This window comes from Neodiprion lecontei, chromosome 2, assembly GCF_021901455.1.
Source record: "Neodiprion lecontei isolate iyNeoLeco1 chromosome 2, iyNeoLeco1.1, whole genome shotgun sequence".
In the NCBI taxonomy this organism is placed as follows: Eukaryota; Metazoa; Arthropoda; class Insecta; order Hymenoptera; family Diprionidae; genus Neodiprion; species Neodiprion lecontei.
The window spans coordinates 41,606,758-41,826,884 of NC_060261.1; the positions used below are offsets into that span (position 1 = coordinate 41,606,758).

Here is a 220,127-nt window from a genome sequence, read left to right on the forward strand (position 1 = left end):
ACCAAAAATTCATCGTATGACTTTTGTTTATCGCATTATTGCACTCCACGTTAACAAACTGTACTGTTCGAAAGAGGAGCCTGAAAATTCGTACACATAGGAAAGAAGCGTTATGAATAGTTTGAAAGTTACAACAACACAAAGAACGAAGTAACAAGTTTCGTTTATCGGATGCTCGAGTGATCCATCGAATATTTTGCTGAGTGTATAATTGAATAATAACGGATCGAATTCAGTTATTTACGGTATACAAGTTATACGTTATATTGCTGCGTCACCCGACGAACACTCCTCGTCACGGTCCGGTTGCATCGCTCCGATGCCGAAGAATGTGGATGCAGCACCCTATCGATAGTGTCGAAATTTACTCACGAGAATCCATTCGGCATTCCCAAGTTCTCGTTTTATTCTATAGGAGGATTTGGAATTTACATGGAATCTGGCAATTCCTGACGAAATAGCAAAATATTACCAGTGCTGCTCATGTCGTCGATACATTGGAGAACAGTGTCCGTGGTACAGAGCTTCAGGGCACTGCCTAAACCGATGCCGGTTGATCCGAGAAAGACAGCATCGACCCACATCCAGAGTAGACAAGCGGAGAGTTGTTTTGGACAGAAGAGCAGAGCTCATGGCTCGGTCAGTTGGTTGTGAGACGCGAGTTTGGCAGGTCGGGTAAGCGTTACTCTCGAGGACGATAAAAGCAGGATCGTAAAGGAGGAAGAAACGCACGCGGTCACCTCCAAGTCCTTTAAGTCTCTTTACATTCCGTTCACCGTGTCGCCCACGAGTGCAGTGCAGAGGTGCCCTGTTGCCATTATATCTACTTCTATTCCGTCCACCGTTACGACGGCTGCGTTTGTCCGCAAGTTCTACTCGGATTATTTATAACGTAAGTAAATGTAGGCATTCGTGTCTCCGGCAGGAGGCTGAGAGGCTGGTAGGTACGTAAAAAATTCAGAACGGTCTAATGCGGATCGGCCACTCGAACGAGCCAAAGTGAACGGATCGCCGTACGCTTGCTGCAGGTGAGTGCTAATTATTTGTTCACTTTAATTCCCCGAGGCGGCACCTGCCGAGATGTAATCGAGACGAGATATCTCATCGTTCCTCGATCCGAGTTCAGTTGTAATTGTTACGTGAATCGTGAATTCGATAAACCCAAAAAGTCTATTACGGTTCACGGTACATCGTTACGATGGTTACACTGCGCTCTACGTTTTAGATTCACGGCATACAGCCAAGCCTCCTTGTTACGCAATTTTTTTCACATTCAAAACTGTGTTCGACTTGTAACGAAAAATCAGCGAAGACTCTATAACCATCGGGATAAAAGGTAACCTGCCTCATTGATCAGTGGTTCTTATAAGCGATTCGAGAGCTTCTAGAACTCTTGGAAACATTTCCGATAACCTTTTATCTTAAACTAATTTCAAAGTTCGGCTGACAATTATCCGTTGGTCTTGAGTTCATACTGACCGAAATCCTATCTTACCGATCTCGACTTCTAGGTACTGAAAACAACAAACACGAAGTACTAACGATTAAACAACCCGAGTAGGGTTACTATCTCAGGAACCTCTTGTTGTTTACTCGTTCCATAATACACTTGACTCTCTAAGGTATTGCTGAGAGGAGGACGGTGTCCTCGATTCGTATAAAATACCAAGAAATTCCATCCTACCGCGCGGAATAGCATTATCAAAAATGTGCAGACACATTCACGCAAAGCGATCACGACGCATTGTGAAATATCAATCGATCGAATTTGGCAACTATAACAGGAATTATTGTCCTGTTTATACCGGCATACATCTTAACGTTTGATCTAAAGCTGTAACGAGTATCAGGATTGTCAACAGCTCGTACATATCCGTACCCACTTTCACCGCGACTTGAAAGCGATTGGCGATCAATCGTCGATCTATCGTAACAATCTTTGAGGCAGGGTTAAGATACAAAGATTTTTAATTACCCGCCTCAATTGCACGCGGAGACATAAGCTGTTCGCCGTACTGTCCGGTAGTACGTCGCTCCTTATGTTCACCGTAGTCAACGCTCTCTTCGACAGGAGCCGAGCACGCGCCTGCGGAACGCTAAACAAGGAACCGGTAAGACGTGAAAGTGCATCACGTCCACAGCAGCACACGTCGTGAAGCCGAGCAGAGGTACGGACGTGTTCCAAGACACCTGGACACGTGAGAAATTCACTGTCGCCTCCCGGTCGAGATCCTTGGAAGTCAGGACTTCCTCAGCTTTAGTCCGACGAAGCGTGTGGCCGACTGGCCGACTCCGGCTGGACACGACTACTTGAACTCAGTTAACCTGCCGCTCGACTGGACACCTGCCACCCTCTTCGATTAAAGGTACGATTATGGAACTGATCCTGAAAATATACCCCGTGAATCACCTTGTGAATTCTATCGCATTATTAGTGTGGCAGTTATAGGGATGAATCGATATTACAGAGTTCGTGGTTAAAGTCAAGAGCCAAGTTCCAAGTCGTCGTTGTCCGGAAATCGTATTCGAAAATACTGTTCATCTCCGGAAGCTTTTTGCGTGATATTAAATCTGCGCATTTCTGTTCCAGGTCAATCGAGCAACGCTTTGCTACGGTGGAAATCAAGAGGTAAGAAAGGAAGACGTGCTCTGTAACGGATTAGCGTCGGGCGCGAGGCTTCTGGTGCTACCGTGGTTTCTTGTGCGTCTACGTCGACAGACTTGGAGAGTAACCGTTGATCGAAAGATGACACTCGGCGGAGGTGAGCCTGCCGCTAGTCAGTGACCGAGTGAAGACTTCACTAACGATATAAGTGACCGAGTGCAGACTGGCGAGTGCATAGTCGTGCACACTTAGCGATGTGTTTCTTGATGCGATTTCCCACCGCGTTAAGTTATTTGTAGTGTCCTGCCGCAAGTGCAAACTGTTTTCTGTGCGTCGTTGTTTCGCACGGAGTGCTCCTGTTCACCGAGTGGGACTGAGGTGAATTAAGATGACTGTAGCTGTGGAGCACAAGCGGAAAAGCTCGTGGGATTCGAAGGTAAGTCAAATTGCATTTGAATCTGTTTGGAAGAACTCCATTTTTCATGTGAAGGAGTGCAGCTTGCATCGATAAGCTGCAAGAACGGTGGAGTAGAAAGGGTTGAAATATTTTCTTAGCCAGCCGCACCTTAGCTCGAGAAGTCCTGTTGCTTTTGGAATTTGCATACAATTGAACCATCGTTCGGATGCACCAGACGTTCATAATTATATTACTTGCCGTGCGGTGATGCGCGTTACATGGCAGTTCGCGAAAAAAACGAACCACTTACTTATTCTGTACCATTTGTCTTTTGTGAAGAAGAATCTTCATCCTTTAAGAAAAAATCGTACTTGAGATCTAAAACTTTAAACAAACAGTGGTTTTACTCTACGTATTACAAATTGTCTACCACGTTTCTTTTGATATTCTCACTCTTGTGGTCAGTGAAAGCTATTTCGCGAATCCAGAGTTTACGTGACCCAAACTACCACGACACGTTTGTTAATTTTCTCAGAAGACAGGTGGGTACAGAGAACTACGGGACTCAGATTTTCCGCCGAGTGAATTTCGCTCGTTTAAAAACTCGCCTCACGCCTAATGGTTTTTTTTTCATAATCGACGTTATTATTGTCGGCAATTTGTTTTTTCAGTCCTGCATGACGCTCGCGGAAGGCTTCGTAAACTTTCTATACAGATAATTGAATCCCGAGATTTTACCTAGCTGATATTATAATTTCCCCTCATTTTCTCTCATTTGTATTACGGTCATTGAGTAGCTGTGAAATGCCCGTATGTCTTGGGAAAGAGATAAAAATCTTGATCGCTGTTTAAATGCTATCATTTTAAAGTCAAATTCGGGTACCTATCGCGAATCGGGGTAAGCCGATGAAAAAGTCACTGACTTCTTGTGCCCAGCTGTGAGGTTCGTGTTTCACAGCAGTTTTATCACACGTTGAATATGCGCTAAAAGAATATTCAAATTTAAAATCCGAATATACTGATTGCTCGGAGAGTATAAAAACTGTTAGAGCTGTATAACATCACCTGCGACTCTTCCAAAAGTAATTATCTACATTTATTTTTCAATTTTATGTACGCTGTATCCCAGCATGAAACAGCTGCATGACAGCTGTTCATAAGTTGAATACTGTTATCGAGTAGGTAGGTAGGTGACTAATTTTGGCTCTTGTAGCAATATAACATTTGTTTTACCAACTCTCGTTTCAAAGCGTCGAGTGTGAGTTAACTTTGACAAACGAGTCAAATTACGCATCATTTTTTAAGCCCACGATAAAAAATAACCTACATGAGCCACGGCTTACAGGCTTTCGTTTCCGTTTCGACGGACATTTACGTTGAAGATGAATTTCTCAGAAAAGTCGACAAGATTCCGGACTTTTGAATTGGACTCTTGACCTTATTAACAGAGAAGATGTTAAGACTACCATAGACTTAAAAAATAACCGTATCGTGACTATATGATTTATATTTTCCGAAGTTGAGTCACGCCGGTAACACAGATGAAAATACTCAGTCACTTGACAATGCCCGTGTGTAACTGAATGCAATAAAACTGATTAAAAATTCACCGTGACGCGGAAACGGTGATTGACATCACTGAGATCTGCACAATCGAACGGTCGCCATTCGGTTCCGGCCTCGCCTTGGCGATTATACCTCTGAAAGCTGCCTCCATGGTGCTTCGCTCAGGGACAATGCGACCTTGTTCTTCGACGACCTCGCAAGCTCGAATACGTACGCACGTACTCTGCAGTGGGTCACCCACAACGCGGTTTTGCGCTGCGGAGCCGCGATTATCGCCTCGGGGTTGAACAGCCTCGCTGACATCTGCTCAGAGGCTTGTTTTGTGATACCGTTAACTTCCTCGACGCCGCCCAGTCATTCGTATGGCAGTTTCGAGCCGGGACACGCCGTGAACCCGATATCCTCTGGGCGCTGCCCCAATATCTAGATCCTAGACTCTAGCTGACGACGACGGAGTCTAGAAACTATCGCTCGACTCGATCCAGATCAACGACTCACAATCGAGTCGCTACCCTGAACTACGCGCGTTTTTCCATCGCCCTATGAAGTGGCGTGGCATCTCAAGACAAGCTATCTGCGAACACGAAGTTACACACCTACGACTGAATAAAAATCGTCGTTTTTTTTTTTTGCGTGACCCGCACGACGCGGGCACTATAACTGGATCCAGGGTTGAAATACGGTGTTAAAAGACCTTACGCAACTTTTGGGCAACGCAGAGCGATAGCCTTACGACATTACGTATAATGCGATTCTTGACACGGAATAGCGCGCATCGATTTGCAAGTACGGCGATTGAATTCATCCTCGAGGTGTAATTTGCTTGATTATTATGCTCGTCTGGAAGGCAGTGATGCGACCGCTAGTGCGTGAGCTGTGACCAGTCGTGATCACTGATGGCCAGTCGTGATCTGGAATCGCAGCAGAAAGAAATCCGTGAGGAAATTATCACGTCCGGCGTATCGCCACACGTCTCCCTCATCTCGTCGCACTCCCACGATCCTTGCAAGTAATCTTATCGCCTCATTCCTGTCCTCCTATTTCCATCCTGGTTAACGCTACTCGCTTTTTGTCGACTCTGCTAATTCTATTCCCCACCATTCCGAATTTACGCACATTTCGTCTACCCCTGCTCTTTACCAGCTCTTGATCAGTCCTATTCCAATGTTCGTATGATCAACTTCAACTCTAACTTCCAAGTTCAACCTTAGTTCCAGTCTGAATAATCATATCACTTATTCCCAATCCAAATCTCCTAGCTATGCAATAACACATTTCTCAGTTCTAATAAAGCCTTTAGAGAACCAGAAGGTACACCTTCTTCGTCTCATTATCACTCCTTCCATCGTTTCCGGATTGCGAACAGCGACGAGACCGAACCCGAATCACCCAAATAACATCTTGGGTGGGTATAGAGGTGATTCGATAACCGCTCGTCGAATCAAACCTCCTCAGGCCCGTAACAAAATAATGATTATTACCATTTCGACACAGATTACCGACCTAATAAGTAAGAACTTCGGTACTTCTAACTTGGAATATTGCTTATCTCAGAGACACTGTTATTACCCGGTATTGCACATCTACCCGATCATTTGACTTGATGGGTAATCAAGAATGCTTGAAATTGCCTAGAAAAGCCTTTAAGAAATCCGGTCAATTTAGATTTCCACTTTCACATCCGTCTTGCTTAGTCTTTATTGTACTTTTAATCTTCTAGTTTCATACACTGTGCTGTATAAGAAGATTGGTTAATATTCTTCGCTGCTTTATAGTATACGTACGATTTCGAGTGGCGCTGAAAATTTTCATTTCAGGCGGAAGTTTGTACCGGTGTTTCTTGTTTTTGGGGGGGGGGAGGTACCTGGTACAACATAGACTCGAGAATATCGTACCCAGCTGGTTGATTCTTTCGTAGCTTTTTACCCTCTTATCTGGCGTCGCTGTGTAGGTTGACATTGAATTCTACTTTCGAATCCTCATCCAGCCTTGAACGTTCACATTCACCTCCAGACAAGTGAATTGTTCCTTAGTTAGTGGTGTACACTTACGTCAAATCAAACGTATAACGTACCTACCGCATTTCGGACACTTGGGCTTTTGTTGGTTTATCTACGAAGATGAAAAAAAAAATGAAAAACAATCGTTATTCCATATTTCCTCGGTCCGCATGGTTGTGTAATTACTGATGATGTATTCTTGACGTGTGAAAACACGAAGAGGAGAAGAATGAACGATAAATCTTCGGAAAATATGTACTCATCAAGTTAGTAAGACATATCTAACATTGTATAACATTAAACAAATTAAACAAGCAATGGTGTACGTAGGCGTGCAAAGACCTGATGAAAAGAAGAGACGCGTCCTTCTTGCACGGAGTTGTCGCATCGCTTGACCTTTTTGCGTGGTTGCGTAACCGGAGAGAACTTTTATCTCCGCGGTTGGCTGGATAGATATCGAATGACAAGCGGCACCTAGAAGCGTATAAAATGTGTACGTGTTACCCTAGATTCTCCGCATGCAAGTGCACAAAGAGACCCATGATGCAGCAGCGGCTGTTGGACGCCGCGCGAAGTCGCTCCAGAATCTTCAACCTAGGCTTGGGAGTGTGCCGGAGGCTTAGAAATTTCCTAACAATGCCGAGCCGCCGACACCATTGTCTGGAATTCAAGCAAAACCCATCTCGCGGTATCAGCACCGATACTTTCAGCAATAATTCCCCGACTGATTCTACAACAGCACGCGCATATAATTCTCCGCTCCCAAATTATGGCTTTACGCGGTCACCGTATAAGTCACGTACTTCTGCGGGAAACTTTCAGCGCAGATACGGTTTAGAAATCGCGCAAACAGACGTGGTAAACCGGAGAGCTGGGCGTATGCCGTTAAAAAAAGTTTCAGGTAAAATGTTTATTGTAATAGTCGTCGGGCAATCGCGCCCGCAGCAAGAGGCATTGTTCAAAACCGGTCGTATATTTATTTGAGAAATCTCACTGCTCGGTATTACAATAATATATCGCTGGCACGCGATGATCCCACTCCAACGCAAAAACATGTGCTCGCACTCCTGCACGGGGAGCCTCTTACTTTGAATTACATTTATATTCGGGCTGATTTTCTCATGGATTAAAGATGTAACCGACCTTACGCAACGTTAGTTAATACCAATTATTCCCGAGTCTACTTTGCCCGAAGTAGGTATAACTACGTAATCTCGATTCTTCGCCGCTCGACATCTCCCGCAGGATCCATTGTTCCTGCACATCTCCGTGATTCCCGACAGAGCGTCTAGACGCGGCGCAAAAAATTATCCCAAATAAGAAATCACGAGGCAAGCTTCTGTTCTTCGGTTTTCTCACTTTTACCGATCAATCTCGATCCTCCGAGTCAGTCACGTCACGATCACTTACCGACTCGATATGTATCCTCGTGGAATTTCGCCTCTGAAATCATGTCGAGCGATTCTCACAGTCAGCTACGACCCTTTAACTCTCGCATACTTCATTCGCGTGCATATAAAAAGCACGCGTGGTTTCGTGCAATCGCTTTAAGATGTTCGCTGACTAATTAAATTTCGTCTGTTTTTCACGGGCATACGTAACCCGCAGTTTTTGAAGTATCTCGTAACAATCAAGAGCTTCCGCTTTTTTGCATGATTGTGTGCATAGTTACGGGATTTACTCGGTTTTTATCCCAGAAACGAAAGTTCCAGTTTGGTTCTGGTAGAATCGTAACGCCGCGTAAAACCGTCTGCGATTAGCTTTGCAAGTTGAAGAGTCATGCTTTTCATGGCGGATCCGGAGCTACTCGATCTTTGAATGACTGTACACACGATAGTATAATTAAAAAATAAAAATCATGCTTGGCCCAGTTTTAAACCGTCTGTGTAATTGAGTGAAATTAAAGAATGACGAGATGAAATCAGAGCGTGTCATTTCTCCCGGAGACGTATTCCACTTACAATTAGAAGCCGACTGGAGAAAACAATCGCAGTTCGTGGATCGGGAAGCGAACGTATACCGATATTTTTTTAAATCAATTCCGGTTAGTGGGTGGAGGGAATGACGCAGAACCGGGTAGCCTGACGGCTAATTGACTGTATCTGCAATAATGTAATGCAGCTTTGGCTCGTTTTTCTCGTCGTTAAAGCCTGCGCTTGAGGCTTCGAAGCGCGCTATAGACCAGTTCTATTGTCGAGCAAAGCTGTTTGTGGGCATCCAAGCATTCAGCCGTTCCTAAGCACGCAGCTTGCAGGATACGCGTGTAATAATGCATGGAAAAACACCCCGAGCCCAGCCGAGATGACGTTTGATAGCGAACCCACTAAAATGTGAAACGACTCCCTGCGACCGTTACAAAGTTTAAATGGACGATGACACGAAATGATACGACCTCCTTAATTATACATAGTCTTGAACCTGCCGCACGTGGCCTTTGGCTGCACGATGCTTGTGTATACGGCAATTAAAGCACGCACTAAAGAGGAGAGAAGGAAATAAAAAATGGTACGCCATTCGGACGACGGCGTAAAATTTGTTAGGAATAAGTGCAATTTGTAAAAATTTCATAGAACTCATCGTCTTTCACTGCTGCCACAGATATTGGTACGCGTGTATCGCGTGCAACGAATATTAATTGTCGTACTACTGTTATTCCGCGGTGATCTAGATCCGCGAGTTCTCTTTCGACCCAGTGATATTCGAGTTCCAAGAAGCGTTCGCAGCCTCCCGGAATTACTACGACGAGCAAAAGGTAGAACGGTTGGAAAAAGTCGATTGCCGATGGTCGAAATTGAGAAGGAGTAGAATACACCCGCATGGAGCTAGAGATATTCATCCACCCACTCTCCGAGGCCATTGCTGCAGAGTTTCGCTTGAGCAACTCGATGCTGCTAAAAGACTCGAGCGTAGTTCTTGCAATAAGAAAGCACTCTGCATCTACGGACCAAGCGTGTGCCAGTCGTAACATTTCATCGCTTTAGGGCGTGGGGCTTTTTCCTCCGAGGAATCGATGTGCTTTTGCTGACCCGGCGAAGAATGCTTCTAAAGTTACAGGCGTGTCGATGATACCGCGTAGTCTCTCGGATCGTGGAATGTTGGAAAAAGGCGAAAATACTCGGCCTTTTTCCACCATAAACTTCCACTACCAACTGAATCGTGGGATTCCTTGCTCAAGGATTCGTTCGAACTCGAATGCCTTTTTCAACCAGGTTTCGCAACATTCGATCGCCACATTTGGTTCATTGTCAGTCGTACGTAAATATCAGCCGGCTCAACGAATCCTTTCACTCGCTGTGCACCTGTAGTAAAAAATATAATAATCGTCGATTTCACGCCGTCGGACCGTCGGTAATAAATGAATTGTGGTTATAGAAAATACCTCGAGTCGCTTGCGTTGAGACACGGGAAAATTTAATGGCAAAGATGTACAAGTTGAGTTGCATCAGTGAGAGAGTAGAGTTTTTTAAACAGTAACGCCTACGTGGTTAGATGTAATATACCTACCTACCTACCTAGAGAAACTTCTATACCGCAGAGGAAAGTTTAACGCCGTTGCGAGAAAACCTATATATACGTACAAAAAAGGTATTGAATCCGTAACACCGCTACTTTACTTGGTGTTTAGAATTTATTTGCGGATATCTCGCGACCTGTGTATACATAGCCTTTCATTTTTGCATCAGTTACAATAGCATAAAATATTGTAGAAAGTTTTTCTTTCTTGGTTCTCTATAATTTTTTTTTTTTCGAGTTTTTTTTATTTTTTATTTTTGTGCAAAATACTAGGGCACGAAATTCTGAATCAGAGGTAACGGAGTGCTCAAAAACTTTGCCGAACACTACTATAAGAAATTAAGATACGACGATCAATATCATTTATTGCAATTACAAATCTAAAAGGCATTTTGAGAAAAAAACAAAAAAAAAAAAAAAAAACAACGGGGTACCCAGACGTTTGTCAAATTATTAATTATTTTTTTTTCAGATCTCAGTGAGCACGGTGAGCACGCGTCGATTCAGTCGAGCTGGAACACCAAGCTCGATCTTATCGTCCGACAGCGACATCAGATTTACGAGGAAACTCGGCGGTCAGTATCGTTGCGGATGCTGCGTCCTTGCTGCCTTTTTGCTATTCCTGCTATTCGCCGGTGTTGCGATTTACCTTGGATGTGAGTACGAGGTACCTTAGGCATACCAAAACGAAGTAGGATGAAAGTAGTTCGATTAGAAGTGCAACCTCTCACCGACTTAATGTAGCCGCGATTTTAATTGCGGCTGAGGGAAAACTGACTTGGAGCGAAACCGCGATTCTCCGATGTCCCGGTTGGAAATAATGTTTTTTTATTTATTTATTTTTTGTTCTGTAATATTATTGTTTCTTTATGTTCCTCCACTTTTCACGCCGTTATCACGCGGGCGAACGAATCGGTGTTGAATCAAAGAGAAAGAGGGGGAGGAAGGGAGGGAGAGCTATAACGGACCGCACACCGAGAGAAATAGCTTCTAATTTATAGGGTATCAATTAGTTTCTATTCACAGAGGAATTCACGGTGCTAAAACACTCCGTTAAAGTGCAACACGATACCGCGCATCTTACATTTACATATATACAATCACACGTAATATGTAAGGCAAAGTCAGACATACACATAAAGACTATCGCACTCGCTTTAGAATCGTGTCTAACGGTACCCGTTTACCTTTCTAACTGCATGTCAATACGAACTCTATTATCCTTAATTGATTCACTCACGTGATTATTCAGCGATACGCGGGGATTATGCTGTTTTGCGATATATTCCCAAATTGCCTCGTGAATTAACAGCGGTTTTACGTCACGCGTTAGCGGATTTATGCAGGAAATACGTTTCTGATCAAGATGCGTTATCGTACCGGTATCTGGCAATCGCGCTAGCGAATGAATTCTACGGTTCCTCTGGAAATTAACGGAAGTTTGCGAATAATAATAAACGAAAAAAAGTTAATAGCATTCGTATGAAAGTAATATCAGAAGACTCCGCGATATTACCTGTGACTAGAGTTCAATCTCAATTAAACGTTACTGGTACGTCAGGGTATACAGTTAGATTTGAAACGATTTTCACGGCTGAAACCGCATTAGTATGAATATATCTAATATTATTTCGCAAGTGCAGGCGAGATGTTTTAGCCGATTTTTGTCCGCGGTCTCCCTTACACATATATACTCGCTATATGTACATAGGTACCAGCAAAATTGAATTATTACATCAGACAACAAAACGGTATTCGAGTTTCTCAAATGAGTTGTTACCGCACATTTACCGAGGCGGGTTACCGTTTTCGTGCGGAGACCGCGAGGTTCGTTCAACCATCGGACGTAAGCCATGAGCGACTCGGCAAGTCTCGAATATAATTATTTCCGCGCATGGTCGCAGGAAATGAGCGTATGGCATGCTTTTTCGATTCAACGACTACTCTTAGAGATAATACGAAAAGCCCAGAGCACCGGAAGCGCCCATTCAGCCGCTGTGCCACGCTCCAAACGGCTTAACGGGTTGACCGATTTACCGATTTACCGATTCCCGCCTCGACGCCGATCATGTAGCGGCTCTCGTCCCCGCCAATGACGTGCTTCGTACCCGGAGGCGGCTGACCGAGGGAGAAGCGTCCTTGTCCAAGCCTCGGCGGTGACCTCACTGACCCATAACGTGCTGTAAATTTATGCCTGTGGCATCGTGATGTTTTTTTGGATCTGTTTTTACTTGATTTTTTTATTTTTCTTTTACTGTCTGACGATGCCGTGTCTCAGTGGTTTGTAGGCATGAAGGACGTTGGTATCAAATTTACAAAAATCAGCTTCGAAGCAGAGAAAACTGTACTTCAGTAGGTACAAGCGAAAGCACGGTGTAAATTCGGGTTATCCATTGAAAGTACGGTAGCTGCATCGCGTGGAGTTCATAAAGTGAGGGACGTTTGACCACGGGTGGTTGGATCAACCGGTTTTCACACTGCAAAGCCTTGAAAAATTTCATAAAATTATCACTGTCAGAAGTTGTGCCATCTTTGAATTCAGTCGTAGACTAGGTGACCACTTTTTACAATTCTGTTGAGGTCGTCCGAAGTTTTCTGACGTCGCTTGCGAAGTTGCGATTGAACAGTAAGGTGAACACTTTGATCACGGAATGGGCAACCCGTCAGAACTTTGTGTCAATAACTGCATAGAATGATGAATCGTTGAGCGATTGAATGATTTGAAACTGCATGAGGAACTTCGAGCGAATTCGAAAGACCTTTCACCAAGTTGCATTATACGCGCTTTCAAGAGTGTTTAACGCTTCGATTGGCACAATCGTGTTTATAGAGTGTGAAGCGATCAAGGATGGTGATTATTCGCTATACTGGTTGCTGTTTTTTCTCCCGTTTTATTTTTAATCATTCTTTACGGAATGATGTCGAGCATAAAATTGAGGTTTACTTTACTTTCAGACACATTTCTCAGCGCGGAACCGCCCGGAGACCAGGTATTTTTGGCGACGTTCCGTGTCGTCGACGGTGATGTTTTTGTCAGCGATTTAGCGGACCCGTCCACAGAGGCCTTCCGTATTCGATCGAGAGAGTACAGAGACCGGTTGAATCTCGTGTTTAGAAGAAGCACTCTGAGGCTCTACTTCTTGGCCACTGAGATTCTCGCCCTAGACGGGTGAGTCCATGAAATTATGAGAATCCTCGTGCCGTTTTTTTCTTTTCTTTTTTTATTTCTCAACGTTTATTCGCGGCTTCAATATCCATGAATCCTCATTTCGCAAGTCTAGATTGCCCGTTTAGACTGCAGGATACCTACAATAAAAAACGGTCAACAGAGTCACCTTTCACCTCAGCCGACGTTTACCTAATTGATTGTTGATGTTGAACGATTCTTTCTTTCTTTATTTCTTTCTTCTTTGTTCTGCATTTTGATGGATGCATCCTGTCGAATACTCGATTCATCCTGTATTTCATGTACAACTACTTTCTTTGTGTCTTGTTCGGTATTTAACAAACTCTTTCTCTCGCATGACGAAGCGTAAGGCACCGTTACGCGCTATCATCATGAGTCACTTACTTGTCGCGAGGAAAAAATTTGAGCCGGAATATGTTGAACGAAGAAAAAAGATCTCCTTTTTCTTTCTCCCTCGTTGAACGCACGATTTAAAAACAGACTTTCCTCCAAAACTTTCTCGTTATTTAACACATCGTTCAATCCACTCAACCACCGATAAAACATCCATAGTGGATTGCTCGATTACGACACTTATATAGCTTACTTCGATATTGATACTCCATTTGCATAAATTCGGTAATAACAATTTGGCTAATTCAATCTCATGGGACAAATCCCGAGCAATACGGAGACGCTTGAGTTCAACCATTCAATTCGCGAATAATTCCGTCAGGTTCTCTCTCATCGAGTGCCGCTTTCCTATAATGCATGCGTGGTGAAATTACACCGCTATAGTTGAGGCACGATGCAGATAAGAGAAACTGCCGGGGTGTGTCATAGACTCTTTTATGGAGCATCTTTGCCGCTCAGCTGGCCGATCCCATCTTCGCCGCTTACCGCACAAGCTGCCGTGCGAAGAATTATCCGGATTAAAAGCGGAGAACGGCAACGTAGAACGATTTTCTTTTGGTTCCAGTGTCGACGGCCGTGACCTAGTGGTACACTTCGACGTAAGATTCGATCCTCGGTACCGTACAATAACTGCCGCTGATGTGGCCGAGGTTCTTGCGCAAGAGATATCCCCCGGGTCGCCCAAGTACCTAGGAAACTTAACGGTCGATCCGAAGAGTGTCGAGGTGCAGGAAAGTCGAGAGGCTCTCACTGCTCAGGTCGTTCTACAAACTACCGCCTCCACACTTCCGCCGACAACCACACCTCCGCCCCCGAGAAGATGCTCCAAGCTTGGTCTCGGATACTGCAAACATCTGCCCTACAACGTCACTTCCTATCCCAACGTCCTGGGGCATCGGTCTCTTCAGGATGTTCAAAACGACGTTATCGCTTTCAGGTAAGAATTGGAAAATCGGTTGAGGAAAGGAGAGCAGATGGTATTACGATGTTGACAATTCACTTCGATGCTTGGAACAAAAATTGTGGATCACAGTAGAGGTTGGCGGTAGTGACGTGATTCTTCATATCTGTAAGAGTTCTGAATTTTTGTTGAAAGAAACTGTGGTGAGCCTTGCATGAGAATCAAGATATCTTGTGCAACCAGTGAATTTTGATTTAAATACGACCCAGCCTTAAATTCCATCCCGAGTCGATATAACTGTAATACTTGCTCGATAGTCACCTTGTGTCACCTTGTCACCTGTAGAGCGAGGACGCGTTGTGAATTTAGATGCTCATTCATCATGTAAATGCGTTTGTTTTACTAATGTACATACAAGTTGTAACGCTCTTCCATACAGAGAGCTCGTCGACGCTGAATGTTACCGTCTAGCCTACGACTTCGTCTGCCAAGTATTACAGCCGGCATGTTTGCCGGGTCCGCATGAAGACAGACTCCATCTACCTTGCCGGAGTTTTTGTCGAGAGTTTTGGAATGGTTGCGGAAATCGTCTGCCGGACAGAATTCGCGACGCTTTGGACTGCTCCAATTTCCCCGAGTACGCTGGTCCCGGAAGCTGCAGACCAAAACCGGGTAAGAATTCGGTTTGGAATTTGTATAAGAATCCGTGGAGACGTTAAATTTCTTTTCTCTTCCAAGGTAAATATTTCCCCGTAGGTATGGGCAAATTCCTTTTCTCGAATGAAAATAAAAATTCCACCGACGCTTGTATGACCGTGAGTCGTAAAAACCTGCCGGGAGTTATCATTCTGATGAGGTGAAAGAAAGGTCAATGAACAGGACAGCGACCCCGGCAGGGAAAGTCGATCTCCATCCAGATATACAAGTCTTACACATAAACTGGACCAGTTATGAAAAAGTTTTTCTTTTTGCATCTCCAAAAGTGCTTTCGTTGATGTCTGAAACGGCAATTTATTATTTCGCTTTCGTCAAACTTGAATGATATAGCTTATACAACACGTTTCTCGGAACACGAAACACGTCTTAATGCTTCTTATTCTTTTATAGGCTGTGTTCAGGATCTTCAGGCCAAAGCACTGTCACCTCGAGTATGCGACGGCATTATCGATTGCCCTGATCTTTCCGACGAAAAAGGTTGCTCATACTGTCAAGAGAACAGCCTCCATTGTGGAATTGGAAGAGTTTGCATACCTCGGAGTAAAAGATGCGACGGAAAAATCGACTGTCCTAACGGAAGCGACGAAAAAGACTGTCGTAAGTAAAAAAAAAGGAATCTTTTACGAATGATCGTAACTGTGCAGGATACTTTGTCAGTCCGTTTTAAGTGATAACGCTTCTCTCCTTTTCTTCAACGCAGTTACTCTGGCCCCGAATTTGAGTTCGTTGAGATTAATGCCCGCGGATACCCCGCATTATGCCCAGTACAATCGAGAGGGTTACGTGATATTCAACGAGAAGGGTAGCATTGGAAAGCTCTGTACCGAAAACCTGAATTCAACTCTCCCGGCGCCGGAGATGGAGACGGTGCTCCAAACAGCGGCGAGCTCTCTCTGTACCTTGTTGAGCTACACGTGAGTTTTCTACTCCTTATACCTATCTGACATCTTATTTGTATTCATCTCCTGTCACGATCTGCAATTCAGCGAACGAATGCCGAGGACACTGCAGCATTTCTCTTGCCTTGCTATGTTCTTAGGATAAACGTATCATCAACCTTTCGAATACCATCCGTGATACATTGCTCGGGTCCTTCTCGCAGAAAGTCACACTGCTTGGACTCTTTATAGACCTACAATGTACTGTAGCCAACAGTGTCGCATTTGCGGATGTACAAAGGTCGCGGATTTTGAGAGTCGGCCAAATTACGACGAGAAGAAAGTAGCCTGATGCAGTGGGGTGGATTTCTTTTCCAATGATGCTCGAAAAAGGATAACTGAACTACAGATCAATTTTAAAGTAGAGAAGCGTGAAGTTTTTGTCTCAGACCACATGCGACTGCGATTTCTTGAAATACTTCAACTCTGATACCGGTCCCGTATCCTCTGTCGAATGTTGACATCACCTTCAAAAATGATCTAAACATCCTGTTTAATCGGCAGGGGGGTCGAGTCTGTAGAAGTGAAGATAGACGAAGAGGACGACGTGGCCTACGTGCACATGGAGGACCCCTCAGCGTCGGAAATCACGTTCGTCCGTGCTCCGTGCCCCAGCAAAGAGGTCATGTACGTGCGATGTTCGGAGCTGGGTAAGCTGCTGGAGAAGACGAGACTCTCGAGTTTCTGGAATTACCGGTCCCATTTCATTACCGTCAATTTTCATCGTCAGCTTACACTCGGACGTTTAACATCCGTTCTTTCAGAATGCGGGATTCAGGCCCTCCGTGGCAAGGGCAGAGTTCAGAGTCTGGGCAAAATGGCAGCCCCCGGTGACTGGCCCTGGCACGTGGCGCTTTTCAAGCAGAAGGTTCACGTCTGCGACGCGACCCTCGTCTCGTCCAGTTGGCTCCTCACAACCGGTACATGTTTCCAAGGGTACGTGACTGTGTTTGTCAGCGATATACCTGATTTACAACAGCAGGACGAGCACGTTACAGGCTTACATATAATTATCCCGAGCTGTTGATCACAGCCGTCACGGCCATTCGTCGCTCTTTAACGACTTTTGTCTGTTTTATTACTTTCACGAAATTTTTTCCACCGCTAATTATGGCGACCTTGAAGTTCTTTTGTGCAATTTCGGATAATCATCTCTCAGGCAACCGAAGGCTGAATGGGTCGCCCGACTTGGTACCGTCAGACTCTCGAGCTCATCGCCGTGGCAACAGGAGCGCCGAATCGTGGGGATGGTCAAGTCGCCGGTCGAAGGAAGCGGCATTGTCCTCTTGAAGCTGGACCAGCATGTGGCTGCCTTTTCAGACTTTGTCAGACCGGTTTGTCTGCCCTCGAACGAGGACCCTCTCCCGCCTGCCGGTAACTCCTCGTGCAACACCCTCGGCTGGGCGAGAAACCGTAAGAATTTAAAAATCTGCAGCATATTTCTCGACGAGCGGTACACTTTAAGAGATACGGACAAAAAAGATCCTGATAATCGGTTGGAAAATTGAATAAAAAAAATTGAACTTCACATGAAAAATAAGAGAGGAAAAAGAAATCGATGACTGACGAAACACCTCGAATCGTCCGCGAGCCGCGTTCGGCTTACCGAGACTTATTGGTACATACATTTCGTAATATTTTGCTCTACCTGTTATACCAAACCTGGTTAAATATTTATCTCCATACGTGTCGCGCTTTCAAAAGCCTCCTAATTATATTCTGGTTACAACACCGTAGCTGAGAAGCGAAGAAAAAAAAACATAGACATGCACATGTAACATGTAACCGTACACAATAACGGGTACAAAAACAACAGCACTGAAAATAATTCAATCGATCCATCGTATCGGGTTCGTAGATAATTAATAAACTGTGAGGTGAACAAACTTGCAAAGGAATTTCAATGGGAGAAATTCTAGAGAGGAGAAATGTATTTTTATTTATTTTTTTTTTCCAATATCTTGTTTGCCTATCGGCACCCGGTAATCTTCCGTTACGAATTAGCTTGACCCTACGGTGATAATGAACCGCTAATGGTATAAAAAGACGTTATTCGTCCTAGATAACGTTCGTGTAAATACCTATGTATATAGTTAAATCGATTCCTCAATTTCTTGTCCGTATAACGCACGCACACATGTCCATACACGCGTGAGATTTCTTTGAATAATCTCGACCAGCCAACTCCGCCACAGTACTTATACCTACCCAGTATCCTCGGCTTGTTTAGCGAAGTATAATTAAGCCGCGTGTGAAATTCAATCTTTGCGTAAACAACGCAACGCCTCGCATCGCCTCTTATGTCAACCAGTTTCAGCCACTCAGCGTGCTGCATTCGCAAATACCATACCATAATGCAGGTATAATTTTCACCAGAGTCATATGCGTCATTCTCATGTCGTGTTGAAGAGGAGATCTGAGAAACGGCATGAGGAACTTATATCGCTGCGGTAACATTCGACTCGATCCAATTTCAACAAATCCTCTTATTATCAACAGGTGACCTTTTGCAGAGGGTGCAGCTCCAACACAGCGCCATGCCACGATGTGAAAATATCAGCATAGTTTCGATGAACACCGTATGCACCGAGGCAGCCTATTCCAACGACGATTGCAACGTGAGTGTGAATTACAGCAATAGTACGAAATGCACGCCGGAATTGAACAAAAGTTTCAACGTTCGAGTTGGAATTGCAGATGCGACGAGTGAATTACTGCCGAGAATTCATTGAACGTTTTACTTCGACTTGCAGGAAGAAGAGGTGGCCGGAAGTCCGATGCTCTGTCTCCTTGGAGACGCTCGAAGATGGGCTCTGGCAGGTGTTGGAAGCTGGAGAATAGCGTGCTCTAAGGCTGGAGTCGAACGGCCGAGACTCTACGATCAGATCTCGTCCAACGTGGCGTGGATCAGATCGACGATAAGCTGAATTTACCGATTCGCCCTGACGATCGGTGATTATGCTTGTGTATTTATAAATAATTGTATTTTTCGTAGGATCCTACGTCTCGACGCTACCGGTTGATCGCAGCAGCTTACCGAAGCAACGCTTCAAACATTATTAGGATCTTCGTCCGTTATTATTAATATTATTACTGTTATTATTATCATTAGACTTTTTTCTCAATTTCTACACGAAGTTGCGTAACTTTGATTAGGAATTATATCCTCTGACCCTTTGAAATAACGACCGGTCTAAGCTGCTGCTGAACTCAACATTGTTGTAGAGTAACAAAATGTGATAAAATCATAGATCTGCATTGTCACGTCTGAAAAAGAAATTTGTTTACTTTCTTATATATTTGAAAATATTCGCCTACATATTTGAGACGTGGCGCTGTTCAAAATGTAACTTGACCTTCTTTAATCGTGTACAGTTTTGATAAAATTGTAAATACTATTATTATATTAATCCTTATTCTATTCACATTTTATATTTAATGTTACCTCTTATCGTACAACTAGCCATATCTATATCCGGTACGTCTGAGTACAGTTTAGTATCAGATGGATCTACGTCTGGCGGACTTTGGATCACGGCTATGTAGGTATCGGAACATGTATAACGTGTACAATGCACTGTCGCCTATCGACGTGTCGTCTAATCTATATAGCAATTAGGAGTGACAATATTATCGTGAATTAAATTAGAAAGTAGATTTTATGCTCTAGTATGTCGGCCTGAATTCTTCGCACGGATCGCCTTTCGGCCTAGATTGCAAATCCCCGTTTATTATTTCACACTACTACGCTCGCCCCGTGTTTTCTAATGCCCTGCATTATCTTTGCTCTTTCGGGAAAGCCAAATAATTTAAACGATAACGATTCACGAGAATAAAACTTGAGGCATTTCATGTGAGGAAAAATGATTCCATATTCCTCGACCCACAGTGCTTTGACCTTCAGATTTTTATTGACAAAAAAGTTCACAGCCGTTAATATTTTCATTACGTATACTCATTGTAATCGTAAGGCTTTCGCCTCATGTTTAACTGTAAAATGTGTTGTATAAGGTACAATTACCACTTATAATGACCGTATTTATTTTGTTACCCATTCTAAAGAATAAAATTCTTATTTTAGTTACCTTTTCTTTTCAACATTTCATCAAAATGAAACTTACTACATCGGTAAAAACATTGCAAATACCAAATGGCGGCAACATACACAAAAAAAAATAAAACTAATCAAAGACTTTTTTGTTCATAGTACAAAATTTGAGCCCAAATCCTTCGCAAGGACAAAGCTCCTGTGTGAACTCTCGAATGTTTATTATCCATTCTACGATCTGACTTGCTTAAACACAAAATTATCTACTTAAGTTCACGCTTATCAGGTTTCAGTGTTTTGTAAATATCTACAGTGTAGCCCGTTACAAGATAAGAGATTCAACGAAATCGAGTCGCTTCTGTTTGATAACCAAATTCTTTCACATTTGAGGCAACGAACTCGGACGATTGCGGCTCGGTGCTTCTGCATGCGTTATCTTACACCGTAGCAATAATAGCTTTGCTCTAAGCATTCTCCGTTTCCCAGCACTCACGTACAGCTAACGAATCTTGGCGGGCAAGTGGAAAATTAGAAGTGGGAATGAGAAAAGTAAGCAACGCGCATGCACCGTCATCCATATCACATGTAGCATGACTGTACTGTTCAGTAGTATTCTGACGAGTCGATCTCTGGGCAACTTCAGCTTTAATGTGATCAACAAAGCTTGCGCGTGCTTAAAGTCATCAACGGTTTTTCGAGACAGTATGGTAAGTTAGCTTGCAATGACAATTTTGCGTTCATTTTGTTTGGTTTTAGCGCACCTCAATTATATCGATGCTCAGAGATTACGTAATCCATTATTTTGACAGTTTGTTGATTTTGGATTTTACTGCTGCGATGGTTCAGAAGTTTTGGCATTAATTGAATGGCAAAATTAGACTCATTGCTAAATTTGTGATTAAATTGAAATTGTGTTGATACAATCTAATTATTGACCTCAATTGATAAAAATTGCTATCGATGTGTTAACGTGAAAAAAAAATTCACCGTCGATTGATGTTATTTGCAGCTTTCCCCAAGTTGATAAAGACCTTATGTAAGATAATCAGTTCAATTTCCATCCACAATAGGAGACAGCTTCGGACTTGACTTATATTGAGGTAAAGGATGACAATCCCCTCGACCTTTTTAGAGAATGGCAACAAGAGGCAAAGAATTGCGCCACCATAATGCCGGCGACTTTCTGCTTGGCCACTGTGTCCAAGTCGGTGAATTTTTATGTTCGATGAAGTTGTAATATCGTTCTAGGTGTATTACTATCAGTGAAAGATACAATTTCCCTTGTTTTAGAGAAGGAAAAGTAAGCGCTCGTAATCTGATACTCAGACGTTTAGACGAAGACGGTTTCGTCATGATGACAGATAGACGGAGTCGGAAATCACAAAACTTGGTAATAAACGTGGTTGAATTCATTATATCGAATTATCATAGGCAGATTTAATTGAGACTTATTGTGTCGTGACATACCGTGAACTTTAATTAACTTACGGGTCACGAAGCAGATTCAATCCAGGCAATGGAATCTTTTTATCAGTCTAATCTTAAACTACAAACTTCTTTGTATATAATCTTATTCTCCGCAGAGCGAAGTGCCATCAGCAGCTATGTGTTTTTTATGGGCGTACAAAAACGACACTGGAGAACACGTTGCACGACAGGTGAATACCGATTCGAGTATTTTTTATTCCAAAATTGTCTGTCACAATTCCACAGCAACACGATCGTGATAAAATCACGCTTCTTTTGCGGGATCCCAATACCATAGTTTGTTATTATATTTTCGATTGGAGGTGCGGATAGAGGGTCCGGTTGCAGAAATGAAAAAGGAGGATTACCAGGAGCTGTACGACTCCGAACCACTACCTTGCAAAATACGATCCCACATCTGTCATCAAGGCAAGAAGGTCGAATGGGACGAACTCAAGGCTTCTCATGACCGAGTGATGCAGAGCGTTGTAGATGGCAAGACTGATCTACCGATGCCCGATCATTTGTAGGTTGAAATCCGCTCGCGAGTAGCTTGGCAGCATCGCTAGTTTAGTGGTGATTTTATAGGGAATACTTTTTTTAGTGTCGCCTATAAACTGGAGCCTTTAACGATGGAATTCTACGGCCAGCGAGATCACCTGATCGCTGATCGCGTTTCATTCGCCAAGGATTCGAAAACGGGTGCATGGAATCATCACCATCTCGCAGCCTGAGAATCGAAATTTACTCTTTGTTATGCTCTTTATTATCATCGTTATCTTCCAGCGTGAAATTATACAAAAAACTAAGCAGAACGTTCGTTTAGTTTTAGGATACAAACCATTTTGATATACATGTTGCAAGAATTTATTTTTATGATCTAGATTAAAGTAGTCGTATACCTGATTGTGAGGCTTGGAACTTGATATTATAGATATAAACGAATCACAGTGTATATTATATCAATGGGCTCGTTTACTGTATTTGTATGCGGTATAGTTTTCTACTGTAAGGCACACCCATCGCCGACAAACTTGCTTTCTTATTTTTCCAAAACGACGCTTGTCGCCCGTTATCTTCAACGTTGAGATAAGCCCCATCTTTAAGAATTATTCAGCTGCCTGTAAAGCCAGGGCACGTCTGATCCTGAGCTAAATAATTGTAAAACTCTCGATCGTTGAAACTGCCAAAACAGATGCAACTACTGCCGAAATATTCATCCGTCGTATAATCAACCTATGCTTCGTTAAAATTGATTTAACCTTATAAACAACGGTTGAATTTTGACTGTCTGATTGCTCGTCGATAATCCACAGGTCAAAATATCTGAAGCAGCCATGCAATTCGAAGGAACTTCCTGACCCATCGGTCGTATACGTACCGATGGAAATTCCGTTAGACTTAGGTGCCAGGACTTAAAAATAGAACCTTTCTGACTCTTTACACGGGACAGGTCACAACCGGCTATAGTAAAAATCGGGCTTATTACCTGTGTTGAATTGTTCCTTGCTTGGCAGGATTTTTACCGTCGTGAGCCTTCGAAGAACAAGTCTTGCGCAAATTTTCGATGAAAATCACAACAATACAAATCTTATGTACTTAAGGCGGTGCCCTGGTCGATTTCGACGTTGGCGTATATACACTTCAATCATCGAAGTGTGCGTATCTCAACGAGAAAAATGGCTTAACAGTCTCATTCCATACACAATCCTAAACAAAAACACTAGAATACATTTTCGATTGATGCTGAAATAAAAAAATGGCATGAATTCTGGGAATTTACTATTTCAATTTCGTAGAATCCGTGTGCATTTTTTTATTTCGGAAAACGAATCCTCTGTAACACAAGGTCTACTACGCCGCTGGAGGCTTCTTTCCCAGGCTTCGATGAATCAATGGATACGGGACTTGTCGCCGAGTTATCGATGCCAGCAGCATTTTTGTGACGCGGTAATTCGGAGGCGAACCGCTTACACGCGACACGCTGCTTCCCGCATCCAGCGTCTCGTCGTCGTTCGGTAATCTTAAAGTATAATTGACACAAACGGTACAAGACCGTAGACCAGATTCTCGATAGCTCCTCGAGTCCAATATCATTTTTGCGAGTGTCTGCAGAGTCACTCGACTTCCAGGCAAGTGGGTCACCAAAGGTCACTGACTTCCAACTGCGATCCGACTATCCGATTGCTACCTGGGTCGGAGCCGATGAAGATTATTCATAAACATTTGACACACGTGCCGAAGCCGCGAGGAAGCACCCGGCATCAACCATCGTCAACGACGCTAGAGTCGGCGCCTATGCTTGCTCCGACCTTCTCCCCCCTCCCGCCGTCTCTCTTTTCCACCAACTCTGGCTGGCCCGCCGGAGGCGGCGCACAAGTATATTCACAACTCACAATCAGTCGAAGGGGAATTGAGTGCGCAGAGGAGCGCTGAGAGTCCAGCGCGCCTGTTCCGTTTCAGCACCATGTGTGAGTCGATCAAGCCCACGTTGGGAGGAAGCTACCTCATCCTCGAAGATGGGACCGTTTTACGAGGCCGAGGATTCGGGGCTCCAATTCCCGTCGGTGGAGAAGTCGGTCAGTGGATTTCGCTCCTTAATTCCTTTATTATCCTGCCTTTGTAATTCACGGCTGCGCAGCGGCAACGCCATGCCGATTATTCGGCGTTAACACGTGGTCGCGTTCCGGTAAATGGTTGTGGAATAGCCGGTCTGCAATGACAATGATATGAAATTTCGATCACAGAGGAATAGCTCGTTTTTACATTTTCGAAGCCATGCACGGTTTTTGGAACGCACTATCGTTGTCACAGTCTTCGTCTTTTGGTGGTTAGGCATTCAACAGGTCGTCTTCTCTACGAAATATATTATTCGTGTTCGATGTTCAGTTGTGTTCCATGATTGAAAGAAAAAAAAGGCGCTATGATCCTTGCTCCTTTTTGCATTCCTCGAGAGGCTTTTTTCATCGCTTTTCTGTTCATGCTTCAAATTTTAATGTGGGTAGAGTCTTGTGTCTCAACCACTATATTGTACTGATTTAAATTTTATCGACTTATTGCAGCTTTAAAAGTTCGACTAAGCAATCACGTACGTATCCCATGCCTGAAGTAGAGCTACTTTATAATCTGTTACACAAGTACAGTCATTAAAATGAATGTAATCAGCAATTCGAGGTTTCGAATCCGGTGGATAGATAATTTGGAATCAATGGTTTTATTTTATGATTGTAACGAAAACTCCGATACGAAACGTAACTTCTTACCCTTAGTGTTTAGTAGTAAACACTCTGTATGCGAACGTCATTCTCAAACAAAATATTAAATGAAATATTAGTTCCTCGTTTCGCCATTCATCTATCACACTTGATTAAGAATTATTTCGCTATTCGTGAATAATGTGTCTCATCGTAATGCATCGAAACTTCGTGACTTATAAATCAGTTTGAGTCAATTGTTATGACTTAGTGAAGGTGATGATATTTAAGTTCGTAGGAAAGTTTAAATTGACTAAAATTGTATTAAAATAGCACATGTGTATGACAGGATGTGAAACACATTCGATCGTAAACATTACATCGCAGACATTACGGATACATGTAAAGTAATACCAGTAATATTTTTCTGTGCGAAATAACTATACGCTGGTCTCGTTCTTTCGGGCCACATAAGACATTATGTGAGTTTCGAACAATACACCGAATCCAAAATAAGATTAAACCGGTTGTCACGAAATTTTCAGCGTCATTTCAAGGCTGTTTATGATCCGAGCTTCTCTTCGTGTTCACAGTTTTTCAGACGGGTATGGTTGGATACCCCGAGTCCTTGACGGATCCGTCGTATCATGGACAAATACTTGTGTTGACGTACCCATTGATTGGAAACTACGGGCTACCGAACGATGAAAAAGATCAGTACAATCTTCCATAGTGAGTACTTTTTTCCTTTTTTCCCATGTTTCCTGTGCCTGCAAGGTTTATCATCCAAACAATTTTCTGACTCCCCAGCTGGTTCGAGTCCAATCGAATATGGACCGCCGGTTTGATAGTCGGGGAACTTTGCGAAACTCCGAGCCATTGGCGACAAACAAGAACGCTCTCGGCATGGATGAAGGACCAAAACATACCCGGAATATGCGGAATAGACACGCGAGCTCTGACAAAAATAATCCGGGAGAAGGGCAGCATCCTGGGGAGAATCGTGATCAGCACTTCAGCACCGACTCCCAGTCAACTACTTCCGAACTTCGATGATCCGAACAAGAGGAACTTGGTGGCCGAAGTGTCGATCAAAGTGAGGACCTCGTTTTTTCTTCGAGCATAAACGGATAAAAGAGACTTAAGCTCAACTTGACCTTCATCACTTCATGTTCTTCCCTCAGAAACCAGTGACTTACAATCCGAATGGACATCCGCGTGTCTGCGCCGTTGACTGTGGCTTGAAGTACAACCAGATACGGTGCTTCATAAATCGTGGTGCTCGAGTTGACTTGGTGCCGTGGAATCACCCGCTGGACAAATTCGATTACGATGGTTTGTTCCTCGGCAACGGACCTGGAGATCCAGCCATGTGTAAGACAACTGTGGAAAACATTCGTAGGGTTCTCGAGACGGGCAAGAAGCCCATTTTCGGAATTTGCCTCGGTCATCAATTGTTGTCGGTCGCCGCAGGATGCACCAGCTACAAGATGAAGTAAGTAAAACATACGGTCTTGGCGTAATCTGGTACTTTAGTACTCATTCTGGTTATCTCATTGAACAGGTACGGAAATCGCGGGCACAATCAGCCAGCCATACATCACGGAACCAGCCGGTGTTACATGACCTCTCAAAATCACGGTTACGCAATTGACGCAATGAATTTACCGGAAGCCTGGGAGGCCCTATTTACAAACGCGAACGATAGGACGAACGAGGGAATTGTTCACAAATCTCTGCCGTACTTTTCAGTCCAGTTTCATCCAGAGCACACCGCTGGACCCCAAGACCTTGAGTGCCTGTTTGATGTCTTTTTAGATACCATGAGGAACGAGCCTGTCGCCAGTTCTGTTAAGGAAAGACTTACGGAAATGTTGACATCCAAGTCTGTCCCGGCGGCTGTCGTTCAGAGACCCAGAAAAGTGCTCATCCTCGGTTCTGGTGGCCTGAGTATCGGCCAAGCTGGAGAATTCGACTATTCCGGATCCCAAGCGATCAAGGCTCTCAGAGAAGAGAAGATTCAAACACTACTGATAAACCCAAACATCGCAACGGTCCAGACGTCAAAAGGCTTGGCTGACAAGGTCTACTTCCTCCCGATTATACCGGAGTACGTTGAACAAGTCATCAGATCGGAAAGACCCGACGGAGTGCTATTGACTTTCGGTGGTCAAACGGCACTCAATTGCGGTGTGAAACTTCAGAGGGACGGTGTGTTCGATCGGTACAGCGTGAAAATTCTCGGCACGCCAATACAATCTATAATTGAGACGGAAGACCGAAAACTTTTTGCGGAAAGGGTAAACGAGATTGGCGAGAAGGTCGCTCCAAGTGCGGCTGTCTACAATATCCAAGAGGTAAAATCAAATCGAATTATTTTTGCGAATATTCACGAGTAATCCGCGTTATCTCACAGGCCTTAGAAGCTGCCGAAAAACTGGGCTATCCGGTTATGGCACGGGCTGCTTTCTCCCTTGGGGGATTGGGCTCTGGATTCGCCAACACCAAGGAGGAATTGAAGACTCTTGCCCAGCAGGCACTGGCTCATTCCAATCAACTGATTATAGACAAATCGCTGAAGGGTTGGAAGGAGGTGGAGTACGAAGTGGTCCGAGACTCTTGCGACAACTGCATCACGGTTTGCAACATGGAGAACGTTGACCCCCTGGGTATTCACACCGGGGAGTCAATCGTCGTGGCGCCTAGTCAGACTCTGAGCAATAAGGAGTATAACATGCTTAGAACAACAGCAATTAACGTTATCAGACACTTCGGCGTTGTTGGTGAATGCAACATTCAGTACGCTCTCAATCCCATATCTGAGGAATATTACATAATCGAAGTGAATGCCAGACTCTCACGGAGCTCAGCGCTCGCTAGCAAAGCCACTGGGTACCCATTGGCCTACGTTGCGGCGAAACTCGCTCTTGGCATTCCGCTTCCAGATATCAAGAACTCCGTTACCGGCCAAACTACCGCCTGCTTTGAACCCAGCTTGGATTATTGCGTTGTGAAAATACCCCGTTGGGATCTGAGCAAGTTCCAAAGAGTCAGCACTAAGGTATGAAAATTGATTCTGATTAAGTGGTAAAATATAAATCCCAAAAATCCAAAAATCCATGGTTCATGAACACTTACAGATCGGAAGTTCGATGAAGAGCGTCGGTGAGGCGATGGCGATCGGCAGAAAATTTGAGGAGGCTTTCCAGAAGGCGCTTCGCATGGTGGATGAAAACGTGAACGGTTTCGACCCGTATGTGAAAAAGATTGATGACGAGGACCTGGAGAGACCGACAGATAAGAGGATGTTCGTTTTGGCAGCAGCATTGAAGGCTGGCTATACGATCGATCGACTGTACCAGTTGACGAAAATTGATCGTTGGTTTTTGGAAAAAATGAAAAACATCACATCTTACTACACACTTCTCGAAGATCTCGACCAGACGAAGCTCTCCTACGAAGTTCTACTACGTGCCAAACAAATCGGTTTTTCTGACAAGCAGATTGCGACAGCGGTGAAAAGCACGGAACTTGCTGTTCGTAAGCAACGACAGGAAGGCAACATTAGACCGTTTGTCAAACAGATCGATACTGTCGCTGCCGAGTGGCCGGCGACCACAAACTACCTGTACCTGACCTACAATGGAAATAGCCACGACCTTCAGTTCCCCGGGGGCTACACCATGGTTATTGGTACGTAAGATTCATTCGCCCAGTAACAATTTTGCGACCTCATTATTACATCGAATCATTGAAAAACTCTTCTAGGTTCCGGCGTGTACCGGATTGGAAGTTCGGTTGAATTTGACTGGTGTGCTGTTGGCTGCCTTAGGGAATTGCGTTGTCTCAACCGAAAGACTATAATGGTGAATTACAACCCGGAGACAGTGAGCACAGATTACGATATGTGCGATCGTTTGTACTTTGAGGAAATATCCTTCGAAGTTGTCATGGATATTTACGACCTTGAGAACCCGGAGGGTGTTATTCTCTCCATGGGAGGTCAGCTACCGAACAACATAGCGATGGACTTGCACAGGCAGCAAGCCCGTATACTGGGAACATCACCCGAGTCCGTTGATGGTGCTGAGAACCGATTCAAATTCTCGCGGATGCTGGACCGTATTGGCATTTCACAGCCCAGGTAAGCAGCATCGACGAAACGACAAAATCCAGCATAGCTATATGATTATTAACAACTTGAAACTCAGGTGGAAGGAGTTGACCAACCTCCAGTCGGCCGTTGAGTTTTGTGAAGAAGTTGGCTATCCCTGTCTCGTCCGACCCTCTTACGTACTCAGTGGAGCTGCAATGAACGTTGCACACTCCAATCATGATCTGGAATCCTATTTGAAGAACGCTAGTGACGTCAGTAAGGAGCATCCAGTCGTGATATCGAAATTTATACTTGAGGCGAAGGAGATTGACGTCGACGCGGTGGCCTATGATGGCGTCATTCTATGCATGGCCGTTTCTGAGCACGTGGAGAACGCCGGTGTTCATTCGGGTGACGCGACGCTGGTAACACCACCTCAGGACATAAATCCCCAGACTTTGGCCAAGATCCGTGCAATTTCCAAAGCTATCGCAGCATCCCTAGAAGTTACGGGACCCTTCAATATGCAATTGATAGCCAAGGTGATGATTGATCTTTGAATAATCTAAACCAGATTCCAACTTCGTTTGATTTTTCACCATAGGATAACGAGCTCAAAGTCATTGAGTGCAACGTCAGGGTCTCCAGATCTTTTCCTTTCGTTTCCAAGACGTTGGACCACGATTTTGTCGCGATGGCAACTCGCCTAATTGTCGGCGAGACTGTTGAGCCTGTGGATGTTCTAGCCGGCTGTGGAAAGGTCGGGGTCAAAGTGCCCCAGTTTTCATTCTCGCGTCTTGCAGGTAAGGAATTTATTTTTAAATCATTGGTCTAATTAGACAGAAATCGTTTTGTACACAGAAGTACGTTTGTTAATGCCCCATTCATTCAGGAGCTGACGTCACTTTGGGAGTAGAAATGGCTTCGACTGGAGAAGTTGCCTGTTTTGGGGACAACAGGTACGAGGCTTATCTGAAGGGGATGATGAGCACTGGCTTCCACATACCTAAAAAAGGGATTCTACTGTCCATTGGAAGTTTCAAGGTATCAATCACTGATCAATTCTATCGAGTATATGATTGCGCATTATTACCAGATCTTTTCAGAATTTATCAAATATTCCACAATTTTTATACTTTCTATATCCTGGGCTGTTTACTTGTTGTTACAGCACAAAATGGAACTGCTTCCTTCAATCACGAGCTTGTATAAAATGGGATACAAATTGTACGCCAGTATGGGAACGGCAGATTTTTACACGGAACATGGTGTCGAGGTACGTTGGTAATTTTATTTCTTGTTCCTAATTTTCAGATAAAAATATTTAATATTCACAAGATTAACGTTACATTATTCATTTCTAAATATTAAATATGATTTAAAATCTTTGCAAATCTGCGTCTTTCGTGGTGAAATGTACTGATGTGATAATAATAAATAAAAACTATACCGATAAGCTGAGCCGCGGCAGGCGAGTGCTAAGAACACTAAGCATAGCGATTGATAAGCGTAAGCAAAAAACAATATCTGCGATTGCGGACACTAGGCGCCGTCGGTACATTTGGCGAAGAATTTCAGCTTTCCTGTCGTTAAATATAATAGAGATATATAATTTACTACGTAGCTTGAAATCTACATAGGACTTATTTCTGAATAGATTATTATGAGTACTTAAACTAAATCACCGTTTCTTATATTTTTGTTGAATAATTTTTAATTCATCTTAAAACTAATGCGAGTCAGTTGGAAACGTTCAAACGTTTACGAGGTTTCCTCCCAATAACTGTCAAGTTTCTTGATCACAGATAACTTCAATACGCCTCCAACCATGATCGCAAATTAATTCGCGATCAGCATGAACAATGCCATTTTCAAGTAGGGCAGGCTGATTTTCAATTCAGACGATTTTATTTCTTGTGTTAAATAAAAATTCATGGCCGACAGACTTGCACACACAAAGCACTGTTTCGCGAATCTATCAACACATGCCCGAACCTCTGGAGGAATGTATTGATTCCTGTTATTTCGATCCATCTCTGTGGATGTAGACTAATCCATCGTGAAACGATGACCGTGCAAACGCTTCTCAAATGTACGTGGAATCCGAAAGATAAGATTCCTTCTGAGGTTCTTCGGTCAGACTTACGACGCGGGGTAAATTCGGATGGCCGTTTCGAAATGCGACGTCATTAACGTCCCCCATGGTGATAGTGCCGTCGATTTCAACTTGCGTCGTCTGGGCTTGGAAGTTGACCGTCGGTCGCCTCTGCGGAGCGTCCGAATAAATGTCGTACTCCTTAGATTCCCCGATAGGATGTACGAAAAGTGAACCTCCTCCACGTTCCTCAGGTTTGACGGTGAAGTGTTGGTTCAGAGGGATGCTGATCAAGGGCTGTTCATTCCGTCTCGGTGTCTCGGGCGCATCTACCTGCTCCCTAGGTCGCGATAGTTCTTGAGTGAGGTGGTTGATTGTGTCCAAATAACGCTTTGCGTCTTCTTTTCCAATGCCCTGTTCTGAGAGTATCATCGACAGTCGTTCCGCTTGGTTCAGGTAAACGTCCTTTTGTTTCATCGCTCCGTAGTAATAACATCGCTGTGCCATTCTAATGAAGTGTTGGATGAACATGTCCAGGAAGGCCGTCAATCGAAGGCCACGTAACTCGGCGCATTGACGCTGAAAGAAAGTTTTGAGATTAGTATTTCTGCGTGCATTGACTTTCGTTCGATATTCCTACGGTAGCAAAGAACCCGATTAAACGTAGTCCCACGATTTTACTTACCGAAATTTCAACAACCAATTCCTGGGACGTTATTCTGCTTGACTTCTTGTTGATGACATTTTTGTGTTGCACAATTTTCTGAGCCCTCTCTGTCGTCGTGTCTTCTTTTGCCTTGACTTTGACCCAAAATCCCCCAATCCGGTCAAACCGTTCTTCGAATATCTCCATTTCTTCATCCTCCGCCTTGGTTATGGGCCTGTCTACTGGACTGAGAGCGGGGTTAATGAGGGCGACTAGCTCGCTGTTCTCGAGAGTGAGTATTTTGAACAACCTCTTATAGTCGAGTACGGGAAAGAACTCGGGCTTGTACCGGATGTTTTCCATGGACGCAATCACATACATGACGGGATTGTCGATTATGCGGTTAAGCTGTTTCTGTGTAAGCAACAGGTACTGCCTCGGAATATTTGCAAAGAGGTTCTTCCCGTTGATAAAGTAATCCGGAAGGTAGGGCTGACTCTGAGAAACGGCACTGTAGAGTTTTCTGAGCAGCCTCCTAAGGCTTTCGCCGCTTCGATGCTCGGGCCACATTGCTGGCGAGTAGTTTTGTTCGAGGAGCAAAAAGAGCTGGGATCGTATGTGGGATGTGGTTAGTCCGAAGGTGGTGTCAACGGGACGAATAAAAGTCTTGTGGAGCATAAGAGCGAGCAAGTAGATACGGACTTGGGCGTGGCTGAGACACGTTTCAAGGTACCGTTCTGCCGCAGGAAATGTGAGCTGCCACTCTATATTGTGATTCGGATTCGGTTGTCTTTTCGGCATGTAGCCTTCCGGGACTATATGGCAGCCGAACTTCTTTATCTTATCGATCATCTTCTTCGTGGGCCACGTATAAATCACGTTGCTCTCAGGATCGAGCACTTCCGATCGTAATCTGCTCAGCCACTCGCTGCCGCAATCCGGCCACTCGGCTTGTATGCTTGGTACGATTTCGTGGGGTATAACCACCCCGCGGTTCCTCTCAAGTAACTCTATCGAGTCGCAGTATATGATGGCACCCTGCCTGGTCGCGTCGTCAACATCCTCGGTAGTGAATCCGAGTGGCTCGGCCAACCGGCTCGCGAACAAGTCCTGAAAGTAATGCATGAAAACGTCGCTCCTCAGGTACAGCCGGTCCTCGTTCTGCCGCTTCAGCGCCTGTCTTATTCTCCTCTGTTGCCGATTTTGCAGCTGTATCCTCTCCGTTTTCTCGCTGTACACTTTCCCGTCACGTGTGTAAACTATCTTCTTGAAACACGAAACGGGTATTTCGGACGATGAGGCTGGAATGTTCGCTGGCCTGACCAGCGGCTTCGGCGTGTTGAAGTTCGTTATGGTGGCATAGCCATAGTCCGAGTCACTGTCGATCACATAGTTGCTCCCGGAGGACCCGGATCGGTAGCCAGAGCTCCTGCTGCTCGCTGGACTAGCATCAGCGCTTCTCTGATTCTGGTGCGCGTTGTTCTGTCGCTTCTTGAGCTGCTTCAGCTTTCCGTGGGACGCTATCTGACCGCGAAGCACTGCGTTTGAGGTCGGCTTGACGCGTCCACTCAATCTCCTTTCCGAAGTTCCATCGTTCAAGAAATCTTGCTCCCCGTCGTCCGGATCATCCGGTGGTATCAAACTCGCCTGGGAAAACGTTCTGCTTGTCTCCAAGCTGGCTGTATCGTAGTCAGATTTTTCAGCGTTACGTAGATCGCTCATCGACTGCGTAAAAACCGGCTTCGCCGCCAGTGAATTAGCCCGTTTTTCGACTTGAGATAGAAAACGCATTCCTGGATTTACTCTGGGGTTAAACATGTCCTCCTTTTCATTGTAGATCTCGTCATCATCCTCGGCGATTGATGACAAATCCGAATCGGAACCATCGTTCGATTTTTCTTTCGACGCTGGCGTCACTTCCAGTGATCTGAGCTTTACGAATCCTGAAAAACCGATAAATCAGACAAAGTTGACGAGTGTGCTACAATCGCGATGAGCAAATAAAATGTATCGAAATTTAGTTGGTCTCGCTTTGTCACCGATGTTGTCCTCGTACACTCATGATCGATCGATCGCCAACCAGATTAACCAATAAGTGTTACGTAACGTATGCAGGGACAATGGTAGAGTGGAATGGCAACGTAATTATTCAAGTTCCACTTGGATTCCCAATAATCCTTATAGACCTAGCTGACACTAAACGACTTACCTTTGTTCAGACTGGGCTCCAGACACATGTTGTAGAATATCGCGTCAGTCAGGATGCTGTACTCGGGACCTTCCGGGATCTCGTTCACGTCTATGTTATCGAGAACGACGTACATGCGTACCGGCTGCAGAGGCTCCACCATTAGACTCTCAGTTTTCCTCGTCGACGTGAATTTGACGTGGCGTGCAACTTGTTCCTGAAGAACATCAGGAAGCAAGACGTGTTTCTGGCTCTGTGACAGGATCGTATTGAGATCGTATTCCTGTCGAGAGATTGGACTCGCCCTGATATCTAAAATCTCTCTGAAAAATTTTGACGTCGTTGAGTTAAGGATAATAATTAATTATCGTTGAGCAGGTAAATCTTAGTAATCAAATCGAAACTACAGTTTGTAGGACTTAATTTCTCATCGACCCATCGCCGCGCATTATTCTCAGAATTATTTTGAAAATTTCACGAACAAGAGCGATGGCATCATGGTTATTAATATTCTTGCGTGTCAGAAGTATTGATTAGATTGTAGTAATCACGTCTTGATCGCTGAGATGTACGAAGAATCAGTAATTTCTGTGTACGTGCTACGTCACCTGTTATCGTTCTTAATGTCGTCATAGAAAACTTTTAACTTTCAATGACTTTGATAGTTGTATCAAGCATAAATCCATGCACATGATTAATCTGAGGATCTATCTCTTGGAATATCATTTATATATAGACATACGCGTAAAAATCATTGTACGACTTTCAAATGCAAACTTTTAGGCCGAAACATGTACCGTTTTTCGAAGTCTACTTTTCTACCGAGATCGGTGGACGTTCGGCTCGATCTTCAAGATAACATCAAGGAAACGAATACGTTGCGAATAGATCGAGCCTCACGTTGTTATCGATACACGATTTACAGAAGTATGTTATTCCCAGTTCAACTTATTAGTTATCTTTCTCTCAGTTATCATCAAAATACGCGTCAAGTGTTTTTACAGTGAATGAACTTTCACGCCAGGTATATGACATCATCTGTCATTGAATCCCATAGAAATCATGGAAGCGTATGTAAGGTTTTTTATTTCAAGGTCCCGTATACATTTCTAATTAGAAATATTTCTCCGTCGACCCAAGATTCAGAAGGTTAATGCGCGTTTTCAGTATAATAACTTTGAGATCACGGTCACGGTAATATGTTTCCTTATTGCATAACGCTCGAATCACTGGCTTCTTCGGAAAGGAGTTTCACATAACGTATATGCCACGTGAAAATCGATTAATGATCTAATTAATGTTTCACTCACTGGTCATAGTTTTCAAAAAACTCAACGCTGAGCATGAGATTATTCAGAATGAACGCCTGCTGGTCCCTTTCCAGACTGCGACGCATCCGAATAAGTTCCGGATCGTAAGCAGCACCAAATTCCGTAAAATTATTTAAACTTTTCTCCTGCATCTCGTGCGATTGCTCTATCGATCTCTTTCTCTCGCCTCTGTTATCCTTAGTTTTGGTCTTGGATTTTCCATTCCCCATTTTTCCGATAATATCTTTTAACAGTTTCATTTGTGGTGTAAATATCGACTGTCAACTACACGAATAACACTACTGGTCAACATCTGACCGACACTGAACGGTACGTTGGCCTTATCCACGTTTGGACAACTGATCACAGTGTCCTGCCAGCGTCTTGTGGTCACTGTCAGCGATCACAGTCACAGTATTAACCGCGTATCGCTTCCTCCCGATAAATCATATCTAACCGTTATCAAGGTGTGCCTTTGCATATTTTTTAATTGGCTACCTTTATCGGATCGATAAAGCTCCGAAAAATTCGTAGAATTATCGTGAAACCTATTATTTCGAATTATCAATTAATCTTTCGCCATGCCAAATATGGAAAAATCATATGTACGAATCTGAACGTATAATGCGTTTTCCTCGTATTCAGATTTTGGTACGTCAACTTCTCTGCAATTCAGATCATATATTCTACTGAAATGTCTCTTTAAAATACCCAAAACTTATTCATCAATAGCGTCTACCTGACTAATGCAATACATTCACTTAATCTAGAAGGAACGTTGACATGCTACCTTAAATTCAAATTATCGTAAACTTCGCGATGTTATCACGTTGCAATTGTGGCTTGGATTTACCGCCCTTCAACTGTGCCTTGACAGTGACTTTAAATACTCTTACCTGTATAAAAACAATCGAAAATACCTAAAACGTTAATTATCTGTATGAAATCTGTCACTTTGATCACGCTTAAATACTTGAGATTGTATTTATTTGGATCAGTGAAATATCCCCTCTGCATGTTACGCTGGGCAGACGGATGATATAAACCTTGACGTGACATGCGTGCACACGAACAGATCGCAATGCGCTTATCTAATCTCTGGGTGCCGAATCGATGTGTACAGCATGTATGAGGCGTAGGTTCGTTGTATTCGCACACACTAATATCATGCTCTGAATCGTTGCCAAATAAGGCAGTGCACTTCAGTGTTTGTTGTCTTGGCACACATCCCCTGATCGAGGGCGTCAAAAGCAACATGCAAGTTGTGATGTTTACAGGTAGAACCGGTGCAATGGACCTTTGAAGACATCGACGTTAACGAGGATTCGAGTCCCAGCGAACTTCGTCACCTCGCCGATTTTCTCTCGAAGAAGCATTTCGACCTGGTGATTAATCTGCCGATGAGGAACGGCGGTGCTCGTCGAGTATCAAACTTCATGACCCACGGTTATCGTACAAGAAGACTTGCCGTCGACTACTCCGTGCCTCTGGTCACAGACGTCAAGTGCGCCAAGCTTTTGGTCGAGGTGAGACAGACAGAGTGAAACACGAGTCAAAGAATCAATTACTGTGAATGACACTAGTAAGTCAAACGGTGAATCGCCACTGTAAATGAGACAAAATATATTTTTGTTTTGACACAGGCGATAAAAATGCTCGGCGGTCGAGCACCGCTAATGAAAACGCACACCGACTGCATGACCTCGAGGTCCATGGTCAAACTCCCCGGGTTCATAGACGTTCACGTCCACGTCCGGGATCCGGGGGCGACTCACAAAGAGGATTTCGCCTCCTGCACCGCTGCTGCTTTGGCCGGTGGTATCACAATGATTCTAGCTATGCCCAACACCAACCCAGCCGTCGTTGACCATCAGACTTTCGCGATTGCCAAAGAGGTGAGCTTCTGCACTTGACGCAGCTCGTGTGTTCTCATGATCTGCAATGTCCGTCGTGACAATTAGTTGGCTTCTTTCAGCGAGCCGCTTTAGGAGCTCGATGTGACTACGCTTTGTACATGGGAGCGTCTTCGGACAACTACAACATTATTCAGGACATGGCGCCGTTGGCTGCTGCTCTCAAGATGTACCTTAACGAAACCTTCACAAGTCTGAGGCTGACAGATCTCACCGTATGGTCAAAGGTTCGTTAAGCTCGGCGTGGCCTTTCACAGAATAGAAGAACCGCTAGTCAACCGTAGATTCAATATCACCAGATATTTTAGTTATTTCGCAATCGATAATTTTAGCGAATAATCGCGATCGCACGATCTTATCGTCTGTTTCTTTAGTTACTTCTAAAAGCGTAAATATTCACCTTGAAACGTTTTCGTCTATTTTTCAGCACCTCAGCGCCTGGCCAAAGAAATACCCGCTTTGCGTACACGCCGAGAGTCAGACAACAGCCGCTGTTCTACTCTTGGCCAGTTTTTACAATCGCCCTGTTCACGTCTGTCACGTAGCTCGTAAAGAGGAGATCCAAATAATTAGTGCAGCCAAAGCTAAGGTGGGCTCAAAACATGATGAGAAGCTTACAATTAATACCCGAACAATTTTATGCACCACCAAATATTTCACAGCATTACATTGAGTCCTGCATGACTGTTGAATGTCTTTGAACCGAAATCTCCTTCACAGGGTTTACCGGTTACCTGTGAGGTTTGTCCTCATCATCTGTTCCTTAGCCAAGATGATCTTGACCATATTGGTCACGGAAAAGGACAAGTGAGACCGATGTTATGCACGAAAGAAGACCAGCAAGCCCTCTGGGACAACCTGAACGTCATTGATTGCTTCGCTACCGATCACGGTTCGTACTTTTGGCATTGGGCTGCAGTAGCTGTATCAGGATTGACAATTCGCATGGGGAATTTTATGTTTCAGCGCCTCATACAGTGGAGGAGAAGTCACAGGAAAAACCACCTCCGGGATATCCTGGACTAGAGACCATCCTGCCATTGCTGCTGAACGCGGTTCACGAAGAAAGAATGACGATGGAAGTGAGTCTTTAATCTCTGATTAGCCGAACACTTCAATACAAAATTAGCTGTAAGGGAATAGCTGGAGGTTAACGTCTTAATTTACTTTGGTCTTGACGCACACGCGCGTAGATTAGCAGACCGATTGATTTATCTCATTTCTCCATTATCGTCATCCAGTTAAAAATAAATATGGTATTATGAGAAACATCAATCAATCAAAATAACGAGACACTGTCTTGTGATATGTATGCCATGCGTCGTTACATATTGGTGTGTTCCTTTTTGAGGACTCAGAGGATAAAACGAAATTTGAACCATGTCAATACTCTATCTTGTGCGATTCAACTTGATTGGGCGTGATGCTCCTTATCCGGGAAATCATTTATCGCCGTAAACAGACCCTGACCTTTTTCAACAGCAAAAATAACGTCGTAATTGTAGTATCATTATCAGTTTATAGCATCCGTATATAATGTATATTTGTACTCGGAGAACAAAAAACGTGACAAGCTATCTCCTCTTTTCTGGAACTCCGCCGTTATCTACCATTCAACCCCTTTCGCTATCAGGTAAACGTACCGACAGTGCGTATTCAAAATCTCCCGTTTGTCCCCCGTTTGAACAAGTATCTTTGCTACCAACAACCACGGTCTGACTCACCGCGCGTGTTTGTTTTCGGGACGAAAAAAAACACAGTCCTGCTGATTCGTATTCCTTATCTCAGACAGTCGTCTCTGTCGATTAATGATTAATCTTGGGATTAAAATATCGCTGGTAATTTCACTCCCTTTTTCTTCAACAGGATCTGATCGACAAGTTCCATCGGAACCCGAAACGCATTTTCAACATCCCAGACCAGCCGAATACCTACGTGGAGGTAGACCTTGACGAGGAATGGATCATCCCCGACGCCCTCCCCTTCACCAAGTCAAAGTGGACGCCATTCGCTGGCATGAAGGTCCGCGGATCTGTACACCGCGTCGTCCTCAGAGGCGAAGTCGCCTACGTCGAGGGCCAGGTTCTGGTCAACCCAGGGTTTGGTCAAGACGTGCGCGAACTCCAGGCCAAATCGAAGCACGCCCTTTCCACCATCCACGGCACCTCCGTCGACGCCGGTTCCAGTCGGCCAGGATCCGCCCTGGACGACCACGTATCCATAGGTCATGAGCGTCGCGAACGTCTACGAGACAGCCAGTCCTCGGATATCTGGGACTTCGATCAATCAGGTGAGGCTCGCACTCTCGACGATCGTTGATGGACGAAGATGGAGCTTGTTTTTCGAATTACGTTTCAAACTTCCCGCCAGAACCTTACGGCCACCTACTTCAGCCTACACTACCAAGAGCGAACGTGCACTTCGCCGTCGATGCCGAAGCGAAGGAGTTGCTGAAGATCCCGGGTGGACAGCGAAGTATATCGCCGATTCCTCTGACGAACCTTGTTCATCACAAGAGCGAAAGCAACCCAAATCTCTACGTTCAGACCGTGAATCCACCCCCTCATCTCAACCCCAGTCACGGACTGGCTGGACACAACATTTTGACCGTCGACATGTTCTCCAAGGAGCAGCTTAACGATATTTTTAATCTGTCCCAAACCCTTCGGGTTTACGTTCAGAAGGACAGACCCTTGGATCACATTCTCAGGGTAATATACTATAGGTTAATTATTTTCTGAACCACGGAGGATTTGGTTTCGAATATAAGGTTAACTGTTATTTTTGTGCTTTGTTTTATTCAGGGTAAAGTCATGGCATCCATTTTCTACGAGGTCAGCACTCGTACAAGTTGCAGCTTTTCAGCGGCAATGCAGCGTCTCGGGGGGCGAGTTATTTACATGGATGGTTCAACATCCTCAGTAAAGAAAGGAGAAACTCTTGAAGGTATTGTGTACGGGTGACGTTTAGTTAATGATACCCCAAGCGGTGTTTCAAGTGTAGTATAATATAATTTTCGCTGCGGTATATTGGCAACTGTTGAAAATTTTTCACGTGAACGGCAAGCTGATAACACGAGTACAAGTTCGTGCCTGTTGATAAGGCTCTTTCACATTCACAACGTACGAATATTTCTGCTAAGTACGTTGCAATGTTGTACATATGCTATCGAGATCGTGTTGTCAGGCTAACACACGAAGGCCGATAGTATGAGGTGTAAGGTACTTGCTGTATAATCACGATGAGTCATAAGATATTTGTCAATTTTCTACGTATAATTTTTGAAAATCACTCACAACTGCACGTCCAAAGAGTATACTCCATTATACTAAAATGGTAAGTGAAACAAGAGCGTTGAAAATAAGGAACTGTAAAGACAAGCAATAGCGCGTTATTATTGAACACGCTTGCGGTTTTATCAGTGCAGGAATAAAAACACTCTACGCGGGTATTCCCTCGGTTCTTATCGGCGCTTGAAAAGATTCGCTACGCTGGTGAAACGTTTGCCAATTTCTATGCACTTTTTGCCGTAGATTCTATCGCCGTAATGGCTGGTTATGCAGACGTCGTGGTTCTCAGACATCCGGAACCAGGTGCTGTTGCGGTGAGTATCACATATCGATTGAGAACATTTTTTGTCACACCGTTATCGATATTGGTGACACGTTCACTAATTGACGGTTCGGCGTACTGATTCCAGATCTTACATTTCAATTTGTAATCTCACTTCTCTTAAAATATAACTGTCTACACCTGTCGCGCAATTTGGTTCTCGATGGTATTATTCTACTGTCTACAGTATCGGAAAACCATAATTTGATGAGAAAAATTGGTATGAAATTGTAGGATACACAGTTTTTCTCTATGATTTCAACAGCGTGCGGCTAACCACTGCCGGAAACCATTGCTGAACGCCGGTGACGGTGTGGGTGAGCATCCGACTCAGGCGTTGCTTGACGTTTTCACAATCAGGGAGGAAATCGGAACCGTAAACGGGCTGACAATCACGATGGTCGGCGACCTGAGGCACGGAAGGACCGTCCACTCCTTGGCAAGGTTTGTCACCTTGTGTTACGATTTTTGAAATTGAACAGGTCGAAGTCGCGATGATACTTCATCGATTAACTTGACGCCTAACCGATTTTTCATCGCGACAGATTGCTGACTCTCTACAACGTGCAGCTGAGATACGTCAGTCCCTCCGGTCTCGGGATGCCGGATCACATTACGGATTATCTAAGATCCCGCGGAATTCCTCAGGAACAGTTTGCCAGTTTGGAGGCGGCTCTTCCCGAAACGGATGTTCTCTACATGACGCGCATACAGCGGGAACGATTCACATCGCAGGAGGAATACTTACAGGTGGGTTAGGCGTGATATTTCAATTAAGCAAGCAATCGGATGGATTCTGGGAAAGCTTTACGTCACTAAGAGTCGGGTGATTACCATCTTGGATAACTCGTTGGTTGTACACTCAAAGCACGTTTAGATTGCTTCCGGTAATTGACGCGTAACTGAATATAATCAAAGTTTGGAATTTATCCGACAAATACGTGGAACGCAGTATCGAAGTTAATGAAAATTTTCCTTGTACGTGATCATTTTTAATTTGGCCTGAAAATTTGCCGGTGTTTGTACATCGATTTTAGAGTCAATTTTACCGGTGAAAAATCGGCGTTTCTTGCGAATATGTTTAAAGGGATGTTTGAACGAGGAAGATTAATGACGAAAACTTAACGAATTCACTCTAGGCGTGCGGGCACTTCGTAGTTACGCCGCAGATGATGACGAGAGCAAAGAGAAAGATGGTGGTGATGCATCCGTTGCCTCGCGTGTTCGAGATCAGTCCGGAACTTGATACCGATCCCAGAGCAGCTTACTTCAGGCAAGCCGAATGCGGGGTCTACGTACGAATGGCGATCCTGGCGATGGTGCTCGGTCGATGCTGATTCATCATCTTAGTCGGATCAGAAAGAATGCGTAGATTTATAGTCGATGGCGTCGTTTCCGGTATGAAATTCATACAACTGTTTTTCTTTTTCCTGTTTTTTTTTTTTTTTGGTTTCCCTTTACTTTTCTTCAGTCTTTCCTTTAATGAAAATCGAACGATATTCGTTGAAAAAGTGGGTTACAGATTAAAAATATCCGTTAATGGTATTCCCCGTCTTCGGAGAAAATAGTCAATTGTTTAAACGAGAATGGTAATTGTAGTGATCGGTCAACTGCTTTCAAACGTCGAAGGCTGTTTACTATATGCTACTAAGATGCTAAAAATAATTAGTTGGGCATCTGAATAACGGTTTTTATACTCTCGTCGTGTATCCACCGTTAATCCCTCGCATCTTTATACGCTGGTTGAGTTCTTGCCACTTCGTTGCACTCTTTCCCTGTTCTACGGACTTGGAGATCGACTTCGCGGTGCACGATTGCAGTTTAAGGAGGGAGTAAAAGTTAATGTAAACACGAAAATCAATTTTGTATGGTTCGAAGTAACAATGTTTCTTGCTGACATTTTTATCGTTCACGGAATGTGGCGTATAACGAGACGAATAACGAAACGATTTGAATCCACACAAGAATGAATAATGTAAACATACGAGTAAACCGAAGGTATAATATATGATGATAATTAGCCGTCGTCGGCTGATTTTATATTATCAATAAATCTTTCATTCCTTGAAAATACATTACATTAATACTAACGACCCTTTTTAATTAAATAAGCAGTGTAAGTTTTTATACTTTATACATAAATGTATTTATAATAAAACATTTATGATGCGAACATTTAAAACATGACGTCCGCTTCTTTGATTACATCACTTATCTGGTAGTATATAATATTGGTTTCCTGTTGCGGTTTTCCGCATGTTGCACACGTGCAAGAGGTATAACAATACAATACAAGAGTGAAGAAGAACAGTGGTTGACGAGTTGTTAATAGAATAAATATCAAGATATGTCGAGATAATTCTCAGATTCTCGAAATTGTCTTACAATCAAACGTATAATTTACGAGTCTATCTGTCGCAATATTTAGCACTATGTGATTCGCTTGATAAAGCGATCTTATATAAAACCACGTCACCAGCAATATTAACTATTATCAACACTATCGGTCTCAAATAGCCTACATTTAGATGCTTCTAAGATAAATGATCTCGGACTAACAACAACCAGTCTAATCCGTGAGATTACCAATACAATCTTCAAGTGTTCATCCAGATTTTAGTTTAGCCGATAGAACTTAGCTTGGCATAATATTTCCATAAATAATTGGACACGGCGCACCGTCCGTAAACATCTGCAATTATCGTCAAAGTGTTAAAATTTCATGAAAGTGTAATTGAACCGTGGATATTTAAATATGCAGATCCCGTGATGATCCAGCAGGAGAACATAAAGCGATTGTTCAGTAGTAGGTATGAGATGTCTTAAAGTATCAAAAAACTAAGTTTATTTTAAAAAATGTTTGATTATCTTCGGGCAGTAAATATGCGTAGGTCGAATAGATTACCGCTTATCTGTCAATTCGTATCATGGTTTTACTACGCGTTGAGTGTACGGCTGCCTTGACAGTGAGATGAGAACTCCATTTCTAGTAGAATAAATATAGCCCGGAAACAGTAGATTACGAAAGTGTGGACCACTGCGTCTGCTTGTCGAAACACGCAACAGCTATTCTACACACTGTACGAAGAGTTTTGCTGTCCAAATTTTATTCGAATCAAGTAAAATATTTTCGATTTTCACAGAGCATTGTTCATTATTTGAACAGTCCTTCACATACGATATATTTCCTTGTAATCGGTAAAGAAAAAAATAAAATAAATATTGAATCTAACAATTGCAATACCTTGATACCAGTAGTTTCATTAGATTCCAGTACGTTGTATCTGAACCAAAGGAATTATTTATCGAACTACGCATGTCAGGGGAACAGATTTTTCTCTAAGTTCAATTTTGAACACGATATTTGATTCCTCGTAATCCCCGATAACAGGATGTACATTTTTTTAAAGCATGAACCATGACTCGCATATTATGCCTCAAAAACTGCTAACACCCTGATTTTCGATAAGGTACTTCGTTCTCTGGATCAAAGCGTCGCAGACACGTGTGTCAGTGCACAGATCAAAACGCGTTTATCTAATCGCCAGCTCTGGAGTCGAAATCTGTCTGCACGCCGCTGCGCTGGTAGAAGCGTCCAATGTATCGAGCTGCGTGGCGATGCGTGTACATGCATTCGAAGTCGTTATTAAACAGAGGTGTGTATACTTTTCCTGTCGAACCTGACGTCAAATAACTTCTGGAAATACTTTTATTTACCGCATGCAGCGCTGTCAACGAGAAAAGTTTCTCGGAGAGTGTTTATTTCGCACATCATATGCGAAAGTAAAATAACGACAATATCGCACGCGGCCTTCGAAGCGAGCTCAAATTGCTCATGCTGTATCGTTACTTGATGATGACTTACCGAATTTTTTGCTCGTCGGAAACACATGATATTTTTTTTTTTTTACGAAAAACCAGAAGTAGCTTGGCAACGATCGTTCGAGCTTCGTGCTCGTTTCACAATTATCAAATAATCAAGAATCGAGTAAAAACTAATTTCAGTTTGATTAAAAAATTGTATTTTCAATTGATTTTTATTTTCTTTCTTCTGTTTTTTAATCCTCACACGATCGATCGAAGTTCGCAAATTTTTGGTGATTTCTCAGTTTCGCAAATTTCTGGGAGTCAGTAATTCAATATTCCAGATTCAACTTCGATTGAAACTTACTAATATTAGTGAAAAATGAACAATGTTTTACACACATCAAAGGATGACGGTTGTACAAACGATTTTCCATTGACGTTGAAAAAATTGCATTCATGTGTATACCATTCGTACGCACGGTACTGCGATGTGAAATAAATCCAATTGAACTAAAGAGGGATTGCGACACATCTTGTATTTGTATACGCGTATACATGTACAGGTACACGTATAGTAGAAGAGATCGTCGTGCCAGGTACCCGAGCTGTACGGTAAAAAGACGAGAGTCTAAGGTTAAGAACTTTCAATTCAAAACAGGTTGTAAATCGCTCTGGAATGATACCTACTTGTACCTTAGCAACGACTCGCATGGATCGCAATTTGAGAAGGAAAAGGATTTTTCAAAATCGAACACACGTAAGCGGTTCGTTAGAAATATTTAAAACAGCGGACGATTGTTGGGAATATATTTTAATAATATCCTCACTCGTTTTTTCACGTATGTACAAACTTTTCGTTGGTTAAGAAGACTTATAGACACTGGTAAATTATTACATAATTATACCTGTAATACACGCTTTGGTAAAAGAGTCAATTTGTATTTTACAGACATTTATAATCACCCCTTGCAAAGTATATCGGTAGATTTGATACACGTGCCTAATCGAACGGTACAATAAAGTTTTCTCCTTGCACTGACTCCTTACAGACTGATACGATAAACACGTCTATAATATTGTTTTTTCAATCAGCAGCCGGTGAAAAGGCTCGCTGCTTATCTCTTACAGTTTCGTATATGAGGATTAATTGCAAATAAAAAACTATACTTAGACTCGTAACGCTTGTCCAAAGATTAAAATAGCAAATACAAGAATCGGATGATGAAAAAAATGAATTCGCGGTTTACGAAAGAGAAAAAAGAAACACTTTCCACGCTGCCAATTAAATCGCTGCATATTTCGAGGGCGATTAGAGAATATTCTATACACCTATAATATGTATACAATTGATATAAATTATTTCTAACGCGTTGATACAACGCACGAGTCCTAGAGATTATAATATACGCATATACGATACAAAAGTATCGAGGTTCGTTTGTGTATATATATAATAGGCACAAGATTAACACCGCTTTAATAAATTTCGTCAACTTCAGATTACCCTTTTCAGCTTATATCGGTCTTGTGATATCGGTATTATGATTTGATTATACTTATACGTACTGTTAATTGTACTTTTCAATCGTAAAATCAGATGATAGTGATCGTCTCAAGTTTACAAACACGAAGTAAGCGTGCACATGTGTATACATGTATGTACGTACGTCCATCGTGATTGATGAAATTCATTTATGCTCTTTATTTTTCCATACTAGCAATGATGGATGAACAATCAAAAATAATGAAAAAAAGAAAGGAGCAAGAAGAAAAAAAATCGTAAAAATACTATAGGGTTTCTGCATGTTATTCGAATAGTTTGCGAAAATTGACGGTAAAATTTAATAAGCCGTTTGGCAGTGGTTAGTAGCAATATGTCTATCTATCCTATAATGAAATTCTTTTTACTGGATTATTTTTCAAAAAAATTGTTGCCACGAGACAAATCAACTTTTTCTTTTGCATTAATTGGTTTTTTTACAACGATAACCATCGCGACTCATCTTAATGCCGAATCTAGGCTTCAAAATGAGTCGGAAAAAATATATTTTCTATTATTAGTCACATTAGAGATAGTTTCCAGGTCTTCGATGACGACCTTAGTTTTCAATTCCGATCAAACTATATTGACGAAATCACGTGGCTCCGGATCACTCGTACCATTCGTGCACATATCCGTTGCAATAGATCTGTCATCCTCGTTTTTGAGCCTCCTGTCGCCCCTCCTTCTCCCCGTAGGCGGCATCTTGAGCCTCAAGGGTCTCCGTCGTTTTGACGAATCGGATTTCCTACAAACAAAAAAAAAAAAATAGAAGAAGAAAAAGAAAAATAAAAATAGAACGATGTCGGGCGATCAAATTTATACAGATTTTAATCTCTAATTCAATTGTACAGCTCACGATGAGTTGGCTGAACGAAGAGTCAGTCATACGGTACGATTACGTATTCGTATTGTGGATGAAAAGGCGTAAGTGAGAACTCACTGGTGTCTGCAATCGATGAAGATACCCATTGAGAAGAGTCCGATCACAGCAACGATTACACCGATTACTATTACAATTATGCTGACCATAGCATCTTCCTCCTCGGGTGTGAACGGCGCAATTGTCGTGGACCAGGTAATGTCTGAGAGAGAAAAAAAAAAACATTTTTTTAATTATTTAATTAACACAATTTGCTCTTCGGGTCGTCGGCGAATTTACGCCGCTACCATAGTTTATTATATTCAACGCATGTTGATACTAGCGGGAGTGAGTGATCTACACGTGTTTTGTCGGTAATTAGAATGCTATCGCATCTCCCGATCGGATAGCCAACTTTGGCAACTTATTAATCAGGTGTCAAAAAATTTAAGGCACCTTCGTGGCTGGTTGAAAAGCTGAGCAGCGTGAAAGTTGAACGAAAAACCGGGTAAACGAATCCTTGCTAAAATACAACGATTATTGCGGTTTCCTTTCCTTTTTTTTTTTTTACTTTTATTAATGTGGAAATAAGCAAAACAGTGTTTATCGGCACGTAATTCGTAGCTGAGACCGTTCAGTACACGTTTCAGAAGAATTTCTTTATCTTCTTACAGCATAATTGAATTGGAACCTAATTCGCCACGCGATAGATGTTTAGTACAATAAAATAGAAACTTTCGCACAGAGTTAGTTACGCAAAGAAAATCGTAACAATATTTTCGCACGTGAAAGATAATTATTTTTTACTCGCATGCCGAGTACGACGTTATATTTTCTCCACCGTTGACGGTATTCATTACTTGTAATAATTGAATGAAATTCATTTCACAATGCTGCCTCGTCTGCATAATCTGATGCGAATATTGTGCTCGTACATGATGTGGACTAATTTTAAAAATCATACACATGCGTAGCTTTGATGTTTAGTTTTATCGATAAAACCCGATTAGAATCTATTGGTACAATCTGAAAAGTTCAGGAACATTCCTCAGTGGCGATTTCGCCTGTTTAAACGATAATGGTATAAATCAAAACATTTTTTTTTTTTTTATCTTTGTTACTTGTACTTCAAACAGTTAATTTTATGAATGATCAATAATTCCTGCCGGAACAAAGACGATAAGCTCACTTTCGTTATCAGTTACGAAAAGATGAGATTTATTATCAATCGTTTATAAATTAACGTTTGCCATTTTAAATTTTCATAAATTTCTGCGGTTGCGCAAACTTTCGACTGCCAAATTATTACCTCCAGCCCGTACCTCGAGAAATTTCTCATTGAAAATTTCCGCGTCGAGAGTGATCCCTGAATTGGACAATTTTTGATTGCATATGATTGGCTGAATGCGAGGATAAACTTCCCAAAAGCCCTTACCCCGATCAATTTGAAATTTCGTATACTCATGTAATTTGACTCGCTGATCACGAATACGATAGTGAAAATATCCGCAAATTTGATTTTCAAGATCAAAATTCACAAAAAATTTTCGACAAGTGTTGATTTTAGAAGAAAATTATTTCTATAAAAGTTGTAACCTATAAAAGGACTGATCTTTGATGTCCCGTACAGTTTTTGTCCGAAATCGTTTTTTTTTTTTTTTTTCGCAAAAACGGGATAGTGCTCCAATAAGTACGTTATGATGCTTCTATCGAACAGAGGCCGAACTTGTTCTAACTCTTGACCTGCGATAGTCACCTTCAGCGTTTTTCGCACAAGATCATGTGTTGTGGTTTCGTTTGAGACCATGTTACATGAAAGTCGAAAGTATTCTAGCCTTTGGGCCGTGACGGTCACCTTCTGCGTTCTTCGTACAATTCAAAATACGATCATATCAGAGAGAGAGATAAAAAACCAAAAAAGACAACAATGTGCACTTCAAACACGAAACTTCAACCTCCCCGAGGTAAAGTGCGTAAGCATACAATATCGAAACTAATGAAGTTTTATCCATGAAGTGAAGTTTATTTACATGTCTTACAACTGTTGAAAGTCTAACTTTGTATCGCGAACACAAGGATCAACGCTCGACCACAAATTATCTCGCGGAAAAAACAAAATCGTGCAGGCTCATTAAAAATTCTAGACACGTGATAAACGTGTAATTAATTTTCTGATCCTGAGTATCACTGTTCAAGATCGTGCAGGCAGTTAATTAATAACCATGCTGATTTATTTCTACAGCTGTACATATAAGTCAGTTGCCTAATTCGGATCTGGACGCATTATATGTATAACGTAACGCGATCGCTCCTTCATGGAAATGAAGGAACTTTGAAATTTGCTAAGCTAACGCAACATCCATTGACGTCATAGGGTGCACCATGCTTTTCGTCACGTACGCCTTCCGACGTGACGTGGGGCTGACACGGCGACTTGAATCACTGATTCGTACCTCATTGGTTCAACAATCCGCGGTTATGGTGATTGGCGGGACTTGAAATTAACTACGGTTCGATTTGGCCAAATTGTGACCAATTCAGTGGGGTCACGATTAAAGAAGTTTAGTCGAAAAAGGGTTCAATTCGCAAACTATAACCCAAAGGATACAAATTTTAGAGAGAAGAAACTTTGAAATATTTATGTTGCTTCCATGAAATGATAAGAAATATCAAGTTGAATACTCCAAACTATGCGTCATTGGAAAAACCTGCTCCCAACGACACGGACAACGTTAATGAATCCTAAGATTCTTCTTACTCTACACGGAGAGAACAACAAGAGCAGATCTTACTCAGAACTGCAGGAAAAAAGGGATACATCGAAATTCTTGGTACCAAAATACCATGTAGTATACTTTACTCTGCATTTCACGAAGTATATTTTATCAAAAAACCTGACGCGTCCCTCTTTTCCTGCAGTTTCACGTAAAATCTACTCATTTATTCTCTCCGTGTAGAGTTTGCACTGCACCGACTAGATTAGCTTTAAATTTCACCGCAACTGGCTTGTTTAACCAGAATTACAGCAGCTTCCGATGTCCAAAAGCAGCTTTATTTTCCATCAGAAAGCAGACTGGTCGGTTGATCTATTCGCACGACCAGAAAGAAAATAGGCGCCAAGTTTCCGACCGATTATAATCGGTGAAATTTCGCTGTCCGTATATAACCGTGCCTCCGCGTCACTATAGGATTAGGGATAGTACGCCATTCGAATCAAAGTGAAAGTCAGACCTCGCTCTGTCGCTGATTAAAATCGTGGTAATATCCGGTCGTAGAGGTATACGCGTCGGGTAAAAGCGTGGAATGCCCGTGTGAACGAGTAAGAAAACTTGCGGGAAAAGGTTTTACAATCCTTCTACCACGTGCAGTGCAGCCGCTGAGAGGCGTCGCCACGTTGGATCGGCAATCCGAGAAGGTGGGCGTTGGGTAATAAGGGTGTTGAATTTCACACGTGTACTTATTTCGGGATAATTCTTACTCGACAATTTCATTACGGCAGCTTTGCCGCGAAACGCGTGTAATGCCCCTCTAAATGCGTGAGGTATAATAGCCCCCATCCTGCTCACGAGATGAAAGAATGGACTGTGGCCATTAGTCGCTAAAACCACACGTCATACGTTCAATTAAGTAGATTGCCGATCCGAACTTCGGCTGTTCCGCTCGACGCATCTTCGGACAGTTATCAACTCCGGGGTTTACTCCAGAGTGGAAAAAGCCAGGAATTACCTCAGCTCGCGATCATAAACAGTCAATTCGTGCCGAGCACTGGAATTTGACAATTATCTTGTGTCTTTTCATGAGAAATGTCGATCAGTGAAACACGTGGATCATTCTTATTACTGCGAATACGAATTAACATCGGCTTTAATGACTTTCGCAGAGCCAGTCAAGTAATTAACTCCGCGAACGAAATGACGACGCTTGCATCGGAAGTATCGCTAACGATTAAACATTCTCATTGGTTGATATGATACGCAACGTTTCAAATCTAAACAGGAAAAATATACACCGAATGTCGCGTGTTTTCATGAAACATGGTATTGCCATCAATCGTTGTTGTTCTGGAAACCAAGGGAAAGCTGTACAGTTTTAATTCTAGTATCCGAATCAAGGAAGTTTTGATTAATAAAATTACTGTGCTATGTGCTCCCAGCCATGACAAGGTAAATTTCTTACTTAACGTTGCTACCTCTACCATTGTTCACATGCTTTATACGGCGTTCAATAGCACCATTCAGTAGAATCTTATCTCGAGAAGAACAGTGGAAAAAAATCCTTTGAAACATTCCACAAAGAGGTTCAATCAAAGAGTAACGTTAACATTGACGTCAGATTGTTTGACTTCAAAACTCACCGTCATCATTCCACGGAATCGCGCCACTGGTCGTATTAGCTAATTCAGCCTCCATTATCAGCGCAAATCGTGTCCGATAAGAATACTGGTAAAAACTAGGCCGCGTTAGCCACTCAATTCTATCACGGCGAACTATCCGCAGTAGCAACAAATCAGCGTGAAATTTTTTGGATCTCGATCCTTACCGATCACTCGAGCAAATCTCTTTCGTTCTCGCTTTCACGCTTCGCAGCAACTGAGACACGAAGCGTCCGGTTTCTTGGCGTGAACTGACGGCCGCATGCACGATCGGTTTCGTTGTAGCTTTGGTATGCCATGGCAAAGCGAAACTGGGGAGGACAAAACTCCACGTTCTATACTACGATGCGCACACTCTGTCCCAACAACAAGCACGGGTTTTTCCTCCGCCCTACTGACCGCCTCCCTATCAAACCTACGACCCGGTTTAAATTCGAGATTGGGCCTTACCCGACTGTACATTGAGGTAGGGCCTCTCTGACCCTTGCCACAGTCTTAAGGCCGATAGAACTCCATACATGACCCGTGTACGAACGGTCTGCTCTGCGTACGAAAAAAGGGCACTCGACTCTAAGGGCCCATTCGCCGTTCAGGTAGTCCCAGTAAACGGAGCCTGGTACAGTCGTTACGAAAAATTATCACACTCATACCGGTGTTCGGAGCTCGTTATTGTTAAGTTCGGTTCCCTCTGACGTTGATCATTCAAAGCGTTGTAATGGATTTTTTGAATAGTTTGCAGACGACTCGCGATTGCATTCTTATCGCTAAATGTTTCAATGACAGGATGCGGAGAATCGTAATTGTTCCTCTTTCTTTTTCCGTTTCTAATCTTGAGAGAGGGAAGGAGCGATCAGCTGCGAAGGTCATTCAAAGTTTTCTTTCGATCACGATACTCATATAGTCACTAGTCATTGGGAAAAAAGTATCGGATGATCGACACTTGTCGTATATTTACATAGTGCATCAATTATCTGTAACACGTACCTGAGCGTAGAAGATTTCGTGACAAATTTCAGGTACATTATTTAACATATCTATATTCGATATATGTATAACGGATTAACCAATGCAGAGAGTTAAAGTATAATAAACAATTTCAATTTCATGGTCTGCATAATCGGTTTGCCACATTGTGGTTATATGATACATTCCTGGGATAATCTCGATTTAATAAAAAAGCGATAAGAAAATCGCGGCATAAATTCGTCTGCGATTGAGCAATAGCGATATTCTCTGTGTCTGTGTGATCTTCTTTGGCAGACAGTTTTACAGTTTTACAGTGCTGCATCTAGATGGCGTAATTTACGGTAATTTACATAATACATTTTCGAGCAACACCAGCTGATGTTCAATGCCACTTTTTCTTACGGTCAACGTATAATATTTGCACTACTATACGTGCGATACGCGTGTAAGATATGCGTACGTTTACGTATGCGCTGGCCTGTATCGCGAAAAAATAAGCCCCTTCCTTAGTTTTTCGCATACCAGTTAATTTTTTCACAGTACAACATGATTGAATATTGGCCTGCATGCGTGGACGACGTACAAAGTTGTAATAATCAGATTCGACAAACCTGTCCAATTACGTCGGATATTCATTTGCGGTAATAAATCTTAAGCCAAGGGGGAAGATTATTTATATGCCATTCTTAGCTTATCGCATCATTGCCAGCTGTAAAGCGGTACTTCAAATACTTGTCGACAAGGTTATAATCTACCGCAAATGAGCATTACCGCAGGCTTTTGGGTGAACGAATTATTAACCGGTCATCGGCGTTTCTCGAATATCTTCCACATAAAATAACACAGAGTTGGAAAAACGAGTGGAATGGTAGAACGTTCACCGAGATGACTAATAACCGCAACAACAGTTGGGACAATATTTCCATTGATAACGATCGAGACAAATACACCTTAAAAAGCATACTCTGTTTTCGGCTTATTCGATGCTGCCAGTGACGATATCATCGACGTTGCGCGATTCTTCGTAAGATTCTTTATTAATTCAAAAAACTCACAAAACCGGGGAAACGAGAAATCGTTCGCCAATAAAACTGTAATACGAGGCTTCTCGCAGCCGACCTCGGCTCCGAGGTTTTTCAGCTAAACGTCTTATCCGGTAGTTGATCCTACACATTGGATTCAAATTTCGGCCAAAACGAGTAGTCAATTATGCAATCAACGGCCGTATAATAAACACGTTTGGCGATTTGAGCATTTCGCAAACGTGTTCAGGCCACAAAGCACATTCCGACTTGCGGCAGACTGCTCGTGCAATCCTCATAAAGTCCAATCAGCCTTTAAATATCCACTATCACCACACGTAACGATAGCTTCAGGGACTCTATCAGGATGCAGACAATGCGGTACAGGGAGAAACAGAGTCGCTTGATAGCCGCCTGTAATGATTGTTGGCCCATCAGCATCCCAGACGCGAGGCGATTCTCAGGTCTGCACTGTGTCACGTCTGTTAGTTGAACAATTGCGTACTTGACACACGTGCTCTTGTGTAGCAGATCGCTTTGTGTTTCTTGAACATCTCGATATGACACGTTGGATTGCGCTTCGTGGCGATTAATCTGCCACTGGACACCGGGCTGAGCACGTACGTTTCGGCGCTTGGATTGAATATTATGTTGAATGCGTGGCGCCAATTTGCATAATTTTTCTTATCGCGTTAACAATTGACTTTCCGTATGGATCATATTGTTAATTCGCTAACTGACCCAATTCAATTGTCCTTCTTCGACTCGAGCCTTGAGCCGTTCGACCTTATGAGCTGTTACATGTGAATCAGACTGTCAATTGCACTGTACCGCTCATGTAGAGGATAGCACAAATTGTTTCGATTCAAAGTAGCGGTTTTTATCGTATTTACTTGGCACTCTACACGTCGTGTTTGATCGGTCTACTTTGCGGAATGCAAATTTATTGTGCCTGCAAAAAAAGAAAACGCAAGTCATACGCACAACTCATGGAGCAGACTTGTCCGGAATTTAACTCATTTTATGCGAACGTTCAACTCGTTGTTTTTTCAAATATGAATGAACCGCACTTAGTTCTAGAGTATCAGGTGATCTTGACCTAGGATTAGATGACGCGCGCTTTGAATTTAAGCTAGACAGTGCGTAGTCAAAGTCCTTCTTCCGACATTTCCCAAATCCGATCACAACGACTTGAAGTTGATTATATTTACGTCTGCTTTGGTAAGGTTGATAATGGTTCAAAGAATATATTCATCAAGAAGTTGCAAAATATTTACCCTCGGCCGGAATAAAATAATTTATATGCAATAGATGTATGGCAACTACAAAATACAGCAAAGTTATGAATAAATATATACAACCATTGATCAATTCTTACAAAGTATCACAGCTGTGTAAACATTGTTATGATAACAGCGGAATCGTATACAGTAACGTTATTTGTTCAGCTGCTACCATTGGCACACGACTGTCAGTTAAGTTGCCTTTACATCAGGCGTTTTCATGTACTTGTAGTTGCCGTAACGCAGGCGAATTTGCCATTCACCGCACGATTAACGGCTTACGTAACTGTACCGAACAAAAACTGTATAAAAAATTCCATTCGGTATCCTTTCACTTCTTTTGTTCCTCGTTTCAAAATAATAATCGTTCAGTACTTGTTGAAGGTTTTTAGTACAGCAAAATTTGTAAATTGTAATGTTTCACGGTAGTTTTTAGACGAACCGGACACACGATATATAATTGTTGAGCGTCACAGATGAGTTGCCATGAGCTGGCAGAATCTAAATCAAAGTGAAGGTTGCGTATAAGTTATAGATGATCGTAATTTCTTGCCATTGAACTGAAATGCGACGAAGTAGTTTCGCCTCCGATTGTTTTGTAAAATTTTAAGTTTATTCAACATCCAATCGAAAGTTATGGTGTTTTAACAAGAATACATTATACAGATTGAGAATGCAAAATAAGATGGAGCAATGGTTAAAAAGTACAATTATGTTCATAAAGCCTAACACACTTGTACACGCAAGGAAACGTGCAAGTATAATTACAGCGAAATCGTGTGCAGTGATATTATTTATTGAACAACTTTTAATTAATGATTTATTGCACTTATCGTATGGAAAAAAATACTTATCAACTGATAATTTGCCTCTACAATAAAAGTCCTATATATTCGAACCACTTAAATTCGACTTCCCCTACTTTGGAGGGGATCTGAGCATGGTGGGACCACGTCGTGGTTTGATTTTTGGAGACACAAGAGAAGGGCTGCGTTACTGAAAATGCAAGTAACCGACTGCAGACTCCATCGGAAGCTTCATCTGGCCGATTGCCTACGATTGAATTCAATGTTCGTCTGATGATTCGAAAAGGGATCTGGAGTAATATCCAAACCAACTTTAAAATGATTTTATCTTATAATAGTGATAGCAATCAGTAGAAAACACAAACCGATGATGTTGTGCGGAGAAATGTTGTACAAAGAACATCACTATAATGTTATACATATTTACGGATAATGTCATGAGAGAAACGCCGAAAATCGTGTTGGACGCTGGTTTTCCAAAATAATAACCAGGCAAATAACTGTCAATAATACCGATGTCATTTGCAGGATCCGTATCAGGTTTGAAACGAAGAGTATAATCGTTTCAAAAAAACGACAAAAAATACGTGAATCTTAAATACATTAATACTGTGTAGAATGGTAATAGAGTGAATAAATTATAAAGGTTGACTAGAAAATAGTAAACAAATTTGTAATGATTTGCCTTTAAGGTGAACCTGGAATACTTCGTGCGTTGTATAACGATACCAATTTCGAGAAAAAAAACATGAGAGCTGTCATGGGACAGCCGGTACGAACGAAGTTCCTTACGCTATATTACTGCTCATTGAATAAATTAAGAACGTTTAATTGAAGAATAATTAAATGAAAAATCAAATATATGAAGGAATGGTAATAAAATCGTACGAATGTGTTTTTGAAAGATATAAACGAGCGCTGTGTGAGAGAGAGAGAGAGAAAGTGGGAAAGCTATGAGAAAGAAAGAGAGGCAAAGTATAGACGTACGCTGTGAGAGAGCGCGCTGCGGCCCAAAGTATAGTTGTACGCTGTAGGAGAGAGAAAGAGGGGCGAAGTATAGTCGTGCGCTGTGAGTGAGAGAGACCGCTGCTGCCGTCTCCCACCCCAAGCGCTGAGACAGAGAGAGAGAGCGCGCGCACACGCTGGAATAGAGAGAGAGAGAGAGAGGGAGATCGCGCGCACTATAGCAAACGAGCACTATAGCCAAAAAGTGTCGGTTTTTTGGTGTCGTTTTTTTCCGCCTAGCCCCTACGGTGAACGAGCGATAAGGAACTTCGTTCCAAAAATCACTCGAGGAGAAAATTCCTTGTCAGGGCAAACTTGCCGAGTTAATTGACGCGCAACTGATTATAAAACGACAAAATGTGTTGTCTCAAATAATCGGAGACTACTTTCAGTATACAGAACAGGCATAAGCCTCAAAATGATTACAGTATTTTATCAATCGCTGTCTCGAGGTTTATCATCTGGTTCGTACGCGGTTATTTCTGGAATTTCCTGGACGACCCAACTGCTTTATTTGTCACCGCAAACGTGCCGTGAATCAAAAAGTGTGATCTTGAATTCGCATAATAACAAGTAGGAATATCTTAGCGTTCCTTCTTTTTATAATATCGGTTGATGATAACATTTGTGATTCTTGACCGGCCGGAACGATAAATTCTCTCGATCCAAGCTGCTACCGACTGATGTTAGCGGGAATATCACCACTGCGTATCCAGGTACGTATACCGTCAAACTTTGTATGCACTTCGCGACGAAAAAATGCATGTCACGCTATTGCTGCATGTAGTGCAAAGTGCAGCAATGCGTATTTAACTTATTGCTATAAATTCAGACAAAAGTACCCACGGGGTTTGAAAACGTACAGTACGTACAGCATCTGTATTTAAATTCCAATCAACATATCTATGACAATGTGATCGTAAGTCGATTACTGCAGTTATCTTAGATTTCAAGTTGCTCGAAAAACTACAATTTTTTATTTTGAAATCGACGATCTCAGTCATCATTCATTCATCAAGAGTAATGCTGGTTTGTATTCCAGTAGCATTACACTATAAATGCCTTAATACTTTTATTTACGATGAGTCATTATAATCTCTCGTTTCTTTGCCGAGGCACAACAATAAGATGAGACCAGTTGAGCTTTGAGGATGAAGAATGTGAGGAATCTGGTTACGGTATAAAACTGTAGCATGAACCACGACCGAAAGAAAGTAACGTTGTTGGTAATTTCGTTATGTTTCATTATTTATTTTGTGTACTTGATGTGTGTTCCAACGAGTGTAGACCTTCATATGATTAACTAATCAACTTCTCTTTAATAATTTTACTATTTGAGTAAATATACCGTAAAATATTGGTGCTAAATAATCATCAACATTGTCAATTAGCATTTACATTTGACACGTAATTATGGATTGGAAGGTATCGTAATCAACGAAACGAGTACTGTTATTATAATAGTAATAAATTTGAGGATGAGCAGAGATTAAACTAAATTCCACTCCGTGATTCTCAGTGCTTTTTTCCCCACAAAAATAAGACTGCACTGTACGGCGTGTATCGTAACGTCGAGTGAAACGACCGAATAGAATGTAAGGGTCATTTGGCCCCATTTAACCTCGGGACATATCGTCCAATATCAATTCAATGGGGAATCATTATAAGTAATTAAACATATTCTTCGTCATTTATATTCCAACTAAATTCGTCTGAACATTAACATACTCGTGCTGCATACTTACTCGTACGAAAATAGAACGACAATGAAAGAACATGGGCGAGCTGGACGATGCTGTAAAGGCTTAATATAAAAGTAGAAAAATAACAATGTCCTTCAATATTATCGACTCAAGACTGTGCTATTGAAGCAGCTCGATGATACATCGAATAAAGCCCGTTATAAGATTCAGCATTAATTGCTGAATTAATACTGGCGTCGATTAAATTAAGATTCAGCGAAATTATCGATTACAGTTGCCGTTGCGTTTTTTCGTTTTTCTTTTCTTCTTTCGCATTTATACTACGAAATTGACTTTGGTCTTCGCTCGTGACTAGTATTCGTAGTTCTTGATTATGACGACTGGGCATAGAAAATAGGAAATCCCGTTCAGGCGGTGGTTTCTCTATCGGTAATCATGAATTCCCTGCAAGACAACAGAGATACGATGGCACTGACGAAATTCAGCGTTGAGTTCGCTATGACGATCCACTGAAAAAATAAAGACAAATAATACAGTCACCGCTTCCGGCTCTTTGTACAATCATTGCATTTTAAAACTTACCACTACTTTACGCATCATTTCAGAATTAACAAAAGTTTCTCCCTGGATGCCGATTTGCATGTTAAGGGCCAAGGCTGCCAAAAGGTGCGCTCCAAAACTTATCAAATGGCATATCATCTCCTAAAACAACAAATTATCCCGTCGGGAAGAGACGAGATTTTGATGTTATCTTGCCGTTCCGATTTCTGGCCAATGAAATTGATTTTATTTCTCTTTTTGCTTCGGATACTCACGTAAACAGGTGCGCTTCGTTTGAACGATCTCGTGATCAAGGACGCGAGAGACAAAGCGAACAGAACGAAAGATATAAGGATGAAGATTCCAGACACCGAAACCACGAACACGCGCCCAGTGATCTGATCCACTGGGGAATGATCGCGATTTTTCTCCAGGAGTTTCACCATCTCTTCGTCATAGCCAGCCGATTTTGCCATAATATTCCTCATGACCAGTGCCATGATCTGCTTACTGCTCATGACTATCACCTCCGGAAAGTTGGTGTTCAGGTCATACCCGGCTTTCCATAAGGAGACGACCCCCAGCACCTGCAGAAAATCACCGTAAATCGATTGTCAGTGAACCTGTTCTAACTTTCTAAGCAGCTCAAAACCACAGCTTCACGATTACCGAAAACTTCTCCCGATTTAGCATCATACACCTTGCGGAGTTGTATTTTAGCGTTCATTAGCCGATTTCTTAAGGCGACTTGCAAGAAACCGTTAAATTTGCTTGGTTCAACGTTTCGTTTATACCGTTAGAACTCTACCACCTTTAGCAACAAATCACGGGGCTAATCAGTCTCCACCCGTCTCAAGGGTGGCCGGTGATGACTTTCTATAATTCGAAATTGCTACTGACATTGAATTCCTCCAAGGTGAAAATCGTCACGAAACTATTTATATCGATACTTTGTAGTGTGTTCGCTGTGAAATAGTGCTGGACAATTGTAGTGAGTGTTGAAAGTGATTCTAATATGCACGTCGATTTCTTATTCACGTGAAAAATACCTCGCTGAGGTTGAAACGCGACCCGCAATAAATGCAATGTTGTTTTCTTTTTTTTTTCGCGTCAATACGAGTTTAATTTACACTTGCATTTGTTAATATGGTAGGCTGCTCATCATACTTGGTCAACTTTTTTGTTAAAGCGAACGGTAGATAGGCACGAAAGTGACTGGGCAATACGGAAATTAGATGCGCAATATCGGAGGTTCACATAAGCCGCTAAGTGATTTACGTATTTGACCAGAGAAAAACGAAGAAAAAATCTAGTATTTAGTCGCACTTAGCAGGATCCACACACTTTTTCCTATCTGCACGTGGGCAATGACGTAGCTTGTATGATTGACACTGGACCGGCAGTTTGTACATCGAGGCAAAGGTGTGGTTTGCCAGATAGTGGTTACTCATACAGATAACAATGTTGTAGGCGCATAAAGAGAGATAACTGCGCTCTGTACAAGTTTTGACGATAAATTATGTTGGACCTAGTCATGGCGGAGAACAATTTTACTGAGATAAAATCAGGAAAAAATACTCACCATTTCAACGAATAAGAGGATCGCTCCGAATATCTTAAAGTTCCACGCCATGCTCGAAATGTGGACTGGAGAGGAACCGGCGGTCTTTGTTGGTATCATTTTGCTTGAGCGAGACATGGTGTAGACTGATGAAATGAGTATAAGAAACAGTGTAACAGGATCTGTAACGATACCGAAATGTGTAACTTGCATGGAAATGAGTCAATTCGAAAGATAGCAAAATGAGCGTTGCGTTGTGCAACCGAGTAACGAAGTTCTTGCCAGATATTACCGTAGATGTTCATCTACATCGCGGCTTTATGACGTTTACAATGTCACAACAACCGATATAACCTATCAAATATTACACAAGTGTGTTGCTTTAGGATTCTGAAAACCAAACTTCACCGTTTACACGTGATCGAGGAGTAGGCTGCACAAAGGCTGGACTTTACAAGCCTGGGGACACGGCCCGTAAAACGTAATGAGAAATTTAACTTGTGAACTTAATAAATCCAGAGTTCAAGAACGTACCGCTGGCATAGAATATCATTATCACATTTTAATCACTTTTTTTCTTACTCCCCGAAGTCGTAGAAAATTTCGTTCGTGTTTATAAACGATCGTCAATATTTGCCACTGGCATTCCTTCTGCGTTCGTTCGTACCGCGGCCAGACAATGCAATCCAATGGTATAGTTTAAAAAAGGCGGGAGAAATATTACAAATTTGAACTTGCCTGGAAAACGCGATTGTTTGTAGCAGCGGGCCGTAAACTGTTTAATAATAAGTAGTCGATTTTAACACAATAACTATTAAAATTGAGAGTGGTAGTTACCGCACATACTCGTATACAATACGTGACGTTTACTAGCTAGCTTAGAACTTATACTCGAACGTATCACTTCCAACTGATTGTGTCGCTGTAGCGTCAACTTTATATCACTTCCCTCTTATCACAAAGGCGCGCATATTTCAAATTTCAAACGATGAATCAGTCCAGCCACTGGGCTCGCATTCCATTAATAATTATTGATTAGTTGCGTATAAACTAGTCTCTCTCACTGACAAATAACTGTACAAAGGTTTGCTGTAAGTACAACGCAAGTTGAACCCGAGTAACAAGTTCTCGAAGAGAAAAACTTTGAAACTGCAAACAAAGAAAAATATTATCGGTACTAAAACATCGACGCCTCGATAGGTGGAGCTTCCAAACAACACGAGATGCAGTATCCAAGGCCTCGCCATTTCCCTCGCATCTTGCAAATATTTTCGCACTTTTCCTAAACCAAGCTCTACCAGTGTACTATACTACAGATCATACAAGTATGTACGTAGAATTCGGGGATTTTAAACAACGTCTGATTCCGAATAAGCTTTGTGCACTTATTCTGTTACACACGATGCACTTACTAGCTTTTGTGCGATGCAGCTCTCCGGCAGGCACGACAGGACTTCCAAGTAACGCGGTGGACGTCTTTCGAATAACTGAAGGAACGCGGAGGGCACTCAAGGAAATACTGGTTTTAAGACGGTCGTCGGCTGCAGGCGTCTGGCTGATTCTCCGACTACTGACCGCCAGGCTGGCCACACTGACTGGGTGGAACTTCAATTGTGATGATCGAGATCGCCTGGGTACCATGGGAAATACCAATCAGCTCAACCAAAGATCTCATGTCACGCATTTAAAAGCCGAGTTGTATGAAGTATGCGTCATGCCGTAGTTCGCGACCGTTATTAGACTCCAGAGACTCAGAAGATCCAGCATCGACTCCTCGGCGACCGATCGGTAACGATCTATCGCGCTGTGTTATCTACGGATTATTTGACGCCTACACTTCCTCCGACATTGCAGAAATCGCTCTTTCCCCTTTTCTTTCCCTTTCGCCTTTCCCTCCTGAAAGATATTGCACCGCACAATGTGTTTCAAGGATCCCTGTAGGCAGGTAGAACTCCTTGACACTAAGACCCACCTGCAAGTCTTCGTTTTCTGTATGCATTCGTTCTCCGACCGACGAGCTTTTTTTCACCTCACTTAATTACACGTGTTTGCTTAATTGTTTTTCAAACATAGTGCATGAGATTGTCTCGAGTCAGAACGTTTAACGAATACTTATTTTTTGTAACTCCAGTTTGAGGCGTTTTTTTTTTTTTTTTATCAGAAAACTGTCGAACGGAAGCGAAGTGCGTGATTTTACTTACAATAACTTCATCAAAGTCGTTATTCGAATACTTGCATTAATTCCGGAGTGTTTTCCTTGTATTTCTGTTTAAACTTATGCAATGCATGTGATTCTCACAATTCTCGTTTTCGAGGTATACCAGTTTTTCAAAGAACACGATCACGTGCTGCTACGTTAATCGTCAACTCGCGGTTTAAACCAGCCGTACTTACTACAAGATCGCGCTGATGTGTGTAGATATACCGATACTAAAGTGGATATTGAAACATGCAATCCCGTTTCATAAATTATGCACACACTGCAAACTGCGGTGTGCAAAGTCAACAGTTCAATAACTATTATTATGTTTCATAATTCAATGCAATGATCACGTTGAATCTAATTATATTATCTATAGTGCATTCAAGTTACGAACAATTTCTGTTATCAAATACAACCTCGATAATAATTAACGAACAATCAATTCTGATATTATTTAACAGCTCAAACTCACAAACAGCTTTGACGATGCTGCAATGTTTTAATACGATTAACAAATACCATCGATTGTGTCAGGCATTAGATCGCATACTAGCTGATAATATTGCCTACGTTACGGAGCAGCCATTTTTATCGAAATGATTTTGTTGCGCACCTTGGGTTGCCTGCATTCTTGAAAGCACTTCTGCAATCAAGGATTACAAGAAGCTTTGGAAAATATAAATAATGACAAAGTTTTCACGCGATATTTCAAATTAACAAATAGTTTACAGAACCCCAAGTCAAGTGATGAAATTCCATCACGGTAGTTTCACAGTTTATGTACATGGTATGATAATATCAAAATCAGGTCGGGTTAATTTCAATGAGCTTGGGGGGGGGGGGGGCTTACACTCTAAAATTGACCCTATTCAATATTGGACGTAGAGGGCTGTCGATCCATTTTCTGACTGCTTTCCTGAATAGAAATAACTACTTGGAACTTTTTTTTCTTCGACAAAAATACTTTCATACATTCAATACTAATCCTCATTATGAAGTTTTTTCAATTTACGAGTTGTTTTACAGTAAATCTCGCGACATTTCAGGCCGAAGACTAGTAATGTTTCGTCAAAATTAATAATGATGTTTCTTTATGGACTCGGAGTTAAAATAATTCAAACTGACGAATGTAGATGATATTGTAGGTAACCCTAACACTGAGGATGAGAATAATCCTCGATCTTCCAATGGAATTTACCTTTATATCCTTTGTTTGAGTGTCTCGGGGCTTGGCACATGGAAAAGTACAGTATGGAAATCTAATGTTTGCTATTCAAATATATATATATGTCGCATCACCATATTGTGTCATTGTTACATTTTGATCACCGGTTGTATGATGTTGATGGAACTTGTTTCGGTTGGATTTGTTTTGTTCTTGTTTAACTTAGTTACTTCTTTTAGATTGATTTTGAAACGATTTGAATAAAGTTGTGTTTTTTCGTGTCTCTGCGGTTTACAATTAAATAAACTGTGTAATACTCTTTATTTGTCTTTGTATATCTGACATATATATATAATTTACTTGTGCTCATAATATTCCGTATAAAAAATAATTAATTGTACAGACAACGAATGCGGTGATGTCATGAATTACACTTTGATTTCAACCTATCCCACCTAAGTTTACGCATTTTAAATCTATTTTCTAGTTGACGTATGTTCTATGTAATGAACCTCGACAAATTACAATGAAAACGGGATACCACTGGGTCTCGAATTTGTACCTAAAGATCACATTATGAATATATAGATATCTTATTTTGAAGTGAGTGACCGTTGGAGGATTAATGATAGCTGATTTTCATCGAGTGATGGTCAATTAAAGAGACGTTTTTTTTTCTTTTCCCTTAAGCAATAATTTATTGCGACGTTTCGATCGGGCTGCAGTCGATCATCTTCCGACTACTACAAACAAAATGAAAACAAGAATTTTTCTAGACAATTGTTTGAATTATTTGGCGTTTGTATACATTTATAAAACTAGTTTAAATTTGTAATGATATGAGAACACATACGTTTTTGAACATGTGTCTGACCGACAGTTTAACTGTTCTGTGAAAAATTATATGCAACGATTGCTGATGTGATATAAAAATACAAAAATTCAAGGCGAGATTTACGGGAAAATTATTTATAAGAAAAGGATCAGGTATTATCAAATTAGATGTTCGGAGATTTCAACTTACAATTTAGTGACATTCCTTAAGCATCGTGTTGACGCTTGGCCGGTTGGCGCGAAAGTGAGGATACATTGATTTGTATTGATTTACGATAATCCCTATCGATCATCGATATGTGTAATGTCGATTTGAGATCGATACATCGTGAGAGTTAAGCGGGACTTATGAATATCGAATGATATCAGGTCAGAACAAGCATTCGGCAAAGAAAATGTTTTACGCAACAGTCCGATTATGAATTATTATATTAACGGTTATCGGGATTTCTTATCGAAAATTGCTAACCGCTATAATGTAATGCAAGAAAACCACTTCCTTGGTAGCTGTTTAGCCACATTAATTATCTTTATTATTCTTATTTTAATACAGGCATTTTTCCATTAAAATTCGATATTTTTTAGAGGCTTGATTTATGTGTATAAATAATTAACAAGTCCATTGAAGTTGCCGAGTTATCTGCTGACTCCTAAAAAAGCCAGGGAGGCGTTCCAACGGTTGAAAGATCGACTACCATTACACATCACCCATGAAGATGCTTCAAGACTCGTGATGTTGCGAGGTTATTCTGCGTTGTGACTTCTTTAAAATTTGCCGGACTACTTGGAAAAATTTCATAGATAACCTACCAAAAACACCGTGAAATAAAATTCAACGCAGGCAAGGTCTGTGCCAACAAAGTGAGGATCGTCTATAAACTTTCTCATTCCCGAAACCAAATAAGTTGGAAAACGAACAATAGCTACTTCTGAAGTTTCGAACATTCTTACATATCGTGAAAAAAAATCTCACCGACCCATTTCACTAAATACATCACGCAATTCGGAACAAAACAATTACTAATTAGCTAATTTCTCGGCTGTAACTTTAGATATGCTTATCGCAGGAAGTAAAAACTCTGCGCAATCTGTTTCCTTTGCAAAATTACGGCGCAATAGGGTCAAGATAAATTAGTTTTAATATAAAAATGTTTCTTATTTCAGAATCCCTTTGTGTGACCCTTTCTGGACTAGGTAATTGGACCCTTGGGAATGCAAAAATGATACATATAACAGCTTGGGAACAACAACTGAGAAAATACAAATATGGGTTACATGAAATAGTAATGATAGAATATCATACATATCGTATCCTAAGGAGGTACATTGCACTTATGTGCAGGATAGAACATGAATTATACTTACTGACTACAAACATAATTTATATAACATTTTTCGCATTCCGGTTGAATTATTGTATGTTGCAATTGATTTTTCTCATATTCTCTTTATTTTTCATTTTAATACTATTTGACAACTTTTTAAACTAACATACACTGACACTTGAACACTTGTACTAGATTTAAGGCACATTGAATAAATTGTAACTGAACTGAAACAGAAACTTTGCAGCTACGACTTTCTCATTTTCCTTCCCCATCTCGCTAAGTTTTTTGGCAGCAAGTTTTGATCCGTTGTTCTCAGTGAGTCGAGAGTGAGTGGAAAAAATTCCTCTCGCAAAATTACATCGAGATAGTACATGACAGAATTGATTCCAGTATTTTTCAAAATTGTCCAAATTTTTAAGAAAAATTCAAAGAATTTATTCCAGCATTTTTCAAAATCGCGAAAATTTTCGCCAAAAAAGGGTTAGCCTTACTTTTTTTTTACCAAATAATCTTTCGTCCCAGAATCGATTCGTGTGACCCTGTCCTCACTAATTCGATCTCCTGGAACGTAGAAAACGCAGCAAAAAGAGCGTAGGACCAACGGCAGAAAAAATACGCAGGAAAGATCACCAGCAAAAAAAATGACGAAACAGATTCTTTGGTTTTTTGGCTGCAACTTTTGATCCGTTGCTCGCAACGTAATCGGACTGCGCCCAATCGATTTCTCTCGCAAAATTGCGTCGGAATAGTGCATGAAAGAATTTATTCCGGCACTTTTCAAAATCGCGAAAATTTTCGCCAAAAAAGCAAAGGGGTTAGCCTTACTTTTTTTTTGGGCGAAAAATCTTTTGTCCCAGAATCGAGTTGTATGACCCTCTCTCTACTAATTGAACCCCCAGGAACGTATAAAACGCAGCAAAAAGATCGTAGGACGTAAACATCTTTCATTATTTCTCATAAATATGAATACTTTCGCAGTTGTCGACGTACACACAGTGGTCCGAGGACGAGTAATTTTCCGGCAGGGTCAATTACGTTGGCAATGCACTGAACATCACATAACTCAACCATACAAAATTTCAACGAGTTTGTAGCCAATCAGCAATGACGCAGTGAGTTGATTCTGCATTGTCAATGCAAGCGACTTCGCCGAAAAATCAACCCTGTCTAAATCAGTGTTCCCATGTGTATATCAGGTGTAATTTCAACACTTTTGATGTTTATTTATTTTCCACTTTTCTCGATCTGCATATGAAATATCTTGAATCAGCGATATAGTTATTCAAACATTATTATTAAAAAAATTTCCTCGAAGAAAAATATTAAAAAGTAATTGCCCCAAAAATTCGTCTCCCACAATTTTGAAGACTAAGATTGCCGATTTTTTTTACAAAGTCGGAGGTCGGTTACGAACAATTAACAATTGGCGAAGGTATTTTACGCAGCCCGAAGACTGAGAATGAGAATATTTTTTTTTCTTCGCATAGCATTTTCTCTTATATAACTCTTCATTCAAGCGACTCGTCACTTGGCACATACAAGAGTACAGTTCTTTAATCCAATGTTTGCTATCCAAATACATGTAATTTGTCTGTGTCCCTAATATTCCGTACAAAAATTATCAATTGTATAAACAACGAACGCAGTGATGTCATAAGTTTCCTTCTTTATTTCAACTTATTCCAACTAAGTACACGCATCTTAAATCTATTTCCTAGTTAACTTATGTTCTGGGTAATAAATCTCGACAAATTACAATTAAAAAGAAATAATTTTGGGTCTCGAATTTGAATGAATATCAATATTACGAATATATAGGTATCGGTAGAAATCAATGAAAAGTTCTCTGAATTGCAAATCCACCGCAAGTCCATGAATTAGATTTTGGCCGCATTACTTAACTTGTCTGCAAAGCAACAGAGTTAAACCAAAGCTCAAGAGATACAGCATGGCGATGGCCATAATCATCATCTAAAAACAGAAATTAGAGAACATTACCATCAAGAAGAAGCTGGTGTATATTTGACACGTTTATGAGAGACTCGTTGCAACCGTTAGTAGATTGTCAAGTTGGAGAATTCCAACGTAGAACTTACCGATAAATACAACATCATCATGCGATTCATGTAGTATTCAATTCCCACATCCTCAATTTGCGCAAAAAGGACCGATGAGGCTATAAAATGTGACGCGAAACCGGTTGACTGATAGACCACCTCCTGAAACAATGAATTCTGATTAAATCAATCATGCATTCATTATACTTCACTCAATTTCTTCTTCGTTTTATTTTAGTTTTAGTTCATTCCTTGAGAATCCCAAGGTTCATAAGAAATGACTAATTGCAGGACTCTTCGTGTTGTGATGATATTCAATACAATAATAATTAAGGATCCTTCTTAAACTTACGCTAACGAGTGTATTTCGTGTTATTATCCCATTCAGTAGAGATGCTGCGTACCAAACGAGAAAGATGTATGTAGCAATGACGAAGAAAGTTGTAATTGCAATTACTAAAATCCGACCACTCAGTTGATCTACCGTTACACGATCGTATTCTGCGGAGGAGAATCGACTCGTGAACTTCAATATCGAGCTCAAAATCCCGGTGCGCCTATCCGAAATTTTTTTGAAAAGCCCCACACCACTGGCGAATAACAACTCTGCAAAGTTGAGCTTCATGTCCCACAAAGCCATCCCAACGCAAATGATACCTAGTATCTAAAAACAAACAACCATTTGAACACATAACGTCACCTAATATTATTCGACGCAACAATAATTGACTGTGTTCAATCTCAATCGTAGTTTAGCAAATCCAACAGTGACTCAGTTTAATTTAGACCGTTAAAACCAAAGAATACTGACCAATTGAGCAAAAGTGAATGATGCTGATAACATTCTTAACCTTCGCGCAGAGCCCAAAATGATGATCGGAGTGTCCATCGACTCCTTTGAAACCATTGACAGTTCACGGGCAGTCATCGCGTCTTCCAAACCACACCTGAAAGTTAAATTTTAATCTTCTTACACTATTGACAAAAAATGAGAATGCAGAACGTACTCAACGAGAATGGTTTTGAGTAATAATTATGTGCTCATTATTCCATTATATAAAAGATTACAACTTAAGCATTCCTTTCCACAGCTGTTAAATTCATTTTCCTCACAAATTTCTACTGGCACAAATTCACTATCATGAACGATGAAAAACGTGTAGTACGTATTTCGGACATCCATTGCTTCAATAGTACATAAAAATATACAATGTAAGTGTACATAACAAGATTAAAGTTCTGTTCCGAGTCTGCAGTAGAGTATGGCGACAATTTTTCAAGCATTGGAAGTTTAGAAAGCGGTACAATCGTGATTAATAAGCCGCGGTTGAATATATAAAAACTTGTACTTTGGGGTTTCCATATTAAATGCCATGCGACCAATTTAAATTGGTGCATTTATTATTCTTTTGATGGTTAATTGTTTGAAAATATAAATAAACAAAGCTTTGAACCACAATGACATTTCTGTGGTATCTATCACGAGCTTATTAGGGTCAATAATGAAGGGGTCTTCTGATGAATTAGAAATATGACTTTAACTCGGAAACATTTTAAGCAGGGTATGAAACCGCATCTTTTGCTGTCCAACTTGCTTTTTGTACGCATCTGATTATATAGTGTGAATCACGGTTAATCCCGCTTTTAACCAACTCATATCAATCCGAAGCAATATTATCGGTATAATTGAAATATATTCAGCATCTAACGAAAGTTTTAGGCATAAAAAACTGACTATTTATTAAAATTGAAAACACAAAATATTTTCAACCGTTAGTTGAGAAGCTGTCATATCCAGCATAATGTTTATCAAAAATTGACTTCCGCTAGGTGAATCACGCAGTTTCATAATAGAAATTTTTCCTCAGACTGTCAGCATCGCGAGTATTATATAGCATATAATAAAATTGATAATCACGTAGGCATATTAGAGACGTGATGAAAATTTTCAAAATCATATTCTCCCAAGGTACAAACTATGAAATAATTACAAATCACGTGTGAATGGCACACTGATCTTGATCAAATTAACGACCGTTCAACGAGTTTAATAAAACCCTTCGTAAAAAATGGCACCAGAAGTGGAAAAAAACATTTAAATCAAGCGAATGTTACAAAACCATGCTTCGCTTATAGTTTTATGAGACTCAGGAAGGCCAATGTTTGGACTCTTCTATAGTAAAGATTGAACAGTTTTCAATATACTGGTTTAAAGTAGCAAATATAATTTCAACGGTTTGTCCTTTACTCCTGATTCGAAAAGGTACCGTTTCCGCTTTTGGAGAAACAGAAATACGTATCATAAACTGGGATTCTTACTTACTTTTGTATGGCCAATCTGAATCAACTGAAGTTACAACGAGAAATTAAACGTCCTGTATCTACGAAAATGGCTCTGAATACTGATCCAAAGATCTGTCACCGTCCTTTAAAAAGCGTCATTGCCTCAGATAAATGTATTCATGCCAGCCAATGAGAATTAAACGGATATATATATATATCGCTATCCTTTTACGAAAGATAAGGAAAAAGCGCTTCAGATTACATATCCCTTATTCGGTGAAAAGGATAATGGAATTTTCAAACCACTGGTGCATGGGTTTCTAAGACATTGGTTATTCATGCGTCCGGAAAATATTGTTATACTTTCTCTCATTCAATTTACCTAAAATCCCAGGCTACATGTATAGCCACTATTTTCTGCTAATTCTCTAATCTAATTTTCTGCTAATCATAAACTGGGATTCTTACTTACTTTTGTATGGCCAATCTGAATCAACTGAAGTTACAACGAGAAATTAAACGTCCTGTATTCTACGAAAATGGCTCTGAATACTGATCCAAAGATCTGTCACCGTCCTTTAAAAAGCGTCATTGCCTCAGATAAATGTATTCATGCCAGCCAATGAGAATTAAACGGATATATATATATATATATCGCTATCCTTTTACGAAAGATAAGGAAAAAGCGCTTCAGATTACATATCCCTCATTCGGTGAAAAGGATAATGGAATTTTCAAACCACTGGTGCATGGGTTTCTAAGACATTGGTTATTCATGCGTCCGGAAAATATTGTTATACTTTCTCTCATTCAATTTACCTAAAATCCCAGGCTATATGTATAGCCACTATTTTCTGCTAATTCTCTAATATATAGCTTTGAGCGCAATCCCAGTTCGTATCAGCAAAATAAGCCCAAGCTCTGTAAAATTTGGCAGTAATCTCGCTGTTGATAATAATCGCTGATTTACACTAGATTATATGTGACGTCAAAAACAAACACACTCATCATTATTTCTTCCACTTTCTTCCAATTTCTTAAAATGCACACGTGCCGTTTTCTCAGACTATTCTCCGAACACGCAGAACAATTTTGGACAGTTTCAAGACAGTATTTGTAAGTTGACACGATATATTCCCACGTGATACTTTATAAAGACTCTTTGTCTGAAAACGATCTGTAAAGATTGTAATCGAATCGATACTTTTCAAACTTACAGCCTCGTTACAACAGGTATACTAAACTTGCGATTCTCTCGATCACTTTCACCCTCTGCTCTTGTGGTTGAACCAATGGCTACTTCTACTGTTTTTTCAGTTTGAAACGGTGGCAGAGTGAAGATCCTGGAGTCATCTCGTCGTCGCAGCCCTTCTCTAACAACGTCACCAGATAAATATCCAAGCTACACGTTGAAGAGCTCAACAATATTTCTGAATCGTTGTGTACAGTCCCGTTATACAAGTTAAGAAGAAGCTGGACGCAGAGATCTAGACCCTGTGGAATGTCAGGCACTGAGATTCTAGACCCTTATAATTTTTCTTTGACGACGGTATGCTTTTCTATACCTGAATAAACCCTCGCACGGCAGGGATCGAGGTTCCAGACCCTCTCAACGGTATCTAAAAAATGTTGTTCTTCCAGTTTTTGAATGCAGGGTCCACCGCCCCTGACTTATGTCTTGGGTACCGCAAGGTAAAAAAGCGTCTACTCATATCTCTACGTACCTGTTTCGAAGAGGGTAAGTATCCGTAATGGTCTGTTTGAAAGTATAAGCAAAATGACGCGATACATTGATCTCAGAACCTGATTGATACATCCTGTTTGAACGGAAAACCCAAGTCGAAGAGTTCGTACACGTCAACACCGAGTACGTACTTATTAAAACTCTTTATTGTTTGGTAAAATTATCAATACAAGGAGAAACGATGTTGGAATCATGCGATTTGATCGTGGTTTTCAATCGTTGAAATTACCAGACTGACGACACAAATTAACGTTCCACTGGTAGAGGAGGAAAAGGAATAAATATTATACATACTTCCTCCATGGATCAAACGTCGCAATGATTCTCATAAACTTGATAAATTGCATCCTTTAGGAATGATTAAGACGTAGTTATTTCTATAATACATTATATGTTAATTTCCTGATTTTCGAGTGCGGACTACTCGCCAAAGCTCAAAAGAATCTCATTCTTGTGACTAGATATAATACGAGAGGTCGATTACCGTTTACGTATTAATAATTTATGTCCAGGCATGATTTCACGTAAGTGTAATTGGAAAAATTTGTTACCGCTGAAATCAGGCTCCTCGCTACCAACTACCAGTGTAGTGTTTGTACGAATAGTAGGCATCCACACCGTGCAGGACGCCGACTACCCCGCAAAGCATCTGTAAGAGTAGTTAAATTTCAAATAAACGAGCGAAATAACCGCAGAAGTAAATTTTTATTTATTTTTTTCAATCGACTTCCGAATAAATTTGCCGATAAACTTACGTAGGCGGCGCTCATTGCTGGATAGACGTCAAATCCAGGTGTGAGGAGATATTGTCCCCAGAGGAACATCTTGGTAGCAAATGCCAAGTACGAGGCTGAGCTCAAGTAGAGAAAGGATGCGAGGGCGTTAAACATCAGCTCCTGAAATATCGGACAAACTGACAAGTTATTAATCAGCCCTTATTCCGACGGGGACGTTTTGCGGAAAATTCATTTTTCACTTACGAAGAGGGACGAGCGTATCAGTCTGTACGATTTTTCGGACACGATGTAACAGGCCAGAAGTACCGCCGAGTTCAGAAAGCAGGCGGAACAAGTCGTCAAGGCACTTTCGTACGCCGAACCAATTGTCGCACTGTACCTCAGGCCGTAATTAATCAACAAATATTGTATCAAGCTGCTGATCACCTGAAACAAGAATATCGTTATACGGTTTCAGTAACGCCAAAGAATGCAACAAATTTCCGGACAGATCCTGGAATCGATATCCTATACAAATTCCCTGGCAGAAATTTCTTTAACTTTTTGAGAATACACTGTATAGTTTTCCTTGTCTTTTCTTGCAGCAATTTACAAAAATACGAGATCGGGAATCTCGGGAGAAATGATGATTTTTAACAAAAAATTCAATATTCATCGAGACGCGGGCCGCGTAATTACAAAAATCTGCAGGGCTTCACATTCATCGAAATCAGCGTATCGCGAAAAAATTCTACAATTCAAAGTGTGCAATTTTATGGTGTGTCAGATAAAACTTACCGCCTCGGCCACTTTCACCATGCCCGGTAAAGTCTTCAAGAATTCGATGTGTATGCATGTGCAGCATCGGCAAAAGCAACAAGCGACACCCCCGGCTCCGTGAGTTCCCGTCGACGCCATCCTGATCGTCGGTCCAGCTGCACCCCCGCCCATGGTTCACAGTTCCGTCCCGCAGTCTGTTAATTAAACAGCACGATGCTTAAACGTCGCATCCTGTGAATGTACATAAGCATGCACTTGCGGATGCATGCGTGTGTATATAAGTTTGCGTTCGTCGTATCGTCATTATGCTCCACCTTTTTATATTCTTATATTCTTATATTCTTATCAACTTACGTTCTTTCTTTGAGTGCGCAATGTGCGTGTGTGCGAAAGTGCCGGCGGTAAGTCAAGGATTTCACAAAAACGCAAGCGCAAACTGCGCAATATTTTCGGTGAATATTGTCGAACAGCGCTCTTGGGCTGCAGACTCTCGACTCAAAAGTCGGGATCGTTAACCCCTGGAGCAACAGTTTATTTCTGTCCGTAAATTGTTATCGCGACACTTGAAGTCACCAATGCTCTGCGATTCTTTGGAAAAAATTGCGTGTAGCTGCCAACAATAAGATTACTTGACTTATCAAACCGGGGTTTCTCTACATTCTATCCTATACGAAATCGATGACAAACGGATCAGCGGTTCTTACAACGGATATCGATCCACGTGCAACCGATCAATTTCAGAACCATCGGCGTGAATCGGATCGTTTCTTATGGATTATAATCAAGCAGAGAACATTACCTATAGATTGTTTTACGCCACGGCAATGCAGCTGTACCTAAATTCCCTGCACGTGAGTCAGCAAGAAATATGAAGAGTCCGATTGGTACTTCCGGAAAGCACGAGTTCCCAGGAATCTGTTTATCGAGTGATACGATGAATTTGGAAATGGAAATTTGAATGGAACGACAGAAAGAGATCCCTCGGGACGAATGTTCACTGTTAAGAGTTCGCTACAGACTGTAGAAGATTCTGTACCCGCAATGCATGAACGGCCCCCCCCCCCCCGCGTGGTACGAGACCTCAGAGGGTCGTTGTCTATTTTCGGCACGCGCCACAGGAAATTATGGCGGATCGACGATGCAGATGCCTATGGAGAAAAAGTGTCAACGGAATGTCGTCGGCACGTAGGTACGCGAAGGCTATTAATTGCCCACCGTTTTCATTTCGAATCGCACCATGAAGAGAGGGTGAAGCCTTCGCACGTGTCATATTGAATCGCATGTGGATGGATGAAATTCATTGTTTTTTCTCTTCCATCCGATCTGTAATTCAGACGGTATATTATAAGAGTTATGCAAAATGAATACATTAAATTAAGCTGACATTGTAATATGTGTATATTTATTATAACATCGTTGTAGCGAAATTCGCTTGACATAGTTTACGAGCTCTCATTTGGTAACGCGATGTACAATTTTTTAATATATTAAATGTTTGCACAGATTTAAAAATTTGATTCACAAATCTTCAGACTTATCGTTCAGCTCGTCACTGTCTGTGAATTTGGTTATTTCGGCTCGTGACAACTATCACTGTGAGTAATTGAAATAACTTTCTTAACAAAAGACTTTACTGTCTGATGTCCAATGGTATTCTGATTTCTGTCGATCGACATTTCTGGATGGATGAAAATAAAAGGCGTTTTAGCAGAAATCAGCAGAATTCAGCCCAAGACAATTCGCCTATTCGCCATTTTGAATTTTCAAATTTTGTTTTCAGATTCGTAATCAGCGACCCAAGAAAGCCCTCTATACAAAATTTTATCTCAATCCGTTTGGTGGATTTGATGGACCCCTGAAAGGGTTGAATACGGAAGTATATTATGTGTAAAAGTATTCCATCAAAAATCCATAATGATCTGACCCTTTCTTCTGACTGTAAAAAAAAATTGTAACTAGTAAAATTCAAAAAATGACAAAGCGAACGCTGGCCCATTTTGGGTCTAGGCTTAAAAATTTTTATGTCTAATAATATCTGGAATTTTGAGATATTTTCCAATCGATCTGGAATGCCTCACATGCTTGCATGTTCTACATCTATTTATATCTCTAGTATGCACTCACAGGCTGAACCCATGTAAATACTAATAAGGCAAATTAAATTGAATTAAATTGAATTACTTACTTGCGTTAATCACTTAAAATGAACAACAAAAAAAAAAGAACTTTCGTATTATCGAAGGCAACAGGTAGCCACGATTGTGGCGATGAATATAACAATTAACTGCGGAAGCCGTGACAAGAAAAAAAAGTCCATTGAGGATGAAGACTAATATTACTGGACAGCGCTAAAATAAATCCCACATTTTTTAACGGTTTTCGCGTTATGAGTTCTTTTCCTGGACCCCGTTACGAAAGAGCGACGCATTTCCGAAATTCAAACCCTTTCCGTTAATTAGTTTATTTCTTTAGTCTGCTCGGTCGGTAAAGGTAGGACTACTACATGGCCTTAATCGTGACCGATTCTAATTCGGATTTAACTGAAACGCAATTTTTATCCCAAGGGATGATAATATATACAATATAAATTTAAATCGACAAACAGTCTATTCTGAACATCTAACACCGAACGCTTATTTTGTTACTTTTGTTTCATACAATCGTGCGTCGTTAATTCACGAACAGCTACTACTCGTTTTTTAGAATGTAAAAATATCAAAAAATTGCAATAATTCTTATTTCTCTGTGCGCGCAACAGGAAGCAAATAAAAACTGTCGGTAGAATCAACGTACAAGCGGATCTGAATCTATATTTCGCGCGAACACTGTATGATGCGAACCAACGTTAGGATAATTGAACGTTAGGACAAGTCAAGTCGTGGTTCAGAGAATCGTGGTTCTACTGTAATTGGACCAAATGCCGCAACAATGTGCGACGAAGTGGTTAATAGGTGAATTTCAATTGGCCAGACTCAAACTATTGAGGCCTTAAACGATTAAATAATTAATTGATTGATTGAGTTTTATATCTACGCCATAATATAACCATCGCGAAAACTAATGTATAAAGTTACACATATGGAAGTACACACAGTGACAATGATTCGTCGACGGCTGCTTTTTCGGCCGATTCTATTACGTTCTCGGTTACGTTACCCGTTTGAATTTTGTGATGTTGGATTCTGTTATGCTTACGAAGATCGAGTCTCTTTCACGGCCTTCAACCTCTCTGGAAGGTAGCAGGTAGTTGTGGGGCCGGTCGTTCAATACCGGAATTCCTCAGGGCTCTGTTCTCGGTCCCTTTCCGACCGTTCTCTACGTTGGAGATAGATATATCACATTGCCTTGAGCCTGAAGTCTCCCATCTGGCATTTGCGGATGATCTTGAAATTTGTGATCTTCAAAAACTGCCGATCACATTGTGACTTTGACCGCAAAGAATTACCTCAAAATCAATGTCACTAATCATTGACTTACCACTTATCACTGTTCTGTTAACCAATATCTGCTATATAATGCTGCATCATCAGTTTTGTTACTATTCTTTAACATACAACAAAGTGTACATAAATAAATTCTATCTATCTATCCATCTCTTTCTCTCTATAGTACCAAGTAGCCAAGTGTTAATTGAATACGTATTAATTGCTCGATCAATAACAGAAGATTGAACAGGTGACTGAGTACAAAGGTAGATTTCATTTGCATGTTACCACTTTTTATTTGTACGATGATGGGAGAAAATTTTAGATCGTAGGAACGTTTAGAAAAATAAAAATATAACATATTCGTATGAACAATGGTAACGATGATACTTGTATACAAATGCGGTAACACGTGAGTATGGTACCTTTTTTTTTTTCTTGGCAGGATTTCTTGACACTGGTTTCTCCCGATTATAGCTGTTAGTTGTAAACTATATAAGAGACAATATTGCAGCGACAAAGAGAAGTGAGAATAGTATTGTTAGACATCGACCATTACTACAGGGTTATTATAAAAGTAGAAAGCTTATCGTTATACTTTAAATATTGACAGTAAATTTACCTTAAAAATATCTCAAAAATACACCGACAAAAATCTACTACATATATATTGATCTAAAAATTTTTAGCATTCTTTCCCGAACCGACACTTCAAGATCTATCTATATATTACGCTTCTTAAGTTATACAATGCATACCTCAGCAATGATTAATTTTTCTTCTCTTTTTACGCATTTGTCATACGATGACAACGATGATAAAACAGTCTTCGCTTGCGCCTGATAGTCGCTATTCTGCATCCCTCACAGCTTTGGTAACGACTGTGTCTTAAGTGCGAACTGACGCTTCTTTAAGCGTCGAATCCCGTACGATCTTCGGCTTTTAAATACCTCTGTAGGATCTCAGAGCTAGTATAGTACTCATAAGGTATAGCGCCGCATTGACTAGTCCTATGATCTAAAAAAAACAACTACTCGTTATTTTCAATACTTTCGATGTACTTTTCCGATAGAAATCTGTAAGTAGTACTTTGATTGGATATTGGAGTATTAATTGCTTAATTTAGGTAAACTCACCGAAGCTGCCAAAATGGCATCATAATTATGAGGGCGATAACGGGTTTTGGTAATGTCTACGAGAAGGTTGAGAGATGCTGCAAGGAGCAATCCAAATCCGATCGAATGATAGATCACCTCCTGAATTTGTAAATTACAAAATTAATGCAAGCGTGTAAAGTTTGATTGTACAGTAGAATGATCGATTTCCTTGATTATAATTTCAAGGAATAAGGACAGTAAACAAATTCCATTAATTTCAGCTGGAGATTTGATTCTATATGATCCTATCTTGGACAAACTTACGTAGATAGTTTTTGATATTATCGAGCCGGTTGACAAGGATGCGAGGCAAGATATCAGAAGAATGAAAGATGCGATCATGAAAGTCGTCGTCATGAGAAGGAAAAATATCCTGGGCGTTGATGCCAGCGCCTCGGCATAGTGAGTGTCGTGATCGTGTCCCATGATCCCAACGCAGACGATACCCAGCGCCTGAAAGTGAGAGCGTGAACTTGAGGTGAGCTCATTTGCCGCCATGGCCTAAGAGTTTCTCAAAAACTTATGCCATCGCCATGTATGGCGGACCCAACCTCGATCCACCATTTTTGGGTGCTGAATCCATAGGATTAGCTTGTGTGTAACCATTGAAAGTGAATCAGCAAAAGGATGTCAGCTCTTTCAAAATCGTGTATGGTATTGTAATATTTCACACATGATCTATTTAGATCAGAAGAAGCTTTTGGTAAAGAAAACTTTTCACGTAACAGTCTGATTATGAGCTAACGACGCTTATTGCGGTTCCTTATCGAGAACCGCTTACTGAATGCAACAACCCACTTCCTTAGTAGTTGTTCCACGTTAGTAGGAAACCGACGATCATTATACATCACTCGCGAGGATGTTTTAAAGCTTGTTACTTTGCGAAGTTATTCCGCGCTGTGAATAATTTCTTCGTTAATATGCCGGAGTACTTACAACTTCAAGAAATTTCAGTATTCCAGGAAAAGTTCTTAAGTAGCTAGTGTTTAGGATGATCGTCGAGCCACTGGTGGTGGTTGTGGTTGTTCGTATGGTGACGGAGTGAGACATGATATCGAGTTATCACAGGGAACCCTGAAATAAAATAAAAATGTTCAAACGATCGTCGGGTAGAAATCTCATGTTGAGACGAAAAGCATAATATGCGGCGATTTTGTTTTTCATAAAAGCCGACGAATCTGATCAGCATGTATGCCGATCCTTCCAGGTTCAAATACTCATAAATCTTCCATAAGTACATATCTACGTTGCATAAGTAACGTAGTTATGAATCGCAGTACCTCTTGATGGGCAAGAGCACAGCGTTCAAATTTCGTAAACATTACGTATTTTGATTCTATACTCAGTTCTACTCTCGTCTCACGCATGCTAAAGATATTTTCACGAGTTCACCGATCCTCTGCAAAAAAAAAGACCGATCAACGAGTAAGACGAATTCTTATGTCACAGAGGTTGGACTCCTCAAAGCAATGTGAAGCTGAAACTAGCAGCTAGAATCAGCAGCCAAACGTACTAAACTTTTTGAAAATAGAAAAATGCAGTTCAGTTTGATCCTCATAATTCTGTAAAATTATCAGGGGTTCAAGGTGTTTCACAAAATTTTGATTTTCGGAATTCATTACCTCGTTCGAATGAACATTGGAACGTTTGGCTGTTAATTCTGGCTGCTAGCTTCAGACTCATTAAAGCATTTAGAATTATGACCGTTTATGCTTTATCTGCTCCATTTCTCTGCTCGTTGCTTTCCAGCTAACTAAGCTTTCGCTCTTCTTCGGAGTCATTACTCGATTCCCTTAATCCGTTACACACACGCAGCAACCGCACGTATCCTCTCGTATTCTTTCACCCACTGTGTGAGACAATGACTCATGCGCCAGAAGTGGCACTGACGTAGACGCAAATTATTTTCGCCTCTTGATACAACGCGAATCTATTGATACGGTTGTGCATACTGCACCCGAAATAAAGTCTTGAAAAAAATATTGTGCAGCCAATTTTCGAACATTAAAATAGACGCGTTTTTATCATGATTGAATTTGAATAAAAAATTATCACCGAGAATCGTTTAGTGGCGTTGAGGCGAGAAAGGCATCGTTATGTCATCGTCAAGTGTAACAATGAACACGGGCTGCTTTGGCTGACTAATCGCTGTTCTTCTCCGAATCTCTCTGATAGAAAAAAGGATGAACCTCCGTTGGAATTTGATAACGAATTTATTAATTCACCGATGACATCAGTGTATCGTGTGTCTTTGATATTAGCTCAGTCAAGCTTGCTAAATGGCAGTATATTACTTGTCGCGATACGGCCAACTGTGTCATTTGATTGTCGAATTTTACTAGAATCAAATTCACGATATGACTCCGAATATGTCCAAAGCTACTATGCGTCTTCGGCGGAATTGCACACTGAAACTTGAATCGGCCACGTCAGTTCATTTGGACGAAAACGAACATCCGGACGGGTATCGATACCTCCCATAGCAGGAGTGTACAATTCGAATATTAAATCTCTTCTTATTCTGGCCTCTGCTATCGTTGCGTCCATGGGCCTTATGGAAATCGGGACGAGGTCGGACTTCCGAGGTGCGACCTACTTCGGCTGTTGCTTCTGAGCGTCCTCCTTCAAACCGAAATAGAGTTGACTCCATTTCGGTATAGATAGAACTTGTTATTCTAATACTTTGCAATAGTTTGAAACAGTTAATATTGCAAAATTTTATCGAACGTCTTGCGCCGAACGGCAACGCGCCTATGTTTGTACTATAAATTTGCAATCTACCTACACGATTGACGCCGTTATTATAGTACTATGCAGCGGCAATGAAGTGAGAATATGGGATGCATCTGTGATCAGTCTGTCATCATCGATCCAGTTTAGGGCTTGGACAGTTTACCAGTTTTAATTGTCATTAAATGTAAACAACTCAGTAAAGATATAAAGTTCTAAATACAGATCCTAATTAACGGAACGGTAGTGACAAGTGAGTAATGCAGACGATAATATAAACAACGAGGTTCGGTGGTTTGATTAATCATGCATGGATGAAGAACCGGAAGGTAACTTCAACCACTTGGATGATGTCCTGGGAGAAATTTTCACCCGGAAAACTTTACGATACTTGATATTAATGACGAAATGAGTGATCGGGATGAGTTTGGTTATCTTCAGAATTAGCGTTTCCTTGTATTTGTGATAAGATAAACGACTCGACCGACCGTGGCAAGAGAAAAATTCGTATATATCTGATCTAGAATTCCCATGACGAATGAATTTGATTGATACCCGACAGTCAAAGTGAAACTTTGGCAGCCTGTAACTGTCCAAGAAGATCAGCTGTAACGATAACTTGAATGAAATTTCTTCACTGGACTTGTACAAATATGAAAACATTCAGCCAACTGAGCGAAATAAGGAAAATCAGACTGAGGATGGCATTTGGATTTATCGATACTGAAGGTGCAGTATTATTTAATCCTAACAAAAAGCAAGGAACGCAGTGACAGTTATACCGTTTATTTGTAGCAGCAGTAAATGCAATATCGATTCGCGGGAAAATTCAAACGCGCACACAAATTATTAATTTCACCTACGGAGAATTCACTTTTACAACGCATTATGTCGGATGCTTTATCATTCCCCTTTGCGCGATGCCTTTAACATATAACGGTCTTAACGCGTCCGGTCTACCGGCTTCTGATTATACTGCGTCAATGTTGTAATTATACATACGGTTAAACGAGGAGATAAGAGACTCGTACCGCAGTAAAAACAATCGTCGATAAGTCAGAATTGCGAAAAGAAAAGTAGATGCACCGCAGTAGGATTGATAAACGTTTTCGAAGTAACTAACCTGAGACAGGTGACTGGAAATCGGAGTTATGTTACGTTCTCAGTGTCTCGCGAATGACTGAAATCGACGCCTAACGTCCCCGCCAAGCCCGGTACACGTCACACATGACGTCACGCATTCGAAAGAGTCGAGTAAATGCAGCTAGCAGCAGGTATGTATTCGATCGGTCTTTCTTTACGCAGCCAACGGGCACGCCTGTCATGCGTAGTAAGCTGAATCCGACGATTCGATAATCCGTCATCGAGTATGGAACGGGTGTTTACAGAGGCTCCAACATGCTTACGACGTTTCGTCATGTATTAAAAATGCTTCTCCATTTTTGTTTTCAGATTTATTTATTTATCCGTGCAGTGAGAACTATTTTATTGGCAAACCAGAGCGTAGAAGACCCGTTGCGCCTGACATCCGATAATTTCGTGCACGTAGATATGCTGAGTTGCATTCTATTAGGCGCTCAGCGTGGTATCGGCGATTGGGTTGCCTCTCATCAGGCGCTTTTGATTCTCTCATCTCGAAATTATATCGGCTCTGCCGACTTGGTCGTAAATTTATCTACAAGTCGAAAAAATTGCAATAAATACCAATACTTTAGAATTGATAGTGTCTGCAAGATATTTGCGGAAACACGTTATTCGTATGTGTAACTGGAACGATTAAATTTTATTCGACATCCGTATAATAGCTCAAGGGTAAATAAAATTAAAACATTAAGGATTGAAGAGAAAAAATCAACAAAAAACTTCAAACAGATATACGTAATTATACATACATACATAATAATCAGTAGCGATACGGTACTATATAAGTATCGTATTCTAACAATTAACAATGCCGTAAAACATTTCTATCTTATAATAGATTATATGATTTGTTGAAGGTAAATGCATTTTTCAACGTATCCGTGTCAGGTACCTCCTATACAATAGTAGAACGGGCGTGAATCGTCGTGTCAAAATGACTTATTGTTTCAGTTGCAAATATGTTGTGATGGTTCATTGTCATTGGATTGTAAACAACGAGTTACAGGTTTCAATGCTGTCCTACAATTCGCTGCATTCGTGTAAGAAGGTGTTACAAATTAACATCAGTATCCATACGTTCAACCAATCTTCGGATGATGCTTAATTGGTCGTTAATTAAATCCATTAGCTAATTTTACGCGGACGCAGTAATTATAAGTACACTGATCCGTCATTACACGTTGTATGTTATCAACTACCGTTCAAAAGACAAAACAAATTTTCATTAATCAGCCAATGTGGATTTGCAAAAGGATGTAAACCAATACATATGTAGTATATAGTGTATGGTTGAGCACATACGCGTCATTACGATATAATATATAAATAATATGCATGTATATATGTATATATAATGTATATAAATCTATATGTATAAATATATAAGTATAAAATTTACATTTTTCATTTCATCGATTGTATAGATTCTATGCATTTTTCTGTTGATTGATATATATATATATATGTGTGTGTGTGTGGGTGTGCGTGTGTGTGTGTTTGTGTGTGCGCGCGCGCGCGCGCGTGTGTGTGTGTGTGTGTGTATTTAGTATTTTTCTTACGCATATATTTCTATCATTAGTATTAAAATTAATATTATATGCCTGTGTAAAGTGAGGATAATATTTTTTGTTAAGTTGTGTTTTTCTTGCAGCAATAATGCTTACGCATTTAATGTCACTGTCGCAGAAAACATGAAGGCTTGCTCAAAAATTATTTCATATTTTTACCTAATTACCGGACACAAGCGAACGATAAATCGATTAGTTGTGGATATCATACTTTGCCTGAGTAAACGTGGTCTAAGGCTGTAGAAAGAAATCAGTATAAGAACTGAGAAAATGCACTGTTTTTATGTTTACTGAACACACGATTCTACATCAAGGTAAGCAATAAATTAGGCGCACTTGGTACCGTGAGTATTACGCTAATTGCGAGGGATCTGCTATATCGATTACATGCAAAATTTCAGAGTGACGAAAGGTCAAGCAAAGCGTGCCGGTACTTGAATGAATATGAATATATCATCTCGTGTATTATAAAATCAAGTGATATGGAAAAAAAATGAGCCTCTAATTTCACACTTTTCTAAGGCGATCTTACGTTGTATTGCGAAATAGGTATAGTTAGTTGTGAATTTGTGATAATAGGTATATATTATGTATATTGTGATGGTGTATAACATCGTTTGTTTCACTTGAAATTTCAAAGTGCTCGATGAATTTATAGAGAATAAATATAAATATTTCATGCGGCAAACAAAAATTCAAATGGTAGGTAACGTCGATTTATGGAAAACAATAAAGTTCAAAAAGAAACCGGAATTCTGCGTTGCGGATCTTGATCTCTTTCGGGATAAGCAAAAATTCGCTATCCAACCCAGATTACAACCTTCGTACATTATATATATATATATATATATCCTATATGTATGCACAATGAAAAATGACCGCGTTGAAAATAGGCAGTCGAAAGTTTTTGAGAGCCGTGAATAATCGGAAAAGAACTGCACTTACATTATACATCGAGGGGTCATTCACTCGGAAAAAATTTAAGCCACAATTATAATATTTCATGATTACGTACGTTTTAGACTGATTACGAAAGACTATTGGACAAATAAATTTGACTTTCATTAATGGATTTCATTTTAATTGTACGATTTCAGTGTGGTTTCAAAGATTACGAAATCATTCCGAATGATATTGACACCATGATTACTCGAGCGACGATGACCCCTCGTTATACGTATTTAACAACGAGTACACGTAAGTTATGCGATAACTGGTCGAAGTCAGCGCTGAGTGATTAGCACTGTATTCGAGCCCTTCGCTAGCAAGTGTAATATAATATATACCTATATGTAGGATACGTTTCTTAGAGATACAATCGTTATATTATATATGAATTGCGCGTGATGGTTTACACACATCGAAGGGCTTGATGGAATAGCGACTTTCGCTCGTTAGAACTCTCGAATCATAACCGTCGAGAACGATTAACTTCTGATGACCGTGGACGACAAGACAATGTCATCCGACCGCGGATGTATAGTAAGATGCAATAAAATAAATGAACCTCTGTACCAACGTCTAGGACAGTATCGTTGACCCTGCGCTATTACTGCGTGTTGGAACTCTGCCATTCTATGTAGAGGAAGTACGTCCCCACCCCGTACGCAATACAATTGATTATCCCGAATACCTGCGAAAACACGAAATACACCATATTATTAGAAGAAAAACAAAAAATTTCCAACATACCTAAGCGACAGCTTCGTCAACCGCGTTTCCTCGTCCATTATCATATGCTACGGAATTACTATAGAAAGTGCTAGAAACTCCGGTATGTTTGAATAAAAGATCATCAGCTGCTTTTCAACGTATACATACATGTTTTATCCAAAAACACGTATACAAGGTGCAGCCGCATGCGAATAAGTGGCAACGACCTGTTTTATGAATTTATATACGTGACACTTTCTCGTGGCTACTTAATTCCGTAGTTCTACGTATATAGACGAGGAACTATTATAAACGTCGTAGAAGGAATATACTGAAGTGTTGGAATGTTATTTTTAGATAATCCAAGACTGAATGGCGGTTTGCATATATTCCTTGTCTGTAACGTGCAAAAATAATGCAAAGATAATCTTAGAACGTTATCGTCCACTGTGTTTAATCGTCCAAGATCGAAGTGATATCGGTGAAATGAATAACACAGTGATAACGATAAGGATCGATAAATCATTCGAAAAATCTTACGATTAAAGTCTGTACCTCGTGAACTTGATTAACAATGGAAATTGAAGGAACGGCAGACGATGAAGTCTTCTTAAAACCGTTCACGCTCATCATGACCGCGCTAAAGATTCTCAAATGTGCTACGGTAGCTGATTGTTTATTTAACAACTTACCCCTGCAGCGATATTAGCTCCTTTCCCATTTGTTCCTATTACTCCTCCCCACAGGGAAAGCTGAGCGATGAAAGCAATCGCGTACGCTATGGTGAAGATACCGGTATTGATGAGTTCCTGAAATTACACAGCATGAAAATTGTATTCCGGAACTTGGTTTTAAACAAATTCTTATCGAACGAAATGACTGCGCTTGGTATTAAAAATTTCATATGAAAAAATCTGATTCTTCTTCAGTACAATCATTTTGTCAAGTCACTTGTAATTACAAATAGATTTTCATGATTTTCTAACCTGACGTATAGTGTTATGATCATAACTTGCTTCGTTTACAGTTCGCGGAATATCTTACCGAAAGAATCCAATTGATGGGAAGCTTGAGAGCCTCGCGTATTGAGAAAAGGTAGATGAAGGTCCACAGAATAGTAGCTATGAAGGCCGTCGATACGACAAAAAGGAAAAAACTGGTGACACCAACTAGCGCTGGCGATGCAAGGATCATGCAGATGATTGCGAGAGCCTGAAACAGAGTAGAAATAAAAATTAAAAGGCAATCAATAAAATCATTCGATTTTTAACTCTCTTCCCTAGGTATTTGTATACACAATGCATGTATATTTTACATATACTATTGCATAAGCAAATGCAAAAACCAGTTGAACGCACTGTTTCAAATGTAAACACGCAAAACGAAACAAAGGCTCCCAGCGATAGTGCTGCATCTAAACAATAAGGTGATGATACTAATCTTGACCGATGAATCACTGGGAAAACAATGTCTAAATCGATCTTGAAATTGCGATAGCAGGCTTATCGTCGACTAGATTGAATCTTAATACTCGGACGTGCTGTCTGCAATTCCACGTCCATCATCCAATGGCGTCAGTTTTAATTTTCCTCAGTCGTTCCTCCTTTTTGCTTCTTTTCAAATATTCGAGATCAAGTTCTCTGCGCCTACGTCGAGCATCGCTGGTCATAATCCTCGGATCAAACTCCCGAGGTTCCAGATTTTCCCTTATTTTCTTCTCGGCTTGAGCGCGAATCATTTCATACCGAAGCCTACCCTGGGTTTTTTTTTCCTCGATGGATATTTCCTCGGGCAAAGAGACAAGAGGTTCGAAATCATCCGGTGACTTTTTCCCTGGTAATTTTGGAAGGTTCAGAGAAACTGCGTCTCTGTAGTAGGTTTCACCCTGTTTAACCTCTTCCTCGGCCATTTTCAGCTTCCTCGACCTTTCCTCTTCCTGCTGAACAAGCGGCTTTCTCGTGGCTTCCAGCTCCCGAGGATCAAATCCCTTCTTGGCCAGCAGGATAGACCGCATTCTCTCGAGATCCGACTCTCTCCACTTTTCCGCTTTGCTTTTCGGAACCAGTCTAGCCCTTCTCTCTTCCTCGAGTCTAGCCAGCTCCTCTTGTTCCTTCTGAAATTTAGCCCTGGCCTCTTCGTGTCGTCGTTTCGCCTCGTCTGCCGCCCTTGACGCCTTTCTCTGCAACCGGTGCGGATCGGTCTTTAAAAAGTTCGATTCCCAAGCGGTGAACTCCCGCTTCCTCGTCACTTCCCTCGCGACGAATTCCGCGAGCCATTCGATTCTCGTCGATTTATCCTCGCTGAAAAATGACGGTTCCTTGAAGATTCGAAGGGCTCCATTGTGGTCGCAGACCCCGACGAAATTCGGCTCCAGCGGTATCACGTGGGGATACAAGCCGGTGATCCGTTTCCCAGAAATACACTGGACGGCCAGACACTCGCGGGTGTTTGAGCAGAGGTCCCAGGTCTCGACGTCGCCGCTGTTTCTGGCGACGAGAAAAACACCCGGTCTACTGGTCCAGCAGCAGGCTGTGTATCCTTCCCGGGATTTTCTCAGGAGCAGAGGAGACTGAAGAAAGTCCCGATTCCACACGGCGAATACGCGACCCCCCACGGTGAGCAGGGCTTCCGATAAATGTGGTGACTGGCTGATCCAGGTGATCGGACCGTCGTGAACCCGGGACCACTCGAGGTACCGGCAATTTTCGGAGGAGGCGACCTCCGTGAACTCGTGACCTTCCCAAGCGCAGCTTAGAAAATCACCCTCAGGAGAACCGGCCCAAAATTGTTTCCGACACTCGTTTTCGGCCCTGGAAAACGTTGGCTCGAATGTTCGTGTAGAGAAGTAACTCTCTTCATCGTCTTCCGACTCGAAAATCCCACTGCAGGGTCGGTGCACGGAATGAACTTCTTCGTAGGTGGTCAGTGGAGGTTGAATGAAAAGGCTGATAACCGGCAGGTTTCGAACCTCTTTCGGTACTTGCATGTAGACGGAATAAATCGGCTTGAGGAGTCCGTCGATCTTCTTGAACTCCGATGTTCCAGTGGAAAACTCCTCGCAGAGAATTTTCGGTGGCTTAAAACCCCCGCGTTCAGTGAGGGACGAGGATGTCGTAGCTCGAGGTTCCCACAAGAGGTCCCAAACCGCAACGCAGCCGTCTTCGCTGGCGGTGAGGAATTGGACAGTTTTGTTATCAGATAGACTGGTCAGTCGGCCGTCAGTCTCGACGCGATGATAAGGCGGAATCCACTGTATGTTTCTAACGGCGCCATGGTGGGATTGCAGGTCGTTAGAAACTGCGGACAAGCTTATCGCGGGGACGGTTTGACGGCTGCTGGTTCCAACGACCGTACAGTCCTTCGGCAACCCGACTTCCGGTTCTTTCGCACAGCAGTTGTCAACACTGCATTTGGTCAGTTTACCATTAAAGTCCCATACGGCGATGTGGCCGGTTTCGCACCCTGCTACTAGGACGTCCGATCTGAATGGGCAGAACGACACAGTGCTGACGGGTCGATCGTGCTCCAACCGCAACCGTGGTGCCATCGAATCGTTGAAGGACCAGACCAGGACGACGGACTCGTTACGGTCCAAGGACGATTTCGCGTTCCTGATGACCGATGGACCCTGGACAAGGTCGCACTTTGGTACCTCGGTGTAGCAGACAACTGCAACCCCGGACAAAGTTGGATGCCAGGAAAGATCGGACACCACTTTCCCGGCGATGAGACCGAGGTCAATGAAGGACTTGAACTCCTCGAAGACTACCTGCTCCCTGGGTCTGGACTCCTTGCCCTTCAGCACGAGCTCGTCGATGTCGTGAACGTGGAGGTTCATCGCCGCATTGTAGTCTATCACGTCGATCACCTTGTCCGCATACTGGTCCAGAAACAGGTCAACGGGATCCGGTGCCTCGTCCTCCACGGGCTGCTCGACATCGCCTTCCGGTTTTTCGGCGTGCTCCTCGTCGTCGGCAAGACGTTCCTGATCAGACTGAGCACCCGAGCCGCCTTCCTTTTCAGCGTCCTGCTCCATTTCCTCTTCAATCTCACCAGGAACTTCCGAGGCCGATGCCTCCGAGGCGGGGTACTCAAAGCCGTACTGAGTCCAGGCGTTCTTAGGGAATCCGTAATGCGTCTGGACCCCAGTCTCCCGACCCGGCAGGTTGGTCTGTACCGCGGTAGTCAGCCGCGACATTGGAACCAGCTCGAACCTCTCGTGTTTCGGAACGATCTCCATGCCCGTGTCTTCCGCGTCGATCGACTTCCGGTCCGTCAGCTCTCGGTTGTTCCCGAGGAGCACGGAAGGCACCGATATCTCAACTTCGAATAGCGGCCTCTGTCTTCGCACGACGTGTTCAGCTACCTCGATCTCGCTGCCTCCAGACACCCAGGGCTTCGGGGTCTTGTGGAACATGCCGCGCACGTGATTGTCCAGCCGCCGTTTTACCTCCTTGTTACGTTTCTCGATGGCCCGTTTCGCCGCCTCCGTCAAGCAGATGACAAACTCCGAAGAGACCAGCTCCGCCGATGCGTAACCAACCAGAAAGCAGTCCCCCTCGTACTTGTCGATGTCCTCCTTGAAGGCAAGGAGCTGGGAATCGTCGTCCCGCAACAACGCGACGACTCCTTGCCGAGGAACATAGGCCCAAGGGTACTCCAAGAAAACCTCTTCCATGATCCGACAACCCAGAACATCCTGCTGATTCTGGGACAAAGTAATCCGCGCCAAACCATCGACCACTTCGCTGCTATCGTACGTCCAGCTTAGCGGTAACTTGGCTTCTTTTCCCTGCATGTTACTCGAAGAACTGCGGAATCGCACGTTTGGCATGACCCTAGGCTGACAGATCAGGTGGTTGGAAATCGACCAAACATTCGTTCCTCGACAGGTAGAGACGCAGGTGTCTGGCAAGCATATATAGGTATAAGTAACCCACACGCACCAAGGAAGGTTAATTAGTAGCAGTTGTTGAGCGCCGATTGAATCATCGTCTCAGGAACATCGCAATGCGGGTTCAATATCCTCTTTAACGACCGTGCACCCGATGGTTGTTTTGTGGTTGTGGGACATTTTGCAGTCCTCGCGTGCCAAGTATAGTCGACGGTTCAGAGGTCAAGACTAGCCCGAGCTAAACAAAGACAGCCAGAAAATGAGAAGGTCGGCGAGAGCGTGCTTATGAATTAGGAATCGGGTGAAGTATACGACAACTCTTGAATAGCGGAGCGCGATTTACGGTCGTCAATGTAAATCATCCAGCCGATTTTGCTTTTCCTAATCCCTGAAACTAAATCCCCGCCGGGAAGCCGATTGAATTTGACCCAGATTACTGCGCCCTAGTCAGCCCCACCAACGCGAGTAATTTTAGGTTCGTACGTCGTCTGACGTATTATAACCGCAACACTGGGCTGCTAGCTCAATTCCCCTGAAAATGACGCAAGTCTCCTGGCCGGGAATCTGGCAAACAAGATGCAGCTTGATGCGTCTTCTCATCTAGATATTAAGTGGGGAGTTCACATCGTACACACTTGTTCCTAAAGGACTCATCGGGGTCAGACTTAAGTCCCCACACAATTACCCTCTCGCATGGAAGGTATCTCAAGTCGATCTCTCCAGCTTGATTTCTTTTTTAATATGTCATAGTAGACTATAAACTAAACGGCACGTAGTTTTTTTATCTGCCATTAGACACTTTGAGTGGGCGAAACCACCCTCCAAAGTAAGGCGTGTCAAGGCGCGATTTTGCAGTTTAAACGACAAGAACATAATATTTTTTCACCAATCCAACTGGAAAAGTTTTCTCATAACGAGAAATGAAAAATGTAATTTTCTGAATTTGAAAAACTATCAAATCGTCCCCTAAACATACATTTTTTTGGAGGGTGATTTCACCACCTTAAAGTGTTTAATGGCAGATGAAAAAAAATACGTGCCACTTAGTTTTTAGTCTGCTATAACATATCGCAAAAAAAAAATCAAATCGGCGCGATCGACTTGGAAAGTTGGACTTTCTTTGTCAGAAAACAAAGCTCAAGGTCAACGAACGAAACCCCGAACGGAAATCCGAAGTTGATACAGTGAGTATCGACGTTATCTCGATTCGACTTCAAATATATCCTCACCTGCAAAATAGCATCAGCAATTTTCGTCGAGATTAAGTCGTGTTGCCAACGCTTAAAGTGACAATTGTGTTGTTCGGTAGATGTGTACCTAACTCCATAAATTTATCATTCACGATATTCTTTCTTTCAGTTCATTTGTTCACTCCAATTGTCACAAGCTGACTGGGTAAACGGGCGATTGATATCGTGCTGATATCTGCGAGTGTAACAAGTGGGTAAGTTGGTATATAAATCGGAGCTATTCGTACCGCTAGAATATTCAACCGGTAAATCGATGCTGACCTTTTCGGACTGCATACCTGGCTTATAATGTACCTGTCGGTCGCTGCTGCGGTACAAGTCACCGCGAATGGCTCACGGCTGAATGTATTTATATATTCGTAAGAGCACGCGTGTCGCGAGTCAATCTTCGTGCGTGCTGCAACGAGTAGCCTGCATGCGCGCGTGCGCGTGCGCATTCGCCTTGGCGCTCGCTCCGGCATTCTCTGTTGCGCAGCGAAACCCGAATTGGATTTCAGAAAAACGAAAAGCCAAGTTTTGCCCAAATACATGTGTAAATGTGACATAAAATATGCAGCTCAGACATGCGCGTTAAAATATGCAATAAATTACTGGGAGGCAAAATTTCGTTTTCGGTTAAGATTCTTTTCTTTTATTGCAACAAAAAAAAGATATACAATGATTCACTTTGATCAAAAATCAGAGAGAGTCTAACTAGAGACGGATGGTTAAATCGAAAGAACCAACCGCCCGCGGTCAATTTCTTCTTGTGTACGTATTTACTAAGTTTTATATTTTTCCTTGTATATTCAGTTTCAACGGGTCAACGATGAAAGGAGAGAAGTGACCCGACCGAGATTCGATGGTCGATAAAATTGGTTCGTTACGGGGACGCGCGGCAAACGGCGCGGGTTAATCACCATATGTATCCGAAAATTACAAGATATACGAAAGTTCTTAAGCTGCATTTAACGTTTATTTGTGTTGACCCGAGCAAACACGTATAAGACGCAATGATGTAATGACCCCGTTCATCCATGTCGTCGGGAAATAGCGATTTGAATCGGTATGTACACAGCAGAACAATGTTGGCGTTCATACGTACGTACATATGTATTATATATACCGTATGTAATATTGCGCTGGATGCGCTACGCCGCGCAATTCGTATAATGTAATCATATCTAAAAATACATGCTTGTTTTACGAATATACCCATGTAATAATGCGTTGCTAGTTGAAACAGAAGCATTCATGTCGTCTCGCCGGCAAAGTGTGTAATCGTGCGTCGTTCGTCATCGCACCACACACACCACGACTCATATCACACGTATAACATACATATAACTTATCGCCTTCCGCGCATAATTATGTATGAAAAGCAATGATTATTAGCTGAGTAAAAATGTCCTGAGGAACGAAACTTGTCACCCACGGTTAAATTATCAAACATTATTTCCAAAGACAAGGTGCATTGGGCGCGTTTGACGAGCGGAAAAATCGGCAGACGATCGCGTTTACTCATCTTGTGTCCTTGTGAATTTTAATACATTTGTTGTTCAGTGTAGATTGCAGGAAAAAATTACTCAAAAGCTAAAAGATTCTGAAATTAGTAACGTTAAGGCAACGAAACATCAGCGAAAAAATCTTAAATACGCAATTTTAAAACGGTTTTGAAGGAGTTGGCTTTTCAAAATAATAGTAGTGTTTTGTTTATCATTGTTTACTAAATTTCGGGCATTGCCTAAGGTGCGAGGTGACGTTACTAACTTCATTCTCGTAAAGCTAACCGCGCATTTTCCCCGTCGAATGAATGTTTATGGAATATTCAAATCGAGTATATACATATAATGCATGCAAGGTTGGATTGTTTGATATACGCGGCCTAATTTTTTCTTAATTTGATAAATCAAGTTTCCGGCGTGCAGCGTTTCAGCATGTGAGCGAAAAACGGCAACGCCCGTCGATGACATAATAAAGCAGGCGAATATACGCGATGGAGTTATAAAATGTATAATATCCTATTACTGTACACATATAATGAAAACAAAGCGAGTTTGTTATTTCTGTTACGAGCACAAGCATCACCGCTTTCAATATAACGAGCGCGCTATTTTAATTCTTTATTTCATTTCCATTTCATTTCATTTTTTTTTCTTTTTTTCTACGTCTTTTATTTATAAAAGATTAAGATACGAAAGATGGCAGCATAGTAGCTTGTACAATGAAACGCGGTCGCCAAGCTTTTCCCGCGAGATCATCTTGCGACGAAACTGTTCGTATAACTTGCCGGAAATAAATCCTATAACTCTACTGCCTGAGACTGAAAGAGCCCCCCGGTTATACGAAGCCGACCTTTAAAAATAACGATTTTCATCGAAATTATATTATAATTCTTCGGTAGCCGGTTGTCAAATCGATTTTCAAATATCCAAAAATAAAAACATGTATGCCACAAGATTCCTTAAATTTCTCACACTTTATATATAGGTATAATACATTATAATTTAACTCAGAGAGCGTCTGTTATAGTATACAGCTTTGTAGCGTTGATGAGCCGAGAAAATATTTTATAGATCGTTAGCTCTTTGTGCATAGTCCGTTTTATGTATGCACACATATAATTATATACATACATATCAGAGATAACTATCAGGCAATTAGCTAGGAGTTAAAATGTAACAGCTTTAGTAAATTGTCGCGCTTGTTATTATTACTCCTATTATTACTGTGTCTCTCTACGCAGTGTGTAAAACCGTGGACAGCTGTTCAGTGATAACAGAATATTTTCCGCACCCGTTGAGCTTGCAGTCCCACCTCAATTGGACCATTGGAGTAAAAAAAAAAAAATAAAAAATAAATTTTACGGAATGGAGAAAAATACGTATTCAGGTCACGTAACATAAACCGTAATACGTGCGCGACATTCAAGCATAATCTTGTAATTGTTGCATGATATAGCAGAGTCAAACGATGACGCTAGAATCTAAAAATAAACGGGAAGTTGGGTCATCGGGTCAAATTCTGTTATCGTCGAAACCAATGATGGGCGAGATGATGCTCGGGTTATTCGACTGCGTTCGAAAAACGTCTTAAGTGAATCCCCTTGTCGATTTCGACCTTGGAGTATACGTCTCCACACAGAAGTCCGCGTATACTAATCGCGAAAACGGGCTCTACACGCAATTCTGAACAAAAACACTCCAATCCATTTTCGTTTGACGCAGAAATAAAAGAAAATGGCATGAATTCGTCGAATTTATTATCACGATTTCTTAGAATACTTGCCATTTATTCATTTCTACGTCAAAAGAAAATGCATTGGAGTGTTTTTGTTCAGAATTGCCTTTTCTCAGGGCTTGAGACACGCGGACTTCTATATATATTTTGAGATATTATACATAGGTCAACGTCAAAATCGACCGGGGTATCCCCTTAAATCGAGACGTGTGGAGCGATGAAAAATAGCTCAATAGATCGTTATAACGGAGAAAGTAAACGAAATAATTTTTATCCCTGTCTTGACGGATTATCAATAAAATGTTTGAGATGTTGAATGTTGAGGCAACTTTTTTCCAAAGAGGTTAGCCAGAAAAACTGATATGAAAAATTTATTTCCTAAGCAAACGAAGGCTCTGCAGATTTATGCCGGCGTATAAATCAATCCGAAATCTTAACGCGAGCATGTACGAGTGGGTGTAAATCAAAAGATCAAAGGTGATGAAAATATATTCCTATAACCAAATTCCTATCAATTGTTACTTAAGGATATCAATATAGGTATATAGACGTGCAATGGTACGCGATGTCTATGCAAGTCAGCTACTGACGTTCGCAGGCACGTTTTATCCAATTATGTTTTAATTGCTCAATCATGGTACGCTCGATGTAACACATAATCATAATTATACACCTACGTAAATCGACCTTTATAAATATGACGAATTACGCTCGATTTCGGACCGAAAAAATTTTGAACGCTTTTTTTTCTTTTCAAGAACAGCCGTCTCAGCGCAGCTAAATTTGGCCTCTTAACGACTCTCAGTGTCTTGCCACATAATCTCTGTGCTTCTTACCGAAGGTTGTACTTGTTCAATGTGACTAAGGAATCACAAAGTAATTTTAGAAAATGTCAGAACAATGCAGACACCGTGAAACGCGCGGCGTTGTTTTCTTTTTTGAGGCGCGTGAAACGGTAAACACACCGATGACTGCACAAATAAGCTATAATTAAAAAATGTACGTTGATAGTAAATAATAAACTTTGAGCCAGAATATTACCCTATAGCAAAAATGACGTGCTCATCTGAGTTTTGATTCTCGTTTCATAGATCACGATCATCATAAATTATAATAGTTGAATCTTCAAGCTTGAAATCAGCCGTAACATTGTTGAGTTTAAACCCCACGCCCACTTTTACAGATAGATCTTATCACACCTATGAAAATAATTAATGGGTGGGTAATGTTTTGAGCGAAGAACCGCACGCCGAGTGAAGCAATCAGATATTAAATACGCGCACATAACATCTACTCAAATAACAAAAATTCGAAACTTTATATCATAGTTTCTACCCACAACAATGGTATATTCAAGGGTACCGTATTCGTTACGGTGATAAGACGAATCGGATTAGGTGGGGAAATTAGACACACTTATACATAACAACCTGCGATAGTTTCGATGATCGATCGCAAAAAATCGTTTGATAAATCGGCCAAGATCTGCACGCGCATCATCCTCAAGTTCAACGGACTCGCCTCAAGTACCTAACTGCTAGCTGTGCGATTTACAGACACTAGCATCGACCGCGTATCGCTGATCGATCATCATGCTATGCAGGCAATCGGCGATCGCCACGTGCTGCAATGACGACCGATTTCCGCGGTGCAACCGCGCAAATAAGATTACCGATGACACGACGAGCCAAAACGGAAATTCACTGCGTCGAGTAGCTGGAACCGGATGTAAAATGCAAATGCGTGTCACATTGGGTGGGGGTGAAAATGTGGAAAGATCAGAAGACATAATGATGGCAATACCGCACACGCGCGATAATTTATTTCATATCCATCAAATTTTGAAAACGATGTAGAAAGTAGTTGAAATGCAGAGAATTCAAAGTGTAAAAAAAGAAAAATCTTTTTCTATGCATACTTCATTGCATCTTTCTACTTAATTTTCACTTTTTACTTGTCGAAATTCAACCAAAAGAATAGACGAGCTTTTGAAAAGTCGATCGCGCTTAGAGACCATTATATTTTATAATTCTTCTACATTTTTTCCCCCACCCTGCGTGAAGGTGGAGAAAAATAGAAGAAACCAGAGACGCTTGTAGCACAGGGCACGCCCTGTCCTTGTAAACTCCGAGCCATGAATCCGTGTTTGTAGCGCTACGTTGTACGTTATACGTTATACGTTATACGTTGTACGCAAGTACGAAGCATGAGGCGCTAATAAAGCTCCCGTGCACAACCAGCTACGACCAACTATGCACGTGACACAATCTTCGCGTTCTAGGCGGTCTGCCTACGTCACCGACTTACGATTACGCAATTCTCTGTTCTCCTGATGCTGCGATACGTGGGTGATAACGACGAGTTTGTACGATATTTGGTCGTGTGTAAGTCGCGCGCTTGATGATCATCAAGGAGAATATTTAAACGTGGGACGAATGTTCCGGAAGATGATGTGGCAAACGCGATTTTTAATTCAACGCGAATTCGGAGGGAAAGTGAATCGGTTTCGAATGTTGCGTGAGGGATTGGTGGATTCGGATTAAAATGAAAATCAAATATCTCATGCTCGATGCGTAATTTGTAGTAAAGTTGCAGTGAGAAATCGAGTCGACTTACATCGCTAGGTATTCGGTGTACGTTATAAAATATTCAAATTTCTCGTGGACTTTAGCAAAACAAAATTCGCGCTAAAATTGACACGAGATACCTATCTTGGGAATTTCGAAAACTTCAACGCGATGATTAACCGACAATGTAACCACACGATATCTATACGACTCTTGTTTCCGGTAATAAATTTTTATCTGGAAACCGACGAAACAGGCTTTTCTCAAGTTCTTTATTCATTTTCGAAAATATTTAATGCATAGCCAAGCGAGTCGAGTGAAGTTTGCATAAAGTTACTCGTACGGTGGGAAATTTTTCGAGAAATGCAGGTATAATAATGCGAGATTACGCAACACCTGCACGCTTCCAGATTGGCTATACTACACGGTATAATAATGAGTGAGAACAACTCTGACAATAATCAGCGAGAATAGGGACCGCGATTGTTGTGCAAGTAGTAGGAATTTCAAGGCGAATGGGATCGTCATTCTGCCGCGGTCGATGAAGAATCGGTATTAATAAATGCCTGGGAGTCCCGACATTATGATCCTTGCACACTATGCCGTTGCATTAGAATGTCGAACCTTGTTGCAGAAAATATTATACTCGTGCAAAATCATATTTTTACTAATTAACGGCTAATCATTGTGTAATCATCTTGCGATTTATGTTCGCCGTGCCAGATCAAATAGTCAAATTAGAATTACTGGGGTGGGAATTGTAGTGAAAATTAAAGTGACCAATAATTATGTATTAAAACTGTGCAACCAGTTTCGATCAGACCGAGTAATTTATTCAATAACGTCATTTTAATCAACCCGAATATTATCGGCAGGTTTCCTTGGCCAATCAGTATATAATCAATATTCGCAAGTACCCGTTTAATCCTGCAAAACCCATCAGCGGATAATTTTGTTTGCATATTTGAAACCGAGCCAAGGCAACGCGTTAATATCCCAGCAGAGCGAGTTCACTTCATCGTTATATCGATCGACGTGGGGATCGGTTTGAAACTTAATTAATTACAAGCAATTCGAGGAAATGAATCGACGATGCCAATCAGTAGAATAAATTGGATTGGACAAATGTATTGAATTCCCGGAATTCCGTGCGGCTGTAATTCCTTCCTTGCGCCGGAGTCATTTAGGCGTATAGTTTGATGTGCAACGGCGTATGTAATTCTTGATTGAAAGATTGGACGGGAAGGGTATATTTATCGGATGCAATTGCCGTGAAAAATAATCGCTTCGAGGTCCACACCCATCCTATTCTCGCGAGTTCACGATGAACTCCGCGCATCGTATCGTCGGTTCCAAGGGTCGATTGTCTCACAACGCGGAATGATAGATGTAGAAACGTTTGATAATATTCAAATGCCGCGTATCGCGTCTCATATACGTATGTACGTTGAATGTGAAAACATTTACAGTTCCCATTGTTGCGAAATCTCATAAATTTCTTCCATCTTGGCGATACGATGCAGTGTGTGTCTGTGTAACTACGAGGGCTGATATGTATCATATAAATACATGCACGCGGGGTGTAATAAAACCGAATTTATAACCACCGTTCGTTCTATACATAGATGCAACATACCGAGAGTTTTCTGTGAAACTTGCCCCTTAACGCCGGCGGATAGACAACCGATCTCACAATTCGTATTCCTATGCGTTCGGGATGCGTCTAAGGTTGCCTGTTTCCAGGCGTTGAGAGACTAGTTTCACGGAAAACTTGTAGATCTTTCATTCCGGAGAACGGGGAGGGCGATGATCCAACGATCCAAGAATTCTCCTGCGTAAAAATTAAACCGGACTAGCTACCGAGGCCTCCGATTACCGCACGTATCGAATGAATTACCACACGCCGATATTTGAGGACGATCATTCCGTCCTTGCCGGACGAAAGCGTAATGACGCATCTCGCGCAGCTTCGGATCCACGGAAAGACCGGGAACGATAAACGTTATACGGATAGAGCGATGATGCGGAGGTGTAATTTACAATTGGATATCATCCAAACGTGGTCAGCCGTGGTCGGTCCCACACGCCGTTTCAATGTCACCTTGCGAGAAAACAATTGTCACCGCAAATGGTGTAACGGCAATTGGGTCGATTACTCGCACCACATGTTGCACATATAAACAGCGTACTACAATGTGCGAGCGGGAATTGAGATGAAAGTTTGTCATTACGTTGAAGAATCTGTAGTTGCTTTTATCGAAGGATCGATTATATATATATATATACCGCATTTGGTGCTGTTTGATATTTATCCACGATACTTGGAGGACTTTATCCCGCAGAGGCTTCTCGGTCACCGTATATTGTTATATATTTTATATGCCGTACCTCGTACTGGTCAGCGAACGTGACGCACAATTTTTTTTTATACCCACCAAACAGCGAAAACATGCAAATGTCGTGGCGTGTATCGCAACCGCGACCACCACGATCAGATATATATTATATTATACAGGCACAAGGTAGGACGACAAGCAGCAAGGCAGCCAATGTGGCGAACCACGCGATCGGCCATCGGGAGCTTCGACTTGACCTCCAAAGGAAAATCAATATGATCCAATGGTTATTTTTGTCGAGTCCGACTTCCAGCCTGTCTGCATGGCATTGCAAGGGGGTTTTAGAAATTTCGTTTATAAAAATTTCATGCGACCGCAGAACGCGCGGACCGATTGTTTCGTACGCTTAATCACGCCGCGGTTTCATAAATAAACCTGCACATGATATAATTTACCACAGTTTCGCTCGAATGCAATTTCTTGCGCGGATAATATCTTCAAGTATTGTACGTTTAACCAGCGGAGCTGATTAGCCTCGCGGCCATTTCAGGAGTTAGTTCATGCCTACGCAAATTACGAACGTGTGACGATTCAATGTGTGCCGTAATTTTTTTCACAGCGGAAAGTGACCGCCCGGCACATCGCTGTACGCCAAATGACGTGGGCCGAACACACGTGGGTCTGAAACACCGATGCCGGGATCGAGGTGCAGAGGCCACCTTGAATCTTAATAATCAACGCCGCACGCGTGTGATAAATACCGTTGCTCATGGAGTCCGAGCTGTGCTAACCGATTATTTCAACGAAAGCTGCGCCCTGTATGGTCCCTCGAATAACCGGCCTCCGAGATGGACTTGTATGGACGCGTCGATCGCCTCGCAATTCACTGTTTGACGCTGCCTTATGCGAAGTAAACTAACAATAAACGTGCCGTACACTAAATAAAAAACTTATTTTTCCCGTCTGTTCATTCATCATTTCGGAGCGATCACGTTTTGAATTATGAAGATGTAACGGTATCGACGGATGTGCCTCTAGACTAGATCTAGTTTTCTTCTCCTCTCAACGTTTCGATGTTAGCTAAACGGATGTATCTATCAGCTGTACTCTCAACTGATAATTTTTCGAACCGAAGATCACCGATTCGTTTCATCGTCGGTATTATAGGTAGACAGACATTATACACCTAACTGCATTTTGGCTTACCGGTTTTCGTATGAATAAATTACGTACATAACGTGTATAGGCATATGAGAACTCGCTACGTGGCCAGAGTTAAAAGTCAATTAAGCGCGCGGCGCGCGAGGGAATTAGCGACGTGTTTTATTATTCGCATCCATCTATACATACAACGCTCTCTCGGCTCACAACTTTTCTATACAAATTTTGCGACGCGTGAATCTACCAAGTTTAAAACTGAGCCGCTGGCGATCTCGCAGATGAGATTTCACTTTGATCGTACAACGGCATGCCGGACAAGGTGTACCGGGTCTCGAGGATATAGGTATACCTTCTACCTGTTGGTTAACCAGAGTAATACCGTTATGGCGTTACGGCCGCGTTACCGCTATGTTATGGCGCGCGGCATTGCGGCAATTTTACTGTGTCAGTCGCGCGCGGCTTCAGGATTCACGCAGCAATTACCGAAGCACGCTAATTTTTTCGAGCCTGGCCCCTTGTCTCTAGAAGAAACCTCGTCGCGTGTCGTTCGTCGAACGATCGTAGATTTCAACAGGGCATAAAACGGGGGGCTGCCTTAATTCTTTCTTTCTTTCCTTCTTTCTTTCTTTTTGCACAATTTTCTGGGATCGATAGACCGAGGCTGAACACGCAGTATGAGCTACGGTATATAATACATAATACACCGATAACGCCGAGTTCACGGTCAAAGAGAGTTCTAAGGCAGAGTGCGAGGCCTACATGAACGATACACGCTCATTTATCATGTAACGTACGCTTTCGCTTTTACTTGAATTTTTCCTCGTTCGGCGAAGATGTGGGTGAATGTTGGTGATCGTATGATGCAAGGGAAAAAATCCACCGCTGTTCGATTAATAAGTATGATAAGTAATTTCAATGAAATAACTGACAATGCTGGTTTGTGGTAAAATAAACGGACTTGATTAGAACGGATGTGTTAACCGATTGCGGCTATCTTTAAGTTAAAAGTATACCACGCGTTCCGGAAGCGAGGAAATCTTTCTCTGAAAAACACCAGGAATAAACTTGCATACAACAACAACCTCTTCGTTTACTCAGCGGAACGAAGCGAGCAAGACGATCTTGGCGTAAATGTACATCCCTGCAGCACCGCACCGTTATGCAACGGCACACGTACGATCTAACGATCGAGATCGGCGTCGATCCGAGTCCGGCTTGCGTGCATCGGACGGGAAAACCCGACCGAATTGAAAATGTCTAGAGCGACATATACACCGCAGTATTTGTGCCGGGAAAAGAACCCTACCGGGACACGGTACCAAAATAAACGCGAGATGAGAGGAAAGTAAAGCCGTGCGTCCACGAGTGCCGCCAATCAAGATTCAAACGTATCGCGTAGCACGGCGCAATTGGAATTTACGAATCGATTAGTGCACCGTCGAAAGAAATTCCTCGGCAATTACCGCGCATATAAAGCTAACGGGGCGCGTATATTATCTATCAAAGGGAGACTCTCACCAGTTGAGCGAGCTTCACGAAGCCGGGGATCGTTCGGAAGTAGAGCACGTTCAACCTGATTCCCCCGAAGGAACTTCCCGGCTGTCCCGGGTCCGTTTTCACGGTGGGCACCTGCCGCGCACCAGCGCCAGCATTATGGTCAGGAATCACAGTCACCGACGTTTCCGTCATCATATTATTCCGTGGTGAAAGTTTGTTTGTTTATACCTCGCGGAATAAGAATCAAAGGTGTTTCTTCCACGATTTTTACGATTCTATTCTTCTCTCTCTTTCTCTCTCTACGATATACAGGGTGTAAGAAATAACCGACGCGGTTTCGGTGAAACTGCAGGATAGAGACCACTCACGCGGCGTTGCGATACCGCACTGTTCGCGAATCACCCGGCAAGCGAAACGGAGGGGAAAAACGACGCGGGTTTACAAAAAAAAAAAAAAAAGAAACAAATAACACCTGTTGACCGTTGGAGAACCGACGCAAAGCTAGAACGGACCAAACGGCGGCCAGGCACTGAAAAGGTGCGCGTAGTGCCGGCGGAACTCCCCCCTCCTTTCGTTATCTTTCCGCCCCCCACTCTCGCCATTCCGACCCCCGGCACCGCTCTCTCTTTGACCGCTCTATTCCTCTTTCGCTCTGCGCCCTCCTTATACGTATCCTTTTCAGTCATTTTCAGTATCGCCTCGAGACAATCGGCCATGCGCAGGCGACGTTAAGATCGGCACCCTGGAGGGAATCGTCTGTCGACGAACCTCGTCGAGACTTGAAACACTCCAAAGTGAGATAAGCGCACTACGAGTCATGACGATTCTTCTTCGTAGGTAAAGCGACGACCGGAATAACGCTCGGTCGGCTGACACTTGACTGACGAGAAAAACCGGTTTTTCCTGTCACGTCCACGGTGTTCTAGGTTCTGGGTCTACGATTGCTGAACGGGTCTTTCAGAAGTGACCTGCCTCTAGGATAGAGAATCACTCGTTGCAAGGAGGCACTGAAAGAACGGAATTTCTTGATTTTTCAATTGCTTTTTTGGAAATCAGATTCTCGTTTTTCTAGCATGATTCAATGTAGTATCGTGAATGCTTAGATTCATGTTGCGATATGATTTCTATTTATAGTCATGCACGCAACGGGATATTTCCTCATAATCGCTTTCACCGTGCGTTTGTGTATTTAAAACACTCTTGCAGACCAGCATTGACCCTTCGTCCTGTGATAAAGCGATAAATCGAAAATTGATTGACACTAATGATTTAAATTGATACCGCCGAAACGCACTAGCGGCAAGGAGGAGCCTGGGAAGGTGGTTGTCGTCTCACCGATTTATTGCTAGCAGCGCTCTCTGGCATTTAATACGTATTTAATAGTTTATGAAAGTAATTTTCGACGTAACTGGATGGTAAGCGCATATCGGTTACCGACCTGTACTCTGCCAAATTTATCATCCCGCAAACAGTGGATGATACAGAGCATAGCTTACCATAGCGAAAAGCCATTGTAGAACATTTGTAGTGGTCGAAGCAAAACGCTTGGCAATAACAATGGATGTTGTTGCAACACGAATGAATGATTCGGAAAATTTGGATGTTCAAAATTTACTGCATTGTTGGTCGTCGACTAGTGCAACAATATTGGTTAAACCCATCGGTATTGTACAATAATGCCCCAATGAGAGGAGCTTTACGGATACGACTACGGTCACCTGGTGACGTAGTTATCTTTATTGAAGTTATAGAAGATCCAGGTTGTAGAAATAGAAAAACGAATTAACGGAAATGAGTCGGTGCCTCGTGCAAAAGTGGGTCAGATTACCAGTTTTTGGCCGTAACTTGTTTAATGCTTTCTCAGAGTATCTTACTTCATGTGATCAATTCACAAGAGCTCTCCAAAAATCAGATTGTCTTCACTCGATTTGATGTCGGAATAGAATTCCCTTCTCGCCCAGCTCATCAATACTCAATATTTATCGATTTGAGAGGTTTTTCCCGTATTCGTGACATTTCTGTTCATTATATATCTGTAGGGGGCAAAACGTTCAAGTTTCATCGTCAGCCAGATACAAATCATGATATTGAAAGGAGTGATGTTAAAAAAAATTAGTATAACCTATTTCAAAAGCAAATTTTAATTATATTATTGTCAATTCTACATTGATCCTCGAGCTTCTATTGAATTAAACCCTCGAGACGCCCTCAATATCTACGTAATAATGCGAACGTAGGCTATCTCAGGCTCCTCCGTATGATCAGCGGGTTGCGTGTAATCAGGTGCAAATGTATAAGGGTAAAACAGTTTACTGCACTTACCGAATCTGTGATCTTCAGTCCACGCCGTCGATAATATCAGTAACGTATTATATTTAGTAACGTTGCCGTTCCAATAATCGGAATATGAATATGAATATTTTGTAACGTAAAACGTTCGCTTTCAACCAGAATTTCACAAGTCGTACAAAGTATGCTGATTCAAAAAATTCGCATTCAAATCGTGCGCGCGACGTGAGATCAACGGTTGAACCAAAAGAGCATACAACTGATACAAATAAAAAACGAAATGACAGACGTATTTACCGAATATCATCATGATATTGTGAATTGCTCGAAAAATCTGCAAGTACGGTTACGAACAGATAGACGCAGTTTAAAATTTTTCACGTGTTCTTTGTCTTGCACCCTTTTTTCATCGGCCATTTCAACCGCCGTGACTGCAACCCAATATTTGCGCTCCGGCAGTCTGGCATATGGTGAGCAGCTTCTGCTAAAGCCCCGACACTTGGGCCCGTGTTGTCTGTTGTTTTGTTGTGATTTTAGCTAAATAGTAGAACAGAGATGTGCGCGGAATAACCAAGGGCCGAAAATTTTCCTATCGGCTTACAGAAAATCTGTATCGTTATTCGACAAGCCTCTCGCGTTCGCTTACCTACTAAAAGACAGATACAGGGACGACCGCTTAAAGGGTCGTGTGCAGTATGCGTAATATTTGTGAATCGGGGATATTATGGCTGCGGGAGAAGCCAGTACGAAACCTCGTCAAGAAAAACAATACGATTACCTTCTGAAGTTTCTATTAGTGGGTGACAGTGACGTTGGAAAACAGGAAATACTCAGCGGTCTCGAAGACGGTGCCGCTGAATCTCCTTTTTGCAGTGGCAGCGGTAAGCAATGTACGACATATGTATATATATATATATATACACACATCCATACATACGATATATATATATATATACACACACACACACACACAATATACGTATACACGTATGCACATGTACACATTCCACATAATAAGAAATGTTTTCATTTTTCTCGATACTTTAATCCTCTGTCACTTGTGTCTGCTGCGCAACGAGTTCCAATTATATCATCGGCGTATTTCTAGCCTATAAGACTACGACGATACTCCTCGATGGTAAACGAGTCAAACTTCAGCTGTGGGATACGTCTGGTCAAGGTAGATTCTGCACTATCATAAGATCGTACTCTCGTGGGGCTCAAGGAATTCTCCTTGTCTACGATATCACTAATAAATGGTCATTTGATGGCATCGATCGATGGCTCAAAGAGGTGGAAGAGGTGAGTAGAGAATTATCAATAATACTGAAACCTTGGCGATGTATTTAGCGTGCGGTCTAGTGAACAGCAGGTCGAATCAATTATAACATTGTAATTCAAGAAATGCCACTGAGTAGATTTTCTTATATTAAATATCCAAAAGCATATTATTCTTTTAATTGAACTTGGTCGCGGCTAATTCTGTTCTTATCAAATTCAGTAGGTATTAGCTCGATATAATCAATAACATAAAAACATGTAATGGGTAAAATGAGTTCATAAATAAAATTTGCAAGAATATCGTGATTTTGGCATAAGAACCTACACATCCTATACATCCCTGATCTAATTAGTGGCTACAACATATCTTGAAATATATATTAGCGATATTTTAATTACTTAGATACCTTATTACCTGCTAGATAACAATTTTCATTATAGCATGCACCAGGCGTGCCGAAGGTCTTGGTTGGCAACCGTCTCCATCTTGCTTTCAGAAGGCAGATAGGAGAACGTGAGGCTGAAGCCTACGCAGCAAAGAATCGTATGGCATTCTTTGAGGTTTCTCCCCTATGCGACTTTAACATTCGTGAAAGTTTCTCGGAGCTTTCTAGGATGGCTCTTCATAGGAATGGCATGGAAAGACTGTGGCGATCAAACAAAGGTAACTTTCTCCTGCTTGGAATGAAATCAGAACACCGATCAATATATTTGGAATAATTGTTCCCTACAATTTAAAATATTTTGTCAATCATTTCAGTTCTGAGTCTTCAAGAACTTGCTTGCCGTGCCATAGTAGCTCGTACGACTGTTTACGGGATAGACCAGCTGCCGTTGCCTACCTCAATAAAATCACATTTGAAATCATACGCAATGACGACAACGTCGCAACTTCGTTACAATGGAAATCGGTCGATGAGTTCTAGCAAGAGTCTTGGATCTCATCACCGGAAGTTACGATTCGTTGGAGCAAGTCACAATGGACTCTCAACACCAGGCAGTTCACCAGGCAGCATAGCTGATTCTCGCACAAATTGTGTGGGTCGTAACTCATGTGAAATATCCTGAGGGTAGAATTAAGATAGTCTCGGATAGACACGTTGTATAATATAAGTAATGAGCATAATTGTGCAGGTAGTGATGATCGGAGGAGTGTGAAAGAAGTGTACCATACGTTGTTTATACGTTAATGCGTCGAAATTTAATATTATTTTATATATTATGTTCTGTGGTATAACGGGGAGGGGGGAATAACCCCAGAGACATAGCACAGAGTTTGTACCAAAAAAGTTCACAGGATCGTTAGTAGCTAGAGAAAAGAGATGAAAAAAATGAGAAAACAATTGACAATTATCTAATATTCATTTTGGATTTTGTACTTACGATATATTGTTCTTGGTCACTGAAAGTGAAAGCTTTGAATTGCACTAGATATTTTCAAAGTTCAATAGAGTCAGAATTTGGCTATTGCCATTGAGTGTCATTCACTGCTGTAAAATAAAAAAAAAACGAATTTTTTTTTTAAGTTATGGAAGTCGAAGAATGGATTGGGTAATGTATTTAAGTATGTGTTTTTTGTCGTTGCAGTGTAAAATATAGTATCGATTAGATTTTTTTGTAGCAAAAATCATATACAATAGAATAAGCAAAGCAATATATTAAGTATAATGGTGTAACTAAATGTGAATGATTCGAATTATGTACGAATTTTATTAAGTTGACGCTGCCAATGTATTAGATGTCGACAATAGGCACGAAAATGGACGTCCATTTGAGATAAGAAATGTAATATAAATTTTCTTGCAATTTTGCAACAATACTTGCTGAGATTTAATTGAAAATAACTACATATTGGTATCAGTATTTTTCTTATAAACACTTGTTTGATGCATCTCTATAATAACCATGAATCCATTTTACATTTTTCATCCTTTCAATACGACACACCTACTTAATCTCATCATTCAAATCGACTATTTCCTCCATCGTCGAGCGTTTACATCAAGTTCAAATTAATGTATACGTCTTAGATACCGTTAAATCAAATTATCTGAATTTGTAGTTGTGTATTAATGCATGTAAATGAATATGTTTCCAACAAATTTCACTAAAGTCAATCATCGTTTGACACCCACTGTTAGAAATTCGTTGATAATGTTAGATTGCATCAGTGTGTTTTTAGTCTTGAAAATGTATTACGGGGCGAGACCCTATTACATATTTGACTCACAAAAAGTATTAGCGGTACAACAAGAAAGAAAAAACCATGTTAACTCGTATTGCTTGTATATTGAAAAGTGAAGAAAAAACCGAAAAATCAAATAGCACATACAAAATATCATTTATCCCTCAAAAGCAAACAATACGGCTCTTTGTCCACAAATTATATTAGCTATAAAACGATATTGTATAATTATCTATAACGATTAAAAGAAAAAAAAACTTTTCAACTACAAAAAAATTTTTTATATTTTTCCCTTGTCGCAAATTGCTTTGGTCAAGAGCTCATGAAAAATTTGCTTTCTGTATAAACAATCGATTATCGCAATTTCGTGAGGGTCTTGTTTTGCCAGAGTCTAATTATTTCAGGAATTTCGTATTTAACTATTTTAACTTATTTCTGTAACAGTAAAGCGAAACAGTCTTACGATCGGGAAAAAAAATTTATGTCACACTTCAAAGGCGGGTTGATTTTAGAGAAAATATAAACTTTCAAAATGTCTACCAGAGAACTGGGAGTTGCAGGTGATGGACCTTGCATAGTAAACCAAGAAGGAGATCACGGCCCGATACACCGGCAATTGAAAGAAGTGATTGAGCTAGTGAGTTCGACGAACCAGAAATTAGAAGATTGTGCTGTAGAGTGGCAAGCAAAAATATCTCAAGCACAGTGGAGGATATTAGACACAAAGCCAGGCGATAATAAGCCTTGGGAAAAGTCGGTCTTAGCACGAACTTATTTCACTGATAAAACTTTAGACGATGCATTTCAAGGGGTTCTGAAGTATAACAACACGTTTACTGATCACTTACAAAATTTTGTAGGTAAGTGAAGAAGGACCGAGAGTTTCCAAATGGCTCGCTAATGGGCATTTTATATATTTTTGCAGCTTTGGTTCGCGGGGAACAGCCAACTCTAATCATTAAGCAAACCTGTAACGCTCAAAATCAGTGTTCGGACTCTAGTTTGGAGAATGAGGTGAAAAATTTACCTTCGGACTACTCGGTCTTAGACGAAAACCCTGCTGTTGTCCGGAGGGGTAGAAGAAGTCTCAGCAGCATTCTGAACAAAGCTCAGGAGTCGTTTACAGATTTAATCAAGACCAAGATAGAGTTCGATACTAAGTTTCTGGGTTTCGAAGCTACACTGAATGGGAATGTCTGCGCTACATCTGATCCTTCACTCTCGTTATGCCAGATTTGTTCTAGAATTTTAAAATGTGGAATAGTAAGTTGATTCATAATTCACTTGTAAAATTTCTCATCGGTCTTGAGTTTTAGTTGTCATCAAAGACTGAACTATTCATATAACACACAGCCGGGTACCACAGCATGCAAGACTACAAAAAACCACAAGAATATAGAGCTGCATAAAAAGAGAACTAGATGTAGCAACAGAATCAAGCACAAGAGATTGAAACCAACAAAATGCGTACTCAGAACAAAGTGCACAAAAGTGACCGAGAAAACAATCAGAGAATCTTCACCGGTCAATACTTGTTTTAAGTGATTAGTCTGGTGTAACAAACGTCAGGATGTAAGACACGTACTCCATTATGTAAATTCAAGTGTACTGTCAAACTTAGCCTGTCAGATTTGATCCTTTCGTAAATTTGTTGGTATACAGGTATATGTATATATATATTACATGTATCAATTATAATCTGCAACATTGTTATTGTCGCATTTATTTAGCAGGTAATTTGATAAGATGGCAATGTCATTGCCTGGAAATGCAATAAATACAGTCATTCTCATTTTACCTCAATGTACTTGTGAGATATTTTGGGTAAATATTGTCACCTAGATTGTTATCCTTATATTTTTATATCCATAGATACATTGCTCTGACAAATGTTCCTTTGGTATAATAAACCCGAATCTTCAACACAAGAACAACAAATCGTATATTTATTACAAGGGTCTATTGCGGAACTTTTTCTTCTTCACTTTTTTTTTTCCAAAGTACCGTGCAAGATTCTCAAATTCTATACATCCCAAACTATGTCTGAGTCATATTAAATGCTTATAACGTCTCTAAAACCAGTTTACCCTTGTGCTATGGTACCCTGTATTTGTGTACGTTAGTATTATGTATACACATCTACAGGCTATGCTAATTCTCACAAATATATCACCAACTTTTAAGCCTGGTGACATCTGGTAATGCTCAAACTTTAAAAATTCCAGGTGAATGTATCAAATTTGTAGATAAGGTTGAAGTTAATTCTCAGTGAACATAATTATAAAATTGCACAATATGCACTATTCTTCCCTGATGCAAGGAAAAAATGGATTGATACATTGACTTTATAATAAACTGTTTTAGCACTGACTTAGTATTGTTAAGGGTTTACGATTCCAAAACATTTATTGATCTGACATTTACAGTAATTTGTTTACATATTATATTATAGTTGACCAATAAGATCATAGAAAAGTTTTGACTACACCTTACACGCACCACCAATATTTAGGTAACTGCTTATACATTTAACTGGGACATGAATAATAATCACATAATGCAATTAACAACTAGTAATAATATGTGTTACAGAGAGACCTAAGACCTCTGGTATCACAATTCATTCAACTTTAAACCTAATAGTACACAGGAAAAATACAAATATACCGTTATTTGTGAAACTGAGCCGTCGTTATATTCGTAAAACTTTTTGCGTGTATTACAGCACGTAAATATTGCTTTCATTAAGCATAGGAATCATAACATTGCATGTGTCCCAAAATCATTTCAAATTCAAAAGAAATTTGTATTTTGCATTTGAAACAGTTTTTTTTTTTTAACTTCATTAAAGTAGTCTATCCTACCTAATTTCTGTAAATTAATTTTACATGTCTAATCAGATCTATAAGCAGCTAGATAAATTTACATTGAAGTGAACTTCATGAATTTTTTGTTTTTTGCTTAGATGCCATAAATTGCTATAAAATTTATAATATTATTTTTTTCAATATTATAATGACAGTGGATTGTGAAACAAATAAAACTTGTAAAACAAATTAGGTCATATTTATAGCACTACGTTGCGAATTGTTATAATTTACATACATACCTAGCCATAAAGTTATGAATTTGGTGAAAATTGTGGGATAGTTTTCAGTATTGTAGCGCGTCATAATTCCGTTAGCTCATAAGTAAAAAATTTCGAAAATTAAATTGAAAAAAAAAAACACCGATAAAAAGTGCAACCACGGATCATTTGTATTGCGTAGAAGTTGAACACGGCATATAAATAACACCGAATTTGAAATTTTTTCCCTTAGCCCTTAGTCTTGACTCTTGATAGATAATAAACCGTTTTACATGTAAACTGTAAATGTACAAATGTAGAATAAAGCATGGTATCAAAACAAATAATAACAACAATTTTGTGACAAAATCACTAACTCTATAAGTTTTCTTCTATTCTTTTTTTGCTCTTCACAAAGGAAAAAACACAACCTTCGAATTCCAATATTAATTTAGTATTTTGAGAGAAAAAATACGCATGCTCCTGACACATTGACTGCAAGCACATATGTAACAGTACAAAAAGAATTTTCAGATGCAATTCGTTTAATTGATAAAAGCCATCAATTGATTTATTTCGATTTTAAAACACCTTACAATGAATACTTGTATAATTAATCATTAATAAGCAAGCGTATCACTCGTCGAGGCACTCTGTTCCTCTACCGTTCCATAATAAATAACAACCAGCTCGACTCTTACCGTTTGTATTCATACAAACTTAAAAGAAGCGCATTGTTTTATTAATCGGTATCAATACAGACTTATACGTTGCGAATAAAATGATAACCCAATTTGCCAATTTTCTCAGCCTCGAGTTTGTAAAATTAATATACAAATTTGTCAAGACAAGGGGTATATGTCAATTTCTGGATTTGGGATTATTATGAGATCGGTATGCCATAAGGGAAGGGATTCAGAAGGGCAACTGGGGCTGAGAAGCTGGCATTACTTTCACCTGAATTCATAAATTTGTATACTGTGTTCGGGAACATGTCGCAGATTCAACGACTGGAACCTACAACAATAATACACCAATAGACATTAAACAACATCATAGATTATGTCTCTTAGCATATATGTTATCATATACTGGACTAAAACATGTGCAAACAAGTTAATGTACAAACCATTCAGAGCTGCGATGGTAATAGTAGCCCTCGATTGATGCCGCAGACTTCTGGAAGCAGATGTAATAAAATCCAGCAAAGGAAGCACCATTAATGTCTGTGATCGTGTGATCAGGCACCAAAAAGTGCTCCTTCCATCTCATAAATACAAAGTCCGTCCCTTTAAGAGCTTCATAGTCAAAGGTATCAGAGTTGAAAGTCTTGGCATACTGACAGAAAGACTCGAATTTGCTCTGTAATAATAGCAATCACCATTTTCACTACTGCATACATACATAGAAATTAGGTGAATCCATTAAAGGGTATAAAAATGGAGTTGAAATGAACGAGAAAAATATGTAAAACAGTGGTATTCAGAGTCTTCGAATCAAAAAACTCGTAGAGTATTAATTCATTTTTGAAAATAATATTCAAGCAGAACTTTTTGTGTAAATAGTTCCAAACAATATTTTTATAAATACAAGTCGAGTTGTGTTCCACAGACTTTTATTCGGTAAAAATTTTATAAATCTACATGTGAGGGCATCTCACACGAATGAAGGGTGTAAGTCTTTTCATGTTTTATCTAATACCAAAACCATTTACTCATATTCAAAACAATATGGTAACCAGTTCAACAAAGATAAAAGAGAAAAAATACAGTTATTTCAAAATATCAGAGCCTTATTTCTGATAAGTTCAATTGTATTTTCAGCCAGTTTCAATGGTATATCTGCCTCAACTGTTACAGAATTCACATATGAATTGAGTAAATGAAATACACATGCATACTTATCACCACAAAAGATAAGCAAAACTAATTTCGTCTCATGAAATTGCGGGATTATCACAGATATATTATGTCACCGGATATACTAATTACGAGAAAACAACTTTGATTATCTAACACTTGCATGACAAAGACAACAACTTTGGGAGGGAAAAATAGATAGACAATGTAGTTCATAACAAGCCTTGTTTCTGTAACTTTTGAACTCTTGATAGTACGATTTTGCCCTGTCAGGTAAATGATGAAAAGTATTATACAAAGAGAAATTTGGATTCAAAACTTATTCAAAAAGTTCAGAACAAACCCAATGTTTCTTGTCAACATCCTCATTGGCGTCCCATTTTCGAGTGAGAAAAGGATACTTCTTAGATATGATTTCACCGTCGAAGAACGTTGTCAATGTAGGGTACTCTTCAGTTAACCCTTTGATTTTGAGGTACCCGCATAAGTAGCTGTTTTCTTCGTCGACATGCTGAAATGAGATCAACGACGAGAAGATTACTAGACGAGGCGAAGCGTGCTGTAATTAACTTAAAATTCGTCAGCTGAGAGCTAACATTATATTTGGTACAATATTGTAGCTGATTAACCTATAAATGAAAACGTGATAAACACGGATCAGCGTGGATGATTGGAAATGACATTAACGTTCGTTAAAATAAAAATCCGCAGACTAGACACCGCGTTCAAACAGGCCTGAGTAAAGTGTCAAAACCCAGCGCGACTCGGTTATCTGGAGAATTGGTACCCAGTTAGACACCGAGAGGTGTTCAGCAGAATCCCAACGTTGAGGCGTAATTAATCCGCAACACGAGTAGCACAACTAACCTGCAAAATAACCTCGACGTCGTAACTATTTCCTTTCGATTTTTGCGAGCCTTGAAATCTCGAGCCGTTGTAGAGGAGGGACTTTGTAACTCCAGGTTGCTTCGAGTTAGCAGGCGGCGGTGGCACCACGTCTACTTTCACCGGCATTCTAAGCCTGAGTGCTCAAACCGAGCCAACAACCATCAAACATCTCCTCGTCACAAGATCATCGCAATGACTGCCGGTAGCGCACGAAAGATGGTTGGATTTATATAAGGTCTCGACCCCGAACAACGCTGATCAAATTTGCAGCTGACTCGCGATCTGTTGTGTAAAGACGATCGAAAAATATGAATGCAAATATGCCAACTGAGATCTATTAGCCGCGGTTCCAACGCTTGCATTTTTTTATCGCGGACCATAATCGCCTAGTTTTTCGATTGCTCAAAGCAGTTGTGCGTACGTTTTCCGGATCCATGTTAACGGTGATCGGAAATGGAAGGAGAATGTTGTGTCAAAACTAAGATGGCGGAGTTTGGCGATACAAACTCCCACGACGGAGTGACGGAAAATAACCTTCCGAAACGGTGTAACAATCAGTGGGTGAAATTGAATGTTGGTGGGACGTATTTCTTGACGGCCAAAACGACGTTGGCCAGAGATCCGAACTCGTTTCTCTATCGGCTGTGTCAGGAAGACTCGGATCTCATCTCTGATAGGGTTAGTTTACACTCGAAAAGAACCGGGACTTTTAAAACCGTGCGCTAACACACGACATCATAAAACTCCACGTCTCGTCTCGAGCGTCGAGTTCCCACCACGTGAGTATATATGGCCTCAAAATTCTAATTTGCTTCTTTTTTTTTTTTATTACATCCATAGGATGAAACTGGAGCGTATTTGATCGATCGAGATCCAACTTACTTTAGTCCAGTTCTGAATTACCTGCGTCACGGTAAGCTAGTTATCAACAAGGACCTGGCTGAAGAAGGAGTCCTAGAGGAGGCTGAATTCTACAACATTACCGAGCTCATTAGATTGGTTAAGGAACGAATTCTTCTCAGGGATACACGGCCGATGCGCGACTCTAAGAAGTATGTATACAGGGTATTGCAATGTCACGAAGATGAGCTGACACAGATGGTTTCCACAATGTCGGACGGGTGGAAATTTGAACAGGTATGAATTGCTCGTTTGGCTTAAAGAGGAATTGGGTGCGCAGTTCCGCTGATAAAGTGTCTGGATGAAAAGTTAGTAGAGTAAAAATGCACTTAGCCAAGTTAAATTTGATTGAAGGAATATTCCCTCAAACAACTGGAATTTATTAGCTCAATCCAGAGGATAAACGGTTTTTTCTACGTATTACGAAAATATCTTAAACTCCGACGACTTCAGTTATAACTCTGAAATCGGTATTTCGTCATATACTTACTTTTCCAAGTACTCAAGTAGATTGTGCACCCAATGTATTCTTAGCGCAAATCAATGTAGTAATTACAATGATTTGCTACTTTCATCTTTTGTCTCTATAGCTCATCAACATTGGATCCCAGTACAATTATGGAAATGAGGATCAGGCGGAGTTCCTATGCGTCGTTAGTCGCGAGTACGGAGCTAGTCAGATCAGCAGCAAGGAACAAGAGGCGACTGATCGTGTGAAGGTATTGACACCTTATACAAACATCCTACATTCCCACCCCACTCAGAGCAGTCACGATTCATGATTCGGGAATAAGTGTTACAGTTTTTTTTGTACTTGCACACTACCCTTACACCTCCATCACCAGCATTGATATTAAGCCTGGTTTTATATTCCGTAATTTTTGTACAATTTTCTCTTGAATACCGTTTTTGTTAACGGACATTCAAAAGAGCTTCATGAGCTGGTACAGTATTTTAATCTAGTGGACCAATTTATTAAATAAAAATACAAAACAGAATACGATAGAAATATGTCATTCTCTAGTAAGAGCTAAGTATGGCTGTGTATTTCATTACTGGAAAACTTGCTGTACAAGTATCTCTTACATCTTAAAATTCGTTAATTTTAATTTTATTACGAATGGTTTTTGTACTAAATATAATGAAGTTTCATTGCATATGCAGAGAAGTGAGGAAAGATTCGGTATTTAGTTTTTATAGAAATGCCAGTATTTGTTTTACTAGTAGCACATTGTAGAAGTATTGTATTAATCATTTTTTATTGTATTTACCATTATGTAGATTGTCCAAAGATTTTCAATAACAAATCGAACAATTTGCTTTAGCTAGATGAAGTTTTTAATACGGACCTTGTAAACTAGTGGATGTGAATCAAGAACATCAGAAAACAGACTCTCTGAAAACTTAATAATAATGACAGTGAAATTGTAAGCGCGTAGTTTAACGCTTTCTTTATTCATTATTATTTTTTTTTCACACTAATAATAGTGATTTTATAATGTTTCATGTTCATAAAAGCTCTGCACTTCCACTGGTATACATATTGTATGATATTTTTTATATAATATACTACTTAGAGCAGCCACTACGAATGTTGACAGGTGTTACTGTATCCAATTTTATCGGGGTGTTATTCATTCGTTTTGCCTTCATAGATCTTATAAGATTAATCTTATCGTCAGGAAATTATCAATGTTTCCTCGCAGAATAATGCCTCGACAAACATCATATTGTAATGTTTCAACATTGAAACCTGGTGGTTCTGAACATGTTATATGTAGAACATACATATAAGTAATTTTTTTACCAACTTTTTCCACCTTATAGAACAAAAATCAATTGGGAAATTTGAGAACATCGATTTCTGCCTAATAATTTTCACGCTTATAATCGTGTATTTATCAATTTTTTCTAGTAATGTGTTTTCAGGCACGTTTCCTTGTCACATTAAAGGCAAGGAAACTTAGTTTTTATATTATTTAATATAAATTATAGAGTTTCCGCACCAGTTTCAATCAATTAAAAAAATGGAAAATTATAATAAAAGAATTTTGGAATCTTGGCTCTGATTTGTCAAATTCCAGCATCTCAAATCAAAAGGTAATCCAAATATGAGAAGGGTGATGTTATACGTTTTTAAGCAATTCGTGAACGCGCATATTAGCGAGGCAGTAGATATCTTGTGACTGAAATTAATGTTGTTTAATGTGAATTTAACGAGTCTCAAATTAAGTAATTTATATTCGATGTATTATCGAATATTCATCACAAGGCTGATCTATACATGCATGTTGTTCTTTGGAGTGTTTATATGTGATTTACTTTTATTTTGTTCAATTTTCGCTCCTCGTTACCATTGTATTGCATGCTATTCGTCAAATAAATAGTTATTTCATCCCAGTACAATTGGTTTGGTTACTATCATCACCCCGTCTTGCATGGTTACTCTGGCATGTTGATACATGGGTACAGAAATTAACTTTGGTTACAGTAATTTCTAATGTGATTGTCCAGTAGTGCGTTGTTGTATCCCTGCTTTCTCGTACTGAGAACAGTTATTATATTACTTTATCATATTTATGATCACATCGATAATACATGTAATTATATACAATATCCATCGCGTAGATATAGAAAAGATTATCTAGAATTCTACGTAACATTAAGGTAATTGATCAAAAATAAGTAGGAATGACAATATAATAAAGAAAAATGGTTTTATCCGTTATGTATTTTAAAATGAATCCAAAAGCACCAATAATTATTTTAAAAGCACGTGAAATAAAATAAAATTAAAAATAATAAGTTGGAGTTGTTCGATTCTATTCTAGGTCCTACAGCAGAAGGGCTCACGCATGTAAATCTAGTCCTGCTAGACCAACGTTGCAGCAAGAAGACGAAGACTGTGTTTTTCTTTCTTTCTTTTAATTTTTGTTTTTTTTTTCTGTTTAACTTAGCAGCTCGATTAATAAAATTTATATAGTTATGTACACACCTCTGCAACTATGTTGTTAGCATAACTTAACGAAAATAGTTTGGTAATCGGTAATATGTAACGAGTGATGAAAGTTTGTGACAATATCACGATTTCATTATTTGTTGCAGAGGCTAAAGAAGAAATAAATTCACGTACTACACATCGCAGGCATACACCGAAAACTCTTTAAGTCCAAAAGTAAACTATTTTTGTTGCATGTTGTATCGCATAATGGAGATATTTTTAACATACTGACAAAAATTCTCATCAACTTGATGTTATTTCCATCACGAATATGAATCGCATGCTCTTCCCATTTTCGTGAATTTTGGATTTCAAGGGTATTTGTCTCGTGTTGTATTCCAACGATTTGTATGATAAGTATATATTATAAATTTGTTGTTATTTAAATATTATTATTATATTAAATAGAATGTGTTGCCTGACGGTTAACAAGATGGTTCTGTATAGTAGATTTATAATCGAAATATACATGACCTGTTCACTTGACAGTGGACTAACTATAAAAACATTAAATAAACTAAACGAATAAATGAAAAATAAAAAAAAAGTAATATAAATAATAGGAGAGTACACTCTCAAAGCCGTTAACAATTTTCACGACATTATGGTAATAAGATAAGAAGCATTATCCTGCTGTTGAAGGTGCCAGGGAGGACGAATCGACCACAGTGTAGCAGCACACCATTTTTTTGATTTTGAAATCACCTGCACCTCCAACAATGAAACAGTTTATGATTCAACCATTGCTACTAACTTTCAGACAACATTTACAGACAAATGAGCTTTCAGACATTGAAAGTGTCTAGTATTAAAGCGTTCGAATTTTATGTTTACCGTTGTATAAGATGTAGTCGATAAACGTTGTTGATTTTATTTCTCTAAGTACACACTACACTGAATACAGAATTTGATAAAGTGTATTTCTGTGATGAACTGTCCATGGTTCATCATTACGGCTTCTCCAAGTCAGTACATGCAGCTACGAATTACATGCATCAAACGGTACTGGAACGATAAATTAATATTACGTGGTAATTTCATAAGAGCAATGGAGTAGCGAGTTGTTCGGTACACCTGCAGTCACGTGTTCATATTATAAACTATGACTATTTGTATGTTCATGCGAAATGATGTGAAAAAGATCCATTAATTATTTATATATACCAGGAAGGATATTTTCTGATTTTGACATTAAAACAAAAAATCTCCTTATGAAGATTCTCATGAAACCTCCTTCAAGTTTTAAATATCTACTACGAAAAATACTCGGAATCAAAATTATGAGCAGTAAGAAACAGCATGTATTGTTATTCGTAAATAATTTATCTGTAGATAAGGAAAATATTATTTTGAAGTTCACAGCTAATAATAACTATCATCTGGCGATCGAGTCTCATGTCAATTTCCATAAAAACTTCTATAATAAAACGACTATTTTCCAGTAGCTCAATTAATTCTTATTGTATAAAGCATGTTTTTATTTTCTTCACCTTCATTTTCAATTACTCTTATAGGTTTGTTCTAATTTTTTGCTAATTTATATCTATCATCTTAGATAATCTGAATCATTCATCACTGCACTGCCGCTATACAAACATATTTTACATTTATACAATGAGTTTTAACGCAGAATAAATTTGGAATAAATTATTATGACCAACTTGATGAAAAATTCTTACTGAAGTGGTAAATATATGTAACTTTTAGTATTAAGTACAATAACGTACAGAATCTGGTACTCAATTATCTTTGTGGATGAGAAAAGAATATAAAAATAACAGTAACAATAATGTTTATAGAAGAATAAATCTGCATAAATATGGATTAATCGTCCGCGACATGTCTATCGTTCATTGTTAAAACGATTAAATAACATTCAACGATTTAACGTTAATATTTCCGTCACTATGACCCGTACTTTTTACATTGAATTCACACCACTTTATTTGAACATATCTCAATAATCAAACAGCGATTGATTGATTTAGAAGTAAGCAATAGTTGCTTGGAACGACTTTATATCGACCGGTATCTGTAGTTATATTCTTTACTATTACTATTATTATTACTATTCGTATATTTGTACAAAGCAATGTAACGAGTGTAAAAAATTGTTCGACAAGTAAAGGGGTAAAAAAATGAATAATAATAACACGACACAAATTATAATTCGAAGAATATGTAGGGACAAAGAGAGAGTATGTTGTTACGTTTTTATCACATGTTTTAGAACTTTGCACTATTATAATTATAATATTTTACTCTTTAGTTTATATCTCGTGAAATGAATATATTGTTAGATATATATTTTTCAATCATATTCCACCGTTGAATGAGTTGCGTTGATTTTATACACACGAAAAAATTTAGATATATTGTGATATTTGTATAAACTAGAATTGAAAATCGTTAGTATAATATTTTGGGTGACATCTGCAAGGGCTGTAGAGTTTATTATATAAGCCACGTGGGAAATTTATGATTAATAAATTATTAATAAACCCCATCATAGGTGTTTTGTTTCATTTTCTTTCCTTCTTTGTTTATTTACACATCATTTCAAGTATTGAGTTGATCATTTATTGGCAAATTTAATACACCAAGTAACTTTCCAATCTTGATTCACCAGTCTACTGTTAAAATTCCTCATTGAAAAATTTGTTTTGTCGGTCCTTTATTTTCTTACACTTCTCAACAAACATACAACTTTGATTATACATCACTAACTCTTGAGAATGTTCGTTACAGTGTGGTGTATTGAGAAAAAAACTTCATAACGACAAGTCAATATTCATGTTCGTAATCAGTCGACGATATACAAATAGATTAATTGTGAATGTGTATGGTTATCTTCCGTAGATGAAAATCTGAAGAAAATTTATGTAGCGTCTTGTAGATAGTAAGGCAAAAAACAGAAATCTGGATCATTCGGTCTTTCATTAACACGTATGAATAACTTTTCAAAGACGGTATCGATAAATCGATAAATACGATATATACATGATAAATATTAATAAGTACACACGTATGACTATTTGGACATGTGAAAAAAATTTGTACTTTCATAGGCGAATTTCTAAATCAATTTTATACGTGTATTAAATTGTCGTTTAGAGATAAGAATTAGGATAATTAGCCTGCGACTAAATTACATGTAAATGAGTACATCGCAATGAAATCCATTTTCTGTTTTGTATTAAATTTAGCATTAATAAAAACTTGCACAATATTTCGTATAACGTAAATTATGTATAGGGCCCTACAAATATAATTTTCTGACGTGCTAAAAATATTTAGACAAATGCACGCACAGATCAAAGTTTCGACAGTGTTTATTCAATATTCTTTTTTTTTTTTTTTTTTCCAAAGGTATGAAGTTATAACGAATAGCAATCACAGAGCATTATTGATATCGTACTATTCTATACATACGGATACGTGGTGTAACAAAATGTAAGCATAAATATTCGTATCACTTACAAAATTTGTAATAAACAAATGGTTCATTTGACAATCGTATGTGTTCCCTCATTTATAATTAGTATAAAATATAATTATCTTACAATCACATTAGACCTGTGCAATGATGTTTTATATTGATATTAAAAAGAAAATGTGATGTACCAAAGATGGATATAAGATGACTGACTGAGACTTGCTGAAATTCAGATATGGATAAACAATAGTAATAATAATTATACAACAGAGGTTGAGTAGTTAAGAAATTGTAAACTGATGATGTATTGGCAAACCTTTAAAAGTCATTGATTTTTTTATAAATATAATATATTGTTTGGTATGTACAGGCGGAATTACAAATTACGAAATCTGATGAAAAAATCGTAATAACAATATCAATAATAATAATAATAATAATAATAATAATAATAATAATAGTAGAGTAACAGGATGAAAGTGAAAGAATACTCTTGTTATTCGATTACTTCAATTTCCCTTCATCATGGCATACTGGCTATCGTTTTCAACGGTTGATCCAGGTACTTAGCAAGAGCTTGTGCCTTTTCTCGAAGAAGGCCGAATCCCACATTTTCTTTGGCGTAAAGACAGAGCAGCAGATTTGCCACTTCTGTGACAACGACCTTACCCTCCTGAAAGATAATTCTTTTATTCAATACACTGCTATGCAACAAACAATACAAATTCAAAATTAATAACAGCTGGTAAAGAATACATTTAACAACTTGTTCCAATTAGGTAACAATTCGAAGTACTGAAAAAGCTGAAGAAAGAGAATTAGAAAGAATAAGGTCAGCAAGTTTACCCGTATTTCTGTACAATTATCTATGAAATACAAGTTTCGATACATTGATGTGAAAAGAAAGAGCATTGTGGTACAACAAAATTTTTAGTTTGGGCTGGAATAATATTTGAAGAAAACAAAGGGAAGAACACGTAGCGAAAGATTAATCAAATGATCACCATGCAGTCCATCAGGATAAATTGCAGTTCGTCTTCCTTGAAGGCATTACGACCATTCTTTTCATAAGCTGACCAAATGTTGCTCGTTATCGCAGCAGTGACTCTGGCATCTTTATCTCCATATCCGCTGTAGGCAAGAAGCCCTCCGTCCCTACTGAGTAGCCTAAATTTACGTAACAAAAGTGGAGATGTAATACGGCGAACAAGTTATCGATCGAAAGCTCGCACAAACTAAAAGTTTCATCTAATAAGCACATTTGCCACGTGAATCTCATCTAATCATACGACCATTGGCGTAGTCTGTCTATTTGCAGGGGGTAAGTCTCTGTGAGATTTATTGTTGGACGAAGATTGATGCGTATCTAGAAATTGATAGGTTAACTTTACTGTTTATCGGTTTTTTTCATACTCACAGTGTGTTTTCAACGCCCCCTGTATTCGCCTGACTGAGAACATGCGTAAGTGCTTTAGGTTTTAACATTGTTTATACCCTTTCAAGGCGTTCTTTCGATATTATTTGCACAACAAATATCACGTTTGACAGTTCACAGGCTGAGTCAACGGACTCTTGGTTGCGTGGAAGAGTTTCGTTTGTTCTTTTTTCTGACAGCTTATCGAATTTGTGTCAGCGCTCAGATTTCGATAGCTCGAATTTCGATAGAATTATCAAAGCTAATCGATTATCGGTGTGTGCAAAAGTTTGAAAGACATCTCACGTTCGACAAATCAACGTTTTTAAAAAAGATCGCACACCGTAATTATTACAGCAACACGACACTTACAATTATAAAACATTCAGTCTGACGTGCCGACTACTTATTGAATTACTTTTAAAATTCATAGTCACTCACAATACGATTTGTAGAAATAGATAAAAAATTTCCGACGGATCGAGTTGAATTGAATCACCAAATTTAAATTATTTTTTCGCGCTGAGCTTTTTTTGTTTTCTCTGTTAATGTACGTACGTATTACACTGAATTTAATTCGTAAACGAACTTTTCTAACATATCCATGAATTCTCGATCGTGCATCTTTAATTTGATAGGGATTTAACGGAATCAAAATTACGAAGAATTCGACGTTTAGATATGTATTACTTGTTTTGAGAGACGTGTATATTTGTACTGCATATAAAATACGGTGTATTCGATGAAAACTCGAGTTTCCATTACACCTGTACTAATTCCTCTCCTAGTCTTCATCTTCGTCCTCCTCATCTTCGTCGGGCGACGCTTCCCCAAGTAACTCCTCTTCCTCTCCTGATAAAAAGATTACGAAAAAACAGAGAAAATTTGTGAAACTCGCATAACTTGGGCTGACAAAATTTGGAAAAATATTAAAAACGAGACGATCACGATTTACCCATTAAGGGTAATTCCGGGGCTGGTAAATGAGCAATACGCCATTCTTCTTCCATTTCAAAAGTTGGATCCTGAACCTCCATCACTTCCGGTCCAATTTTGTACTGATCTTGGACAAGCGGCATACTCGGCGGCGTGTAATTGTACACAGTAAACTTGTGCCCCCAGCCAATGTACAAATTGGCAAATCTTCTATCGGATGATACAAGTTGCCGGTAATTATATTCATTCGGTGATCGAATACACCGATAAATATTATTGTCACAGATTCAACGCTCACTTTCCAGTTGCGAAAGCGAAAGCTCCCGGCCAGAGATTTGATCGAACAATGGCGACGGCGAAGTCGGGTTGAACCAATGAAGACTGTCTTACTGTCCAGGCTGGAATAGCATCCACGGATGCATCTTCCGACAGAGGAGTCAAAAGGGGAGGACCAACTTCCTTCTGCTGTGCTTCGGGGGCCCCTTCATCGTCCTCGTTGTCCTCTTCTTCCGCAAATTCTTCCTGCAGCAGCGCAAGGTTAGATGAAATAGATGTGCATTTTTTCCTAGGCATAATTCACCTCATCTTCTTCAGGAGCATTTGGGTTCCACCACGTGGTTCGACCCTGCTTCAGAATATGCTGTCTGTGGTGACACCAGTTCGACATGGAAGGATCAATAAGGTCCTTCAATGGCAGGGGATCGTAGTGAGGATTTTCCGAAATGTTACCGCCTGGAAATCAGACGAAAGAGATTATTGCTGTTAGTTAACAGAAGACCTGTACTTAATTCATGGTAAAATCCTGAACGCAATATTCTACGAGTCTCTCAACAGTAAGTCTGTTCATAAATCCTGACATCCAATTACCCAGTCCTTCTTCCTCTTCGCCGATCTCTTCCTCTTCATCACCGCCAAAATTGTACCAACCAATTGGTGATATCGAAGTTGCAGCGGTGATGCGAGCGATTTGAGCTCGTAAATAATTTTTCTCAGTTCCCGGAAACGCGGGAAAAGTGTAAATCTGTTACAATCGAATTATTCGAACATCAAATGCGCCTTGACAAGCAATAATAAATCATCCTGCAGGATCAAGTACCGGTGTTTCAAGATTTCCCGTGAAACAGCGAACCATCAATCGCGCAGCGATTATTTGCTGAGCAGTTACGGTAGGCAGTTCAACCCAGTCATCGAGTCCAGGTGACGTTGATACAAAGTACGTCTATTCGTGAGAAGAAAACGGAATTATAAAAAATAATCGACTCATCTCGCGGTCAAGGATTACCTTTTTATTGACACCAGTGCCGATCCTTTCCGAAGGGATTTCCGGTGGTGGTTTCCAGTGGCCTTCAGGCAAAGGCGGGAAATTCAAAACGAGGTGCTTTTCTTCGACGGCTGGATCATTCGATTCCATATCCGTGGCTAAGACCGCATTCGCAGCTTCTTTTTCAGCGTCGTCTTGATTTTCATTCACCGTTTCGGATACGTCGATTTCGCGCATCGTTTGCTCCGCAGCTTCTGTTGCCTGGTAAAAAAAAAAAAAAAAACACGGTTATTAATCAGCAAATTAAGCCAGTGGCTTTTGATTCCTAGCTTATATTTACGCAAAACTCGACAACGGAGAGAGTTTTTCACCTCTATTCGACGGTTGATCTCCTCCTCCTGGAGGTCCGCTTCCACAACCCAATAATTCTTCGGTCTACCGAGTATCTTTCCCCAAAATCTGAAAATCGGAAGTGAAAATACAGGTTAGTTTTATTCGCTGAAATCAGACAGTAGCGATGATTTTATCCGCACTCCGCAACTTGCCGGACATTTTCTATCGGGTTGTCCGCCATGAGCTTTCTGATCGACAGGTTTAAGATCACCATTTCAGCTCGTGGCAATCCTACTCCGGTCTGTTCGAAGTAATAAAGCAGGTCCAGCATGTTCGGCTTCCTCCGCTTTGTCTCGTCCTCTTCATCGTCTCCTGCGGGATCATCCTCGCCATTTTCCGATGTCTGAACCGGCTGCTGGGGAGAGAATTTTTTATGTAAATTGTGGAAAATCGAGTCAAAGTTTGCCTCCCAAAGAGTGGCGTTTTGTCGAGAAATCACGAAACATGCCCGAAACAACTCGATCAGCTTTTTCGCGTCCTCATATTGAGCCGGAGGGACGTAAAGGTCGCGAAGATGGTCCTTTCTGCTACGGAATCGTTCCTCCTTGAGCTGTCGACTGTACTGTTCAAAAATATCAACGGCATTCTTGGGCCTTTCGGCTAGGATTTTATTGAGAACGTCGGTGAGGTGATCGTACCTGTAAAATCAGTGATTGCTTCACTCGACATATGCTCGCGAAAATAATGACTATAAATTGAAAACGCGGACGTGAAAACTCACAGACTGTCTCCTGACTCGGGGCTGTGCTTTTGAAGGAACTTTTTTGCTCGTTTAATGTCGTGCTCCACACAGGGCAAATCGGCCGGCGGAACTTCCTCGATGTTGTAATTAAACGCCATGCTTTCAGGTGTTCAGCTGCTCTTCAAGTCATCGATTGCGATCCTGATTGCGCAGAAATTGTGGGAAATATGACGTATTTGCAATAATTTAACATGGGATAACCTTCGTGTAATTAAATGACAAATATTATTGCGAGGGGATCGATGCTCTGCTCGTTAGCGACCGGAAGCCACTGAGAAGTGACAGAATGGATACATAAATGACAATTGAAGTGGTAAAAACTGCGTAGGATGAACAGAAGAAGAATCAACAAATTTAGACACCATTTTTTTCCAATTCTGATTAAAGAGTTAATCTTCATGATTCAGGAACGACTTCATACTTTGATGATCGATTGAGTTGAACGAGTTTTCTATTGTTGGGTCGAGGAATTTTTTTTTTTAACAGACGCAAATACAGTTTATTCTAGAACTAGATAGAAGAACTATGTTGCACGTGCAGTAGCGGACTTTAATCTAGCATTCGTCACACTAGATATTAGGTTCAAGGTCCTCCGTACGAAAATTGAAATTCGGCCCACGCCATTTCCCCTAATTAGTTATTGCGGCGGAAAATTATCTTCCGCCCTAAATAATATAACGAAGATGAAATTATAAATATGACGAGAACCTCCCACTAGCGGTTTCCTGCCGAGCCTGCGATCCATTAAATTATCGTTTCCAGATGAATAACAAGAAGAAAGAAAATGTCATGTGATTGTGAAAAAGTCCACGGTTATTCACCGGACTATCTCAGTAACGAAAATTGGGCGAAAAAAACGTCTCGCAAAAACTTGAGTCATACCTGCTCAACGATTTCATTATCGTACTGTATTCACAAAAATTGGATCCTCGAAAATGAGAGATTATCTTATTTCGCGAACTGAGGCAGCTGAATTTTTCTGGTACTGGATACCAATGATTACACGATTATACGTATACAGTATGTATATATTATATAGTTATTTCATGTTCTTGCGCAATACCGACCATGAATGAGTAACCGGGCGAATGTCGTGTATTTATGAATCAAAATGGAATTGAATAATAAAATCGAATGAATAGACGCCACGCGCGTTTGTCGCTTCCTATCGTATCTCCTCACATCCTGAAGCACATCGGTATCGGATGGCCCAAATACAAACGTTGCCTCGAGGCCATTTGCCGTTTCCTCCGACGCCCACTGTGTTAACACAATTCTTTTTTCCCTATCTATCGCCTCAGTCCTGCTCATTTTGCGATCGATTCATCGTTCGGAACTAGTTTCTTTTTTTTTTATTTATTTATTTTATTTTTTTATCATTTTTATTCTACTTGTCGCTTCGTTCTATGTTGAGTTTCACTTTTTATTCATCACCGCGGTATTGCAATCAGCGATAACGTGGCGCAGAAGGGATGCGAATAGGCGACTTCCTTTTCGTTCATTCAGCGTGGGAGAAAAATCCAGTAAGTTGGGACGAATTTTAAACGTACCAAAGATATATTTTTAAAAATCGTACGGACACATCGCGACAATGATGAAAGACTAATCTGCAAGAATTTACTTCAACCTTCGAAATGATCACCATCAATTATGATTTGTATTTACCGCGGGATGTAATTATTTTTTATAAAAATCGACGTAAAGTTATTCGATTATTATACACATTTCACTTAATTAATTCAATATCGGATCAAGATAGGGTTTTAATATCGATGAAAGCCTTCGATCGATTATAAAATTAATTAACGCGAGAGCAAGAATGTAACTTCAATTCATCTCGATTTAAACATGCACATTGTATAAATACCAAAATTAACGCCCCCGAAGATAAGCTTTATAATCCCCTGTCGTAATTTCTTCGCGATAGATCGTCCCGCGAGGATTGAGTGCTTGTCGTTGCACGTACATACATGTAATTCAAATTATATCAATTAAACGGTATACCATGAATAAAAAGGAGGTAGCGAATACCGGTGCGTGAAAAAGTCTGAACGCGGAGTAAAAAGAAACCGCGGATTCTTAAAAGATTGCTCTCGTCCTTCCCGACAATTCATCATTCATTCTCCTTCCATCCTGCAAGACCTTCAACCTACATCAAGGCACCTGTAGCAGAACCGAACGCTTGCATTCGGCCGCCTGTTGCTAAAGACATTATGGCAAGATTTTCGCGCGTATTCCTCCCTCCTTTCAGCGATTTTCACGGATTTCCACAGCCAGAAGGAATTCCCCGTTGTTTCTTCGCCGGGTTTTCCAGGCTGGGCGTCGGAAGTTCCTGGCTATGAATGAGCAACAACGTCGACTCCCCACCCCGACGCCTCTCCATCGGGGGTCGCTTCTCTCTCCGCATCTCTGGCCCTGCTCTGCATCTTCAGTTTAGTTTCTCGTGAGTTGCCACACGGGCATCAACCGCGCTGTGGTTTCTTGCCTTGCAGAGTTTGTTCGAGTTCCGTGCGCACCACGAGGCACGCGCTTCATTCTTCCAGGAGACTCTCTTCAGATACCGGCACTGAATTAAAACGATCATTCAAAATCAATCGAAACTGGTACCGGAAGGATACGACAGAGGAACCGGTGTCCAGGGGCTTTCGCCATGGATCGCCGACGCGATTGGTGAGTCGATTTTTAACGCTTTCAAACTACCTCCGGAATACAGACACCTTTTAACGTTGTTCAAATTTCCCGCGCTTACCGATCGGCGTCTATGTGTATCGCTTGATTCATTTTTAATTAATTCATCGTGGATTCATTCATGATTCCGATTCGCAACCGATTTCGTGCGTGTAATAGAACCGGTGAAAATCGATTCCACGGAGATTCGAAGACAGCAACGACGCTTCTCGAATCAACAGAGTGATTAATTTCTCCTATATTAAACCCGTGTTTTCTGTGCGCCCGAACCGCGGTGAGAGACGTGTTACGTAAATACGCGCACAAACCAGTACTCGATTTTTATTATTTACCGTAAACAAGCTTTTTGTCTCACATTACGACTTCCAAGTCGTTTTATCACCGGGTTCAAAGTGGCGGCTAGGATCGCCAGACCTGCTTCTCTTACGTGTCTTATTAATTTCGCGGTAAAAAGACGGATTCCTGCGACAGTTCCGAGGTCATTGGTCAAGTTCTCGATCCCGGACGCATGCATATTGACACAGCGATCACTCCCGATTCTCGGACACTCGGTCCTGTCACCGGTTAATTAGAAATTCAAACGACGGTGGAGCGGAGCCCCGAGTTTGTAAAACCGAGACCCGAACTCCGGATCTGTTATTCAGTCCGCCCGAGATCATCCTCCCAGATCGCGAGTCAATTCTTCGCTATCGCTCTCGATCCGATCGACGTTTCGATCCCGATATCACCCGCAAGTTTTTGCACGTTCTTCGCGAGGGAATCCTAGAGTCGTCGGTCGGATGCGGGACTCGTGCAGCATCCGGCTGATCGTGAGGCGAAAAATTCGAGAGGAGTAGCGCACGCTGGCTCTGAAGCTTCAGTCAGTGCTCGACTCCCGTCCGAGACGGAGTGCGTTGTTACAGCCGAAAACGATCGAGTGTGTCGCCTTGGCGGAGGGAAAAGATTACGAGGAGAGAATCTCGGCTGAAGTTGAAGTGCGGCGGGGACTTCTTATCCAGGTCCTGGGCCCTTTGATTTCCCGGCACCGAGCGACATGCCTGCCTCGAACATGCGGTCAGTCAATCGCATCTTCTTATCATCATCTTGCATCCTTAAGCCTTAAGCGGCTCTTAGGGCCAGAATTTGACTAAGATCTGACGGATGTTCCCGTCTCTTTCTTTCGCCTCGTTCTTATCACCGTCGAGCTATTCAATTTGACGACAAGGCCTCGCCTACCACGGAAAGTCCGACCAGAATTAATTACTGACCTTTTTATTACGTGGACACAGTTGTCCGTTAATTACACGATTTACCTGCTTGATTTTCACCGGTTCTCAGTGTCGATGAAATTCTTTAAAAGTAAAAATTTTTAAAATAGGGATGAATCGTTCGTTTCGTTCACAATGCGCGAAGCTTACAAACCGTGAGACGGATTTTGTCTGTCAAAACATTCCCGCGTAGGAAAAATACTCTACATGCTTTTTACGATGCTTGGAAGTCTTCTGCATGCATTTGGCGATTGAACGGCAGTTTAATACGAGCTGTATTAAAAATGAAAAAATTGAAGGTGGTGTGAGATTTAAAATTTACGATAATTTGTGGAATTATGATTTTTTATATACACTAGACGCAATATTTCGTCAACGGAAGATCTATAATTCTCAATCTATGTTCAAATGTTTTCACTTTTTTTACAATTAAACTTATTAAACCCACACCGGAACATTTACATCACTCGATATAATTCATCTTAAAAATCATGGGAACTGAAGCTGTAGAAAATAGTTTTTCTCAAAAACCGCCACTCGGTCTGATTTCCGGATAACCGAAGCGTTCGGTTAGCTTGATTTTATACCTTCGAGGAATACTCGCAACTCGTCTTTGTCAAAACCCTTAGTTAGGAAACGTGTAATTTGTCGTCCAGAAAATCTGGGTCGTTGGTTTCACTGGAAAGACGAGAAAGGAATTATATTTTTGCCGAAAAACCGCAAGAAACTTTAGGGAGAGGAAGGAAATAAGAAGCAGGAAAAATAAATATCGCTATGCTGATAATAACGCGTTGATTTCATTTCCGCACCTTTGATACGATAACGTGTTTTGCAATCAATATAGCTGCCGCCTTGGATATTCTCAGATGTCGTATTAATACTTGCGTATAACGCTACGCGTATATTTGACCGGTGATTTAGCGTTACAACTCTGTGCTACACCTGTTTTACACAAAGGGTTATTGTTGCGAGCTTTCATCTCTGTGAATCCATGTTTAAAAAACAAAAAAGAAAGAAATGAGGGAAGCACATGGTAGATAAAAGATTAAAAAAATCCCTGCAACTTATCCCGAGCTTGGCAGGACAATGCATGGCTTATGGTAATAGCCGCGGCCCTCGCGTAGCTATTCCTCCTCCTTACTTCTGGTCATAGTACGTGTGTATATACCTAGTAAAATTGAGTTAAGCTGACCCTTGGGAGTGCCCATAACGCTTGTGCTCAACGGACGAAGGCCGGCCAAGGCTGCGCGACTAATCGGTACCATTTGGTAAACAATCGTCGTTGTCGACCGGAAACTGTGGTCATCGATCGTCGATCAGACTCGTAAAACATTTTCGGCAATGTCACACAACTCCCTGGCACGAAATTCAACCGCACGCATTTCTCACTCGGGATATTTTATTATACTCAGCCCATTTGCTGTTCATTTTTACCACATCTTTTATTGTCTAGAAACAGACAGAGAAGAAGTGAAGATAAAAATCAGCAATTTCCTATAAATCGGTCGAGACACGTCTCGTCGTTCTTAGTAGAAATATTTATTCATTTTGAGTAACTGATACCAACAGCTTTTAATAGGGAAATTGGTAAGAAGTCGGATTTGCGATATTTTCAGCGCGTGATCTTTGTCTCTTCGATATCCAAACGCGTTTCAAGATTGTTGACGAGTACAAATCCGATTACTATAAATATTATAATCGTTGCCGAAAAAATCTGTATACCAAATAAGCGATCGCTCATTACACTCGGAGATTTTATTCTCAAACTGAAAGAACACAGCTGCATTATAAAGCCTCGTCGAGTCTTCCAAGCGTCTGACGGATTTACAAATTGCTCCGCTTTTGTCTTTCGGTATTAAATTTTACCGCTTTGATCCCGGGACACAGGTTCGTTCTTTCGTCACACCGTGCGAAGCTTTACACATAACTACAATATATAAAGGAAAGTTTTAAGCCCCGACGAATATCAATCCCAGACGTAGAAATGAATGAAAAAAAAATGCGTTCCTGCCGGTTTGACGATTTTTATAACCGCAATTCTTAGCTCCTCGGATTTTGCTGCAATGACTGCAATCGTCTTCGCCATCCGTGACATTCGGTGTGAACACGAAGCCTGGGGAGTTTCTCCCCTTCAGGGTGTGATTTTCCTGGCGTCTAAGTCGGCCGTCTGTCCCGTTTTTGTCACACATTCGAAACGCCGTGAAAGCTGGGTACCAATCCCGTTTCCGCCCCCTTCCTTCGCCCGAGATAATATGCGGCCTAACGAACGCGTGAGCGGCTCCTCGCATTCAAGCGGAATTAAAGAACTGGAATTATTTATCAGCTCCCAGGCATAATCAGCCACGATTGTCATTTTGGCAGCGTTCCTTCCTTTTAACGACGACTGAACACCATGCATGCCGAGTAACCCAGCTCCAGTCCCTGTAGCGATATGATATTTCATGGGCTATTTCGAAGCGCAAGGGATCAGGATTCTATTTTCGTAACGCATAGCCGACGCTCCTCCGAGACCGTACAGCGAGTTTCTGCTCCTTCAAATCTTCCTCAATTCTCAATGCGACCCAGTGACTCTGATCGTTGCGCCGACAATATCGATAGCGATTAAACCGGAGGTGCGGATTGCCCTGATACAATGGATCCTTGTATACCACGATACCAAATTAGCACTCTCGAGCCGGGATTAAGGGGGGAGAACCACTGCTCACGGAGGGTTGACGATTAGCGTGAGTTAATGAGGGAGCCTGTGTTTGTTGGGTCGAAGCTTTGAAGAAGCCGACCGGGTTTATAAACCGTTCAACGAGTGTATGTAACCGTTTTCCGGGCCGTCCTGACTTTCTACCGCATTTAGTACGCCGCTGGTTAACCGTAATCGGGATGCGTAGACGCAACACAGATCGCAGTGCCCAACTTATGCGTCTCATTAAAACGTCGAAGGGCCAAAAGACATGCGCCACTAACGTATTCGGCTGGAATGAAATAGCCGAGTTACGATGCTTTATCCCGAGGGAATTAATCTAGGAATCGAAACTCGCTTCCCCGGGAGTTCACTTTTCCAAAAAAGAGTCGCTGACTTATCTTCGCTTCAGGCCTGTGTTCGAATCATTCGACCAATTGACCGGCAGTCCGGTATCCTGCGGCATTCCAGGCCGCAGTGTCGTGTTTAGAGGATATCCGGTTTCCTTCTACGAATCAGCTACCGTCCGACGTAAGAATACATCGTACACAAAAACTCCGCAGGATGCTTAGAGACGAAATGTTGGACCATTTTCGCCGACGTGTATCTGGGTTCTCTTCCGAACTCGACAACCGCAGTGACATTCGATTCCCGTTTAGTTTTAGGTCCGCCTGATCATTAGCGAGTATTAGTTTCTGAGGTTGAAAAAATCTTAGCCCAACTACATCATCGGCATAATCGATTCATTCGTTATTCAAGTTGCAAAATATCGCGTGGAGGTCTTGAAATAACGAAGCAATCGGTGATCGGAGTCGGTAAATCGTTACCCACGCACGATTCGGCGATGACGGTTCTCCGAATCGGCATTTTTGATTCCATTCACGTCGAGCTCGGCTTTCGTGCATCGTCGCGCGATCGCTTCAGCGACGTTTCGAGTATCCCGTGATTTTGGCGACTTCACCCTCCGTCAAGGGTGAGGGAGATGGACTCGAGGCAACCTGTTGCTCCGACTTTTCTCGTCTCCCTCGGCAGCCAGACGCCCGTCTCGCCTCCGTCTCGCTCCGACTTCTGGAGTCCAAATGACGCCTCCTTCCTCGAGACTCGAACCGCGGTGCTGAGCTCCTGCTCCCCGAAGGCCTCGAACTACGTCCTCTCTTTCGATCTCGTACCGAGCGCGTTGGTTAAATTTCTCTTTCCTCTTTCTCGCCCGCCTTTTTCACCTAGTGACACGTGGGTTCGGCATCCTCTTCGACTCTCGACGTTCAGTCTGCCGCCTCCACCGAATACTGAAACCTTGATAATCATTTTCGTCTAATAGAAGAGCGCGCTGAATCCTCTCTTTCCTCAAACGTTCTCGACTCTATCCCACAACTGCAGCCTCATCCTTGGATCGATGACGCGGTATTCAACGCTCTTATCGCGCATATACCAGCGCCTGGACTCCAGCTGCCGATGTCAAGGGGGCCACATTTTGGACCAATACACAGGCTGTTTCATTTTCATCAATTAAAATCCACAGTTATCTCGGAACCGTCCGATGCACCAGAGTCGTAAATAAAGACCGTGGTATCGGCGGGTAATTCGTTAGCCCGAAACTCTACGCAACGTATCTATCCGGCGTAATTAATTTTAATACCCTTGATCTTGGTACGCACGAACACTCTCGGTCTCTGTTCCGTCATGAACGGCCAAACCGTAGCGATTCTCTCTCGATTTCGCCCCCGGCATCATATCCGCTATGCGATTCACTCCTCGGGCCCGCGTCCCATAAATCATATTTAACTGTCGCACGCGGCGAAGATCTTTCGCGATCGTAAACGGCAAGGGATGCGAATTCTCTCTTGGCCTCGTGCTTCTCGGAGGCTTAAACTCATCTTCGCGCCGCCGCCACTGCCGGAGTCTCGTCGAGATTGTAGTGTGTTCTTTTCTCAAAATTACATCTTCTCTCACCCGGCCCGAATGCGGTCTGCGAATGCTTCGCTCGTATTAACGTCCAAGAGAGCGCTTCGCAGGCCAAGCATTCCTCTTTACGCTCTGAAATTATTCCGGCACTTTCAACAATCAGCTGTGCCCACATTCTCTACCATAGAGAGACCCCCTAATGATCAACCATTATTTCGAACAATGCTGTACGCGGGAATTAGAACGGACGAATCAGGGTTGGCCCGGAATTCCGTTTCAAGCGCACAGTCGAATTGGGGCTGAACTTTCAGGGTCAAGATTGATTGCAGCGGTAAACTATGCAAACGGAAAAATAGACTGGGGAAAAGATGTACGAGATGCTGAGAATCGGGTGCGCTCACGTGGCGATTGCCACAGGTATACACCCCTAACCTGTAGGTTCGACCTGGACCGACCAAACGCTCGTTATGTCCGTTCCATTAATTTTCTATTCAAAGATTTGGAGCCGCCCATCACGATTACGTCGCTCATGATGATTCTATCTAGTGTACAAACAGGAGAAATACAGCTGTTGTAAATCGAATTCCTCAACTGTGAGAGCTTTTCTTTCTCTTTTTTATTCTCGTGGATGATCGTTCTTATTTGTTGTTTCTTACTCGCAGCCGTTCAGGCACGTCCGCGTTTACAGCACGGGAGGAAATTGCACGTTGAAGAGGCGTAATGATAAAACCTAGTGAAATTCTTGTACACTGAGATGAGAATCAATGACCCATAGCCTCTAACATTTTGCGGTAAAACCTCCCGCTGCGGGCTGCAATTGCGGTTTGGTAACCGCAGCATCATGCCTCGGCCAATGAGACTGTCTGGGACCACAACTTGGGGGATCACCTCCCAGCTCTCAGTTCTCGGTAATCTCAGTAAAAAGTAAAGAGCTTTCGAGACGCTGATGGGTCCGAGTAAAGGTGTGTAAGAGCATTTCGAGTTTTGTTCGATTGCCAGAGGACTTGACCTGGGTCTTGGAGAACAAAAACAAAAATTCGAAATCGCTTCAGCTCTGTTCTAAGAAAAAAACTGGTGACTCCGAATCAAATAAGGGTGGCATGATGATTGCAAGAATAATGATATAAAAAATATCAATCCTGTTTTTAATATGGGTATAAAAGCGAAATCATTTTTCAACTTTTACCCACTAAGTTTTTCTTTTTTTTTTTTTCTCATTAAATTTCATGATACAGCGTTCGTTTTTTCTTCTTCTTTGAACTTGTTATATTTAGCGTTATTATACATTACACACGATCTACTGTCAGTGACGAAACATTCCACGCTTTGTGTACAAGCGTAAAAATATAGTCCACATATCGTCGAACCGCAGTAGGTGTTATAAGACACGTATACACACATGTTTCATAAAGAATATAGTACGATTGTACAAACAATGTGAACAACGTGCGCGCATGACGTAATTATACATATATACACGCATGTGCTGAAATTCTTATCGCGGACGAAATTAAGTTTATTATACAAATTTTATAACCACGTGCAAACATCGAATTCAAAGTGAGCAATCAGAGGTTCGAGTCTAGATTCCACGAATGAAGCGCCAAGTGCTTGCATTATTTTTTTTCACTTTCTGTGCCATGATGTTTCTGTTTTAATACCGCAGGTTGCGACGTTTCGCGACACGACAGAACGATCATTTTGGAGCCAAGCACGTTCCTTAACGATGACCCTTCATTCCCACAGAATACAAGCATAACGGTACTCGATACGCTTTCTCGGCTTCTTTTATCTATCTGGCTCGAAAATGCCTCCATAATTCAAGTCCGCTTGCATATCGTTTATCCCCAAGAGTTTCCACCTACGAATAGGTGTCGTATAATATCTCAGATCCGAAAAGCTTCGGGCTACCAAGTCCGAGGTGCCCGAGAGGCGCAGACGGAGGATACTGGTCGCTAGATAAATCCCGTCATCGCGTAAGGAATGCTCAGCTCTACCGAATAAACGGCCAAGAAACATATCCTTCGACCGAAAAGATCTTCGTCGAGGCGAAGCCAAGACGGACCGAGGACTGCCTGGTATGGCTAGGAACCCGACCGATAGAAACCGGCGGTCGTACCTTGTCCCGGTGGTTCTCAATTTCATTGAAACGGGAATGGAATTATTACTTACGACTATCTCTTTTTACAAAATAAAACAAAAAAGTAATAAATTATTTCAAATATTGCAGAAAAGTACACCAGAACTTTGTTTTACCTGAAAAAACGTTGCTTCAATGTATTAAACGTATCCAAACTGTATGGAGGAAGTTTATAAATCGCAGGATAATTGGTTGCAAACCCTTGAAGAAATCGGAACGTGAAATCAATTGATCATCGGTAGATACTTCCGATTTGAATATTGTCTTTCTTGCAAAAAATTGATGATTCGTAGCGGCAAATACTCTGTTCGGTGTTTTTTTTTTTTTTTTTATCTTATGCCTAATGTCTTTTTTCTTTACCTTGATGAAATTCGACCGAGTTTACAGATGCGGAAGAGAAGATAACGCCGTTTATCTCTGCCCCATAAATTAGATATCACGCGAGGAACTTGTATGTACGGTAGATAATTAGTTTCGCTCGAGGTGACATGATTTTGGTGCTGGTGTTTTTGTACTACAATTCCGGGAGAGAGGAGTGCCTGATTTCGGTAATTGTTTCTTGTCTGCAATCCGCCGGTAATTACTATACACGTACAAATATAAACACAGTTGCATACGGTCATCTAGATGTTATCTACGATGTGTGAAGAAGCTGACTGCGCGTTTCTTTGATGCAACGAACACTAATGTTCGTACGAATCGATCAGAAGCTCAATGATCAGCTGGAAATGTCGAGGAGCTGTTAAACAGGAAGACGAAGAGATAGAAAAAGGTTTTAATTTCTGCAATGTGTTCGCTGTTATTCCCCATTAAGTGGCTCATTGTCAGTGCAGTACCGACGTGACAAGGCTTCGTGAACCTGATTTTCCATTTTCATTTCGTTACAGGCACACTTCGAAGGTGTAGGTAGATATTGTAACGCGTAAAAAGATACCGCCCACCTCCTCGAGATGTTGGATAGTAAGACCTGCTCCCTTCGGAATCCTAAGGATCCCATTATGCACGAACTTCTCACGTGTCACCCTTTCATCCCCAGGCCTAACCCTTCCACCTGTCGTCATTATCGTCCTTGTTATTATTATCGCTGTTGTTATTGTTCCCCTCCCTTCCGATCCGTGGATTATTGGAGCTTACAGAGTTACACGCACAATCATTCCGCCATGAGATGCCTGACCAAAGATACGACTATCGCACCTAGAATGAATTGTGATTATCAAATTTGAACCTCACATTGGCTGACGACTTTTCGAGGCCTGGAATAATAGTAAAACGGTTTTTTCCCACCTCTGCTACACGTAGGCATTGGTCATGCGATCGGTCTGGCTTCGGGGTTGTGAAGACGCACAATCCACTTATGTAAATCTCTTTTAATGCTCGACGGCGGGTTTCGAGAGGCCTTCCTCAGGACCGCACACCTCATTTCTTTCACCTTCTCCTGCTTCCATCGCCTTAGGCGGTGGGAGTTGAATTATTTCCAAACGGGTTTATACCGGGATAATTGATCAAAGGGAATTACGGGTCCTAATATTGTTAGGACTAAACGATCGTCGGCGTAATTCACGCTGTTCTTTTTCACGATCACATTCTGTGGATGACATATTTATACCCGTACCTACGATATTTTTAGTCGCGAGAGTGAGAATCGGTCGAAATGCGTGTAAGGAAATTACTTGAATATTCGAGAATCACAGGCGGGTAAAACGGGCGAACAAGTTGAATAAGAAGAATGTGTATATTCGAATATCTACCCTGCGTTTCTAAATCCAGTCCGTAGAATTCGGCTCTTTGAGGAAGTCTAGCGCGCAGTTATTGCATACCTTCCGCATACGTTGCCTCATTCGCCAGAGGCTGCATCAAGCCCGGTAAATATCACGTGCAAGAGAGTTAGTTTACATTCTTCCACGTGCCGGCGATTTTTAGGTCATCCCCGTTATTTTCGACCGTACGCATATCACGGTTTCAGGGGGAATTATGGCTTTATGGCGAAAACGCCCTCCGCGACGCGTTAGACAAACTAACAACTAACGATTCAACAAAGAAAAATCCGTCGCGTTTCCGCAGTCCAGGCAAAGCAACGGAGTAATCAACCTCGATGCAGTATCAACATCTAGATTATACTGTCTTTTCGAAAAGCGATGATTGGGTAACTCTGTTCAAGTCCCAAGATTAGGTCGACAAGGTGAGAAGGTACACCGATTTCCCGAAGCTTAGCGTTGGCTTCTTGAAAAAATTTATAACACTGGGTACGTACCGTGGGTTCAGGGTTGAGGTATCGACCCTGCAGGTGGCCTCTTCCATGTCATATCCGCTTATCTAGCCTTAGGTGCACAGAATTTACGAGGTAATTAGAGCCACGTGTAACCAACGAACCCGGTCCAGAGACGTTCTTCCATCGACTTCTTTGCCCTTACCGATCGTTTGTGGGTTACGCACGTGGGCGTGATTGAATATTAGGTCCGAAATGAAGGATGGGGTGGTCGGTTGGCTCGTCTATCCGGGATTAAAAATAGAGGATCTCTTCTCAGGTGAAATACAATCCGGTCTTCGGTGTTCCCTAAACCCTTTGAATAATCAGAGCTTGGAGTGAGCTGCTCAGCTACCGCTGGTGTCCTTTTCCTTGATCCTAATTATAGGTATAGGCGATACCTCACTGTTTCCGCGCCTGATTGACGAGGGTAAGGACGTCTTCGATGAGGACTTATCTATCGCGCTCTTCCCTGCGTTCACGTTCCTCCTCCACGAGACGACCCGACTTCGGAATAACCTGCGATGCATGAGTCTTGAAGCGATCGAAATCGATGAGCTTGATTTTGAGGCCCGGAACTGATACTCCAGAACCGATTTAAGAACGCCCAATGACAAGGCGAATGTTACCAATCGTTTTTATCTGACTCGTTGGTCTTCCTGGTCGATTTCGATGCAGTTCCGTTTCCTCTTGAGTTGACCGATTGACTCGACTACCGGATTAGATTGAGATTAATCTATCAGATCGACAATCGGACAATAGCTCAGGTCGAGTAGAAGCTGGAGTTGCACAACGTTTAACAAGTTTCTAACTCAGTCCAACGCGCGGTCTCGTAGGCATGAATTCAGCCCGGTCTTTGCTTTGAAAGAGACTGTTGCTCAATAGAATGGGAACACATAGGTATGTACCTGTAAGGTTAGAAACAAATACTCGTCACTTTTCAGCCACTCTCAAAAGCCGGGGACTTATGAGACGTTCGGGATAAAAGCCCGTTCAATGCTCAACCCTGGTAATGCTAATTGCTTAACAGCAGGTATGGTCCAACAGTAAACACGTCTAAACGGACAACGGCTGACTCGATACTTCGGAATTAACTCTCAGGACGAAATTGAATCTTTATAACGAGGGCGGTAACGAAGTTGGACGACTGGAAGTCTGTTCAAATTTGTTGGGCCAGTTTGTACAGCGATAACGAGAGAAATGACAAACTTGACCCACATAACTTTAGACAGGTGGCACATCTCGAGGCGTGATGCAAGTTTTCTGTGAACTTCGAAGTCAATGGCTTGACCTCATGAATTACAACTCACTGCAACTTAGCACTTCCGACGTACCGTTAAGCGAGCGTTAACAGCCTGCACGGCACCGATGGATGGAATGGTGCATTTCGAACAAGAAGAAGAATGATAGGAGACGAATGTCTTTGCCTCGAGCATATCCACCTGGCATTTCGATGCTGGTTTGAAATTTGAATAACACCGGTCACGCCGCTGCAGGTAATCAAAAGACACGGGTACGGATGTCCCAATGGTACACACGCCTGGATGAAATCGGCCGAGCCGCGCTGTCTGTGATAAATTTTCAACACCGCACGTCGTTTTTCACGGCTATATTAACGTCGGATATCTTACGAGGGTTGCAGCGGTTTTAGAAATATGCAAGCGGATGAGACGCAGCGCCGGACGCCTTCTGCTTACGCTCATGCTAAACCGAGCAAATAAACAGACCTGTTCCTAGCTCGGGCTAGCGAGAATTCAACGGAGAGTAAGAGACTCGCCATTTTCAGCTTCCAAGAAACTCGGGTCGGCCACAGCTTTTTACCAGTTAAAATAACACGCTGCTTGCGGAGAGTGAGAACGGGCCTTGAATCGTTGGAAATCGAATCATCCGCGACCTCAAATTTTCCCTCATCACTTCCCGCCAATCAATTTCCAACCAACGACGATAATTCACCGATAAGCGCGTCCTTAAAATGAGCGCAAGTTTCAACTGGGATGATGCAGACTGGGTGGTCCTGATTTCTTACGGGTAGAAAATAAAAAGCAGCAAGAAAGAAGGAGGCAAGAAATACTGTGACAAATTCACCCGTCTGGCACACTTCCACTCCAACGGATAGCACGAGCCACCGTAATTCGGATGGGCCGGTGCAGGAGTTATGAATGAATTGTGCTCAGGGAGGCGGCAATAACAGGCCGGGGATGAACGAGTCTTATTGTCAGACCGCAGAAAGGAAAGAGGGCGATATAAGAGGATTTCGCACCTGTAGCGGCAATTTGTCCCTTTTCCCAAGCTTCGCTGAAGGGCGAATAATAAGAAGCAGGATCCATTCAGCGGAACTATTCTTGACGGTGTATTTGAACGGAGCTTTGTTTGCCAAAAACAATTTGCTCGTCGTTCGGACAGACAACGTCGGTTCGCAAGTCCGTAGCAGCTGTTTGCAGTCGACGCGGTGAAACACAAAGCACAGCTTTTTTACGTTGCGTAGTCTAATCAACGACCGATAATTCCTCGAACACAGCTCGGGGCAACATTTCACAAGTGGTTATACAGTGCGTGTACGATCACCGACAGATATGACGAGTTGAGAAACGATTCGCGAAATTTTACAACGGACAGAGAAAACGACAGTCTGTTTTGCGGATTCTGCAAAGTTGGATTTCGGGAAACGCCGCTGGTGGTATAATATAACGGATATGATCCGTGGGACCAGGGCCCATTTTTCCCCAAGATCTTCGGACTTATATGCCGTTCAACCACCAGCCGGTTTTACAACACATTCATCTACCCAGAAGGCGGGCTTGTGTGAATCTTGGGCCTCTTTAGGGCAGCGAAGAAGAATGAGAAGAAGCAGGTATGAGATGCGGCATGCGAACGTATAATTTTCGACAGTCCCTCGATGCGTGCCGCTTCCCTAGTGACTTGTTTACTGAGTTTTCCGGCCCACAAATTGGTTCCTGTTCTCGGTGGTCCCGTCATCCTAAGCCAACAAATGTCGACGCAAGAATGAAGATTAGAAGAGATTATTTTTTCGACATTCAAAACTTGACTCCTTGCTCAACTCGGTCGTCCGATTGGACGCGTGACAGCGAAAGAGAGAAAAAGAGAGAGAGAGTGAGAGAGAGAAGCGTTTATTCTATACATAGAGAGTAAGGGAGGGAGGGAGATAGAAAGAAGACGGTATCTTAACTCTCCAAGAACATCGCTCGATGCGTCAGGATGAAAAGATTTTTAAGATTTTATAAGAGTAGTTGATTTCCATTTTTTGCAACGAAGCTGTTAAACAGTGCGGAGAGGTTCACCGCGTGATTTGTCTGTCTTCGAAATACGCGTGGTGTGTTTTACTAATTATAACGATATTCACGAGCTGCTTAGCGTCGAAACGAATTATTCCAGAGGCGTGACTAATACCGCGAACCTCGTGTGTATATCCAATGTGTATTTAAAAAGAGAAGAAAAAAAAAGAATAAACCATTAGATGGCATCGGGAATTCGTGATATATTTTTTACGGACCATGCATCATCGTCCGACTAATTTTTTTTTCTCAAAGAAAAAAGTTTAAACAATATTTTCAGGATATGTTTACCGTAGAATCTAGGGAAATACTTCGATTAACCCATAAGCGACTACTGTGTGTAATGACTTCGGGAAGGAAAGTGATTTATCTCAATTAGCAAGCGAACGTCAAACTTGGTAATTAGCGTAATTGATATTTTATCCGGACACACATGGCAGGATCAGTCAGTTGAGGTCGAAGGCCACGTGTGGCTGACACGATCAAATGCGCATGAATCATTCCAACTGTCTCCGCCAATTAATACGTACTCTGTTTGAAGCAAAATAAATTATAGGAACACTTCTCAGGATATCCGCTGCAATTTGTATTTGGCAAATTGAAATTCAGCCCTTTTTGCGAATAAATATACGTACATCTTCGAACCGCGTATTTTTTCCGTTCCATTTCCTCATTCAGGAAAGTCTTTCTCGCCGTTAGATCATGTATCAAAATAGTATCTTAAAATTAGAAGTATACACGTATGACGCTCTTAACACGTCTTATTCTGGCTATTGAGACTCGAAAGCTGTATCGCTTTTCGGCTCGTCCCTCTGCACAACCGGTCCATTAGCTGGCAGATTACTTGCTTTCAGACTCTTCTGTGCGATGATTTTCTAATTCCAAGTACAAACAGCGGAAGTTTTATAGACTTCTTTATCGTACCACGGAGGTATAATACACCTGACAATGAGATTCCAACTTTGTGAATGAACGAAAATATCGCTCCTTATAAAACGGAAAAAAAGAACGTGACAAGGTTGTCGAAACCGATTACAAGAGGTATACTATTTTCGATGAACCGACTGCACCGGAGTATCAATCATCGTTTGAAACGCTTTTCTCGCCGAGATTTGGAACGGGGCCAAGTTCAACCACCTGCCTTTGAATTTCTCACCGTTCTCTCGGAGAGGCTGAACTAGCGATGCGCGCACCTTGATCGGTTTCAAAGTTAGGGCCGTGCCAAGGGCACCGACACCTTTCCCAAACATTGCACAGTGTACGCGGTGCCCGGAGCAGAATCAGTCGAACACTCACGCTAGAAGGCATCGGGTGTGAACTCGTGAAACCCGTGGAAAATAAAGAGACCTACCAAACGCCACAGGCCACAAAAATACCCGCATTAGCCAATGGCCAACTGCAGCCAGCCAGCAGCGTTGGAAAGGCTGAAAAGGGCGCAGGTGACGAATAACCGTGTAAAATATGCTGGCTGTTTGCAGTACGTGACGGCATCTCCCTCAGCGATGTTTACCTCTGCAATTTCACCTTGAATCTGGGATGCGAGTATTAATTGCCGAGGCGTGCGACTTCTTGCAACTACTTCGGACATGGATAATGTACGATGCTTTTAGAGGATGAATTCTCGTTCGCGATAAACCAACGTTCGTATCTTTCTTGTAAAACCTCGTGAGCTGAAAGTGCGAACTGGGAAAGGAAAATATGGACTAAAGATGCTGATTTTTCGAGTGTGAAAACTTTGGCAAACGCTTATATCCGAATTTTTTGCATGTGACTTTTACGCTGGATGAAAGCACAGGAGTCAAAGGAGGGTAAGAATTTTCAAGGGATGAGAATTCGCGAGCCATAATTACGGAGCGTGTAGTTTAGAGCGTATCAAAATAGTCCTTTACCCCTTGTTAATTGTGTATTCTGTTTGTTTGTGTTACAGGTGAGTTTCAAAGCAGCAAGTTTCTCCCATCAATTTCTCGGTATACCATAGACTACGATACTTTGGTCGTCTCAAGTAAGTTCTAGGCGTTTATCTACGCGAATATCATTCCTTCTGCGTGTGATACAAGCTGAGATTGTTATCTGGAAAATCATACATGTTTGCGGAATCACACGCATGAGGGAAAATTTTGCGTTTGTAGTTTAAGGAAATCGTTTGTCAGCCAAGAGACAATGTCATCGTGAAGGTGAACGCGGTGCCGTAAATCTAGCAAAAGGCGTCTCGTAAATTTTTCCAAGCGAGTTATCTTACTTCGTCTTTATGCCCGTTTATTCATTTTCTGCTACGACGAGATTACATCAGATTCAATATGTCGTATGTTGGCTTAGAGCCACGGTGATAAAGCCCGAACTCATAGCTTCTGTAACAAACAAACGTGAGACGTCGACCGGCTCCTGAATGCTTACATATGCATGTATGGGGTTACATTTTTTTACTTACACACTTCAGCAAATACCGTTGATCAATCGCGTACTCTCAATCATTGGTAAAATTAACAAATTACGACCTTCCGATTGGGTATAACAAAATCGAGGTTCAAGCCCCAACCTCGTGTAAAAATTACATTTAGAAATCGGTACAAGAATGTAAAGAATTCGTTAAACGAGTAAGAATAACAAGTTCCAAAGGCAAGAATTTTCAGTCGTCATTCAGGATAAAAAGCACTCGAAAAAGTGCTCGTCATTTTCTCGTGATTTCACTGACGTCCGAAAAAAAAAAAAAAAAAACGTGACTTTGGAACTTGGTTCTCGCGACATTTGAAGAGTCGCTTTGCCCGATCACGTCTTGCTTGTCAGTTAAGGTGAGAGTAAAAGATATTGCGCAATGTAAAAGAGGACCCAAGGATGAATTGAGAAAAGGGAACAGAAATATGCGCCGTCCGTTTACGTACCTACCTTTATCTCCGCATGCATCATCGACTGTTCACCTCATGCTCGGAGCACGTTATACGCGTGTATTATACTCGCGTATTCAGGCTTGAAGAGTGTATCTAATACAGTGATAACAGCTCGACTCGATTGAATATTCAGGCTCTTCCTTCATCCGCCTCACGAGAGTCCCATGCACGGACTTACAATCCTTGAAATAACACGAATGCACGCGGGTGTGTCTCTTTATGTTTATGTTGTTACACAAGGCTGCCATGGTATTAACACGCCGGCTAGCCGCCCGGCAGCGACTCGTAACATTGTCAGAGCCGCGTTAATCTCATCCATTAATCTGGACCTCGCTACCTGAGACGCGATCTGATTGTGCATTACGGTACATACCCATGGTGTGCGTGTATGCAGAGACATGCTCGCTGTATGTGGTTAAATTTGCGAGCACTGCGTGAGTTATACTCATCGAGATTGTCGTCGGTCGTCATCATCGCAAAGTCAGAGGTCTAGGTCTCGGTTTCGACTTGCCTAGTCCAGCCACCCTAAACCGAGGAGGGCTATAAATCACATGACTTAAATATGACTCGTCATATCGTGGATTGAGATTTATCAAGGTATTAAATTAGTAACTCGCGTTCCGCTGGCGTCGATGTGGTATCCAGCCAAAGAAGAGAACCAAAAAATACTAACGAAAAAACGAAAACCATCGTTTGTAATTTAATCACACCCTATTGCTGTAGGATTAATTTTTAGCCTGAAACATCAGTGACTTTTCTCATCTGTCATGTGGATATCCTATAATACAGTGTTTTGCTTGCCACTGATCGTTCTATCCTGCTCGTTTTACGTATCTTCTGCAAAGATACAAGGCAATTTTCTTGTAAATCAAAATTGTAGTTGTCCCTGAAACAGGTTAAAAAATGTCTTACTATTAGTATTACTGTTAAATTTCTATTCTTTCATCTTCTCAATTCCAAATGGTGGACATTGATGCAATTTAGTTTGAAAAAATGGCTTCTTCGATTTCTTGAACATTCTAAATCGAAGTTGTTTCTGGTATTATCAACAACGTTTTCGAAAGTTCGTGAGAAAGTCAGGGGGAAAGAAACCTTTCCGTCAGGGTGGGACCACTCCTCGTTTTATCAGGGAGTGAGATTCGTCGGGCTCTTACCTCATGGACCAAACGACGTTTTCCCGGCGGGCTGCATGCCTGGCAAGCACAGCCTCTACCCTGATTACACGATAAATGACTCGGCGTGAGTTCGCCCCTTTTTCTCGATGAAGGCAAGAAATGAGTAGGTAATCCCGAGGTCTTCTCTCAGCTGTTTATCCTGATGCGACGGAACAATGCGTTGCAGTCTATAATTTTGAAGCAAGAAATACATTAGTTTCTTATTTTTTCCCCATTTTCGGGACTCCTTTTTAACGTTCCATGAAAAATATTTGCAGATGCTTCAGGTTTCGTTCATTGACGATTATTAGAGAACGGCAATTATACATCTACGTTTCGGATTCTCTGTTTTAGTTTTCCGTCACAGCTGATCTCCTGCCAGGTAATTCATCATCACCGTCAGTCGGTTTTTACCCTCTCCTTTTTGGTCGTGGCGGAACGGAGAAGCGAGTCGATCAAAGTTAACCAGTAACCGGGAATATTAACTCTCACAAATCACGAGACGCGCAGCCTCTCACCTGATCGCCTTAAGGGTGGATCGCTGGATTTCTATGTCGCCCAGGTTTATCCAGTGATCTCGGGCTTTTCGCTCCGGCGGAGTTCATCTGAATAATGGACCGTAATTGCGTCGTGTGGCCCATCGTAATGCTTACTGCCGGAAAACACGATCAGAGACACGCGAGCAATTCTCCCGGGAAACATTCTTCGATCCAAAAATTGCCAGGGGGTGAAAGTCAGCGTCGTTCAATTTATTTGCACTCTCTAATTTCCGGTATTATTTTCTTACTTTTTTTCTGTTTTTTAAATTATTATTTTATTTCTTGAAAGCAGAAAAAAGTCTTTATCGATGTGAAAGATAATATTTTTTCAATCGCATCAGTCTCAATTCGATTTTTCTTATATTTCCAAACGATAGTTTGAGGAAAAGAACGTATCGCAATCTCATACGTTTTTCGTCTATATGAGCTTTACGCAATCGATTATACGTATATCAGTCTCTAGTGTATCATGCAGTGAAGTTTTTGTATACGATTAATGAAGCGAGGATGAAATTTTACGACGATGTGATATAATGTGTGAATTATACCAGCTGTTGTTGTGACGTGAAGATTTCACAGGTCCGTTTCGCGATCAGGGTCTAATAACAAGTCGGTACTTCGGCAAAGTACAGGTTTATAAGAATATTGCACTCGGGAATAAAAAAGAAAGATAAAACCGAAAAAAATTCGTGCAAGATTAGCGAACGTGTAATTTCCGTTAAAGTGCGTCAATTTCACACTGCTGTTTCTAACCGATCGCGATACGGGTTATGCATTTTCATTTCGCATCATGATGAAATACCCGTATAAAATGCGGTGGAGTTGAAATTTCGAATTTGAAAAACACCGAAATTTGGTGGAAGATCTTGAAGTGAAGTAAAGAACTCAAACTGTGACGAAACATCAAAGTTTCGAATGGTTCAAAACTCGATGCTTAAAATTTTGATTTCCGACAATTCGAAACTTTGTTGTTTGGTAAAAGTTTAATTTCCTTACTTCAAGTTTCGCCGCTAAATAATTCCAAATAATTCGGAATTACGCGATTTCGGAGCTTTTCAAATTCGGAACATCAACGCCGCCCCAATAAAACAACTCGATGTGACCATCGATTTACAAGCCTTTCGTCTGTTATAAATGTAAAGTGCTTCGATGTTTCGACACGCTGTCGAGCTTCTGCTTTCTTTGTACCAACGCCAATTAAGCCGTGACCCTTGAAATCTCTCAAGATTAAAAAATCTCATCGCAGATCATACACGATGCAAATGTAAAAAATTGACTTTCCGAGCACGCGCGTTCGCGTCGACGGCGCTTCACGGTCTCTGAAGACCGTAAAAATCTTCGAACACAAAACTACATTCTCTTCACCTGAGAATAACGCTGCCACTCGGCATGGGGCGTCCGTCCATCGTTCCGTTTTGTCTGTCAGCGAGATTCAGGCGCAGCCTCTTCCTCCTCCTCGTCAATAGCGCACAGAGATCGAGTCTCGGCTTATCGTTAGACACGGTTGTAGGTATAAAGGTGTACGAAGGTTGAATATGCGCATCTTTCTTCACGCGCCGCGGTAATAAACTTGCGTGATTCCTTGCGTCTCTGAGTTGTTGTCACCCTGTGTGGTCCTGCTGCAGGAACCGAGCTTTGTCGCGCTTTCAACGAACCCTGCAGAGGGCAATTAATTCATTCCTCACATCCAGACGACCGAGGGAGGTGCGGGGGAAAGAGGCGAGGAGGATAGAGAGAGAGAGATGGGATTATTGTGTATATTATAAGGAATGAATGCGTGACTGAATGCAACCTCGGTGCGAAAAGTACCGTAATTGATGAATAAATTAAAGAATAGAAATCACGATTCAAGCAGTCCAACAGTTTATACATGCACCGGTATAATCATCGATGCAAAAGAGGACCGTGAATTTTTCATATCGTATCTTAAACGGTCGTTTCATTTCCCTTCGTCTAGTTGAAAAATCAAAATTTCTCAAATCTGTACACAAATTTCCCAGACTATTATCTCGTGCGATCTAACGTAATTTTTCTTTGTCGAACGCCGAGCTAAATTCACCTCGCACTGAATCGTAAATCTTCTTACTGGTATAATACTGCAATAACACACTTGAAAATAAAAATAATCTTACATGGCTCGGCGGGATAATCATTATTACATAATACGAATGAACGGTTGAATATTATTCCTGTGCTAAAACTTAACGTCGGTAGATATATTTGTAACGGAAATCACTGTATCACTGTAGAATATCTGCACGAGTTCAGTGCAAATGTATTACCGAACTGTATTTATACACACTTTGAATCCACCTACTTTTTCTTCAATATTTTTACCAAGAGATTTCTCGGGGTATTTTAACCGTGTGTCTCGTATCCTGTTCTCGCGTGTAAAACCCTTTCTGTATACCGTATAAAAAAGTTTACTTTAAATCCATTTCCTATGTTATCCGGTCCCTGATATCCGAATAAAATCCGAGAGTAAAAATGCATGGAAACCGGCAAACGGTGTGTGGTTCTTGTATTATACTTTTTTTTTTTCTAAATCGATGCAGTCCGTGTACAGTTTAGATTTTAACTAGGTCATGATGTCATTTCTTACCGATGCACGGCGTTTCAGAAATCGAGAGTTCAAACATTTACTAACACTAGATTATATATACATGTACGTTTATGCCTAAGAAAGTTATAAATATACCAACGGCGACGCGTGCTGCATTTTTATGCAATCTCCTGAAATATACGCCGGACTTGAAACGACTGTGTTGCTGCAATAATCCGCATGTAGGTAGGTGGCATAAAGAATTCGGTTCTACTCGTTGAAATCTTTGAAAAAACAAACAACACCAATTATACAGGGCAGCAATAATTACCATGGAATATGAAAGTCGTTTGAACGACGTTTCTTTCAAGCCTTCGTCTCATTTCACCGGCGAAAGGTCCTCTAACATTGTTAAATTAATTCACGGATAGATGAGAAAGAAAAAAAAAATATATACATATATATAATACCAGAAATAATAACTATTACAAAATCGCAATGCAGTGAGCGAAGTCATTGCGGATGTCACACCCGTATTGGAAGCTTCGAATCGCATCACGATCCTGACGCGAACGTATTTCTTTACACCTTCCGGCCGTGCAGCGAATAATTTGCATACATTGTAGGTGCCTAGATCAGCGTCGATCGTCTATTTATATCACCTTTAGTATATTATATAACCGGCGAACAATTGGCGCGTATAAAATCGACGGTGCGACGGTTCGTTTGAAGTTCGTTATCACACGCATCTGTCCGTTTTTACTTTTCTCATTTTTGCCACCGCTTGTCTCTTTGTCATCAACGATGAGGAGAATTTTCGCCCACGCTACACGGTGTACGCGGGTTTAATCCCACGGTTATAACGAGCTCTGAAAAATTCAAAGCATTAAAGTCACGAGGGTGCCATTAATGGACCGGGGGTGAACATTAGAAGAATTCTATTGGATCCTTCATCACAGCTGGCGCGAGTAATGCCTTGAATAATTATTTCTCACCGAAGAATTTAATCCCAGAAAATTTCAGGCTCCCCGGTCACCGCGGAACTGTGAAATTTTAACCGCTACGATTATCACGAGAAAATGAGCGCGTTATGTCACAATCAGAATTTAAAAGAGTAAATGAATCGTCGATATTCACCTAGATCTTGTCACAATTAATCAGCCGTATAGACCGAATGAATTTTTCGCGTAATTGTCACGTGTGCGAAGCGAAACGGCAAATAAAAAAATATAATAACACTAAATCCACACGTAATCATTTGTCTCGGTTACATTAATTATTATCATGCGATCGCGTTATGAAATAGGAAAGAAAGTAGGTACGAGGAACGGAAATAGCTGCTAACGTATCGCCGAGTTCGTGTTTATTGATACGAGCAATTTGATATCGCCCAATCCAAACGCTGACCCAATACGTATAGAACTTGAAACAGTCAGCACGTGTCTGTGCAGAAAATCGTTCCGAGGTTGCTAACATTTCGATTGCCATCGTGATACCAGCTGGACTACTCTTGTTACCGAAACTCGATTATTGTCGCAACATCGTGTTGATCAATGTCAAATAACCGCAGTATTTTGCGTCGTCTTATTGTTATCGCCGTACCAGGAAGACTGGAAATTAATTGAACAAATTTATACCGAATGGAAGTGCAGCTCTGGAATTAATTCACGAACAGTTTCACGTAATGTCATTTCATTTTTCAAATACCGATAAGTGCGATCAAAATCAAAAAGCACAGAGTTCGAATGACCCATGTATAATGTATGGAATCTTACACGCGTCATTGGAAATTGCGGATCAAAGGCTTTCAGGAATCGAATCTCAGTATTTCAGAATCGAAGATCAATCATTCGTGTAAAATACACAGTTATGTGTTTTCCAGTTTTAGCTTGTCTCAATTATATCCAAGCGGATTTACCGTTTTGCCAGTGATCGGAGAATTCCTTCATTTTGCTCAGCAACTCGCAAATGATCATTCACAAATATCGGTTAAATAAACTGATTTTCGGTGATCTGTAAATGATCCGATCCTCGGATTAAATCGGTCTTCGACTATCTCGTGAGCTCTGAAATTGCTCCGAGTCGACCTCAGAGCTTTCAGAAGATTATTATCCACCTCCCAAAGCCCGTCAATGCATTTGCGCGTGGCGCCGTCAAAATACCTCAATCATTTCATCGTCCAAAGCGTTGGAACCCCGTCGTGCTATGGCGTTCTCCGTACAGACAGATGCGATCTATTTTTGAGGACCGAGCGGGATTCAGTCGGCTGTGAGTGAGGCTAAAGACGCCTTCTGTAGATGCAGTAAATTCTTCGTTAGTAATAAAATGGAATAGGCCGTATCGAGCGACCAAACTCTCTGGTTTCTCAAAAAATACTTACACCTTCTCAGATCGGAGATTGCGGGATTCACGCTATCGGTGTAAAGTTTGATTATTTTATACTTTGCGCACGCTTTACGTGAGGACAATTTCGAAATTTGAATACGGTTCGCACTTCGCGTTTTTACCTCAAATTCAAATCTGATGAAAATATTGACTGTTCTGCGTAGTTGTGCGAGGTAAAAGTTGTAATCCTTCAATCTCATAACGCTGCTCGTGACTGAAAACAAAGTATCTCCTACTCTGATGCAATCGCGAAACTTACGTAAAATGTAGTGGATGGATGGACATCGAGATGGCGATAAACGATAACGAATGTTCTATTCGCTAGACTGGAAATCATGAAAGTTGACGGGAAGCAATCGATACAGGACATCGAGTGTGTAATTCGATCATGAACAAACGAGTATAGCTGGTCCGTGGTTTTTTTTTTTCATCTCGAATTTTATTCGAAATTTTAACGATCAGACAACCGCGGCATTTTTTTTTCGATCGGTATAGAATTTCTACTGATAATCAAAATTCGTTTTGCTTTATTAAATCAACGATTCGGTTTTGCAAGATGAATTATGAACAGAGAAACAGGAGTATAAAAAAAAAAAAAAGAAGAAAAGAACAAAATGTTGCGAGAAAATTAGAAATATCTTCCAAACGTCTAGTCAAAACTGAATCTCCCGACGGCGTCGCTAAGCGTGACAAGAAGCGTCGTGACGGCATTCGTTGGGTTTCGAGCTGGTAGTTCGGTACCAGGAATGCATCACAGCAACGAGTCGCGCGTATATCGGCGGCAAACGGAGTCAGACTTTCGTCTCCTGCGTCTTCTGGTATCCTGCTATGACTCGGCTCGTCCGTTTCCTTAACTTTGGGCGCCGGTGAGCGAGCTTAAACGCGGCGCTGCTTCTCGGGCGGAAGCTGATCCGCGGCTTTTGGAGAAATCAAGGATCCAGCGAGGCTCCTGGAACTGGCAGCCTCGCGGTTTCCGAATTCGCGATTCGCCTCCCGGGTTTCATGCTACCCGAGGACTTGGCGCCTGTCACGTTTCCCTGGCCTCGACTTAGCCGCCTCCGGCAGCACGCGATTTTCGAGAACCTCGCAGCGACCGGCTCGCCAATCGATCGAGAACGCGCTCGTGCGCTCCGTAGATCCCAGGATCCCAGATCCACTGCGCACGTTGCGCACGCACGCGTGCATGCGTGCCTGCATCACGGTCTCGTTGCTCGCATCCACGCTTCCTACCGTATGCGCGTTGGCGAAACTGCCGCTCGCTGCTGATCGTGAGCTGCAAGTCGACGCGCCATGCAGTCTGTGAAGACAGACGCTCGTGCATCTCTCGCTTGGCACTCGGCGCATTAAATTTCTCGACGCGTCTCGGCTCTTGCGCATCGCGCTTACCGTACTCCTCTGCATCAGTCGGGAGGCGGCCTCGAATTCCATCCGTACAATGCTCTTCGTGATTCAACTGAAGAGGGCCAAGGGTCGCAGTAATTTCTTTCCAATGTCTCTGTCAAGTGAAGAGAGAAGAAAAAAATAACATCCAATCTTCCAGACGTTCGTAATACTGGACCCTTAATAGGTACTGACTCTCTTCTTACAAATTCAGAAACGTTTGAGAGTAAATTTTTCGACTAGTTTTTAATTTTGACATTTCTCAAAGTTTCGGTGAAAATTCGTACGGGAAAATTATATTCCAGTAAGAAAATTTTTAGTACATGTATATGTACGTTTTGAAAAAATATGTACACAAATTAGTTATACTGGTCTACAGTTTTTTTAAATGTTTATAACCGATCGAGCCACCGACGTGTAAAAATTCTGACCCTAAGAATATCTGCGCAGCAAATCTGTTCACGTACTTACTTTCTTGTATTTTTTATTTTTTTTTCCTTGCACGAGACTGCAGGATGCAGCTGCACGTATTTCATTTCGGAACGTTGGCATCTCATACCTATGCAGGGCGTCCTGGTGCGGAGCAATTATAATTGTCAGATAATATTAAATTATATTACGGCTGGAGAAAAGTACACGTGATCGTATAACAATCGCGATAAGCCGTCAAGAGTAGAATTTTTATTCCGGCGTTCAAGGAGGAAAAAAATTTAAGATGGAAACAGCCGTTGAAGGAGGACAAAAAGGAGCAGAAAAACAAAGAAAGGACGAGAAAATGTATAGAAAAAAGCGGAAAACACGTGAAGGAAAAAAGTCTTATCGCTCAAAGGTCTGACCGAAGACTTCGGGTCAATGACCGAAAATGGATTTAGTCAGGTGTTTCTTGGAAATCTTTTGCGACCGATCTCTTTGCCTTCGTTCAGCGCAGGCTAATAGTAAAGTATGATTTGGCACGTTTCGATGCAAAGCCGAGCCCGGAGTCTACAACGCAACGATGTCTTTTCCCCGATATGACCGTTTTGGTTTAATCGAATTCGCAACGTCCGCCAGCGGAACAGAAATAGTTCTACATGTGGGTTTTGTATAATAATACGGATCGTGCGGCACGTGCAGATCTGCGTCCGAAGACAAGAACTTCTCGCACCTAATTCCGCATGGCGAAACTCTAGCTGCCATTGTGCCGTTCACCTTTTTTAGTTCAACTCCGGTGCTATTAAACCGTGAATTATAAACTACAACGCACGCGTTTCGTAGACGAGTAATGGATCAATCAAGAAGCTGAGGCCCGCTTAAGACGCCGAAACAAAGCCTCTCTCAAGCTTGGAAAAAATCAATTGCCTCCGCCGAATACTCAACTTGTTACCCAGGATCTGAAATCTTGGATCACTCTCATTTTTACACTGTTTATCGAGCAGTGGGATTTTATACGTTTAGTTACATCCTGAATGTTTGAATAGAGGAAAGCTGCTACTTCGTGATTTCGAAATTTTAGGCGCCGGATGTGGAATTGAACAGATGGAATAACCGATCGCAGTACCACTTACGAATTTTCAACAATTATACATATAACGGTTTATAATTATCATCGCCAACATTGTGTAGGTAGTGTAACAGAAACAGACACATTTTTGGAAAGACGTCCTAAGGCACACTTTGTGTATCTCAAACATACGCAACCAGAAAAAAGCTTCACGGTTCTTCGACGTTATTAAATTGCTCGTATATTTGCTGTCTTTAGATGATCACCCATTGCGCAGAGAAAGTCAAAGCTGCAGGCATTGTAACACGTACGTACACTGTGGGATACGTGCTGCCCTGATACCGCAGGGTCTATAAAAAGGTTCGAACCCCAGGGGATACATTAATCAAGCCGCGAGAAGCGCCGCGGAAGGAATTTTTAAAAATTCTCTTCTGGGGCGGCCGGAAACGAGTCCAGCTTTAAATATACACGTTACGTTAGTGTCGTTGCCTTTATTACGCCGCAGTCTTTGAATTGCGCCCCCAGAAGTCCAGGGGACGAGGCGTTCATGACGATAACCGAGAAAGGCGAGACACTCGACCAAAGACGGAATTTCTATCAACGTCTTTCAGTCACAGGGTTTTCAATACGCCGCAAATACACGAACATAAAATACGTGAATTACACTTTTTGTTTTTCCGCGGATAGTTTTACCTTGGTGTAATTTGGCGATGGTGTAAACAATGTTTTTTAGTTCTATAAGGGACAGAATTTTGTGAGTTACGCAAATCTAATTGTCGAAGAGAAATTATTTCAAGGCTCAATTACTGGGCGGATGGTGAAGGATACACTTGAGCCGGAATCTTAGGCGCTGTCTTAGGGCTCGTTTTGATAGGTGAAAATTATATTATACGTATGGGGATGCGGAGAAAAAGAAAGAAAGCCTGACTGACTGTTGAAACGGCCGGTTCTCATGCCGCGCACAAAACGCCGAATGTAAAATCGGTTCATCAGGTTTCGTCCTTACTTTTATTGAAACAACCTTTGTACGTGGTCCACCGCTTCCACTTTAAGGTTCTCTTCTATCAACACGAGTCGGATCTTCCTCAGGCGATTCGCGATTCGCCATTTAACGGTCTCGGGTTCCCCGTAGCTGATCTTCATGGTACGTTCACCGAAAGGAAAAAAGAGAAGAGAGATAAAAAAAAAATGAAACGAGGATAAAAGGAGGAGAACCCGTTGCAATCAGTATACAGTACACGCAGGGCGAGGTGTGGCAGCTCGGTGAAAATTTCGTAATTGTCAAGAATTTCGCCGCTTCGTGCCCTCGAGCCATCGGTTCGCACGTGCACTGTAAATTCACTGCGAAGATGAACGGTCAACTTTTGCAGCGGGTATTTTGACGCAAGTACCTTTTTCATTTTTCATCTTTCGTTTTTAGCAAATGATCGCTCTTCTTGATCCTGTTCAGTAGCGTGATTCATTGGATCGAAAAAAAAGAGAATCAGACATTAATTTTGTCTCGTTCACGGTTTGAAGAATTAACGCTTTTGCCGAACGATCACAGAAGTTTTTGACCGTGCGGTGGGAATTCTGAGGCACCGGAAATAACGATACTTTCTTTCCCGCTTTTTCGAGAATAACAACCCGTGGAATCTCTTCTCAATCTCTTACTCTCCTGCTTTATTTGTGTCTCTTTTTCAACAAGCCTCTCAGCCTTTATCTACAGCCTGGTTCTTACAGATCCTTGTTATCCCGTTCAAGTGGGCACAGAGAATGGCCACCGATTAGCAACCCTTCGCCTCTTGCTTCTTCTCCTTCTTCCTCTCCTTCTTCTTCACCCCGACTAATTCCACTTCATTTTTCTGTTCTTCCACGGTCTATGCCTGCCCAGGGTAGGGTTACCCTGCACTTAAGATCCCAAAACGCGAGTGCAGATGACCCAACATCTTTACCGAGATAGCATTCAATTAACAGGTTATTGTCAACCTCGTTTTACACGCGACAGAACGAGCCGCGGGGTTATTCGTACGTAATTTCTCGCGGTCAATGACTGAAACCGAAAGTTTTGAAAGACCTTTTGCTCCGCGGGTGGTCGGCCTCCTCCTCCAACCGAATACATCCTCGCTAATACCCTGCTCGGGTACAAGGTATTAAGATGATCTTCTCGAATGTCCCTCACACCGCACGGTAGGCAGAGAAGCCACGAAGCTCAGCCCGCTTTCGAAACAATCCGACCAATTTTAGGCTGCTTTACAACTGCCTTCAAACCTCCCGAGATCCCGGAATGACCCAGATAATCCTCGTCTCTGCATACATGTTACTATATTTGTGCACATCTATTGGTTTTCACCGAAAGAAGATCAAACCATCGAATTGTGCAGAATGATCGATGGAATTAAATGTCGATACGAGCTCCGAACGTTCCTACAACGTTAATTCAAAATTAGAAATATTCACCGTGCTCATTTTCTCGGCAGTGAAAAGGGATTAAGAACGAGGAATGCAACGGATAAGGATAAAAGTATGTACCTCGACTAATCGACGGGATATTTTTCGAGTCTGGAAAAAAACTGGCTAATTCCAGCAGGTAGCTGACGGCGGTAGATTCTATCTGTACAAGATGCGAAGTGATGATTACTGTCAAACATTTCTTAGCCCTTAATCCCGGTACCCGCGCTTCTCGTGTCTATCTAGCCTTAAAAACCGAGAACATCCGACAGCGAGCTCAAGTCAAGAAGATTCCTCGAGGTTGTAAAATAGCCCGATTTCCATCTGAAATTCCATAGGGAACGGAGACGCGTTTGCGGCTCGTCTTTGGCCTCTTCGGCGCTCCTTATTCGTATTTCAGTTCTGGTTCATCGTCATCATCATCGTCATCGTCATCGGCGTAATTCTGAACACCGGGTGATGTCACCTTCCAAAAATAAATCCTCGTCCCGGTTAAGCACTCCACTGTTTATTAGCAGCTACTTCACGTTTTATGGATCTTCAGGGAGCACAATTAGCCCATTGAAAGTTGGCCCAATGAACGTGAGCTCGTTTGCTAAAATCCTATGCTGGATTTAAATGGCTCATTCGAGGACAACGAACACGTGTGCGTACCCACCTATCACTGTGATGTAACCGTGCGACGATTCGACAACCTGTGGATCACACAATGCGGACGGACTACACCGCGATCGACAAAGCTCTGAAGAAATTTTCCGTCTTCGTTATTTATTGGCGAGTCTATTGTCCATTGGACTCATGGGTTGTACGAACGGAATGCGCAAACGGAATTTCACGGTGGTTTCAAAAGCGGCTTTTGGCGGTTCTGAATTGCAGTTACTGCAGGAGGCTTGAAGCGCGTCTGTATTCCGTGAAGAAGCACGTCCCGCAATTAACGTGTGTGCATCGTAAAAACTCGTTTGAATTATTCATCGGCAAGTTTCGCTCGCGTAACAACCGGCAAAAACACAGTCGTTAATTCGAGTTCACTCTCGGAGCTTGCGGTGGAGCTTCGAGTATTAATCGAGTTACCTTTCAAGCGACAAAACATATCGCTAATGAGTTTACACCGGGGTAAGTGGATGTCTGTAATAAATTAGGCGAGCTAAAGCGTATTAGAACCTGGAGTGCTCGAGTTTCACCAGGGATGATAATACTGCGGTTTTTCTCTTTCACCGCGAACTTTCGTGCTTTCGTATGTCACGGGAATTGAGGCTGTATCTCGCACAATGCGATCCCTAATAATTACATTCTCGATTGTTTATTCATTTATTTATCGCTGCACCGCTCGATCTCCTCGTCGGGCGATGTTGAGTCACCCCGCAATTAATTTTGCCGACGATGATCGGTCCAATCATCCCGCAGCCTCGGCTTGTCCAAACAATAATCCTTGGGGGACGAGATTGTAAAAGAGTTGAGCGATCGAGATCGAGTAAATCGATCAATTCTCGAGCGGTGAGGGTGAGCTTGTGAAAAGTGGTTTTGTAAAGAAGATCGTTACGATCGTGATCACGGTGATAACATCCATACCGATCGAGGCGTGGTTTTTTCCTCTAGAAATGAGGAACGCAGGCGATTCGACATCGGAAACTCTCTTCCTTTCATTTTCAGCGAAACATGGCGAAATATTTTCGGCGGGCGTATCCTTCGCGTTATAGATATATAGCCAATTTATTCTTCGATCTATCATTCTTATCCCTCGAGCGAAACTGTTTTTTTTTTCTTTCTTGCTTTCCTTTTTTCTTCTTATATACGTCAGGTAAAAAGTACAACTCCGTTGTGATTCATCGTACGATTTGACGATTCGCTCTTTTCGCGTATTTCGGGTCCGTTGGCCCGCCGCGGTCTCTCTCACGACTCGCCGGACCTCCTGACATCTGACCCCTGGACTCCTCTCGGCAACACCCACAAGCTACGAATCAGCCTTTTTCCAGATTATCGTGCAAAAAAATTAGGCGACTCTCGGCGGTGAATTTTGTTGCATCGAGCCACTTCGCGTGTTCTCCCGTTGGCAAAAATTTTTTTTTCACCCCGCTTCACGAAGAGCAAAAATTAGTGGAAAATCACGGTGTAGATTGGCGCTAAAATCGTCTTCCCGATCCTCGCCTCAAGGGGAACGGCGATGACGTTGCAGGTACGCGTTTTGGCTGAGGGTGGTAAAAATACCGGTAAAATAATAACAGGTCTTCTAGATTGCGGTTAAACGACGAACGCGCGGCGGCGATGAGACCCCCTAATTCACTGATTAACAATTAACTCGAGACGGCGTCGATTTTAAGCACCACTTAGCGCCGAGCGGCGCCTAGACGCCTGGCGTTTACCTAGTTTCAAATTCTATTTCACGTTCACATTATTTCAGTGGCTACTCGACGCGCGGCGTAACTCTCCTCCGATATTTTCATTCATAAATACCGAGTCTCACTCTCCGCGTGGGCGTTTCGTTGCCACAGCTCGTCGAATCGACGATGAGTCAAGTGCAAGGCACACATTTACGTTTTCACCTCTGCCGAGTTATTCCCCGACGGAAATCTCGCTGTGACGAGGGTTCTTGACTTTTTTTTTTTTTTCTTATCCTTCCTCTTCGCGCAGTCCTTTTTCACTCCTCCGTCATTCGTACGTGCGTGCAGAAATTCGGGCCTAATGCCCTGCAACGGGGTGAATCGGGATTATTATACGTGAAATACCGGCCCAACCTGGAATCTTTCAACCATACGAAGAAGAACGTGATTTGATGGATTTCTCGCTGTCGGTGCTACCAAGATTACCGCTGTACACCGCTCCAAGAATGGTGGAAGCGATTCGTGTGGATTGCCCGATGTACGTTCCGCGAATTATGATTCGGCAGAAAATCTCAAGGATCCCTGAATCGTCGTCCGCAGGTTATTGCCGTCCGTCGAATTCGCAACGCGAGTCGATCGGTTCGTAGACTATTTTGACTCACCTGAACGGTTCTCTTTTTCTTCGGTCTATCAAGCGAGAGCCTAAAAAACCGGGTTCAAAAGTAAACGAGAGTGTTTTTAGAGGACGGTGTATATTCGTCGTCGCGATGATCAAGCATCACGGATAGTTTTTATTATTTCTCAGGCAGAGCCGCCTGCGGGCATAAGGATCGTAATCATCCGATGACATAACGATGTTTAATGTATGACTTATACCGTCCGCATACAATGCCTCTGATCTCCTAACGGAAGCCGTCGTCATGGCCCAAAATACATGTCTATCAAACTCGCGTACGCGTGCCCGTGGTTTTTATTATTATTATTATTATTATTATTATTATTATTTTTTAAGTCGTTTTTCGTCATCAAACGGTTCAACGTCTTCGAGTGAAGGATGTCGTAAAGCGTTGAACGCGATGCAGCGTGCTTCAGAGTTGTAAGTTCCTGGATTATTACACGCGTGATGTGCTCGAATATCCGACATTCGATCCTACGCAGGAATTATCCATGAAATATACATTCCATTCTCGATGAACGACGATCATCGGCTATGCCAACCGTAAGATATGTAGGATGGGAATAGATCTCGAGTGAGGCGGCGGGTTTCTTTTACCTTCGCGTACACGACGTCTAAGAATAGTTGATCAGTTGTGGATACAAGTAGCTCGGCAGGAGCCGGATGGCTCGTGCTGTGAGACTCGAAAATATATTTCTGATCCGTGTATCCATCGCGCCGCGGCAACGACCTCCGATAACATATTTCCCGCGACATGTGGACTTGAAAGGCTTTTGATAGCCGGCCGGAAGTGCCTTTGAGGAATCAACTTTCAGACCTATCTCATATAACTAATTATTTTACCGCCCGTTATTAAATCCGGCCTCCTGTAATTTTCCTCATTTTTCAATGTATGAGAGGGGCTGCCGTTCCCCTCTTAGTTTCCCGGTTTTCACCCGAGTTTATGTCCCGAGGGAAATACAATCTTTCCCTCCTCTTTGGCACCCGTTATTCGGTCTTCGGATTTAATCGAACCAGAAAGTATGGGTACAGTCCGTTGGAAGAATTAGGCAAATGAGAATATGACAAGTTCGAGGTTCAAAAAGTAAAATTCAGGTTACAACTCGACTTCGATTATACTAACAGAATCTCTATTTATTGCAAAAAATTTATTTATATATTGGAATCACATGTTCAAATAGAGAAAGTTTAGTATAGCGAGAGTTTTTTATTCAGTATTATTACGTATTAGCGCAGTTATCGCTCGCGTGATGCGTAAAATGTAACATCGACCAGCCTCAGGAACGGCGGGCTCATTTCTCGGCTTGTTGCTCCGGCTAATGTGCGATCTTCATTGATATTCGCGAGACCCTCCCGACATGATTGCAGCGTCGCCTTCTTTGATACATTTTTCACTTATCGACTTGTAATAATCTATGCATTGAACGAGGTTGTGTTATAAATAGCTTGCGTATGTAACGCGTGTAACATACACCGTATATTATAACCAAAAGTTAATTACAATGGCTGCTATAGCGAACAACGAGACGAAAAAAAAAGGCGGATGATTTTGCCATTTTTTTAATTATGTTATACCGTGGCTATACAAACATCAATGAAGCACAGACATTGACGTTGGGTGACTAACGGGAACTTCTCTTTGTCATTTGCCTCGCGCGTAGATAATAAATATAAACTATACGTATTACATTATAAGCAGAAGATAAATTCTATTTCAGCATTTCTCTCCGACGCTGTCAGATGCAGGTTCAATAATTGTCGATGGGTGTATACGGCTTACATAATTATACGTCACCTGCACGTAAAGCATCTGCAATATTATTAGCCAACACACGTATAATACTGTAGTGTAATAATAGTGGCGAAATGTAAGTACACCGAAAAAAAAAAAAAAGAAAAACGGAAGTGACAGCTTAGACGATTGGCAGATGAAGAAGCTCCCGTTGCGAATGAGCGAACGGCCATTTCAGCCTGATGAAACGTGTTATTTTAGCACGTTTCAGAGATTCGATATATGTTTAATACAGAACTCTCCTGAAGCGGTTTGCAAAGAAGAAACCCCGCAGTGTCAAACGAGGTATAATTTTTCTCCGAGGCGAGTTTACGCAACATTCGGATACTAGTTATACATTGTTTTTCTACCATTTTTTTTTCTTCTTTTTCTCCATCTTCTTCTTTTACAGAACAGTGATTCATGGGGCAAATTTACACTTCCTATGAAATCGCCTGATTGATTTTGTCATATACATGTGTAGAATGAATGAAAAAAACATGTCCAAGTCAGACCTTGCGCTCGAATATTAAAAGTCATTTCACTCATCCGCACATGTCACGCAAGATTAGCGTTTTCGAGCATTGATCACGAGTGACATAATTGATATTTGTAACACGTATTAAGTATGGGTATAATGAGTAGCAATCGATCGCACCTCACGATCATATTCGGAAACACGATATCGAACGATTCATTCAACCTCGCGGGTATTTTCGTCCAACTTGGCCGTGGTCGTCTCGCGGCTTTAACATCATCGTTCACACTTCATGAGAAGTGGTCCGAAACAAAAAAGAAAAACCAAAAAAACAAAAACCAGAGAGAAAAAAAATTACACATGGTACGAGAATGAGAAGCAGGAAAATAAAACAGATAGGTCCGAGCTATCGAGTCGAAAAGTTAGCCGTAGCCTCTTCGACGCGAATTTCAGCCCGTAATAGTAAAAGTAAAAACACTACCATTCGCGACTTCACTTTTACTTTTATGAAAACAAGCTGCAGGTTAGCGTCAATGATAACCCAATAATGAAGCTATTAGTTTCTGATACTCGCATTGACAGACGTGTGTGTCATTTGTAATGGAGTATTATATGCATGTCCAGTAGCTGACACACGTCAAACATTATTATGAACACCTCAAAGTTATTCATCGAGGCGCTCGTTCGGGTAAGGAGAAAAGTTCCTCGATACAGAGCTGCCGAGATGAAGAGATGAAATTATACATCCATCTGAATAAATCAATCTCATCACGGGTGGTCCGAAAACTTTTTACTTGTCAGATCAATCGAAAGTTACGGACAATCAACCAGAGTTCAATTTTTATTTCACCCTTTTTCTTGATGACGAGTGACTTGTTGTTGTTTTTTTTTTTTGTGTATTATTTTTGCTTACCTCGTCAGTCGTACAGTTACGATGCTATTTCTGTGCCTAATTTTACTACTACACTCGACATGACTAGGCGCACGAGGCATCGCGTTATTCACATACGGGTATAATTAAAATCTGCAAAATGTTTTGATTAAGTTGATTTATCGATGGACCCGAACTCGCGAACCTCTTGAACGACTAATAGACCGAATGCAGCCTTATTAATTGGCTAAACTGACGCGAGACCTCGTTCACAGTAAAAGTAAACGGAATGTCTAAGCGATCCGTGACGGTCATTGCTCCATCAAAGTGCTCAACTTCGATACTAGAAGACCCTGACTTTGTTGCCAATCAAGGCTAAGGAAAAGCCGAGTCATTTCTTCGGCTTGAAAGTCACGTGCTTAGGCAACGTGCCAGTAACAGACACGTGAGCCGATTTTAGCCGTGTGAATGAAGTTGCACGAATAGCGTTAAAAGCGTCCGAGTATTCGAACGATTGACCACCACAGCTGAGTTATTACTGTGTGGGCAGTGATACGGTTTCTGTCCGGTTTACAGATAGGGATAGGCACACTTCCAGGATGCCAATAAGATATCTCTCCCCCGCACTTCCTTGGCCTCATTTGGCGGAAGAGATCTGCAAAAATTCGTTGAATATAAGAGAGACAAAGATTATTTCAAGGACTTTGATGTTCTTCCGGTTCCTGTAGGGAGGAAGTTGGCCAGATGTTGGTTTCCGTTGCTTGTAACTCGAATCAGCGATTTGGTTTCAACGCGTTCATTCGTGGATTCACGGAAGTACCAAACACAGTCGCACCGGGTAGGTACCAGGAGTTGTTCACAGTTGGTTTAGGGCAGGTTAAGATGTACCTCTGAAGACTAGAGCCGAGTTCCCCGTCAAGTCAACAATCTTACGCCTAGTTGGGCGCGTTGTTTACGGTATCGCCTCTCTCGATGTCAGTGCATCAGAAGTGCTCACAGTTGGCGCACCAAGTGAGCAAGGCACTCGGCAACTGTAGATGGAAAGCTACTCCGAACGGAGTGACATTTGCAGCAAACTATGATCAATTGGAGATGATGAGATGGACTAGAGACGGTTTCGATGGCGCCAATAGCAGCGAATCGTTCGTAAGAATCAGTTTCTCATCTGTAGGGCAAGACTCGTTATGCGAACCTGTTCTTCACGCAGACGGCGACGAGTGTCGGCCAGTGAAGAAGGCGAAAGGAGAGACTGGACGAGTTTCAGACTTGATTTGATAGTTTCGTGGTTAAGCTAACAAAGGAATCGGGCATGGCGTGGAAGGCTGGAACCTTGGAGGCGATATCGTTAGAAACAGAAGGAGTTCGTTGATCTTTATCCTCCGTGTGCCGCAGAGTGGTCCATGGGATGTCAGACCGCACCAAGCCGAGCAAAGCCTGCCCGAGCCGCGCTCGTCTTATTATTCCTTTTTAAAGTCTCTCTTTCTCTCGGCTTCTCACCCCTCGCTCCTTCCCCGACACGCTATCATCTCGCCGGCAATTCATTACTCCAAGTTGAGTCGCGCCTTCTCCTTCTCCGCCTCTTCTTCGTCTTCTGGGTCTCTCGGCTTGTGGAATATTATCGTGTAAGAGAAGATTGCAAAAATTCAGAGAGCTTCTCTCTTTGGTAGTTACTCAAGGGGATCTTTACGACCGACTGCAGTGCAGTCCTGCCCTCGAGTTTCAAAAATCATGAAGAAACTGGCGAAATTGAAGCGCAAACTTCTGCTCCCTGGACGAAGTCAAATCATCGTAACAGCATCGGTCCGATGTTGATTATGCGCGGTCGATCGATCTTCGGTTCTCTGCTTTCGTATACCGGCAGCTTAATTCTGTCGCGGCCGCATCTTGAATATCCAAAAAGCGAACAGTGCATACAAGGGATGCGCTGAAACGAGATACGAGAGACGACAAGCGGCGTAGGAATTCGGCTGGATTCGGGAAAATAGAAAGAGACTAAGAGATGACTAGTCCCAGAACCGTTCGGGGTACTCGCAAAAACGTCGGCGGGCTCTTTGAATCGTCCGAGACTAATTCATTGGGCTGGCCGCGTCTCGTCGCGAACTGGATCGAAAATTTTTATGCGGTTTTCGAGGCTCAAGCGATCGTCTCATCGAGTGGCCGAATCCTCGAAGTGAGGAAACAGCGGGTTAGGAAGAAATTCTCCCGTCGTAGATAATTATCGGAGAGGAGGATCTCGGATTGTTCACCGGTGTGCATATCCTTGATCCGCAGACAACTTACAATTAGACGAGTGCATTGGAGTGACAATGAGTCGTCGGTGTCATCCACGGAGGGTGAGAATCCATCTCACCCCTGCCATCTGTCATTACCACTCCAACCCCGTATAGTCTGGAGTAGCGTAACAGATCCTGAAGTGCCTTGGGCACTTACTTGGCTTACTTGGTGCCGAGCTTGGCGCTTTTGTGTCTCCTGAAGGACTTCGGGCGAAAGGCTCGATGATGATTGAATCAGCGTGTGTCAACGCCGGTTCGCACGTTGTTTTACAAGTTGACGAAGCGTCTTTTTCGCTCGGCGGCGTGCAGCTTTTGACGCCGGGCTCCACGATCATTGACCACAAAGTGATCATCCTCGGCCCTGCGGCATGGTCAATCACCGGAACACGTTCGGCTATGTCACGCTCGGCGAGTCGTGTCGCAATTACCCGTTGAGAGTGTCTTCCTCGTGCGCACTGTACAATTGTGAATGTCTTTTTTCACCGTATGGTGCTGCAATTGTCGCCGTGACATGATTGCTTTATGTTCACGTGTCGTTTTAAATCGTTGCCGACGTCGGACATCGTTTCGTCCACTGTATAATCAGATTTCAATTGCGCAATTATATAACCCACTCTACTTGGAATTATAGGTCTCGGAAGTACAGGGAAATATACATGCGCACATGTACAGTCACGCGATGAATCAAACCGTCAACGTTTAATCAGCGCTCTCTAAGTATGTACATACGATTTTTTAAGAGAGAACAAGAGGCGGTAGCTGCCCTGTATAAAGTCGACGTTGAAAAAATCATCTCGTGATTGTTTACGTCTGAAATAGCGTTCAATTAGCAACCTTAGCATCGCATGGCAATGATGAAATTCACCACAAGATGCCGCGTGTGAACGAAAGCTTTGCGTTACAAAATTATCGTCAACCTGACCCAGAGATTTACATACTCAATCTTAACGGTCCGACACGAAAAGGAAGCTCAGGCAAATTTTCGCGACTCGGAAAGGACCGTTATCCGAAGGACCACAAAACTCGCTTAAAGGTAATGCCAATTTCTTCGCCCTGTATTTAAAAGCAATTTCTTTCGATTAGCAACGGACTCTCACCTCGAACATAAACCTTATACGTCCGACGTCGTACCGCGTCAATGTACGAACGTATACCGGATGCCCCTTCATAAAGCGAGTCCTTGTAAAGATACGTCCATCGGACAACCGCATAGCGCCGCAGCACGTGTCGTTAATATGTTTTCTCGTTGAAACGAAACAATTATGCTATTCGAGTAGGCCCACCTCGTCGTTGATTATTACCCCCTGCCGAGGCCCCGAGTGACGTCCTTGTCGACGTATTCTGTGTCCGACTATCTCCTTCCGCCGGCTTTCGTCGACGATTCAAACGGCTTAAGGAATAATGCCGTTAATTAAGGTGCGTGTCGCAACCACGGCTGTGTGACGAACCTAATTAATACGCTTTGAAATCGATGAATAGACCCTGAGATGCGGGTTCATACTCGGCTGCACGACCCCGGACAACTCAACTCACTTCCCCGTTTAAGACGTCAGCTGAGACGAGAGGATATCCGGAATGTTGAAGGTCCTAACAGCGCAAGCTCGCGGAGATTCGCAGATTCGTAATGCAGCGAATCGGGCCTGAGTTCAGACACTTTTACGAGAGGGCTCGGGGCCTTGGGGCTGCTGCTTAACGGGGATAATGAACGAGAAATTCGTAATGAAGTGATTAAAGTTACTGCATGGCGATAGCCCGGAATCACGATGCCTGATACGCGAACTGGAGAACAGGCTGCTTTATTTTTGTACCGATCTTCGGCCATGGAGTCCGTATTTTCTAAGCAAATAGCCTCGTGCCTTCCTCACTCTTCCAGCCAATTTAAAACCCGCAACGAAGACGAGCCTGCAATCTTTCGATCCATGAAGGTCTTCGGTAAATAGACGACTAATATCGTGCCTCAATTGATCAGCACGCATCGCCAATCTGGAAATTGGATCTGGCTAAGACAAAAAGAAACTTGCGCCAATTAATAATGACCAAAACTAGTCGATATTCGATTAAATCCATTATTTTTTCCCGATTAATCGAGTACAATCGATTATTTTTCCTCAGAATCGGTTTTTGTTTTTTACTTTACCAATTTATGTGATTAAAGTATGAATTATTATCATTGTCTCACTGACTAATTACCTATTTGATGTAATAAGTGAAAGATAAATGAATATTCGCACCTGAAATTGAAAAGTATTTTGAATAAATTTAGATATAATGAAAAAACTTGACCGTTATTAAGACTACATACCAAAGTTTACGAAATTTTGGTTTCAAGTGCACAGTTTGAAAAAAATACGAAATAACCAATTAATTTTTACCGATTCAATCGAGTCGTGTAATCGACGCATTGATTATTTTTAGTTTAATAGCCATCGCTAGCACTAATTGCGTTCGAGGATCACCTTCCTCTCCTGTTTTTTATCCTTGCGATCTTGCCGATACTCTCTCTGTTTACAGTTCTAGATAATGGTTTCGCATAACTTAATGGAAGATCTGCTTGGGTCTGTCCTCAGCCCATGAGAAGCACCTCACATTCCAGATGAGAAGCGCCAGATGTATTGCAGGGCTTCTAATTGTACAGGAACTCTGAATTTTTGGATTCAAGCTTCACAGAGTTTCCGAAAAATGATGAGCATCGTGACTTTGGCAAAGTTTCTGTAAAAGAAAAAAAAGAAACAAAAAATTTCTACATTTCCAGACAGTTCGACATGGCTTGAAATGAAGAGATACTGTCGAAAAATGAGCAAAGTGATGGGAGGCAGAACGGAAGAAGTAACATTATCTGGTCATCGATCTGCAGGGATGTTCACATGTTATCACGTGATAAGGTCAATTGCGGTGATCTCCAGAAATGAACGGGGCCCGTTTATGTACCTACAGCTTGAGTTATTACCGGTTGGTAGTTGAAGGCCGCTTAAAGTGGTTTCTCAGACCTTTCTTCATCCTCCGATACCCGGATTAAAAACGGCCAAAGTAACAGCTGTGCGTGAGGTGTATAATATAAGTAACGTGAGTGAGGCGAAGAAAGTGTGAAACTTTGAAGGAACTATTTTTACCCATGCCTTACATGCTCACGCAACGAGCTTCCTACGGGAATTCACTTCACTTTCGATTATTTCTGTATTCCCACGGGACGTTCCTTCGAAGTTCGTGTCACGACTCGCGTTCATTGAACACGTGGAATTGTAAGTACCTACATTTGTTCCAGACCGTATGACGCGTGTAATGCTCTACAGCTTCGTGTTGCGATAATGGCTTCTTACCTCTGCATGTTCAATTATCGTAACAAGTGTCGTACCGCAATCGTATGATTTTACTCGCGTGCAAGGAAATTGAAGATTTTTTGATCAAATTTTTGAGTTACGCCGAGTCTTAGATTATACCATGAATACATGTATCCTTGACAGGGTTAATCAACGACTGGAGGGCACAGATTTGTCTGAGGAAGTTCTGATGGCTGGTTACGACGTTGTTGGGCATCGTGAAAAATTCTTGCCCCTCCCACGGGGCCCAAAGTGTAGTGCAGGATGCCAAAGGGAAAAAAGAAGAGACGAGGAAAAGCAGAAGGGGGAGGAAGAAAGAGAGAGAGAGAGAGAGAGAGAGAGAGAGAGAGAGATGAAATTACAAGGGAAGAGCAACGAAAAAGGCTGAAGAAAACTGTGATTTACTGCCACCAAGTGATTTTCGTAGATTCAGATTTATATCCTACATATTACCGCTTTTGGCCTGCCCAGATGATTTCACCATCCCATATATTATGAACCTTCTACGCTCGCGTAATCATTTCTCTTTTAATTTCAATTTTAATTACTTTTTCACAGCGTACTTGCCTGATTGAGAAATCGCTGCAAGCTAACAAATATTCTGCAGTTCGATCATTCCTAACTTTTTCGTAACTATACACGTGATTAAGGGTTAATTACTCAAGTACCGCAGTATACTTGATGCGAGAATTGGTAATCGATTGATTAATTAATCAGCTAATCGAAAACGGTGTGATACTCAAACCGAACGACAATCGTCCGTTGAATATTTATGATTCCAGCATATATCTGATTCCAGATACATTTCTCTCTCGATAGGCATACGGTCTACACTTTTTCCCATCTCAGCTCAACATCGAAATATAAAAAAGAGATTGCGAGAGAAGTCGATCAAATTACATAAAACTTCGACTCTGTCACTTCAGTCGCATTTAATCGACTGCATTATTGTTTCACTCCCTTTGTTTATCCTTCAACAGCGGTAAACCATTTGGAAGAATCTCATTCCAGGGATGAGAGTGCATCACGGATTAATGGGGAGATGTAGAATTTGCGGAAGCACAATAGCTGTTATTAATATTCAAACGTTAATATTAATAAAAATCCAATGCGAGGGAATCGACTGTTATCGAGCCTGCATTACCCTTGGTTAGGGGTCTCGGTAGAAGCTTATAGTTTGTCGGGCGCAATCAGATACAATTGACTACTGCAAAGCTGCCCGAGGCGTTGTAAGCTTGGCTGTATAGCTCAGCCAGCAAGTGCATTGCGATACGTATCTAGGTAATGCTTGAACGTGATGCACGCTTATGTACATACGTGATACGAACCGTCATCGGATTGTGTCCAAGCTCGCGCAGGCCGGCCTCGATTGGTGCCAGAATCAATCAAGATTCCAGTGATTAGAGTTACGGCGTAATGTAACCCGTTAACGACGTTCGCTCTATCGCCCTACACTCCCGATTGTTACATGCCTGGAGTAGCTTATCCCGCGTAATCTTAAACTGCGGCCTGCGAATGAAAAACGCTCGATTCCTGAACTGCCATAAATAATTGTCATGTAATTAGTTACCGAAGCAAAGGTTAACGTGCTCCGTTCGGTTATTCTCGATTTACAACCTTGGATGACTTATCATTTTTGAGGGAAGCAACGGACCATTGTTAATTAATTCCATGCACTTGACATCGTTCCTCGATAATTAATCGATACATTAAACTGAGTTCATGGTATAATCGCGTCGGTCGATATTTGATCTCGTCATTACGAAAGAAATAACGAAAATTAGTTCCTCTGGAACATCATTATCAGAACATGACCGTGCCTTCATCATTCCTAAGGTTGAGTCACGCTTGTTCCCTTGGTGAACAGGACTTGTATGCGCATAGTTGAAAGGGAATGAAAAAAGGATATGAACAAATTCGGTCGTTTAAACGAGCGCCCTGTAATCGGGTCTAATGTGCACCCGTCCGAAGTAGTTCTTGATTAAACCGTCCGGACGGTGCTACAGAGATAATTAGTCATTGGACAACTTGTTCAGCGAACGATTGCGGCGTCGCTGTCATTTCTTTCCAATTGTAATAATATAATTAATCGTTGATTATGCCGCATTACTCTTATATCCTGCACTCGATGTGCGCTGGGCGCTTCGTGCGAGGTAATTGTATGGTTAGGAATACTCGAAGCGAGTCAGTGTACCGTTTGCAGCACTTGAAACTCGTTTCGACGCACAGGCACTTGAAGAGGCTCGTTACCACGACGCGTCATTTGTGACGATTCCGGCAGGCAGAATTGTGGATAAATCGCGTGTCGTCACTTCGATGATGAATGAAAACATTGGAAGAGAGGAAAAAATGTTTAAAAAATCTCCAGCATTGTTATTTGCGCTAATGACGGAGAAAATGAATGAAACAACGTCTCTACTGTGAGATAAAAATAAATCCGAGCAAAATTTGAATTGCAATTTGTAATAAAAACGATCTTACAATTTCAACCTACCGAGTGAGTAATCTTTGGTGGTTTTGAACTGGTTCTAATTTTTTTTGCTCATTTGCCTCATTTCGTAATCTTACACAATAGCATAGTTATAACGCGGCGTAGTCAAAATCCGCATTTCAATCGCCCTCGATTCTTCTTTACGTGTCTAACTTGCAACTGCACCGAACATCTGGCCAGTCGCAGGTCGCATCTGGTCTTTTTGCACTTCATTAAGCGCAAGAAATTAGTCGTAAAAACGTAATTCATTGCGGGAGAGCTCGCGACAACGGAAAGAAATACCACCACAAGTTATCTAACTTCCAGAATGATATAATATAATATAATCCGAGCCAGGAATTCCTAGCGAGATGTCGTTGATCAGGAGCGCAGGATAACGGACGCATAGGAAACCGATGGAAAAGTTTCGCCCCTTTAGAGTATTTAATAGTAATTGACTGAGTATTTTTCACGGATATCTAAACTCCCTGAAATATTACTGGAAATATTTCGTTAATCCCGAGTCTACGGCGAAGAAAAAAATGGAAGTCTTATCCTGTCCATTTTGCTCGAGGCGCAGTTTCAGAACGGGCCAGATGTGCCGAAGCTTTTCCTACCTCGCTTATGTTTCCCGGGCTTTCAAGTCAAGGAACTGAAAGGAATGGGCGTCGAAATTACCAGATAAGTTGACGGTGAACACGCAGGACTGTTGCGACATCGGAAAACATCGGCCACAGAGTATTCACGCACCTCACGTGAGTTTCTGGTAACCATTAATAAACCCTATGAAAAATTGTAGACGATCAATGACGCCGTTTAACGAACTACTGCGCTGATATGCCGGCTCAATTTTGACCCAACGCATTCCAATAACCACTTTGCGTCTTCGTCTCTCTTCGCTTTTCCCCCACACCGAAAGGGCGATGATATGAATCAAGGATGCTGCTGCGTCTATCTCTCCATCACCAGTTTACGCGTGTATAAACCTGCTGACTAAAGGCAAACAGATGTTTTCTTTCTGCAAAGAACAACCATCGTCACGCTCGAGGAGCCGGGTAATCGAAGACTTTATTCGGAGTTCTGAGGGCTCGGCTCAAGCACTGTTCAGAACCCGAAAATCACGGCCCACGATTAGATTACACGATTAGAGGTCGACGGCTCGGGTTTCCCGAAGGCTTGATCGGCTCTCGATCCCTTCGGTCTTCGGGATTAGGCTCTGATCATATGGATAAGAAAGGTGTTCCTGGCGGTCCAGGCGCCCACGCCTTTCTTCCACGCATTCCGTTCCGGGTAAGAATTAACAAGTGGCAATGGACGGCAACTCCATTCAGGTGCTTCAATCCGTGCGATGTTGTTACGAGCTGTCGTAACACAGGGTCACTAGAAATCACTCCTCAATTAGCGGCGTCCATTACTAGCCGATCTGCACTTCCGGCCAGAAACTGTAATCAAGTAGGTGTGCCAGTAACGTGTTTGGAACCACTTTTCGATCGGCTTTAAGTCTTCTGGCGTGGGAAGCCGGCTGCGGGTCGCTCTTCGGTGACCCAATGACGTTTCGTATCGCGTTCTACTCTCCCCGATTCGCTTTCTTCGGGCAAGAACATTCGCTCTTCCTCTGTCTCTCCCTCTCTCTTTTCTTACTTCGCGATGTAAGCGACCGTGCGTAACTGTCTGCCCACGCTGACGTAACAACCCGTAGAACGACTTGAAAGTGGAACTCGAACACGTCTTGCCTTAACGAGTCAGATTGATACCTGAACGCGGGTCAATGCTATCCTTACCAGACGAGGAGGTACGACGGTCCGAGAGAGGTTTAAAAACACATGGCGAACAGTGTGGAGAACGATTTGGACTCGGCGGCTTTACATCTTCTTTTTCTCCTTATTCATCAGCAAACATTGCACGTGTAATAAATTTCCTGATCAAGGTAAACCGGCTGCGCGTATAAGTGAGAGCACGGAAGTTGCGCAATCTGTATTGACTCGGTTCAAAGACACGAAATTTATTCACACTGCACACACTCTCCTGTACTTGACGGATCAAAGTGTTTTGAATAATCTACCGTTTGGTAAATACACACGCGCGATGTAGTCTACAGCCTTGCTCAAAGTCTGAGTATCGCCACAGCTTTCCAAGACGATAATCGACTCTGGTCTTCTTTTTCTGTTTCAGGTCGTTGGTGCTTCTAATATTTATACTAGCTTCACACATCCCGCATGCGCCAGCCAGCCACGTAAGTATCTTGAACATCTTACGGATTCGATTATCGCCAGTAATGGTAGGAGCGAACAGCCGTTATCACGGAATTCGCGGAATCTCTCTCCGAAGTCCTGGGACAGGATCAGAGACGGTGTTCAGGCCAGACGCGGAGACTCGGACACCCGACCTCGCGTCCTTGACGAAGGCAGCTTCGTCCTTGCAGGAGCATTAACTTCACCCCCGCGGTTCTTGCGTCATCGCATCCCTGGTCATACACTCCGGTTTTGACTGCAAAATTCTGATTGTCATCCTCCGTCGCTATTCGTGTTCTTTCCATAGTTTCTCATTTCTGCTGGAGCTGGAATGCCGAGCAGCAATTAAGGCGACGCGCTTCGATGTCTCACCGTCCAAGTGTCACCTTGGCTGGCACAAACCTCCGTGAAAACGACGGCCAAACTAGTCCTGCGAAGCTTCAACCGCAGCAAGAAACGGCTCGAGAATAAAGATCGAGTTACCGGTGTTGATCGAGTTCTTAGGATACGTACATAGGTACCTGCAGCTTCGGAGTCCTTGAACCTTGCCCACCTCGACAGCCACCACGATTATCCACGCAATATAGTGTACATCTCCTGATTCGAGCTGTGATCAACTCGGGATTACTCACTGTTCCAGGTAGCAACAGATCATTTTCTAAGCATTTTCGATGTCACGAGCTATCGCGCAGAATTTTCACTCAACACAGACACACGCTAAGTACCCACTCTGTCTCGATAAGTAACGTGTTTGCAAGCTTGCGTTGATCAATTGACTGATTATCTGTCCAATTCACTTTCCTCGCGACTGATATGATAATCGTGTTTCAGAGCCGGTTCGTGCACCTTGTCGCTGTATGTAAAGATTAACCCTTACTTGCCACCTAAGGGTGTAGATCTCCCAGGCCTTTTTTTCCTTAAGTGAACGACAGTAAATTTTTTTTTGGATTTAAAAAATGATCAAGTTTTTTGTAAAAATAGCCATTTATTTTTATTTAATTTTAGTTGCATTTATTATATTTTCGAAAACTAATTTCGAGTACGTGATTCTACAGAAGTGTGGCAAGTAATAGCTAAGTATCGCATGTTGGAATCGGAATATCTTGTAGGAGTTGAGGATCGATTGTGCGAATCGTCGTGCGGTTCAGTCCGAGATCATTGCCCCGCAGCCTTCGGGTTGCAACCTTACATTGCAACGCCGTGATTTCTAATTTGCATCTTTGCAATCCACGAGTGAATTCTATAAACCGAGGAAGTTGAACCACACGAAAAAAGTTATAGCTGGATTGGTTTTCTTTTTCGTTAAAACCAAATGCCGGTTTCTTGATTTAAAAAATATTTAATTCCTCATGTCTGCTTTGATGTACTGCAATGTGTTATGCACAGATGAAAGATGGAAAAAAAATGAGGAAAAATGAATTCACTTGCAGTCTGACCGTCTGGTTTAAAAATAGCTGCACGCACTGGCGCTTATGAATAAGGTCGCGAGCGGATGGTGTTACAGTTCTTTGACCAGCTGCCATGACTTCAGATCGGGGTAAGTCGGCCCGCGGTGATTATATTGTTAGTCACCGTTTAAGGTAATTAGTTGATTTGCTGTTGCAAACTCGTGTGATTGCTGAGTGATGTGAGAACTGTGTAGCTCTAATTTCGGAGATATGCTTTATGGAAGTGACTGTGGCGACTTTGAGCCGCCACCGCGGGCTGCAAACGTTGAAATACTTTTTTTATAATTATTATTATCATTAATGGTGTTTTTTTTTTTTTTATTTATCTCGCGAAAGGAATTTAGGGTCTTAATTGATTTATGACTTACTTAACCAACAAGGCAAGACTGCTGGCGATCCTTAAATATTACTGCTAGATAGATTGGCCTACTTTTCATTGATGATTTTGCTGCCCGTATATAAACAATAAGCATTCGTGTGCGTGATACATATCATTTATTCGGGTACTCGAAGCGTCGACGGGTTCAGGATGTTAACTTAACGATATTTTTATACTATGCAAATTTCCCTCACCTAATACCAATTTGTTTCAATAAAGTCAACTCGTTGTTAGCGATCTTCGTATTTGAAAAGAAAGAGATACAAACTTCGGTAAAAAAGTGATTTTTTTTATACTTTCAACGTAATTATTTTCGCGTAAAAATCACCACGTGAATTTAGACAGATTTGACATTCTCCAGGTGAAATCGTAATAAAAATACAGACAAAACGTGCGGCAATATATCTGCAACCTAAAATTTGAATGCATCAAAAATATGCACCAAATACGGTAAGAATTTTTAAAATAATTTAGTGGTGAATTGAGATTCGAACCAGCATTAAATATTGACAAATCCCTTATCGTTGTTTCGACTAAAAGGAAAATAACAACATACATTTTTTCACCGTAATAGAAACCTGTCAAACTCAAATCCATTAAATTTTACGAGCCGACTATAAGTCACGCTTAAGTAAAACCAGTAAATAAAAAGCCTAACCCTAGACAATTTTGACTATTTATTACAAAAGCGGACAACCGTTTCGACGCGTAAGGATCTGACTAAGGATTTTAAAAGCACTTTAAACCGTATCAAAGGTGGGCAAATACGCTTAAGGTATACGACCTCGTCTGGCGTGACTCTGTAACCCGGATATTGAATTTGTGTAAGAAAAACGGTCAAAGAACCAAGGAACGGTGCACGAGCAGCAAGTAAAAGTACCCACAAGTCGGCGTCACGCGACGTTAGAATTAAACGCGTGCGGCGTCGGTTCGAACGTACAAACGCGTGGCCTCGAATAATGAGACGTCAGTGGGGACCAAAGAACTTCGGGGACTGCGTTGTTGGCAGAAATCACGAATTGTCACGCTAATTAATTACCCGAGGATTGAAACGTATGTCGGTAATATCATGCGGTTGATCTTTATCTCGGCACGCTTACGAGTCTCTTTTTGCACCGATGTCAGCGGGCTTCAATTTAATTCAATTATCGGACGTGGTCCTGATACTGAATGCCAATGTGAAATAGAATTCGTGCTATTGAGACGCAGGTGATAACACGTATATATGTGTCATTCAGCTCGTATGCAAATTTGTCGTTGCAGTAATGCCTGAATGAGCTTTACAGAAACGTTCGCTTCTGTAAACTTAGCACGATTTTATTCCACTGAAATGCGTTTGTTTGACCGTGTAACACGCGTCGTTCAACTAGCGGGTATCCCACGCTTGATGTATAAAGTCCCTTCATCCCAGATGAGGAGCCTTAGCTAATTGACTATTGCTTTGATGAAATTTATTTATCGGAAATGGAGAAACGCGCCACAGCTCGTTATTTTACCCTCGAGTCTGTTAAGCCCCGCCTCTGGGGTAATTTACTGTTCCTCTTCCCTGCAAGCGTCGGTTCCGCTGTTACGGTGAAAATAATGTCGCTAGAACTCGCGGCTGATGCTGCACGGTTTTACAAACCGTGAATTAAAACTGTCCTGGACAACCGCCAGCTAAACTTGGGTTTTCCGTTGCACGTTATACGAGTTACCTTCCCACTTTGGGGGGCGGCTTCACAACTACTTATACAGAACCGGTGCGGAAGTGGCTGTGCTCGGTGTGAAATTAGTTCTAAGACGTTTACCACCTTATACATCCAGCTCCTGCAGTAGACGACTCGAATTTGCGTCCAGCAATTGCTTTGCGATGCAATTTTCATCCAGGTCTGCAGGTAATTAAGGCCACGGTAATAATGCTCTTCCGAAAATTTCAAGAGTCGGAACCATTTTCGTAAACATTTTCACCGGCGAAGTGATTCCGGCTTCAAACGAGAGCTTAGTTTTGTCGGAGCTTGACCCCTGAAACGAGTGCTTTGAACTTCGCATCACAATTCAGATAAAACATCACAAGTACGTGTTTTTTTCAATTCCATGAAATCACATACCTACTGCTATACCTGTTCTAGTGGAATCGGAAATCCTCGTAATCGTGATGCAGGGATGATTATTGTTTAAAGATGTGACAAACTGCGACATTGCGTTCACAACAAAAGGAATTTTCAGTCAACCGAATGTGAGAAACGAAGCAGATGATTCGGATTCCGTGATTTGTCGTGGCTATCGCTTCTATCGCTACTAAACTCCTGCAATGACTATTTTGAATTCATTTCTCCAGCACCATATAAAATTGAGACACGACAGGCACAGAAGACAGCATGGCGAAAGCTACCTGCCGCCGCACTTCGTCTTGGACACCGACGAGCAGGAGACGGGCACCTGGGGTTCGTGGTCTACACCAAGCTCCTGTTCACGTTCCTGCGGTGGAGGAGTTGCCTACCAAACGAGACGCTGTAACGACGTAGAGTGAGTTGTACCTTGTTACTTGGTAGTAACATCTTCCTTCGACGGAACACGCTTGTCGAACCTTGAGCAATTTTCCGTCCACTGAACCGAATATAATCATCGCCACCTATCAATTCATCATACGCCTTCTCGAGGCGTAGTTATACCACTGACGTGATATATTGGACAGTCCATAACCGTAAAAGGTTGGCTTTGATACGAGAGACCATCATCAGCGTCCAGTGGATATAAGCAACAACTACCCATTGAGCCCTAGCTTTTTTCAATCTATTTTTATATTTATTCCAAATCGATATCTCGACTCAAACTGATTGCATTTCTTTGAATTTCAGTCCAGACGGGACGAAAAGGTGTACAGGGGCAAAGAAAAGGTTCTTCTCCTGCAACATTCGGGTAAGTACATGAAAATAAAGTCCCACCGCGAGCCAGCCGGATAGAAATTGAACCTATCGGTTCTAACTGAATTTAGATCAACGACGAATAATCGACACGTGGCAAAGCGTCTGTAAACAGTCGGTGTCAAGCTTTGGTAGCGCGGACCGAGACGCGCGACGGCGACGACAAACGTCCAAATCAAAGAACGACCATCGAACTCGGTGATTACAGTCGATCATAATCAAGCGCAATGAACAAATTGATCAGCACGTGGTGTATATCTCACACTTTACCAACTCGATGGGGTACGGATAGTCATGGTATTCGGGCTCGGAGAGGTCACAGAGCATAGATTTATCAGTAGTGAGTTATGCATCGGTTTCCAACACTCCGTCCATGCTCGGTGACCGCAGGTACAAACACGCACCCATTGCTCGATGGTGTCCGTGCAGTTGAAGTACACGACCTCGGCGAGAACCAAGAGGCAGGCATGCCCGCGCGAATCCCGATCGTGATCTCTGCCTGGATCGCGTACACCTCCTAAGCTATGAGTCGAAAAAAGTACACGGTGTAGATTGCAAGTTCAATAGCACTTGATCAGCACCTATCTCGCGTGCGCATTCTTCCGAGGTTCAATTGCCGATTGTATACGTTGTGCCCAAGTTACGGACCGTGCTAATGTTCCTGCCAGAGTATCACACTGTACTGGTAAATTAATTGAATCATGAATAACCGCGCTCACCCATCGCCGTTCGTATTATGGTATCATTGTGACAAATCTGAGGCGCTAATTCGCAACGCCATATGCTGGTTATTATAATTCTCACAGTAGAATATACGGTAGACTCTATCATGGGTACTGGAACGAATGACTTGACTCGTGACTTCTACCGTTCCATGCCACTCGTTCCACTTACCCCAGAGCTATGCGCAATAACGACTCTGGACTCAGAGCCGCTTCAAGGTCCTACCTGCGCAGTCGAGATCGATTTTAATAGCTCTGGTTATACTTGAAAAGACCACCTGTTGACTTCGGATTCCTTGTACAGAGTTGAAAGTGCAGGAGGCAAGAGCAGAAGGAACCACTTTTTTTTACGTACGAGGTGCAGCAAGCGGTTTTCTTCGTTGTACTCTAAAATCGAGTTGAAGTTTATACTCTTCGGTACACGGCATTAAGTGTGTGTTTGTTAAAGAGCAGCTGGCACTGACGGAAAAGAAACAAAGCTTGGGGTGGAAATAATCAACGTCAGAATTGAAAGCCATGAAAATGTATCTAATTTCTCATTCTAGTGTTAAAAAATGTTGTACCTTCGGCAAAACTAACAGTGATTAGATGAGATACATGCACCGTTTCCCGGAAATCAGTTGTTCATCTATCTTTGAATTTCCTCAAGCCTCGATTATACACAAATATAAATCATCAAAACGCGCGATCGAGGCGCCTTTCAAGCTTCTCAAAATAACGGCGTCGATCATTTTCTCCGAAAGAATGTTACTCGATCATTCCTGACTCGAGGGGGACAACAAGGGTCCTAAAGGATGGAATGGTTAGGGATGGGCGGAGACGGTATAATAAATGTAGCATCACGGCGTGAAATGAGAATAGGTAAGTTACTCGGTCGTAGTTCGGTACCTATATCTCGAATCTAGAAACGGGGGTTGCTGGGCGTGTTAAAACTGGTCCCTGTGGTCCTTCAGACCAGATTCTAGGCGTCGAGGGTGTGCGGGACGTGGTGGGCGTGGGTGTGATGCTTCTTGAGATTAACTTGTCTCTAGGCGATATAGCAACGGCTTGTAAAACTGATTTCTATTCGGTGGTACAACACCGAGCGCGCTTTCCTCGGTTCTCCACGAAATTGTCAAACATCGGAGGCGAAACTGACGACTGGTGAATCTCCATATGCGGTTTGGTACAGTACAAGATTATTAACTTGCACTGCAGCGCTTTCCATATCCTTGGGTACTCGGCGTTATGGAGTCAAGTGCCCCGGAGTATCGAGCACATACGGAATATTTTGCTAGGCGTCCCATCGCTTTCGTCGTAATTTATCCTGTTACAAGGCGATTACGTCTAAAATTCCCACGAGTAGTTTTACACGTAACGACATAACGGTCGGGAGCTCGAAGCACAAGATGGTTCGGCTACGTTCGATTCACAGGAGATAAGGTTAAGCGTATATTTATTATGCCGATGTATGTATAGATTGTAGATATTAAACCTTCGAACGTTACGTCATTCAACATGATCAATGGTCATGAAATCATTCATAAGATCGTATTAACGGTGGATAAATTCTATTCTCATTTATATGATATTCACGATACACCTTCGAGGAATGAAGACTTCTACTTATCGCGTACGTTGTAAATATGAGCAGCCCTGAATTCTATTCGTAATGTATCTTGAGCACTAAATTGACGAGAAACCTTTCGGCTGGTTTGTATTTGTGGGAAAAACTTGGTAACGATGACGGCAAGTTGAAACTTGCGAAAATTTTTATCCCAAAATACATTGCTATTCCAGGATTGTCCAGAGCCAGCTAACGACTTCAGGGCGGAACAATGTGCAGCGTACGACAAAACGCCAGTTAACGGTGTCTTGTACGAGTAAGTTTCATCTCATTTCGATTTCAATCCCTTTCAACAGTTATCTTTATTTGCTTTCAACTGAAATATGCAGTAAAAATTCACTTCCATGGGAACCTGGAACATACTAAACAGGTTTACTCGTTCGTACTGCCCTTGGCTCTAAAAGATACTCTTTTGTCATCACCAGCCATAAATTTCCTAACTCAGAATCACCTGAGACTGACTGGTACATTAGAATAACCTTGTTAGTAAAGCGAACCACCCCTAAACTCTGTGCCTCAAAGCAAACTAAATAGTTCCGTGTATAAGCTATCATCTCGAGGAACGATCGCGATGGTCGTGAAACGCCGAGTCATTTCCTGAATACGTTTCTAAAGAGTTAATAAATATTGTTACACGAAAGAACGCGCTGTTGAATATCAATTTTATAATTGAAAAAGAATCCTACTCTGGAAGAATAACTGATCACTGCTGTTAAATTATTTTAGGTGGGTTCCTTACACTGGAGCGTCTAACAAATGCGAGTTGAACTGTAAACCGCGTCGCGAGAGATTTTACTACCGTCTCAAATTCAAGGTCACAGATGGTACACCCTGCGTCTCTGGTCAGAACGACGTTTGTGTCGAGGGTAAATGCATGGTGAGCTTAATGGTGACGATGAAAACTCGTTTTTGTGTTACCTTGGCGATAATATTCAACTTTCGTGTACTCGTTAACAGCCTGTGGGATGCGACATGATGCTCGGCAGTGGTGCTAAGGAAGACAAATGCCGGGAATGCGGTGGAGACAATTCGGCCTGTGATACGTTTCACGGAGTAGTCGCTAATGACAATCTGAAAATTGGTACGTATCTATTGCTTTCCTATTTACCTCGTCAATAGAGGTGGATCTGCATCAACATTGCCTTTGATTACCTTCAGGGTACAACGATATCTTACTGATACCCGCCGGTGCAACGAATATTGCTATCAGCGAGCTACGTCCGTCAAACAACTACTTGGGTATGTTGCTTTCTTTTATTACGTCATCTAAAAGGGAAATTTCTTACCGTTTAAAAGATTCTATGTGATCAATCGTTCCGCAATTTTGTAGCCATTAGGAACTCGACGGGTCATTATTATCTGAATGGAAATAGGACAATAGATTTTCCCCGAAGCTTTAAGTTTGCTGGCACCGTTTTTCGATATGAGAGAAGACCTACGGAAATTATGACTGCGGATATGGTCACTGCGCTGGGACCAACGAACCAGACAATTTACATTGTGGTAAATATTTTCACTCTCAGGGTGATTGGATGTATTTTTCTTGTTTATCATTTTTCCAGCTCTCTTAAACAAAACGATTCAGTATTACTGTTAATAAAGATTAATCGAAACATTTTTACAGTTGCTTAAACAAGGCAAAAACGTTGGCGTTGATTACGAGTACAGCATATCGAAAAGATTCTCGAACTCTTCGGATGCTGAGAGTTACACTTGGGTCGAAGAAGAGTTTTCCGATTGCAGTAGTACTTGTGGCGGAGGTATGTCTTTTTTTTATACTCTATTAATTTTCCTTCGTACACGTGCTTATGTAACCAAGTTTTTTATAACGAAAGGCATCGAGTAGTGTGTTCTCGTGTCTAACGCTGAAATAGTGGAATCTCACGCTATTGTAACAATCGAATTCAATGAAACTAGCGAAATTGTGTTATTCAGGATTCCAGTCGAGGCTGGTCAAATGTGTCAGACGTGGTGATAACGAGGAAGTGGACGCCAATCTATGCGATCAGCAACTTGAACCAGTCAGCAACGTATCATGCGGCGAAGAGGCGTGTCCACCTGAATGGGTGATCGGGGATTGGGGTCCATGTAGTAAAGCCTGTGGACTTGGAGGAGAACAGACGCGAGAGATAAAGTGCGAGCAAATCATTTCCGGAGGTATTCCATCGCTTGTGGATGACACTCGTTGTTTGAAAACAATCGGACCTAAGGGCATTGAGATACAGGAATGTAACAAGGATGTTCCATGTCCGCAGTGGCACAAAGGCCCATGGAAACCTGTGAGTGAGAAATATTCATCTTAACGAGTGTTGACGTATTCAATGCGTATATACAATACTTTTTTTTTCATTACAGTGCGATCGCCTCTGTGGCCAAGGAAAGGAGAGGCGTAAAATAACTTGCTACAAAAAAGTAGACGGAAAAATAATCGTCCTACCTGATTCCGCCTGTCCGGAAGAGCGTCCGGAGAGTGAGAAGGATTGCGAATTGAGACCTTGTGCTGGGATTGATTGGGTCGTATCCAAATGGAGCGGTGTAAGTTGATGTATATAATAGAGGTATTCCTCTAGAGAGACGAAACATAAACTGAGAATACACTTGTGCGTGATTGTGTGAAAAATTCGTGAACTGACTGATTGCATTTCCTGTTTTCAGTGTGACAATAAATGCGGTCTTACTCAAGAGACTAGAACTGTAAGCTGTGTCTCATTGGACGATAAAATATATCCTAATGAAAAGTGTAACCCCGAAACGAAGCCTGAATTAGTCAGGAGTTGTTCGGCTCAAGAAAAGTGCAATTACCAATGGTATGCAACGCAGTGGAGCGAGGTACGTGCAATAGTTTGTGTTGTTTGTGAGATTATGCTTAGAATTTCGAAAATACGGTGAACTTCAGAGAGTTCTTGTTTAAAATATATGATTAGTGGTTCCTTATACTAATGATACACTGATTTTAGTGCTCTGTAGAATGTGGCACTGGAATCGCAACTCGCAAAGTATTTTGTGCTACATCAGACCCTGAACTGAGTTGCGTAACAAAGGTTGAAGATGAAAAATGTGATCCAAGTACAAGGTATAATGACACTCAAGAGTGCACTGCTGAGGTGAAAGAGTGCAAGGGTGAATGGTTCTCGGGTCCCTGGAGTGAGGTGAGCAGCGTTATGATTATAAGAGCAAGCTTGGAAACATGTTCTCGAAATGTTATTGAAGACTTGTCTGCAATTATATACACTTAAGATTTGCAAGGAAAACATTTCATTTCAGTGTTCCAAGCCATGCGGCGGTGGTGACAAGACTAGAAAGGTAATATGCATGAAGGATAATAAAGTGGTTCCGTCTAAGGATAATTGTCGTGAAGATGAGTTTATGCTCGCCAGCGACAATTGCAATGAGAAGGCGTGCGAGCAAGGTAATGACCGATAGAATCTCGGGGTTTATATAAACAGTTCAACGTGCCTTTTTATTCATTTTCAGATCAAGTTATACCAGAAGAACGAGGGAAACCCAATGCACCAACGGATATCGAAGAAGACGAAGAATGTGAGGATTATGAAGACGATGAATTCATTTCTGTTAACCAGGATCTTGGCATTCAGGTATAAAGATCGACCTAGAAAAATAGAGTATTACAGAATAAATTGATTTATATTAGTGATAAATATTTTCTCGCTAATATTGATTATTATTTTTTATAATTTCCAACTCAAATCTGATACATGTACGTACCTCAAAATAATTAATTTGATACTTTTGCAATCAGCAGTCTAGGAACAATGACGAAATAGAGTCGTCAGGAAGTGGCTTAGAGGATATGATGATGAGCGATGATTCTAATGCACTACCCCCAATACCGGGCCCGCTCGGCGATACAACGGAGCATAATGACTACTTTGACGAAGAAGGAAGTGGTTCCGGATTCTCATCCAGTTTCACTGATGACTGGAACAGTTCTACGACCTCCAATCTTGACTATGGAACTCAAACTACCAATATGTATAGTTCACTTGGTAAATATCCGACCAAAGCTTCTAAATATACAGTTACAGAATCTGGTAAAATCACATCAATTATTACCTCAGAAACGTCGACTTCAGACACCAGTTTAGAATCGTACGGAACATCTGAAACAATCAATCTAGATACAAAGGCCTCCGCAGAATTGGACAAAGTTGTATCAACGAAGTCAACAGAACAAACAATATCAACTAAAGCATCTGTTACGTCGAAATCGCCAGGTAATATTTAATATGACATAAATTTCGAGTCCGAAGTTTTTGTTTGGCACTACTGTGACCATGAGGCTAAACTATAATAATTTTATGATTTTTTGTTGTTATTATTAATCCAAACTCCTCTGTTTCAGTAACCACTAAACCCGAAAATCCTCAACCAGCGGTTTTGCCCTTCGAGGTAGCGCCACCTGACGTTACCGAGCCACCAGAAACCACCGAAAAATCGACTTTGCCTGAGTCTACCACACTATCAGCCGGTATTTCAAGTTCTACAAGGGCTTCCGATTCTTCATCAACTGTAGAAACGACAGAAGCTTCTGATTCTACAGTTGTTTCTAGTTCCGATGAAACCAAACCGTCTACAACCTTAGAACCATCTGGTTCGGAAATGAGTTCGTTGTCGAGCCAAGAAGCATCAACGTCATCTGAAGCAGGCATAACAAATCGAACCGTTTCAGAAACGACTGTATCGTCTGATTTAGATACATCAGAAGAGTCTAGCACAAATGCAACAGAATCAACCAGTGCAGGAACAATGGAATCATTTGGATCAAATATAACACTGACGTCGAGTTCTGACAAAACCAGCACTGATGCAACGGTAGTGTCTAGTACAACAGATTCACTGACTCCCGGTAAAACCAGCATTGATACAACAACCGTCTCTAGCTCAGAAGCAACAGCTTCATCTGATTTAACCACAATCGGCTCGGCCGGTACGGAAACAAAAGAATCTTCTGAGTCAGGCACGATCGAATCATCTGGCACACATTCAACAATGTCAGCTGGTACAGTTTCAACAGTGTCAACCAGCTCTGAAACGTCAGTGGCATCTACTTCAGATACTACTGGAACATCTGAAACAATCAATCTAGATACAAAGGCCTCCACAGAATTGGACAAAGGTGTATCAACGAAGTCAACAGAACAAACAATATCAACTAAAGCATCTGTTACGTCGAAATCGCCAGGTAATATTTAATATGACATAAATTTCGAGTCCGAAGTTCTTGTTTGGCACTACTGTGACCATGAGGCTAAACTATAATAATTTTATGATTTTTTGTTGTTATTATTAATCCAAACTCCTCTGTTTCAGTAACCACTAAACCCGAAAATCCTCAACCAGCGGTTTTGCCCTTCGAGGTAGCGCCACCTGACGTTACCGAGCCACCAGAAACCACCGAAAAATCGACTTTGCCTGAGTCTACCACACTATCAGCCGGTATTTCAAGTTCTACAAGGGCTTCCGATTCTTCATCAACTGTAGAAACGACAGAAGCTTCTGATTCTACAGTTGTTTCTAGTTCCGATGAAACCAAACCGTCTACAACCTTAGAACCATCTGGTTCGGAAATGAGTTCGTTGTCGAGCCAAGAAGCGTCAACGTCATCTGAAGCAGGCATAACAATTCGAACCGTTTCAGAAACGACTGTATCGTCTGATTTAGATACATCAGAAGAGTCTAGCACAAATGCAACAGAATCAACCAGTGCAGGAACAATGGAATCATTTGGATCAAATATAACACTGACGTCGAGTTCTGACAAAACCAGCACTGATGCAACGGTACTGTCTAGTGCAGGTACAACCGTGACATCTGATACAACCATAAAGGCTTCTACTAGTTCACAAATAGTAGTCTCCACCGATTCAGATACGATAAAAACATCTAGCACAGACATAACATCAGCTAGAACAATAGTATCAACCAGCTCAGAAACGTCAGTATCTGATTCAGATATAAAAGAGACGTTTGGTACAAATACAACAATGTCAGCCAGTATAATCTCAACAGCGCTAACTAGCTCAGAAACGACAGTATTATCCAGTTCAGACACTACAGAATCGTCTAGTTCAGAGTCAATGGAACCCTTGAGTTCAAGTACACCCGTATCATCTAGTTTTCAGACAACAGAGTTGTCTGGTTCGGAAACAACCGAATCGTCTATCCCAGACACGTCGCTATCATCTGGTTCAGAAACTTTAGAATCATCTACACCTGACACAAGTGTTTCACCCAGTTCCGAGGCAACACTTTCGTCAGGCTCAGGTGGAACTGTATCTGCATCATCTACTACAATGAGTCAATCCACTGAATTTGGTATAACATCGATCACCGACGGTACAGTTACCGGAAGTACTGAAACTTCCAAACAATCTACGGGAACTGTTACAACGACAGAGTCTGATGTCACAATCACGTATTCAGAAACAACAGTCTCAGGTGAAATTGACATCACAACGGAGAGTGATATTACAAGTGATACTACTGAGTCAGGTGTCACTGAAACAGATTATGATCTGGATACCACTGAGCAGTCGCACATTACTGAGATTTTCACAGTTATCGGACACAGCGATCAAACGTTACGAAGGCGACTTAAATGCAAGCCGAAAAAACCGAAGACTTGCAAAACGTCACCATTTGGCTGTTGCTATGACGGTGTTAAACCTGCTACAGGACCATTCGGACGAGGTTGTTTTATTCCCAAAACGTGCAACGAAACAAAATACGGATGTTGTCCTGACGGCGTATCACCTGCCACCGGAAAGAATAACGAAGGCTGCCCCGATTCACACTGTAGTGATACACTCTTTGGCTGTTGCCCAGATAAAGTTACCCCGGCGGAAGGAAATGACTATGAGGGCTGCGAAATACCATGCAACGGAACAGAATTCGGCTGCTGTCTCGATGGTAAGACGGCAGCTGCCGGTGAGGATAATTTCGGCTGCTGCAATATTACCACATACGGTTGCTGTCCAAATGGAATTGAACCAGCATCTGGTCCAGACGGTGAAGGTTGTGAAGAAGGAGAAACAACCTCTACTATTACCACACCAGCGAAAGAAACTACTACCGAAATTACGAGTGAAGTCACCGATGAGCAGACCACTTATACACCTACTACCACTACCGAAATTGCTAAGAGTTGCGAAGGGTCAAAGTTTGGTTGCTGTCCCAACAACGAAACAAGTGCAACTGGCGAAAACTGTGAAGGGTGTAATATCATTAACGCCGAAAATTGTACTGCATCTGATTACAAATGTTGCCCCACGGCTTGTCAGAATAGCAAATTTGGTTGTTGTGTCGATGGATTGACGCCGGCCCATGGCCCGAATATGGAAGGCTGTTGCTTGACCACGCTCTATGGATGCTGCCCTGATAATATTCAAAATGCTAAAGGACCTAATCTCAATGGCTGTGGTTGTCAAAATTCAAAGTACGGATGCTGCCCTGACAATACGACAACTGCGCTTGGATCAAACAACGAAGGGTGTGGATGCGAGTACGCACCTCATGGTTGTTGCCCTGACCGTCTGAATGTCGCACATGGACCAGACTTTGAAGGATGTCCTTGCCATACTTATCAATTTGGATGCTGTCCCGATGGAATTTCTTTTGCTAAGGGACCTCTCAAACAAGGTATTATTACGCTAGATTTCAAATTACTTTTATTTTTAATTGTTTATTACTTAAATATTTTTATCAATGGTAGGTTGTGGGTGTGAAAACACCAAATTCAACTGCTGTTCTGACGGTCTCACACCAGCCAAGGGTCCGAATTATGCCGGCTGCACTTGCGACGTATCCAAGTATGGGTGCTGCCCAGACGGTATCGAAGAAGCACAAGGAGAAAACTTCGAAGGATGTCACAGAGTCCTATTATCTCCCGCTGCTATTTGTACTTTGAACGAGGATAAGGGTCCTTGTATGAAATGGTCTGTGAAATGGTACTATAACGTTTCCAACGGAATGTGTCAAAAATTCTGGTACGGTGGCTGTGAAGGGAATGAGAATCGTTTCCACACTCAGCAGGAATGTAAAAACACCTGTGTTGAGCCCAAAGGGCGTGGTGAGTCTTGAGTATTTGAACGTAAATCATGTTCCTATTCAATTCTTACAAATTGTATGATCTAATAAATTTCCCCTGTCTTTGCAAGATGTCTGCTTCCTGCCCAAGGTCGTTGGGCCGTGTGACGGATATTATCCAACATGGTATTATGATACTGATAGAAAACAGTGCGCCCAATTTATCTACGGAGGATGTCTTGGAAATGCCAACAAGTTCAATTCTAAAGAAGACTGTGAAGAACTTTGCGTTGTTCCTGATGATGATGGTGAGTGCCACGCGACTGGAGTGTTTCTAATGTAAAATAATATCCGTTTTCTCACACGGAGTATAATTTTTTATTCGATGAAAATTACATGGCATTGAATAAAATAAAATCGTGGTTTTCAGATCGTTGTGAGCAACCCAACGAACCAGGGCCATGCGAAGGTAATTTCACCAGATGGTATTTCAACGCAGAAAGCAGTAGCTGCGAAGAATTCAATTATGGTGGCTGCAGGGGTAATGAAAATAACTTCCAAACGGAAATCTCCTGCAAGCAGCAGTGTGTAATACCTAGACTTGATCGCGGTAAGTAATTCAAATCTGAACTATAAATGAGAAAGAAATACTGAAAGAAATAGTGTGCGTGAAAGGATAGACCGTCAGAAAAAAGTGCATGAGGTTGATAAGTTGCTAATTGTAAGACTGGCCTTACGGCTATACGTGTAGGTTAGTTAACGGATAAACGGGAGTCTTCAGTCGACTCATAGTTGTGTCTGCGCTTACAATCAAATCCTGCCATAAATAGGCACCACGGTACGTCGCGTCGGGCAGTTCATGGTACAGGCAATAGGGGACCCGTTACTCTTGTCCATAATGCACTAAATTACAGGAGTTATTTTTTTTCATAAATAGGTTCAGTATGACGTACTGAATGTAAGTTCACAAAATCCTTACAAAATTTAAGGGCGGAAGTGCCGCCATTTTGAGAAAAACCGTTTCGGCCTATATCTCCGTAACCGTGCACTCTAGGCCCAAAATGATAATGACCTTTATTGTAGATAATGATATTTCCTATCTTTTTTGTTTAATAACTTTTTTTGCATCACTAACTATTAACAACTTAAACGACTGCCAAAATATAATATAAATTTGAAAAAAATTCCATCAGGTAGTTGCTGTTTGTTTTGCAGTTGAGAAAGCAAATTATTTATTGCTATTTGTCACCTCATCAATATTTTTTGCACATATTTGAAGCATTTTCATCATTATTCTATGCATCCCGCGTTTTTATTAACCTTCCACCCGATAGTGCATCATAGAAAGCGTTATAACTTCATAAATATTTATTTGAAGACAAAAAGTTTGAGGTAAAAGTTGTAGGAAATTTGTGGATTTAAAAGTTAGATTATTAGTATTTCGTTTTTTAAACAATTATTCGGGGAGATATTGATCAAAAAGTAAATAAATGAATTTTGGCAGTCGTATAAGTAACAACTTACAAATAGTTAGTAATACAAAAAAAATTATGAAACAAAAAAGATAGAAAATATTATTATCTACAATAAAGGTCATTATCATTGCTGGCCTAGAGTGCACGGTTACGGAGATATAGGCCGAAACGGTTTTTCCCAAAATGGCGGCACTCCGCCCTTAAAATTTGTAAGGATTTTGTGAATTTACATTCAGTACGTCATACTGAACCTATTTATTAAAAAAAAATAACTCCTGTAATTTAGTGCAGGAAAAAATTCCCTATTGCCTGTACTATCAGTTTCAGTCCAGCATTAACAGAAGTCAATTTTTACATGGAAACAATCGGCTTCACGATGTGATTTGATGATAAGCTTCATGGCTATGTTTCACTTTTTTAAAAACCTTTCAACAAATAATGGCATGTTTCTGGTCTTTTTTCCATTCAATGGTGTAATCCAAATTGTTGCCAACTTGTTAGAGTTGAATTTCTCCTGGGTCTCGATTGAAAAACATACCTTGGTTGAGGAATATTTTGGTCGAGCTAACAAGTGAAGTAAAATTATTACAATCAAGTTCGATCGAACACGACCCGTAGGTATATATCTTGTGCCCCTTCACATCAATAAGTCAGTGGTATGTGGGTGTTGTCAGATCGGGTGACAATTCTACCAATAATGAGAAACTCAAACAAAATAAAACTTGAACTTTTCAGTACGAGATGTGTGCAACCTGGAGAAAGAGCCTGGGCCATGTCCCGGCTCTTTGCTACGCTGGTACTACGATGCTAAGCATAAATCTTGTAGGCAATTTGTTTACGGCGGTTGTAAAGGCAATGGCAATAAATTCCGAACATACGCTGCATGCGAGCAGCGCTGCCCCCATAGAGGTATAGCCATGAAAAAAAAGATACATGTGTCAAAATTGGTGTCGGCCGCTAATCAAGCATATCGAAACATTGCCAAAGCTATAAGTAACTGTATATGGGCTCAATGGTGCTGGTCTGTCGAAAACACGTGGGCGTAACAAAAATGGAATGTTTCTATTTTCCAGTGTTTTTTCTCCCGTTATTGCATTAGTGAAATATTGTACCTGATTTTAAATTGACTACAAATATCCTTAGTACCATTGTGACGAATTCACAGAGTCCTATCGAATTAAAAGTACAAGAATGAGAATTTGATAACTGACAAAGCACTGCAGAATACTTTCATGGCTTACATCATACATTGCCTTGCACTTGGCCAGAAATTTAATATTGAACATCTAGTAATCAGTAAAAAATAAATTGCTTATGCCAGTGTATGCCATTTTGTCATGTTTGCTTTAGATGTCGTCAGCTTATTAGGCCATTTTTTATGTTTTTCGCGTGTACCCGTAATGCCTCCACTAATTCTTCATACGTAAGACAGCACAGAGCCTTACTATACGAAATTCAGTCATGTACGTAATTTTGTGTGTACCATGGCATTGAATCTGCTCTTTCGCTAGTTAAACAGATTAACGCATTCGACATTGCTCGAACGAGTACATCTCCCTTGGATGTGTTTGATGTAAAAGTATATATAATTGGTGACTGGTGGAATTGAGTAGCTTGAAATCTAATTGTGTGAGATAATACGTCACTAACATTGCATGGTTATTAATATGGTGATAGGTACTTGTTCGCTACCACGGAAAGAGGGTGCCTGTACGGAAAAACTCTCTCGATGGTTCTTTGACCAAGCAGAGAAACGTTGCATGCCTTTCTATTACACTGGCTGTGGTGGAAATAAAAATAACTACGAAACTAAAGATGCATGTGATACTGACTGTCCGGCAAAGATTGGTAAGATTTCGATGACACAATCATTCGTATTCGTCATTATTGTTCAATGTTGTGAGACGGTGGAGTGACGTAATTGATCGTACGTAAGCTTGACATCGTATATGATCTCACGGCATCGATTTCGCATTTGTTAAGATTTCACAAGCTTATGGGATTAGAGAATTTTGTCAAAGCATTAGCTCTTCCATGGGTTGAATAAGTAGCGCATATAATTAGCACATTCGTATTATCAACTATTCTGGAGAACTTATAAATTTTTTTATTTGTTCTTATTTCACGCACCAAGTCCATGTATGTACCTGAAATGTTTAATTGCCATTGTGCTCTTCATTTTCGTGCTACTTTTTGAATAACATCAAATAGATATTAGGCAGCCCCATGAGGGAGAACTTAGTACCATTTCCCAATTCTTTGAAGCTACTATGTGACGTTCATTACACATTATGTATTATTTGTTTGGTTCTTCCTCGTTCGGTTGCCGACGCGTATTGCACCTCTGAATATTAAGAATACTCTAAGTTGAACTTATTTCACGTAACAGAGCAAGACTCTTGTCTACTGCCTGCAATAATCGGCGAGTGCTTTAATTACACTCAACGGTGGTATTACGACTCGACCGAAAAACACTGCAGACGATTTTACTACGGAGGTTGCGGTGGAAATGGAAATAATTTCGAAACTGAACATGATTGCATACATAGATGCGAATCTTCATCTTTAATGCCCGCACCTACAGTTGATGAATTCCGAAGAGGTGGGTGATAGTAAACGTCGACTTTTACGTCTGAAGGCATCAGTTGTCACCGCACAGTTTGATGAATCCTCAAAGAGTTGAATTGTTACAAACAACATTAATTTTTTAGAATATTGTTTCTTACCTGAAAACCATGGACCGTGCAGAATGGAGTCGGTTAGATGGTACTATGACAGTAGGTCTGGTATTTGCCAACAATTCTACTACGGTGGATGTCAAAGTAATGGCAACAACTTTGGAACAGTTGAAGAATGTGAAAATCAATGTGGAAATGTGCAAGGTAAATCAATTTTTACTTTCTATTATCGGTAGGCAAGTTAGTCAGTCTGCTACAGTCATCGAAGTAGTTTGATATGCTTTGTAGTCTAATGGTTGTGAAATATTTTCAGATCCCTGCGATCTACCAGCAATTGTTGGTCCCTGCAGAGGAAGTATTAGGCAGTATTATTACGATCGTCGTACCGACATGTGTCACGAATTTGCATTCGGCGGGTGCCAGGGTAATAAAAATAGGTTCGAGGACAAGAAGTCATGCGAGCAGAGATGCCGGAAGACAACCGATGCCACGACTCTAGTCACGCTACCTGCAACACCTCGTACCAGAGTTGATCCTGAGAGTTCATCTTGCTTTGCACCACTCGATTTTGGTCCATGCAGAGATAATATTACTGCATTCTATTACGACGCAGAAAGCCAAACTTGCCAAGCATTCCTGTACGGAGGATGCGAAGGGAATGCCAATAGGTTCCAATCATTGGAGCAGTGTGAACGCGTATGTGGAAGCTTCCGAGGACAAGGTTTGAATTAAATTAGGGATACTGGTAAATTCCATATTTTTCACAGTTGATATGATCTATTTCTGTCTAATTTCCCGCTCAAGATGCACAGAAGTTATTGTTTATTACCAATATGACTCAATTTCAGATGTCTGCAATCTTCCGTTGGACCCAGGCCCCTGCAACGGATTGTTCCCCAGATTCTTCTATGACTCAAAGACTCGTGAATGCCATTCATTTATGTATGGGGGATGTCTTGGCAATGGTAACAGGTTCACGTTCCAATATGAGTGCGAGTCTGTTTGTGTACATCGTGAAGAACCTCCAGCGCCTGGAAACAGAACCACGTATGATAATACAGGTAATACTTACTACTTCATAAAAAGAACAATGCAAGCTGCTGAAGAAAGAAACGTGGTGTAACTTACTTATGGAGTTATGTAACAGTAAAAGCTCTCCTACTTACTCCTAGATTAACTAATTACAATCCTCGTATAATAATAAAGTGTATATGGTGATGGTATAGCTATCTGCCTTGAGCCTGTAAATAGTGGATATTATGGCGGGTCAGGTCACTACAAGCGTTTCTACTACGACGATGAGCGCCTAGATTGTATAGCATTCATTTATCAAGGTTCAGGAGGAAATCTTAACAGATTCAAGAGCCGTGAATCTTGCCTTAAGACTTGCTCGAGTAAGTGAAAGTTGAAATTCTTCTGAAATCTTGCTTGCTTGGACTTTCCGATATTTATCCGGACACTCGGTACAAATGTCTTGTTCGCAGGCTTCAAAGTTACTTTGAAACAGCTTACACATAGAGGATAATTGAATAATATTTACTGGTCTCAACCATCGTTTGGACATTGTTTATTGCAGCTTTGGTTAAATGCTGCTGGCTTCATTTTATGACATACAACTATCAGAATTCATATGCGCATAGCTGTGAGGCGAACAGCATCTGTTTTATTCTCGCTTCATATGACGTATAATATTCATTTCAGATCTGACAATGTCTAAGCACCATACCTTAAACTGCATCATTACAGAAACATATAGGTACTGCTACGAAATTCGAGGAGAGACTTAATGTTTTTTAGCGTCAAAAATCATGTCACTATGCTTCCAGATATTGATTCACGCTTTGACTGCTCCTCATTCATCGTTCATCACATACCTTTATATACATAACGCTTAGTTCTTTCATTTCAGAGCCCAACAAAACTTTGACTTATGTCAATGTCTATGCTTTTCTTTTAATGCGGGTTAAAAACTATTATGAGTTTAGTTGTTCTTTTAATTTATGATATCACAATGGAATTAAGATTAAACATTTCGTCAACAGAAACAAACGAAGTAGGCCCAGAATTTAAATATCCTGAAGACTCGTGCATAAACGCACAAAAAGAGTGCAATGAGATTCGTTGCCAGTACGGAATGGTGGCACGCGTTGATGAACAAAATTGCGAACGATGTAGCTGCGTGGATCCGTGTCTCCCAGTAAAATGTCAAGAAGGATCGAAATGTGTAATAACTTCAGTTCTTCGAGGGGAATCAGCCGTGTATCAAGGCACTTGCGAGAGCCGTGAGTTTTACTATAGAAACTGTCAGCTGAATTTTTTCTACGTGCTAGATTTACCTGGAACGGTCTTGCAATTCTAGTCCCAACTGTGACGAAACCAGGAATGTGTCCAGCAGTAGTGAACGGTGCAAGTTGCCAGGAAGAATGTGACTCGGACGCTGAGTGTCCTGAAGATTTAAAGTGTTGTCCGAGCAGTTGTGGTTCGTCTTGTTTGAAGCCAGCTGCTGCGGTGCAGCCAGTACCAGTTCAACCGGTACCGACGGAGCCTCTACCGACGCCTCCTCCAGTGCCAGCAGTCACTACTATACCAAATTCGCAGTTAGTACCCGCTGTCATCGAACAACCAAAAGAACCCAAACTTCGCGCCGAACAGGGTAGCTACGTTATCATGAAATGTGTTGCCATTGGAAATCCACGCCCGGTTATCTCATGGCGAAGGGGTGTGACATTGGTAAGTAATGGAAATAAAATTTTGGGCCTGGCTGAAACGCTGTTCATTCCACAAAGTTGACATCAGTCTAAGACTCTGATGTATTAAATGTGTCATACTACATGTGATTGTAGATTGACAACTCAATGGGTAGACACAGTATAAATGATGACGGTTCCCTCCAAATTGTTGGACTCTATTCAGCAGATGCAGGAATTTACACTTGCACAGCCCACAATCGTCTGGCCGCGCCAGTCAGAATACAGTACGAACTAGACATCACTGGTGAGTATAAAAATTCATAACGATCTGAAACCGATTCATTGACAGATTGTCAGTAGTAAGTTTCACTAGTTCTATCAGTACAGTGTCCATGCATCAATGAATTAACCAACGTACTTACTAATTTTGTTATAAAGTCCTGCATGTTTGTCACTTTTGAAAGAGGTAACAGGTGTATATGTTCACTCACAAAGGTTTTAGTTGCAGAAATGTCTAATGTCTCTGTTCACTATTGTAACTGTGTGGTTTTCCTATTAACACTCTTGTCTCTAAACACACCGCACGCTCTTTCTTATCCTATGTAGACCCTCGCGCAAACAGGAGTTCCACTATCTTTGGCAAACCAAACTACCGCGTGACAGTGAGCTTGAATTCGCCTGCATACCTGAAATGCTTCGTCATGGGCTGGCCACGACCTATCGTAAACTGGTGGCACGAAGGGGAAATGATTTCGCTGGCTGATGATGTGTACGAATTACAGCGTGATTACGCGCTAAAAATACATACAGTATCTCTGGCTAACCTTGGAATTTACACTTGCCAAGCTTATAACGGTGTCGGAAAAGCTGCATCGTGGTCTGTAACTCTACAAGCACCTGGTCCAGTTATCAATGTCAAACCAGAGTACGAAAGATATATCAAATACCTCATTGATCCTTCAAGACTCAGTTCGCCAGTCCGCACTAGAATACCTGATTATCCTCAAAACAGACCGATGCGGACGAAAGCTCCCGTATCTCAGACATACGCTCCTATCTACCCGCCAAGTCAAGCTCCTTACATCCTAACTGTTAATATAACCGAACCGCCCCCTGCAATTGTGCTTGACAAATACACAGGTGAGGATAACATCATACTAATCTTATATATCATACGGTCCTACTGTCAGTTTTATTGTCAAATTGAGCCAATGACAAGTTTCGCTTTCTCGACTTGAAATTTCATTTATTCGAAGAACTCATTTTTTCTCAATCGCAATAAATTGATGTCTAACCAAACTGACGGTTGGCCCGAATCAACCATATCGGACTAATCACAAAAAACTATGCACTCCACTAAATCTACTACCTATTCTACAACTGTACTGTGTTTGCTTGATTGGTTCCATTGAAATAATATCGTAGCCAATAACTCTTTTAAGCTCTACTGCATAAGTGTTGTGAAGAAAGTAACAAAAATCTATTTCGACGATATCCCTAATCTTGAAAACATCTTCAAAAATAGAGCTAGAAAGGTCAACGTTTTTTCATTTAGAGTTGTTTCAAAGTTTGTATTGGACCACAAGTTAATATGGAGATTCGTAAGTATTTTGAAAGCGAATAATTCAAAAGCTAAGCTGAAGAAGTTCAAGCACTAGATCCAGATTCGGTTTTTGGAGGATCGGATTCAATAAATTAATAACATTTGTGAACAGTTCCAGTGAAAGTGAACGTTACGGCAGAGGATGGCCAATTCCCAGTGGGTAGTGACTTCAGCATACTCTGCAACGTTTATGGGTACCCAATTCCAACTGTACAGTGGTACAAAGATGATAGACTCATCCAAACAACCGAAAAAATCAAGATTGTTGGTGGGTATCTTGAGCAAACCAATTGAACTCACAGTGTCTGGAAATGTAATAACGCTGATCTTTCACATTTACAGAAGCGAACAGACTGAGCATTTCGTACGCCCAAAAGAATGATTCTGGAAAATACCGATGCGAAGCCGCTAATCAGTACTCTAGTGATTCGGATTCTGTAGACATTGTGGTATCTGGTAAGCTGGACTGTAAACAATTCTCAGTCATATTGCTAGCAGAGTCTTTACTGGATTGAACAAGATCGTAATTCAACATTGTGGTTTTCAGGGATCTACATTCACCCAACTTGTCAGGATAATTTGTTCTTAGCAAATTGTGGTCTGATAGTCAAAGGAAAATTCTGTCATCATCCATGGTACGCCCGATTTTGCTGTCGATCGTGCACAGAAGCTGGCCAACTACCTCCAAGAGGACCACATCTTAATGAAACTAGTAGAAAGAGAAGATCCATTCTTTCTACCCCCTAAACGAGAAGACGATTATTCAACATTCCAAGGAGTGGGATACAGAGTATTTGTATCACATAATTCACACAGTCAGGCTCATGTAGTATTTTCCAGTAAAAATTCACGAATCGAATCGTTCCAAAGTCAATAGTCGTTCCAAGGACAAAACCAATATTTTTGCATCCTAACTATGATGCAAAACTTCTTGATCACAATGTACATATTTTTAAAGGTGATAAATTTCACCATGATTCAGAAGTTCCCATGACATGAAACAGTATGACTGTGAACATAATTTTTTCGCCAAGTTTATATATTGTGAAATAACAAACCATTCCGGTCATTCGTCATTAACGTCATTAAAATGTTTCATCCCGCACCTCAGTTAACAGTGCCGTATCCCCAGAAAAGCATATTCCGCATCCCTAGATAACGGTAATAACTGACTTAGAAGTCACACTTAGTGGAGTATTTCACCGATTGGATGTTGACGGAAAATCGAATGTCGTTCACTGCCAAAGCCTTAGAACGTTTATACATAGATAAATAAAATATAAACTAATTCGAGTTAAAATAACGTATTTTATTAGAAATCTTGAAACCGAAAATTATGCCACGTATGTTTCCAAGCATGTTTAGTTAAACCAGTCAATTTATTCAATGAAACTATCCGTGTATACACGATCTGACGCTGAATCCTAGTCCGTTGGAGCCACATTGTGTATGTAATATGATCCAACATGGCAAATAGTGTGTTATTGAGTTCGAATGATAACTTTACAAACGTCAGAAGGTATTTGTCACCTCTATAAATGATAGCCACTAGCGTGAGTAGGGAAACATCACATAATCTTTAATTGTTACGAAAAATGTCAGGGTATCGATTCAAGTCACGGTTTCGAACGAGGCTGACAACAGGAAAGCATGGAACAATTGATTCAACGCTTCAGATCGTTTTTTAAATTTATAAACTAATGCTGGTTCGACATTACGAGGTGCCAACAATTATTCAATATAACTGCTGATATTGAAAATATGTTCCGATACTTGTTGAATGAGTGAAAACCGATAGATACGTTGGATTGTAAAATATAGTTATATATGACATCACTAGTTTTCAAGTGAATATTATGAACTACTCACAAATACTCATTATTACGATATTAGAATAACAAACATACAAACGTAAACTTTCTAACATATTTAAACCTAGGGGTACATATTAAACTCTCTACTTCAGAGGTCCCACGTTTCTTTGGGATTATACATCCGGCTTCTTCTCACTGCCTTAATTGTCAACTTTGGGCATTTTGTTCGGACGAAAGAAATATCCTGCTTGCAGGTATTTCAAGCAGGCAATACAGCTGTCCGATTTTTTCGCCCTTCCACAAGTTACAGCGTGCTTTGCCTCTCAAGTAAAGAAATGTTTAATATATAAATGTACAGTTATTTTTTTATACCTTGTGTACCAGGATTACTATTATTAATGCTTCAAGGTTACTCTGGCTTTCAATTGAATCATGTTACATCTATACGAGATACTTGTTCCTGAACTATTAATAGTGAATAGCTTATTACATTTTTTTAATGTTTTTTTTTTGTATCGCCTGTATACTTATCTTGACTTACTAAAATTTCTATGACGAAGTTATAAAGTGAGTACACAGTAAGATATTATAAAAGGTACCAAATGCATTTATATACTCCATTAATTGTTGTATATTTATATATGTATACACAAATTAAAGACAATTTATTAAATTTCTCTCCACGACACTGGAAGCTCATGATATATGAAGGAATGAACTAATTACGTCTTGCACCGTTGTAAAGATATTCTCATGTATTACCCATATAAGATGATAACCTTAGGATCGCTTAAGATTTTTCACTTCTTATAATCTAAAATACGTATATAGCATTAGTATATCCATTAAAATAAGCATAATGAATTATCAAGTAAGTATACACAATTTAAGATATATATCTAGCATGGCTATTACTGCATTTTCCGCTAAGGTAGGCAGATTGTCTCTCACTCCTTTATATGGAGCCTTATTGGCCCAATTGGAGCGAAATACAGTGCCTTATAAGGGATAAGCTCAGAGTGTTTGCGTAGAACGAATCGATACCGAACGGCCGATGGATTATTTAGAACATGTAATAAACTTATAATTTAATTCGAAATTAACTGGTGCGGTTACCATATTGCAACGCCATCTATATAATACTGAAATACGACACTATGTGACGAGAAATAATAATTAAATTCTATAAATTTATATGAACGTTTTGCAATTTTAATCATGTTGCTCTTTTGGAAACCGTAGTTTGTTAAAATTTGCTAATTATGTACGCTTCTCCCTATCAAATTGTTTTGCAACATCCAGTTCATGTTTCGTAATTTTAACATCGTAATTTTGTGTTTTTAATCAGCATCCAGTTAGAAAAAAAAAGTTGACACAAACTGCGAAATTACACTGGCACGGAAAAAATGGATTTTTGCGAGTCATTTTCACCAATGCGGACTGCTGTATTGAATTTAGGTTTAGACCATTTGAAAGAGCTTGAAGAACTGTAAAAACCAATTTTTTATTTTTGTTTTATAATTGTCACGGGGTGAAAGATTGTGATCATGACGAGAGTCTATTGATGACCGCATAACATCTAGCCGCGATGACGTTTCGACCTGTTTTGGGTTTGTAATCCGTTAAGGATAAGAGGAAATGAGAGAAACTTACATCAAGGGGTCGAATGGTTAAGAGTAAGTATTTTATTTTTTGAAGAAAACATGGCAAGTACAATGAGAAGATGTGGAGGAGGAAAAAGGACAGAGAGATGAATTTAGATGTTGGCTGAATGAAAGACAACTTGAGAGTGTGAATATATAGGAGAACGAATGCCTTGGGACTGACTAGTTGCAGTTTAGGAGTAAAGGGAGCATTCTACTGATGCGGGATGGGAACCGAGGCAGCGAGGTGATGATAAGAAGAGGATGCAGAGAATAAGGTAGCTGTATGAGTGTGAGAAAAGAATATAAGGTCTGAAGGACATGTCAAATTGATTAATAGAATTTTGGGACCGTTTCTTTGCTCTCCTGAAAAAACGTAATGATGAACAGCAAGTGGAAAGAAACGTCAGTATTATGTTGCATAGCATTCGCTAAATAATTCTCATTTCACGATGATTTGGTAAGTACATATATATAATCAATCATATCTGTAATACACATCGTACATACAGTTGGATCCTGCTTCTCCCTTTTTGTATGAATTTTCGTCAAACTTGAAATGAACGACTTATGCCTGATGTTTATGTAAATATAATCTTCATGTAGCAATCACATATTAAACCCTCACCCCAGTTAACAGTGATGTATCCCCAGAAAAGCATGTTCCGCATTCCTAGATAACAGTATCGACTGACTTAGAAGTCACACCAAATCCCAGTCCGTTGGAGCCATTCTGTATGGGAAGTATCATCCAGCACGACGATTAGTATCTTGTATATGTTACGCTATTTCAAAGTACAAATTACAAATCAATAGTTCTTGTATTTTCAAGAACACAATTCTTACGGTAGATTCGATCACTCCTTTGTATCAGGATACAGACTCTTCGTGTGAAGGTTTCGCATCGTAGCGGATGTTCTGCGATTTGATCGCTGAAGCAAGAACCGCTTGTTCTGCTCCTCCAGGAGTACCGTTTTCTCCATGCGTCCTGTCGCAAGTCGTTCAATCTTTGCGAATAGATCAGAGTGCACTGCGATGCATCGTCGGAAATCTTTCCGTTCGAGGCGAAAGACATTGCAAACTTCGATGGCCACGACGCTCGCTACTCTCCTTTGGTCACGAACCAGCAGTGCAACTTCACCAAAGTGAGCACCGTCCTCGAGATGACAGATCTGAAACGGACGCAATATCATGCTCTTTATGATGGGCCACGCTGAGCTTTGAAAGAATTGGATATACCGTGTTTTCGTTGATCTAATACTGGCCTCTTTTCCTGTTGGCGTTAAAACCGCGACCGTTCCGCTGGCAAGAAAGAACATGCAATCTCCCTGCGTCCCTGCTTTGATGATTACGTCATTCGGTAAGTACAATTCCATTTTCAAGTTCACAACAATTGACTCCAAGACATCACTGGGCAGGTCTCTGAATATCACAACGTTTTGTACGTAGCGACGACTCGAGTGAAGCGCGATTTCCCGACGAAGGTTTTCTGCGAACAGTTAAAATAAACAGCCGTCGTGTTGTCAGAGGCTAACATTCATGGCAAAGGGTAATTCGAATGTTTAAAGTACCCGTTGGTGACTTCATGTTTTGCCTGAAAGTGGTTGATAGCTAGGAACACCGAACCTGATAAAGTTGAAGAAATTTCTTTCTCGCGGTAGAAGCTCTTCACGAATCGATAGTAGTAGTAGGCAAGTAGACGACGTTTCATATACTCCGGTAATTGTTTTTGACGCATGTAAGCGTGAAGTTGATTCATGATCTCTTCATATTTAGTTTCTGAGATGTATCTCTTCGACTTTATACCGAGAACCAAGACTATAGAAGTATAAAAATTACAAAAAAATAAGAAATGCAAAAGTCAAAGGACAACATTTTTTGCGAGAAATTCAAATCATTCAACAATATACCTATTGCGTAGTCTATGAATATCATGCCGCTCAGCATAAGAAGAGTGCAGATAAAGATGTGGCCTTCCCGTTCGGGGGGGAAAATCCCGTAGCTGCCGGCCGTAAAGTTAGTGACTGTCATGAAGATGCTGTTCCTGTACAACAGGCTTATTGGCGGATTTGTTAAACCTAGTTCAGCCATCCAGCATCCACAGTTCTGGGAGCAGCACAAAATCACGATGTCAATAAATTTCCATTTCGTTTGTTTGGAATGTTAAAAAATCGGATGACCTTCTGTTGCACTTACGTGCAAGTTCTGCTTATTGAAGTTCATCACGAGGGCAGGTAAAACATAGCATAAACAAGCGAACCAGTGCATCAAGTACAGTACGAAGATTACAGTGTTCCAGCCCACTGCCCTCCTAATATTCAAGTACTGAAAGAGAAAGGAGAATAGACAGTTTAATGTGAACTTTACTGTTGATCAATTTCTTTAACAAAACTGTCAACTTCACCTGGAATAACCGCTGAGTGTATGTGGTCATACTCAAGAAACGTAAGAGCTTCAGATTTGGGAAAAGGTTAAGCAATGGGATGTAGATGTTTGATTCAGGTCCTGGAATAACTCGCCAAGGCATTGTGAGCCGGTCGTAGGGAAGCGATGAGAAAACGTCAATGAAAAAAAAACCCTTCAGGTAGATGCTGGAACAGTGATCAACGTGCGTCCACGTTATTCCAGTTAACCTGATCTCTGGAATTTATCAGCAACGATCTGACTGGAACAAGATAAGAACGTACCTCACTATTCTTTTCGGCTCCAAGATTATCTCCGAGGTCTTCTTATCATGTACGCCTGTTACGCAGTTCATCAATATACCCAGCCAAGAAAAAGCGTATATGTACAAATTAAAGTCGTCGGTAGAAATTTTAGAAGAATGAAGCATCTTGAAGCTCGTATTGAATGGAATTGTGAAGAATCCTATCGCAAATACGAGCACCGTCACGTTATCCCATACGAACCTAGATGGCGGAAGCAATCAGGAGCGTATTTATCGAGTTCCGTAATTATACGAGGGGTACAATGACCTACCGTACCCGGCTAAAAGGATGAATGATCCAAGAGGGGCTCATCTTCAGATGGCGTCTTTTTTCTTCAGTGAAAACTGCTGAACTTGAAATGTATTCTTTCGTCTGCGGATTCGATACGTCGATGGTACTCCACTGCTTCCATTTGTTTAACCAATGCTTCCAGTGCCAGAAACTGCCCAACGGTATATGGTCGAAATCCTTTGCGCTCAGTGTGCAATAATGCGCGGAATTCATTGTTTAACGAACACTGGAAGTGAGATGAATGTTAGATTGCTTGTTCGTTCAACTCTTGTGAACTAGCACGTTAATCATACGGTTTGTGAACAACAAAAAGTATTTTCACGAAGACGTTACGCAATGATGTTGCCTTCATCTGTAAAATTGACAATTTTCAATGACGGACAGAAGCGACTGTTTCAAATGATGAAACGATAATCGTGACTTGCGGCACACTTCTTGTTCGTCACGTGATCAGGTACAGGTAGATACAGAAAGAGTATTTTCACATGTGTTGATAAGTTTTATTCCAAGTATCCTTGTTTCACGTACAGCAAATTAACTTGAAACACCCTAAACATACTCACTTTGTCATTTGTCACTTCGTCTTTGATAGACAGTGAGAGATAAAGGGCACGGTATGTCTGAGGTAAAATCACTGTTTAGTCACCGCGATACATCCACACAATTCTGATGTCATGTAAAACGCACATTGTAATGTACTGATCATTGTTCTACAGTTGAACGATAATATAGTTTAAAGAATGTTCCATTCTGCTTGTCCCGAAGAGTAATTTATATCAAATTATCATTAACTGCTACTGCCGGTATAAAAAATGTTATTAATTTTTGCTATGAGTACTTCAATGAGTCCACCTTTCAACTCTAGTATCGTCCCTCCTGTCGAACTCGGTTACAGGGGCAGATGAGAATGTTAAAAAAATAAAACCATTTGCTCCTAACGCGATAATTTGCTTTGAACACCTTGCAATCGTCAGTTTTTCTAAATTTGCAGTTTGTATAAATGACGCTGCAAAACTCTTTCCTGAAATAATGCGTCGAAGATGAACGACCCGAGTAATTCTATCCCGGCCAATTGTGCTAATTTCTCACCGTACAAACGTATCTCTTGTCACCTTTAAGTTCCCCCCATTTATTTCCCGGATTTATTTCAACCAAACAACCATCCCGCAAACCAGGAAGCTAGACGTCGATACCAAGAAACTCGCGGCTGTCGACTCGTGAGAAACGCCGTCGAAGACTGCGGCGATGAAACTGTTTCCATCAGACAGACGCCCGCTTGACGCGGAGGCTGGCTGTGATAGACGGCGGTCTGTATCCCTGATAGCCCGACGAGTCGAGCATCTCGGAATTGGTTGTGCCCAGGCAAGTGCAAGAGCAGACACTCACGCAGTCGTCGGTGTCATGGATCATCGGTACGCGGCCTGCCAAGAGCTTGCCGTTCACCGCCACCACCTCACCGTCCAAGGTTAAAACGTGATGCGAGGCTGACTGAAGCTCGTTGTCATCCCTCCTGATGTCCTCGGTGTTCCTGTGCCAATGGTAATGTCTCACGGTCAGAATTAGGTAAGTCGCGCCTCAAAGCGGATGGAAATACTCACATTGTCATGAAGCGAAGTACCAGCAAGTTTATGCTCGCAGCAACGACGGCCAGGCCGAACAGAATGAAGACCAAGCTCAAGGCCACGTACCCCGGTTTGTTAGACAACGCTTGGTCATTCTGCAAGTAACGTTTTCATCGTGAGATGACGATAATGTGCCCAGCTCGATGGAGGCTTACCTGAAGCGCGACGTAGTCCCCAAAGCCGATAGTGGTCAGGGTGACGAAGCAGTAGTAAAAACTGTCGAAGTAACTCCAACCCTCGTAGCGCGAGAAGACTGCAGCCCCAGTGGTGATTATGATGCTGGACAACATGCCTGTAGCCAGCATCAGGTTCATCTCTGTAGCGTCAGTCCTCTGGCACTTCAAGTACCGCTTCGCTCTTCTGATCACAACACTTGCGAACTTGTTGAGACGTTCACCGATACTTTGGAACATGACGAGACCCAGGGGGATTCCCACCATTGCATAAGCCATGCAAAAGGCCTTGCCTCCGATCGTCACCGGGGTCGAGTGACCGTAGCCTGGAAAGTATATGACATATATGAAATTTGCTTTTTTCCTTGGCTTGTCCTCCCTCCCCAGTTATTTTGTCTTTACCAATCACAGCAAGAACAACGGTCGCGAAGTAAAAAGCGCCTGCAAACTTCCATTGCGGACCAGCCTTGTGAGGCTTGTTCTCGATTATCACAATCTCCACCATTCGGTAGTCTTCAGGCGTGATATTGTACTTCTTCATCATGTTCCTCCTCACCTCTAAAATAGGATCAAAGTTCAAATAGCTAATTGTGATTCTGAGGCAAAAGTCGTAACGGTAGTGCTCACCGGATAAAAATTCCCAACGTCTTCTTTCAGTGTCGGATTCGAGTGCATCGAAAACAGCAGCGCCAATCAGCAAGTAAGTGAAGGTGCAGACTACCAGTGACAAAGTCCTAACGTTTTGTCTCTTCATGTTTCCAGATGGATGGAGAAAACATTAGTTGTTCCGAGGTAAATCTGAAAGTGTGAGTCGTGCATATTATCAATTCTGAAAAGACGAGCAGTTCCTATTCGAACGAAAACGTTTTCTCACCTTCGGCGTAAGCTTCGGATCTCGTATTCAAATTTCTTGACTAAAAATCCTGAGACCTCATACTGTAGCTGGACCAGAACAGCAGCCACGTTTGGGTACACAACCTGCTCAACTGAGTTGGAGAGAAGTGTATTGATCTGAAAAGCTGCGCGGAGGTAAACTCCCCGTTTCCAAAAGGAGTGGAATCGACGAGGACTCAGCCACCAACGAAGAGAGCTAGTGGTAACGGTCGGTAACGATCAGACGAGGCAGAATTCGAGTTGAACAAGCTTCCCTCTCATCGACCAGACGAAGCAAAAAGCAGTCTGCGAAAGCTCCGTAGCTGGCGCTACTTGATGTATCAATTTTTCACAATGAAGAAAATGATTGTAATTATAAGCAACAGACGAGATCGTCACCTCGTATTTAGTAAAGCTATTCATAAATTCATTAAGTATGAAATTTTTGCAGGTACAAGAGGGGCTCATGTTCAAGTTTGACGAAGTGTCTGTATCGTGAACTTTGCATCTCACTGCACTGAACTGATTATCGCACTTGTACGGGGAAAAACCGCATTCGACGTATTAGATTAGTCATCCCCAGTGACATAATGATCCATCATCTGCCTCTATCAAGCCAAGCTGTTTGTCCTAACCGTATTCTGAGTGAAGATAATCGAGTAGCAGGACAGTGTTCTCTTAACCTCTTTGGAACAGGGTTATATTTGAGGAAATACATAAAGTTGTGCGCCACTTCCTCGACGCGACCAATAGATGTTACATGTACGTTCTTCCCATCTCATGTTCGAAGTTATACAATCGCAGTCCGCAAACTTGTGAGATCCTACGCTTGGCGTATTTTTGCATGAGAAAGTAGAACGAGTCGCGATAAATCCGGCTGATCCTAATCTCGATTCTGTTTCTTACCTCCTTTCACGAGGACGGCATTCGGTTATGTGGGACAATCTCCACATGAGTCGAAACCGGTGCGTGTTTACAGGGTTCCGCGATGTTCTATGAGTAAGTACACTCGCTTCTCGTGGGGAATAATATTTGTTCTCGAACCGTCTGATTTTTGCATTCAAAACCTCTTCTTCCTCTGCAGCTGAGGCTCCTTTCGTTGTGACACGGAAGTCTTGCAAGATGTTTGTCACCGTCGCGAGACCTTGCTGAAGGCTTAAAACTGCGCAACGACGCGAAAGCTTCAGCGAGGACAAGGCTTAGGCTAATCCCTGAATTGTTGTCAGAAATTTGATGCCGGTGGTGGTGTAGAATTGTTAGGAGCTTTATCTCACCCGAATTGAAGCACCAACCTTGCTTGAAGAGGCCAAAAAATGTCTGGCTCCTATTTTCCTTTTCTTTTCAACTTGAAACGGAATCTTTATACTCGTTACAACGAATTTGTATGAATTAGGATTTGTGACTGGCTTACGTGAGCATAATGAAAATACCCTCCCTTACTGAAGAGCCGGGTTATGTGATACTCCGGGTCTTCTCAGATACGCACTCGTGAATATATACGGAAAAACTAAAGAAAACCAACTCCGACACATCAGAGATTGAGACCGTCCCGCTGACAGTGTACTCCCTCACAAAGAAATGCATTTGCTCATTTTTCGAGCTTCAGCTACACATCTTTTCGGATCTTAGACACATTGATATTAATATGTATAGACGATTAATTGGCGACAGCATCCATCTTATACAGCAACTATTCCAAGAGCTCCGAATACCACGGCGCAGTTCTTTTCTGAGAGAAACGAGATTTATTTCCTCATTTAGAATACAGTCTGAAAACCCTGAACCCCAGCTTAGTTGACTGGCAATTCCAGGGTTCAAGCGCCTTCGATACAAGCTCGCCAATTTGGCGCAGCTTCAGAGGTAAACGTAGCGTCAGCAAAGTCTAATGGTTCGCAGCACGACATTTTGCGCGATAAAAAGAACTGACACGAGAAAACTGTCTTTCAAGTAGTCTTGCAGGTGAGTCGAAAACTTCGTCCTTACGATTGGTCAGTTATTTTCTCTCGCAAACTTCGGCAAAGTGTTTGTCTTGCATTAAAATACTTCTCGTCATTGAGTTTCAGTCACACGGATAACGACGTGACTCTGTATCAGTATTTTCGAAACCGACTTGATATTACAGAAACACCTATTAAAAAACATCAGGTACGTAGTGCAGTCAGGATCTATGATTTGTGGTTACAAGAAATAGAGAGCTAAAAAGTTTACAAGTGTGTGCATCCATCGAGGCGGAGAATAAACCAGAAGTTTTTCAATCTCTTGGAGCAGAAGCTTCTTTTTTACTTATAAGTAATATCGCGTTGCACTGTCGTTCTTCGATGAAGGGAAAATATTGCTGTGAGTTGAAAAATAAAAACGGCTAGGTGAACTACTGCGCCATTATATCTCGCAGTATTTGAGCAACGGCAAATGTGCAGAAAGAAGGATTAAATGAGGAGACGGTTAAAATTGTTTGAAATTCTGAGATTTGTATTTTAAGCTTTACCCCATTCGTTTCTGCCGAAGAACTTATTATAGATAGATATTTATTTATACATATAAATCTGGCATAATTTAGAGTTCTATTCTTGTCAACTCGGCAGCATTGATCATAAGTGGCTCTATTTAGAATTCATCCGCATTGTCTTACCGAAACGCGAACCGTAAGTCGTTCCTAGAAAATGTGAAACAGCGATGCCAGATTTCGTTATCCCGCCCCTGCGGCCAGTATAAAAGTCCTATTATAAGCTGCACGTTTCCGAGACCTGAATTATTGTTCATTTCAACTATATTCGGAATTCAAAAGGACTCATAACTATTTAAGCAAGGACGGTCTGAAATATTTTTACCCCAAACGTAAGGCGAGGCACGGAACAGCGACGACAAAAAAAAAGAAAAAAAAACACGATATTATCAACGCTCTCTCCTTTTCTTCCTTTTTTTAATAATAAAAAAAGTTGGTTCACCCTGCGACCCCTGCGATTTGTTCAACTGCGGAAGTCGCAAACTTGGCACGCCTCACAGTGACATTTTACGAAGTTTGAAGTTGTCCGCAAAAGTTATTAGAAATGTTTTCCCCCACCTGGAAACTCGCTATTGAATTTGTCGCGGCATGGTGAATACTTGAACGGTTGCGAACGTGTCGCAAAGCACGTGAGCTTGCTGCAAGCTCGCGTGAAACAAAGAAACATTAATCAAATCTCTGCAGGAATTGAATGATGATTGTTCAATGAAACTTTAATTCATTCTTACACTCGGTTCTATCTTCCACGTGGTCTCTCGACGAATCTTCTCGCTTATTGTTGGATTATCGTCCGCGCAAACATGTTTGCCGTTACACTCAAGCGAGCCTCGACAAGGCTCTCGGATTTGCGCAACGATTTATAAACCCGGCTTCTCATTCGCCACGGGAATATCCTAGGCTTTCATCTCGAGTATATTTCCCCTCGCCTTTTCGCCGTTGTTGTATCAGCTGGCGAAATTAGCTCATCCCACGTAAATCTGACTGGCTTTCTTCCCTCGCAAGCACGTGGCCGTGGCAACTAAGCACGAATCGTGATACAATGCCGATCTGACTTTGGCGAGTCTCGTTCAGAAATATAACCCGTATTTCGGTCTACGAAACCTATCTGAATATCTGTTTTACCTAATAAAGTAATATTGTACCTCTGCTCGCTTCTGGTCTCAACAACATTCTCCTCGACTTTGAATTACTAATAATTATCCTATCGATGGAGAATGATATAATTAGTAATGCCGTTTGGGTAATTTCCGAACATCGTCATCATCTGAAACTGACTATCGATAAACCTCGCATTTGAATCACTTTATGGAAAAATTCAGTCTTTCAGAAATACTTACTGATTATTTTGGGTACATTTTACAACGATACATCGCCAGATATTCGTAATCGTGACCGAATATCTGTACAGATATATCGTACCCGTTGATTTCGTAACGACGATAAGGTAATTGTTATAAAGACAATCAGTGGCCGCTTTGTGTCGTTAAGTTTCCGAGACCAGTAAAAAGAGGCTTACAACTAATTGGGGTTTTCCGTCTGCCTCGAGGGCAAGTTCCTTTTATAATCGCGTCCCAAATACATCTTAACCAAGAATCTTTGCTCATATTTTCCATCGGATGAGCGAATACAATCACATTGTTGAACGTCAATTTTCATTTTTATTCCGCAACCTTGCGAAGCCGGATAATCCCGAAACTCGTGTTAGCTGTAGCAAATTGTTCGCCCACCACAGGGAAATATGTTTCAACTGAAGTATATTTATTATCTCATCATTACGGACAACGTTTATTATACTTGTCCCGTTTGCGTCCGCAGACATCAATCAACAAAAGAAGAGTATAATATCGCTGGGATTATTAATTAAATACGTCAAGAAGCTGGTATCGATAGGATCGTAAATGAAAACCATTTCTGCGGTAAAACTAACTTGCACGGTTAACGAAATTGGGGCGACGAAGCGTCTGCCAATTAGTAAAATTGAATTATAGGCTGTTGTAACCGTTATAACATTACCCACGCAAAGACGCTGTTAAATCATTTATCGTTCCCAATTTATAAGCCCGGATCGTTACGAGTGCCAATCGCTAACCTGAAACCAGATGGATTTGCAAATCTCTCTAAGTATGTCAGCGGCGGCAAAATATACGTAATCTTGTTGTTTATTACCGCTTCTTTCGAAGTTTATATTTTTTTACGCACCGAGATGATTCGCAGCACCGTTTATCCTCTCACAATTATACTTCCACAAAACAACCACGACCAGTTATTCTAGTTCGAATATTAAAGTCGTAATAAATTAGTGACGCAAACCTTTAGTCCACTCTTCGAAGTCTGTGTGTACACTGCATAAAACCGTGAAACCCAATAACTAAGTTTCCGTTCGGATACTCGGCATTGCAGTTTGCAGGATGGGGAAAAGTTTAATCGCGAATCCCTTTGCCAGCCAAGTGAATCGACAATCCGCACTGGCCAATGCGCGTCCCAACTATCATAAGAACCAAGTCAGGCAGAATATCTCAGCTTCTGGCTGAAGGTACACCTCACGGGCATCTCTTACTATGATTGGAATGCGGAAATCAGAATTATATCCATTGTTCCCAAGGCGCAGATATTTCAGCAGCTGCACTGTTTCTCGGCGAGCTGGGAGCAGGATTGCAGGTTTTCGGGAAATATCGCTGTGACGCATCCCTCGTTAATTCTGTTTTCAAAACTGACTTGACATGACTGCGGGATTTCGCGATATGTGACGCGAGGATGCAATTTTCCCAAACCTCCGAAACTCGATAAGCAGTGGCAGTAATGTGAACAGGTGGTAACAAGTTACGTAGAAAGATTTCGAGAAGCAAGTGCAGGAAGTCAAGTCTTGCGGGAAACTTTGGTAACAGTTAAATTCGATTTTAATGTAAGCCAATTGAAACTTCGCCTCGAGCACACGGCGTTGACTTTGAACTTCGTAAATTCACTAATAATTGCATCTAGTTTACGCGAGAATTTGAAAAACACTGCACTTGCACTCGACCAGCCTTCATCAGAACGCCGGAAATCAATTCCATGTTCTTGTCGTCGTTAATTAATCAATATATCTGCCATTACTGCTTGTAATTAATTTAATCGCGAAAAGCACGAGGAAGAGTTTATCGCGGTCTATAATCGATGAAAATGGCTTTTGATCACTTTGTAACGAATGTAAAAAGGCCAGTAACTCTGTCTTTGCCCATGAATTTGCTGAGATTGGCCAGATTGGGTACAAAATATATTATCATTAAGCACCGAATATGTTGCTATAATTACTCGGCTCCCACCGTTGCTTTTAAGGAGATTTCATCTATACGTGTAATCTTCGTCCGTGGGTTTGCTTCGAAACGAATGAACTCACAGCGTTGGGGATTAACTGGGATTTAAGGGCCCATAATTTAGTAATAATTGGCATTAACGCCTCGAGACAAGGGCGCGGCTTCTTCTCCGCCTAGATTTTCGCAAAATTAGAAATTTGCCAACGAAGTCGCCGCCTCCACGCTCCGCTATCGTTGCCAAGTCTCATGTGTGTAATAGATGTTCTAGAAGGGTTGCGGTTCCAGCGCTTAGTTGACGAAAATTCCTTAGATTCGAGAGAAGCCATTCACAGAGAAATTCCTTGCCACGTTACTCGACTCAATTCTTTAGCCTCTGTTATTTCAACGGTAAATTTCGCGCAGATGAAATTCCAGCCGTTAGTTATTCACAGAAAAGCGAATGAAGAAAGCCGGCGTACCTATATAAGGAAAATTCTACTGCGCGGTGAATAAATATTTAGTTCGTGATTTCGTCGATGTTCAGAAATGAAAATGAGGAACGGACTCGGTTGTTGTTTCTCTCTATTCAGTGTGCTGCGAACTTGCCGGAGTTGAATAACACGGCTCTACAAACTACGAGGCGTGTTGCTAACACCGCCTACTGAATAATCCGGAGGTACACGTACTCTGTGTATTCGTGACAGAACGCGACACGCGAATCTGGGTTGAATGTACGTGCGTTGATTGCTGATCGCACACGAGTTTGTCTCTCCATTTCTCCCATGGACCAGAGCCATGTCATTTCCATCCGTGCGGTTCTAATGAATAATAATACCAGGTGAAGGAACCGTGCGTAACGAAAGAAAGTAAGAAGCAAAGAATTTGCACGTCTGAATGAGATTCGCAGAGTTTCCGATTCGTGGGACTGTAAGAACGAACCGAATTTCTCTCCACATTTCATACAGCTATAAAGGAAGAAATAGAAAAGAACGAAGAAGAATATTTTTGCTCTGTAGGATTATATTAATTACATACGGTTAGTCTAGTGCCATACTTGCCTCTATTGATCTCGAATATCGGTTACGTCAATTTCAGAAAAGTCTCGTTTGTGTGGCAATAAAATTTAGCAGAGCTTCGGGGCGAACTCGTTTTATACATACCTGTCAACTGGAATAGACCAGTTTTTAGAATTCGATTAACATGCATGACATATCCGGAAATGACGACCTGTCCAAATTTCGACAGCGTCGTTGAAGCGTTACGGAATCTGCTGGAACCTGTCGGAGAGCTGCTGTGAGAAAATGTGAGAGAAGAAGAGCGTGCGGAAAGAGTAAAATTGGAGACAGCTATAGAAAAACCCACTTAACCGAAGCATTCCGCGATGTCAAGCTTCGGTGGGAAAATAGCGGTTCCGAACGAATGCGAGCCACGGAATGGAAAGAAAGGATAAACAAATATCTCGGCTTCCATCGATCCCGTTTCTCCGCTTGAAACCATCGACTTTCCACCAACGAAGCCCGGCACTTGCACCATTTTGATCTCGAGAACAAAGGCGCGCCTCTTGGGAGAAATGACTACAAAACAAGATAGAAAACCGCATCCCAAAGTCCTAAAAGTGGTAGCAAGTAGGTGGTATCTTCATGCGCGTGAGAAAAGCTGGGGGTAAATAACGATTTCGCAAATGAAACGTAAACACTTTTCTACGCGTGTTTCGAGGAGCAAGTAAATCGAACCTGTGCCGATGACGTGGTCTTTTCTAAGCCCTGAATTGTCCCCCTCTGCACGCCGTGAACCGTCTCACGACAGTCCAACGAAGGTCGTGTAAAGCGTTATTCAATTAGAGCCATGGGAACGAGGTGAAAAAGAAGGTGGAAAACGTGATTGGTTTTTAGCGGAGTCGATATCACGACGTTTCTCTGGATTGTAATTGACTGGAATCGTAAGGCAGTCCGTTGGGGTATTCTTGCGGGCTGTAAAGTGAGACGGAACGAGATGAAATATTTATGCGTTCGAATTCGCGGGTAGATAAGTAAAGGTACGTAAAAGTCATCGGAGTACGTACAGTACTCTAGAATAATGCCTGAGTTCCGTTCGATTCCATCAACTCTGTTGACTTTCGTTGATTGATTTCGAGTCCTCGATCCTGCTTCAAATACGCGGGACTCGTATCGTTCGATATAACTGAAACGGCTGCTGTTCCCTTGGTTGTTGAAACACCTAATGAAAGTGTAAAGGGGGCTGTCTGATTCGCTCGTATTTTTCTGGATGTTTTCCACTCGCCGATATTGCCAATTACTCAGACAAAATACTAAAAATTTGTAAAATTAATTTGGTTTTCAGTCCGTGCTCTGGAAGAGTTGATGAAATTTCGAGTTTTCAAATCGATAACGTCGAGGGTGAAAATTCGTGCCAAGTAAGACACCTAATTATCAACCTGTGCAGTGAACCGCGAATGAATATTATATATAACACAGAAAATATCGACGCAACTGTATTTTTTCATGTTGAATTCAGAACGCTGATTTGAACGCCAAATGTCGAAAAGAGTTGATATTCCTGAATATGTGCACCCGATAATAACAAATCGGTTGAGCAACGATCAGGTAAACAATCGTTATTTTTTATTCTCACCGTATAATTTTGTCCTCTCTTAAAGTCACGATGCAAATATTTAGGTAGTTTGACGGAATGAGGAGAGCGGAAAGCGACAAGGAATCACTAAATTATTCCCTATAAAACCAGCAGAAAGAAACACGTTATTTTCATTAGCTAGTAAAGTAAGCACTCGGCAAATCTGAATCGAAAACTTTTCCAGGTGTATTTCAGTTTCGAATAAATAATGGAAAAGACGTTTGACGTACCAAAAACGTCGTTGGAAGTTTTCAACCTATGGATTAATGACAACGGTTATTTCTCACGTAATGTATCACATCGTAGTTCAATTTCACGGACAATTCGTCTGCGATTCATGGTCGTACCAACAAATGCGAAATTACGAATGCCTTCCTCTCCTTCCGCCTCCGTCCTCACTGGGACGGTTGGAACCATCTCAGAAGTTTTTCGAAACACTTCGCGAATCGATTTTTCCGGAAGTAATCCGAGCTGGTAAAGAGAAAACGGAGCTAGGAATTCCTAATGAAAATTGTCGCAGGTATAATTCAGCGGGGTATTTATACCGTCTTGCGGTGATCTTCCCGCAGGGTCACCGAAGCGAACTACGTAATCAGAAGCAACCGCGATCCGCTCTACAAGCGGACTAGCTTTAACGAGGTTCCAGATACCTGCACCTCGTCACATACCTCTCACAGAACTTTGGATCTCCTTCTAACAACCAGCCTTGACCCAAATCCTCCAGTGAAGATTTCGCTCATACAGGAAGCAACAGTCACGCTTACCGGGTCTTTAGCTAACATAAGGAGGCTGCACCTGCACCCTCCGATAAACCACTCCTCGCTATCCCTTCGTCCAAGATCCCTCCAGCCAAGCGGGTAATTTCTTCACGACGTCAACGGCACATTCCGTTTTCGGAAATAAGCCAGAAGATAGAAAAGATGGTCAGGACGCAGCTGTACCTGGATACCATTTCCAATTCCAACGAGAACTGATGTGCAGGGTCAGATTCCCAGGATTCATTCCGGGTACAGTAGAGCCACGTGGCCATGCAACCGTGAAAACACGGGTACCTCAGATAACCAGCGTCCCTTGAGGGGTTGGACATCTCCCGGAGTGGACTTTGAGCTGCATTTCTAGTTTGAACCTGTCGCTGGTCGCATTTATCGAACGGACCAGCTTGAGGATTTCTCGAAAGAGGATACGGTCGTTATATTTAACCTATTTTCCAACTTGTTGTTTCAGGTATATGTATAGCTGGCGATTAATCTCCGTGCAACAACACTAAGAGCCAGCTAATAACGCAACGTCAACATTGATATCGCCTACATCAAGGAACAAACTTGACGTGCGGTATGTATTCAATTGATGAGAATTCGTCTATCGAGATACAGACGTTCTGCTGGGTATCAATAACGAAGTGTCCAAGTGCTGAAATCGAATGTCTACTTAGTCAATCAGAATTTACGACCAAATTTCGAACGGAAGCAAACAACGTCATATTCTGCATGTTCAGCTCTTCTCTTATTCTCCGAGTGAAAAATGGTTTCGATACTTGGCCGACAATCTTATTCAAATTTTGAGCATGGGATTGTTGATTTTGTCTGATGAAATTCCCACGGAGTAAACCTGGTGCGATATTTCGCTAGTCACAGGAGCTGGTACAAGAGGCTTGGATAGGATTCTGTTTTACCAGATGGTACAACGGGTCGACAGCAAACAGTGCTTCAAATGCTACTTGAAGGAGTCTGCAGTCGATGGTGAACTTTAAAGTGTTGGCAATGAATATTAAAACGGTATGAGAAGCGGGTGGATATATTGTAATTGTTAACGAGCTGTTTTTGCATAATTTTCCAAAGTATTCTGTACCTTCACCTTCTACACGTCAAGGTTTTGAGAAAAGTGAATAAATAAAGTGAAGAAAGTGTAACAGAACGGAAACACGAAACTGATATCAATTGCTAACGACACGCGGGCTGCGTCTAAATTCTACGAAAATCACTTAACGACGCTTTTTTGGAATCTGAAAATTTACATTATATCAGTAAACGAACCATCAACCTACCCCATTCGCTTCTAATTAATTCCTAATAGAAATAATTACGATGTGCCACGCCTTCGACAAATAACAAAATTCACACCGTTAGAGTCGACGACAATCAATATCCGGATGAATAGGAATTAATTCTTCTTCTTTTCATCGAGCGCTCACTATCGTTATTGGAAGATTAACAAATCCAGACACCGTCAAATTTTTTTCGCATCGTATAACAATGAGTAATTAATTGAAATTACTTTCAGGCCCCTTCGGTCCTTTCTCAGCGCGCTGACATCGGAATTCCTCAGCTAAACGTCACCGCTACGCGAAGTTTAATAATCTCAATCTGATGTAACGAGCTTCCGAGTCAATCCCAGGGATCCAGTCGATTCTATGATCAACAGAACAGCGCTATATAATCGTAATTACGAATCAACGAGTCTCCGCTTTGCTGCCAGAGGCTTGTGATTATCGGTTCGTTTGTACGGGAGGCGATGCAAGCTCGACGGAGAAAAATAATACGGTAAATATGAAGCTCCTCTGTAATGAGGAGAACCTGACTCGTGGAATAAAAATCGAATCACCTCTCGTGAATCAAAGAACCGATTGCACATATAATATTACACCTCGAGATCTTTGATGAGGTCAGCGAAGTCCCCTAAAATTAGTCAAAAAAATTCTTCGTCGATCTTCGAAAATATGTTTGAAATTTTCAAATTACTTCCGTAGTAAATTCCGACGATTTTCTCACCTGTGGCTTAATTCTGCACCCCTCGTTCAGTTTTCACCTGTGATCCTGAAACTTCCTGCGTGATAATGGAGAAGCTTTTCAGCGTCCAAAGGAGCAACGAGAGTGTACAAGGATTAAATTCTTTGCTTGGAATAAGCCCGCGGTGAAGTGTGTCTTTTGACTCTTGCGGACAATTATACAAACCGCGCTGTGTCATCGCAACTCGACGTTAAGATACGTACGACCAAAGTTTGTGTAGTAAAATTACAATTTAACTTACGCACAGCAGATACGCGCCAGCTCTTGAATAACAAAATGCCTGCCGGTATTCTGCGTTGGACATAATTTCGTGATTCGAGTCGTCGAGTTATTGCATACTGATTTTATGATCCAGCGGCACTGTTGTTATTGCGCTATCGTACCCGAGTGAGTCGACACGCGATCCAATAAGGAACTTTTTTTCCTGGCCGCGAGTATATCGCGAGAGAAGTTCATTGCTGCGGAATGGAAAAACTATTTTCTCCTATCTTCACTCTACATTTATTCCCAACCCGTATAAGAGAGTTAATGTAGCGTTAAGGCGCTAACGCTGTGGACGGCGAATGTATAATCTTGATCTAGAATTTCGTAGACGATCCGAGACAAGCTGTGAAGTATTTACAGGTCGATGAACTTTCGAAATTTGGTGTTACGGACGACGCGAAAAAAAAAAACAGAGAGCGAGTATCGAAAATTCGCGAAAACGATTTTTGGTATCATTTTTACTGTCTTTATGTTTTTTTCTGGGGAAGGGATGACGAGAAGTCGGCAGCCAAATCGAGTTGGAAAAGTATTTCAAGTGCCGAGATAACCGCGCGGTAATCGAAATCACATGCGGCAAACGTCAGTATTGATACAGCAACTGTTTTCCCAGTCTGGTGTCAGTGATCAGTTTGAGCTTTACTCGTCGAAGTTAAGTGTCCAAAATTTATATAAATCGGGACTAAAAGTTTTCGGCGTAAGGCCTTTCGGCGCGCCTTTTCCACACATGCAGTAGTAAATTTTCGTGCGTCAATTTCGTGCAGACCGAAATGGCCCCGCGGAAAAAAGTGCGCTTATGTCACTCGCAGATGACGTACAGCGCGAAGTACGAAAGAATACCACCGAGACGAGGCAGCTTTCCGCACCGCGATTGCTCCGAGTCTGTGCTGCACCGTCTTCGACCGCGAACGAAACACGCCGCCGGAGCTTCGGAGACGATGTACGTGAAAAAACAGGCTCGACGAACGCGCCGGAAACGCACCGCACTCTTGGTGAAGAGGTGTTTCACACGTAGAAAGCGTCGCCGCCGAAATTTATCCCAGAAATCAACGGAAGGCTGCCAGATTCTGCCCTCGAATGTGGCGGATGGAAACCGGAAACCAGCGTCGTTCCTTCGAGCGATAAGAGATTACGTTGCTTGTACATTTCGAGAAGGTAAATTGAGCTTGCGGAAATCCTGCCCGAGCTTTCACCTTCACGTTTTCAGGCACGAGATGGGCCGCGGAATGCGTCTTCCGAGCTTTCGGCTTTGTCGGAAAATCTCAGTGTGGTTTTTGGGCCCCGAGGAGAGGCGGGGACGCTGCTTCTTCCGTTTCACGGATGGTTCAGGGTGCGCAGAGCGATCTCAACAGGGAAAGGGCGAGACGACGAGGGCCCAAAAATTTAAACAGTCATCAGGGAGACGGTGGCGGGTTTTCGGAGGGCGTTTGGGGCAGAGATTGTCCGGTAAATTCCTACGGGAAGAAAACCGCGGGTCTTACGACTTCCAGGGAGAAGGATCAGCGCCGGTTTAACCGGACGAATTTTACCGGAATGCGGGTGGCGAGTGAAATTGCTGGAAAAGTTTTCAGGAAACGAGGAAAACTCAGGTCTCCCTACCCGAGTCGGCGGAAGAGGAGGAGGAAGAGGAACAGGCTCTGGAGCAAACGGACACCGCGAAATAATAGCAGGTGAAATTTTTTGGTGCATAGATTCGTAGTCGATTCGACGAGCTTGCCTTATCACTCAAGGAAGTCGTGAATTTAACGATTTAAAATTAAATTGTAAATCGCAGAAACAATCGAGTGACTGGAATGTTCTTCGAAATAACGAAGAATCAATCTTGATAGCTAAAATAGCATTAGAAATCATCCTGAATCGCTTAGAATTATGTAGTTATGGTGCGGCAGATGATGGAAATCGTGAAAATATTTGCAGTAAATGCCAAGCGGCTTCAATTCATTGACGTTTCATTGATTTCTACTTCATCGTGTGAATTTACTGATTTCCATATCACAAAGCGTTTTCCATTGATTTCGAACGATAAAACCAGCATTCGAGATGATGTCCAGTAATTTGTAACGATTCCCTGTGATTCTATCCAATTCGGAAATGTTCGAAAATCGATGAAAATTCTACGATGAGGTGAAAATCAATGTTAACTAATTCGAATCATTCGTTTAATTTGCAAGATAATGGTATGAATTTCTTAGAATCCCGCTGCTCGACAAGTTCATTTATCGTTGTCCTCATTACCTGCAGATTCGACGAAAAGGTGGGGAAAATTGTTCGTTACGAGCGTAATTATCGAGACGTTAGAGAAAGTCGGGCGCTTATGAGCTTGGCCAAACCTCTAGACCACGATGCTTCGAAGAAGAACGAGCCAAACGAGGGACGCTGTCCGAACAGAATCGAAAATAGCGATGAGAATACGCAGTTCTGCCAGGTGATAACGCTGGACGAGAAGTCCGTCGCTAAATCCGGCGACAAGATGAAATTCGAGGAATCCTCGAGGGGGGATCAAAGCAGTTCCCAAAACACCATTGAAAATAACTAGCGAACTCGATAAGTGGAGAAGAGGGATGGTGTAGTGTCACCCTTGAATTACGAGACCTTCCTTTGAGGGTTGGCTTGATTGTAAGTCTGGCTTTGTCTCGGGTTCGAGTGTCGAGTTCGAGTCCACGCTCAATTTTAATTCTCGTCCAAAACGAAAAACGCGTCTCGTGTCCTAGTGTTCGCATTTTCGTGCCGTTGTATAAACTTGTTCGAAAATGTTCAATGCGTTGTTTTTTATTCTACCAAGAACCAAAGTCTGTGATGAAGTCTGCAGATTCCTCGTGGACGCCGGTCGTTATTCGATTGTTACGAAAAGCTCCAAGTTCCCTCGGACAATAATTTAAACGCGACTGAATCCGTACCTTCTCCCCATCTGTCAAACTTAACTGATACCGGTCTCCCTAATTCACCCTCGACGTTTTTGCGTCAGACGAACACGCTCGTGACCCCAAGCATACTGT

General features: G+C 41.6%; 20 protein-coding genes and 1 long non-coding RNA gene across 43 annotated transcripts; 7 read left to right on the forward strand and 14 right to left on the reverse strand.

The window, feature by feature from the left end:
* The first annotated feature begins 672 nt into the window (after positions 1-672).
* Positions 673-20,301, forward strand: LOC107219540 (atrial natriuretic peptide-converting enzyme). Of its 2 annotated transcripts, none has more exons than XM_015657790.2 (14): positions 673-892; positions 2,072-2,366; positions 2,591-3,041; positions 10,554-10,737; positions 13,037-13,250; positions 14,227-14,598; positions 15,002-15,234; positions 15,670-15,876; positions 15,980-16,193; positions 16,722-16,867; positions 16,982-17,153; positions 17,377-17,630; positions 18,717-18,835; positions 18,971-20,301. In XM_015657790.2, the coding sequence occupies exons 3-14, from the start codon at positions 2,994-2,996 to the stop codon at positions 19,142-19,144; spliced, it is 2,337 nt and encodes a 778-aa protein (XP_015513276.1). In that variant the 5' UTR covers positions 673-892; positions 2,072-2,366; positions 2,591-2,993; the 3' UTR covers positions 19,145-20,301. The 2 variants fall into 2 exon arrangements, with proteins under 2 accessions (XP_015513276.1, XP_015513277.1); XM_015657791.2 differs by having other exon boundaries at positions 817-1,028.
* Positions 20,302-20,818: 517 nt separating this feature from the next.
* On the forward strand, positions 20,819-22,698 carry LOC107219534 (pyridoxine/pyridoxamine 5'-phosphate oxidase). The gene is made up of 6 exons (XM_015657781.2): positions 20,819-20,972; positions 21,336-21,469; positions 21,556-21,655; positions 21,849-21,923; positions 22,056-22,258; positions 22,337-22,698. Exons 1-6 carry the CDS (start codon positions 20,856-20,858, stop codon positions 22,464-22,466), a joined length of 759 nt encoding a protein of 252 aa, XP_015513267.1. The 5' UTR covers positions 20,819-20,855; the 3' UTR covers positions 22,467-22,698.
* Positions 22,699-24,140: 1,442 nt separating this feature from the next.
* On the forward strand, positions 24,141-42,958 carry LOC107219530 (CAD protein). The gene is made up of 25 exons (XM_015657776.2): positions 24,141-24,311; positions 25,520-25,658; positions 25,737-26,022; positions 26,111-26,421; positions 26,491-27,283; positions 27,343-27,987; positions 28,067-28,619; positions 28,695-29,070; positions 29,138-29,564; positions 29,627-29,825; positions 29,915-30,066; positions 30,194-30,298; positions 36,539-36,787; positions 36,905-37,156; positions 37,237-37,401; positions 37,602-37,763; positions 37,895-38,066; positions 38,141-38,256; positions 39,041-39,464; positions 39,545-39,885; positions 39,979-40,120; positions 40,708-40,778; positions 41,052-41,230; positions 41,332-41,536; positions 41,926-42,958. Exons 1-25 carry the CDS (start codon positions 24,200-24,202, stop codon positions 42,121-42,123), a joined length of 6,774 nt encoding a protein of 2,257 aa, XP_015513262.2. The 5' UTR covers positions 24,141-24,199; the 3' UTR covers positions 42,124-42,958.
* LOC107219529 lies at positions 30,289-35,654 on the reverse strand. Its single transcript, XM_015657775.2, has 4 exons — positions 35,262-35,654; positions 33,973-34,274; positions 31,803-33,706; positions 30,289-31,696 (listed from the first exon to the last, which is right to left on the reverse strand). The coding sequence occupies exons 1-4, from the start codon at positions 35,519-35,521 to the stop codon at positions 31,109-31,111; spliced, it is 3,054 nt and encodes a 1,017-aa protein (XP_015513261.1). The 5' UTR covers positions 35,522-35,654; the 3' UTR covers positions 30,289-31,108.
* Positions 42,959-45,388: 2,430 nt separating the features above from the next.
* On the reverse strand, positions 45,389-51,622 carry LOC107219533. The gene is made up of 3 exons (XM_015657780.2): positions 51,350-51,622; positions 47,077-47,218; positions 45,389-46,881 (listed from the first exon to the last, which is right to left on the reverse strand). The coding sequence occupies exons 1-3, from the start codon at positions 51,402-51,404 to the stop codon at positions 46,710-46,712; spliced, it is 369 nt and encodes a 122-aa protein (XP_015513266.1). The 5' UTR covers positions 51,405-51,622; the 3' UTR covers positions 45,389-46,709.
* A 6,498-nt stretch (positions 51,623-58,120) lies between these two features.
* On the reverse strand, positions 58,121-62,226 carry LOC107219542. 6 transcript variants are annotated; one of them, XM_046731768.1, is made up of 5 exons: positions 61,666-62,226; positions 60,275-60,399; positions 58,968-59,279; positions 58,735-58,854; positions 58,121-58,661 (listed from the first exon to the last, which is right to left on the reverse strand). In XM_046731768.1, the coding sequence occupies exons 1-5, from the start codon at positions 61,892-61,894 to the stop codon at positions 58,560-58,562; spliced, it is 888 nt and encodes a 295-aa protein (XP_046587724.1). In that variant the 5' UTR covers positions 61,895-62,226; the 3' UTR covers positions 58,121-58,559. The 6 variants fall into 6 exon arrangements, with proteins under 6 accessions (XP_046587724.1, XP_015513279.2, XP_046587726.1 ...); XM_015657793.2 differs by having other exon boundaries at positions 60,275-60,435; positions 61,666-62,223; XM_046731770.1 differs by lacking the exon at positions 61,666-62,226 and adding an exon at positions 61,091-61,112 and having other exon boundaries at positions 60,275-60,435.
* A 2,030-nt stretch (positions 62,227-64,256) lies between these two features.
* Positions 64,257-64,692, reverse strand: LOC124292946. Its single transcript, XR_006902904.1, has 2 exons — positions 64,646-64,692; positions 64,257-64,364 (listed from the first exon to the last, which is right to left on the reverse strand). It is a non-coding gene; the product is annotated as an uncharacterized LOC124292946 (long non-coding RNA).
* Positions 64,693-67,295: 2,603 nt separating this feature from the next.
* LOC107219528 lies at positions 67,296-70,687 on the reverse strand. 2 transcript variants are annotated; one of them, XM_046731772.1, is made up of 5 exons: positions 70,596-70,687; positions 68,652-68,787; positions 68,193-68,504; positions 67,880-68,002; positions 67,296-67,754 (listed from the first exon to the last, which is right to left on the reverse strand). In XM_046731772.1, the coding sequence occupies exons 2-5, from the start codon at positions 68,766-68,768 to the stop codon at positions 67,677-67,679; spliced, it is 630 nt and encodes a 209-aa protein (XP_046587728.1). In that variant the 5' UTR covers positions 68,769-68,787; positions 70,596-70,687; the 3' UTR covers positions 67,296-67,676. The 2 variants fall into 2 exon arrangements, with proteins under 2 accessions (XP_046587728.1, XP_015513259.1); XM_015657773.2 differs by lacking the exon at positions 70,596-70,687 and adding an exon at positions 70,164-70,232 and having other exon boundaries at positions 67,333-67,754.
* A 1,327-nt stretch (positions 70,688-72,014) lies between these two features.
* On the reverse strand, positions 72,015-77,662 carry LOC107219537 (protein singles bar). Of its 6 annotated transcripts, none has more exons than XM_046731775.1 (6): positions 74,163-74,390; positions 73,718-73,951; positions 73,382-73,557; positions 72,848-73,030; positions 72,623-72,763; positions 72,015-72,516 (listed from the first exon to the last, which is right to left on the reverse strand). In XM_046731775.1, exons 3-6 carry the CDS (start codon positions 73,532-73,534, stop codon positions 72,439-72,441), a joined length of 555 nt encoding a protein of 184 aa, XP_046587731.1. In that variant the 5' UTR covers positions 73,535-73,557; positions 73,718-73,951; positions 74,163-74,390; the 3' UTR covers positions 72,015-72,438. The 6 variants fall into 6 exon arrangements, with proteins under 6 accessions (XP_046587731.1, XP_046587732.1, XP_046587733.1 ...); XM_046731776.1 differs by having other exon boundaries at positions 73,718-73,973; XM_046731777.1 differs by lacking the exons at positions 73,718-73,951; positions 74,163-74,390 and adding an exon at positions 77,547-77,662.
* On the reverse strand, positions 77,060-81,954 carry LOC107219532. Of its 2 annotated transcripts, none has more exons than XM_015657779.2 (5): positions 81,799-81,954; positions 78,882-79,019; positions 78,210-78,398; positions 77,925-78,044; positions 77,060-77,805 (listed from the first exon to the last, which is right to left on the reverse strand). In XM_015657779.2, the coding sequence occupies exons 2-5, from the start codon at positions 78,993-78,995 to the stop codon at positions 77,731-77,733; spliced, it is 498 nt and encodes a 165-aa protein (XP_015513265.1). In that variant the 5' UTR covers positions 78,996-79,019; positions 81,799-81,954; the 3' UTR covers positions 77,060-77,730. The 2 variants fall into 2 exon arrangements, with proteins under 2 accessions (XP_015513265.1, XP_046587734.1); XM_046731778.1 differs by lacking the exon at positions 81,799-81,954 and adding an exon at positions 81,678-81,701.
* A 580-nt stretch (positions 81,955-82,534) lies between these two features.
* On the reverse strand, positions 82,535-86,388 carry LOC107219527 (CKLF-like MARVEL transmembrane domain-containing protein 4). Its single transcript, XM_046731779.1, has 4 exons — positions 86,385-86,388; positions 86,084-86,251; positions 85,732-85,848; positions 82,535-85,019 (listed from the first exon to the last, which is right to left on the reverse strand). The coding sequence occupies exons 2-4, from the start codon at positions 86,231-86,233 to the stop codon at positions 84,936-84,938; spliced, it is 351 nt and encodes a 116-aa protein (XP_046587735.1). The 5' UTR covers positions 86,234-86,251; positions 86,385-86,388; the 3' UTR covers positions 82,535-84,935.
* Positions 86,389-86,600: 212 nt separating this feature from the next.
* On the reverse strand, positions 86,601-99,202 carry LOC124293033 (dynein axonemal intermediate chain 3-like). The gene is made up of 2 exons (XM_046731937.1): positions 98,606-99,202; positions 86,601-90,171 (listed from the first exon to the last, which is right to left on the reverse strand). Exon 2 carries the CDS (start codon positions 89,871-89,873, stop codon positions 86,601-86,603), a length of 3,273 nt encoding a protein of 1,090 aa, XP_046587893.1. The 5' UTR covers positions 89,874-90,171; positions 98,606-99,202.
* Positions 99,203-104,710: 5,508 nt separating this feature from the next.
* LOC107219541 (ras-related protein Rab-40C) lies at positions 104,711-107,835 on the forward strand. Of its 2 annotated transcripts, none has more exons than XM_046731780.1 (4): positions 104,711-105,142; positions 105,361-105,554; positions 105,975-106,197; positions 106,294-107,835. In XM_046731780.1, exons 1-4 carry the CDS (start codon positions 104,977-104,979, stop codon positions 106,599-106,601), a joined length of 891 nt encoding a protein of 296 aa, XP_046587736.1. In that variant the 5' UTR covers positions 104,711-104,976; the 3' UTR covers positions 106,602-107,835. The 2 variants fall into 2 exon arrangements, with proteins under 2 accessions (XP_046587736.1, XP_015513278.1); XM_015657792.2 differs by having other exon boundaries at positions 104,714-105,133.
* A 344-nt stretch (positions 107,836-108,179) lies between these two features.
* LOC107219526 lies at positions 108,180-110,361 on the forward strand. The gene is made up of 3 exons (XM_015657771.2): positions 108,180-108,578; positions 108,644-108,981; positions 109,072-110,361. The coding sequence occupies exons 1-3, from the start codon at positions 108,251-108,253 to the stop codon at positions 109,261-109,263; spliced, it is 858 nt and encodes a 285-aa protein (XP_015513257.1). The 5' UTR covers positions 108,180-108,250; the 3' UTR covers positions 109,264-110,361.
* Positions 110,106-113,746, reverse strand: LOC107219544 (glucose-induced degradation protein 4 homolog). Its single transcript, XM_015657795.2, has 4 exons — positions 113,512-113,746; positions 112,988-113,155; positions 111,915-112,147; positions 110,106-111,802 (listed from the first exon to the last, which is right to left on the reverse strand). The coding sequence occupies exons 1-4, from the start codon at positions 113,656-113,658 to the stop codon at positions 111,739-111,741; spliced, it is 612 nt and encodes a 203-aa protein (XP_015513281.1). The 5' UTR covers positions 113,659-113,746; the 3' UTR covers positions 110,106-111,738.
* Positions 113,747-113,983: 237 nt separating this feature from the next.
* On the forward strand, positions 113,984-118,877 carry LOC107219531 (BTB/POZ domain-containing protein KCTD5). Of its 2 annotated transcripts, XM_015657778.2 has the most exons (4): positions 113,984-114,210; positions 114,373-114,669; positions 115,023-115,151; positions 117,264-118,877. In XM_015657778.2, exons 1-4 carry the CDS (start codon positions 113,986-113,988, stop codon positions 117,291-117,293), a joined length of 681 nt encoding a protein of 226 aa, XP_015513264.2. In that variant the 5' UTR covers positions 113,984-113,985; the 3' UTR covers positions 117,294-118,877. The 2 variants fall into 2 exon arrangements, with proteins under 2 accessions (XP_015513264.2, XP_015513263.2); XM_015657777.2 differs by lacking the exon at positions 117,264-118,877 and having other exon boundaries at positions 115,023-116,832.
* Positions 118,878-120,745: 1,868 nt separating this feature from the next.
* On the reverse strand, positions 120,746-122,477 carry LOC107219538 (ragulator complex protein LAMTOR2). The gene is made up of 3 exons (XM_015657786.2): positions 122,287-122,477; positions 121,874-122,036; positions 120,746-121,542 (listed from the first exon to the last, which is right to left on the reverse strand). Exons 1-3 carry the CDS (start codon positions 122,352-122,354, stop codon positions 121,393-121,395), a joined length of 381 nt encoding a protein of 126 aa, XP_015513272.1. The 5' UTR covers positions 122,355-122,477; the 3' UTR covers positions 120,746-121,392.
* Positions 122,478-123,067: 590 nt separating this feature from the next.
* Positions 123,068-125,713, reverse strand: LOC107219524 (radial spoke head protein 6 homolog A). The gene is made up of 11 exons (XM_015657770.2): positions 125,595-125,713; positions 125,322-125,511; positions 125,026-125,228; positions 124,852-124,939; positions 124,502-124,741; positions 124,316-124,438; positions 124,087-124,240; positions 123,800-123,951; positions 123,518-123,741; positions 123,239-123,429; positions 123,068-123,135 (listed from the first exon to the last, which is right to left on the reverse strand). Exons 1-11 carry the CDS (start codon positions 125,711-125,713, stop codon positions 123,068-123,070), a joined length of 1,752 nt encoding a protein of 583 aa, XP_015513256.2.
* Positions 125,714-128,075: 2,362 nt separating this feature from the next.
* LOC107219523 (papilin) lies at positions 128,076-199,467 on the forward strand. Of its 8 annotated transcripts, none has more exons than XM_046730766.1 (36): positions 128,076-128,285; positions 172,946-173,006; positions 177,149-177,336; positions 177,669-177,729; positions 180,236-180,318; positions 180,789-180,939; positions 181,020-181,143; positions 181,221-181,301; positions 181,393-181,565; positions 181,687-181,822; positions 181,998-182,341; positions 182,418-182,597; positions 182,718-182,891; positions 183,020-183,211; positions 183,327-183,471; positions 183,537-183,658; positions 183,823-184,069; positions 184,142-184,297; positions 184,426-185,265; positions 185,394-187,721; positions 187,795-188,151; positions 188,240-188,416; positions 188,539-188,718; positions 190,319-190,492; positions 191,973-192,185; positions 192,295-192,465; positions 192,575-192,982; positions 193,110-193,322; positions 193,488-193,655; positions 194,304-194,543; positions 194,621-194,991; positions 195,105-195,255; positions 195,558-196,091; positions 196,667-196,822; positions 196,897-197,010; positions 197,102-199,467. In XM_046730766.1, the coding sequence occupies exons 1-36, from the start codon at positions 128,266-128,268 to the stop codon at positions 197,299-197,301; spliced, it is 9,633 nt and encodes a 3,210-aa protein (XP_046586722.1). In that variant the 5' UTR covers positions 128,076-128,265; the 3' UTR covers positions 197,302-199,467. The 8 variants fall into 8 exon arrangements, with proteins under 8 accessions (XP_046586722.1, XP_046586724.1, XP_046586729.1 ...); XM_046730768.1 differs by lacking the exon at positions 190,319-190,492 and adding an exon at positions 191,261-191,431; XM_046730773.1 differs by having other exon boundaries at positions 184,142-184,181; positions 185,150-185,265.
* Positions 199,468-199,598: 131 nt separating this feature from the next.
* LOC107219522 (potassium/sodium hyperpolarization-activated cyclic nucleotide-gated channel 2-like) lies at positions 199,599-203,581 on the reverse strand. The gene is made up of 9 exons (XM_046731938.1): positions 203,574-203,581; positions 202,699-202,920; positions 202,416-202,602; positions 202,208-202,336; positions 201,922-202,117; positions 201,638-201,829; positions 201,277-201,500; positions 200,858-201,183; positions 199,599-200,744 (listed from the first exon to the last, which is right to left on the reverse strand). Exons 1-8 carry the CDS (start codon positions 203,579-203,581, stop codon positions 200,869-200,871), a joined length of 1,473 nt encoding a protein of 490 aa, XP_046587894.1. The 3' UTR covers positions 199,599-200,744; positions 200,858-200,868.
* LOC107219536 (two pore potassium channel protein sup-9) lies at positions 203,489-205,799 on the reverse strand. The gene is made up of 6 exons (XM_015657782.2): positions 205,680-205,799; positions 205,433-205,603; positions 205,208-205,363; positions 204,788-205,131; positions 204,609-204,727; positions 203,489-204,538 (listed from the first exon to the last, which is right to left on the reverse strand). Exons 2-6 carry the CDS (start codon positions 205,557-205,559, stop codon positions 204,271-204,273), a joined length of 1,014 nt encoding a protein of 337 aa, XP_015513268.1. The 5' UTR covers positions 205,560-205,603; positions 205,680-205,799; the 3' UTR covers positions 203,489-204,270.
* Positions 205,800-220,127: the final 14,328 nt, after the last annotated feature.

Bases quoted from the DNA above. Each gene is read 5' to 3' on its own strand.
- LOC107219533 (XM_015657780.2), bottom strand. From the start codon at position 51,404: ATGGAGGCTGAATTAGCTAATACGACCAGTGGCGCGATTCCGTGGAAT. The intron at 47,219-51,349 runs GTGAGTTTTGAA...TTTCTCTCTCAG, and splicing joins GATTCCGTGGAATGATGACG to ACATTACCTGGTCCACGACA. The intron at 46,882-47,076 runs GTGAGTTCTCAC...TTTTGTTTGTAG, and splicing joins TTCATCGATTGCAGACACCA to GAAATCCGATTCGTCAAAAC.
- LOC107219532 (XM_015657779.2), bottom strand. From the start codon at position 78,995: ATGTCTCACTCCGTCACCATACGAACAACCACAACCACCACCAGTGGC. The intron at 78,045-78,209 runs GTAAGTTTGTCC...TTACAAATTCAG, and splicing joins TAATATCAAAAACTATCTAC to GAGGTGATCTATCATTCGAT. The intron at 77,806-77,924 runs GTGAGTTTACCT...TGTTTTTTTTAG, and splicing joins ATGCCATTTTGGCAGCTTCG to ATCATAGGACTAGTCAATGC.
- LOC107219536 (XM_015657782.2), bottom strand. From the start codon at position 205,559: ATGAAGAGACAAAACGTTAGGACTTTGTCACTGGTAGTCTGCACCTTC. The intron at 205,132-205,207 runs GTAAAGACAAAA...TATACTTTCCAG, and splicing joins CGTTGTTCTTGCTGTGATTG to GCTACGGTCACTCGACCCCG. The intron at 204,539-204,608 runs GTGAGTATTTCC...CCATTGGCACAG, and splicing joins GTACTTCGCTTCATGACAAT to GAACACCGAGGACATCAGGA.
- LOC107219527 (XM_046731779.1), bottom strand. From the start codon at position 86,233: ATGATCCTTGCATCGCCAGCGCTAGTTGGTGTCACCAGTTTTTTCCTT. The intron at 85,849-86,083 runs GTAAGATATTCC...GTGTAATTTCAG, and splicing joins CCATCAATTGGATTCTTTCG to GAACTCATCAATACCGGTAT. The intron at 85,020-85,731 runs GTAAGTTGTTAA...GTGTTTTCGCAG, and splicing joins GAGCTAATATCGCTGCAGGG to GTATTCGGGATAATCAATTG.
- LOC107219538 (XM_015657786.2), bottom strand. From the start codon at position 122,354: ATGTTAAAACCTAAAGCACTTACGCATGTTCTCAGTCAGGCGAATACA. The intron at 122,037-122,286 runs GTGAGTATGAAA...ACGTAAATTTAG, and splicing joins GGGGGCGTTGAAAACACACT to GCTACTCAGTAGGGACGGAG. The intron at 121,543-121,873 runs GTGATCATTTGA...ATTATCTTTCAG, and splicing joins TTATCCTGATGGACTGCATG to GAGGGTAAGGTCGTTGTCAC.
- LOC107219530 (XM_015657776.2), top strand. From the start codon at position 24,200: ATGTGTGAGTCGATCAAGCCCACGTTGGGAGGAAGCTACCTCATCCTC. The intron at 24,312-25,519 runs GTCAGTGGATTT...TCGTGTTCACAG, and splicing joins TCCCGTCGGTGGAGAAGTCG to TTTTTCAGACGGGTATGGTT. The intron at 39,886-39,978 runs GTAATATACTAT...TGTTTTATTCAG, and splicing joins CCTTGGATCACATTCTCAGG to GGTAAAGTCATGGCATCCAT.
- LOC107219540 (XM_015657790.2), top strand. From the start codon at position 2,994: ATGACTGTAGCTGTGGAGCACAAGCGGAAAAGCTCGTGGGATTCGAAG. The intron at 16,868-16,981 runs GTAAGCTGCTGG...CCGTTCTTTCAG, and splicing joins CGTGCGATGTTCGGAGCTGG to AATGCGGGATTCAGGCCCTC. The intron at 17,154-17,376 runs GTACGTGACTGT...ATCATCTCTCAG, and splicing joins ACCGGTACATGTTTCCAAGG to GCAACCGAAGGCTGAATGGG.
- LOC107219537 (XM_046731777.1), bottom strand. From the start codon at position 73,534: ATGGGCGGGGGTGCAGCTGGACCGACGATCAGGATGGCGTCGACGGGA. The intron at 73,031-73,381 runs GTAAGTTTTATC...TTCTTGTTTCAG, and splicing joins TGGTGAAAGTGGCCGAGGCG to GTGATCAGCAGCTTGATACA. The intron at 72,517-72,622 runs GTAAGTTTATCG...CTACTCTTACAG, and splicing joins CAGCAATGAGCGCCGCCTAC to ATGCTTTGCGGGGTAGTCGG.
- LOC107219528 (XM_046731772.1), bottom strand. From the start codon at position 68,768: ATGACTGCCCGTGAACTGTCAATGGTTTCAAAGGAGTCGATGGACACT. The intron at 68,505-68,651 runs GTCAGTATTCTT...GTTTGTTTTTAG, and splicing joins CATTCACTTTTGCTCAATTG to ATACTAGGTATCATTTGCGT. The intron at 67,755-67,879 runs GTAAGTTCTACG...TTCTGTTTTTAG, and splicing joins TGATGATGTTGTATTTATCG to ATGATGATTATGGCCATCGC.
- LOC107219529 (XM_015657775.2), bottom strand. From the start codon at position 35,521: ATGAAACTGTTAAAAGATATTATCGGAAAAATGGGGAATGGAAAATCC. The intron at 33,707-33,972 runs GTAAGTCGTTTA...TCGGTTTTTCAG, and splicing joins GGAGCCCAGTCTGAACAAAG to GATTCGTAAAGCTCAGATCA. The intron at 31,697-31,802 runs GTAAGTAAAATC...ACTTTCTTTCAG, and splicing joins AATTGGTTGTTGAAATTTCG to CGTCAATGCGCCGAGTTACG.
- LOC107219534 (XM_015657781.2), top strand. From the start codon at position 20,856: ATGACTGTACTGTTCAGTAGTATTCTGACGAGTCGATCTCTGGGCAAC. The intron at 21,470-21,555 runs GTCGGTGAATTT...CCCTTGTTTTAG, and splicing joins TGCTTGGCCACTGTGTCCAA to AGAAGGAAAAGTAAGCGCTC. The intron at 21,924-22,055 runs GTGAATACCGAT...TTTCGATTGGAG, and splicing joins GAGAACACGTTGCACGACAG to GTGCGGATAGAGGGTCCGGT.
- LOC107219544 (XM_015657795.2), bottom strand. From the start codon at position 113,658: ATGCCGGTGAAAGTAGACGTGGTGCCACCGCCGCCTGCTAACTCGAAG. The intron at 113,156-113,511 runs GTTAGTTGTGCT...ATCTCATTTCAG, and splicing joins ACGTCGAGGTTATTTTGCAG to CATGTCGACGAAGAAAACAG. The intron at 112,148-112,987 runs GTTTGTTCTGAA...CTATTATTACAG, and splicing joins ATGTTGACAAGAAACATTGG to AGCAAATTCGAGTCTTTCTG.
- LOC107219522 (XM_046731938.1), bottom strand. The intron at 202,337-202,415 runs GTGAAGTTGACA...TTTCTCTTTCAG, and splicing joins ACACTCAGCGGTTATTCCAG to TACTTGAATATTAGGAGGGC. The intron at 202,118-202,207 runs GTAAGTGCAACA...TGCTGCTCCCAG, and splicing joins TCAATAAGCAGAACTTGCAC to AACTGTGGATGCTGGATGGC.
- LOC107219524 (XM_015657770.2), bottom strand. From the start codon at position 125,713: ATGGCGTTTAATTACAACATCGAGGAAGTTCCGCCGGCCGATTTGCCC. The intron at 125,229-125,321 runs GCATGTTTCGTG...TTCTCTCCCCAG, and splicing joins AGCTGATCGAGTTGTTTCGG to CAGCCGGTTCAGACATCGGA. The intron at 123,952-124,086 runs GTAATTGGATGT...TCTGATTTCCAG, and splicing joins CGAAGAGGAAGAAGGACTGG to GCGGTAACATTTCGGAAAAT.
- LOC107219526 (XM_015657771.2), top strand. From the start codon at position 108,251: ATGTCTACCAGAGAACTGGGAGTTGCAGGTGATGGACCTTGCATAGTA. The intron at 108,579-108,643 runs GTAAGTGAAGAA...ATATTTTTGCAG, and splicing joins TCACTTACAAAATTTTGTAG to CTTTGGTTCGCGGGGAACAG. The intron at 108,982-109,071 runs GTAAGTTGATTC...TATAACACACAG, and splicing joins GAATTTTAAAATGTGGAATA to CCGGGTACCACAGCATGCAA.
- LOC107219541 (XM_046731780.1), top strand. From the start codon at position 104,977: ATGGCTGCGGGAGAAGCCAGTACGAAACCTCGTCAAGAAAAACAATAC. The intron at 105,143-105,360 runs GTACGACATATG...GCGTATTTCTAG, and splicing joins CAGTGGCAGCGGTAAGCAAT to CCTATAAGACTACGACGATA. The intron at 106,198-106,293 runs GTAACTTTCTCC...CAATCATTTCAG, and splicing joins ACTGTGGCGATCAAACAAAG to TTCTGAGTCTTCAAGAACTT.
- LOC107219523 (XM_046730766.1), top strand. From the start codon at position 128,266: ATGGATCGCCGACGCGATTG. The intron at 184,298-184,425 runs GTAATATTTAAT...CCTCTGTTTCAG, and splicing joins TGTTACGTCGAAATCGCCAG to TAACCACTAAACCCGAAAAT. The intron at 193,656-194,303 runs GTAAGTGAAAGT...TTTCGTCAACAG, and splicing joins TTGCCTTAAGACTTGCTCGA to AAACAAACGAAGTAGGCCCA.
- LOC107219531 (XM_015657777.2), top strand. From the start codon at position 113,986: ATGGAAGGAGAATGTTGTGTCAAAACTAAGATGGCGGAGTTTGGCGAT. The intron at 114,211-114,372 runs GTTAGTTTACAC...TTACATCCATAG, and splicing joins CGGATCTCATCTCTGATAGG to GATGAAACTGGAGCGTATTT. The intron at 114,670-115,022 runs GTATGAATTGCT...TTGTCTCTATAG, and splicing joins ACGGGTGGAAATTTGAACAG to CTCATCAACATTGGATCCCA.
- LOC124293033 (XM_046731937.1), bottom strand. From the start codon at position 89,873: ATGCCAAACGTGCGATTCCGCAGTTCTTCGAGTAACATGCAGGGAAAA.
- LOC107219542 (XM_015657793.2), bottom strand. From the start codon at position 61,894: ATGGTACCCAGGCGATCTCGATCATCACAATTGAAGTTCCACCCAGTC. The intron at 60,436-61,665 runs GTAAGTGCATCG...GTATCGTTACAG, and splicing joins GCTGCATCGCACAAAAGCTA to ATCCTGTTACACTGTTTCTT. The intron at 59,280-60,274 runs GTGAGTATTTTT...GATTTTCTGCAG, and splicing joins TCCTCTTATTCGTTGAAATG to GTGCTGGGGGTCGTCTCCTT.